General features: G+C 37.4%; 3 protein-coding genes and 2 pseudogenes across 20 annotated transcripts in view; 3 read left to right on the top strand and 2 right to left on the bottom strand.

The window, feature by feature from the left end:
• Nucleotides 1-9,059, top strand: part of ZSWIM2 (zinc finger SWIM-type containing 2) — a 45,202-nt gene extending 36,143 nt beyond the window's left edge. For 12 of the 16 annotated variants that reach the window (XM_084999147.1, XM_084999141.1, XM_084999143.1 and 9 more), the window contains 4 exons: nt 2,747-2,831; nt 4,142-4,254; nt 6,198-6,351; nt 7,273-9,059. In XM_084999147.1, coding sequence (XP_084855273.1) covers nt 2,747-2,831; nt 4,142-4,254; nt 6,198-6,351; nt 7,273-8,079 — 1,159 coding nt within the window. In that variant the 3' untranslated portion in view covers nt 8,080-9,059. Of the gene's footprint in view, nt 2,577-2,746; nt 2,832-4,141; nt 4,255-6,197; nt 6,352-7,272 lie in introns of those variants that run through there. The other 4 variants (XM_021075297.2, XR_014829343.1, XR_014829344.1 and 1 more) reach the window with 4 other exon arrangements.
• A 42,647-nt stretch (nt 9,060-51,706) lies between these two features.
• Nucleotides 51,707-125,657, bottom strand: FAM171B (family with sequence similarity 171 member B). Of its 2 annotated transcripts, none has more exons than XM_084999139.1 (8): nt 125,268-125,657; nt 76,280-76,755; nt 73,312-74,298; nt 70,088-70,246; nt 63,971-64,141; nt 59,827-59,943; nt 56,523-56,646; nt 51,707-56,279 (listed from the first exon to the last, which is right to left on the bottom strand). In XM_084999139.1, exons 5-8 carry the CDS (start codon nt 63,978-63,980, stop codon nt 54,935-54,937), a joined length of 1,596 nt encoding a protein of 531 aa, XP_084855265.1. In that variant the 5' UTR covers nt 63,981-64,141; nt 70,088-70,246; nt 73,312-74,298; nt 76,280-76,755; nt 125,268-125,657; the 3' UTR covers nt 51,707-54,934. The 2 variants fall into 2 exon arrangements, with proteins under 2 accessions (XP_084855265.1, XP_003133578.1); XM_003133530.5 differs by having other exon boundaries at nt 73,312-73,404; nt 76,522-76,755.
• Nucleotides 125,489-133,053, top strand: LOC110256917 (tRNA selenocysteine 1-associated protein 1-like; annotated as a pseudogene).
• Nucleotides 133,054-138,135: 5,082 nt separating this feature from the next.
• Nucleotides 138,136-245,602, bottom strand: ITGAV (integrin subunit alpha V). 2 transcript variants are annotated; one of them, NM_001083932.2, is given in 30 exon segments: nt 138,136-141,897; nt 142,149-142,271; nt 142,851-142,958; nt 143,060-143,173; nt 147,153-147,263; nt 148,829-148,987; nt 149,596-149,701; nt 150,234-150,314; nt 150,946-151,025; nt 154,734-154,826; nt 155,364-155,511; nt 156,627-156,694; nt 166,171-166,308; nt 170,113-170,267; nt 172,075-172,133; nt 174,176-174,283; nt 175,627-175,672; nt 178,755-178,946; nt 183,869-184,071; nt 184,480-184,532; nt 187,015-187,071; nt 187,161-187,204; nt 188,420-188,464; nt 190,021-190,146; nt 193,222-193,267; nt 195,756-195,817; nt 201,329-201,443; nt 204,172-204,263; nt 233,801-233,928; nt 245,143-245,602. In NM_001083932.2, coding segments are annotated over 30 exon segments (3,141 nt in total). In that variant the 5' UTR covers nt 245,328-245,602; the 3' UTR covers nt 138,136-141,801.
• A 29,006-nt stretch (nt 245,603-274,608) lies between these two features.
• On the top strand, nt 274,609-275,051 carry LOC146396036 (large ribosomal subunit protein eL31 pseudogene; annotated as a pseudogene).
• The last annotated feature ends 13,307 nt before the right edge of the window (nt 275,052-288,358 follow it).

The following is a 288,358-nucleotide window of genomic DNA, read 5'->3' as shown; positions in this document are numbered from 1 at the left end:
TGTGTTTGCCTTAAAGATAGCTGCTGCTTGAGGATTTTCAGTCTGGTGGTCCATGTCAACTTTGTACCTCAGGAATTTCAATTGTTTTATTTTCTTCACTCACACACGGACGTTGGCTTTGCATTCCAGTCTAGATTGAGAGTCTGAAGTAACATCCTTTCCTCGAAGCTTGGGACATGGGCTTTGCAGTTTGGCCTAAATGAGTTTCAAGCTCAGAGCCCTGCTAGATATTTCTCTCACCTCCTGTCACCTTCTTTGAACCACACCAATGAGATCTTTGTCAACAACTCCTAGAATTAAGCAAGAAGGATACTGACTAGATCAAATAAATATTTACTGGAGTTCCCCCAAGTCCAAATTTGAATGAGTTTATGTTTTATTTTCTTTCATATCTTATGCCTCAACAAAAACTTATCAGAGAAAACAATTTTCATTACTTTTTGAGTAATCCCCAAGCTTTTCCATAATTCCAACCATAAAACATCAATTAATTGCTATGCTTAGGAAATTATGCTTCCTTAAGTAAAATCTTAAGTTAACTCAGTGTTAAGAGGAAAATACTTTGTTTTGATCTTTGTTAAATTTTTTTCTAAAATGTTATCAGTTTACTTTTCAGTCTTCCTAGGATTATGTTATAATGAATCCAATTAATATATATTTTTAAAAATCCCTCATAAAACCTTAAAACAATTTTTATCACCCCCCCAACAGTGAGTGATACCTTTATTCTTTTAGTCCACTTTCTCAATGTGTCACATAGAAGTAAATCAACCAGTGCATCATTAATAAAAGTCTTAATTGGAAAACAGCTAGCTCGAGAAAGCACCAAAGGAGCATTCTCACTTGAGAAAGATGGCAGAATATTTATAAGGTTTAGCAGGAGGTATTTAGCTATTTTTCAAGAACGCTGGTTAAAGAGAATTCCAGAGAAAAGAAAGACTTGCTACTTGGTATTAGTAGCCACTGTTTCAGCAATCTGAATTTTTCAAGAGGAGTGGGTAAGAACAACAGAGACTAAAGTAACATGTGAAAAAGGAGATAGGGAAGAAAGCTGAATAGGACAAAGACAGGTGAAAGCCACAGTGTAAAATTTTGTCTTCGTAGTGTTGTATTCCTCAAATGTTTAATATGTGGGTGGCTTTGGTAAATTATCTCAATCTTGCTTTTAAGTATTTTGTTAATGATAGGTACTCCACTGTCACTCTGAGCCTTCAGACAGCTCTTTCTGTCCCCATGGATGATTCTTTCTGCTACCCCTCAATGCAGGCATTCTCCACTGTTCTGCTTCCTGCCTGCTGCTCCACCTTTTCTTTCAGAATAACTTCTCTATGGTTTGGCATAGATGCAGTCCTTCCTTTCCCTCAAATACTAACAATTCTGTCAATAGCTAGAAAAAAAACTGTTTCCAGTAGTTTTAGTAATGGATTGTGTAGGAGATAAGATAAACTAGAAAGTGTTTCAGTTCCTTCTTCATTAGAGGTTCACAATATAGCTACTTATCTTTTAAGAAGTTAATTCCAAAAATATGTATCATGTATATGATATATAGATATTATATATGATATACAGCTTAAAATAGAGATGCTTAACTTTTTCTAGGCAGCATAATTTGATGTATTGAATAAACTGCACTATTGCTCTGATTGATAAAAATTATTAAGGATCTGCCCTGTATATATAAATAATAATAATGAATAAATTAATGTTTGCTGCTTCTAAGATGTCTGAAGGGTATGTTTTCCCAGATTTCCCATGGAAATGATCTTCTAATTCTTTGACGACTTAAGAAAATAAGTTTATTTGCTTGGAATATTATTTTTTGGTGAATATTGCTCCAAGGAAATTAAAATTCTCTGCTTGTGGCAAAAATTTTTAAGTGATATATGTTTAAATTGAGCTTCATGGAAAATGAAGTCTTTTAATATATCAGTAGTTTATATTGAAAACTTTATACATATATCTTTTTCCACTTTTTCAAGAAGTATTCAGCTAAGTGTAACTCTAGCATTCATGAAATAATTGGAAAACAATGGGTAATTAAATGAAAGAATACAATAGACTGTAGATGCTAAAGGAATCTAGAGAAAGAAAGGTACTCCAGGAAGACATCATGGTAGGGGGATGTGTAGTAGGCAAATAATGCCTCCCAAGTATCCACATCCTTATGCCCAGAACCTGTATGTTAGGTTACATGTTGTATGGCAATTAAGTCTGCCAATGAAATTAAGGTTGCTAATCATCTGACCTTGAAATAAGATTATCCTGGATTGCCTGGGTTAGTGTAATCACAGTGGTTCTTGAAAATAGAAAAGGGCAGCAAAGAAGAGAGTCAAAGGGATGCGTGACCATGGAAGAAAAGGAAGATGGAGGAAAAGACCACAAGGTAAGCTAAGGATGGTGGGCAGCATTTAAAAGAAAGGGTAAAGAAAGCAGATCTTCTCTGTAATCTCCAAAAAGAAATGCAATTCTGTGGATCCCTTGATTTTAAATGCAATTCTGTTGATCCCATTCTGACCCATGTCAGACTTCTGACCCACAAAATTGTAAGACAATAAAGTATTATTTAAGCTGGTAAATTTGTTGTAATTTGTTACAATAGCAATAGGAAATTAGCATGGGGGTGAGAATTAAGATGGGCCTTATCATATCTGCATAGTTCCCAGGAAATCTTGGCCAGAATTTTTTCATCAAAAAAGTCAAAATAATTCATTTTTTTATTGTATGTTTTGGTGTTTTGCATTTTTAGGTGTACCGAATGTATAGAATATCACTTATGCCAGGAATGTTTTGATAGCAGCTGCCATCTTTCTCACTCATTTATATTTCGTGAGGTACAGTATTCACCTTGAATTTCATTTGTGTTTGTATTTTTTCTATCGTAAATCTAAGTAAAATCCAAGAATAATAAGAATAGATAGGGAGTTCCTGCTGTGGCACAATGGCCTAAGGATTCAGCATTGCCACAGCTGTGGCATAGATCCACAGCTGCAGCTCATATTTGATCCCTGGCGGGGCAACTTCCATATGCCGCAGGTGCAGCCAAAAAACAACAACAAAAGAATAGATAACACTCTAGAATAGAGCCGACCATTTTGAATACAGACAAAAGACCATAACTTTGAAGAACCTTTTCTTAAGGATTTACAAGCAATCAGTTCTCACATTGGTAGTTTATAAAATCCAACACAATAACAAACATGATGATATCATACATAAATATTAAGGACAGAAATTACAGCCTGCAATCTTGAAAATTCATTCTAAAAAAAGACCTCAACGTTAAAAAAGTAAATTATAATGTTACTGACAACCATTTATGGTTTTAAAATTTCTTAATCATGGAATTTTATTGACATCATTTGAACTTCATGAGAAATAATACTAATTTCTACTTATTACTCAATGTAAAACAGCCACAAGTACCATGATTAATTATGTTAATATTTTTACCTTAAAAGGTAATGTTAGGAGTTCCTGCTGTGGCACAACACAATCACATTATCTCTGGAGCACTGGGACACAGGTTTGATACCTAGTGCAACACAGTGGGTTAAAGGATCCAATATTGCCACAACTGTGGCAAAGGTTGCAACCATGGCCTAGGAACTCCATGTGCTGAGGCAGCCAAAAAAGAACAAAGAAAAGTAATGTTATCATAGCTGTGTAACAGTATACTGGAGTCACTAATAATTTGCAAAGTTGTACACATTTCCTTAATGTGTTAAAAAGCTAATATATTTGGAGTTCCCGTCGTGGCGCAGTGGTTAACAAATCCAACTAGGAACCATGAGGCTGCAGGTTCTATCCCTGGACTTGCTCAGTGGGTTAAGGATCCGGTGTTGCTGTGAGCTGTGGTGTAGGTCACAGACGCGGCTCGGATCCCGCATTGCTGTGGCTCTGGCGTTGGCCGGAGGCTACAGCTCCGATTAGACCCCCAGCCTGGGAACCTCCATATGCCGCGGGAAGTGGCCCTAGAAAAAGGCAAAAAGACAAAAATAAATTTTAAAAAATAATAAAAAAAGCTATATTTTTAAATGATGAGTCTTTATCATTGTTATTGATATGTAGCCAACTGATTTTAATACACAAAGTAAACATTTCCATCATTTGCAAAGTAACATCCACTCTTTAACTATTACAGAAGAGAAATCAAAGATGGAGATCACTAGAAAAAAGATCAGATGAAACTGTAAAATATGTAGATATTAAAACGGAGATAGAAGGAAAGATGCCACATTTTCAAGAAAAGCAAGGGTGAGATCCTCAGTGAAACTGATATTTCTTGTATGACTTAGGATATTTACATAATTTTTCACTTGGATAAATTTTATTCATTTCTTTATTCACTGTGAATTAAGTATTTATTATATATTGGGTGACATTATAGTATTCAAGTGAGAGCAAGGCTCTGGAGTCAGAATGCCTAAATCCAGTCCTTGTACAACCACAAGCTGGCTCTGCAATTCTTAGGCCAGTTACTTTACTTCTCCCTGCCACATTTTTCTTTATCTTTAAAATGGGGATAATTATGAAACCAGTCTCAGAGGTATTTTGTGCTTGTGAAATGAATTAATACACACAGTAAATATTCAAATAATGTTGCCTACTATTACTAACTCTACCAGAGATTGTACTGGGTATTAAGGCTATAGTAGTTTCCTGAGTAATTAAGTGATCATCTAAATAAATGGAAAATTAAAACTGATGTAAGTTATACAAAGAAAAAGAAAATAGGGATCTTTGAGATTTTACTTTGAAGTGATTGGTCTCTAGGGGAAGGAAGTCTTTTTTCTCATTCTCCCTCTACTCCACCTCCATGGAAGAAGAGTGCTGGGGGCTTGGTTGTGTTTCAGAACCCTGACTTGGGCTCTCAACTAGTGGACAGATGTTCAAACCTTTTGTCATACTTCTTATCAATTAAAGAAAATTAAATATATTTTGTATAATGAACATATTACGTATGCTATAAAACATGCAAAAGGATGGTATAAACTAGAAATATTTCTAAAAGATAATTTCAATAAATTAACCAAACAAAAATTGTACTTCTTCGTGTATATATATACTTTCATTGAACCCAGTGAATATCTAGCCCATGTCCTGTGTGTGCTCCACACACTTAGGAGACCACAGTCCATGGGAGCATAAAATTCCATGTGGGTACAAAATAAGCCTAAACAAAGGCTCTCCGTCTCCATTTCCTGTGACCCTGGATGGATATCACACTTCAGCCTATTAGAATGGTAAATTGTACAACTAATAGTTTGGGAGATATTGTGAGGGAGGCAAGAAAAAATTAAGAATAGAAGGACATTCTAAGGAGAGAAAATGGAATAAATAAGAGAGTTTCAAAATAAAGTGATTAATAACCTGAAATAATAAAAACACAGGTTTTTTTAGTTGACAATTAAATAACCTTGGTAAAAGCAGTTTCTGTAACATGATGGAGGTATAGCTGCAGAATAATGAGAAGTATAAACTTTTTTAAATAATATATTTGAACTTTATTCTGAATGACTTTTGAATAAGAAGAAAACATCTAACCTTTTAACCAAGCTTTTTAAAAAAATATTTATATGTTTTATTAGTTGTTAGTGGCATCAAATTTTCATTGCATATCAGTTACATTGGTTGGTACTTTTCGTACAAAAATGGAGTTGGTATCTTTATAGAATATTATGGCCTAATAATGCTGTAGTCCTAATCATATACCCCAAGGGAAAATGAGTTTCCTAATGATCTACTAATTTATTATAGTGGCTTAGAATATTTAATGTGGCTTACCATACACCTTACTTCACCAGATAGCAGAGTGAATTGGGTTGTATTTTTATAAACACAAGCCTAAGTGTTGGCTCAGACTGAAATAGCTTGAGTATATGGTTCTCACCAAAATTCTGTTCTGGTTTCAATGATGTTAAAAGGTGCAAATCAAAAATTTTCAGGTTAGTATTTTTATTTGAAATGACTAAATTTGTTCTTTATGAAAGTGCTGCAGTTGGATCCATCTTGTTCAAGATAAATATAATAGATTTTTTTAGCTTTATAATGTATGAGATTTATTGTCTTCAGCTTTAAGAAGTATTGGGTTCATTTGCATTATTTATATGGAGGTTATTACCTGTGCTCTTGGTTACTTCCTGGTATATAATCATACATAACCAATCATGTCTCATTGCTTGCTTATTCTCATTTAGCCAAGTCTATACACCAAAACACGTGGTCAAGTCACTGCCTCTCTTACTGATCACAAAGAATAGTAAGCTACTGGCTCCAGGCTACCAGTGTCGACTTTGTTTGAAGGCATTTCACCTTGGTCAACATACAAGATTGCTACCATGTGCTCACAAGGTAGAAGTCACATCATTTTAGTTTGACTTTCCCTAAAGAGCCAATTTTCAGAGATGAAATGGCAATTTAAGTCTCACCTTTTACTTTTTGGTTGAATTACAAGCAGAGATGTTCAGATTGAACAGTGTGTGTTTGCAAAGCTAGAGCAGAGACTATTGAGAAGGCAGCTCTGTTCCCTCAGGATAGATTCCTACTGATTAGGATTCATTTCTGTATATACTATTGAGGAAAGATAAAATGGCACTCTAGGTTAAATTATTTTATCTACTTTAGTTACCTGTAAAAAGAAAAATCTTATACAATACTAACTTTCTAATATTATTTTTATGATTCTTTAGATGAAACAGAAATGCTTAATTTGACATAATTTATTATTATGTCAAATTAACTTGCTGGAATCAAAGTCTAATATTGCTAGATCACTATATATTTGGTAACCAGGGTTTTTCTGAGATGAAGTCATTTCAGTCAATAAACATTTATAGCTTTAGAGTCACCCTTATTTTAAATGTCTGACAATTTGTTTTCTTCCCTAGAATCACTTTATCACTTACTATCATCATATTAATTTTCAATGCTAGTTGGCTATGACTTTTTTTTATTTAATAATTTTCATTCATTAGAAAGCAGTAGTGAAATTAATGGCTTGGACAAGTAGTAAGTTTTTAGTGAAATTGCAAAGATGGTATCCAAAGAAGGCTTTTCATTTTAATGTAGAAAGTTGAGATCTGTCCATGACCAATTGCATTTTTAAGAGAACTTCTTCAAAGTATTTCCACAAAACTTGATAAGTTATATTACTTTCCAATTTTGTGAAAGTTTTAAAATTAACACAATACTAAACCTAGAGAAAAGTTACTTGGATAATATACATTGTAAACAAGATAATATATCTCTGATTAACTTGTAAATTTTTTTAAGTTTCATAGGAAATGTATTGACAGTTGGTTATTCCACCAATGCAATTCATGCCCTATTGATGGACAAGTTATATATAATCCTTTAATCTGGAAAGATACAGCAGTGAATGGACATGCACATCAGTCTGTTTCAAACACAGACATCCCTCATCTGTCAAAACAGGAAGAACTTTTTATTCCTGGTACTGGATTAGTCTTAAAACAAAATAGTCTTGGAATTTTACCTAGTATACCTCAATGTAATTCTGAAAAACTGAATACAACTCAAAGTCCAACAGATACTTATCAGAATATAACAATAGATGACCTATATTCTATCAAATTAGATGATTCAAATTCAAGAAAATCAACCTATGACTATAAAGTTAGCCAACATTTCCCCAGATATCTCCATGATTTACCCACTGGATCCTATGGGAAAATGTCATCTCAAACATTTTTTCCTTCTGTTCATCACAAGAGGCTTACATGTCTGACTGGAATGGAAAACCCATGTATCAGTAAAACACACCACACTGGTCAAAGCCAGAAGATGAGCAAAGACTGTAAATGTATTGTCCACAATTCAAAGAAGATTCTTGGTACTGAAATAAAGAAAGACAACGCGAGATCCAGTACCTTACTTCCAGATGATTTAAATCTAACTGTCAATGGGGGTAAAACTAATCTTAGTTTGTCTAAGAGGTATAATCATTGTATAGGGAAAATTAGACCAAAATGTAGTCATTTATCCAGAAGGCCTATATCTTACCCTTTAAAAACAAAAAGTACTGAGCTATCTCTAATATTGGAAGGAGTTCAGTTATGAAAATGTATTTTATTAACATCAGAAAAAATTTTAATATGGAATATAAAAATGTTTTTATAGAACATAAAACACTGTATACTCTTGACAAATATATATGTGTGTGTATGTATATATATATATAAAATTCTCTGTTATTATTTTGCCTACTTGTCTATGAGTAATGACCTACACCTGAAGGAAATGGCTTCATTCCTTATAAGATTTAAAGCATTAGGTATCTTGATGAATATGTTTAGGATATGATCAGTTATGAATATTGATTTTTATATATGACTCTAAATAGATAAAATAGTCATTTGTAATTAAGGGAATAGATTTTCCTTGTATTGAGTCATTGTTTTCAAACATTCTACTTGATAACATATAACACGCAAGAAATCTTTCCAGTGCTTATGTATTTTTACATTTTCTTGTGCTTATAATCACCACAAACCTATAGGAAAATTAAGATGAGATGGTGATTTTCTTTTTTGCTTTATTTCCTTAAAGGGGTTTTTTTATATATGAAATGAAATACAATATCCTTACAATGCTGTAAGCTGTGCCACATATATAATGGTTTTACTGGTTACTTTTATCAAGAAACATATAAATACTACCAATTTCCTTTTTTTATTTGAAGTATAGTTAATTTATAATATTGTGTTAATTTCAGGTGTATGGCATAGTGGCTTTGGTATTTTTGAGATTATATTTCATTATAGGTTGTTATGAGATAATGAATATAATTCCTGTGCTATTCCATTATAGGTTGTTACAAGATAATGGGTATAATTCCCAAGTATATTCTTGATGCTTGTCTCTTTTACATATAGTAGTTTGTATCCATTCATCTCATGCCCCTAATCTGTCCCTCCCAGTTTCCCTCTCCCCTTTGGTCACCATCGTTTTTCTGTATCTGTGAATCCATTTCTGTATTATTTTGTTTGTTCATTTGTTTTGTTGTTTAGATTACATATATGAGTGAAATCATATGGTAATTGTCTTTCTCTGTCTGATTTATTTCATAAGTATAATATTATCTAGGTCTGTCCAACTTGCTGCAAATGCCATTATTTCATTTGTATGGCTGAGTAATATTCCAGTGTGTGTGTGTGTGCGCGCACGTGCGGCTACATCTTAATCCAGTCATCTGTTGCAGGACACTTGGTTTGCTTCCATGTCTTGGCTATTGTAAATAGGGCTGCTGTAAAAATTGGGAAGTGGAATTCCCAACATGGCTCAGTGGTTAACGAATCCAACTAGGAACCATGAGGTTTCAGGTTTGATCCCTGGCCTTGCTCAGTGTGTTAAGGATCCAGTGTTGTGGTGAGCTGTGGTGTAGGTCACAGACACGGCTCAGATCTGGTCTTGCTATGGCTGTGTCATAGGCTGGCGGCTACAACTCCGATTAGACCCCTAGCCTGGGAACCTCCATGTGCCACAGGAACCCTAGAAAGGGCAAAAAGACCAAAAAAAAAAATTGGGAAGCATTTATATTTTTTTAATTAGTGTTTTCATTTTTTTTCGGATATATACCCAGGAGTAGAATTGCTGGATTATATGGTAGTTCTATTTTTAGTTTTTTAAGGAATCTTCATACAGTTTTCCATAGTGTCTAAATCAATTTATATTTCTATCAATAGTGTACATAGATTCTCTTTTCTCCACATCCTCTCCAATATTTGTAGACTTTTCGATGACAGCCACTCTGACAGATGTGAGGTTATGCCTTTTTGTGGTTTTGATTTGTATTTCTCTAATAATTAGTGATGTTAAGCAACTTTGCATGTCCTTTTTGGCTGTCTGTATGTCTTCTTTGTAGAAGTGTCTGTTCAAGTCTTCTGCCCATTTTCTGATTGGATTGTTTGTTTTTCGATATTGAGTTGTATGAGTTGTTTCTATATTGTGGTATTAACCCCTTGTTGGTCACATAATTTGCAAATATTTTCTCCCAGCCCATAGGTTGTCTTTTCATTTAGTCAGTGCTCTCCTTTGTTGTACAAAAGCTTTTAAATTTAATTAGGTCCCATTTGTTTATTTTTGTTTTTATTTCTTTTGCCTTAGCAGCTGATCCAAGAAAATATTGCTATGATTTATGTCAAAGAGTATTCCGCCTATGTTCTCTTCTAGGAATTTTATGGTTTCAGGTCTTACATTTAGGACTTTAAACTATTTTGAGTATATTTTTGTATATAGTGTGAGGGAATATTCCAATCTCATTGTTTGACATGTGGCTGTCCAGTTTTCCCAGTACCAGTCTTTTCTCCATTGAGTATTCTTGCCTCCTTTGTCATGGATTGACCATAGGTATGTGGGTTTTTTTCTGGGCTTGCTATTCTGTTCCACTGATCTATGTGTCTAGTTTTACCATGCAGTTTCAATGGTTCCAGCTTTGTAGTGTATTCTGAAGTCAGGAAGCACGATACCTTCAGCTTTGTTCTTTTTTCTCAGGATTGCTTTGGAAATTTGAGGTCTATTGTGGTTCTGTATAAACTTTAGAATTATTTGTTCTAGTTCTGTGAAAAATATCCTCAATATTTTAATAGGGATTTCATTAAATCTGTAGATTGCTTTGGTTCATATGACCATTTTAATAATATTAATTCTTCTAATCCAAGAGCACAGGATAGTTTTCCATTTCTTTGAATCATCTTCAGTTACAGTTATCAGTGTTTTATAGTTTTGGTTAAGTTTATTTCCAGGTAATTTTTATGTAGTTTTAAACAGAATTTTTTAAAAATATTTCATTATTAGTTTATAGAAATGCAACAGATTTCTGTTTTCTATACAGATATTAGTGTATAGAAATGGAACAGTGTTCTGCATATTAATCTTGTATCCTGTAGCTTGTATCCTGTATTGCTGAATTCATTGATTAGTTCTAATAGGTTTTTGGTGGAGACCTTAGGGTTTTCTATATATAGAATTGTATCATCTACAAATAGAAGCAGTTTTACACTTCTCTAACAATTTGGATACCTTATTTCTTTTTCTTGTCTGTTTGCAGTGACTAGGACTTCCAGTACTTTGTTAAATAGAAGCAGCGAGTATGGGCAATCTCCTCTTGTTTCTGAATTTTGTGGGAAGGCTTTCAGCTTTTCATCATTAAGTACCATGCTAGTTGTAGGTTTGTCGTAAATGGCCTTTATTATGTTGAGTTATGTTCCCCCATACCCACTTTGATGAGAGTTTTTATCATGAATGGATGGTGAATTTTGTCAAATGCTTTTTATGCATCTAAGATGATCATGTGATCCTTATCTTTCCTTTCGTTAATGTGGTATGTCACTTTGCTCTGAGAATGTTGAATCACCCTGTGACATTGGAATAAATCCAGTTTGATCATGCTGTATGATCCTTTTTAGGTATTGCTGCATTCAGTTTACTAATACTTTGTTGAAGATTTTTGAATCCATTTTCCCAGAGATACCGGCCTATGATTTCCTTTTTTTGCAGTGTCTTTGTCTGGTTGTGGTATCAGAATAATGGCGGCCTCTAGAATGAACCTGGAAGTGTTCAATCCTCTTCAATTTTTTGAAATAGTTTGAGAAGGATAGGTATGAGTTGTTCTTTATATGTTCAGCCAAATTCACCTATGAAGTTGTCGAGTCTTGGACTCTTGTTTGCTGGGAGTTTTTCTTATTATAAATTCAATTTCACTTCTAGTGATTGGTCTGTTCGAATTATCTATTTCTTCTAGACTCAGCCTTAGCAAGCTGTCTTTTTCTAGAAATTTATCCATTTCTTCTAGATTTTCCAATTTATTGACATATAATTCACAGTATGCTATTATTTTTTTATATCTTTGTAGTATTAGGATTTATGCTCTTCATTTCTTTTTTTTTTTTTTTTCTGTATTTGTGTTCTCTCTTTTCTTCTTGGTGAAGCTGGCTAAAGGTTTTTTTTTTTTTTTTCCTTTTAGGGCCACACCTGCAACATATGGAGATTCCCAGGCTAGGGGCTGAATCAGAGCTACAGCTGTCAGTCCACACACCTCAGCCACAGCAATGTGGATCCGAGCCACGTCTGCAAACTATACCACAGCTCACAACAACACTGGATCCTTAACCCACTGAGCAAGGCCAAGGACTGAACCCGCATCCTCTTGAATACTAGTCGGGTTTTAACCTACTGAGTCACAACAGGAACTCCAAGTTTTATCAATTTTGTTTATCTTTTCAAAAGACCAGCTTTTGGTTTCATTGATCTTTTCTATTACTTTTTCATCTCTATTTTTATTTCCTCTCTGAGCTTTATTATTTCCTTCTTTATGCTGACTTTGGAATTTGTTCTTCTTTTTCCAGTTATTTTAGGCAGTAGATTAGGGTCTTTTATTTGAGATTTTTTTTTTTTTCTTGTTTCTTGAGGTACGCCCATATTGTTATAAACTTCCCTCTTAGATATGCTTTTGCTGCATCCCATTGATTTTAGAAAGTTATGTTTTCACTTTTATTTGTCTCAAGGTATTTTCTGATTCCCTCTTTGATTTCATTGTCTTGATCCATTTTTTTTTTAGAACCATGTCATTCAGTCTCCTTGTATTTGTTCTTCTGCTGTTTTTCTTTCTGAAGTTGACATCTAGTTCATACTGTCATAGTCAGAAGAAAATGCTTGATATAATTTCTCTCCTCTTAAGTTTGTTGAGGCTTGTTTTATGATCTAGCATGTGACCTATCTTGAAGAACATTTCATATGCATTTGAATGTAATGTCTTGTAGATATCTATTAAATACAAATAGTCTATTGAGTAATTTAAGACCACTGTTGCCTTATTGATTTTCTGTCTGGATGATCTATCATTGATGTTAATGGAGTATTAAAGTCTCCTACTATTATTGTATTATTGCCAGTGTCTCCCTTTATGTCTCTAAATACTTGCTTCATAAATGTAGGTGTTTCTGTATTGGGTGTCTGTATGTTAAAGAATGTAATACCTTCTTATTGAATTGATCCTCTTATCATTATATAAAGCCCTTCTTTGTCTTTCATTAAAACTTTTGTTTTAAAATCTATTTTGTCTGATAAGAGTATTGCTACCACCACTTTCTTGTCATTTTCATTTGCATGAAATATCTTTTTCCATCGCCTAACTTTGTATGTCTTTCACCCTGAAGTGAGCCCCCTATAAGAATCATATTGAAGGGTCTTGTTTTCTATCAGCCCCCTATGTTTTTTGATCAGAGCATTTAGTCCATTGACATTTAAAGTAATTATTGATATGTATGTACTTGTTGCCTTCATTTTCAGTTGTTTTCATAGTTTTTCTCTGTTCATTTATTCTTATTTTTTTCTCCCATTTTGGTTTGATGATTCTTTTGTAGTATGTTTGCATTCCTTTCTTTGTGGTTTTGTGTATATCCATTGTAGGTTTTTGATTGGTGGTTACCATATGGTTCAGATATGTTGACCCATAATTATGTTTACTTGCTTTAAACAGACAATCATTTAGGTTCAAACACATTCTAAAAGATCTACATTTTTTACTCCTCTCTCCCACATTTTGTTTTTCTGATATTATATTTTATATTTTCATGCTTATCCCTTTACTTTTTTTGTAGTTATAGTTGCTTTTACAATTTTTTAAGTCTACATACTAGATTACTTAAGTGATCTTAAATCCTTTACTAAGTATATATTTTCTTTATTATTAGGATTTTCCTTTTCTTATAGATTCTTACTTCTTTTCCATAGAGAAGACCCTTCAACTTTTTTCTAGGGTAGGTTTAGTATTGCTGAATTCTTTTAGTTTTTGCTTGTCTGAGAAATTCTTTATCACTCCTTCTATTCTAAATGGTAATCTTGCTGTGTAGAGTATCCTAGATTGTAGGGTTTTCCCTTTCAGGACTTTTTTTTTTCTTTTTACAGCCACACCTGCAGCATATGGGAGTTCCCAGACCAGGGATTGGATCCAAGCTGCAGCTGCAGGCCTGTGCCACAGCCACAGCAATATCAGATCTGAGCTGCATTTGTGATTTATGCCATAGCTTACAGCGATGCCAGAAACTTAATTTATTGAGCAAGGCCAGGGGTCAAACCTTCATCCTCAGACTATGTTGGGATCTTAACCCACTCAGCCACAGTGGAAATTTCCCCTTCAGGACTTTGACTATATCATGTACTCTTTTCTAGCCTGCAAAATTTCTGCAAAAGAATCAGCCGGTTGCCTTGTGCGGGTTCCCTTGTATATGACTCTTTGTTTTTCTCTTGCCACCTTTAGAACTCTCTCTTTAACTTTTGCCATTTTAACTAGGATCTGTCTTGGTGTGGGTCTATTTGAGTTAATTTTGTATGGGATCCTCTGTGCTTCCTTTATCTAGATATGTTTCCTTCTTTCTATCTGGGAAGTTTTTAGCCACAATTTATCTTCAATCCCCTTCTCTCTCTCTTCTCCTTCTATAACCCCTGTAATGCATGCGTTGGCATGTTTTATATCATCCTTTAAATCTTATATGTAGTTTGTGCTTTTTTTCATCTGTCTTTCTGTCTGCTGTTCTGATTAATTTCTATTATTCTATATTCTAGATCACTCATGCATTCTCTTGTGTCATATAGTCTGATTCTAAATTGCTTTATATCTCAGAAATTGAATTATCTATTTTTGATTAAGTGTTCTTTATAGTATTGTGTTCCTTTTTAAAACTGTCTGTGTTTGTATTTCCCTGGTGGTTCAGCAGGTTAAGATCTGGCATTGTCACTACTATGGCTCAGGTCACTGCTATGATTATCCTTATCCCACAGACCCAGAACTCAGTGTGGAGCTTGTGCTAATTATTTAGTATGTTTTTCTCAATTGTACAAATAACTAAAGAAATAGGCACCCATCACAAGCCAGATGTTTTTCAAGACTCAATTTATTAGCCAGCCTCCATGTGCCCTCACTCTCATACAGGGACAAAAATAGTGCTTCAGTTTCTGTGTATCACTGTCAGTTAAAACTTGTTCAACAATTCTTGAAATGTTTGCCTATTCCCCTTTATGCAGCACACAGTACTAGAGTGACAAAATCATCCCAGCTTCCTTAGGACTTTTCCCAATTAAAAAAAAGTTCCAGAGTTCCCTTGTGGCAATGGATTAAAGATCCAGCATTGTCACTGAAGCAACTTGGGTCACAGCTGTGGTATGGGTTTGATCCGTGGCCCAGGAAATTCCACATGCCACAGGCACAGCCAAAAAAAAAAGAAAAAAAAGAAATCCCATGTCCCAAGAAGGTCCTGAGTTTTGGGAAAACTGAGATGATTGGCCATTCTAAATAAACAAGTTTTTGGGAATAGTGGGGAAATCATTATGAGTATATTTTCTGCACTATTGCAATCTCCTTCCTATTAGGGACTTACCCCACCCTCTTTAGTCAATGGCTCTGGGTCTGAAAACAACCTTGAGTCCAGAAAACTGACACTGGATTATGACTTTTAACTAAGGCAATTACCCTCCTTCCTGGTCATCTGTTCTTGATCTTTTATGATAGTGAAGGCTGAATAGAATACCTTTGTTGGATTCTCATCTATTTTGCCCCTAGTGACACCGTTTGGTTAGCCATCTCCAAGTGTTATGTCAAGCCTCTTAGCTGCTACTTTGCCACTATCAGTTATTACAATAATTTTATCCACCTGGATTTTGGTAGTCAAGTACTACCATTTGGCCTTTATTTAGGTTTAATCATCCCCATTGCTATAAGTGATCATGGTAGTAAGAGCCTAACCCACCATCAGCCTTGGGTTTTAGGTGAGAACCACTACTTAATGATTCTAGTGCTCCATACCAACACATTGTTTATGGCTTTGGTAAATGGTGTATTGCCTTCACATGTTACATAACCATCTGCTAGGGCTCCTAGACTTATAAAGTATATTCATTCCAGCATGCTGGCTTCCTTGGGTTTTTTAATTCCTTGGTCTACTGTCTACTATGGGATTCTAGTATTTCAACTTCAGTTAGTTTCAGCATTGCTTTTCCTATGCCTCAAAGAGTCATCTCAGTAGTGATGCATCATCACCTGTAATCCTCACCAAGCTGTTAAATCCAATATCCGTAACCACTAAGTAAATAAGCTCTCCTTCCCAATCTTATTTTCTAGTCCCCTTAATTAAGCACTTTAGAATTCAGACCTACAGTTTCTCCTCCAGTAACTGCCAATACACAGTGGCTAAGTCTTGTTTCTTCTTTAGGATATCAGGCATTATTAACACCACATATCCCTCACTGAGTTATGCTGTGACTTAACCCAAGTTATATTTGCCTAATGGCCATAACAGAAAGTAAAATCAAATCCTGCCCAACAGGGAGCACATGATATTTTATGGGGTGAGAACTCTGCATTGCCTTCAAGCAAGGGGGAGGGGGAGGGTGGACAGGCCAGCCTTTAAGACAAAGGGATGGCTCACTTCTGTTCTTTCAGAGAGTTCAGAAAATTCTGGGAGTTCAAAATATTCAGGGTTATCCACCCAGATGTTCTCTTCCAAATATTAGGATCCCATTTTATCCTGACCTGGCCCTGATCTTAACTTGCCTTGATTGAGCATCTGATCTTATCAGGAGCTCTACCACTCCATTAACCTCTGGTCCTCAGCTTCTTCTGCCTCCTTCTGCAGGAGACTGTTTTCTATAAGTGATTGAGAAGCTCTCTTGACATTCACATGGTAATCAACTGCCCACACTTTTCCAAGATCTTTTTCCAGGGTAACAATGGGCTTAACAATACCCATTCATCCCTAATTGTCTCTAAAGTTTGTTACCCAGTTCTTCTCAAAGGTCTGATAGCTTATACCAGCTAATGCATACTCCCCTCCCCCAGTGGTATATGTCATAATTCACGAATTGAGTTTTAATAATTTGACACCCACCCTATGTCCAGAAGTATCTGTGTTCTACTTATCAAAGACAGGGTCCTCATTACCTCACTGGACTGAAAGTGCTCCTACTCTCAAATTCCATCTTATCTCCTTTTTCAGACTCCTCCTAACACCAACTGGCATAGATTATTTCTTCCAAAAACAGGTGCTTAAATAGAATTTGGTACAAGCTATTTATTAAGGATTAACTCCTATGGAAAAGAGGTGCCTGATCTTGTCTTTATTTAAAATATTGGTGTTTTGTTCATCATCTCTCCTCATCCCAGTCCCTTTCTCTGGGGAAAGAAAGCCAAATACATCAGAGAAGTTGATCCATAAAGCCTCAGTCATACTCTTGCCACAATCAATCATAGGATATGGTTCTTGCAGGAAGGATTTGTTGTTGGCCTAGGTAGCGCTCTACAGCTGAAGCTGACTTAACAGCTGCAGGCTATCCTCTTCTTTTTTGGCCACGCCCACAGAAGTTCTGGGGCCATGGACCAAACCCAAGCCACAGAAGTAAAAACACAGGCTATCTTCTGATTGAACTCAGCAGCTCAGGCAACAAGTCCTTCCTTGAAGGTAGATCTGGGCAGTGCATCTCCTATTTACCGTAAGTGTGAGTGGAGAAATTACCGAATTAAATAAACATTTAGGAGGTTATTTGCAGGGGAAAGGGGGAAAAGAAGCCTCAAATAATTCTCTTTGTGGTGGGTATTACTCATGCTCACCAATATCTGGCTCCTTTCTGGGCATTTGCGAAACTATACTTCCCAGCCCTTTTGTAGCCAGGTAGGGCTCTATGATTGGCTCAGACAAATGAAATGTGAGAAAAAGTGAAGGATGCCATTGCCAACCAGAGACAATGAAAAGCTTCTTCCAGTCTCTTCCCTAGCCTATTTGGGAAGTTACATGTTCCAGGTGGGGCAGCAACAAAAGAATGGATCTTCCAGCAGTCTGCATTCTTGAGGTAAGCACTTAAATGTAAGTTTGGAGCTTAGAAGAGGCTTGGGGCAAAATCTTTAATTTAGGAGTTATACGCATGTTGATGGAAATTGTGTAAATAGATCCTATCAGCTAAGGAGTGAATACAGAGTAAATAAAGGGCAGATAACAGAGCTCTGGAGAGCCCCAACACTTAAAACTCAGGAGATTATAGCAAAGGAGGCTGAGAAATTTTCTAAATTTGGATCTAATATAACTATTTCTATCTTCATGGCACTTTATGAAATTACTTAATCCCTTCTCCCTTAAAATATAAGATACTTAGGAGCAAAGATCTTATCTTGTTCACTATTATATGATCAACAGCTTGACATACATGGATATTCTATTATACTGTGGAACTATTGAATTATAAAGTAAAATGGCCAGATAGAGGAAGGGAAAGAAAAACTATGTAGTAGTCAAAACCAAAGAGAGAGTGTAGTCAACTGGCAGGAACTGGTCAAGTAAGAACAGGAATGAAGAATGCGGTTTTGCTTTAGCAATAAGGAGGGTGTCTGTGATCTTAGCTAGGAGACTTTTAGTGGATAGTGGAAGTAAAGTCCAGGTTGGATCAGGATGAAAAAAGAATGGCAGGTGAAGACATGGAAACAGGATGATATATACATAACTCTCATTTTGAATGAGAGGAGAGGTAAAATTAGCTGGAAGGGAGTGTTTGTTTCAGGCATTTTTTAAAGCTGAGACTCAAACATCCTTGAGTGTCATTGAAGATACAGCTGGTGATAATTGATAATGACAAAGGCTCTAGAGCACAGGTGGTAGGAGAGCATATGGTAGGATGCAGGGACATTTCCACTATAATAGATGGACGAAAGGAGGCAGGGAAGGTATAGATGTAGGCAGGTTTGGATGTTTGCTGGCTGGAGTTGGTAAAGTTGCAGTCTAGGTCAGCAGCGTGTGAGTAAAGAATAAGTTTGCGGTCGTTGAAAAAGATTAAAGAAATTTTATTTTCCTCAAAGAAATAGAAGGTGAACTGACTAGTGAGCCATGACAGAAATTCAAGCAATTTTAAGGTCCTTTTAAGCTTATTGACTGTGTATTTTTATAAGGTGACTGATCTGATTTATTCGGATGACTGTTTGCTGCACAGAGCAATCTGTGTAAACACAGAGAAGTTGAAGAGTTAGATTGATTCATAGTTGTAGTTTTGATAGGCAGTTGAAATTAAAGGAAAATGGAAAAGTATGTTTGGGACCTCAAAAAGAAGAGATTCAGGAGAGAGACTCAAAATTGAAACTCAGAAGGGAACAAAGAAGAGGAGCTTCCACTGTGGTTCAGTGGGTTAACAATCCGACTGCTGTGGTTCAGGTCACTGCAGAGGCACAGATTTGATGGCTCAGTGCAATGGGTTAAAGAATCTGGTGTTGCCAGAGCTGCAGTTCAGATTCAGTCCCTGGCCTGAGAACTTCCATATGCCCCATGTATGGCCATTAAAACACACACACACACACACACACACACACACACAGAATGTGGGTGGCCCATAAAGTAAATGAGTAAATTAATTAGAAGACAAAGATTGGTCAAAGAAGAGTACTTACGCAGAAGGGCTGCAGAAATAGGAAGTTTAGATCAGAGAAAGTAATGCCTGAAGAGATTTCAGAGGCAGGGCAGGTTTGAGTGAGGTCCTAGCTATGGCCATGGGTTGGGGGAGGTGGCAGTGAGAGGGCTGCAAGAGTGAAAAAAGGAAGGAAGCTGAGAAGCAATGGTGATAACTGATCAGCCTCCTGGATATTATGTCCTTCTTGATAACAAGAGTTAAGGAGGAAAGTTTGTAAACCCATCGCCAAAAATCCTCAATGAGGAAGTGTCTACAAGGTCCACCAATGAAGGGATATAAAGAAAGAGACATAAAAAATGGTAAACCCCTCAAGGGAACTGGTATTTTTATAAGAATATCTGGAACTGTGATCTGAAATAAGAGGAAAGAAGGTGAGATTTAACTTGAGAAGTGACCAGTGGGAATTTGAGACAGAAAGAACAGGTCATTTCAAAGACTAAGAATTTCAGTCCCTGCTTGGTTGTGGCCAGGTGGAGAGACCCACAGTTGGATGTGAACTTCAGCACTGTATGCTCCTGACCCTCAGTTTGTCGATGGCAAATCTGAGGCCCAGCTGTGTTGCCAAGTGTTGTGGCAGAAAATCATGTGGTGAGGAAACAAGAGCCTAAGTCAACAGGAGGCTGGTGGTCAGCTGGGCAGTGGGAAAAGTAAATGGCAGGGCCAAGAAGGGATCACAGATGGAGACTTGGGTGAAAGGAGATTAGAGGCCAGTGGCTGGCTCCAACCCTTTTCTGTGGTTTCCTAACTCCCTTAGCTCTTCGCCAGAGTCACAGTTTTTTTTAAGAGCTAAAAGAATTTTTGGAGATCCTATTTTCTTTATGAGGAAAATGAAGTTTAAAGGACTTTAATGTTTAAACCAAGGCAAGGATCCAAAACTACACAAAAATCCACTTGCTCCCAGTTTGACATTTTCTCTCTTAGTACCATCCCTTCCTTCTCCCTCTTTCAGGCTTTAATTGAAGAAGTATTATATTATCCCATTTTAAAATATGGCTAGAGAATGTTTTCTGGAGTTTGTAAAGGCAGAATTGTGTCCTTAACAGTGGGATATAGTTTACTTTTATGAAGTCAGTGTTATACTGAATAAATACCTTCATGAGTATCATCACGATTCATAACTATATAATATGTATGCTTGTACACATAGTAATACGTATTTTATTCAAGTAAGTCATTATAATGAAATATTCAGTGGTACATGTTTGCAGGAATCTTTCCAAGAAAAATTAAAGGATTAAAATCTGATAGAACTGCTTTTTTTGAAGTGATGACTATTGTGAAACAAGTACTACTTATAATTTATTTTTTTGTTGTTTTTTAGGGCCACACCTGCAGCATATGGAAGTTCCCAGGCTAGGAGTCAAATCAGAGCTCCAGCTGCCAGCCCAAACCTGCATCTTCACAGATACATAGTAGTAGGGTTCTTTACCCACTAAACCACAATGGGAATCCCCAAGTACTACTTTTGATATGTTCTTTTAAGAGGATGACCAGTTTCTTTTAAGTTAAAATGTCATTGTTACTGGGTGAGTGGCTGATCTCTGGAGTAGAGGAAGCATTTTTCAAGCTCGAATAGAAAACTTTGATTCATATAAAAGACAATTTGGCATGTTGCAGAGGTTTAAATCACTGGAAAGGCTCTAGTGTTTAAAAGCTGGATTTCAGTTTCTAAGTAAATTGTACTGTTTTGTAGCCATCTGTTTCATAATTAAAATGCATTTCCAAGACATGTGCTTGTTCAAACATAAAAATCCTGACAAAAAGGACTAAAAGATGTAATTCTAAAGATCAAATTGTTCTTTAGATGCGTAATAGAGTAATTATATACTAGTATATTACTGTAGTACAAAGGAGAAAAGAAGAAAGTGTAAATATTTTAAATAGTTGCATTTTATTTGAAAAATGCCAGCCATCAAATAGAGGTGTGTTTCCATGATATTTCAATAATATCTGAATAAGATGATCCAAATACACTGACAAAAATTCCTCTCCTCCAAAAATACCACCATTTGACATAAATTTAGGAGAAACATGTTCAAGCTAGGAACAATTAAATAGGTTCCTTTTACACTTTATAAAACCATTAAAACATAATAAAGTTAATTTTCCAAAGATTTACATTCCTGTGTCACTGATTAACTGAAACAAAAATAGTTTACTTCTTAGGTTTCCTTGTGGTTATGGATAATTAATCATTTAAAGCAATGAGATCCTGCTGTATAGCACAGGGAACTATATCTAGTCACTTGTGATGGAGAATAATGGAGGATAATGTGAGAAAAAGAATGTATATGCATGACTGAGTCACTTTGCTATACAGCAGAAAATTGACAGAACACTGTAAACCAACTATAATGAAAAAAATAAAAATCATTATTACAAAAATATTTTAAAAATTAATCATTTAAAACTGCTAACTTTCTAAATATTCATTAGAGAAGAAAAATAAGAATCTAATAGAGTTTTTAAATGCAAATTTCCATAAAGTCAGTTATTTTGATTAGATACTGATTATTTCAATTAATTTGTGGTACTAATTACATAATTACTTGAAAATAAAATAATAAAGCCATTATATCTGTGACATGAATTTCAAAAATAAAATATGGCAACAGCATGATTTGTATACTATTGCTTATAAGAAAACTTTCAAAAATATAATTTAAAAAATCTCAGTTCCTCATTTTACTATACACTATAGAGTGCTAAGGGAAAGTACAGAAAGAATATGATCATGATAATTCTCAAATGTAATATTTTTAACTTTCAATTGATTCTTATAACAATATGGAGTTTTAAAATATATTGCTTTTTTGGAGTTCCCGTCGTGGCGCAGTGGTTAACGAATCCGACTAGGAACCATGAGGTTGCAGGTTCGATCCCTGCCCTTGCTCAGTGGGTTAAGGATCCAGCGTTGCCGTGAGCTGTGGTGTAGGTCGCAGACGTGGCCCGGATCCCGCGTTGCTGTGGCTCTGGCGTAGGCTGGTGGCTACAGCTCTGATTAGACCCCTAGCCTGGGAATCTCCATATGCCGCAGGAGCAGCCCAACAAATGGCAAAAGACAAAAAAATATATACATATTGCTTTTTTGAAGTATAGCTGAAACAATGTCGTATTAGTTTTAGGTGTGTAACAGTGATTCAATATTTTTATAGATTATATGCTTTTTTAAAGCTACTATAAAATATTGGCTATATTCCCTGTGCTGTACACAATATTTCCATGTAGCTTATTTATTTTATACATAATAAGCTGTGCCTCTTAATTCCCTGCCCTTATCATGCCTCTCCCCCACTATCCTCTCCCTACTGATAACCAGTAGTTTATTTTCTATATCTGAATCTGTTTCTGTCTTGTTATGGTCATTCATTTTGTTTTTTAGATTCTACATGTAAGTTATACAGTATCTGTCTTTGTCTTATTTCTTTTTTTAATTTATTTTTAATTGTTATTTCCCCAATACAATTTTTTTCCTACTATACAGCTTGGTGACGATGGAGCATGTCTTTCTCTTATTTCGTTAAGCATAATATCCTCCAGGTCCAACCATGTTGTTGCAAATGGCAAATTTCATTTTTTTAGTGACTGAATAGTATTCCATTGTGTATATGTGGGCATATGTGTGTGCATGTGTGTGTATAATATATATTTTATACATATATCTTTATCCATTCATCTGTTGATGGACACTGAGGTTGTTTCCATAACTAAGCTTTTATTAAAAAATGCTTCTGTGAACACTCGGATACATGTATCTTTTCAAGTTAGTGTTTTCATTGTATGCAGATATATACCCAGAAGTGAAAATTTCTGGATCATATTATTGTTCTATTTTTAGTTTTTTAAGGAGCCACAATACCCTTTTCCATGCACCAATGTGGGGATGCATATTTTGTTATTTGTAGACTTTGGATGATAGCGGTTCTGACAAGTAAATTAATATCTCGTTGTGGTTTGATTTGCATTTCTCTGATGATTAGCAGTATTGAGCATATTTGACATCCATCTGTATGTCTTCTTTGGAAAAACGTCTATTCAGTTCTTCTGCCCATTTTTTGATTGCTTTTTTTTATTTTGAGTTGAGTGAGCTATTTATATATCTTGGATATTAACCTTTATCATCATATCATTTGCAAATATTTTCTCCCATTCAGTAGATTGTCTTTTCATTTCACTGATGGTTTCCTTTGCTGTGCAAAGGCTTTTAAGTTTAATTACATCCCATTTATTTTTGCTTTTGTTTCCTTCACCTTAGGAAACATCCAAAAAAACTAAAAACTATGTCAAAGAGTTTCTACCTATGTTTTCTTCTAGGAGTTTTATGGGTTTTGATCTTAAATTTAGGGTTTTAATCCATTCTGAGTTTATTTTGTGTATTATTGAATAAATATTCATTCTTTTACATGTAGCTGTCCAGTTCTCCAGATACCACTTGCTGAAGAGACTATCTTTACTCCATTGTATATTTTTGCCTCCTTTGTCATAGATTAATTGGCCATCACTGCCTGGGTTTATTTCTGAGCTATCTATTCTGTTCCATTGAATCTATGTGTCTATTTTTGTGCCAGTACTATGCCATTTTGATTACTGTAACTTTATGCTATAGTCCTACTAATTTATTCCCCCCACACACACACATTTTCCCTTTTAGTAATCATAAATTTGATTTCAAAATCTTTGAGTCTGTTTCTGCTTTTAAGTTCTTTTTTATCTTTTTTATATTATTTGTATTAGATTCCACATATTAGTGATCTCATGTGATATTTGTCTTTCTCTGACTTATTTCACTTAGTATGTTAATTTCTATGTCCATCCATGTTGCTGCAAATGGCATTACTTCATTCTTTTTATGGCTGAGTACTATCCTATTGAATATACGTACCACATACTGTTTATCCAATCCTCTGATGGACAGTTAGTTTGCTTCCATGTCTTGGCTATTGTAAACAGTGATGCAGTGAATATTGGGGTGCATATATCTTTTTGAATTATGATTTTCTCCAGATATATGCCCAGGAATGAGATTGCTGGGTCATATGGTAGTTCTATATTTAGGTTTTTTTCTTAAAGGGTTTTATTTATTTTCTAATATAAGGATTTTTTTTTTCCATTATACTGGTTTACAGTGCTCTGTCAATTTTCTACTGTACAGCACGGTGATATTTAGTTTTTTAAAGAAACCTCTATACTGTCCTCCATAATGGTTGAACAAGTTTATATTCCTACCAACAGTGTAAAAGGGCTCCCTTTTCTCCATACCTTCTCTAGCAATTATTACTTTTGGACTTTTTGGTGATGGCCATTCTGATGCCTTTACTGTATATTTGCATTTTCTAGAGGGATTTTTCCCCTTCTGTAGATTCTCCTTTTTGTAGCCTTTTCTTTTCCTCCTAGAGAAGATCCCCCTTAACATTTCTTTTAGGAACTATTTACTATTGGTCATCTCTTAGTTTTTGCTTGTCTGAGTTCCTTATCTCTCCTTCAATTCTGATAATAATCTTGCTGATTGATATCCTAGATTGTAATATTTTCCCTTTTACACCTTAAACATACCATGCCATTTCCTTCTGGCTTTCAAAGTTTCTGCAGAAAAATCAGCAGAAAAACTGGGGGTTCCCTTGTATGTGACTCATTGTTTTTCTCTTATTGCCTTTAGAATTCTCTTTTGCCAATTTAATTATGATATGTATTAGTGTGGGTCCATTTGCGTTCATCTTATTTGGGTCTCTCTGTGATTCCTGTTCCTGGATATCTGTCTCCTTCAGTTTCAGAAAGTTTTCAATCATATCTTTACTCAATATATTTTCAACCCTTTTCTCTCTCTCTCCTTTCCTTCTAGAACCCCTGTAATACGAATGTTGGTATGTATGCTTGATGTTGCTTCAGATATCCATTAAACTTTTCTATTTTTAATTTGTTTTTCTTTCTGCTATTCTGATTGGGTGATTTCCACTATTTTATCTTCCAGATTACATGTTTGGTGTTTTGTTTTTGATTTCTTGTTTTGTTTTTGTTTGTTTTGTTTTGTTTGTATCGCCTATTTTGCTGTTTATTCCTTCTGGTATGTTTTTCATTTCAGTTATTATATTCTTCAGCTCTGACTGGTTCTTTTTCATACTTTCTAATTCCTTGTTAAAATTCTTGTGTTTATTCTTTTCCCCGGTTCAGTTAGCATTCTTATTACCAATTCATTAAAATCTTTTATCTGGTAAATTATCTTTGTTTCTCCTTAGGTTTTTTTCCCTTATTTTTTCATTTGAAACAAATTCCTTTTGTCTTCTCATTTTGCTCCGCTTTCTCTCTCTTCATGAAACTAGGTGAAATATTTACCTATTCCAGTTTCAAAAAGATGCTCTTGTGTGGCTACATCTCTATGCTGTCTGCTTGTGCCCCAGTGTCTTTGCCAGGAGAGCTGGATCTGAAGTGATCACAAGTCATGTCCTTCCCCAGGGTGTGCTGGCAGCTATCAATTTGGTGGGAAGTGGGGCTGCAATGGAGGAGAGCCAGGAATTCTCCTGTGTTTAGTAGCTGACTCAGGCAGAGTGCTGGAGCAGATGCCCTGAGGATCCAGTATGAGCTGGCTCTTTTCTAAGTAAGTGTATGCTCTCCTCCATCCCAGTATTGGCACCTTCACTCTAGAATAAAGCAACATCTGGAGTAAGAAAGGCTGTATTGGGCACCCAGTTCATGCTATGGTATGTGCTGGGGCAGTCCTAGAAACTGCTTCTGATCTGTTGCTTCCTAACAGAGCAGCAATGGCTACTGCCACCCCCTTCAGATGTAATGCTAGTCCTAGACAGTTCTTACTCTCACAACTGTACACTCTTATCAGCAATAGCAACCTTCATTGTAGTGGAGAGCTACACAATGGGGCAGAATGGGCCAGAGTGGGCACTTGGCATGGGCCAGAGCATAAGCTGGAGCCATCATGGGAAATCGACCAGAGTCCCAGGCAATCTCAATCTGCTCCTTCTACCTTGTTTCAAGAGCAAGCAAATGTGTGTGTGCTCTTTATGAAAGAAATCCATGTTGAGCAAGCCCCCATGACAGTCCCACTTGTCTTCAAACTAGCCAAAGGAACCCATTTCCCAGTTTACTCAGATGCCCCATATGTGGTACCAACCGCCCATTCCCCAGGGAGTATATCTGAGCCTGTGTAATCCCCCACTTCTGTGTCCCCTCTTAGAGGTACCTACATGATCACGTCTCTTCCCTTCTTACCTGACTGTGGATCTTTCTTTTTCCAAGTAGTATGAGTCTTTTTCCAAGTTTCTAGTTTGTTTTAGTAAAAATTGCTTCACATGTAGATATGTATTTTGATGGTTCATGAGGGAAAATGAGCTCAGCATCCTCCTACTCAGCCATTTACTCTCCTCCCCTAAAATGTATTGTAACCAGTGGAAATTCCCTCAAATTACCTCTAGACAATTAGTATTTTATCTGATATTTAAAGCATCTTAAAATTAAATCTATTTTTTATGGCTGCATATGAAGCATATGGAAGTTCCTGGAGCTAGGGGTCAAATCAGAACTGCAGCTGTCGGCCTATGCCACAGGCACAGCAATGCCAGATCCGAGCCACATCTGTGACCTACACTGCAGCTTGCAGCAACACCAACTTTTGGCAACACTGAATCCTTGACCCAGTGAGCAAGGCCAGGGATCAAACCTGCATCCTCATGGATTCTAGTTGGATTCTTAATCCACTGAGTCACAACAGAACTCCAAAATTATCTTAAATGCATATCTACATGTATTCTCTAGCTTTCCAAATGCCCTCTTTTTTTAAAGGATGATATAAAAATGACAATACCTAATTCTTAGAAGCCAGGGTCATATATTTTAATGAGAGAACATTACATAATTTAATGGGAAAGAATGATGTCTAGAGAAAAAAATGACGAAAGGAATATGAAAGAATATATCTTTAATGTTCTATATCAGAATTTAGCTATATAATTTCAAATAGTTCTCCACACAATTCACTAAAGATTAACTTTTTCTTCTGTTTTATTGAGGTATAATTAACAACAAAAAAAATTGTAATGTATTTAAAGTATACATCATGTTGATTTTGTAGACATATAAATTATGGAAGGATTCTGCCTCTCTAGTGTTTATAAACATTTAATTTCTACTCTCAGCAAATTTCAATTATATAATACAGTGTTTTCAGGTATAGTCACCATAACATGTCATTTTTGAAGAACTTCCATATTGTTCTCCATAGGGACCACACCAGTTTAATCCCAAAACAGTGCACAAGGGTTCCCTTTCCTCCACATCCTCACCAGCACTTGCTGTCTTCTTGGATATAGCCATTCTAATGCATTTGAGGTGATCTCTCATTGTGGTATTGATTTGCAGTTTCCCTGAGCACATTTTAATGTACCTATTGGCTATCTACATGTATTCTTCAGAAAAATATCTATTCAGATCCTCTACCCATTTATTAGTCATGTTTTTTTTTCCTCTTGAGTTGTATGAGTTCTTTATTTTAAATATTAACTCCTTATTGGAAATACAAATTACAACTATTTTCTCCCATTTGATAGTATGGCTTTTAATTTTGTTGATGATTCCTTTGGTGTGCAGAAACATTAATTTTGATGTAATCCCACTTGTTTATTTTTGCTTTTGTTACCTTGTCTTTGGTGTTAAATGCAAAAAAAAAAATAATAATTGCCAAAATCAATGTTAAGGAGGTTACTGTGTATGGTTTCTTCTAGACATTTTATGGATTCAGTTCTTACATTCAGGTCTTTAATCCATTTTGAATTTATTTTTGTATATGGCATAACATGGTGTAAGATGGTGGTCCAAGTTCATTCTTTTTCCCAACACTACTGATTGAAGAGACTGTTATTTCCCCATTATATATCCTTGGTCCCTTTGTCATAAATTAATTCACAATATATGCATGGGTTTATTTCTGGCTCTCTGTTATGTTCCATTTATCTATGTGTCTGTCTTTATGCCAGTAACAAACTGTTTTAATTACTATAGCTTTGTAATATACTTTGCAACACCTCCAGGTTTGTTGTTCTTTCTCAATATTTCTTTGGCTGTTAGGGTCTTTTGTGGTTTCACACAAGTTTTACAGTTGTTTTATTTCTGTGAAAAGTGCCATTGAATTTTTACAGGTATTTCATTGTTATCTGTAGAATGTTTTGGGTATTACAGATATTTTAACAATATTCTTCCAATCCATTTGCCATATTGTTAATTTCTCTCATCAATGTCTTATAGTTTTCAATATACAGGACTTCAACCTCCTCAGTTAAATTTATTCATAGTAGATATTGATCCATTTTGATGCAGTTGTAAATGGGATTTTCTTAATTTCCTCATTATTAGTATAGAAATGCAATTTTTTGTATATTGATTTTGTTCCCTAAAATTTAATTTGTTGGTTCTAATGGATTTTTTGGTTAAGTCCTTAGAGTATTCTACTCATAATATCATTTTACCTGTAATTATGACAGTTTTACTGCTTGCTTTCTGATTTGGATGCCTTTTATTTCTTGCTTAATTGCTCTGGCTAGAACTTAAAATTCTATATTGAATAACAGTGTTGAGAGTGAGTATCCTTGTCTTGTTCCTCATCTTAGAGCAAAAGCTTTCAGCTTTGTGCCAAAGAGTATAATGGTAGTTATTCACTTGTCATATACGGCCTTTATGTTGAGGTATGTTGCCTACATATCCACTTTGTCGAGAGTTTCTAATCATAAAAAATGTGGAATTTGATCAAATGCTTTTTCTGTATTTATTGAGATCATCATATGATTTTTATCCTTCATTTTGTTAATATGATGTATCACATTGATTGATAGAACTTTGTGGATGTTGAACCAACCTTGCATCCCTAGAAAAAACCCACTTGATCATGGTATATGATCCTTCTAAAGTGTCATTGAATTTACTTTCTTAATATTTTGTTGAGGAATTTTTAAATCTTTTTTCCAGTTTTATTAAGATGTAATTAACAGACATCACTGCATAAGTTTAATGTGTACACCATAATGATATGACTTATGTATATGGTGAAATGATTACCACAGTAAGTTTTTATAACATCCATCATCTCAGATACAAAAAAGAAAAAGGAAAAAATATTTTGTAATGAGGACTCAAGATCTACTCTCTTAATATTTTTCATGTATACCATACAAGAGGGTTACCTTTAGTCATCATGTTGCACATTACACCCCTAATATTTTTTTATCATAGAACTGTAAATTTTGTATCTTTTGACTCCTTTCATCCAGTTTCCCCCCTCCCCACCTCTGGTAACCAAAAATCTGATCTCTTTATGAGTTTGCTTTTCATTTTGTTTTGTTTGTTTGTTTGTTTTTAGATTCCACACATAAGTGAGATCACACAGAATTTGACCTTCTCTGACTTATTTCACTTGGCATAATGTCCTTCATTTCCATCCATGTTGTCACAAATGGCAGGATTTTCTTCTTTATTTTTTGCCAGATTAATATCATATCATGTGTTATATCTCTTTATCCATTCATTCATCAAAACACTTATGATGAATGTCCCATTCTTGAAAATTGAAAATATTGTTCTTATGAACATGGAGGTGCAGATATCTCATCAACATCATGTGTTTGGGGTTCCCATCATGGCTCAGTGGTTTATGAATCTGACTAGGAATCATGAGGTTGTAGGTTTGATCCCTGGCTTCACTCAGTGGGTTAAGGATCCAGCATTGCCATGAGCTGTGTTGTAGGTCATAGACACAGCTCAGATCCCGCATTGCTGTGGCTCTGGCGAAGGCTAGTGGCTACAGCTCCAATTAGACCCCTAGCCTAGGAACCTCCATGTGCTGTGGATGCAGCCCTAGAAAAGACATACATGCACACAAAAATAATGATTTTATTTCCTTCAAATATATTCCCAGAAGTAGAATTGCTAGATTATATAGTCCTATTTTTAACTTTTTTGAGACAATTCCACATTGTTTTCCATAGTGGCTGTGCCACTTTAGAATCCTTCCAACAGGCACAAGTGTCCCCTTTCTTCCTGATCCCCACCAGCAGTATTATCTCTTGCCTTTTTGGTGTTAGCCATTCTAAAAACATGGCAGGAGGTGATATTTCACTGTGGTTTTGATTTATATTTACCGAATTTTCAGTGATGTTGAGTATCTTTTTATATACCTCTTCATCACTGGTGTACCTTCTTTGGAAAAATATCTATTTATGTCCTTTGCCCATTTTACTGGATTATTTGGGCTTTTTGCTATTGAGTCATATTCTTTTTATATTTTGGATATTAACACTTATCAGATACATGCATACCTCAGAGACATTGCTGGTTTTGTTTTCGACAACTGTAATAAGGCAAATCTCACAATAAAGAAATCCACAATTTTTTTTGGTTTCTTATGCATATATAAGTTGTGTTTGCACTATATTGTAGTCTATTAAGTGTATAATAATAATATGTTTTTTAAATATACATATCAATTTAAAAATACTTCATTGTTTAAAAAATGTTAATCATCATTTTAGACTGCAGGGTTGCCACAAACCTTCAATTTGTAAAAAGCAAACAAAATAAAAACACTATCTGCTAAGAATAATAAAGTGAAGTCCAATAAAATAACTTATGTCCATATATGGGTTGCAAATATCTTCTCCCATTCCATAGAACGTATTTTCATTTTGTTGATAATTTCTTTTGCAGTGCAGAGGCTTTTTAGTATGATATACTCCCAGTTCTTTATTTTCTATTTTGTTACTTAATGTTTTATATGTCATATCTAAACTATCATTGCCAAGACCCATGTCAAGGAGCTCTTTTTCCAATGTTTTCTTCTAGGAGCTTTATAGCTTTCCATCTACCTTTTAAGATTTAAATCCATTTTGAGTTACTTTTGGTGAATGGTATACAACAAGGGTCTATTCTATATTTTGCATGTGAATATACAACTTTCCCAGCACCGTCTATTGAAGAGACTATTTTTTCTCCATTGAGCATTCTTGATTCCCCTGTCAAATATTAGTTGACATGCATGGTTTACTTCTGTGCTCTTAATTCTGTTTAAGAATTTGTCGATATGTCTGGTTTTGTTCCAATACCATACTGTTTTGATAACTGTAGTTTTATAATAAAGTTTGAAATAAAGAAGCATGATGCATCCACCTTTGTTCTTTCTTAATATTGCTTTGGCTATTCAGGGACCTTTGTGGTTCCATGAAACATTAAGATTGTTTGTTCTATTTCTGTGAAAAAAATATCATTGGAATGTTGATAGGATGGTATTGAATATATAGGTGGATTGGGAGATGTATGAACATTTTAACAATATTAATTCTTCCAATCCATGAACATGGGATAAATTTCCATTTAGTTGTTTCTTCTTTAATTTTTTTTTATCATCTTGTAGTTCTCAGTGTAGACATTATTCATATTTGTAGTTAAATTTACTCCTAAGTATTTTATTGTTTTTGAAGCTACTTCAAAACATTTGAGTATTTTATTTATTTCTTTTTCAAATAATTTGTTGTTATTGGATAGGAATATTAATAATTTTCATTTGTTAGTTTTATATACTACAACTTTACTGAAATCATTGACTGGATATAGTAGGTTTTTTGGTGACTCAGAATTCTTTTCTATAAAAATCATGTCATCTACACATAGAGAAAATTTTACTTTTTTCTTTCAAATTCTGATCCTTTTTATTTCTTTTTCTGATTAATCTGTCAAGAGTTTCCACTACTGTGTTGCATAGGTGAGACTGGGCACCCATGTCTTGTTCCTGATCTTTGATGAAAAGCTTTCCAACTTTCACCATTAAATATGTTAGCTGTTGGCTTGTCATATATGGCTTTTGTTATGTTGTTGTACATTTCTTCTATACATGAGCACTTAAAGAGTTTTTATCATGAACCAGTGGTGGATTTTGTCATAAGCTTTTCCTGCATCTCTTGAGATAATCATATTTTTTCATTCATTATATTAATGTGATATTACCTTGATTTTGTGAATATTGAATTATCCTTACATCTCAGGAATAACTCTCACTTGATCACGTTGAATGATCTTTTAAATATACTGCTGAATTCAGTTTGCCAGTGGACAGTTTTCACATCACCAAGGATATTGGCCTGGTAGTGTCCTTGTCTGGCTTTTGTATCAGGGTATTCTTGCTTTGTAAAAATCAGTTTTGGAGTGTTCCTTCCCCATGGTGTTTTTGGAAGAGTTTGAGAAAGATTGGCATTATTTATTCTTTGACAAAATTCACCAGAGAAGCTATCTGGTTCTAAGGTTTTCTTAGTGGGAGATTTTTTATTACTGACTTTATCTCCTTACTAGTAATTGATCTGTTCAAATTTTCTATTGCTTCCTGATTCGGTCTTGGTAGGTTGTATTTTTCTAAGAATTTTTCCATTTCTTCTTTATTGTATAATTTGTTGACGTATTCATGGTAGCCTCTTATAGAATTTCTGTGGTATCAGTTGTAATGTCTCCTCTTTTATTTATAATTTTGTTGATTTGGGGCCTTTTTTCCATCTTTAGTCTGGCAAAGCTTTATCATTTTTATCTCTTAAGAACCCCCTCTTAGTTTTGTTGATATTTTCTAACTTTTCCTCTCCTATATTTGATTTAGTTCTACTCTAGTTATTATTTTCCTCCCTCTACTATCTTTGAGCTCAATTTGTTCCTATTCTAGTTCCTTAAGAATGGAGTTTTGGAGTTCCTTTTGTGGCTCAGCAGTTAACGAACCCAACTAGGATCCATGAGGAAGCAAGTGGTGTGGGTCGCAGATGCAGCTTGGATGCTGCATTGCTGTGGCTGTGGTTTAGGCTGATTAAACCCCTGGCCTGGGGACTTTGATATTCCCCAGGTACAGCCCTAAAAAGCCAAAAAAAATAAAATAAAAAAAAAAAAGAATGGATTTAGATTGTTCATTTGATACCTTTTTTTTCCTTAATGTAGGCATTTGTGGTTATTATCTTCCCTCTTAGAACTCCTTTTTCCATGTCCCATAAATGCTGATATATTGTGTTTCCATTTTCATTTGTTTCAAAAAACTTTTTATTTCCCCTTTTATTTCTTTTATTAATTTGTTTTTTAGGAAATTGTTTAATTTCCATTTGTTCACAAATTTTTCAGTTCTCTTCTTGTTGATTTCTAGTTTCATGCCACTGTGATAAGAGAAGATATTTAGTATGATTTAATCTTGGAGTTCCCATTGTGGCACAGCAGAAACGAATCCAACTAGGAACTATGAGGTTGCGGTTTCAATCCCTGGCCTCACTCAGTGGGTTAAGGATCTGGCATTGCCATGATCTGTGCTGTAGGGCACAGACAAGGCTCAGATCTGGCACTGCTGTGGCTCTGATGCAGGCCGGTAGCAACAGCTCTGATTAGACCCTTAGCCTGGGAACATCCATATGCTATGGGCACAGCCCTAAAAATACAAAAAAATAAATTAATAAATAAAAGATTTTAATCTTGAATTAGCTATAACTTGTTTTGTGGTCTAACATATGGTGTAGCCTAAAAAATTTTCCATGTGCACTTGAGAAGAATGTATATTCTGCTGTTTGATAAAATGTTCTGTATGTGTGTGATAGGTCTATTTGATATACAGTGAAATTCAAATATGCTGTTTCCTTATTGATGCTCTTTCTGGATAAACTATCCATTGTTTAGAATAGGGTAATAAAGTACCCAGCTATTATCATATTACTGTTTGTTTCTCCTTTCAGCTGTTAATTTTGCTTTTGATGTTTAGGTAATCTGTTGTTGATCACACAGATATTTACAGTTGTATCTTCTTGATGTACTGACCACTTTATCATTATATAATGACCTTTTTTGTCTCTTTGTATCTACTTTTGGTTTGAATCCTTTCCTTTGTGATGTAAATATAGCTACCTTTGCCCTTTTGATACCATTTATGTGAAATCTTTTTTATCCCTTCACTCTCAGTCTGTGTCTTTATAGCTAATGTGAGTCTTTTTTATTTTGTATTTATTTAATTTTTGTCTTTTTTGGGCCACACCTGTGGCATATGGAGGTTCCCAGGCTAGAGGTCCAATCGGAGCTGGCCTATGCCACAGCCACAGCATTGTGGGAACCGAGCCATGCCTGTGACCTACAGCACAGCTCATGGCAATGCTAGATCCTTAACTCACTGAGCGAGGGAGGCCAGGGATCAAACCTGCACCCTCATGGATGCTAGTCATGTTTGTTAACTGCTGAGCCATGACAGGAACTCCTGTGATTCTTTTTTGGAAAGCATATCATTGGAACTTATTTTTATTCAAATTCAAACATTCTTTGTTGAATTAATGGAGAATGTAATTCATTTAAGTCTAAAGTGGTTTTTGCTAAGTTAGGATTTACTTCTGTCATTTTGTTAATTGTTTTCTAGCTGCCTAGTGGATCTTTTTTTTTCTTTTCTTTTTTTTTTTTGGTCTTCTTAGGGCCACACCCACAGCATATGGAGGTTCCCAGGCTAGGGATTAAATCAGAGCCGTATCTGCTGGCCTGTGCCAGAGCCACAGCAATGTGGGATCCGAGCTGTGTCTGCAACCTACACCAGAGCTCATGACAATGCCAGATCCTTAACCCACTGAGCAAGGCCAGGGATAGAACCTGCATCCTCATGGATGCTAGTTGGGTTCATTAACCACTGAGCCACAAAGGAAACTCCCCTATTTTTTTTCTGGTTTCATATCTTGCTGTCATTTTTTGTGTTTTGATATTTTTTGGTGTATGTTTTGACTTATCATGTACTTTTCTATAATTACTACAAGTTTTTCCCTTATGGTTCTTATAAGGGTTACAAACATCTTAAAATTAAAAAAATCTTAAAATAACTTTATTTTAAACAGATAACTTAAACTCAATATAATTTTTGAACTTTATGTTTTAGCTTTTCTTTCCCTTCACATTTTAAGTTATTGATATTAGAGTCTACATGTTTTTATGTTGTATAACTAATACAGATTATCCTAATTGTAATTATTTTTACTACCTTTTTTTTAACTTTCAAACCAGAATTGCAATTAAATTATATACCACAATTACCATATTGCAGAATCTAAACATGATTATAAATTTACAGTTAGAAGTAAGTTTTACCCTACTGTCTCATATTTTTATGGTGTTAATTATCATACTTTTGACTCAATTCAAAGTATTCCCTTTAGCATTTTTTGGTAGGGCATGTCTACTGATGATAATTTTCCTCAGTTTTGTTTGTTCAGGAAAGTCCTTATATCTTCTTTATTTCTGAAGGACAGCTTTGCCAAGTTTAGAATTCTTTATCAACAGTTTTTCTTTCAATATGTTGAATATATTATCCCTCTCTTTCCCTGTGTGAAGTGTTTGTGTGAAGAAATCAGTTTATATTATTGTGGGTTCCCTTGGATGTAATTTCTCTTATTTCTACTGCTGCTTTTGAAATTCTTTCTTTGTGTTCAGCTTTGACAAGTTAATTAATTATGTCTTGAAGTTCAACCTATATAGGGTCCTTTGGGCTCATTTTCTCTCCCCAGGTTTGTGAAGTTTTCAGCCATTATTGCTTCCAATATACTTGCTATCCTTTTCTCATCTTCTGAGATGACCATAATAAGTATATGTTTCTTTTTATGTCCCATAAGTTAATTAGGCTTTCTTCACTCTTTTTTCGTGTTTTCTTTTTGATCTGTTGACTGTAAAATTTCATATAGCCTATCTTCTAGTTTGACAATTTTTTTGCATGATAAAATTTCCTCTATTGCAGTATTTCAGTCATTGCATTTTTAATAATTATATTTCTTTGAACTCATTTTGTTCATGCATTGTTTTCTTAGTTTTGTTGTCTGTGTATTCTTATAGTCACTAAACTTCCTTAAGAGGATAATTCAGAATTCTTTGACAGTTCATAGATCTCCATTTCTTTAGGATCAGTTAGTGGAGTCGTTTCCTTTGGTGGTGTCATGTTTACCAGATTTTCTGAGTCTTGATTCCTTACTCTGATATCTGCGTATTTGAATAAGCATCCTCCTCTTCCATACTTTGCAGGTTTGCCATGGCAAAGACATTTCTTCACTGGTAAGCTCAGTTTGGGTTGCTGGATATGTCTGATGGTAATAGTGTCCTTGGGCGTGTAGGGCTTGCTATAAGGGTCTATTTAGGGGAAAGTCCACTGCCAAACCTCTCAAGTTGTGGGAAGGGATGCTGCTGGTAGAAAACAGTTGGATAGGCCTGCTGGCTTGTTCCTTGCCTAAATGAGGCTATAGGATAAGCACTGTTGTTGCCTGGGTTCCCTGGTCAGGCTTACAAGATTGTACTAGAATAGGTCCCAGGGCCTGCATGGCTCACTGTTTCATAACCCAAATTGAGCAAGGCTCTGAAATAAATTCCCTGGTTAGATGGAACCACTGGTTTTGCTCTGAAAAGGTGAAAACCACAAACTGTGCTCTCTATTCAATGCCATTGTAATTAGGGTTGTTTGATAGTCTATGCAGATTCCTGTATGCTTTGATTAGGCTCTATTGTCAAGCAGGATGAAAGCTGTATTAAACAATGGGTGGGACTACCAATTAGTTTTCCTGCCTAGGCACAGCAGGAGAACCAAATGCAAGGCTAGTAAGGCTCTTTGTTTTTGGTCTTGACTCATGCCAACCCTTGACGCAAGTTCTCTGGCTGAACAGGGCCACTGGCTTTAATCTTCAGATTATCAACTCTGTCTGCTGACCCTCTGCTGAGTGTTGCTGGGATGCACAACTTTCCAGGCATTCTTCCTTGGATTTCTGGTCAGATGTGATTGGGAATTTCACTCAGTATTGTGTAGGTCTATGAGTCAGCTTCCCTGTCTGAGCGGAGCTGGAGAACTGTCCATGCCTGCTATTGGCTTTGTGGACAAACATCTTTGCCTGTCATACTCTCTACTCAAACTCTGCTGAGTTACACTGCTTCCAGGTATTCTTAGAAGCCTTTCTGGTCAGACAAGGCTGGGAGCTTAACACAGTAGCCATCAAGGGTATGACTCAGCTCCCCTTCCCATACAGGGGCAGACCAGGCTCCAAAGTGAGCAGATAACTTTCCTTGAGGACCTGAATCAGGCAGAGCTATACCTCCATGGAGTTCACTGCTTAGAGAGTGCCATAAACATAACTTTGTAGATGAGCAAAGCCACTGCTTGGGACTAGTACTTGGTGCCACAGGTAGGAAGTCAGTCTGCCAAAATTGGGTGCTGGCTGTTGCAAGTGCCTTCCTGATTTTCTGTCACAATCGTGTTCCCAGTGGTCAGGCCCCACAGATACCTCTGCAATTCTTAAGGGGCAAGAACAGAGTGGAAACTCCCAAGAAGCAACCTACCAAACTGGAGGAGATGGATGTCTACCCTGTGGTGTGTTTTTTTTTGTTGTTTTTTGGGTTTTTTTTTTTTTATACTGGAGTAATGAGCTCAGATGAGACCTCTTAAGAAATTGCTGTACCAGCCGGGGGAAGAACCAATGCAGTCAGCATGTAACTACTCCTCTCATCCTTCTAATGTTATCTATGTAGTTCAAGGTAGAGGGTGCTTCAGCCTTATCCTTATGTTCTAGGATTCTCTTAGTGATGTCTTGTCCATGAATAGTTGTTAGTTTTTGTTCTTGTGAGGGAGAATTAAGTGAGAAACAATCCATATCACCATATTGGTGATGTCACTCTCCTATTAAGGATTTCTGCATCTATGTTCATCAGGGATATTGACTAGTAAATTTTTTTATTCTTATAGTGTCCTTGTCTGGTTTTTATATCAGGATCTTGCTAATATTGTTAAATTAATTAAAAGTTTTCTCTTCTTGGGAAGATATTGAGAAGAATTGGCGTTATGCCTTTAAATATTTGACAGAATTCACAAATGCACTTGTCACATCTTGAGCTTTTCTTTATTGGGAGGTTTTTGATTTGTGATTCAATCTCCATGTTCATTATTGGTCTGTTCAGATTTCCTATTTCTTGATAATTCAACTATGGTAGGTTGTATGTTTCTAAGAATTTATCCATTTTTTCTAGGTTGCCCAGTTTATTGTATGTAGCTATTCTAGTATCTCTTTGATCCATTGCATTTCTGTGTTATCAACTGTAATGTCTCCTCTTTTCTTTTTTTTTTTTTTTTTGTCTTTTTGCCTTTTCTTGGGCTGCTCCCGTGGCATATGGAGGTTCCCAGGCTAGGGGTCGAATCGGAGCCGTAGCCACCAGCCTACGCCAGAGCCACAGCAACGCGGGATCCGAGCCGCGTCTGCAACCTTCACCACAGCTCACAGCAACGCCGGGTCCTTAACCCGCTGAGCAAGGCCAGGGATCGAACCTACAACCTCATGGTTCCTAGTCAGATTCATTAACCACTGCGCCACAACGGGAACTCCATGTCTCCTCTTTTCTTACTAATTTTATCTATTTCAATCCTCCCTCTCTTTCCAGGTAAGAGTAGCAAAAATTTTCTCTATTTATCTTTGTAAAAAAAAAAAGTGCTCTGTTTCGTTGATTTTTTTCTATTACCTTTTTAGTCTCTATTTCATTATTTCCCCTCTAGTCTTTGTTGTTTCCATCTTTTTACTAAGATTGGGCTTAGTTTGGCCTTCTTTTTCTCATTCTTTGAGGTTTAAAGTAGGTTGTTACTTGATATTTTCTTGTTTCTTAACTTAGGCATTTATTGCTATGAACTTCCTCCATAGGACTGCTTTTGCTGCACCCCATAATTTTTGGAATATTTATTTCCTTTTTCATTCCTCTCAAGATTTTTTAAATTTCCCTTTTGATTCCTCTCTGACCAATTGGTTATTCATTTGAATGTTATTTAATCTACACATATTTGTACAATTTCTGGTGTTTTTCCTTGTAATTGAGTTCTAGTTTTATACCATTGTGGTTGGGAAAGATGCTTGATATGACTTCGATATTCTTAAACATTAGAATTTGTTTTGTGACCCAACATATGACCTATCCTAGAAAATATTCCATATATATTTGAGAAGAAAGGAAAGCTAGAGGTTATAACTCTTAATCACCTTCATCTATTTAAGCCACGCCCCTCACCCTCATGCCTTCTGACAACCACTCATTTGTTATATTTATCTGAAATTATTTTCATTTTGTCTTGTTTTTTTCAGATTCCACATATAAGTGAGATCATGCAGCATTTGCTTTCTCTGTCTGCCTTATCTCTCTTAGAATAATACCCTTTAAGTCTATCATTGTTGTCACAAATGGCAAGAATTTTTTCCAGCTCCATTGTATATATGGAGATATATATCAACATTTTCTTTATTCATTCATCTATCAGTGGACACTTGTGTTGCTTCCACATCTTGGCTATTGTAAATAATGCTGCAGTTAACATTGGAGTGCATATTTTTTAATTATTATTTTTGTTTTCACCAGATAAGTACACAGAAATTGAAGTGTGGAATCATATGGCAGTTCTATTTTTAATTTTTTGAGAAACCTCTATATGGTTCTATATACTGCTGTACCAATTTACAATCACGTTTATAGTGCATGAGGGTTTTCTTTTCTCCACAGTCTCACCAATATTTGTCATTTATCGTCTCTTTGATGCTAGCCATTCTGACAGGTGTAAGGTGGAATCTCATTGTGGTTTTTACATTTTGCCGATGATTAGTGATGTAAAGCATCTCTTCATATTTCTGCCACATGTATGTCATCTTTGGAAAAATGTTTGTTCTGGTCTTTTGCCAGCTTTTAATCTTTTTTTTTTTGAGTTCTTTATATATTGTGGCTATTAACCCCTTAGGATATATTGTTTGCAAATATCTTCTCCCATTCAGTAGGCTGCCTATTCATTTTGTTGATAGTTTCCTTCACTGTACAAATGGTTTTTACTTTCATGTAGTCTGATTTGATTATTTTTGCTTTCATTCCCTTGCCTGAAACATATCAAAAAAAAAAAAATATTGCTAGGACCTAAGTCGAAGAGTACTGCCTATGTTTTGTTTTAGGAGTTCTATAGTTTCAGATCTTCCATTGAACTAGTTCATCCATTTTGAGTTAATTTTTGTATATGGCATGAGAAAGTAATCCAGTTTTATTGTTTAAAATGTAGCTTTCCAATTTTCCCAACAGCATATATTTAAGAGGCTATCTTTACCCTATTGTATATTCTTGCTTCCTTTGTAGTGGATTAATTGACCATATTAATCATTTAAGTGTGGGTTTATCCTGGGCCATTTTGTTCCATTGATCTAATTCTGCTTTTGTGCAAGTACCATACTATTTTGAGTACTGTATTGTACTGTACTATAGCTTTGTAATATAGTTTGAAATCAGGAAGCATGATACCTCCAGCTTTGTTCTTTCTCAAAACTGTTTTCATTCTTCAGGGTCTTTTCTGTTTCTATACAAAATTTATAATTACTTCTTGTTCTGTGAAAAATGCCATTGGTGTTTTTATGGAGATTTCATTCAATGTGTAGCTTGTCAATTTAAGGGTAGTAATTCTTTTTTTTCTCTTTTTTTTTTAATTTATTTTCCCACTGTACAGCAAGGGAGTCAGGTTATCCTTACATGTATACATTACAATTACATTTTTCCCCCAGCCTTTCTTCTGTTGCAACATGAGTATCTAGACAAAGTTCCCAATGCTACTCAGCAGGATCTCCTTGTAAATCTATTCCAAGTTGTGTCTGATAAGCCCAAGCTCCCAATCCCTCCCACTCCCTCCCCCTCCCATCTGGCAGCCACAAGTCTCTTCCCCAAGTCCATAATTTTCTTTTCTAAGGAGATGTTCATTTGTGCTGGATATTAGATTCCAGTTATAAGTGATATCATATGGTATTTGTCTTTGTCTTTCTGGCTCATTTCACTCAGTATGAGACTCTCTAGCTCCATCCATATTGCTGCAAATGGCATTATGGCATTCTTTTTTATGGCTGAGTAGTATTCCATTGTGTATATATACCACCTCTTCTGAACCCAATCATCTGTCGATGGACATTTGGGTTGTTTCCATGTCCTGCCTATTGTGAATAGTGCTGCAATGAACATGCAGGTGCACGTGTCTCTTTTAAGTAGAGTTTTGTCCGGATAGATGCCCAAGAGTGGGCTTGTGGGGTCATATGAAAGTTCTATGTATAGATTTCTAAGGTATCTCCAAACTGTTCTCCATAGTGGCTGTACCAGTTTACATTCCCACCAGCAGTGCAGGAGGGTTCCCTTTTCTCCACAGCCCCTCCAGCACTTGTTATTTGTGGACTTATGAATGATGGCCATTCTGACTGGTGGGAGGTGATATCTCATGGTTGTTTTGATTTGCATTTCTCTTATAATCAGCAATGTTGAGCATTTTTTCATTTTACTGGCCGGCTGTATATCTTCCTTGGAAAAATCTCTATTCAGGCCTTTTGCCCATTTTTCCATTGATTGATTGGCTTTTTTGCTGTTGGGTTGTATAAGTTGTTTATATATTCTAGAGATTAAGCCCTTGTCCATTGCATCATTTGAAACTCTTTTCTCCCATTCTGAAAGTTGTCATTTTGTTTTCTTTTTGGTTTCCTTTGCTGTGCAAAAGCTTTTCAGTTTGATGAGGTCCCATGGGTTTATTTTTGCTCTAATTTCTATTGCTTTGGGAGACTGACCTGAGAATATATTCATGATGTTGATGTCAGAGAGTGTTTTGCCTATGTTTTCTTCTAGGAGTTTGATGGTGTCCTGTCGTATATTTAAGTCTTTCAGCCATTTGGAGTTTATTTTTGTGCATGGTGTGAGGGTGTGTTCTAGTTTCATGGCTTTGCATGCAGCTGTCCAGGTTTCCCAGCAATGCTTGCTGAATAGACTTTCTTTTTCCCATTTTATGTTCTTGCCTCCCTTGTCCAAGATTAATTGACCGTAGGTGTCAAGGTTTATTTCTGGGTTCTCTATTTTGTTCCATTGGTCTGTATGTCTGTTTTGATACCAGTACCATGCTGTTTTGATGACGTGGTTTCGTAATATTGCTTGAAGTCTGAGAGAGTTACGCCTCCTGCTTGGTTTTTGTTTCTCAGGAATGCTTTGGCAATTCTGGGTCTTTTGTTGTTCCATATAAATGTTTGGATTGTTTGTTGTAGTTCTGTGAAAAATGTCATGGGTAATTTGATAGGGATTGCATTGAATCTGTAGATTGCTTTGGGTAGTATGGCCATTTTTACAATATTGATTTTCCCAATCCAGGAACATGGAATATCTTTCCATTTCTTTATATCTTCTTTGATTTCTTTGATTAAAGTTTTATAGTTCTCAGCATATAAGTCCTTTACTCCTTGGTCAGGTGTATTCCGAGGTATTTGATTTTGTGAGGTGCAATTTTAAAAGGTGTGGTATTTTTGTATTCCTTTTCTAATATTTCATTGCTGGTATACAGAAATGTGACTGACTTCTGAATGTTAATCCTCTATCCTGCTACTTTGCTGAATTTAGTAATCAGTTCAAGTAGTTTTGGGGTGGAGTCCTTAGGGTTTTCTATGTATAGTATCATGTCATCTGCATACAGTGACAGTTTTATCTCTTCTCTTCCTATGTGGATGCCTTTTATTTCTTTTGTTTGTCTAATTGCTGTGGCTAGGACTTCCAAAACGATGTTGAAGAGCAGTGGAGAGAGTGGGCATCCCTGTCTTGTTCCCGATTTGAGTGAGAAGGCTTTCAGTTTTTCCCCATTGAGTATTTTATTTGCTGTGGGTTTATCGTAAATGGCTTTGATTATATTCAGGAATGTTCCCTCTATACCCACTTTGGCGAGGGTCTTGATCATGAATGGATGTTGGACTTGGTCAAATGCTTTTTCTACCTCAATTGAGATGATCATATGATTTTTGACTTTTTTTTTGTTAATGTGGTGTATGATGCTGATTGATTTGCATATGTTGAACCATCCTTGTGAAGCTGGGATGAACCCTACCTGGTCATGGTGTATGATTTTTCTGATATGTTGTTGGATTCAGTTGGCTAAGATTTTGTTGAGAATTTTTGCATATATTCATCAAAGATATTGGGCGATAGTTTTCCTTTTTGGTGGTATCTCTGTCTGGTTTTGGAATGAGGGTGATGGTGGCATCATAGAATGTCTTTGGGAATCTTCCTTCTTCTTCAACCTTTTGAAAGAGTTTAAGGAGGATGGGCACCAATTCCTCTTTATATGTTTGATAAAATTCACCTGTGAAGCCATCTGGTCCTGGACTTTTATTTGTAGGGAGTGATTTTATGACCTCTTCAATTTCATTTCTAGTGATCGGTCTGTTCAGCTGGTCTTTGGCTATTATCTGTTTGAGGTTTTTTTTGTTTTTTGTTTTTTTTTTTCATTTTTCGCAAATGCAATGTTTGGTTTTGGCTTGTGGTTGCCCTTTTTTTTTGAGTATGCTAACCCCTTCCTATAATTGTGTGTTTTAGCCTGATGGTCCTGTAGGTTCAAACACTTCGTTACTATGTTCAAATTAAGAAGAAAAACAAACAAAAAAAAGGATCTATTCATTTCCTAACATCCCTTATCCACATTTTAGGATTTTGATGACTCTTTTTTTTCCTTTTAATTTTATTTTGTTTGAAACATGTTCATGATTAAATCTGTATGCTGGCTTATTTGAGTGACTGCTCTCTGATTGCCGTTTCCTCAATCCTAGTTCTTCCTTGTGTTCTTTTTTTTTTTTCCTTTTTCCTCCCTTTCTTTCCTTCCTTTCTTTTTGGTTTAGAGAAGCCCTTTCAGTATTTCTTTTAGCCTGGGTTTTGTATTGCTATATTCTTTTAGCTTTTTTTTTTTTTTGGAGAAAATTTTTATTTCCCCTTCTATTTTAAATGATATTCTTGCTGGATAGAGTATTCTAGGTTGCATATTTTTTCCTTTTAGCACTTTAAATATCTCTTGCCATTCCCTCCCGGCCTGTAGTGTTTCTGTAGAGAAATCAGCTGATATTCTTATGGGGGTTCCCTTGTAGGTAACATTCTGCTTTTCTCTTGCTGCCTTTAGGATCCGCTCTTTATCACTAACTTTTGCCATTTTTATTATGATGTGTCTTGCTGTGGGTCTATTTGGGTTCAATTTGTTTGGGTCCCTCTGTGCTTCCTGTATCCTGAACTCAATATCCTTTAGATTTGGGAAATTTCCAGCGATAATTTCTTCAAATATATTTTCCATCCCCTTATCTTTTTCTACTCCTTCTGGAATTCCTATTATGCATAGATTGGCCCGCTTTATATTATCCCATAGGTCTCTTATATTGCTTTCATGTGTTTTCATTTGGTTTTCTCTCTGCTGTTCTAATTGGGTGATTTCCATTATTCTATCTTCCATATCACTGATTCGTTCTTCTGCATTATTCATTCTGGTTTTTACTGTCCTTAGTTCAGTTTGTATCTCTGCAAATGAATGTTCTAGTTTTTCTTGGCTCCTCCTTATATTTTCTAGTTCCTTTCTGAGGGTGTCTGAATTACTGTTCATATCTTCTCTTAATTCCTTCAGTATCTTCACTGTTTCTCTTTTGAAGTCCAGGTCTGTCAGACTGCAGAGATCTGTTTCATTGTTGACTGCTTTAGGTGAGTTCTCCTGTTGGTTTAACTGGGGGTGGTTTCTCAGCTTCTTCATCTTTCTTGTTGTTGTCTTTATCCTGGTGGAGTTGTACTCTCCGTGGCTGGGCAGTGTTTGCCTTGTCACTGACATGGAATGTTTCCTGAGCACTGGCATTGTTAGTCAGTCTTTTTTGAGGCAGTGTGGCTTTTCTGGAGTGTTGGCGGAGTTAACAGGGTCTCTCTTAAGCAAAGGAGGACTTCCTGAGGGCAGACAGGACTGGGAGATCCACACCACGATGGGAGCAGATTTCACTTGGTCATGCAGAGCTTGCTCTGGTGTTTTTGGGCTGTGGGGTTCTTGCAGGGGGTTGGCGGTGTTGGGCAGCTGTTCCTCAGGAGTGCAGCGCCCCCCCCCCCAGGGTTGGAGCAGCTAGCTGGGTCCCTGAGAACCTAAGAGGCTCTTCCCCAGGGCCGCCTGATTCGGAAGGACTGTCTGAGAATGTAGGCAGGTCTTTACACGGCCAGGCCAAGCTTGTTCTAGCTTTTCTGGGCTTCAGGGGCTCTTGCAGGGGGCTGGCAGTGCTGGGCAGCTTTTCTGCAGGAGTGCAGCACCCCCCGAGGGATGGAGCGGCTAGCTGGGCCACTACGAACCCAAGAGGCTCTTCCCCAGGGCAGCCTGACTCAGAAGGACTGTCCAAGAATTAGGCAGATCTTTTCACTGCCCATCCAAGCTTGTTCTAGCTTTTTCTGGGCTGCAGGGGCTCCTCCAGTGGGCTGGGGGTGCTGAGCAGCTATTCTGTGGGAGTGCATCACTCCCCCGCCCCAGAGCTGGAGCAGCTAGCTGGGCTGCTACGAACCCAAGAGGCTCTTCCCCAGAGCAGCCCAACTCAGAAGGACTGTCCGAGAATTAGGCAGATCTTTTCACTGCCCGGCCAAGATTGTTCTAGCTTTTCTGGGCTGCAGGTCTTTTCCCAGGGGCTGGTGGTGTTTAGTGCTGCTCCACAGGGGTGTAGCCCCTCCAAAGGGCAAGCAGGCCAGGGCAGGGACAGCCCCTGTGGTGGTAGGCTTCTGGCGATTGTTGAGGCCAGCCCTCCCGGATGGCAGGCAGCCCCAGGGTCAGCATGTACATAATGGGGGAGGCAGTGGAATGTGCTGGGAAGCACAACTTTCTGATAGCTAGTGGGCCGGTAAACTCATTTTGGTGTGGGGAGAATTCTATGGGGGCCCACCCCTTTAAAAGAAATTCTTGGGAGTTCCCGTTGTGGCTCAGTGGTTAATGAACCTGACTAGTATCCATGAGGATGTGGGTTTGATCCCTGGCCTCTCTCAGTGGGTTAAGGATCTGGAGTTGCCATGAACTGTGGTGTAGGTCACAGACGTGGCTCAGATCTGGCATTGCTGTGGCGATGGTATAGGCCAGCAGATAAAGTTCCAATTCAACCTCTAGCCTGGGAACCTACATATGCCGTGGTTCTTTCACCACTGCAGCCCTAAAAAGACAAAAAATAATCATAATAACTCTTATTCACTCTTCACCTGGTAGCATCAGAATGCCATCTCCCTCAGTACTTTTTCTCTACTTGCACTAGGGTTACTGGGTCCCACTGCTCAAGGCTTACAAATTAATACTCACAGATGTTGATAGAAAGGAAAAGTGCCTTTAATCAGAATGCCAGCCACCTGGGGAGATGGTGACCCCAACATGTCCCCAAAACCACCTTCAAAGATTCTGCTCCAGCAGGTTAAGGATCTGGCATTGTTATTGCAGTGGCATGGGTTGCTGCTATGGCACAGGTTCAATTGATCCCTGGCCTGGGAACTTCCATATACCATGGGAACAATCAAAAAAGAAAAGAAAGAAAGATTCTGCTTGGCCATGAAATTTTTAAAGGGAAGGAGGGAAGTAGTCTCAATCATTGAGATAGGGGTCAGAGTTATGACAATCCCTCCCACCTGCATGCAGTCTCATCAGATTCCTCTGTTCTTCTCTAGACATTCCCTTATTCACACAGTTTGGTCACACAGTTTGCTTGGGAGATTACTGAAGGGGAATGTTGGGAAGAGAACTGGTCATCTGTTGCTTACTCTTCATTTCTACTTCTTTGCTATAGAAAGAACTGACAAGCTAGGGGGTGGGGTAACTTTCAGTTCTGACTTGGTAGGCAGACCTGTGATTCCCTGAGGTTTCAGGGGCAAGAGCCCTCACTGTTCTCCCTTTTTTGGGGCCTAAGTCTGCTCCCCTAGAGTGCCAGGGGCAAGGTGTTGTATGATTAAAAGTTTTGAAAGGTGTGCCTGGGCCAGAGATGTGTAGAATATGGGGGTGCCTGTTTTAAAAGTTAGTTACAGTAAAGCTTTTCTAAAGTGACAAGAAAAGGGGCTTACCTACTGAGGGGGGTTTCCTGCAAAGAGCTATTTACAAATCCTCACTTGTTAGAACATCATTCCATTTCTATAGGATCGGGGCAAAAATCTATCTTCTGTAACTTCTTCATGTGGACATAGGGCATGTATTCTTAGAGTGGAAGATGCAATATGGTGTTTGCTGATAGTTTTAGTTGCCTGCTTACATATCCAGGCAAAACAAGCCATTATTCTGATGCCCATCAAGATATAGATTATTACAATCAATAGTGTTAATCTCATTCTTTTAAAGCCAGTTCTTGGAATTGTGCTAGCTATATAGTATTCCTCAAGCTGGAGCAGCTTTATGTCATGCCTACAGTCTGGTCATCATGCAATTAACTTTTTTCCCCACTGGTGGCAGTTATAGTAAAACTGTAAACAACTCAGGAAGGTACATGAGACACTGAATCTGTGACTCTATTGTTCTAATCATTAACTGCTCGGTTCCAGGTTGGCAGGGCAGCAATCCAACCATAGAAAGCTATGTCTGTGTCCTCTTACTGCAGATACCCCCAAGCTTCACCATCAAAACTTCTGGGAAGAGTACCAGTAAAGTGTTCTTTCACCACCACAGGAGGTGAGGTGAGGGGATAGTTCCCTTTAACACTCCCTCTTCAGAAAGAGCACTTCTCTGCTTCCCAGTCCTCCTCTCACATTCATGCAATGGGGGTGAAATTAACAGCAATCCCGCAAAAAGCCTGCTCTCGACAAACCTTTTGAAGAGATAGTTGACCTGAAAAATGAGGGTTCTTTGGACTTAAAAAACGTATTTTTTTTCTTCTTCTATGGACTTGAGTCTTTAGGCTAACAGGAAAGCTCTTACTCAGTGTTTTGGCCATTCTTTTATAAGTTTTAGAATACATTCAAAATATCAATGAGGAGATCAAGTTAAGGTTTTCTAGAAACAAATTTTTCTGAAGGAAATTGTATCATTAAATACTTTAAAATTGTATAACATATTTTAGATTAATAGAAATGTAGGAAAAACTACTAGGGTGAGGCTGTTTAGAAATAACCCAGGTTTGGAGTTCCCGTCATGGCGCAGTGGTTAACGAATCCGACGAGGAACCATGAGGTTGCAGGTTCGATCCCTGCCCTTGCTCAGTGGGTTAAGGATCCGGCGTTGCCATGAGCTGTGGTGTAGGTTGCAGACGCGGCTCGGATCCCGCATTGCTGTGGCTCTGGCATAGGCCGGAGGCTACAGCTCCGATTTGACCCCTAGCCTGGGAACCTCCATATGCCGCAGAAGCAGCCCAAGAAACAGCAAAAAGACAAAAAAAAAAAAAGAAATAACCCAGGTTCCTTTGATTCATGAATCACTAAATAATGAAAAAAAAAAACAAATTTAGTAATGAGGGAAATTAACATAAAAACTAATTATTCACCTTATTTTTATTTTTAAATAAATTGTTTTTTAAAAAGAATCTACTTACAAAAATTAAATTTATACCTAATTTGAGATGTAAAATGAAAGTCATATTTATGAAATTTATGAGAAATTGAAGTCTTTTTTTTTTCTTTGAACTTAAGTGCATACACATCAGTGTGTTTGTAAAATCCAGTATATACATATATATTTTTCTTTATGGCCACACCCATGGCACATGGAAGTTCCCAAAGTAGGAGTCCTACTGGAGCTGCAGCTGCCAGCCTTATGCCCCAGCCACATGGGATCCAAGCCATGTCCATGATCTACACCACAGTTCATGGCAACAATCCTTAACCCAGTGAGTGAAGCCAGGGATCAAACCCATGTCCTCTTGGATTCTAGTGAGGTTCGTTGTCGCTGAACTACTGCAGAAACTCCCATACCTGATATCCTTAAATAGAGCTGACTTTTTTTCTACTGGTCACACAAATAATTTAATGACATCAATGGAAATCTTTCTCACCCTACATACTTTCTTGACCATATCACCTGTAGCTTCAAACAACCACCTGGAATTCCCCAAATCTCTACTGTCTGCGTCAGATCTAACATCTGATGTGACCCTAGTAGCTAACCCAAGATTGATTCAAAAGTGCACAGGAAATTTCCTAGGTACCCCACCAATCCTTTTAACTCAGAATATCCAAAAGAGAAAAATTAATCTGTAAAATTACATGTTCATAATTAAACATTTTGATATTTAATGGATACAAATCTTTCAGAAGTAAACTAAATTAGAAATCAGGGTTTCAAAGTATTTCAGAAAGCTGGATATTAGAGGGAAATTTAAACTGAATAAATTTACTTAAAAATTTTCTACATAAAACAAAAAAAAATGTATTTTCCAGACTGAAATAAGGGATAAAGTAAAAATTATTTTGGCTATCTACTGTGTGTTGCTTAATAGCTACAATTATGCTTTTCAATACACTATTTAGGAAAGGTTCTAAACTAAGACGTTTGAGTGTAATAAGCCCAGAGACTCCTGGGAATGTAATTAACTGGTTTGTTTTGAATCAGACTGTCTGCAGTTAGTCTAGTGTTTTAACAAGGTCTACAAGGATTAGAACCAGTCAACATATGAATTATGAAACTTCTAGTTAACCTGAAGAACATAAGAAAAAAAAAAAAAAAAGACTAAATCATATGGGAAATTGGAGTATCCCTAGAGGACTGTGGGATATTACTTACAACCATAACAAGTGTTGGTCTGAAAATCAGGAAAAATAGGGTTCAACCAAGAAAGGTTTTGCCACCAAAGATTTTTAAAAATACCATATACTTATCAACATGTGAACTTTCCCAACAGAAATAGGAAGATATTATTAAAGCAAATAAAGTGGAGAAGAGCATTACTACCATGTTTTGACAAACACCACAGGTAATTTTAAAATGTGACCTTTAAGCTTAGATATCTTAGAAAGAAAATAGTTATCAAGAAAAAGTTACTTTTTTCCCTAAGATTTTCTCTATATATACTTAATGAAAATGTTTTTCCAACATTTGTAATTGAGTTTATTAATTTTTGGTATTTAACTTTCTAAATTGTGATCAATTTCTAGACAAATTTTCTCTAGTCAGACTCTGAAAATGTTTTTATAAAGAAAATGTAAATCAATGGATAGAAGTCCACAATCTCACAGTAAATGGTGGCTCAAAATAAAGGAAAAAAATAAGAAAACACGTCAAGGGAAAACGTAGTTATTTTGATGGAGGAAACAAACTCGAATCTAAGACAATAGGGCAGAATTCACAAAAGAAATTAACCCCACAGTTGATTTAGAGAGAGCTTACTATTAGAATTAAGCTGTCTCACTGTATATCAGGACAAAGAAATCCACCTATAAAAAAGGCCAAAAGATGATTTTTATGAAGTCTAGATAAAGCAACATTGCCGTACAGTTTAGCATTTTTCCAGCATGTTGTTCAGGGGAAGGATCCCCGATTAGCTGTCACAATTATCAAGTACTGATAAATGAATACTTCTGATAAACTTGTAAAAATACCTCCTAATTCCATCCAACTACCCTTTCCTGTAGTTCCTATATATCAGTCTTCCCATATTAATTTCCCTTGAGAAAATGTGATGACCAGCTCATGAACATCAATCTATTTGGCAGCTAAATTTCTGATTGTGATTTATTGATATCTGTTTTCTATTACAACCAGCTCCATGTGAGTTTGGGTCAGGCATGACTTCCAGGGGCTGCATCTGTTTTCTGTTAAGACTTCAGGCTCTCCTCGATAGAGACCAGGCCCTGACAAAGGTGACTGTAGCCTGGTTTGCATTTGGCAGACATCCAAACAGAAGTAGTTCCTTCAATGCCAGTACTGAGGGTCGTAATCACCACTGTATTTGTGAGTGCATTCAAAGCCCAATTCCCATTAGAAATGACCAAATATATTTCTAGTACTATATGAATTTATATGTTGTACAAAATGTCTAAAAACATGGAAACCAGAATACTTATTCTAAAAGATATTCTAAAGCCCCAAAATACAAACTGCATGAATTTAGGCATTTTCAATTAACTGAGCAGAAGGAGATCCACCTCTCAGTAAATAGCCTTTAAGGTTTAATGTCCGAAGAATTTTTTAATAGGGGTGGGGGGTATTGTATCATTTTCTCAGAATGTAAAACTGCAAATCCCCAAATATCCGATTCTCTTTTTTAAAAGTCTCCTCATTGAATGGAAGGATAACTTGTCTATCATCAGCTTTAATAGCAAAAATGTGAACTTTGGAGAACATGAAATACAAAGAGAAATCAAGTTCATTATATAAACAAAGTGTATTCAAATGTTTATTTTACTACAGGGAGTGTAGTAAAGAAAAAAATCAAGTTATTTACTAGATTAGGTAACAATTTAGTGAGGAATGTTTCATAGTTTACCCAAAATTAAACAATACATCTAATAAATTTTTATATTTATTTTATTATCCTTAATGAACTATGTTTAACATTTTACAAATCTTCAGATTGTTAACAGTTTTCAGCAGTATATATAGCAGTAATGGCAATAAATACACTGAAATGTGAGATTCCTCTGATGAAAGAATACAAAAGATAGAAACACTTGGGAACAAGAGGGCAAAATGTGAACTCTAGGTCTGAGATGGGAATTAACATAGTCAAATCTTTACAACACTTGTACATGGAGAAATGAGGAAAACATTCCTTAAAAATGAATACAAAACTTTTGAGCTTCACCTTCCTGCGAAGTTTTGAGGGACATTATTTGATCCACAATCCCTAAAACTATACTATGTACTGATACCAGAGGATTCAGACACAGAAAGTGATCTTAAAATGATTGCCAAAGCAAAGAAGTTCTTTTATTCCTCAACATTTGTGATCTTCATGGTAAACTGTGTATTATAAAAGGGTGTAATCCCTATACAACTGCGTGTCATAAAAATGGATTTTATAAATTCAAGATCATATGTATTCAAAAATACATATAAGCTGTGCTTTAGTAAACGAATCCATCAATTAGGGATAATTTTGCTTTTAAGATATATCCAAAGTATATACAAAGGATCCACAAATGTTAACAATTTGTGACCAAAATTCTCAAGGTTTTTATTTGCAAAAAACTGTTGGTTTTCAATTTAAAAATTTTAAGAAAGTTGTGAATATTCTAGGTTTATTATCACTTGGGTTAAGAAAAAGTAGATGGCTTCAGCTTTTTAACAGGTGATCTGTGAACTACTCGCAAATGAGAAGTTACACGTTTGATCATTAGAAAAGATAAATTGCCTATACTTCCCAATTGAGAACAGAATGTGCAGTTTATAAAAAAATAAGATTTTATTCTGAAACTAAAAAAAAAAGTATTTCTAGAAAAGCCCTTGGGGATACATCTTCTCATTTCCTTTACACAGAATGAGTAAGTGGCATACCTGAATAGGTAAACCCTTTATCAACATGTGTATGCCATTACCAAGACAAGACATTAAACATTTTTCAGAGTGGGAAAAAATATACACTTAAAATATTGAAGTGCAACATATTACTATATAGTTTCTAACTTCATTTCAACATAATGTATCATCACTATAAACTGGATTCAAAAAAGAAACGCACTAAAAGAAGTTACTGGCATGCAAAATTCATTGTTCCAACGTGAAACACTAGGTCTATATTTTTTAATAAAAACTGCACATCTGTTTAATTTGGCTAACAGAAAGAAAATGTACACTTATGATGTTATCATATCCTTCTAATAAAGCAAGTCTATATCAAAGGCACTTCAGCAGAGCACTAACTGCTTAACCGTTTCCAAGTCATTTTCATTTATGCCACTTTCAATGCATCTTTCTGTGTAAGAGTAATAAGAAGCTCCAATTTGGACCTTATCACTTCCCCTCCCCAAAAAGTAAATCTAAGTATTACCCAAAACATTTCTCTCTCTTATGGATTGGGGTAAAAGATAGCAAACTTTTGCCTAGGTCATTAAATTCTTTGGGTTAATACAGAAAGGCAGGAGTGTTATCTGATTGGTTAGATAACTTCAGGAATGGTTACAGGAAAAAACTGGCTGAAGTCTACTATCTTAGGGAAAAAAGCTGTTGTCTTTTATTTTATATCAACCTATAATTTGACTGAAGCTAATGTGGCTAATTTTAGTGCTTTCAAGACTTGTTTATGTACCTTGGGTGTCTATGTTGCTCCCATGTTAATTAGTAGGGTATGAGAAATAAAGCAATTTAGTTTCATTTTTTCCCTCAAGGCAAAGGAGAAGCAGCTTCAGACATTTGCCTTTATGGAAATTTTAAGGAAAATTGGATGACTTGATTTTAATTAACAAAGAGCTTCATTTTCAAGACATGTGAATGGTAATTCAGAGTTGAAGACACTTATAATTAAAAACAGCTGTTGAATGTATTCACACTCAATTCCTTGCTATGATTAAAAGAATATATTACTTCCTAACTTGGAAAAATGTTGTATTTATATAACTTATAGCATTTAAGTGATTTAAATTTTTACTTTTCTCATGAAATTGCAACTGTTTCCCAAACATCTTTTATGAGTATCAACAGAAAAAAAAATAGTTATATATCCATATAATATCCTGAAGGTATTTCTGAGTCTCAGGGAAATCGCATTTTTTTCTGCTTCACATTTCAGAAAAAAATTTGGAATGTTTATTCCCTTTACCTCCACATATTTTAATTTTTTGGTGTTCACAAGAAACTTTCAATTCATTGATTTTCAAGTTTAATAGCATTTGACTGAATTTTTTTAAAAAGAAGAACTATCTTAAAACTGATTTTAGCCTACATGTATTAAAGTCTAAAACTAAAGATTTGGGGGAGAGATGTTTGGGAGTTTTTTTAGACTTGTAAGAAGTTTTCCCTGACAGCTAAGTTCAGTGAAATTTTGGTGGCGGGGGAAGGTGTAAGAAATTTTTAAAAATTCAGTATCAGAGCATTCAATTCTGGTTTCTAAATATAAGGATGTGTCTTTATTCTATGAGGTTATTATATCCCAAAACAACCAAGGAGCTGGCATTTCCCTCTCTCACAACCAAGTAGCTTTTTGCCCATCTTATATGAATATGGAATATATTTCTGGGTTGATACAATACACATGTTGTTTATTGGGGGAAAAATGTGCTTTGGCTTTGAACTCTAGAATAACATCAATCCAGAATATTTATCAAGTTATTTTAAAGTATAGGTAATGGAGAACATAGTAGTAACATTTCATAAGACTATTGATGCCTAAAGAATACAGTTTCATTTTTAAGTGTTTCACAGGCTTAGTCATCAAAGCAGAGGCAACATTTTTGGAAGCAACTTTAGGAGTACACTTTTCACTGTTCTTCAGAGTCGGGGCTAAACTTGCTGACTGAGCAACATTTTCAGATAACAAACATCTTGAGGTTAATTTTACATTTTGCATTCTTGGATACTTTAATTCATTCACCTAAAAATAAATGAAAAGAATAGGCCAGAAAAAGCATTCTTGGTATCTCTCTCTCACTACTGAATTACCATTTTACTATTTACTCTGCTTGAGACATGTCCAGGGACCATGAGATTGCTCAGTCTCAACTTCTCAAGTTCATACCGCAATTTACAACAAGAAGCAAGAATAAACAGCAGGAGACTGCAAAGACACAACCACTCTTGGTGTTAATTTATGGGAAGAAGTGGGCGTTCCTCTCGCTTCCTCCAGATATTAGTCTTGCTGTCTTTTTTGGCTAGCGGTGGTCTGCCCCTCTTTTTAGTGGGGGATATGTTGGCTTCAAAATCGTCAACGGTGTTTTTCCTTCCTGGGGACTCTTCCCCGGGGTGCTCCATGATGGCTCCGCTCCCTCCATCGAGGATGTGCCTTAAAGCTGGGTCCTCGGGGGAGCAGACAGTGGTTCCACTCTCACTACTGCTCAGGTCTAAATCTTCTAAGTAAAGGATCTTAGGCTGATGCATGCTTTTGATGAAAGTTTTCTCCCTCTCCAGCTTTCTGCTTGAGTGGTGCTCATTCATGTCCACCCCAGAATCCAGACTCGTGTCATTGCTCTGGGCTCTCTTGCCCTTTTTCAGGTCGATGAAAGAATGCCTCACTTGTGCGACTGGCTTTCCATCAAGAGACACAAACCAGGCTCTGGGATGAGGGGAGGGCTTTCCTTTGGACAGTTCTAGGAGGGTCTGTTCTGAAATTCCTTGAAGCTCTGATGAAAATGGAGTCATGACAACAGCTTCATTTAGTGTTCCAGGAACAGAAACGGATTCTAGTAAGCTGTTCGAATACCGGCTCCAATCTGAAGTTTGGGATGGCAAGCTCTGCTGCCCTTCGAGTGGGATGCTCTCCTCCCTGGCATCTGGTGGCTGTGCATGAGAATGCATTGGCATTTTGGGCAATGTCTGTGTAAAGTTTTCTCTATTTACTGGCTCCATCAATTGGCCATACACAAGCTGTCCCTTTCTTGGCAAAGTAGCTGACTTAGCGGAATGTAACTGCTCTGGAGTGGAGAAAAGGTCAGATGTTTGAAGGATGGCAATGGGCTGGCTGTAGATGTGCACCAGCTGTTCAGGAAGGTGGGAATGCCCATACACCTCCTCACTACCTGTGAGATACCTCTTTTCCTCCTGAGCATTACCTAGAGATGGAGATAGATTGTTGTTAATATGTTTAGGTTGTTTGGACCCTACATTGGGCTCCAAAGACTGTGTTGTGTTTCTTGAGTAATTATTTTGATTGACTGATAAGAATGAAACATCTTCATTGTAGATTTTTAAATTGTCCCGAGTTTTTACCATGGAAACTCTTTCTTCCACTTCTACCTTGGATGGTTCCTTTTTCTGAGGGCTGTACGAGGAGTTTTTGGCATTGAATAACTGTGACTTGTCCTCGGTTTTTAATGCAACTTTGACTGAACTGATGTGATTTATGTGAGTTGTTGAAGTTGTCTGATCTCTCTTGAGGACCTCAAGTTTAGTGATATTTCTTTCTCTTTTTTGTGTAGTACCACACTTATCCCTAGAGAAGAAGAGAAGGCAAAAATGTTTAAAACTTACCTGGAAAGTTTTGCTTAAAAAAAAAAAAACTCTATGTTTATTATATATAGATTAAAAAAATGGATATATCCCAACAGCATCATTACATATATTTTAAGGATCAAACCATTGATTTCTATAAGTAAACTCTGTAATACACAGAATAACTGACATGATACTATAATCTGATAGGACCTGTGCTCATACACATTAATATTGTTCTTACCTGCAATAACAAAGAAGTACAGCAAAAAATCCAATGACTATGACTACTGTTCCTCCTAATATGGCTGTAAGAAACACTGTGTGGTAGGCAGTTATGTCTTTTGAGTCTCCATTTATACCTGACCCTAAACAGGCCAATATAAAACAAACAAAACCAAGAGAAAATACATTATTTTCAATCAAATTTGTTGTTAAATGAAACTTCAAGGTTACAGAGGAACAGGCATTCCAGTATTGACTGTTCTTTCCTATGTGCTTAAGGGACGATAAAATTGTTTATGATATTGAGTAGGCAACCAAGTACAGCACAGCACAATATGAAATTTCTTCAAACAAGAGAGAGATAAGAATAACAATTCTATTTGCAGATTCTTATTTAGGATCCGGAGTGACAACAAAGTAATGGTGGGTTATAACTGGGTGAAATTCAACTTCTGCTCCTAAGAATATCTGAATAGGTACTTAAACAATAGAGTAATGCTAACAATTTTAACTCCACATAATTCCAATGGAACTCACTTTTGGAAATAAGAGCCTGACATTGTTGCATTTGTTCCAATATGTATGACAATACCAAAAAAAAAAAATGCTTAAAAGAGGTTAGAAAGACAGAAAATTATATTTGAAAATGCATATTTAAAACATTAATAGTACTTGTTTACTAAGTTCTAAACCCAGCCAGCTATTTACCTATAGCAATCTGTGAAAAACTGATTTTCAATTCTTGGGCTTTTATATTTTTTCAAGGAATTCTAGAAAGCTGTTTTAAGATTTTAAAAGCAGATTTAGTATAATATTAACCAAATTATAATTAAAGTAGCTTAAGCACACTGGACACTAACTAGTCCATTATAGGATCAATTTTGATTTTATGATAACACTCATATCCAACTCCCGCAATTTAGAAAAAAAAGAAAACTAATACTCAGATGGGTAAGTACCTATTTCAAGCTCACCCTGTTGATTACTATCAAGCCAGAACTACAATCAACTTATCTATATTTCTCATATAATGTTCCTTTGACTGTGATATGCTTGCAGGATGGACTTCAAAAGCATCATTGGAAGGTATCTAATTCAAACTAAATGGGAACTCCCCATTTCTGTTAGTTCGCTGATTCACACAAAATCATTCCCAATATAAGCTAAAACAAAACTTCCACCTTTTTGAGAAAATTATTTCAGCTTTTATAATTCATAGTCATCTTGTATAAATTGGTTGCTTCAGGTATAATTTTTTAGTGGAAAGTACACATCTCTAAAAACTAGTGTTCTTTAGATTATTTTATTAGAAATGAAATTAACTTGGATTTAGTTGAAGTATTAAATATTAATTGTTCTTTTTCATCAATATTTTATTGCAGTTGAAAATCTAGGATAATGTCAGACAGCTGGCAAGACCGCATGATATTGTCCACCATGAAAAAGTAATCATCCTCTGTTTCTGAATAAATAATTCGTAAGCACTAGTTAGTTCAAACAAAAACAGAACCATCTCTTGATCATAATGGTTAATAGTTCACATTTCTTCTATTGGAATACTCATTTGGCTTCACTGGAAAAAAATTTTTGGTACCTTGCATAGTTTAAAATTCAAAGGTTGTTAAACGTAAAATAAAAATATCAAATTATTAAAAATTTTTCAGAAAAAAAGCCTCCAAATTATCAATAGTCAAGCCCTAACAAAGTTAGATGATAGAATGTTACAGAGAAAGGTTACCAAATGCCATCCACATCCTGGAACAGAGTGTGCACTGGGACTGTTCCTGAACAGCATGGAACAACAAGGTTGCAGCTGCCTCACAGCTGGGAGCCAAGACACTAGGTAAACCAAAGGAATTATCTCTGACACATGATTAAAGATGAAGGAGTGACATATGCATTTAGCTTTCATACTCTCGCCAAATGATACTGAAGGTTTATTTTTTGTTTTTATAAATACATAAACCCAAAGATTACAGGAGAATGAGGAAAAAGAAGAAACAAGAGCAACAAGATACTGAAGGCTGGAAAGTTGACTCAACATAGCTGGCAGCAGAGAAAGCCGAGAAGCAACTCAACTGACACCAGCAAATACCCAGAAGGCCTAAAAAGTGGTAGCAGGCCCGTGGTGCAACCAGTGTACACTACGGCAGGTTAGACTATTTCTTTAAGAAGCATTAATGGATGAAATATGCAATGTTTGGGTATCTGGGGAGATTTACACAACTCAAGATGTAGTATTTCTAAGTACAAATTATGTAGATAATTTTATACCATATTAAATCTAGGAAAAATGAAATACTCATTTCTCCTAGAATATGAATAGGTCACTCATAGCACAGAAGTTTTTGCCAACCTTCTAGTCATGTCAGGCCAGTTTTCATTTGAGCGATCACTTGTCTTATCTTGGAAACAGTCTGGAGACACCATTATGCAATATCTCTTCCTCCTCCCCACCACACCCCCACCAAGGAGTACGTTCATGACCAAAATCTGGACCACCTAAATTCTTCTCTAGAAAGATTAGAAACAGTGTAAGGAAAAGACTGCAATGGGTTAGACCTAGCTATCCTGAAGCAACAGTCTTCCAAAGACAGTCAAGTAGGTCTTTTAACTGAACCCTCTAGGATTCCTACCTTTTAGAATTTGGTTCTTCGGGCTTCACTGGAATCCTGCGAACTCCCTATATCCTAATACATTTTTTAAATTATCCAAAATCTGGAGTTCCCATTGTAGCTCAGTGGTTAATGAACCTGAATAGTATCCATGAGGATGCAGGTTCAATCCCTGGCCTTGCTCAGTGGGTTAAGGTTCCAGCATTGCTGTGAACTGTGATGTAGGTTGCAGATGCAGCTCAGATCCAGCGTTGCTGCTGTGGCTGTGGTGTAGGCTGGCAGCTGTAGCTCTGATTTGACCCCTAGCCTGGGAGCCTCCATATGCCACTGGTGCAGCCCTAAAAAGACAAAAAAAAAAAAAAAATTATCCAAAATCTGTTCTTGTTGTTTGCAACCAAAAGCAATAGCAGATCTGGGTAGAATTTATTCATTTAAATAGTAAACTAAGAAAATTCTTTATCTGGATATTCATACTTCAGATTCATCAGATATTATAGCTATAAAGGACCTCAGAGTTCACAGAACTTAATCTTTCCTTATACACATGGAAAAAATAAAATAAAATAAAGCTGAGATCAAGTGACTAGAAGCTTTTTCCTACAGAAGGTAAGTGGCAATGTTTAGAATTAAATAGCATCTACTAATATCAATTCCAGCATGACTATTTGGATTTTTTTTAATTTACTTTTTGTTTCATTTTTACAATACCTCTAGTTCCTAGAAGTGGAGCTGCTATCCAGTAGCCCAAATGTGGTGCGTCATATGTCCAAATTAAATGATTGTTATATTCCTTAACCATTCCCCGACCATGATTTACCCAAGCACCTAAAAAAGAAGGCAAGGAAAAATTCTAATCAGTTAGTTTATATATCTTTACTGTTGACAGGAGCCTGCTGATAATCAGGTATATAGTATTTTGCAGAACTTTTTCAAACATTAGGAAAACTGTGGCAATATTATCATAATATAGCACATATTGTAATATATAAAATAGAATAAATTGATTTGTTATGTCTAAAGGAAATAAAATCATTACAAATAAACACTAATGATATAGATATATTTAGGGAAATCATGACTCTCCAAATGTCTAAACTGTACATATTGAGATGTCCTAAGGATATGTGTAATTGAATCCAAATTTATCAATAGGTGGTTATTTGTTATGTGTTCTGGGATTATGATTAAGAACTTATATGTTTTATGGACTTACTAATTTTTTTTATTAAACACTGTTTTGTTCTAGTACTGTTGGCATAAGCTCTTTTATAACTAAATTTTAAAAATTGCTATTCAGATCCAATTAAATGTCATCCATGGAAAACAGAATTCAGTAAAACAACTATCTTTTATGAAGTTCAGCATAACAAAACTAATTATAGGTTTGGTGTATATTCATATTTGGTTCACTGTAATGATGTGTATCTATAACACGTAAGGTATATAAACTTGACAGGAATGAGTCAACCTATTACTTTTTAAATGGTCACATTAAATTAAGCATTACATATGTAACAAATCAATTCAAAAATCCTGTCACTGGAAGGTACATTCAGGAGGAATGATCAGAAAGCAGAACTCAAAGCAGATATTCTCCTTCAGAGTGTTTCAAAATAACTCTCTCATCCAACTAATTAGGAGTTGGGGCCAGAATAAACTGACCTGTTCAAAGTCACACTTCTATACAATTGTATTATTAATAACCATTTCTCTCCATGGTACAATGTAAGGTCTATAATGTCTTGTTTACCACATCACCTAGAATGGTGTAATGCCTATACTGAAGAATCAATAAGATGTAACAAATTGTGAGGACATATTTATATAGTTACACTTTTTTAACCAATTTATGCATTTTATATTTTACTTATTTTCAGAGGGTGTATTATTTTTGTTATTCTTACCAGTTAAGTTATTCTTTTTATTACGCTATATAAAATATGTAATGGTATATAAGGCTTTCTTTATAAATTTTAGTTGCATAATATACACAATTTTAATATAATGCTAATTTTTAAAGAAAAATTGAAATGTAATAGATAATACTAAATGGTAAAGATGAAAGCCATATAAAATGGGATAAAGCATATAATAAATTTCCTATTTGTGCCAGCATATTTTCCATCCCACTTCTCCAGAAGGAGACACTTAATCTGTTTCTTAAGATCCATGATATAATAATCTGTCTGAATGTAATTGTTTTTAAATACATGTATTTTATTCTGTAAAAAAAAATATATTCTATGATAATCTATGTGGGAAAAGAATGTGAAAGGGAATGGGTGTATGTACATGTATAACTGAATCTCTTCGTTGTACAGCAGAAATTATCACAATCTTGTAAATCAACTACAATAAAATTTTTTAATGAAAAAAAAAAATCACACTTCTAGTGGAGTTTGCGTCATGGTTCAGTGGTTAACAAATCCGACTAAGAACCATGAGGTTGCAGGTTCGATCCCTGGCCTTGCTCAGTGGGTTAAGGATCTGGTGTTGCTGTGAGCTGTGGTGTAGGTTGCAGACGCGGCTCAGATCCCACGTTGCTATGGCTCTGGCGTAGGCCAGCAGCTACAGCTCCGATTAGACCCCTAGCCTGGGAATTTCCATATGCCAAAGGAGCGGCCCTAATAAAAGCAAAAAGACCAAAAAAAAAAAAAAAAAAATCACAATTCTGGTAAGTAGACCAAAATCCAGGTTAATCCAATGATTTACAATAGTATATTACTGTGGTATTATGATTTGTAGTAAGAAATGTATATATCTGTTTGGTCTTAATCTCCAGTCCTGACACAGAACTCCTAAAACCTTGGAATTTCCCATGTGATAAGATCCATAAAGGTGGAAAGAGCCTCTTTTGTTGTTTATAACCACCCTCCTTCAACCACATCTGAGTTTATGTTAATGAGGTGAATTTTGGTAAGTCCCTGTGGGTAGGAATAGGGGGCTGGTTGCCAGGGGAACCAGTCACATGATTAGAGGGTTAGACTAATTTTAACACCAGTTGAGTGTCCTAAAATTACTGCCCTCAACACACATCTCTAGAGAAGGGAGAGGGGCTGGGGTTTGAACTCAGCCACCAGTGTTCCATGGTTTAATCATGCATGCCTATATAATGACGCCTCCATAAAAATGCCTGAAATACAGGGTTCAGAGAGCAGAGGTGGTGAACACGTGGAGGTGCTTGGAGAGTGATGCATGCAAAAGAGAGAACCTCCATGGAAGCTTCACGCCCCTTCTCCTATACCTTGCCCTATGCATTCTCTTCCATCTGGCTATTACTAAGTTGTGTCCTTTTATAATAAACCAATCATCTAGTAAGTAAACTGTTTTCCTGTGAGCTGTTCTATCAAATTATCCAACTGGAGGATCGAGTCATGCCAACCTCCAATTTACATACTGTCAGGCAGAAGTATGGATGGACTTGAAGCTGGCCTCTCGAGTTGGAGGCATGAGAGATGTGGTCTTGTAAGACACAGCCCTTAACCCATGGGATCTGACACTAACTCCAGGTAGAAAGTATCTAAATTGAATGAAATTTTAGGACACTCAACTGGTGTAGAAATCCTGCTTGGTACAAGAAAAACACCCCACATTTGGTGATCAGAAGTAAAAGTTCTGAGTATAGAAGAGCATTGAGAAATAAGAGTTTGTCTTATATAGTTTCTAGACTTTCTTAAGCATAATATATCTATGCTTTTACCTGCTACGGTGAACACGTGTTTGCCTGTGCCTCACTACCTACACTTCCAGTTACAGCAACACCTTATTCCAAATCTCCTTTGAGGATCCCTAGTCTCAGTCCAAATGATTCGTTTAGGGCTCCAACCCCAGGCCCAACATCTGACTTAAGCCTAAGTAAATCTGTGCATTCTATTTGCAGGCCACAAAGACTGATTCCAAGATTGGCATTCAAATCCCATTCTACAAATGCAGTGAATCCAAGGGTTTGTGTAATAGCTACTAGGAAAAGAACTCTCTCCATTGGACTTCAACCTGGGTAATATATAATATTAGAGCATCTATGACTTTTTGCCACTTAGAAGGGAAATCCTATCCCAGAAATTTATGTTACTGACGAAAGAAAAAGATGAGATCAGAGAGAAGGAGAGAAATTCAAGTCCTAAGAAGCTGTCTAAGCTGTGTATCATGGCACTCAAAACAGTTCTACCCCTGGACTATACAGCTGTGGACTGATCTTTTTGTTTTGTTTTGTTTTTTTTGCTAAAGACTCAAAACTTTACTTACATGGGAACAAACAAACAAAAAAAAATAAGAAAAGCAAAAGAGAATAAAATCACATCAAGCTGCTAATGAGGAGGCTAAACTCAACAAAGATTTTTTTTTGGAAAATAATCACTGTGTGTATAAATACGTTTTCATGACGTTAGCATACATTTCTCAATTCCTTTAACCAAGTTTTTAGATATGTCATATTGCCTTAAAAGAAAACAACCCCATAAGACCAGAATTAAAAAAATAAATTTTATTTCTGCTCAAAATGTTAGGGGATATAAAAAAATAGGAATGTGAATAATGCTATTTTAAAATATTGACATTATTTCCCTCACAGTTGTATCTTAATCAAAATGGGGCCAATCTTGGTCATTGACAAAGTGCTTAAAATAATATTACTGACTTAATGCTCTACTAAAGATAAAACATTCAAATATAAAATATTTTAATGTTTTAAATAAGGCATATTCAATTTTGGCATTCTTTATAAAAACAGATTTTTGTCAGTTATACCTCAATAAAGCTGAAAGTTTTAATAAATATAGAAATTTCTAAGGTAAAACTTTAAAATATTCAAAAAAATAAAAATATTCAGAATATTTTCACTTAGCTCACATACCTGTGTTCATATCAAATGTCCAGGCAGGTATATGGTCCCCTGCACTTATATCATTTGTATGTAGAAGGGGGAGAGAAACTTGAATAGAGCCATCAACCTTTAATTCTCTTCCTCCAGAATATATTTTCACACATATTGCAGCAAGAGGAGTCAATTCAATGCTTTCGAAACCTAAAAAAAAGGGGGGGGGGATTAAAATCATATGTTAAATATGGGTTGTAGTTGTATTAATAATACAGGTTATAGTCCTATATTAATACAAACTAATATGGGCCTAATATATCTGGTTCTTCTATTTCACCCAGGGTAATCCATTTTAATATCAAACAGACACTAGATTCTAATTAAGGATTTTTTTTTTGCTTTTTAGGGCTGCACCCATGGCATATGTAAGTTCCTAGGGTAGGGGTTCAAATCGCAGCTACAGCTGCAGGCCTATGCCCAACCACAGCAATGCAGGATCCAAGCCTCATCTGTGACCTGCACCATAGTTCATGGCAATGCAGGATCCCCAACCAAATGAGCAAGGTCAGGGATGGAACTGGCATCCTCATGGATACTAGTTGGATTTATTTCTGCTGCACCACATTAGGAACTCCCTAATGAAGGATTTTTAAACTATAAATGTTTTTTAAAAAATCTACAGAACTAATAGGAAGAGGGATTCCAAACAAGATGGCAAAGCAGAAAGACTCAAGCTCACCTCTTCTCATGAAAACACCAAATTACAACTTACTGCTAAACAACCATCAACAAAATAGACTGGAAGCTACCAAAAAAGATATCCTACACCCAAAACAAAGAAGCAGCCACAATGAGATGGTAGGAGGGGTGCTTCTATGATACAAGTAATTCCATACCTGCTGGTAGGCAACCCACAAACTGAACAATAACCATACTGCAGAAGCTCTATCACAAGAGTGAGAGTTCTGAACCCCACATCAGAACTGGTTCCCCAGTCTGAGAGTCTGGCATTGGGAGGAGAAGCCCCCAGAGCATTTGGCACTGAAGGCCAATGTGGCTTGAGTGCAAGAGCTCCACAGGACTGGGGGAAACAGACTCCACTCTTAGAGGGCACACACAGGGTTTCATGTGCACTGGGTCCCAGGGCAAAGCCTAAGAATCTGAGTCAGATCTACCTGTGGGTCTTAAAGGGTCTCCTGGGAAATCAGGGATCAGCTGTGGCTCACTGTGTGGGCAAGACATTGGAGGTGGACATCACAGGGAATAATCATCACCATGTGTCTCCCCTGGAGGCTGCCATTTTGGAATAATCTGGCCCCACCCATCAGGGCTGAGAAGCCCCAGGCTGAACAACAAAAAGGGTGGGAATATAGCCCCACCCATCAGCAAATAGGCTGCCTAAAGTCCTCTCAGGCATTAGCCACCTCTAATCACACCCAGAAACAAAGCCCCACCTGCCAGTGGGCAGGCACCAGTCCTTCCCATCAGGAAGCCTGATATCAGTCCCTGTTTCAACTTCACCCACAAGGGAGAAGACACAGGAAGCAAGAGAGGCTACAACCCTGTAGCCTGGAAAAAGGGGACCACCCAGAAAGCTACATAAAATGAAAGCTAGAGAAAATGAAACAGCAGAGATACATGAGCCAGGCCAGGGAACAAGACAAAACCCCAGAAGGACAGTTAAGTAAAGTGGAGATAAGCAATCTCCATGAAAAAGACTTCAGAGTAATGATAATAAGGATGATCCAAGATATCAGGGGTGGTGGTGGTGGGGAACTGGAGGCAAAAATCAATAAATTACACCAAAAAATTAAGAAATAGAAGATTTAAAGATTAAACAAGGAGAGATGAACAACACAATAACCAAAATGAAAAATTCACTAGAAGGAACCAACGGCACAACACAGAAGGCAGAAGATCCAATAAATGAGGTGGAAGATAGACTGGTGAAAATCACTGATACAGAACAGAATAAAGTAAAAAGAATGAAAAGAAACGAGGACAACTGAAGAGAATTCTGGAACATTAAGCGCACCAACATTTGCATTATAGGGGTGCCAAAGGAGAAGAGAGAGAGAAAGAGCTGGGAAAAACATCTGAAGAGATAATAGCCGAAAACTTCCCTAACATGGGAAAGGAATCACTCAAGTCTAGGAAGCACAATGAATACCATATAGAATACACCCAAGGAGGAACACCCTGAGACACACATTAATCAAACTGACCAAAATTAAAGACAAAGAAAAAATATTGATACATCTAAAGAAAAGCAACAAATAACATAAAGATAACCCAAATAAAGTTATCAGTTGATTTTTCCTGCAGAAACTCTGCAGGTCAGAAGGGAGTGGTATGATATAATCAGTGTGATGAAAGGAAAAAAGCTCCAACCAAGACTACTCTATCCAGCAAGGCTCTCATCCAGATTTGAAGGAGAAATCAAAAACCTTACAGACAAGCAGAAGCTAAGAGAATTTAGCACCACCAAACCAGCTTTACACAAAATACTAAAAGAACTTCTCTAAACAGAAAAGGCCACAACTAGAAACAATAAAATTACAAATGAGAAGGCTCATTGGTAAAGGTAAACACACAGTAAAAGTAGGAAATCATCTGCACACAAACATGATATCAAAACCAGCAATCATGAGAAGAGGAGAGTACAAATGCAGGATACTGAATAAGCATTTGCAACTAAGAGATCAGGAACTTAAAGTAATCTTATATACTTCTATATCAAAACCTCATGGGAACTGCAAACCAAAAATCCTATAGATATACACAAAAATAAGAAAAAACAAACCAAACAACACTATAGTCATCAAATCACAAGAGAAGAAAAAAGTCCAACAAAAACAAATCCAAAACAATTAACAAAATGGCAATAAGAACATACATATCAATCATCTTAAATGTAAACTCACTTAATACTCCAACCAAAAGACACAGACTGGCTGAATGGATGCAAAAGCAAGACTCATATGTGCTGTCTAGGAGACCCACTTCAGTTCTAGGGACACATACCGAAAAGTGAGAGGATGGAAAAAGATATTCCATGCAAGTGGAAATCAAAAGAAAGCTAGAGTAGCAATACTCATATCAGACAAGACAGACTTTAAAATAATGTTACAAGAGACAAAGGAGGACAATACCTAATGATCAAATAATCAATTCAAGATGAAGATGTAACAACTGTAAATAAATATGCACCCAACATGGGATCACCTCAGTAATATAAGGCCACTGTTAACAGCCCTAAAAGGAGAAACTGACAATAACACAGTAATAGTAGGGGATTTTAACACCCCACTTAACAGCAATGGACAGCTCATCCAGGCAGAAAATCAACAAAGCAACACAGGCCTTAAATGGTTCATTAGACCAGATGGACTTAGACATTTACTTATAGAGCATTCCATCCAAAAGCAGCAGAATACACATTTTTTTCAAGGGCACACAGAACCATAGAATCTGGGCCACAAATCAAGGCTCAATAAATTTAATAAAACAAATCATATCAAGCATCTTTTCTGACCACAACAGTAAGACTAGAAATCAACTATAAGAAAAAAAGTGCAAAAAAACCCACAAACTCATGTGGATCAACTATGCTTCAACAGAACTTTTAAAACTGAAAAAAAAAAAAACAAAAAAAAAAAAACAAAAAAAAACTGGGGGAATTCCCATTGTGGCTCAACGGTAATGAACCTTACCTCAACAGTAATGACTAGTATCCATGAGGATGTGGGTTTGATTCCTGGCCTTGCTCAGGGGGTTAATGATCCAGCATTGCAGTGAGCTGTGGTGTAGGTTACAGATGTGGCTCAGATCCCACCTTTCTGTGGCTATGGTGTAGGCTGGTCATCTGCTGCTCCGATTCAACCCCTAGCCTGGGCACCTCCATATGCAGGAGGTGAGGACAAAAAAACAAAAAACAAAAAAATAAAATAATTAAAATGAAAGAAATTAATTTAAAAAAAATAAAAACAAACCAATAGGAAGGCTGCCTCTTGGAGGAAGAGACATTTGAGCTGTGGCCAAATGATAAAGTGTCATCCATGCAGAGAACTCAGAGAAGAGCTTTCCAGGCAGAAGAAACAAGCACAAAACCCCTAAATCAGAAGTGCTATTGGCATGTGTAAAATAGAAAAGACTGGAAGGCAGAAAGGGCTAGAAATAGCATAGGGCCTTGGAGGCCATGGAAAGGAATTATTATTGTTACCACGGAAGCTGGTATATATCTTCAGTTATCAGGGCAACCACTGGTTAATTGAAAATTCTCTGTTAAATATAAGAGAATAAACTTTATGAAACATGAACTATGGTACCCTTAATGTAGAGAAATGCTGGAGAGCAGAGCACATTATGACTCCTTCCCACTGAATCTAATGACTCTTGTTCATAAAAACCCTCCAGTGCAACATGAACTTGATTTGTGATAGTGTATCTTGGTACCATTCTTGTAATGCTTTTATTTTGAGCATCCTATAACTTAGAGATGGAATACTTTGGCAGGTGTCTTAAACTGGCTCCTTCAAGACACAGATCCTGAAACAACAATTTGGGAGGAAGTACCCCTCACTGAGGGAATGGAAGAGTAATACCGAAGAAGGAAGGAAGCCAAAACAGGATGTGTTAATGAAAAGGTATGTACACTTTCATGTACTCTTTATCTGTCACTGGTTGAGAACCTGCCCACTGTGAGAGCCAAGTCTTCTTCATGGACCAGGGAATGCCCTCAGGCAGAGTCACAGATGTATGCAATAGGAAACACAGGCTTGTAATAGAAGAAAGCGTCATCTGCCTGGAGCAGCAACAGTATCAGCTACAGCAAGTTTAAAAAAACAACTAAACAACCTATATGCATATGATTCTAATTTCTGACTATGCCTCAAATGATCAGGACCAAAAATTTGATTCAAGTTAGACCACAGAAATTATATATTGTCCAAGGTGCTTTTAAAAGCAGGAATTTGTTAGCTGCAACAAGTGGTAGAAATGTTGGAACAAGTGTAGATATACAGAGCATAGATAACTGATTTATAGGGATTATTCATAAATTAATTATTAAACACAAGGTAAAATTCTGGCGTTCTCATTGTGGCACAGCAGAAATGAATCTGACTAGTAACCATGAGGTTGAGGTTGAGGGTTTGATCCCCGGCCTCGCTCGGTGGGTTAAGGATCTGGTGTTGCTGTGAGCTGTGATGTAGGTCACAGATGCAGCTCAGATTCTGTGTTGCTGTGGCGTAGGCCTACGGCTATAGCTCTGATTTGACCCCTGGGAACCTCCATATACAGCCCTAAAAAGCAAAAAAAAAAAAAAAAGAAAAAGTAAAATTCCATCACCTCCTTAACTTAGGTCAAGACAGCCTTATGTAAGTGTATCAGTGATGTTGAATGTGAAAAACACGTTTTTCAATATTATCATTTTACTTATAGATAAAATCAAATATATTTGAAAAGAGAACTTTCCAATTGTTTACTCCAAACTTTTTTATATCTAAAAATGGTTGACATTTCTGATTAACTTGGTAAGAATGAATAGGTCAAATTATAAAAATACATAAACTTTTTTTTTTTTTTGTCTTTTTAGGGCCATACCCGTGACATATGGAGGTTCCCAGGTTAGGGGTCTAATTGGAGCTGTAGCCACCGGCCTACACCACAGTCACAGCAATGCCAGATCTGAGCTGCACCTGTGATCTACACCACAGCTCACAGCAACGCTGGATACTTAAACCACTGAGCGAGGGCAGGGATCGAACCCACAACCTTGTGGTTCCTAGTCGGATTTATTTCTGTTGCACCACGACCGGAACCCCTAATAAGTAAACTTCTTAATCAAATTTCCATTTTTATTGCATAATTTTCCAAATTAAAAAAATTATCATTACTATTTTCTATACCTTGTTTTTACCTCCTATGGATAAAAATATTCTGTAAATTAAATCTTCCATTAATTTGAAATAATGTATGCAGAATTCTGGTATAATCTTTCTTTCACTGGATAAAAGATACTTGCCTATAAACATTTTATCATGCTTATTTCAAAAGTGACATCTCCTCCAAAACGTAAATGAATATTAAATAGCTAAATAATATTTGATAAGAGATCTATGTTTTTATAAATAGAAAAAAATTTTAAAATACCTGACTTATTAAGAGTAATTCCAGTTGTGTACAGAAAATTGTCCACTTTCAAAAACTGCTGTAGAACTGTAAGGTAGCCTGTAACGTTACTAATGTGATGGTTGTCAGGTAGTTTAATTAAGGCTTTTGAAAACTGAACACTTGGTTGAGATTTGGCATCTGGAAAAAGGAGACTTCATTAGCAAACAGACAAATAAATGCATATTAAGCATAACAATATGGGTAGGACATTTTTCTCCAAGGGAAGCAGTTATTTCTAAACCATTACTAACATCTCCTCGTACAATTATTATTTTATATTCAGGTGTGAATAAATAAGGAATCTCCCTTTCTCTGGATCACACAAGGTACCTTTAGTCTAGACACTGGATTTTGCTGCCCAGAATTTCTTCACCCTTTGAGCTTCACTCCAGGGAACCACACATTGATCCATGTGGTTCACTGGGGGTTTCATATCTGTAGCAGAAGTAAAGGCAATGGTGACACCAGAATGAGCTGAAACCAATCAGTCAAAAGCATCTCATTATTCTCTTGGCCATAGTGATTTGCTGAACGACGGATCTTGTGACAACCACAGTTAATGAGATGCAATGTGAATTTTGCTTGGACTTCAAGGAGAAAAGACTTGCTTTTCCCACCAGATTTTATATGAGCAAGTATATTTCTGGGAGCCATAAAAGCCATCTTGTGACCAAAAATGAGAGCTCCTTTGAAAACTAAGACCATGCTTAAGGAGTAAAAGAGTTGAGAAATGGAAAGAGTAAAACTAGTTTCCAATTACTTCAACTGAAGCCCTGATCAAGCCTCTTACACACTTATCACTTAAGTAATAAATAAGTACTCCTTTGGGCTTATGCTAATTTAGGACAGAGTTTTCAGCAACTTGCAACAGAAAGTTATCTGTGATGATAAGCCATATACTAGGTTCAATTCTCAATCAGACAATTAAACATGCATTAAAAATCTTTCAAATGCCAAGCACTCAATTTATAAAATTATCTCATATTAATAAGTTTGAATCAACCACCCTATAATTTATAGAGAGCCTAGGGACAATATTTTTTTCTGTAATCAACATATTTAACAATTTAAGGCTCAACAGTTAAATCATTAAAACTAAAAATTATCAGACACAAATTCTTAGGATGAATAAAAGTATGGAGGAAGCTAGAAACATAGTACCTAGAAAGTAAATAGTTAAGGGATATGAATGAAACAACACATCTGTAATATATTATTCTTGTTAAGTTACTTTAAGGGTACTATGTAATACTGTTTGATTCCTTACAGGTACTATCTACAACTTTTTTAAAAAAATGTGTAGCTTAATTATGATGAAAATCCATATTTTTTACAACTGAAAACATGTACACTAAAGGAAATGTTTAGCTGAACTTCTCTAAGGTTTTATATATTCCTGAAATTTCCAATTTCTCCTGATCCTTTTATGTTAGGCCTGTGTGTAAATATGTCATATTTCCAATATACAAAACTAATACTTTCCTGATAAAATCTTGGTAAAAAAACATAAACTTTTTTGGAAGTTAATAAGTGAGGACATGTACTTTTCTTTTTTTTTTTTTTTTTTTGTTTTTTAGGGCAGCACCTGCAGCATATGGAAGTTCCCCGGCTAGGGGTTAAATTGGAGCTACAGCTGCCAGCCTTCACCACAACCACAGCAACTCAGGATCTGAGCCGCGTCCATTACCGACACCACAACTTATGGCAACACCAGATCCTTAACCCATTGAGCAAGGCCAGTGATCAAACCCAAGTCCTCATGTGTACTAACTGGGTTGGTTACTGCTGAACCACAATAGGGCCTCCAGGATGCGTACTTTATTAAGGACAGACTTAACATCCTCAGAAACATCAATCCTTTCTCAATTGGCCTTCCCAAGAGGTCACCTCTTAGGGAAATGAGGCAGTAAAAGGATGTGAGCTGAGAATTCAAGAGGGCTCACAGTGTCCTCATGGAGACATGCAAAGGCATGGGTGGTGCCGTCCAGACAGATGAGAGTGCACCACTGCTTGGTGCAGTGACAAAGGGGTGGCACGTGAACATGCTAACTCTGATTCATTTCACAGAATACAGCAGAAAGGACAATTTGTGATGGGGTTTGAAGTGCCAGGGAGAAGTAGGAATGTGTCAAAATAAAACCAAAACAAATAAACACTGAAAAGGGAGTGTGGAGAACTTGACTTCACTAAGGCCTCAGCAGCATAAAAAGTGGCCTCTCCCTGCACACACATAGTTCCTATTTACATTTCACCCTTCAGACACAGCTCTACCTCACCTTCTCTGCTATCCACCAGCCAAGTCAGTTCAAGGCTAAGATTCTCCTGCCTTGCTCAATGAATGACTTCAGGATTAATCAATCCCTTGTTTAACTTTTTCCCCAAATGATGATATTAGGTTTTCTTTTTTAATAAAGTTAGGAATAAATAAATAGATCCTGAAGATGAAGAGAATTTCAAACACAATTCTTTTCACCCTGACTCTTATATTAGACTATACTTGGAAGTTTTCTGCCTTTACCAGTCATTCCTATTATGCTTTAGTTCTAAACAGCAATTTCCCAAAAGAAACAAAAAAAAGCGAGTTATTGTCACATACAGAGGTTTTATATATATATATATATATATATATATACACACACAACGCAGTAAAAGTCACAAAATTCAGGTGTTTTCCCTAAGGACTAGCTAAGGGAGGCGAGGCAAGGGTGAAACTATCATCTTCATGGTTGGTAAAGCAGGGCTGGAGGACATGGTTCAAATAAGGCCCCACATCAGGCTTCCTGTATTCCCTTTGGGTAATGCAAGTGGGGCAAATCATGTCTGCTAAGCAGACACTTCACACCCAGTCTTAGGCCTTTCCCACACAGGCAGCAAGATTAATGCCAGAGACAGGAATGAAGATGCCCTGCAAACTAGAAAGGCTCCAAAAGTCTGAGTCCTCTTCCCAACTTCACCAACCACTAGAGCCCAGTAGGAAGTATGATCTGGAAAGGAGTTTGCAAGTTCTTTCCAGTATTTCTGAAAGACAGAAAAATATACTACAGTTTGATAGTGAAATAATCAGATCAACTTATAGCCAATACTAATTATCTCTGATTGATTTCAATTATTCCCTATTGATCCACCAGTGAAGAAGTGCAATTATACAATACAGTCACTTTTAAGTATTTACTTACTATTTAAGTAAGAAGTGGTGCACTTACCAGCTAATTTTCCAGTAATTAAAACAGTGTCTTCAAATAGCCATATATTTGCTTGGCTTTGCGGGAACAGTGAAAGTGTAACTGATGAATATACTGTGAAATATAGCACAATTAGAATACTTTATTAAACATGGGGGAAAACTGGGACAAATACAGCTCTGTTCTAGCAGGTCCTAAAAATGCGGTTTAAAAAAAAAAAAAAAAAAAAACGTGTGATGGGAAAGCAATTCAAAAAAAGGAAGAATGCATGTAAAATATGATGGAGGAAAAAAAGGAACATAACAAAATGAGAAGACTGGACATTATTATTTTACTAATCTTTATGCCATACTGTAGTTTGTACCAAGGTGACTAATGATGTTCTCTAACCCCATATATATATGGTCAAGTAAAATACTTGAATAACCCTCTGCTATTTTTTCTACATAATTGTTACTTATTTCCTTTTTATACTTTTTAAAAACTTTTTTTCTTGGCTCCATGATTCAAGGTTCTCTAAGATGGAAATCCAGTCTTTAACTTGCCATGCAAGAGCGCAATGCTCTTCTTCACACAGTACGATTAACCAAACAGACTGAATTGGCAGAAGAGGCAATAGTTTAACACAAAAAGTAATCCACAGGCAACCTTTAGTGGTAGGCAGAATGGAGCTAAACCTGGCCACAAGGGAAGGCACCTGAAATGACTGGTGGGATGAATAAATGTAGGCCGCCTGAAGATTACTAATTCTTTCAAGATCAGAAACATCAATCAGGGACAAAGACCATCATTTTATAAGCAAGAACAAATCAAATAAGCTTACCAGTCCCGCAAGAGAAAAATAAATTTGGAGTTCCTGTCATGGTTCAAAGGTAATGAACCTGACTAGTATCCATGACCCCCGCTCAGTTGGTTAAGGATGTGGCATTGCCAGGAGCTGTGGTATAGGTCATAGACGCATCTCAGATCTGGCGTTGATGTGGCTGTGGTGCAGACCAGCAGCTACAGCTCCAATTCAACTCCTAGCCTGGGAACTTCCAGATTCTACGGGTGCAGCCCTAAAAAAAGACAAAAAAGAAAAAAAAAGAGAAAAAGAAAAAAGAAAAATAAGTTTTGAGGTGTTTGATCTCTCTTCTCTATGCAATGTGAGTACTGAAATATCAACAGACGGAGTTCCTGTCATGGCACAGCGGAAATGAATCTGACTAGGAACCATGAAGTTGCGGGTTCGATCCGTGGCCGCGCTCAGTGGGTTAAGCATCTGGCGTTGCCGTGAGCTGTGGTGTAACTTGCAGACATGGCTCAGATCCAGCATGGCTGCGGCTGTGGTATAGGCCAGCAGCTGTAGCTCCAATTAGACCCCTAGCCTAGGAACTTCCATATGCCGCAGGTGTGGCCCTAAAAAGACAATCAATCAATCAATCAATATTTAAAAAAAAAGAAATAGCAACAGAAATGACATAATATCCCTAAAATCACTAAAGGATAAAACACACATGGGAACACTTAATATTTTGAGATATTTCAAAGAGCTATAAAGGAAATCTGGAAAAGACAGGATAAAATATAAGATGTATACATTGATGTATGGACAGATGTAAGGTAATTCCTTTTCTCTTAAAAAGGAAAAAAGGACTATTAGTGAAGGTGGTTTTAATTCAGAATACATTAACACTAAGACTGAATGTTGGACTTCCTAGATTGGAGAGGAGGTGGTAGGGTAATAGCTTGGACCTTGAGATGATTGTAATTAGGGCACTGTTCCATTCTGGGATTTTCTTAGTCACAGGTAGGTTATGAGGGGCAATCCTGACAGTTTTCCCCATTGAACCTGAGGAGAAATCCTTCTGAATCTCACTCAAGCTGACATTCAGATTTCCTTTGACTCAAAAAGACAGTTTCAGATTATAAATGGGATATATATCCACTCTGGAAAAGTTGAGAAATACAGAGAGGAAAGAAGAAAATGATGGTCATCACGATCACCAAGACAGGAACAACCTCTATTAGTATTTCAGTGTAGCTCTTCCTGGCTTTTCAAAAAGAGGGAGTGTGATATTATATATAGAATATTTTCATTCTTTCTCATCCTAAATTTAAATAATTCAAATGTTTCCAATATGAAACTAAATAAAATATCTACTTCCTAACAAGAACCACCACAATAAAAAATGAAATTTTTATAAGACCAGTTACCTAATGTATCATCCTTCCAATCAATCAGACTTGTATTCTGGTACCTTGCAGGGCCATTTTCCTGAATGTCCCATTAGTCAAACTAAGTCCTACCAATTTTTCACAGCTTCATTGAGATATAACTGACATCTAACACCATGCAAGTTTAAGGTGTACAATGTGATGATTTTTACATGTACATACTGTGAAATGATTACCCAATAATTACAACTTCTTTCCACAGTAAGCTTCTTGTAATCTCACCGCTCCTTTCCATTTCCTCTCTTGCATCAGGCTGTTATCACTGTCCACCAGCACAACTACCGCTTCCTAGCCAGGCTCCCTGAATCCATTCTAGCCTTGCTGTTGGCCTATTCTTTATATACTGTAAATTTAGTAAATTCAGTTTCTCAACAGCTTACATTTTTATGTGCTCAAGAATTTATAAGAACTGCTTTAGTGTTCATCATATAAATCTAAACTCTTCATCTTATTTTTTGAGAACCTCCTTTCATCATCTGGCCCTTCACCTGGCCCACCCTGCTTCTAACTAATCCTTTGGCCATGCCATGCTTCTCACCACAAAGCAGACAAGCTTTGTACCAGATCAGAACTGTTGCTCGGAATTCTTAAAAGCCTGTGTAGAAGGAAAAAAGTTTTCTTCAAACTGGCACTTCTTTCTAACCACCTTATATTGGCTTCACATAGTCTTTTTTTGTTCTCTTAGGGCCACACCCGCAGCATATGGAAGTTCCCAGGCTGGATGTCAAATCAGAGCTGTAGCTGCCAGCCTACACCACAGCCACAGCAACACCAAATCTGAGCTGCATCTGCGGCCTACACCACAGCTCATGGCAATGCTGGATCCTGAGGCCAGGAGCCGAACCTTCATCCACAAGGACACCTGTCAGGTTCATTACTGCTGAGACATGACAGGAACTCCCTCACATAGATTGTCTTAATTTCATTTTACCAGAACAAGAGGTTCCCGGAGAAAAGGAAAAAAAAAAAAATCATTCATATTTAGTGGAGGCAAAATACTGCTTAAGTGCTTACTTGGCATTCTTCCGGTCTTCCAAGGCAGATGTGTCAACACATAGCCATCTTTGTAAGCAATAATGGTTAAGCTGAGTCCCAATTTATAGGGTACTCTTATCAACACTGCTCCATTGTTTCTAGTTACCGTGGAATTTGTTTTCGTGTAGTTTACAAACACTTCTACAACTGCTTGACTCAGGTACTGACGACTGATGATGTCATTCACCTGGACTTTCAGCATAAATACAGACACTGGAAGGGAAAAAAGAGAAAAACCACAGCATGTTAGATCCCAGAGAGCATATGTCACAATACTCTAAAATGTCAATTAAGACACCTGAACAGCCAAAAGTGTTAAAAAATTTAGGAGATACATATATATGGATGGATAGAAAGAGGTCTTAAACATTACAACCAATTCACTATTCTTCCTAAAACTGAACAAACCTAAATTTATTATTAATAAGGCAGAGTATTATCACTCCATTTTCCTTGCCAGTTAAAAAAGAAGAGAAGAAAGGAAAAGAGTGAATAGTAGAAAGACAAGCGTTTCTGGCTTTAGGAAAAATAATCTTACTTTAGGTAGCTAATTTCTAATATTATCATGTTATACAGATTTAATACCAATTCCAAATAAAGTCAAAGGTCTGAGAATAAAATGCCATCTCACCAAACCCATTAGTGCATGGCCAGCTCCTTGATTTTGTTCTGTTGTCTGGGAAGCAGGGGATGTGTTTAGATCGAAATTACAAAATATCAAAACAAAATCTCAAATGGACCTAGAGAATATTATGCTTAGTGAAATAAATCAGATAGGGAAAGATAAACTCTGTATGACATTACTTATATGTGTAATCTAAAAAATAGTGCAAATTAATGTATATGCAAAACAGACTTACAGACTATAGAAAAACTTAAGGTTACCAAAGGGGAGAGGAAGGGAAGAGGGACAATTGGGGGTATGGAATTACAGATACAAACCACCATGTACAGATAAGCAACAAAGATGTATTGTACAACACAGGGAATTATAGCCATTATCTTCTATTAACCTATGATGGAATAGAATCTGCAAAAAATACTGAATCACTACGCTGTATACCTGAAACCAATATTGTAAATCAACCATATTTTGGTTAAAAAAACTTTCTCTAAAATATGAAAAAATTAAATCAAATATATAAACAAAACATACTAAGATAATACAGTGATGAAAAATAAGAATTAAAGCTTGTTTCTATTTAATCTCCAGCCTTACAGATCTTGACAAGGTGTTCATGGATTTACCAATGATAATAATGTCTGGCCATGAAAGGACTTTCACCACCATGGAAATGCCTTTGCAAAGCCTGTATCACAACACCTTTGCTAAAGATGCCTTCTCTTCCACTCTAAATGGACTCTGCAGCCAGTCAAGGTCCATCTCTGCCTTCCCTAGACTGTGTGACTTTTACGTACCTCTCAGTCCATTTGCTCGTCTGTAAAATTAGGAGAAGAGTAACTATTTTGAGCTAATAAAATAAATAATGCAAATAATGCACTCAGCACAGTGTTTGGTTATCAAATCGAATGTTAATATCATTATTTATAACAAAAATTATTATTGCGCAACTGGAGATGAATTCACATTGATAAGAAACAGCTCATAAGAATTGATTATGCTGCTATGCATCAGTATGAACAAACCTTTTTTTGTCTCTAGATAATTTTTAGCAAGAATATCATGTCAGGTAAAAAATCCTAGTCAAATATTTACTGAGTTGCAATATTGCTACAAAATAGTTATCAAAACTTATCTATTCTTTGTTAGAATAAGCTAGATTTTAAATTGCTTTTGGACCATAACAAAGACATTTTAAATATAAAAAGAACCACTGTAATAACTGCCCAGTCCTGGGAAAGGTATCATCAAGTTAGAAAATAGTTCTGATCCTTTTTGTTTGGTCGGTTGGTTTTGGGTTTTTTTGTTTTAGGGCCACACCTGTGGCATATGGAAGTTCCCAGGCTAGAGTTCGAATCAGAGCTGCAGCTGCTAGTGGTCTACATCACAGCCACAGCAATGCAGGATCAGAACCACATCTGAAACTTACACCACAGCTCACAGCAATGCTGAATCCTTAACCCACTGAGCGAGGCCAGGAATCGAACCCTAATCCTCATGGATGCTAGTCAGGTTCATGACTGCTAAGCCACAATGGGAACTCCAGTTCTGATCCTTTTAAGAATCTAAAAATGAGGTTAAATGTATTCCAAATATAATTCTTTATATATTCAAACACATATTTTTTTGTATATTTCCTCATATATGGTAATAACTCAATCTAACTAAAATGTGTTGATGAGCCAGGCATTATGTTAATTTTTAAGTGCATCAATCCATTTACTCTTCAAAACACCCTCATTAGATAGACCCTATTGTTGTCTTGATTTTATATACTAGTAATGGTGGGTTAGCCAAGTTTATAAGTCAGCCATGGAGGATCCAGTGCACAAACTTGGGGCAGTCTTTCCTCAAAGATTGTGCTCTTAAACTACTGTACTATGATTGCCTTATTACACTTTTAAAAGCTACTCTAGTACCAAGTGTACTATGATTGCCTTATTACACTTTTAAAAGCTACTCTAGTACCAACTGATGGCATGGAGATGGCATGGAGATGAGGGGAAAAAGGCAGGATTAAATCCTGCAAAGTCATAACTTAAAATGAGATTCCATTAGGACGGTTGAAAAACTGTTAACTTCCAGGACAATTTTTTTATATTCAAATGTGAATATGGAGAGCAGATTACAAGGCAAAATAGAGATAACTGACGTTCATCCACACCTCTACTTTCTCAGCATCTTGAATAATAGAAAGCCTTTCGGGAGGTTAAATTATTTGTGAGTAGTCATTACTGTCATTACTTTCAACAGAAAAATTCAGGAGCATCTGGTACTAAAAGGTCAACTAAGCCTTGGACCTTAACTCCAAATTTTCCCAAAATTATTTAACTATTTCCCCATCATATTGTTAAGTTCATCCTATTACTATGGGGGGGGGGGTGTTTTGTCTTTTTAGGGCGGCACCCATGGCATATGGAAGTTCCTAGACTAGGAGTTGAGTCAGAACCACAGCTGCCAGCCTATGCCATAGCAAAACAGGATCCAAGCTGCATCTGTGACCTACACTCATAGCAACACTGGATCCTTAACTTACTGAGCCAGGCCAGGGATCAAACTGCATCCTCATGGATACTAGTTGGGTTCTCTACTGCTGAGCCGTCATGGGAACTCCCATTACTATGTTTTCACACTAAAATAAATCATGTTGCTAACGATTTAAAATCAAAATATGAAAAAGAGCTAGAATAAATTTATCTTTCTGGTGCCAAATGCTGTATGTAAATTACCACAAAAATCTCAACACACCTTTATAAAATATGTAACATCAAGTCCATTTTACTCATGAAGAAATGAGAATTAGTACACCCAAGCAGTTATACAAATTGCCTCAAGTCTCACAGTTATTAAGAAGCTGTGTCAGCCTCCAAGCGCTCCCCTCCCAAGAATGACTCCACGTCATGTTTACATCATGTTACACTGAGTCTTGGGGGTCACCACTACTAAAGTCAAGGAACGCATGACTGCAAATCATTGAGAACTTAAATTCCTATATAACATCAATTAAAAAGAAAAATATATACATACACATGCTGATCCCAAACCATGGCTTCAAACTCAAATGGGAAACATAACTAACTCTTGGGCAAAAAATTAAAAGGTTGGCAGTTAAGGATTCAGCATTGTCACTGCTATGGAAAGAGTTCAAACCCTGGCCCGGAAAATTCTGCATGCCATGGGCACAATAAAAAAATTAAAAAGATAATACTATTTATGGCATGATGGGCTTTTAAACCAAGGTCCACTTGGTAAAAAAAGACCATTTGTGTGTACAGGACAAGCAGCTGCCACTCAATTCAAAGTAATTCCCCAGCCACCTGCCCCTAATCCCCTGGACAAAATTTATTGAGCCACTGGCATGAAGCATCTAATTAATACAGTCTGTCAGGCCCTGGAAATGTGAATAAAGACACACAGCGGCTAACAATTGCTAGGGCTGAATTGTCTCAGAGTCTGTGAGTACCCACCCTCTGCTTTCCACTGTTTTCCTGGTTCCTCTTCTTCCAGAAGCTGGATTATGCAGCTAATCTGTGAGCGGTAGCAAAATCCCTCCCCTAAATCTTGTAGCCAGACTTAGATTCTGTGTCTTGCTTCCAAAAGCAAGTACCTTAAATGACATAGGATACAATGGTAAAAATAGGATGTTTTATTTAATAGCTTACCCCATCTTTCATGAGAGAAGGCAAAGGAGGGAAGATAATGTAGCAAAAATATGATAAACCATGTAAGAAGGAGACTGCACATAACCAAAAAGGTCAGGGAATTAAGAGTCCCTATTAAAATTTGATAATGGGTCTTATTTAAACTTTGGACCTACAATGGCTCCTTCAACAGCATTTTCAGAAATGGGATTTGATAGGGAATTTTTATTAATTAGTTTGCCCCAAAGATTAATTTCAGAAATTCTCAGAGCCTTTGGATTTACAGACAAATCCAATGTGGTAAGATCTTAAGCTAAATTCATTTAAAAGAAAAAACTCTGCATATTCCATCTGCTTCATCTTTGTAAAAATACAGTTGCCAAAATAAGACACCCTAAAACCTCCTGGCATTCTGAAGCTGGGTTTGATTCATAAAATGTTTTCTAATTCAGAAGAGATGATTTTACTTTTTCCACATGTAATGATAATGTTAATATAAATTTGATGAAAAAAATGAGTATCAAATTTAGAAAGAACTATTTGCAAAGTCAAATCTTAGTGATCAAAATCATAGCCTCCCTCTCAGGAAGGCTATACCTGTACCTCAGATTGCCTAACACAATGTAATGTAGGCCTGACCAGCACTGTCCTCTCTAGCTCAAATGGGAAAAATCTAGTATTTGTATAATACAAACACACACATTTCCACTGTGGCTCAGTGGGTTAAGAACCCAACATCGTCTCTGTGAGGATGCGGGTTCAATCCCTGACCTTGCTCAGTGGGTTAAGCAGCCAGTGTTGCCATGAGCTGTGGTGTAGGTCACAGATGCAGCTCAGATCCTGTGTTGCTGTGTCTGTGGTGTAGTCCTGCAGCTACAGCTGCAGCTCCAATCTGACCCCTAACCCGGGAACTTCCATATGCAGCAGGTACAGCCCTAAAAAGAAAACACAAACATACCCCACTCCTTCGGGCCAACTGCTAGAAACTTGACACATGTCCAGTTTCATCTAATTACAAACCTGCAAGACTTGCCCCATCTTAAAGGCAAGGAAATTAAAGCTAAAATTAAGCAGCTAATAGAGTACAGGCGGGATTGATTAACAGGTTCATTTTACTCCAGAGACCTCGTGCTTTGCTCCGCATTCTCTCTCACTGAAAAGCCCCAGGAATTCTGTTTTCCTCATATTCACTAGCTTACTTATTTCTTTCTAATCAACACGGGGTCGGAAGTGCTCATTTGCCAACCCTCTGAACCCCTCGTCCCCATGCCTCAGCCTGGTTTTTCTGGTCCCAGCACAAGTAGCAGCATAAACAGCATTTTAAAAAAGAACAAAGTTTGGCTGAAAGCCTGGTTACAGCAATTAAAGAGGCACAAACAACTCTTTTTCCTCCAAATAAAGTTATAAAGAATTACCTGCCATGACTTAAAACAGGATGCTTCTGACTTCTGAAATGTCAACAGTTTGACCAGGGACACAGCACTGGCAGCCAGAAGTAATATATAGCTATAATAATTCCCCTACAAGCTCTCTTCTCCAACAAAAATACTTTGGCATTTAGATTGGACAGATTGGGTGATTAAATACATGATTTTCAACCAGAGGTGTTTTTGTCTCCGTAATCTACCTCCTCTTCTCCATTGTATTTTTCAGCTTTCCATGCACATATTATTTTCTCTCACTTAATTATAATCATTATGTCTTTCCCACATAATCTTCTTTTCAGTGTGTCACCATTGGTTTAAAAATGGTTCAATATCAAAAGATTTCAACTACACTCTTAGGAAGCATATAATCTAAATGTTGAAAGAAACAAGTAAAAATACACATCCATGAGCAAGGTCCTGAGCTTGCTGGCAAAGATTTAACTATTTAGCACATGATTAGAAGCATTAAGTTGTGGGAATCACTAAAATTAAAAAAACTACTAAATAGGTATAAAGAAATGTTCTCAAAAAAGCATATTAGAATCACCAGTATTTTATAGTTGTTAGTATTATGCAGGTTACAAATGTAGCCATGAAGAAACTATTTTCAGATTTCTCCAGTATAAAAACTAGCCTACTTCTTTTCAATTGTGTTTCAAGCATCTATAATAATTTCATTTAACATACAACTTTTTTCCTCTCTAGAACTATAATGCTAAAAATATACTAGGTATATAAATTATAAACAGATAACAGATAAAATTTTTAAATTTTAAAATATTTTAACGATGAAAAAAATTTAAATTTTATTGAGGTTTATGCATTCTTCATAAAAACTGAAGAACCCAAGAATATATAGCAGAATGAAATAATTGGGAACAATTAGACATGTTTCCCTACATTAATTCATTCAACAAATGTTCACGGACTGCCTACTTCTGTCCAGATCTGCACTAGCTAGACATTAGGGCTGCAAACATTGGTAAGGCACATTCTTAACTTGAGGAAGATTCTGAGGAAATATGTGCAAAAACAGTACTGCAGAATTATCTGATATTATCATAAAGGAGGTTTTTAAAAGGGAATATTGAAAGAAATACAAGAGAAGAACTTTCTATAGTACCTAATATAATTTTCTATAAAATTATGTACAAATTTAGAATCAATATGTCTAACCATTCCTATAAGTATCAAAGAGAGATGCCTGCACTCCTACGTTCACTGCAGTATTTTTCACAGTAGTCAAGACACGGAAACAACCGAAATGTCCATCAGCAGATGAATGGATAAAGAGAAATGATGTAGACATACAATGGAACATTATTCAGCCTTAAAAAAAAGAAAGAAAAAAAGAAAATACTGCCATTTTCAACAACACAGATGGAACTGGAGGACATTATGTTAAGGGGAAAAGTCAGACACAGAAAGAAAATGAAGTATGATCTCTCTTATATGTGGAACCTGAAATAGTCAAACTCATAGAAGCAGAGGTTAGAATGATAATTGCCAGAGGCTGAGAGGAGGGAGAAGCGGGAGGTGATGGTCAAAGGGTGCAAAGTTTCATTTATGCAAGATTAGTAAGTTATAATGATCTAATGTAACAGCATAGTGCCTACTGCTAACAATACTGTACTGTATGTTTCACACTTCCTAAGAGGGTAGATTTTATGTTCAGTGTTCTTACCACAAAATAATGTTGATGATGATGATGATAATAGGGTGAGAGGAAATTTTGGAAGGTGATGGATGTGTCTGTGGCCTTGATGGTGGTAACAGTTTCACAGGTGTATATTTATCCCCAAATTAATTGTTATATACATTAAATATCTACAGCCTTTGTATGTCAATCACACCTCAATAATATGGTTTTTAAAAAATAAATATTTTTAAAAATGTGGATCTTGGAGTTACCATTGTGGCTCAGTGGGTTAAGAACGTGACATAGTAACCATGAGGATATGGGTTCATTCCCTGGCCTCACTCAGTGGGTTAAGGATCCAGTGTTGCCACAAGCTGTCGTGTAGGCCACAGATGCTACTGGGCTCCCATGTTGCTGTGTCTGTGGCATAGGCTAGCAGCTGCAGCTCTGATTTGACCCCTAGCCCGGGAATTTCCATATGCCATAGGTGCAGCCATAAAAAGAATTTCTTTAAAAATGTGGCTCTAGACAGGATTAAGATGGTGGAATAGAAGGACTGGAACTCAACTTCTCTCCTAAAAACAACAAAATTCACAACTAAAGACTGAGCAATCTCCACCCAAATGGACTGGAAACCTTAAAAAAGATACCCTACTCCAGAAGAAAAAGAGGAGGCCACATCAAGAGGTAAGAGGGGCGATTTCACGATATAAACAACCCCATACCTCCCGGGTGGGAAGCTCCACAGACTGAAAACTAACTAGTTCACAGAGACTCACCTACAGGAGTGAGAGTTCTGAGCCCCACATCAAACCCTCACATGCGGGGATCTGGCACTGGGAGAAAAAGCCCCTGGAGCATCTGGCATTGAAGGCCAGTGGGGCTTGTGCACAGGAGCTCCACAGGACTGGGGGAATAAGAGACCCCATTCTTAAAAGGTGCACAAGGACTTTCACGTGCACTGGGTCCCAGGGCAGAGCGAGGTCTCCATAGGGATCTGGGTCAAACCTGACTGTAGTTCTTGGAGGACATCCTGAGAAAACAGGGGTGAATGTGGCTTGTTGTGAGGGAAGGACATTGAAGGCAAAGCTCTCGGGAATATTCAGCAGCTGCCTTCCTCTGGAGGTGGCCATTTTGGGAAAATCTGGCCCCACCCGTCAGTCAGCCTGAGAAGCCCCAGGACAAACAACAACCCATGTGGGTCAAAGCCCCGCCCCTTAGTAAACAGGCTACCTAAAGACCCCTCAGGCACACAGCTGCCTCTAATCCCATCCAGAGACTAAGCCCCACCCACCAGAGGGATTAGAATCAGCTCCGCCTACCAGGGGGCAGGCATCAGCCCCTCCCATCAGGAAGCCTACAGCAAGCCCCTGTACCAACTTCAGCCACAAGGGGAGCAGATACCAGAAGTACGAGAGGCTACAACTCTATTATCTATAAAAAGGCCACCACACCAAAACCTATAAAAAGGAAAAGACAGAGAACTATAACTCAGATGAGGAGAAAAGGAAAAACCCCAGAAAAACAGCTGAAAAACAGCTAAGCGAGGAGGACATTCTTAGCCTCCAGGAAAAAGACTTTAGATTGTTGATGCTGAAGATGATGCAAGACATTGGAAATAAACTGGAGGCAAAGATAGATAACTTACAGGAAACACTTAGCAAAGAGATACAAGATATAAAACTTAAACAAGAAGAGATGCAAAATACAATAACTGAAATAAAAAACTCACTAGAAGCAGCCAACAGCAGAATACAGTAGGCAGAAGAACAAATAAACTAAACAAGGTGGAGGACAGATTAGTGGAAATTATGGATGTAGAATAAAAAAGAGAAAAAAGATTGAAAACAATTGAAGAGAGTCTCAGAGAACTCTGGGACAATGTTAAACACACCAACATCCATATTATAGGTGTGCCAGAAGGACAAGAGAGAGAGAAGGGGACAGAAAAAATATTCCAAGAGATAATAGCCGAAAATTTCCCTAACATGGGAAAGGAACCACTCACTCAAATCCAGGAAGCACAATGAGTACCATATAAAATAAACCCAAGGAGGAATACACCGAGATGCCTATTAATCAAACTAACCAAAATTAAAGACAAAGAGAAAATCTTGAAAGCAGCTAGGGAAAAGAAACAAGTAACATACAAGGGAACCCCAATAAGGTTACTGGCAGATTTTTCAGCAGAAACTCTGCAGGCCAGAAGGGAGTGGCAGGATATACTTAACATGATGAAAGGAAAAAACCTCCAACAAAGATTACTCTACCCAGCAACGCTCTCATTAGGATTTGAAGGATAAATCAAAACCTTCACAGATAAGCAAAAGTTGAGAGAATTCAGCAATACTAAACCAGCCTTACAACAAATACTAACGGATCTTCTCTAGGCAGAAAAGACAAGACAGCAAGAGGAAACAAAAATCCACAAATGACAAGGCTCACCAGTAAAGGTATATATAAAGATATGAAATCATCCACGCACAATTATACCACCAAAATCAGAAATCATGAGGTGGGTACAAATGCAGGACACTGGAGATGAACTTGCAATTAGGAGAAGAACAACAACTTAAAACAATCTCATATACATATAGACTCATATCAAAACTTCAGAATAACTGCAAACCAAAAATACAATTGATACACAAACAAGGAATCTCTGGAGAAGAAATATATCTCATAGTAAATAAGTGTATAATCCACCATAAATGGGGTCATTTGACATCATTCTTGGAATGCTGAAATCTTCTTAGACCTGATTCAGATTTCCTCTCCATCAAAGAATTTATGATAATTATAATTAAATAATGCAACTGTACAATTAAATAATACAATTCTACAGTTGTATTATTAATAACTATTTCTCTCCATGGTACAATGTAAGGTCTATAATGTCTTGTTTATCACATCACCTAGAATGGTGTAATGCCTATACTGAAGAATCAATAAGATGTAACAAATTGTGAGGACATATTTATATAGTTACGCTGTTTTTGTTTTTGTTTTTTGTTTTTTTTTTTTTTTGTCTTTTGTTGTTGTTGTTGTTGCTACTTCTTGGGCCGCTCCCTCGGCATATGGAGGTTCCCACGCTAGGGGTCGAATTGGAGCTGTAGCCACCGGCCTACGCCAGAGCCACAGCAACGCGGGATCCGAGCCGCGTCTGCAACCTACACCACAGCTCACGGCAACGCCGGATCGTTAACCCACTGAGCAAGGGCAGGGACCGAACCCGCAACCTCATGGTTCCTAGTCGGATTCGTTAACCACTGCGCCACGACAGGAACTCCTAGTTACGCTGTTTTTTAACCAATTTATACATTTTATATTTTACTTATTTTCAGAGGGAGTATTATTTTTGTTATTCTTACCAGTTAAGTTATTCTTTTTATTATGCTATATAAAATATTTAATGGTATATAAGGCTTTCTTTATAAATTTTAGTTGCATAATATAACAATTTTAATATAATGATAATTTTTAAAGAAAAACTGAAATGTAATAGGTAATAGATAATACTAAATAGTAAGGATGAAAGCCATACAAAGTGGGATAAAGTATAGAATAAATTTCCTATTTGTGTCAGCATATTTTCCATTCCACTTCTCCAGAGGGAGACACTTAATCTGTTTCTTAAGACCCATGATATAATAATCTGTGTGAATGTAATTGTGGTTTTTTTTTTTTTTTTTTTGGTCTTTTGTCTTTTTTTTTTGTTGTTGTTGTTGTTGTTGCTATTTCTTGGGCCACTCCCGCGGCATATGGAGGTTCCCAGGCCAGGGGTTGAATCGGAGCTGTAGCCACCAGCCTACACCAGAGCCACAGCAACTCAAGATCCGAGCCGCGTCTGCAACCTACACCACAGCTCACGGCAACGCCGGATCGTTAACCCACTGAGCAAGGGCAGGGACCGAACCCACAACCTCATGGTTCCTAGTCGGATTCGTTAACCACTGCGCCACGACGGGAACTCCTGTAATTGTGTTTAAATGTATGTATTTTATTCTGTAAAAAATAAAAATAAAATTTCAGAATTAAAACAAAAAAGAAAAAATCTGGAATCAAAATGTGCCTCTAATATCTACTTTGGAATCAGTTCACTTTATCATTTTTTGAAGAGGGAAAATGCCAACATTTTGAGTTCGAATCTTCAAAGGGCATGCCCATTCATCCCTCCTGTTTTTCATGCTCTAACTTTTTGGTCCATTCCAATGGACACTTTATGGTGAGAACTCAAAAGATGCTATGACTCAAATCAAACTTGACTGGAGGCATTCAGAGACCTCGTGTGTTCTCTACCCACCATTTTCATACAAAATATTCAGCAGAGAAATCTTAGTATAGAATTAGTTATACAGATATCTAAGGATATAAAAACATCTGGTCCCAAATTTAAATGTCAAGGTAGTTAAAACCTTTCATAGAGACTTAATTAGGATTTCACTAGAGAGAATATCAATAATTCCCGTCTTTAGCCCAGCATTCAAAATCTAACATCTGGCCACCACTTCCCACTCCAGCCTTATCACTAACCACTCTGATTTTTATCAGAGATTGGCAAACTACAGCCTGCAGGCCAACTCTGACCTAAGCATACTTTTGGAAATTAAGTTTTATTGAAACATTGCCATAGTATTCATATATGTATTGCCTATGGCTGCTTTTGCTACAGCAGCAGAGGTCACATGGTCTACAAAGACAAGTTATTTACTCTCTGGAACTTTGCAGAAAATGCTTGCAGACCTCTACTCTGTACTGTCATACAAATGGGTCACTGGTCACTATCCAAGATCAACCCACTTTCCTGCTACATTATTCATTTATTCTATCTGAAAAGCCCTTTTTAAATCTCTACCCATCAAAAATCCTAGTCCATCCTTCAAAGTTTAGGTCAAATGCCCCTCTTCAAATAAATTTGCCCTTATCCCAGCTAATGGGCTCTTCCCTTCTGTACTGAATAGTCTAATGGTACATGATATATTGTGATGTGTTTTACTTTCTGTGTATTTGTCCTCTCAGAAGAATAACCTCCTTGACAGCCAATACTGTTTCAAACTCAGCCTTGTGTTTTGCTAGAGTTTAGCTGGGAGTTTAACATACAGATTCTAGACGAATGCAACAAGGATAAGAAGGGAGAGAAGGTGAGAAGACGAGCAGGAAAAAGCTAAGAAATGAAGGAATAGAGGAAAAAAGATAATAAATGAAGGAATAGAGGAAAGTAGGATAGAGAAGATCAGAAATGGCCAAGCACAGGGGAAAGTGATAATTGTAGGATTCTTACAGACACCACCTAAAATTACAGCCAGCTTTCCAGCCCCAGTACTTGAGTGTGTATTTTTGTGCTTCATCCCACAGTTGCCAGTGAAAAATACATTATTATAAAATCACAAAAACAATTACTAGGATTCTTTTTAAAATTAATACCTTCCCCTCTTTCTGAGAATATTGAACTTGGAATTTTTGACTAGAGAATATATAAGTATCAAAATTTGCTAAATAAGTATAATACAATTGTATTACAGCAAAGATTAAATTTAATTTACTTTCACTATTACAAATCAATACCAACAAAGTAGTTTTACAATCCTTTCTCCCAGGGTATCGGAACAATATCTCTATTTAATTGGAAGGCTAAAAATTTAGAAAAAAAAAAAACAAGGACAATAAAGGAGCTTATGAAAGAAAGGACCATATTATTCCACATTCTGTAAAGCAGAACAGAAAGGACTTCAATGATTTAATCCCTCCAGCATTTCATATATGGACACACAGCTTCCTTCCTTTAAAAGAACACAGAGTGCTGAATTAAAGAAAAAGTTCAAGAAATTAGAAAAGCCTCCTTTCACCGCTTAAACACTAGTGGCCCCAAAATTCTTATTGGCTTTGGAGTTTTAAAAGAAAACCTGTGCCTGTTTGAAACGAAAACAAATTTATTGCCCTAATGTTCATTACAGAGAAAAATGTCAAAACTAAGAAGAAATTACAGAGACAGAATAAGGACATGATCTCCAAGGGTGAAAAACGTTATGGAGCAAGTAAAATGCACCTTTTTCCAACTAGGACTAGAGGCTTAAATGAGTGTGATTCACCAAAACTAATGAAATTGAATAACATAAAAAACAGTCCTTATAACTTAAGAACAAGTACATTGCAGACAATGCAATAGGAAACAAATGAGAAAATGAGCTATTAGTACTTGGACTCAGTTCCTTCTTGCCTACCCAAAGGGCCCTTTTCTTCAGTGGAAATAAAGGTCCAATAAATAAATCAAACTTCTAAAACATATTGTCCAAGCTCATTCCACAGATATTTCTCATTCTGACTTTCATCTTTTCTTCTCAATTGTTCATCCTGCCTCAGAATCAATTATTCATTTACTCACAAATTCACCCAACATGCATTAATTAAGTACAACATACATGAAGGCACTGAGTATGGAGTGACAGAAGAACCTACAGCCCAGGGGCATCACAGATGAAAAGACTGAGAGAAAAAAAAGTGAGGTTTTTGTTTTGTTTTTTTCCTGAGAAAACTCAGCAAAAAATTTTAGAGACTGAGGAAAGAACAGTGAGGTTAAAAAGAATACATGAAGACTCTGCCAAAAACAGAAATAACTGAGCTTAGGAAATGTGAGAAGCAGATATCCAGATATCCCTCTTTAGAGGAAAGACAGGAATTCACCAATCCTCCCAGCAATCATGTGCTGACCGACATCATGCCCTTTCCTGAGTCTCTGAGCTTAATCCCCTCTACTCCATACTCACTCCTTATGATCCACATTGGCCTCTTGCACTTCCTTGATTCAGGCAAGTTCTACCTCCAGGTGTTTGCACAGGATGTTCCTTCATTAGAATTTTCTTTCCCCAGATATCAAAGTGGCTTACTCTCTCACCTCCTTAAAGTCTTTGCCAAAATTACACTTCTCATAACTCCTATTATCCCAGTCTTTCTTACTCTGTTTCAGACCACTTTCAAGGTCAGTGATTCACCAGAAGGACTCGCCACTCATTGGCAGGTCATATTCACAAAGATTTATTACAGAAAGGGATAAAGAGTAAAAACAGCAGGAAAAATACACACATCAGCCAAGCCCAGAGAGGTTGGGCATGGGTTTCCAAGTCCTTCTCCTGCTCATTTTACCTAAGACACAATTCTTCTCTAGCTGACTACAGGGACACATGCAAAAATGTCTAGATTGGTCTTCCCTGCATAGAACCTTAGGGTCCAAGGCTACTGTGGGAGCACTGGACATGTAGACACATTCCTGTTATGTAACCAGCCATGGTAGCTGAAACACAGGACCCTTGCATAGATACCAGGTGTACTTCATAAACTTGCTAAATAATCCTGAGAGGTCTGGACAAGCTACAACAGTACACCCCATTGCTCTGGGCATAAAAGGAAATCATCATTCATTAATAACATAAAGAACATTCCAAGGCCTAGTCCCAGAAGCTGGCCAAGGAATAATCATGATTCCAGGCTATCCTGGAGACAGGCAAGGATTGAGGAATCAAACCTGCTGTGTTATCACTTCCCTCACACCCTAACCTATTTTTTCCATAGCATCTTCTTTACATGCGATGTAATTTACTCATTGTGTTAATTTTCTGTTTCCCCTACTAGAATGTTGGCTCTATGAGGTACTGAGATTTTTCGTTTTATTTACTGCTGTATCCTCAAGTATCAATTCTTATCTTTTTGTTTTTCTTTTAACAGCCACACCGCCACATATGGAAGTTTCCAGGGCAGGGGTCAAATCGGAGCTGCAGCTGCCTGCTTACACCACAGCCCCAGCAGTGCCAGACAGGAGTGGCATATGAGAACTACATCGCAGCTCGCGGCAACCCCAGATCCTTAACCCACTGAGCGCGGGCAGGGATGGAACCTGTATCCTCACAGAGACAGCGTCAGGTCTTTATCCAGCTGAGCCACGACAGGAACTCCTCAATCCTTATTTTTGAATGAACGATTGAATTAATGAATGAACCCCTTATTCTGAAATCATGAAGTGAGACTACTGGTTCAGAACCATTTAATAACTACAAGGGAGGATGCAAATGTGTGAAATGAGGTAGATAAGCCTTACAGTGGAGGGGGGACAAGAAGATACCACGTTAGCAACCATTTCTGTGTACAAATTCTTTGATGCTTGACCAGTTCTTCCTTCAATAACCTCTTCAACAGATATGTTCATTCTCCCGATGTGGAGAAAGAACTTCAAAAAATAAGATTAGGGCAACCATTGTGGCTTTTCCTTAGACTAGCAATTATACAAACATTAGGTTCTATCAATCATTACCCAATTCTAAATAATTAATTGGGAAAAGTCTCTGTAGCATATTACCACGGAACCAAAATTGAAGTTGGCAATAAAAATGGAAACAATATGGGTGAAAGCAAAAGACTGCTATAAGGAGAAAAAGCCCCATTTGGGAAAATAATTAAAGAATTTTTAAATATAAGGTTGTTATAAAAATCTATTTCACACTGGCTTAGGTTTCTTAATAAATTGCTATTTAAAAGGAGCAATCCATTTGGAAGGTGTGAGTAGTAAATGTTCTTCCCCTAGGTACTTCAAATATATTAATGATAGTATATGGGAAAGAAGACCTTTAGAGAACCATCTCCGAATGTTCCCTCTCATGAATGTAACAATGGAAATCAGGTTAGCTGTATTAGCCAGGGTACAATTCCCCCTTGGGGATGAATTAGGTACGAATTACTTGAACACAGAGAACTCTAGCATCCTTTGCAACTTAATGATTCAATATCCTTAAGTATTCCTAATTTAATATAATTGATGAATGAAGTCTGGAATGGACTATATCATTCAGGCCAAAAGGAGAATCAACCTATTGCTATTTATATAAGTAATACCCTGAAAAGGATTTAGCTTACTAAATTAAGAATGTCCTCCCCTAAACAGTCCCCCCCCCCCAACTATTCCTCACCAAGTTTCCAGAAAGGATGCAATAATTGTAAAAAGAGCAAGTAATTGTAAAGTGGGATTTTGAGCTGTGCAATTCTAAGCCAGGGGACCTGGAGTAAGAGAAAACTCTTGCTGGAGCCCATGTTAGCACATTTATCCAGAATGGCCTTTAACGTAAGGCCAACTGTCCGCACCAACTGGGATGGCCAGCAGCCTCAAGAGAACAACAGTCCAGCACTGCCCAAAGCTATCATCTCTAAGCCCCACGCAACAGGATAGCCTAATCCTCTACAGCAGGGAAGTTTTCTTCACCATTGTTTGTGAGATGCATTCAAATTTCAAAAACATCTCAGAATCAAAAAATATGGTACTATATATAAAGTACTTATTAGTAAAGTGCCTTAAATCCAGTTAAGTGCTTTTTGGTAAGTATCTATTTTTAGTGATTCCACATCTTAATGCTACAAACAAAGACTATTATTACTCTTCTCTTTTAGACCGTATCCATAGGCTTAGCAACTGGATATCTAAATGTAATAACACAATCAACAAAAGTCTAGTAGACAAATTCTCTGTCATTTCTAAAACAGAAAAACATCAAAAGCTCGAGATGTGGGGCCACAGTTCCTAAACTCTGCTTGAAGCCACCAAAGGTGACACAACAAACTCACAGGGGTGCCAGGAAATATTTTAAATTTTCAGGGAAGCACATTTATAGTTAACATCTATTAGATACCACACCAACTCAGAGAATCCACTGTTCAACATTCAACTCAAAACAATAAATGACATCTTTGTGAAGCTGAGTGTTCAGTGATTATTCCGATAAAAAGTAAGCACTGCATGAAAATGAATGCTGAACAGGAAATGAGGATGGCGATGTTCAGTCTCACTTTAAGGTCTAAGAAGTTGTGCAGTGTCTGACAGACAAACACATCCCATTAAGCAATTGGTAAATATGTTTTTTTTTTTTTTCCAAATGATTTCTAAGTTGTTAGAAGTTGTTTTCCGGCCACACAAAAAAGTTACTGAGCCACTAAAAGGACTATGAACCAAGAAAGTTTGGAAGTCTGTATTTGAGCAGTCATTTTATGCTCCACACTTCTATTAAGCACCCACTACTATATGCAAGATCTCTACTAGTCATTAGCTGCTTTCAAATACATATATGAAAGAGTCAAAAGAGTTACAGTACCAAGAAAAGTGCACACAAGATGTTTGTGAGTTAAGAGAACTACATGATTAAATCATTCTGTTAACAATGTTCAGCAGGAAATGAGTCACATGTGAGCTCTTAGTGCATATTTTTTTTGTTGTTGTTGTTCTTCTAAGGCCGCACCCACAGCATATGGAGGTTCCCAGGCTAGGGGTCAAATAGGAACTGTAGCCGCCGGCCTACGCCACAGCAACTCAAGGTCCAAGCCATGTCTGTGACCTACACCACAGCTCACAGCAATGTTGGATCCTTAACCCACTGAGCGAAGCCAGGGATTGAACCTGTGTCCTCACGGATACTAGTCAGATTCGTTTCCTCTGAGCCACAATGGGAACTCCAGTGTATGCCTTTCTAAAAGTGCCTGTTCACTTTGTCTTAAGGTGAACATTCCAGCGAACAACTGTTCTTTGAAAAAAAAAATACATATATATATATATATATATATATACACACTTAGAATTGTAAATACACGTCTCTCTTACTTTCTGAAGGTATGATTGCTTGAAACAAATACATGAAATATTAAATGAAAATCTTACAAAACTTCAAAATGATCACTTTGTATATGTGTAACTATCATTACCTTTTTCCAGTATGCCCAGCTCTCATGGCCTAGGACAGAGGTTCTCAGCTGTGTAGACATCAAAATTACCTGGCGGACTTTCACTACATTCCCAGGCCCCACCCCAGTCCAATTAGGTCAGAATCATGTCAGATGGGGTGCAGGGAGTTGAATTTTCAAAAGGTCCCCAGTGATTCTAATGTACAGTCACCACTAAGAACCACTGACCTAAAAAATAAGCATATCCCAAGGGGGCAGAGTCATGACCTAAATTTATCCTCCTCAAGTGTTCAGTTTCTTTTACTATAAAAGAATCAAATTTCTTATCTTTGAAACGGCATGCCCATTTATTCCATGGCTTGCCCATGGTCCCTCTGTTGTACACCCCAGAGGCAACAGACCCCAGAGAATCAGAGAAGTAGGACACTGAAATGTAAGATAACCTTAGTGGCTACATCTACTAATAATTATTGTTAGTTGTTGTCAGGGTTTGGGGAATTTTTTATTTTTAGTGGCCCCACCTGCAGCATATGGAAGATCCTGGGCCAGGTGTTGAATCCAAACTGCTGTATCCTTTTAACTCACTGTGCTAGGCTGGGGATCAAACCCATGCCTCCACAGTAGCCTGAGCCACTGTGATCAGATTCTTAATCCACTGCACACAAAAGGAACTCCTGTTTTGTTTTTTTTTAATCACTGGTATATGCTATTTCTAATCATTTATTTCTGTGTCCTCACATTCAAAATACCTGGTTTACTCAGAGTTTGGCTTCACACAATATTTTCTTCTAAATTTCTATGTAGATAATTTGGAAAATACAGAAAAATTAAAAATCTCTAATTTGATTTCTCAGAAAAAAAACTTGGATTCCATCCAGTATTTTTAAAAGCATACTGAAAAAAAATTTATAAAATTAAGAGCATATTGTGATGAAAAAGATTTATAAAATTAAAAGCTCAACATCACTAATTATTAAACAAATGCAAATCAAAACTACAATGAGGTGTCACCTTATACCAGTCAGAATGGCCATCGTCAGAAAGTCTACAATTAACAAATACTGGAGAGGGTGAGGAAAAGGAACCCTCCTACACTGTTGGCAGGAATGTAAATTGGTTCAACCACTATGGAAACAGTATGGACGTTCCTTAAAAAACTAATTATAGAACTACTAAATGATCCAGCAATCCCACTCCAGGCATATATCCAGAGAAAACCATAATTCGGAAAAGATACATACACCTAAATGTTCATTGCAGCACTATTTACAATAGCCAAGACATGGAAGCAACCTAAATGTCCATCAGCAGAAGAGTGGATAAAGAATATGTAGTGTGTGTGTGTGTGTGTGTGTGTATTACTCAGCCATAAAAAAGAATGGAATAATGCCAAATTTGCAGCAACATGGAAGGACCTAGAGATCAGAAGAGAGACAAATATCACAAGACCCCTAATATATGGAATCTAATAAAAATTATACAAAAAAAACTTTTTCACAAAAGACAAACCCAAAGACTTCACAAACAGGAATTCTCATCATGGCTCAGCGGAAACGAATGGGACTGGTATCCATGAGAATACAGGTTCAATCCCTGGCCCCGCTCAGTGGGTTAAGGATCCAGCATTGCTGGGGCTGTGGTGTAGGCCAGCCAGCAGCTGTACGTCCATTTCGACCCCTAGCCTGGTAACTTCCATATGCCATGGTATGGTACTAAAAGACAAAAAAAAAAAAAGAAAAAGATTTAGGAAACGAATTTATGGCTACCAAAGGGGAAACGTTGGGGGAAGCAATAAATTAGGAGGTGGGGAATGACACATGTATACTACTATATACAAAATAGATAACCAACAGGGACCTACTGTATAGCACAGGGAAAACTACTCAATACTCTAATAACCTATATGGAAAAAGAATATGAAAAGAAATGGATATATATACATGTATAGCTGATTCACTTTGATGTACACTTGAAACTAATACAACATTGTAAGTCAACTATATTCCAATAAAATTTCTTAGAAAGTGTCTTCTGTATATGTGTATAATTGTGTATATGTTTATATAAGCATGAAGTAAGGCATGAAAGAAACTCATCAAATTGTTAATACTGACCATATCAACCGGGATGTGATACTAGTTAACTTGCTACAACACATGATGTGACTTACTACAGTTAGCACGAATTATAGGTAGAAAGAAAAAAGAACATAAGTGAATAAAGAATGCTATATGCTGTGTTTTTCAGTTAAGATTGTATTGTGAACATATATCCATGCTATTAAATATTTTTTAAATTACCGTATTTCATTATCATTATTGAAGGACATTCAATGGGCTGTTATTCATTTAATTATTCTCCCATTAGTGTATGTTAAGTCACTTCTAATTTTTCACATTTGCAAACAATACTTTAGTTAAAATTCATGTACATATATCTCCATCTAAATATTCAGTTATTTCCTTGGAAGGAAAAATAATAGGCCAAAAGGTATAAATTGTTTAAAGGTTCTTGATATTATTAAAGTGCTTTTTAGAATGTGATACCAATTTATAGTATAAACAAAGGGTATTCATATTTTATTTCACTGTAGTTGATATATCAACATGACTGCTCTCATCTCCCCAGGGAGTTAATGTGAAACATATTCAGTGAAGTCTTGAAATTCATTCTATTTTCCTTTTACTTTACCTTTCATTCCTAACATTGTTTTTTTTTTTTTTTCTTCACAACATCTCAATAGGTTAAGAGGGCTTTCTTATGAACAAAATTAAATATAAACCATAGCCCAACAAGAGCCCAATATATACTATTTTGTTGTTTGCAGATGGCATTGGTGAATTTATAGACTTTATTCACAGTAGAATAGAGTGGAAAGGACGTAATAAACATCCATTTTCCCTTTTTCAGAAGCCTTTCTCCTTGTTCTTTCTACATGCAAAGTATGTTTTAATCAATGAAGAGAAAATGGAATTTATTTAGAATCTACCAGATAAGCTTCAGCATGGCTTTTAGAAAAGGTCTGAAACTTACAGTCAGCAATTCATTTAAGCTGATTGAAACTCACCCTGAGAGGAGACTAGATTGAAACAAGGTGAGTCCCAGCATTTTCTCCAATGCCTCTCAGACAACTTAGTAAAATGTAGCAATTTCTCTGTGTTTAGACATCTGAAAGGAATACTGACCAGTAAATAAAAATCTGGGTTTTAGAAGAACCCTGAGTGCCTAAAGCATAACCACAGCATGACTATCACTGCCAAGTGGGATTTAGCCTATGGTATTAGCCAAGAGGCAATATATTGCCACGGTCACATGATATATTGCATAACATATTGGAGAGGCAATATATTGGCCTGGAAATTTCTTTTTTTTTCAGTGAAATAGCGTGAGATTGAAAGGTCCTAAAGACAAGCAGTAGGCATTTTCTAAGAAAGAAAGGTCTACAGGTAGCATTCACAATATTTTAAAAATTCCGATGAAATTCACTTGAGTAAGCATGTATTGAATACTGCCTAGGCATTAGGTAAAATACTAGGTCCAGTGGAGCATATATCACAACTTCTATGTATTCAACACTTTCTTTGTGTCAGAAACTATGCTATGCCAAACTTTTCATGTGTTATTCTATTTAATGGTACCTAGTTCCAAGTCTGAAGTACTTCAAAATCTAGTGGGAAAGGTATATAAAAAGATATGAACAAAGTATTACAGGTATGCAGAAAAGGAAAATATGAATTCTAAGTGAGGGGATGTGAGATATTTTCAAGTAGGAATTAAATGACGCTACCTTTGAAGGAGTAGATAAATTTTACAATGCATGCTTGAGGCAAGGACACATCAAGAAGAAAGACTAGCATGAGAAAGGGCACCAAGGTTAGGCAAAAAGGAAACAAATGCTGTATTCAGAGAATGACGGTTGTAACAAGAAATAAAAAAGTCTGAGAACAATAGGAGATGATGAGATTTCACTCCACTGTCTAAGTAATGAAAGGTTTAGCAGCGTGTGACAAGACCTTTTAAGAGAGGTATAAAAAGACCTCTCTGGGAGCAATTTGTAAGACGGACTTGGATAGTGAGGAACTGGAGGTTTCTATTGAAATAGTTTAGGATTGAGTAAAGAAATTCAAAATTAGGACGGAGGGGGTATATAGAAGAATCGGAAGTGAAAACATCTAGGATCTGGCAACTGACAATGTTGAGACTGAGGGAAAATTAAAATTATGTGAGATTATCACTTACATGTGGAATCTTTAAAAAAAAATGATACAAATGAACTTATTTACAAAATAGAAAGACTCAAAGACTTCCACAACAAATTTATGGTTACCAAAGGGGAAAGATGGGGGCGGGGGGGATGGATTGGCTGTGGCATATGCACACTTTTATATACGGAATGGATAGTCAAAGGGGATTTGCTGTATAGCATAGAAAACTCTACTCAATATTCTGTGATAACCTATATGGGAAAAGAGTCTGAAAAAGAATAGCTATGAACATATATAGAACTGAATTACTCTGTTGTACAGCAGAAATTAACACAACATTGTAAATCAACTTCAATAAAATTTTGAAAAACGAAAACAAAAATTACCTGAGACTTGAGCTTTAATAACTAAGAGAGCAGAAATAATATGATTTTTATTTGATAATTATTTACGTAGTACCTAATAATTGTTGATGAAAGTGAGGCACTTTGGTCAGCCAAACTGTACAAGATCACAATACGCCCTATTCTGTGGACTGAAAAGTCTAGCGGGAAGATGCTGACAAATCAAAAGACCATTTCAACTGACAGCCTCTTGATGCTTCAGGACATCAAGTGCCATGGAAACCCGGAGCAGAAACACCAAGACAGACCTGGAGGGTCCAGAATGGTTCCTGATAGAGGTGAAAGGTAAAATGGTACCAGAAAGCTGCTCTACCTTAACAAACAGATGCTCTTGCAGACAGGAGAGAATGTTATGCAAAGTGAACCAAAATGCTGAGGTCTAAACCAGCAGAGAACAGGAAACAGGAAAGCCTGCCTAGAGCATAGAATGGAAGGGAGAAGAAAACTCAAGAGTCAGAGAGGCATCTGAACAAAAGCACCCATTATAGTAACTCTTCTGCTCTGGAAAGGAACATGAGCTTTCCAAGTCTGCCATCCTCTTTATATCATAGAATCTCTCCTCTTTATCCAGAGCAGCGATTCTTTAATCCCTTTGAGAATCTGGTGAATATATGATCTCTCTCCACCTCCACTCCACAAAAAAAGAAAATGCATGTGCCCACAAATACAAAAAAAAATTTTGCATGTTATTTCACTGGGCTCAAAGATTCCCCTAAACCAAGGTTTCTAAGTATTGCTGAGGATATCAGCATATTCCCTGCTTCACAGTTTAAAAAAAAAAGAAAAAGAAAAAGAAAAAGATTATTTTAACTATCACTGCTAATTTCAAAAATGTGCAGGTTTTTGTTTGTTTGGTTTTTTTTTGTCTTTCTGTCTTTTCTAGGGCCGCACCCACGGCATGTGGAGGTTCCCAGGCTAGGGGTCTAATCGGAGCTATAGCCACCAGCCTACGCCAGAGCCACAGCAACGCCGGATCCTAGCCACATGTGTGACCTACACCACAGCTCACGGCAAATGCTGGATACCCAACCCACTGAGCGAGGCCAGGGATCGAACCCGCAACTTCATGGTTCCTAGTCAGATTCGTTAACCACTGAGCCATGACAGGAACTCTTCAAAAATGTATTTTAATTCTATGGATAAACACAAGTCATTTTCCCAGAGTCTGTATACAGTCTATTTTAGGAGCCAAACAGCCAGGGTTCCAAGCCCAGGTCTGTTTTATATGACTGTGGCAAGTTACACAGCTAATCTGTGCTTGAATTTCATCTATGAAATGAGGACAACAGGATCTGAGTAATAGATACACCTCATAAAGTTACTGGGAGATTAAATGAAATAATAAACAGAATGCTTACAACAGCTTCTGGTCCTGAGTACTACTACTGTTTGGTATTATTATTCCATATTTGTAAATATTTCCTTAGTTTCTGAACATAAGCCTTCTCTGATAATTTTGAAGAAATGGACTCATTTTATTAAGACCTCCTTCAGAAAAATGAGCACATATTTTATATACATTTTAGTTTGTATAATTAAGCCTTTCTGAAATTTATTTCTTCACTTTAATAATTGTATAAACCTACTTTTTTTTTTTTTAGGGCCACACCCATGGCATATGGAGGTTCCCAGGCTAGGGGTCAAATCAGAGCCGAAGCTGCCAGCCTAGCCAGAGCCACAGCAACACAGGATCCGAGCCACATCTGTCATCTACACTACAGCTCATGGCAATGCCAGATCCTTAACCTACTGGGCAAGGACAGGGATCAAACCTGTGTCCTCATGGATGCTAGTCAGATTCATTAACCACTGAGCCAAAATGGGGACCTCCAAGGCTGTTTATTTCTATGAAACTAAATAATCTCAATAAAATACTTTTTGTGAAACACAAATCTTAATACACATATGCAATAGGATAATTATTTACTAAAATGTCTTAGAGCAAATCTTGATAAATGATCCCCATTGGTGAGTTACCAATTAGAAAAAAATTGTTTTTATTATTTCTGTTAGGCAATGATACTAACCACACATTTTAACCTTCATTTAACTGATCTGGAATAAACTACTTAGAAAAAGAAGTCTGATTCAAAAAATTTTAGGTATTCAACGAATAATTACTAAGCAAAAAAAAATATTAACACTGGGATGGAAAGTAACAATTTTGCCTACAGAGTTACAGTGCTCTCCATGTCTTGTATATATGAACTCATCTCAAGTCTCACTAACCTATTTTAACTACAACTCTTCTCAATTTAAAAATGAGGAGACAGGATTCCAAAAGGAAATCATTCAGTCTCATTGCTAGAAAATACTGAGGACAGTGTACTGCCCAATTAAAGATATTATTCTTTCCCAAGTAGAAAAACTGAAGCATCTATGATGGTCTATCATCCATTATGGAAGATTCTAGAACATCAGATGGACTTGTATACAATTCTTTTCCCTATCCCAAGCAATACCAAAATCGGCAGAGAGGCAAGTTTATTACAGAACCAGACATACTGCTTTTCTCCACCTTCAAGTTTTTCTGAAGAAGTTACATAATAATCCAATTTCTGAAGCAGTCAACTCTGAAAATAAATTATTCATACAAGAATAAAAGAAGATCCCACACTCTTAAACAGACTGTTCTGTAACCATGGCAATTCATAGCCACAAGAACAGCGTTTAAACATGCTTAATCAACATATGACAGTTCTTCAGCCTTTGAATCACAGAATTGGTTTGAAACTCCTTCAATCAATCAACCATTGACAATTTGCCTCAGTGAATGAACCAATTAGTGACCAGTACTCCGAAGCATCAGCCTATCAGGAATGGACTCACTCAAATGATAGTTTCTCAGTGGTGCTCAACAGCAAAAACCTGAGAAGCCAACTTCTACTGCCAATGCCATCCTACCAACACCACCAAAAGCCTGCCAATCTCAGAATCCAACATTTCCTAAAAAAAACTATATAAGGCTAGTTTCCTGCTCTGCTGAGAAAAACTGTGCCTGACCAACATAGTTCTCCCTATCAAGTATGCAGTAAGTTCAGCATTTTTTGTTTCAGCTATCAAATGGGGATCTCATCCTTTACAAAGCATGCTGTCCCAGGTCTTAGCAGACATTGAAAATAATAACTCCCACATTAAAAATTACTTTTGTTAACACCCTTCCAAGGCTAGTATCACATCCTTCATACCAATGCTAGGTATGACATGAATCGTTTTCCTTATGAATTGTCTTCATATTTTTGAGTACTTTGAAAGCAGTAGTACTTCATAAATAAAGAGCACAGAATACATATTTTAATAAATATGATGCAAAGAAATAACTGTACATATCGAATAAAAAGTACAGGTGCTTTTAAAATTTTCTCATTTCTTAAAGCTTATTCGGAACTGAAAACAAGACTAGATAAAATTTAACTGCCCATTAATGTGACTTATCTTTACAATGGAATATTATGTAGCAATTAAATTGAATTAATGAGGTGTTAATGTATCAGCATTTAAAGTTTCCCAAACATGATGTTGAGTGAAAAAAAATCAAAGTGCTGAAGGATATGTATAATATGTGTATACATCTATTACGATTGTTTTGTTTTTTGGTTTTTTGCCTTTTAGGGCCACACCCACAGCATATGGAAGTTCTCAGGCTAGGGGCTGAATTGGAGCTACAGCTGCTGGCCTACACCACAGCCACAGCAATGTAAGATCCAAACCACATCTGCAACCTACACCACAGCTCACCTGAAGCCAGGGATCAAACCCTCAACCTTATGGATTCTAGTCAGATTCATTTCCACTGTGCCACAACAGGAACTCCCTATTTGTTTTATAAACAGAAAGATTTCACCAATTTCAGGATTAATTCTGGATAATGAGGGAAAGGGATGAGAACGGAGCTAAATTCTACCTTTAACTTTTTTTTAAATAAAAAGAAGGAGAGATAAACAGCCAAAGCAATCTTGAGACAGAAAAATGGAACTAGAGCAATCAGGCTGACTTCAGACTATACTACAAAGCTACAGTAATCAAAGCAGTATGGAAGTGGCACAAAAACAGAAATATACATCAATGGAACAAGATAGAAAGCCTCGAAATAAAATAAACCCAAGAACCTAAAGTCAATTAATCTATGACAAAGGAGGCAAGAATATACAACAGAGAAAAGACAGTCTCTTCAGTAAGTGGTCCTGGGAAAACTAGCTACATGTAAATGAGTGAAATTAGAACATTCTCTAACACCATATACAAAAGTAAACTCAAAATGGACTAAATACCTAAATGTGAGACTGGACAGTATAAACTTGCTAGAGGAAAACATAGGAAGAACACTCTTTGACATAAATCTCAACAATATATTTTTGGATCCATCTCCTAGAATAATAGAAATAAAAATAAATAAATGGTACCTAATTAAACTTAAAAGCTTTTACACAGCAAAGGAGACCATAAAATGAAGACAACCCACAGAATGAGAAAAAATATTTGCAAATAAGCAATCAATGAGGGATTAGTATTCAAAATATAAACAGCTCATACAGCTCAATATCCAAAAAAAAAAAAAATCAAAAAATGTGCAGAAGACCTAAATAGACATTTCTCCAAAGAAGACATACAAATGGCTAACAGGCACATGAAAAAAAATGCTCAACATCACTATTCGAGAAAGGCAAATCAAAACTACAATGAGGTATCACCTCACACTGGTCAGAATGGAAATCATTAAAAAGTCTACAAATAATAAATGCTGGAGAGGGTATGGAGGAAAAGGTACTCTCCTATACTGTTAGTAGGAACGTAAATTGGTACAGCCACAATGGAGATTCCTTAAAAAACTAAAAATAAGTAGTTCCCACTGTAGCACAGCAGGTTAAGATCCAGTGGTGCTGGAGCTGTGGTTTAGGTTGTAGCTGTTGCTGGGATTTGATCCCTGGCCCAGGAACTTCCATATGCTGCAGGTGTGGCAAAAAAAAAACACCACCTAAACTAAAAATACAATTACCAGATGATTCTACAATCCCACTCCTAGCCATATATCCAGAGAAAACTCTAATTCAGAAAGATACATGCACCCCAGTGTTCACAACAACCCTTTACAATAGCCAAGACATGTAAGCAATCTAAACATTCACTGACTAATGAATAAAAAAGACACGATACACACACACACACACTAAGGAATATTACTCAGCCATAAAAAAGATTTAAAAGACTAAAATAATGTCATTTGCAGCAAATGGATGGGCCTAGAGATTATCATACTAAGTGAAGCAAGATGAATATCATATGATACCATTTATATGTGGAATCTAAAAAAACAAAATTCAAATTAACTTATTTACAAAACAAAAATACACCCACAGACAGAAAACAAACTTATCTTGTTACCAAAGGAGAAAGGGGGTGGCGGGATAAAATAGGGAAGATGAGATTAACATATATACACTACTATATATAAAACAAATAACCAATAAAGACCTACTATATAACACAGGGAACTATAATCTATAAGGGAAATGAATCTGAAAAAGAATAATATATACAACTGAATCACTGTGCTGTACACCTGAAACTAACATTGTAAATCAACTGTACTTCAATAAAAAAAGATAAAAAGATGGTCAGCTAGAGCAGAAGCAATAACCAAATAAGTATTATTAAATTTTATTAAATGAAAAAAAAAAAGGAAAAGAGAAATCTGAAGCAAGTAGAGCAAAAAGCTAATATTTGATTAGTATCAGTGATTAAACTATATAGACATATAAATTATATTTCTATGTATGGAATCTTTCATAATTAAGATGAAATTTCTAAAAATATCAAAAGTAGGAAAATTTATTCCTACAATGGATAGGTGAGTAAATAAAAAACTATATATAAATACAAAAACATTCTCTATTTCTTCCACCCACTCCCTGTAATGTAAACTAAAACTGTGTTGACAAAAAAGCAGATAATTAAGCCATAAGCATTGGGAAATCAGTCCCTGAATAATTAAAAGTTTGATTCTCCTCTCATGATCTCATAGCACTTTGAAACTCTAATGGGGCATATTATGGCATTTTGCCTTAAATTATATTTATATGTATTTATGCCCCCTTCACCTGGTAAATGCTAAGCATCTTGAGAGCAAAAATCTTGCTTTTCAAAGTTCCCTCAAAAAGTCAAAGAAGTTTTGCATAGCAAATGTTCACCTGCAGGTGCTTTATTGAATTTGAATGTTATACTAAATGCCCATTTCTCTATGTAACCGTTTGAATAATTTTCCATCATATATTTCAGTTTAATTTTTAATTGTTGAACTTAATAGACTAAGAAACTGCCACCTCTAAACTGTTGCTAATTCTTTCTCTTATGTTCAAGCCTGAGAGGACAGTGTGAGCTGCTTTAGATTTAAGAACTGAGCGGCAGAGGTCAAATCTTATATTTAGCCGGCCATCAATTTAGACACAGCTGCCTTACTAGCTTTTGCCACAACTGTCAATAAATTCCATCTAACCAATCAAGAAGCAAACATTTATCCATCCATCCAACCATTCAGAGAGCTATTACTATGACACCAACACAAATCCAGGGCGAATTCTGCCCTCCTGCCACTTGCCAGACTCTGGAAGCACAGAACAAAAAAGATCTGTCTGACATGGCTGAATCCTTTGTTTCTATGTATATTCAAAGTGGACTAAAAATAATTCCTAAATTTGCTCTGATTTATTTTTGTCCTACTTGCTTTGTAAAACTTCATCTCATTTATTACTTTAATTTGAACACAACCATATCATGACTAGCAATTGCCAGTATGACTCCTGGTGACTCCTATTTGGCCTTGGTATTCACGACTTTCTCCTGCTTCCTACTTTAGAAAGAAGAACAGCAGATAATATTTGAATACTTTTCTCTTGATGCATTTTATAATTCTGTTCCATTCTTTCATCCATCTTTTAACGAAAATTGCTTGAAACGTTTTACTTGTAAATATTATTAACATTAGAAAATTTTAGCTGGTTACATGCAACTGCCATATCAATTTGAGAATTCAATCAGCCTGAATTTCCACAGAACACAACCTAATCAATATGTTAATCAATCAGCTGCCTCCATTAGGATGTTAATACCCTTCTTTGCAATGGGGTAGTAACTGCAATACTAGAGAGGAACATTAATTTACTACTCCTCTGGGGGATGCATTTAAAAGTAAAGAGGATTTCATCTGCTTTGCAGAATTCTTTTTTAAAGAGAATGTTTCAAGACACAGCATTTTAATGGACAGATAATACTCCCCAACACAATGCCAAGACTAGCAAAAACAGAAGGGAGGTGAGCTGCAAAAACATTCCTGTTTGTTCTATAAAGAAGAAACACTATCTTTTCAATTCAAAGTTTTCCAAAAGGACCACAGCCAGTATTCATTGGCTTAGTTGTATGCTGAGAATATGTTAGCTCATGTTAAGATTTTCTGGACAAAAAAATAAATAAATAAAAACTACTGTTTGAATTCAGCCTTTCCTAAGAGGCAGTTTGTCTTCTCAGCAAAACAAAAGGAATCAAGATAACAGTGAAAACATGAAGCTCACAGATGAATACCTCACTGATTTTTGGCTTTCAGATATATTTTTCTTGCTTGCTTGCTTGAGGTAACATTCCAAAGACAATGTTGTTTCTAGGTTGTTTTAAAAGAAAAACAGTAATTTTATTCCACAGTATACTTCAATACTTCTTACTAAACATATATGCATTTTAGGGTTAATTTACAGGAAACTCAATAAAGCAATGAAAAGAAATCTAGCCTCAATTACCGGAAAGTGGTTAAAACTGGCACATTACCTTTCTGTCTACCTAGTCAATCCTTACTACCATAGAATATAAATCAAGACAAAATATTCATACTTTTGAAATATTTAATTTACTAAAAATCATCTCTAAGAATAGCAGTAATTAGTAGGTAGCTGTGAAGTTCACATGTCACATACGTCAACTCTAATACTTAATACTACAAGTCTCATTATCTCTATCTCACACCTAAGAAGAGGCACAGCAGATTTTGAACTCCATTTGCCCAAACTCCAGTCCATTACCTAGCTACCAAACCACAAAGCCCTAGAATGAATCCTCTTCTGATACAGACATCAACCACAGAATCCAGTGTGAGTGCACAGAGCCCAGTGTTGTGGCATAACCAACCGTACCTGCACCCTGCCTCCCTTTACAACCCCATCCCACTCTCTCCAGGGCAGCCACAGAGGCCTTCTTCTGGGGCTCAAATTCACCAAGGCCTTTCCTCTCCAGCATGAGAATCATGAACTAATATTCAGTTACTCACCCAGTTTTTTAAAGTGCCAAAAAAAATGTTTAAAGACTGCTCTCATTTATTATATGTTTTGTGACAAAGAACTTTTATTAGATAATTATTGAGGAACAATTAAATGTATTTGTTTGCAATGTGGATTTAGAAAATGGCTTCTGTAAAGTCTGGGGACCTAGGGCAGTATTTAGAGGAGAAAAGAAGATTCCTGTGTGGAATCCTGAGTACATCTAAATTAGTATCATGAAGTGAACAGGGAGTGGGAACGTAAGTGAGAAAAGGAGGGGAGGGGAAGTGAGAGGCATGAGCTTTTCATCATGGACCAAAAAGTGACAAAACTAAGTGCTAATAAGAGACCAAAAAATAAGGTAGAAATACAATGAAACAAAAATATAGAAAAGAGAAAGAATATGGCTCTGAAAAAGTACTCCAAGTTTAAGAACTATTCCTGATTGACTGACAGTTCTCAATCTTAAAGCATCATATAGTATTATTCAACTTATCATATTCAAATTCATTTTAATACCATCAGCATTTGCCCTGAACTCATAAATCTAGCATCAAATTTTGGGGCCACACCCATGGCATGCAGAAATTACCAGGCCAGGGATCAAACCTGCACCACAGCAGTGACCCCCAAGCCACAGCAGTGACAATGCCAAATCCCTTAACCCACTAGCCCACCTGGGAACTCCCAGAACAAGTAATTTTAATTAACATGAATTTTGGAGTACCTATCACATGTCTAGTATTGTGGCAGGTGTGAGGAGTAAATATATAAATGACAAAATATATTTGGTTCCTTGGATATTTCTCTTGATACCATCATAACATGCTATGAATCAACATGCCATGCTTTTATTGAACACTTACAGAATGTTAGGCATTCTGAAATGAAAAAAATGGATGAAAGAATATATCTATGCACTGAGAGAAAGATAAAAATAAAGACACCAGAAACAACTAGGGACTAATTCAAAACATATTATCAAGTACTGAATTCCCAAATACAGATTATTAAGCAATACAGTAGAGAAAAATAATTGTGGACTAAAAAAGCTTCATAAAGAAAGTAGAGCTAAGTTAGTTTTTGATGGAGCTAGGAATAAGATAGAGGTAGCAAGGTGCCAATCCAGAGGGGAAAAGAGTCAACAGATTTTAAATTTTGCTTGGGGCTAAGATTTAGTGTAGGAAATAACATATTAAGCTAGTTATGATTTTTTGGTTTAAAGTTACAGAAATCCAACCAGAATTTCCTGAGGCAAAAATGGGAATTTATCAAGCAATGGATGCAAGGAAGGGTTGTACAAGCAAACCACAGGGCTGGCTATTCTCCAGCTGGATCATGAGAAAGACTAAAGCCAAGAACTCCGTCTCTGAATATTGGCTTCCTCTTTTCCATTTACAGCCTGACTGGCTTTCTCCACATGGTAGGTAGCATGGCTGATGATTTCCACCATCAAATGTGTATGGATGAGGGTGGCATAAGCAGAAAAAAGGGGAAGTGAGGTACCAGACAGACAGTTCTATATACATCCACCATAAAAGTTACTGTAAAAAGTTGGCTAATGGCAACTGACCCTACATTGTGGGAAATGACCCTAGATTGGTGGGAAATGATCAAACAGAAAACTGAAAGCCTGGCAAAACCTCCCACTTGGAAGCATGATGAAGTTAAAATGCTACCTTCATACAAAATTCAGTCTTATCACAATCTGGTGGATGTGTAATGTGTTATTTGTACAAATATAACAAGCCAAAGTGAAACCTTAAGAATTTGAAATATAATCTATAAGATTCATTTATTCATTACTTAAAGCACTATACCTTTTTCATTCATTTTATATAGTTCATTTAAAAGTTTTTAACAATTGTTTTACCATTTCAAAAAAAATATTACTTGCCCACTGAACAAGCTTTTAGTGATAGAAAGTCAGACTGTATAAAATCAAGTTTCATTTGGTTCTGTGATTGTGTGTGTGTGTGTGCGCGCGCACACACGCAAAGGTAGACTGTAATAGAGATAAAGCAAACACGAGAACATTTTAACAACTGTTGCATCTTGGAGGATATATGGATGTCTTCTACACTAATTCAATTTTTCAGTATAGTGTTTAAAAGTATTCATTATAAAAATTTGAAGGGACACAGAAGCTTAAGACTTCAAATTTTTAAATGGCAATATAACAAAAACTTGAGAAACAAAAGCAGTGTTTCAGGAAGATATATAGCAAGTGTATGGTTTGAGTTAGAGGCAGGAAAAGCAGAGTGATCTAAGAGATCACTCTAGTACAAACAGATGGAAGGGGGAGGGGCTGGGCCAAGAAAGTGGCTGTAAAAAATAAAACAGAAGGAATGGGCACTAAAGACACTATGGTGAATGCTTAAAAGAGCCAAATGAGAGACAGTGAGTGTGACGGAGAGAGAAGACAGAATCAATGATGAGTCTTGATTTTCTAGGTCAAATGATTAGAGAAAGGACAGAAATAAAGTCTGAAGAGGAATACAGATCTATTGGTCGAAGACAATGTCTTTTATTAAACAGATTAATACATGGCCTCTTCTATTAAATACAATGGCATTGGGGTATGTGGTATAATCTCTCGTCTCTGAAAGCCCAAAAGACAATATACCACACAAGCACCCAGAGAAGAAGAGAAGCACACACACTGGGGCTAGAGCCCTACAGAGAACAGCTACAGTCGCCCTTATGCTCTCCCTGTTAAGTCACCTGTTTTAGTGTCTCAGTTCCCCAGATGATTTACAGAATTTCAGGGATTTTTTTTTTAAATGTAAAAACTGTATAATAGGGTGCTTTCAAGTGGTAAGAGCAAAACTTCGACTGTATCCACCAACATACACCAATGTACATAGCTTCAAGTAAATGCAGTAACTTTTCTCATGCTTCAGCAGTCCCAGCTAAATGGCCTCTTACTGTAAGTACATCCCTAGATTAACCTTAATGGAGAAAAAGTTCATGAATACATAAAATTCCTATCTTTCAGTTTTCATAATGTTTCTGATTGAGCGGAAAAAACTGGGCAATTGCTATGTGCAATTACATTTTCTTGACGTCTCAAATCAGATGGTACGATTACAATCATTAACAAAATGTATTTTAATATCACTCACTGCCTTGTGGGTAAGGTGTGGAAATGAAATTTGGGGCCACCGAAGGAGGAAGAAGAGGAGCCAAATTGTTTTCACCATAGGTGGGGGAAATGGCCAACAGTCTGGCCCAGATGGAAGAGGGAGGTTACAGGAGACACAAGACACAGTTGGTCTGCATTGTGTTCATGCCGAAGACGAGGACTATTACGTTAAAAAAACAGCACAATTTGGTCAAGGTGATGATACCCCACTGTTAACAGCCCGGGAAAGTATTTCTGCAATATATCAATGTAAAGCCAAGATGCATCCATTACTAGCTCACAGCAGACTCTAAATTGACAGAAATGAGGCTTATGTTTGAATTCTGAATTCAATTCCTTTAGTTAGAAAGGAGAGTGCACAGCAGGCCAGTGTCTTCAAGAAATGTTGGCACTGTGGAAGAACTACATTATTTTTTTTTTCCCTAACAGTATGGAATGATGAGCCATAAAAATACAAAATAAAGGAATTCCCCGGTGGCCTAGCAGGTTAAGGACTCAGTGCTGTCAATGTGGTGGCTCAGATCACTGCTATGGCACGGGTGGGATCCCTGGCCCAGGAACTTCCACATGCCATGCACACAGCCAAGAAAAAAATGAAATAAAAAGAAATTAAAGGAAATAAAAAGAATTTTAGAGAATACTAAAGTTAAAAAGGAATAGAATTACTATATTGTTATCATAAAAGAAGTGGAAAATATATCTAAACCAACAATAAGAAAATTATTTCCTTCTGCTTCTCTGTATCACTTTGAAACTCACTTTAAGTGTGCTTTCTTTCAGGAAACAAGCCAAATTATTTTCCCCCAACCTCATGTTCCCACAATATCCCATAAACTCCTCTAATATAGCACATATCACACTCTATTTGTGGTCTCTTTATACCTCTACCAATTTTTTTCTGCAATCAGCGAGTTTTGTTTAAAAAGGAAAATGAATGAAATCAGTCACTGTCAAAATCTTGTATGTCATCTCTAGCCTCACATATAACCCAACATATGTTGTGTTAAATTCAAATGAATACCAGTTTCTCTTCCAGTATATTTTTTTCAAAGCAAGCATTGCTCTTGATCCCAAGCCTATATACTTGGGCCACTTCCCTCTGCAAGTCCTACAGCCTTTTTCCAGTATAATATTCTTTTCATATATATACTCTCTAAAGCCTGCTCAAGCTAGGGGATGAAAGATATTCAAATGCACAAATATTTATCTATATGCAGTCATTCATTTATTCATTCAACAAATATTTATAGAGGAATACAGCCCCAACCAAAACAATTATTGCACTTGGCCTCATCTGGCTTCCAATCCAGAGGTGATGACAGGGCATTATGGAATAGGAGCCTAGCTACAGGCCAGCTACAGACTGTGAGAAATTAGGAGGTATTTATTGGAGCACATAACAGAGGAACCTAGCTCTGACTGAAAAGTCAAAAAAACCTGTTTCAAAGAAGTAGTACTTAAACTAAGATCTTAAGTTTGAACTAAATTAAGTCAGGAAAATGGTGTGTGTATGTGAGAGAGTGAGCGAGAGTGCGAGCGAGCACATCCAAGAGATCAGGGAAGTACTGCAAGCAGAGAAACAACCTACACCAAGGTCCTGAGGTATAAAACCTGTCACACTCAAGGCACAGAGGGCTGGAGCTGAGATTGGGGTGGAAAAGCATGCGGACCTTCATAGGTCACTGGTTCTCAATGTCATGGGAAACCTGCCCAGACTTGTATTTAAAATAACCACTCATTGTGAGTTCCTATTGTGGCTCAGTGGTTAACAAACCTGACTAGTATCCATGAGGACGCAGGTTCGTTCCCCGGCCTCACTCACTGGATTAAGGCTCCAGTGTTGCTGTGAGCTGTGGTGTAGGTCACAGAACACAGCTCGGATCCCGAGTTGCTGTGGTTGTGGAGTAGGCCAGCAACTACAGCTCTGATTTGACCCCTAGCCTGGGAACCCCCATATGCTGTGGGTGTGGCCCTAAAAAGACAAAAAATAAAATAAATAAAATAAAACAACTACTCTTTGTGGGGTGGATGGGATGATCCCCATAGTTGCTCTGGGGAAAATGGATTTTAGAGCACCAAGAATGGACATAAGGAGGCCAGTTAATATGCTAACCTGAACTATAGAGTTAAGAGTAACCTGGGCTAGAGCAGGGGTGGTGAATGAAAATGAGGAAAAGTTAACACGTGAGGAATATTTAGGAGACAGACTTAATGGGTTTGATGACTGACTAGGAGAGGAAGGTAGAGGAAGTGGCAGGACTGTACCCCCGACTCTCCATATTGGCCAGAGAGGCACTTTAATAACAATGGCGGGCTGGGAGGGCAGGGGAGAGGTGTCTTGTCTTTTTTTTATGGCCATACCCGCAGTATATGGAAGTTCCCAGGCGAGGGGTCAAATTGGAGCTGCAGCTGAGGCCTATATCAAAGCCATAGCAATGCCAGATTGGAGCTGCATCTGTAGTCTACAGCTTGCAGCCATGCCAGATCCTTAATCCACTGATCCAGGCCAGGGATCCAACCCCCATCTCAACACTATGTCAGCTTCTTAACCCACCAGACCACAATGGAAACTCCAACAGTGGGGTTTTTAATAATAATAAGGAAGGATGAACGGTGAAGGTGGTTGCAAAGTAAAAACTGAAAATTATTAAATTCTGGAAATAATGCACAGCATGATGACTATACTTTAAATAGAAAGAGATTTTTTTCTTTTTTTTAATCCTTCAAGATGTGGTAAGAAATGAAGAGTCCAGTCTTAGACCTGCTTAAACTGAAATACCTGTGATATATCCATATAAAGATGTCAGAATAATTGGTGGATATATTCAGGAGGACACTCTGGGGTGTTTTAGCATATAGATGGTATTCAAAGAAAGTGGAGTGGATGAGATCACCTTGTGAGAGAGGTGAGTAGACGGAATGCTAAACACAAAAAATTTTTTTCCTATTTTTATGTTTTAGAATATAAAGATATCTTAATTACCTACATATGACAGTATCAAGTATTTTATGGCTGTAGTAATACTTAAGTATAATTTTTAAATATAATGTAATGATTGCATAGCAAATTATTCAAGAGTTATCAATTTGAGACTGTATTACTGATAAGGAATATTGATAGGGAAGAAAGGGGAGTAAATTGGGTCACCATATTTTCATCTTCCTTTCTCAGACCTATCTCAAAGCTGCTGGATCCATGAAGGGCCCCACAAATAATCCCTGCATAGCATTCCAGACTGGATGCCAGTCCTTACACACAGGAGGCAGAACGGCCACAATAAGACCTGGATTTGTCAGGAGAGCTACATCCTTTTTATCTCTGTGTCTGTGCCCCCATGCTGTTCTCTAAAGCTGTATATTTCCAAATCTCAACACATGCTATTATTTATCTTTGGAACAACAGAATGTGTCAAAATACAATTTTTTTTTCATTTGGACTTTCAAATGAAAGAAAAATTTTACAATATAAAGCCATTTCTCAAAGCAAAGAAATTCTTTGCTCTGCTATTCACCCTTCATAGCACCTACCATTCCCAATGTAATCAGTTATTAGAGAAACCAGGAGAGGCGTGAATCCAAAAAAGTAAGGAAAACATAAGGTTCAATGGAGTTTAGAGATGATATTAATTCTGAAATCCTAGAACAGCACTGGTGATGAAAATAGCAAGCTCAATCACAGACTTAAGTCACAGTAGGCTGAAATTACTATTTTCACCCCAAAACTGTTTAAAAATCAAAGACTAATACTTGTTTCAGCGGTGCAAAAAGGCTTAGGTTTTCATAAATGCCTCCTTTGGGAACGAATAACAACCAGGGTAGGCTCTCATCTGTTAAAACTGATTGAAGTTTATAATCAAGCCTGAGGGATTAGATGACTCACAAAGTCATCAGAGCCCTTATTAAGATTATTAACTTAATCTTAGTGACCCTGTCTTTCAGTACAAGAGCCAAGATCCAAGATGCAGAGAGTTTCTGGCTTGACTGCCAAAAAATTCTCAACAGAAGTTTTTTTTTTTTTTTTTTTTTTTAGGTATAAGGTATCATACCAGGTTATTATATAATGAAACTTGGATATAAAATAATTCAAACTCATGTGGCTTATCAAAAGATAATTATTGCATTTTGGTAGCCATTCTACAAACAGAATGGAAAAGCCAAACGTTGAAAGAATCGACCAGGGTACATGCATCCCAGGCAATTAGTTGGCGGGATTGGTTATGCCGCTGTCACGCTTACTAGTTTTACCCATCACACGTGCATAATAACAGAAAAACATTGTATGTTAAGAAAACAGAGAAATGCTATTTGAGTCTGAACGTGACCTTTGTCCTTGTCTTATTGAGTGCACTTACAAAGGCCTAATTAACCATGGCAGGTTTTCTTAACCTTTTGGGGGTCAAGGATTCCTTTGAAAAATCTTACAGATGGTCTCAACACTAGAAAAGTGCAGACTATGTAACTTCAAGATGCTCACGAACCCCCTACACCCTTGCACTGGCTCCCTAGAACCTCTGCCATGTAAGGTATAAGAGACAGTGAGTCTCTTCCACTTATGGGGGAGGAGACTCACCACTCTAAGTACTTTCTTCCCTCATAAACTTACTTGACCTCCCCTCAAACTTGTCACAATGAGTTATGTTACCTCCCTCTTCTTTTCTTGTGAGCCTCCAAAGTCTTCACCTTCCACACCTTGACATCCTATATTTACCCAGTTATTTGCATTCACGAGACTTCTTTCCTATTTGAAATACTATGGCACAAAAGTGATTTAAAAATTCTCATCCTTTTGACTCTTCTGATTCACAAAATCAAATCTATTGGTAGAGAAAGACTTTAAGAAAGTTGTTATCTTGGTCATATCTGCTATGAAGAAAATCACCAAATTATCCTTAAGTAATCGTTTTGGGGTTTTTGGGGTTTTGTTTTGTTGTTTGGGTTTTGTTTGTTTGGTTTTTGCCACACCCAGGACATATGGAAATTCCTGGGAAGGGATCAAACCTCTGCCTCAGCAGCAACAAAACCAGATACTTTACTCACTGGGGGAGACTCCTTAAGCAACAGTTTTATCAGACTCTGTAACTGACAGGTGGTACGACAATTTCTTTTAAGATGAGGATATGTTCCAGCTTACATCGTACACTTCTCAAACACTGCCAGAACAGAACATTTAGAAGGTCATTTCCACCTCATCCCAGTTCCAAGAGCCTGTGATTCCAAGAAGTCTTATTACAATCTGCGAAGTGGAACTTTTTTTTAATTAATTCGTATTTTAATTGATATTGGACATTGCTTCATTATAAATAGCATTAGAAAATCAGATTAGTTGTTTCATTACTATAGAGATTTTTTTCTTGCATATGATTATGAATGAAAGTTAAACTCTAATTACTTTAAAGAAACATTGTAATTTGGGGAAGTATTAATTCATACTTTTCTGCTACAAGTCCACAATCTAAACAGCACAAAAATATTATAAAATATATTTTGGAAAGTACTTATTTTATGAAGAGAGGTTGTTTTTAAATGCAAATATTTGGCATATACCAATTAATTTAAATAAATGACCATATATATATATATAAATGACCAGATAGATTTATTTTTCTTAACTTCAGGTATACAAATTGAATTAATCATGATCTGTGCTTCATGACATACTTATCATTGATTCATGCATCGTTCATTTTACTTAGCAAAATTGTTAAATCCTACTATACCCTTTACTCTTGGTGACATTTTTTCCCTTTATACAAAAAAAGTGGCCTCCCTCTATTTCATTTTTATAATAAATGGATATTCTTTTGGTAATTCTGTCTCAGTCATCCGGACATGTATAAACAAACCCCACTTATGCAAATAGGAAAGCATGAGCAGCATGTTTAAAGTTTTGAAGAAATAATGCATTTAACTCTATAGAGCCATATTTTGACAGCTTAATTTTTATCATCTCCAAAAACACTGGTGGGGGGTGGGGGAGAACAAGCAAGCATGTAATGGACCTTTGCAGCTTCTATTTAAGCCCTGATTACAGTTAACCCATTATGAAAAATAAATCATCCATCTACTCATCCTGTTTCATCCCGCTTCTGTTTGTGTCACATTCCTATTACCAAATAAGCAGAGGAACAGGCAGGTGTAAATAAAACCATGGACACTGGTTTTATTTTATTTCAGAATGGACAATGGATATGGAATTCTACAAAATCCCTAGAGCACTTACCCCAGAGATAAGCTGAGGGCCTCACAGCATGAGCCCCAGGTTGGAACTGGACATGTCTACCAGCTTCCAAATGATCAACTGGTCACCTAAAGCCCAACTAGCCTTTAGATCCAGAAATATGAACTGCTGTTGGTTACCTATATAAGTGTTCTAAATTTCAGCAGTACTAACAATGAAAACTATATAGTTTATAAATACCGTTTCTCTACTGAACAAAAACAAAACTGAATAAGTAGTAACTGATATTACTGGCCAATGTTTAATTTCAAATTATACCCTAAAGTGTTATGATATAGAAGCCTACTTGAGGAAAATAGCACATTAAATGGCAATTGAGATTTCTCTCATCTGTAAATTTAAAAAAAAAAAAAAGTTTTTAAATGGCCACACCTGTGGCATATGGAAATTCCCAAGTCAGGGGTTGAATTGGAGTTGTAGCTTCAGGCCTACACCACAGCCATGGTAACACAGGATCCAAGCCACTCTATGACATAAGCCACAGCTCATAGCCACAATGGATCCTTAACCCCACTGAGGCCAGGGATCAAACCTGCATTATCATAGAGACTATGGCAGGTTCTTAACACACTGAGCCATACCAGGAACTCCTAAAATTAATTTTACATCTTAGCTTTTGTGCAAGACAGAGAAAACTAAGACATTATCGAGACATTTTACCATCTTGGTACACTAGGTCATGGAGGCAGATTTGACGTATTAGTAATGTGGAAAGCAATTACCATTTCCTTGACATCCTCTACGCTACAGGAAATGGCACTCAGAAATCACTCACTCATTTCAGGCCCAAGTGAATTCATCTTTCACTCAAAGACAAAATCAACAAATGGTTAAGAATACTGCCTAGTCCTCAAAACATTCTCTGACATAAACTCTACAGTTTATGTCAGTCTCCCAAGGCAAGAGAAATAAAAATAAAAATAAACAAATGAGATCCAATCAAACTTACAAGCTTTTGCAGAGCAAAGGAAACCATTAAGAAAAAAGACAAGAACAAAAAGGCTGTGGTGCAAGGGGCTGCATCTCTGCAGAGCTGGGACACAGGTTTGATCCCCAGCCCAGCACAGTGGGTTAAGGATTTGGTGTTGCTGCTCCTGCAGCATAGGTTGCAACTGCAGCTTGGATCTGATATCTGGCTGGGGAACTCCATGTGCCATGAGGTTGCCAAAAAGGAAAAAAAAAAAAAAACCTAAAAGACAACCTATGGAATGGGAGAAAATTGTTGCAAATGACACAATCAGCTAGGGCTTAATCTGGAGTTCCCATTGTGGCTCAGCAGAAACAAATCTGACTAGCATCCATGAGGACACAGGTTTGATCCCTGGCCTTCCTCAGTGGGTTAAGGATCCACATTGCCATGAGCTGTGCTATAGGTCACAGACTCAGCTTGGATCTGGCATTGCTGTGGCTATGGCATAGGCCGGCAGTTGCTGCTCCAATTCAACCCCTAGCCTGGGAACCTCCATAGGCTGTGGGTGCGGCCCTGAAAAAGACAAAAAGGGGGTAGGGGGGCTTAATCTCCAAAATATACAAACAACTCACACTACTCAACTACAAAAACAAACAACCCAAATGAAAAATGGGCAGAAGACCTAAACAGACATTTCTCCAAAGAAGACACACACATAACCAGTAGGCAGATGAAAAAAATGCTCAACATCACTAATTATTGAAGAAATAAAAATCAAAACTACAATGAGGTACCACCTCACACTGGTCAGAATGGCCACCCTTAACAAGTCCACAAATAACAAATGCTAGATAGGGTGTAGAGAAAAGGGAACCTTCCTACGCTGTTGGTGGGAATGTAAATTTGTACAACCACTATGGAAAACAGTATGGAGGTTCCTTAGAAAACTAAATATAGAACTACCGTATGATCCAGCAATCCCACACCTGGGCATGTATCCAGACAGAACTTTCATTCAAAAAGATATAAGCACCCCTATGTTCATGGCAGCACTATTCACAATAACCAAGACATGGAAACAACCCAAAAGTCCATCAGCAGGTAAATGGATTAAGAAGATGGGGTACATATATATAATAGAATACTACTCAGCCATAAAAAAGAAAAAAATAATGTCATTTGCAGCAACATGGATGCAACCAAAGATTCTCATACTAAGTGAAGTAAATCAGAAATAGAAAGACAAATACCACATATCACTTATATATGGAATCTAAAATATGGCAGAATTAACTTATCTACAAAACATAACTGACTCACAGACATAGAGAACAGATTTGTGGTTGCCAAGGGGGAGGAGGAAGGGAGTGGGATGGACTTGAATTTGAGGTTAGTAGATGGAAACTATTACATTTAGAATGGAGGGGCAATGAGGTCCTACTGCATAGCACAGGGAATTACATACAATCTCTTAGGATAGACCATGATGGAAGATAATATAAGAAAATGAATGATTGGGTCACTTTTCTATACAGGAGAAATTGGCACAGCACTGTAAATCAACTATAATTTTTTTAAAGTAAGAAAATATATATTTCAAAAAAAGAAAGTATATATATGTATGATTGGGTCACTGTGCTGTACAAAAGAAACTGGCACAACATTGTAAATCAACTTAACTTTAAAAAAGAAAAAAAAAAGAATACTGCCTAATCCTTATGACATAGTCATAAAAGAGAGAGAATCTAAGAGGCACAGAATCTGATATGTTTGGGACATATGGATTGTGCTTACACAAAGGGACAATTAAAGAGACATCTCCAAACAGAATCGTAAAAGCAAACAGAAGCTGTTTTCTTAAGCTTATGATGTATTTCAGCATAGCTTTCAGAGTTTTAGAATTGTCCAGGTAAATAATCCAAAGCAAACTTTTTACCAATAGCAGATGGAAAATATTGCATCTATTTCTTAACTAAGGCAATTCGGACTAAAAGAAATTAAGACACATTACACTAAGCCAAGTCAATGAAGACATTACTGCAGCTAACCTAGTCAGACAGAACGTTGAAAGAGAATCAAGTTCAATATTTATATACTTAAGAGGGAAGAGTTTTGTTTCATAAAAATATTTGGTAGTTTCTGTTCAGGCACATTAAGAACATTGAAAAACCACCACTAAAACAAACTGGAATCAAATTCAACACAATGGCATGTGTTTTTGAACCTGTAATCAACACCAAGAAATAGATCCCTTTGGTTATTAAAATCCTGGAAAGAAATCATAATTACCCCATCTGGGAATATGGCCTTTAAAGCATGAGTACTCTAGATAAAATAGTCAATGTCTAATCCCACATCTATTGATTTTCAAATTTCTTGAACAGAAAAGCAAATGCTTTCACAAATGGGAGATTTCAGAGTTTCCTTAAATCAAGAAATTTAAATCAAGTTACTTGAATTTAATAATAAGTATATAGTAATAGTATATACTGAATTTCATTATTTTTTAAATTAAGTTTTATCAGGTTAAGTAGGCCCCAGCTACAGAGAATATTAAAAAAAATTTTTTTCAACTTTAAAAGTGTGCCACTGAGCCCAGTAATTCCACTGGTAGGCATTTACTCAAGAGATACAAAGACAGATGAACACAGAGACTTGTACAAGAACGTAGCAGCCTAATTTACAATAGCTAAAATGGGAGATAACCCAAACATCCATCAACAGAAGTGATAAATCAAACTAGTTAATTCATACAATGGAATACTGCTCAGAAGTAAAAAGGAATAAACTACTGAACATGCAACAACATTGATGAAATCTACGGAAATTAGACTCAAAGAAGCTAGACACAAAACAGTACCTCCTACATAATTCTATTTGACGAAAACCTAGAAATTAATCACTGATGAAAACAATCAGAATAGTACGCAGTTGTCTCTGGGTCAGGGATAGGAACTGCCTGTGAAGGGGACACGAGGGAACTTTTTCTTTTTCGGCCACAGTGACAGCACATGGAAGTTCCCTGACTAGGGACTGAACCTGAGCTGAAGCTGCAGCAATGCTGGATCCTTAACCCATAGCCCCAGAGTGGAAACTCACAAAGCAACTTTCTAAGGTGATGTAAATATTCTGTATCTTGATGGGGTGATGGTTATACAAAGACACCCATCTGTCAAGCGAGTATAGCTCAGGTATATACAATTTATCTCCCCATGCCCCTCAAAATTCCCACATAGTGGAAATGGGTGGGGGTGCAAGTAAAATGATCACATCAGAATTTGATCATGGTTAAACTTGGGTGATGGATATGGTCTTTTTATAAAATACTATTTAGTTTATTTTCTTATATTCGACATTTTCCAAAATAAAATATTTATAAATATATATCAGTGAAATGTACAATCAAACTTGTTTATACCATGAAAATATGCCTCTCAAGAAGCTTTCGCTTTACACAGAAGACATTTATAAAATTCTATGGAGATTCCCCTGTGTCTGTGCGTCACATGGAGAATTTGAAATGGAGCTCATTATTTTCTCCAGCTCCCTCGCCCCCACCCCAGCATGCCTCCCATCTAATGTGCCATCAGAGTGAATATGATATGGTTGTCTCAGCTACCACCATCCCCCAAATTAATTCTTCCCTGGCCCCTCAGATATTTATTTCTAACAAATACTTCCACAGAGAGAGAAATCAGAGCTCCTGCATACAATGGAGAAAACAATTAATGTGACAGATCTCAACCTTAGTCTTTATTCCACTACCTCTGAAGATGGTGTTTTATATAAGATAATGAGAAAATGAAAATTTATTTTTTTAATCCCGATTTTTTAATCTCATATTCAACTTCTTTTAACCTCCCTTTCTTATTTCCCAGCAAGACAAAGACATACATTTTTAGAATAATAAAATCCAGAGAAGAGTAACCAGTCAGTGGTCAATTTTTTTGCTATGGACTTATGAGGTTCAGTCACCCATCAGTCACGAAACATGCCTTATGAGTTTTCTAAATTTTGCCTGAGAAAAGTCCTATTGTTTTTCACATAACATGTCTAAGAATCAAAAGTACCCACCATACAGAGACAAAGAATGAGCTTAGGCTCAGTCTGAACTATTTAAAGATATGTTAATACCCTCCTAGGTCATAAGACAATTATAAGTGCACCTGGGTAAAGAATCTTCTTGATAGAACCTGAAAAGTAGACTTAAGTATTGGTATCTATCAGTTCTCTGAAGCCAGCATAAGATAAATACTGAAATTAACTTTTTTAAAAAAAGACACAAAATTTATAAACTTTATAGCCTCCACTTAAAAATATTTCTACCTAACATTTCTTTTTATATGAACCCTGCTAAATTCCAATGAAGAATTTCACAAGATGTTAAATAACAAATAGTCATAAAGTAAAAGCGATCCTTGATGCTGGCATTTTGTTTATTCATTTATTCATTAACAAAACTTATGGGTGGAGTTCTTGCTGTGGCACAGTGAATTAAGAATCCAACTGCTGGAGTTCCCATCGTGGCACAGTGGTTAACAAATCTGACTAGGAACCATGAGGTTGAGGGTTTGATCCCTGGCCTTGCTCAGTGGGTTAATCCGGTGTTGCAGTGAGCTGTGGTGTAGGTCGCAGACTCGGCTTGGATCCTGCATTGCTCTGGCTCTGGCGTAGGCTGGCAGCTACAGCTCTGATTAGACCCCTAGCCTGGGAACCTCTATATGCCATGGGAGCAGCCCAAGAAATGGCAAAAAGACAAAAAAAAAAAAAAAAAAAAAAAAATCCAACTGCAGTAGCTCAGGTTGCTACAGAGGTGCAGTTCAATCCCAGCCCAGTGCAGTGGGTTAAAAGATCTGGTGTTGCCACAGCTGTGGCATTGGTCACAGCTGTGGTTCAGATTCAATCCCTGATCCAGGAACTTCCATATGCTGCCCGTGCAGCCATTACAATGTAAAAAACAGAAAGATAAACCTTATGGGTACCCATGAAAACCAAGTGCTATTTAGGTGCTAGAAAAATAGGTAATAATTCAAAGTAATAGTGAACAAAGAAAGCAGAGTTCATGCCCTCATAGAGCTTACTTTTTAGTAAAGAAGGGGAGACAGGCTTACAAGAAAGGCTGAGGATAAGTGCCATGGAGGAGACTCAGTATGGAAGGTCATGCAGATTGCTATTTAACACAGCTGGTCAGGAAAGGCATCTCTGTTATAGTGACATTTGAGCAAACCTGAAGAATAGGAAGTTCCAGAATTCCAGACAGAGAAAATGACAAGCACAAAGGCCCCACACCAAAGCCCACCTACAAACTGAAGAAACAAAGAGCCAATGTGACCCCAGTGCTGGGTTATGGTCCGAGTACTGGAGACTGGAGGGGGAGGGGCAAAGAGGATGTAGGCCTTTGTGGGCCATTTTCAGTCTGGGCATCTAGTGTGAGAGATAGGAAGCCATTGGAGGACTGTGAGCAGAAATGATCCTACTTAATGTTTTTTTAAAAGATTACTAGCTGTATGAGAACAGATAGTAGAGTAACAAAGGTTGAAGCAGGAAGACCAGTTCAATCTAGAGATCACAATGTGCTCAGAGGAATTTTTTAACTTCATTTGTTTATATGCCTGCATTTCTTTGTACAACCCCATATTCCTGTAACTAAAACAGCCATCAATTAAATTGCTCTCTTGCTACTGGCTTGGAGAGTTAAGAGTTTTTAAGGGAAAAGCAACAGTCATCTTATGTTACTTTTGAGGCTCTCGTTTGATCTACTGTCTAGCGGTTCCTTTATTTTGATTAATCTAATAAGTAAGACAAGAACTGCTAGTTTCCCAAACAAACCTTTTAAAAAATATTCGCTCACAAATGTCAGAAAACAAATATTTTCATTTGCATGCCAAGTACAAAAGATTTCATGTTATTTCAGTTATTCATAACACTCATCACAACCTATCTATATGGTCATACTCAAAACCCCTTTAACTAATGCTTCCAAAAGATAATAAATCGAAATAAAAATATCCTGCAAACCATAAAAAACCATCATTACTCTCAAACTTATGTTTCCTAATTTATGAAACCTCTCTCATAATGAAGACAGGCTCTAAATCACTCTCTCTCTCACTTAAGTTTAGCAAACAGCCTAACACCTGCCTCGCCCAAACCCTGTGGTTAGCACTTATGGTTATAAAAAGGCAGGTAGGAAAACCACCTCGCACCACACACCTTTCAAGACTTTCAGCCATGCTGGAGTGTTATTAATTAGTTTAAAAGGGTGTCAGAAACACATGCTTTCCTGCACACTTTGGTGATTTCATCTTATACTCAGAGCACTCTGATAAATTAAATCATCCTAGCAGTATCAGGAATCGCAGCTGGTGAGTACTGCTCTTTGATGATGAGCAAGCAGTACAAAATAAGATAGCGAATACCACTGTTTAAAATCTCATTTCAGCATCTTGTATAATGTTACTAGGCAGGATTTTTAAACAAAAACAAATGTTATGATTCACTTTGGTTTTGCAGAAACTTAAGTCCACTTGCCAAAAAAATTGATGGCTTTCTTTCCAAATTGCAGGCAGCTTCTACAGCAGGGATGGGAACGGGGTGGGGGGGGCGGGGGAAAGAAGCTATTAAAATGGATAATCCAGCCTTTTGCTTACCTGGCTGAGATTTAATTGGGGCGGGGGAGACACGAGGCAGGAACTGAGGAGCTGTAACAGCTACATATACTAAAAGGTATTTCCTCACCCTCACTGAATAATGTTGACAATCTGCCTCCTTCCGTTCTACGAACAAGTAAGGAGATTCCCCTCTCAGGGGGCAGGCTTTGCTGTACTAACATCCACTACAGACTATCTCATCCATTCCCTTCTCCTTTTCCCTTCCCTTCACTTATAAACTCCTATTTCATTTTCGTTTGTTTCGTCATACTATACTGAAGGCATTCTTGCAAACTGCCTTAAACCCTTACCAAGATAAGAAGAGACATAAGAATGAAGGTTTATTTCTCCAGGGCTAAATTTAAATATACAGGCGGGCAAGATGGTGAAACGGGGTGTGTGGGTGTCTATTGCAAGATTTTTCCGTTTCTAGGAGAGAAAAGAATAAAGAGCAGAAGGCTGTAGGGATTTGAGAATTGTGTGCGTGTGTGTGTGTGTAAAATCATTCCCAGGGCAGAGGGGAAAATTCAGGAGGGGGGACGAAGACAACGATCAATCGAGGCAGTCACTCACTCCTACCCCTCCCGACCCCTCCCCACTCCACTGCAGAGCTCTGCGCTTCCCAGAAAGCTCATCACCCAAAGGGCAGATTCCCGAAACCAAAGCAGAGCCCGAGTCCCGGGCAGGCGGGACTCTGGAGAGATGGGGAAGATGGGGGTGGGTAGAGACAGGCGAAGGGAAACCATCTGGCTAGGGAAGGGACGAGCAGACCAGCGATGCCAGATGAGATCGCTGGCCGAGATGGAAAGGCAGGGCCTGGCTGCCAGGACCTACCTGGAACAGTGGCGATGGAGGATGCCTCTGGCACCTCTGGCTTCTCCTCCTCAGCTTCCTCCCGCTGCCGTTGCTGCTGCTGTTGCTGCTGCTGCTGGATGAGGCTGAGGTCGGAGCGGCTGAGCTCCGCTCTGGCGGCCGCGGGGACCAGCCGCGCCTTCAGCAGCACCGCGGCCAGGCCGAGGAGCAAGGTGCAAGGGACGCGCCGGCTGAGCCTCGCCATGGCCGAGAGCCAGAGGGCCGCGGCGGCATATTGCGGAACTCCGGGCGGCAGCGGGCGCCAGGGCTGCGGGCTCTAGCAGCGCCCGCCCGCCCGCTCGCTCACTCGCTCGCTCCCCGTCGCGCGGTCTGCCTTGCACACCCTCACCAGGAGGAGGAGGCCCGGGAGGCGGAGGGGACGCTGGGGGAAGAGGAGGGGGTAGTTAGCATCCTCTTGCACGTGACGCGTGGGGCGGGGCAGCAGCCCCGCGCCCCTTCGCCGTCTTCGCTAGCAGCTGGGCTGCTCCGAGGCCGCGCGCTCTGCAGGGTGCTGGAGGGCTGTTGGCCTCAGAGGGTAAACGAAAAAGGAGGGCCGGGGGTGGGGGAGCGCAGACCTTCAGATGCTCCAGGCCCCTACGGAGACACGGGAAAAATTTGCAGAAAGTAAAATAAAATTCTCCCACCTGACCCCAAAGTTGAAGAGAAGGGGGTCATATTGATTACCCTCCTACAGCATTTAATGCAGCACCAACAGGTCAAAAAGCCGGGATCCCAAAGTATAGGCTTTGGGCCGTTAATTAGTCAGAAATTAAACTGCAGCATTCCAAATTTTGATTAAACTTCCTCTTTCTGCCCAAGTGGGTATTTCTTTTCTATATAATAAAATATTCTTAATCATATTTCCTCTAATTGAGTCTACACTTTTAATTTGTTCAAAAAATATTTTTAAATGTGAACCAGGTGCTCACCATGTGCTAGTATTTACTCAGATGCTTGGAATAAGCAAGCTCCAATCCTTGCATTCTAGGTGCTCACTATCTGTTAGGGCAGAAGAGCATATAAACAAATTATAATCGAAGGTGGTGGCTGCCACTGGAGAAACACTACAGTGCAGAGGTTGGGTTGAATTGGAAGAAATTAACTTTGTGGTATGTGGAAATAGCCTATGAAACACTAGGAAAGGTGGGGTTTAAAGAAGAATAGGAGTTCCACAAATAGGTGGGTACAACCAGGTTATCTAAAAAGTGGAGTGTTTGTGTGTGCAAAGCCCAGAGGTGTGCCGTAACACAGTGCGGCTTGGAAAACTGTGAGCAATAATTATGACAGTGACAGTATTTTAGATTGAAAAAGAAAATAGAGTAGTTCCCGTGGTGGCGCAGTGGTTAACGAATGCGACTAGGAACCATGAGGTTGCGGGTTCGGTCCCTGCCCTTGCTCAGTGGGTTAACGATCCGGCGTTGCCGTGAGCTGTGGTGTAGGCTGCAGACTCGGCTCGGATCCCGGTTGCTGTGGCTCTGGCGTAGGCCAGCAGCTACAGCTCCGATTGGACCCCTAGCCTGGGAACCTCCATATGCTGCAGGAGTGGCCCAAAGAAATGGCAAAAAGACAAAAAAAAAAAAAAAAAAAAAAAAAAAAAAAAAAAAAAGAAAGAAAAAGAAAGTGGAGATTGGGTCACTTAAAAAATAACAGCAGGAGTTCCCTTCATGGCTCAGTGGTTAACCAACCTGACTAGGATCCATGAAGATGCAGTTCAGTCCCTGGCCTCACTCAGTGGGTTAAGGATCCAATGTTGCCAGTGCACTGTGGTGCCAGTTGCAGACGCCCCTCGGATCCCTCCTTGCTGTGGCTGTGACATAGGCCAGCGGCTACAGCTCCAATTCAACCCCTAGCTTGGGAACTTCCATGTGCCATGGGTGCGGCCCTAAAAAACAAAAACAAAAACAAAAACACTCCTATAGTACTTACTGTGTTCCACACTGTTCAAGCCCTTTATATATGTTGCCTCTTATAATAACTTTGGTTGCTATATAAGGAAACTTAAATTTACACTGGAGGTGATTATGAATAGTGAAAGAGATTAGTCAGGGAAGGGATTTGCAACCAATCTGCATTTTAGAAGGATCACTTTGCTATCAATATGGAAGATGGATTGGAGTTCCCGTTGTGGCTCAGTGGGTTGAGAACCCAACTAGAATCCATGAGGATATAAGTTTTATCCCTGGTCACGCTCAGTGGCTTAAGGATCTGGTGTTGCCACAAGCTGTGGTGTAGGTTGAAGATGTGGCTTGGATCTGGCATTGCTGTGGCTGTGGCATAGGCCGGCAGTGCAGCTCCGATTTGACCCCTAGCCCTGGAACTTCCATATGCCACAGGTGCTGCCATAATTTTAAAAAGGTGTGTGTGTGTGGGGTAATAAAGAGCCAGTGAGGAGATGTCAAAGATTTGTGAGATTGAAAGGAGTAGGAGATTCAGTATGCAGGGCTAGAATCAGAAAAGATAGTTGATTGTTTGGGTGAGGAGAACAGAAGAAGAACGATGGGTGTTTAGTGTGACACTCAAATTGCCTTATTGAGATCTTGGGTGGCTGCTTATGACATTATCAAAATTAGTTGGTGCCACTGACTTAGTCCCTTTGCATTTGGAGTGCCTGTGGGACATGTCATAGTATAATGTAAATATGATCTGACTGTGTCATCACATCCTTTACCATCAGGGTTGATTCAGCTGATTCGGCAGATTGGACAGTCTCTTTCCACACTCACTAGTCTTCTGTGTGTTCCTCTCAATGTTTCCAACTTGCTGGAAAAGAAGAAATTTCTCAGGAGTGGAAAATTATTACTTGGTCAAGAATATGAAACTAACCATAAAGTAAAATGATGATAGGCATTTTATATACAACATCTCCTGAGAGCAGTTCTACAAATTAGTTCTTACTACCCTGTTTAGCAAATGGAAACACTGACAATCACAGAAGCAACTGTCTTGCCCAGGGTTGCACTGATAATACGTGACTTTACCTTTCTGCACGTTTGAAATATTTACCATGAGCTTACATTGCTTTTTTAGTGATTTTTTTAGACAAAAATTTTAAATGTGGGCTACATATTTTTTGGAAAATAGATGCCAAAGTTAGGCCTCTCACACCAAACACCACTTTTCCATTATGGCTTTGCCTCACCTATGTGAACAGCAACTATGGGGGGAGGCTGAATGCAGAGTCTTCACTAGTTTAGTTAGGCTCTTTTTGTTGCATTTTCTTCCAATCACCTCTGCTTTTGGAGAGAATAAAGGAGAAAAAGGAAAAATCTCCAAAAATGTGACAGGCAGATCAGAAGAAAAGGAATGCTACGAAGATTTCTGTCATCCTGCATGATGGTGACCAAGTCACCTGTAATATATTAGACAGAAGCTGACCTTCCAGAGGCAAAACCACTAATATCACAGCCCCCAGCAAAGGGTGTACATAAATCCTTCAATACTTCACATGGTCGAAAGAAATAATTTGTCAATCAAGATAATTTTTAGATGTTTTTAAATGCTCCATTACACCTATAACTTATGCTTGATTTCTGTACAATATACAAAAGCCTTATTATTTGATGTACTCAGGGCTAGCAAATAGTGAATCAAAAAAGAAGGTCAAGAGACAAAAAAAAAAATTTTAAATATATTTTAAACTGCTTATTTTACCTTAAGTATATATTCATTTACCAATTTTTTGATGTAGGGCCAAGAATTTTTTTAATATCTGGCCACATCCTAGAATTTGAAGTCATAAACCACACTTATAATGCACCTCTATTATTTGCATTTTTTGTTAAGTGGAAGGAGTTTTTAAAGACTCCTGACAGGCAATTTAGAATGCCAAATCCTTCTAGTTTGAATGTTTCCCCAATTACACAATTTTCTCAGCCACTTAGTATTAAACTTAGTTTCAATAGAAAAATATACGCCATTTAAATTTATATTTCAGCCATTCCTTATAACATAGAACTGCCAAAAACAAGTGTGTGAACAAACATAACTGACTTTCAGCACAGACACAAACCAACTGGTAAGGGGAAAACAAAGCAGATGTTCAGGAAGGAGTATCCTGCTAACTGCATGCAATATGGTGTCAGCCTGTGTGTTTTACAAAGGAATGGAAGATGCCAGTTGATCTAGGAAGTTATTTTCAAGTTCCAAATCCATAATACTGTTAAAGCTTAATGCAATGTAATCATTAATGTTAGAACTTTATTTTAATAAATATACCGAAAAAGCCATCAGAAAGCAGAGTGTGGTACCTCGCATATATAATAGTTCTTCTCCACTTAAGATCTACTTATAGCTCCCTATTGCTCTTAGAATAAAGTCCAAAATCCCTAACAGATTTACAAAGCTTTACAATATATGCTTTGACTTTGCAGGCTCATCTTTTAATATTTCCTACATAAACAAAGAGATGGGGTTGGGAATGGGGAGGGGAGAGGAGAGCAGGGGAGATGTAGGGATGGATGGGAGGGGAGGGAAGAGAAGGATTTCTTTTATTCCCTTGAACTAGACTTATCTGGTTGCACATATTCATTTCCTCTGCCTGGAACTCTATTCTCTCATCTCTTTAACTGACAAGCTCCTGCAGAGCCTGAGGTTAACTTAGACATTACATTCCCTAGGATACATTTCTTGACACTCTTAGCTTTGATTAGGAGCCCATGCTATGAACTTTCATGACACCTCGTATTTCCTCTTAGGACTCTATTACTTAAAATGGATATTTTCTTGCTTATATCCTCGCTAGTGTTGGTTCCACACAGGCCAGGGTCAACATGTTCACAGCTTTATCTCTATCTCCTGCCGCAATGACTAACAGTGCTTGTTTGCTTGGTTGATTAAACCAGTTTTAAGAGGCAGAACTATTTGTTGACAGAGAAGGGCCCAGAATCAGACTCCTCTATTATCCACCCCACACAGCCATGTGATTCACAGAAGCTTTTAGGCTTCAGTTTTCTCACTGGTGTAGTGGGAGAAATAATAGAGTCTACAGGAGGTACAAAATAAGATAATATATAAAATACATAGAGTGTCTTGCTTACTCCTATAGTATGAAACAACACATTAACAAAATGAAGGATAAGAGCACTTTAATAAATGTAAAGAAAGTATCTGACAAAACTCAACACCCTTTCATGATTAACAAAGAAAAAAAAAAAAAAAAAGAGTTCCCTTCATGGCTCAGTGGTTAACCAACCCGACAAGGAACCATGAGGACATGGGTTTGATCCCTGGCCTCGCTCAGTGGGTTAAGGATCCAGCATTGACATAAGCTGCAGCATAGGTCAAAGATGTGGCTCAGATCTGGCATGGCTGTGGCTGTGGTCATGGCTTAGGCCAGCTGCTGAAGCTCTGATTCAACCCAGGAACATCCATATACTACATTTTTAAAAAGAAAAAAGAAAAAAAGTTCTAAAAAAATTAGGTATTAATTAGGTACTAGCATAGACTTTGACATTATGCTTAGTGAAATAAGTCAGATATAGAAAGATAAATAGAGTATTTTTTTATATAATGATTTTTTTTCCATTATAGCTGGTTTACAGTGTTCTGTCAATTTTCTACTGTAAAGCATGGTGACCCAGTTACACATATATGTATACATTCTTTATTCTCACATTATTATGCTCCATCACAAGGGACCACTTAGTTCTCAGTGCTACACAGCAGGATCAAATAGAGTATTATCTCACTTATATGTGAAATCTAAAAAACAGAACAAGCATATATAAAAGCTTATGGATATAGAGAACAGATTGGTGGTTGTCAGAGTTGAGGGGAAGTGTTGAAAAAAATGGGTGAAAGGATTTTGGATTTCAAAGTACAAACTTCCAGCTGTAAAATAAATGTCATGGGATGTAAGGTATAGCATGTGGACTACAGTTAATACTACTGTATTGTATATTTGAAAGTTGCTAAGAGAGTAGACCTAAAAAGTTTTTAGCACAAGCAAAAAAAAAAAAAAATTTAGGTCTGTAAGATGATGGATGTTAACTAGACTTATTGTGATGATCATTTAGCAATGTACACAAATATTGAATCATCATGTTGCAGACCTTTAACTAAAAAAAGCTATATGTTAGAATTTTTTTTAAAAGACAAATGAAAAGCATTCAACAAAATCCAGCAAATACCCTTTTATGATAAAAATGCTCAGAAACTAGAATGGAGTTTCCACAAATTGGTAAAGGGCATCTACAAAAACCCAAAGATAACTTCATAATTAATAATGAAAGACTAAGTGCTTGTTCATTCAGGAATAAGACAAGCATATCTACTCTCACCACTTCTATTCAACATTAGAATTAGCAGTGCTAGAGGTTCCAGCAAGAGCAATTAGGCAATCAGGCAAGAAAAAGATATAAAAGTCATGCAGATTATAAAGAAACAAAATTATCTCTATTTGTAGGTGACATGATTTTGTATACAGAAGATCCTAAGAAAGCCACTCGAAAAATATTAGAACTAATAAGTTCAAAGTGATTGCAAGATACAAGACCAATATACCAAAAAAAAAAAAAAAATTGTATTTCCATACAATTGCAATGAACAATCCAAAACAAAGCAATTTTGAGAAAGCAATTTTCACCTATAGTAACGTCAAAAAGAATAAAATACATAGGAATCAAATTAACAAAGGAAGTGCAAAATTTATTCTTCAAAAACTATAGCACATTGTTCAAAGAAGTTAAAGATCTAAATTAATGGGAAAACGTTATGTTCATGAATCAGAAAACGTTGTTAATATGGCAACACTCCCTGAGTTGATCTACAAAATCAATGCAATTCTCAACAGAATCCCAGCTGACTACCTTGTAGAAATTGACAATGATTCTAAAAATCACATGAAATTGCATGGGACCCTGAATAGCCAAAACAGTCTTGAAAAATAAGAAAAAAGTGGGAGAACTCACATTTCCTGATTTCAAAACTGACAACAGTCCCATGATGGCCAGCCTGGGAATGGGGCCTGGAGCCCTATGTGGATTAAACCTTCATCTCCAGAGTGTTTACCATCATGGAGGAGACCGTAATGAGCATCAAAATGATCCAAAAAAGCCTCACTGAGATCCCAGCTGGCTACTGCTTTGTCAAATGAACAGATTTGGCCACAGCTAAGAAGTGTTTGCATAAAATTAATGGGAAACCTCTCCCACAAGCCACACCTGCAAAACACCTTAAATTGAACTATACCACTTATGAGAAATTATCAGATAATACTGTGTACTCTTTTGTTTGGTGGGTGGGCTGACCCACAATATGGAGGATGGCATGCTGTAAGAATTGTCAACACCTACCCCTCCTGTCCAGGAGGCAAGATGTTTTGGCCAGACAGGTATGTCTAAGGAAGGGCTATTGTTTTGTGAAATTCATGGATGAACTGGAAGAGAAGGGAACCCTGAGAGAGTGCCAGGGAGTAGTGGACCTGGGCTTTAAACTGGTGCTGCTGAACATGGCAATCCCTAAAGTGAGACATGCAAAGTCAGTGGAATATGGTCAGATGAGCAGTTGCAGCTACAACCAGTATTATCAGCAGTACCAGAAGCACTATGCCTAACAGGGCGAGGACCAGAACACAAGGCAGCCACAGTCACAGTTACCCCCCACTTCGGCTCTACCCAGAGCATCATGCAGACATAGGAATAAGTTTGAGAGGATGCACTAGATGAACCCATGCCAAGCTGGATATGACAGGGCAGGGCAAGGGCTGTATGATGCACTGATGGACTGGCAGCCCCTGGCAGTGTCTTCAGAGATCCTCACCATGAGGTAGCCAGGACAAAGGAGAAGACAGACTCCTTTAAATATGAGCATACATACATGATTGATATTTAAATACACACACACACACACACACACACACACACACATTTAAGGGATAAGAACATTTACTTTTTTGGAAATATGATTTATGAGATTTTAGTAATCAATGATTTATGACTATTTCTCCAACACTGCTGCCTTCCTTTGATAGTGAATCATTTAATTTGAGTTTGAAAATCAAATAACTAACTTTAAAGAGGGTTGAAGAAAGTTCAAATTTGCATTTCTTTGAACAAGAATCATTTACCCATGTAGGGTTCTCCGTATTAGAAGTAAGAAGAGTTTAGGATTATTAACCAAAGTGGGTCATAGGATTCAGTTACTAAACTCTGGGTTTAGAGGTCCTTCTCAGATGACAGGCATACAAATCATTAAGATTCTCTGGAATCAGCATGCATGGATTACCTGCTGTGTGTTAAACAGTGGGCAATTTTATCTATGGTATTTCAGGTATCCTTCACCCAATCCCCCTGACAACACATTTGCTCCAAGGGTAGTAGCTACGTAGAACAGTTCATTAGGCACTCCAGCTAAGATGGGCCAATGTGTGGCGGGAACTGATGGAGCCAGCTCAACCTAGATTACAAGACTCAAGACTTAGCGTTTACTCTAGGACCGGGTCTAGATTTACAAAGCCTCGATTTTTTTTTAGGAACAAGACTGTTGATGGGCCGTCAGGCCCTCCAACCCTGCTCTTGTGTTTCTTGACTTTATCTAAATTTATTAAATAGATATGACTCTAAAATAGAGAACCCAGGAAACTAGGACTTTATGATTTGGGAAATTTTCAACATATCCAGATTGCAAAAGATGGTAAAATTAAGAGATTTGCTGTCAAGAGTTTGCTCTAGAGAGAGCACAGAGACTGTACAAACTTTTGTTAATATCTCGGAAATTTTTCCTTTGAAGAGATTAAGTGTGTGATTCATAGATTCCCCTCAGAGAACTCATCAGAAGCCAAAAGTAGAGACGAGGTTATTTAGGAAAGCTCTGTGAAGTAGCCTTTGTTCTAATGGAATGAATATCCTTGACAAACACAGGAGATCCGCAAAGTTCTTGCGAGTTATATATCAGCAGAAACACTGTCGGCTTGGTCTAAAGGTCATACAAAATGAAAAATGATATTGAATCTACTAGTAGAAACAAGCTGATAACAATTCTCACGTGCTACATTTCATGAAAAAGGATGACTCAGAAGGTAAAGTCATGAACGACAGAGAATTAATCTCAGACTTTGAAACCAAATGTAGTTTGTTCAGATGGATTTTGGAATTGCTTGGGACCAGTGACTTCTTTTCCTTCTATATTTTCCCTTTTTTTGAACCAGAATGTCTACAATTGTAATCAAATGCTTGTCTTACTCTGGTTTGTTGCAAGCAGATACCTTCTTTCTTTAGTTTCCTTTTTTTTTTTTTTTTTTTTTTTTTTTTGTCTTTTTGCCATTTCTTGGGCCGCTCCCGTGGCATATGGAGGTTCCCAGGCTAGGGATCGAATTGGAGCTGTAGCTGCCAGCCTACGCCAGAGCCACAGCAACGCAGGATCTGAGCCGCGTCTGCGACCTACACCACAGCTCACGGCAACGCCGGATCGTTAACCCACCGAGCAAGGTCAGGGACAGAACCCGCAACCTCATGGTTCCTAGTCAGATTCGTTAACCACTGCGCCACGACTGGAACTCCTTTTCTTTAGTTTCATAGGGCCACATATAGAGAGGAATTGTATCCCAAAATGGATCATACCCAAACCTTGCCCATATTTTAGATGAAGAGATTTGTGACATTCAAGCTGCTGAGATTAAGAAGTCATTTTGGGAGTTCCCGTTGTGGCTCAATGGGTTAGGAATCTGACTAGTATCCATGGGGATGTGGATGCACAGAGGCAGCTGGGATCTGGCATCACTGTGGCTGTGGCATAGGCCAGCAGCTGCGGCTCTGATTCAACACCTAGCCTGGGAACTTCCATATGCCATGGGTGCTGCCATAAGAAGAAAAAAAAAGTCACGTTGGACTTTGTGTTGATGCTGTAATAGTTTGACTTTGGGAATGGGACGAATGTATTTTGCATGTGAGACAAATGTGAATCTTTGAGGGCCAGACATGGACTATGGTAGACATAATAATGCCCTCCAAAAGATGTTCATGATCTAATCCCTGGATTCTGTGAATATGCCACTCTTCATGGCGAAAAGACTCTGCAGTAATTTAAACCTAATTCCTTGTCTAAGGCATGAGGTAGTTGGGCTCATCCAGTGACCAAGCCTGTGTGGGTCTTGGGGTGGATGTGAAGTAGATAATGTTATAGACAAGACTTGGAGACTCAGAGGCGAGAAGAGGGAACTATTTCTGTATGTGTGAACCAGATTCTCAGCTGTCATTAAATCACTCCTATACTGCTGCTGTTTTATGGTCCCCTTGAGAGGATAAGGCTGTTTAGTGGGAATATGGTAAAATTAGTTTCTTCTATATCATCCCCACTGTTACTTAAGAATCACTGAATTCCTGTAGAAGACCCTTCAGATTCCATTTGTGCTAGTAATTTAGTACTACATGATGCTGAAGTGCTTGGCTCTAGTTTAGTAGTAAAGGCTCAAGTCAGAAAGTCAAAATTAGTATTACTAAAGGGTAGGAAATGTGTTTATTCTTTAACTCTTCCCTTTCATCTCCTCAGATACACTAAAAATTCAAAATCATTCACTTGTCTGCCAATTACATGATATTTCTGAATTTTAAAGGCATTTGTGTCACTTATCTCAAAAATAACTTTAACTTCACTGTTCAAAGATGAGAAATTTTACAAGCCACCACAACATTCTTGATTCCTATGGTAAACTTACCATGTACCCTATCCATGATCAAGAATAATTTCTATTACTCAAGTAGAAAGCATAATTCCCCAAATTAAATACTACTACATTTATACATCACCTAGTGCTTGTTGTGAACAACTCTGTAACAACCAATTAATATTGTGAATACAAGATTGACTAAAAAATAATCCCTAAAGTTTCCATTTCTGACAAATGGTGTCAAAGAACATGGAGATTTAATTACTTGGAAACAAATTAGGTTACTTTAATAACATGAAGATAAATTATGGTATAAAGTTCAAATTCAAAATCTAAGTGCTCCTTTTATTGAAACACCAATTGATATCTTTGTTATGCTTCAGGAAATGAGGCCAAGAAGGAACCTGAGTGTAAAAGGAAATGTAATTATATAACTCTCTAGGCAATTCGCAACAGTTTAGAAAATAAGTAAAAATACTACAATTGACCCTTGAATACAGGGGCTAGGGGTTATGATCCCCCATGCAGTTGAAAATCTGAGTATAATTGACAGTTAGCCTTCTGGATCTGTGTGTGGTTCCTCTACACTCAGAGTTCCACATTTGGGGATTCAACTAACCAAGGATAGGGAAAATCCCTTACATCAAAGCATGAAAAAAAATCAATGTATAGGTGGAGCCATGCAGGTCAAACCCTGTTACTCAAGAGTCAGCCGTAATTAGAAAAGCATTGGTGATGCTCCAATTGATATTCAGGCATTCCAACCTATTCACTAGCTGATGACAAATCTATTTTATAAACTGACTAGTAATTCAGGCAGTTTTACACATCAGAAAGCATACTGGACAAGGTGCTTGAATATATGAACTTTTGTCCTAATCTTGCCAGTAACTGATTTGAACCCTCTGGGCATGCTTAACAAAAGGGGGTGAGGTGAGCCCTTTCCAACACATGGTTTTTACCAGTTTGACCATGACCTGGACAGACGTGTTATTTGTGATTGTTCTGTTTGGGACTTGTGATTCCAGAATTGCAGGTTGCTAATTTTTTTTCTCTTTTTTGGCCGCACCATGGCACATGGAGTTCCCAGTCTGGATCAGATCCGAGCTACCAGGTGTGGCAACAATGGATCCTTAACCCACTATGCAGAGCCTGAGATCGAACCTGCATTCTAGCGCTCCCAACAGGCCGCTGATCCCACTGCACCACAGCGGGAAATCCACAGGTTGCTATTTTAGATGAAATTTGGGAACTTTTTGATTTGAAATATTTTCTCGCTCCTCAATTCCTTTAACACCTAGATGGTCCCATAGATAGCTGAGTCTTTTTGGCATTGTTTTCTTAGTCCTTTGTGTGTGTGTGTGTGCAAGCTTGGATGAATCTTGTCATCTCTAAGTACATGATCCTTTGTTTTATTCTATCCACTCTACTTGTAACCTTCCTCCAATGAATCTCTGATTTCAGATATTGAAATTTAGTCTGAAGATTTCCGTCTGGGTTTTTCTCCTGAAATGCCCATCTTTTCATTCATAATTTTCACTAGTTCTTATATACACTTTAACATTATTATTATAGTTAAAGTGATATCTGTTCAACTGTTTGTAGGTCTGTTTCTATTCACTACTTCTTAAAACTATAGATCACATTTTCCTTTCTTTCCATTTACATACCACACACACATACACAACAATATGAATGATATATTGCAGAGTCTTTGGGTTGCATTATCTGCCATTATGAGAGGATAATTAAATTTCAGATGGACCACCTTAAACTTGTAGAAACTTGGTTTCATGCTTTGCTAGGGTGGGGCACTTTGTTTTTGCCCTTTGTTCATTAATCTTGAGAGGTAGTTATTTATTCCCAAGGAACAGATCCTCTGGGGACAGGAAAAGCCTGGGGTGTTTCCAAGGCCTTGCCACTATGTAAGACTTGAAATACAGTCTCTTGTTTCTCCTGCACTAGATAGTAGCTGGAATAACTGCTCAGCTCTTTCAACCTTCCATCTGTAGGCTCTCACTAGAATAAAGTCAGAGTCAGGGTCAAGCCAGGGCTCTGACAGGAAAATATTCCCTCGTCCCACATGTGATTCCACCTGTTCCTGACGTTCTCCCCTTGATTTCTGCCATGATGGCAGTCCTCCTCCAGTCTCCCTCAACTCTGATCCTAACTCATGCCGGCTCGTGTGATTAAAAAACAAAACGAAACAACATAATAGAAGGAAAATATAAAGTGATTGCACAAAAGTGGCACCATATGCTCAAGTTTATTGAACAGACACCAGTTACACATTGGAAACTAGTAAGCAGAACACTGTACCAGTTTTCACTAACTCAAATCAAGTTAGCAAATGACAAATTTTAGAACACACTCATTTTATGTCTCACCCAATGTGGGTGATCACAAGAGAACTACATAAAGAAAGTTACTTTCTATGTTATTTAGATAGCAAATTAATTGATATACACAGCTTCGAAGTGTCTTTAAGATATTGCAAAGTGTTTCAAAACTAGTAGGGAACTGTTCATGTCCAGCCTGAAATAAAGTGTAGAATGGACCTTTGGAGGGTAAATAATTTCACTTGTACATCTATTGCAGAATCACTCCTTCCTGCTAACAAAAATACTAATAAATTTCCATTTAGATTAGGTTTACTAAATTAATAATGACTGAAATATCTAGGTTTGGTTACATTGTTATATTGCACTTGAGAAGAATAACAACAAAAATCAAAGACTCAGTACCTCTTCCAAGAACTTCACTATGTATCAGAAGCTACAATGAAATAGAAACATATATGCATGCTACATGTTCATAGGTTACCCTTCAAACTATCCTACCATACCAAAAAGTTTAAAGGGATACTCTCCAAAACACTGAGTATTAAGTCATTTCATTTACCATTTTGGATCCTGTATTGAATTTTCAAATTTTATATTGTTTTCTTATTAATCAAGCTATCACATATACAAGCTATCCAAGATCACAAGCACAGTGACACTGAGATAGGCAACAGTCATACAGAAGTATTCCAAGAATGACTTATTCTTTGCCAAGCTCAACAAGACATTTTGTAACACAGGAACATCTATGAACTTACAGGTTTTAGCCTTATTAAAAAAAAAAAAAAAAAAAAAACCGGCTGATCTATCATATACTATATTTTTGCCACATAAATCTCTCTCTTAGAGTCATGATTCACTATCAAAAATCTTTCACAATCTCTTAAAGAAGCCAATATAGTCTTTCTAATTAATACTTGAATTTTTTATATAAAGTATCACTGAGAATTTACTATAACAGGTAGAATTGTGGCACTAATATTTTGATTAATTGTTTCACATTTCAGTATTAAGAACTTAATCAGAATTACAATAATCATTAGTCACAAAAAAAGGTAAAAGGAAGAAAAGGAAAGAGCATTCCTCACATAGGTGTTTCTCAAAATATCAATTCTGAAATAAATGTCTATGTAAGAAATCAACAACAGTATCAATATTTCTTACCAATATCAAATGTTTTAAATATCCTCTATTCCAACCATATGTGTTTTCTTAAACTGAATCAGATTATGAGAATTTTACATTCTAAATGGATTTCAATTCTCAATAAATCACAAACACAGCAGTGACTATTTTTTGACATTTTAACCAAAACATTCGCATGCTATTTTAGGGTAAGAAGAATCCCAACATCCCCCCACATATTTTCCTCAAAGACTAGGTTTTGAAATTATACTCCTATCATATTTTTGTAGAGATATAAATAATCACTTTTTAAAAAGAAAATATTATTGCTTAAAACTACATTTCCTAAGAGCAATTTAAAACATCATGTTAATTTCCATGACAATGCCCTTCAATCTCCTTCCTCCAGTTAATGCTCTCCCAACTGAGATATTTTGGCTCTTCCTTCAATCTCTGGTAAAACATTATACCTTGCGATAAGAGGCCATAAAAGAATAGATTGTGCAAAAGCAAAGAGAAACAATTTTTTTTTTTTTTTGAAACTGTGACTTTCTAGCCAACAGAATGTCAGGAATGACTGCTATTAGGCAGGAAAACAGGTAAGGTTGAAAGAACAACTTAGTGACTATCTGGTGGCAGGTCCTAGGATAAAAGTATTTTTTTCTTAAAAAACCTTCAAATTTGTTGGTAATAAAAATACTTATTGCATATGACTAAGATCTTTTAAGAGACTAATAAAATCTATTTTACAGTGCCTATTAATTTTGAAAATCACTAAAGCTAAGTATAGGGTCTTGTCAACATTCCAACTTGTATAACTCACCTACATGTATGTACTCACCTACATATATAACTCACCACGAATATATTCTAGCTTAGCCACTTGTATAGGGAGTTATAACAAAAGACATGGCAAGATAAATTCCCGTTATGGTTCAAACAGAAAAATCTCCAGTTCTTTAAGGGAAATAAAAGGCTATTAAACTCTCAATTTCTAATGTACAATATGATGTAATTGCACAAAAATAGGTATAATTAATAGTTATCCCCAGGCCTTGAAGAACTGTGAATAATTCACATATTCCTCCAGAAGATTCATCACCCTACAGACCTATAAAACTTCAACTTGCCACCTGTGCAGCTTTTATTTAAAAATCCTAGAAAAGCAATTTATCTTAATACATCTAAGAAAGTTTTAAAGGTTTCCAGTAACTTGAATTGCTTGTAAAATAACCTCACAGAAGTCATTCTGAGAGCTGGGACTGGTTTTACATGTTATACTTTGCTTAAAATGAGGTAATATCCACATGAGTAGCATTATGCTACTGCTAGAAGTAACCCAGTGAGCTACTTTAAGAATTTTAATTCTTAAGCATTTTTCTCGTGGGGTTGGGAGGTTGAATGCAGGTTCCTGCAAGCTGTAAATATTCATCATTGATCTTGACACATTCTCAGCAATAGATTTGGAAATATAAGAAAAAAATACATATATAGGAGGAAAATAAATTAATCCCAACTAAAAAACTCTTGCTCTAAGAACAAACTATTAATAAGCAATTCTATAGAAGACCTACAAATATAGGCTTTTAATTTAAATGTTTTTTTTTTTTTTTTTGTATTGCATATAGCCAGACTAATGCAATGGAATAAACATACTTTGGAAATGATTTCCACCTCATATGGCTTTAAGCATCATGATGTCTAGCAGAAATTAAATATTACACAAAAAAGGCATTTTTGACTATAGAACTAATTTTTAGTATAAGCTGACTTAAAGGATTTGAAATAGAACTTATACAAAATAAAATGCAATAAAATGGATTGTGACTAAAAATATAAATAAAAATTTAATAGCATGTACCCAATATTCATAGTAAAACAAAAAAACTGTACCTTTGCTATTAAAGTGTTTTGATGGGATCATTTGTTGTTTTTATTTAAAGTTCTACCATGTAGGTAATATTAAAATCCAAGTTTATGCAGTTAAAAAGTTAGCTTGAAACTCAACTGTAGTGTAATGTGCATTAGTATTCAGTATCTGTACAAAAGATGTGGATAGTAAGGTCTAAATTTGGATTGCTTTAAAATAACAAAAACAAAAACAAATTCCAACATACAAAATCAGAAACAATAATTATAGGAAGTACTATTTTATATAAAGTGGTAACTCAGGCACTACCTGTCTTATGTACATTGAAGAGGATCACTTGAAATGTTATTATTTAAATACCTAAAAACACAAATCAGTGGATGTATGTTAAATGTATATCTGAAATTAATTATAATGAAAAGGTGGATAAATATTGCTCTCACTTTGTGGTTAATACCAATGGGCACCATCAGCAGTGAAGTCTTGATATTTTATTCTTCCTGAAGGAAATTAAAATCTATAATGAAGTTGGTACTTCTAATGGGTCTGGATGTAGCGTAACTTTAAGAATCACAGTTAAGTTTCTGAGTTTCCTTCACCATTTTCATGAGGCTGAAGCTGTTCCCTTTCCTGTTCTTCTTGAGGTGGTCGGACACGTTTAAAAAAGCCCATCTGTCAAGAAAAACTAACATTACTGTCATATCAATGGAAGAATATGGAAAGTATTCTAAGTGACCATATTATGACCAAGATAATTTAAATGGCACTTTGTACAATTTTTCTTCCTGCAAAGGATAAGGAATGCTCATCAAGCACCATCATTAAAGATTAACGGTCTTTTTCTTCTTCCCTTCTTTTCCTCCCTCCCTTCTCCTTTTCATCTGCTTTCCCTCCCTCCCCCTCTTCCTAAGTCCATCACTTACCCTGTACATTACAAATACCAAAACAGCCAGTAACAACAATCCCGCTAGAACTGCTAAAATGATCACCCACACAGGCACCGGCATGGGTGCTGGCTGAATGCCCCAGGTAACATTAGTGGTAACCTGTTGGGGGGGGGAATGTTTTTGGTTAGAAAATAGGTCACTGAACTATTCAACACATATCTGAATGTCTATTATATTTTATTTTAATGTTACATTATTTTCTTTTCTCATATATAATTTATACATTTGATATCAATAGCATACACATACACACATGAAATTTTCAACAGCTTAACCACTGACTGCCTCTGAAATGATTTTTAAATAATGCAACCCAGTAATCGTTTTTGGAAATATAAGATCCCACCTTAATTCTCAAATTAAAATGCCTTCACTTAACTGCAGTTAATTTCCAACTTTTTAACTTTGTGGGGAGAAATTCCCCATAATTTCCCCCATGAAATTATTATATGCTAAGAATCTTATATAGGATAAGATGCTAAAGTAAATGATCTACCTTTAATAATTTGGGGTTGGGGGAGTAAAATAGTAATATTAAACTAGATTATAATCTATTGAAATAATTCAATTACTTTAAATTATCAAGATAGTTAAATTGCCATTATTTAAAATAAAATTTAAATATCTAAGGTTCTGAACTCAGTGCATTTATTCCATTTCCCCCAATCCATGACTTACTAATGTAGAGTTGAAAATGTCCTCAATTGGAAGGTTCTTATAAGGAAACTCTATGACATTAAATGAAGCAGATGACTTTAGAGAATATGAATGATTCTGGTTTTCTTTCTGTATGGAAATAATAATTAAATGATTTCTTAGATATCAGGCCTTTTTCATTTCTTTGAAAAAATGGGTAAGTTTGCTGAATGCTGCATCTGCTCACTTACATTCATAAAGGTCTCGGTCCACAGTAGAGACTTTACATACAGGATTGCACTCTTTCCTCTGTCTAGTCGCCCCACCTGGCAGACAATCTTCAAGCATTCAGCAATTCCACAACCCTGCCAAAAAATAATTATTTTCTTAAAAGGTCATCCTATCATATTGTATAAAAATTAGACATTTGACTTGTTTTATATGAAGGCTGAAGTGATGATCCAGACACTTTTGCCTTATAGCAGTAATGTTTAAAATGAACAGGACAGGGAGTTCTGTTGTGGCTCAGCGGTAACAAACCCAACTAGTATCCATGAGGATGTAGGTCTGATCCCTGGCCTTGCTCAGTGGGTTAAGGATACGTTGTTGCCATGAACTGTGGTGTAGGTCGCAGATGCAGCTCGGATCTGGTATTGCTGTGGCTATGGCATAGGCCAGCGGTTACAGCTCCAATTTGACTCCTAGCCTGGGAACTTCCATATGCCTTGGGTATGGTCCTAAAAAGCACAAAACAAAAGACAGAGAGAGAGAGAGCAGGCTAATAGTTGAGTCTATGAATGCTTCTTGTCATGAGGGGTTGGTTTTCACATGATTTATTATAGAAGGCTAAGATCTATAATATTAAAGTGTTTAACAGCTTGAACTCAACATTCTTTAGGCAAACCCAGAGCATACTGATTTTAGTAAGACATGAAAATCAGATCCCAATATGCCTGTGGAAAAGAAAAAGAAACAGAGTGAATCTTTAATAGTTATTCCATGTCAGACCTTTAGAAATCAAGCAGCATGATTCAGTACCTTTACTGAATCATGTATCAGTAACTTTAAGGCAGACAGTCAAAAGTAACAGATATTCTCTACCTTCTATATGCTAGTCAAACTGCACTAGACATGTCATATGCATACACTTCACAACAGTGCTATCCAGTAAGCGACACTTCCAACTGATGACTAGGAATAGACGCAAACTTCCTTGACCTGATAAAGAACATCTATGAAAAGCCCACAGCTAACATCGTACTTACTGGTGAAAGAATGGATACTTTTCCCCTAAGATCAGAAACAAGACAACAATTCCCACTCATGACACTTCTATTCAACATTGTTCAGAAGGTTCTAGCCAGTACAATTAAGCAAGAAAATAAATAAATAAATAAATAAATAAATAAAAGGTATCCAGATTGGAAAGACAGAAGCAAAGCTAGCTGTATTCACAGATGATAGAAACTGATACATAGAAAAATTTAAAGAACCTACAAGAAAACTATTGAACAAGTATAGAAAAGGTACAGAATATAAGATCAGTATTACACATATGAATTGTTTCTATATACATTAGTAATGATAAATCCGAAAACAAAATTTTAAAAATAATTCTATTTTATTTATTGATTTATTTTTTCAGCTGCACACACAGAATATGAAAGTTCCTGGGCCAGAGATCCAGAGAGGTGACATGAGAAGCTGTAGTGACAACACCAGATCTGTAACCTATTGCACCACAAGGGAACTCCACAATTCTATTTTAAATAGCTCCAAAAAAATCATAAAATATTTAGAAGTTACTTAACAAAGGCAGCACAAAACTTGCACATGTTTTTGAAAACTACAAAATATTTTTGAAGGTAATTAAAGAAGACGTACACAAAAAGAAAGATAACACATGTTCAAGGAGTAAAAGACTTAATATTCAGATGGCAATACTCCCAAAGGGATAGACAGATCCAATAAATCTCCTGTCAAAATTCCAACTACTATTTTTGTAGAAATGGACAAGCTGATCCTAAAATTCATATGGAATTTCCAGGGACTCCAAGTAACCAAAACATTCTTGAAAAAGAAGAAAATATTGGAAGGCTCACACTCCCCAATTTCAAAACTTACTGCAGAGCTATAATAATCAAAACAATTTGGTACTGGCAATAGGATACATGTTTAGATCAATAGCATAGAACTGAGAGTCCAGAAATAAACCCAAACATATATAAGTCAATTCATTTTCAACAAGGGAGGCAAGACCTTTTAAGGGAAAGAGAGAGATTTTTCCAACTGATGATGCTGGGAGAACCGGAAAGCCACAGGCAAAAGAAGGAATCTCGGCCTCTACTTCACACTTTGCACAAAAATTAATTCCATATGGATCAGAGACATAAAAAATAAGAGCTAAAAGCACAAAACTTAGAAAACCAGAAAACTTAGCTGTAAATCTCCAGGACTTGCGTTAGGCAATGGTTTTTAAAATATGACAGTAAAAACATAAGCAATACAAGAAGATATAGGCTTGATAAAAGAAATCTGAACTTCTTCAAATTTAAAAACTTTATTGCATCAAAGAATACTATCAAGAAAGTGAAAAAAAAAAAACTTAGAGAATGAGAAAAATTATATATAGTAACAGTTCTGATAAGGGTAGTATCCAGAATATACAAAGAACTCTTTATGACTCAACAACAAAAGGCAAACAATTCAATTTAAATATGGGCAAAGGGTTTGAATTTAGATTTCTTGAAAGAATGTATACAAATGAAAAGATGCCTAGCATCATTAGTCATTAGGGAAATCCAAATGAAACTACAATGAGATACTACTTCATTCTGACAAGGATGACTACATATTTTTTAAAGGCAATAGCAAGTGATGACAAGGGTGTGGAGAAATTGGGATGCTTATACATTGCTGGCTGGGAATGTAACAATGGGGCAAACATTTTGGAAAATAGTTTGGCAGTACTTCAAAAGTAACTGATAAACATCAATGAATATAAACACAATACCAGGTTCTCTGCCAGTTGATTATTTGTATATCTGTTAAATTTTAAAAACCTAAGTGATAAGCTCATTTATAACATTATAGTCATTAGGAGGCTAACTCAGAATGGTTATCATCAAAAAAGACTATAAACAATAAATGCTGGAGAGGATGTGGAGAAAAGGGAGCCCTCATACACTGTGTGTTGGAATCATGTAAGCTTATATGCATCATGTAAGCTGATGCAATCATGATGGAGAACAGTATGGAGGTTCCTTAAAATACTTAATACAGCACTAACATATGATCCAGCAAGCCCACTCCTGGGCGTATATCCAGAGAAAACCATAATTTGAAAAGATACATGTACCCCAATGTTCACTGTAGCACTATCTACAATAACCAAGATATGGAAGCAATATAAATGTCTATTAACAGAGGACTGAATAAAGAAAATATAGTACGTATATACAATGGAATATTACTCAGCCCTGAAAAGAATGCAATAATGCCATTTGCAGTAACACAGTTAGACCTAGAAATTATCATATAAGTAAAGTAAGACAGAGAAAGACAAATATCATATGAGATCACCAACATGTGTAACCTAATAAAAAATGATACAAAAGAACTTGCAAAAGAGAAACAGACTAAAGATTTTCAAACCAAATTTAAGTTTACCAAAAAGGAAACATGGGGGAAATGGGGAGGGATAAAGTAGGGGGTTGGGATTTATATATACAAACTACTATATATAAAATAGACAGGTAACAAGGACCTACTGTATAGTACAGGGAAATCTATTTAATACTGTGTAATAACCTGTATGGGAAAAGAATGGCTATATATATGTGTATAACTGATACTTCACATGCTTTGCTGTACACCTGAAACTAACACAACTTTGTAAGTCAACTATATTCCAATAAAAACAACAACAACAACAAAAAGAGATGGGCTGACTCAACAAAGGTTAATCATAATGCTAATTATTCCTATAATACATTTTTGTTGAGATCTTCTGGGTTTTTCCTGCAGTACTGCATGTAAGCTTCAAAGATTAGTGCAAGACCAAGAATGAGGTCAGTTAAAGGGACACAACCAGAGAAATAAGTTGGAATATAAAATATTTTTATTAACAATCTACAAATATTTTTATTAGCAAGATAGATCATTCGAACACAATGTGACATCAATTCAATTAGGGACAAAGAAAGTAAGAGGAGTGAATGGTATAAAAATATATGGAGTTCTTTCCAGCACAGCTGTTGTTATTTTTGAAATGTTCTTTGGCATCAGTTCTATAATCACATATTTTTAAATATTTAAAGTGCTTGTTGTTGAAATGGCACTTACCAAAGTGTGAACATCTCCCTCAATGAGGGTGAGATCCCGCTTAGTGACAAGATGGTTCCGGTCACCCTGCCCACCAACTGTGTCATTCTTTTCAGTCTGTGAATTTGAGATCTAGGATTACATTAGTAAACTGGTGGTAAATAACAATGGGAAATATTTTGCACTGACATTCTGGCATCAAACTGTTACACGAGATTAAAATACAGTGACTAAAAATTTGGTATGACAGAAAATTCACCTCTTAATATATGGCCAAAACTAAGCACAAAAAATACAGATTAGAATCCTTAATATGAGGGAAACAGTTACCTCTGCCTAGCCATCATTTTCTCCCCTTGTACAGCTAGAGGAAAAATAGATAAAATACATAGAAACAGCCTGAAATTTCAGTGTAGATCTGTGATATATGTCGCTCATGAGTATACATTTTTATTTTGTTCTCTTAACTTTCCTTAGTCCAACCTGTGCAATAACCTCTTATTCAAATCTATTTGCTAGGACAGAGATGACTATATCCAAAAATATACAGAATTTCATAAAATGACATTTTCTAGGTCACGTAAGTCAAAAGAGGAAAGAGTAAAATGTTGGATCTTATCCTAAAGACAAAAATTTCAACATCCAAACATCCTTGACACAATATTACATGTGAATAAACCGTGATGTGATGAAACCAACTTAAATATGGTCACTTAAGATTATCTCTAGAGGCTCGCTAAACACTATGTAAATAAATGGTTCAGTAGGATTTCACAGAATTTGTCCTGACTCATAACAAAAACAAACAATTTAATCTATAGTGTACTGGTTATGAACTAAAATATTTTTGCAGAATGGGTTTACCATTGAGACAATTGTTTTAGGAGTTTCCTTGTGGTGCAGTGGGTTGAAGATCCAGTGTTGTCACTGAGGTGGCCTGGCACAGGTTCGGTCCCTGGCCTGGGAACTCCTGCATGCTGCAGCCAAAAAAAAAAAAAAACCAAAACAGCCAGTTGTTTTATTTCCTATTTCATGTGTTTCTTTTGTACATTAGAAAGAAAAGCGGAGTTCCCGTCGTGGCGCAGTGGTTAACGAATCCGACTAGGAACCATGAGGTTGCGGGTTCGGTCCCTGCCCTTGCTCAGTGGGTTAACGATCCGGCGTTGCCGTGAGCTGTGGTGTAGGTTGCAGACGCGGCTTGGATCCTGCGTTGCTGTGGCTCTGGCGTAGGCCAGTGGCTGCGGCTCCCATTCGACCCCTAGCCTGGGAACCTCCATATGCCACGGGAGCGGCCCAAAGAAATAGCAAAAAAAAAAAAAAAAAAAAAAAAAAAAAAAAAAAAAAAAAAAAGAAAGAAAAGCAACAAGGAGTTCCCGTCGTGGCGCAGTGGTTAACGAATCTGACTAGGAACCATGAGGTTGTGGGTTCAATCCCTGCCCTTGCTCAGTGGGTTAACGATCCGGCGTTGCCATGAGTTGTGGTGTAGGTTGCAGACGTGGCTCAGATCCTGTGTTGCTGTGGCTCTGGCGTAGGCTGGTGGCTACAGCTCCGATTCAACCCCTAGCTTGGGAACCTCCATATGCCGTGGGAGCAGCCCAAGAAATAGCTAAAAAAGACAAAAAAAGACCAAAAAAAAAAAAAAGAAAGAAAAGCGACGAAATATCATAATAAAGAGCTGCTTAATTTAAGCACATTACCTTAATTCTCAAAGGGTTGATCTCCATATCTGAAGTGCAGTTCATTGGCCCATCAATATCATATTGAAGGATGTACAACAAAGTGTTGTTGTTATATTTGTAAGGCCACTGAAGATTTAGCATTGCCTTGCTGAATGAACTTGGACCATTGTTTCTCAGCTAATAAGGAAAAGAAAATGTAAAAACTTTGGGCAAAAATCTATACCATAATCCTTCCCCTACTTCAACTCTAGGAATCATTAAGCAACAAGATTTGAATAACAGCGGTTTCCATAGTTACTCTAATATTACATTATTATTATGCAAAAGAGCTCAAACTCAACATCTGCCTCTGCATAGGGCAATATGTGTCAGGACAAAAATGTAAACAGAAGAAGAAAATGTGAAAAAGTTCATTGATAAGATGGCACAGACCATTTCCTATGTATAGATACAAAATTTTGGTGATTTGCTGCAGGCATTTTCAATTTTTTAGTTAGAACTGAAAAATGTCCACGTGAAAATACTCAATGACCTATTCATTTTACTCGAGTAGAACAACTTGGTTTTAAAAAGCAATTTGCATAATCAGCTTTCTTTTACAACTTGAAGCTACTTGTCGAATAAAAAAGAACTTAAGAATAGGGAAAAACTGAAGAAATCTGATACATACTTAAATCATGCAGAGTTTACATAAAAATTAAATAGACTTAATTTTTTAAAAGTAGCCTATCTTTTCTTTTTGTTAGCTCTCTACGAGGTATCAGATAAATCCAACAACTGCAAACCTCATAGATGTGCTGAACAACTGGCCCAACGTCTTCCTCAGTCTCAGGGTTCTCCTTGTGCTCCCAATTTGGAATTGGAAGAAAGATATGATCGGGACTTGAGACTCTAAACAATGACCAAAGAAAACCTACCATGAATATCAAAATGATATGGTCAGTTCATTTTCAAAAGTATATAGAATCCAAGTGAACAAAGTCAGAATTAAAAAAAAAAAAAAAAAAAAAAACCCATACATTTAAAAGACAAAAAACAAAACAAAACAAAACCCTATGCCCAATTATACATGTATGGGTACAGGCACACATATACAAACTACTTTTATTGAATCTAATGTAACAGCTGAATTGCTAAGTCAATTTGCATAAAAGTTCAATAAACTTCTTTTGGGCCTGCTTTTGCCATGTCTGGTTTATTTCCAGAGGATTATCAAATAAATATTTGTAGCTTTGGAACATACCTAGTACCTTCCTTCAACAGAAGCTACAGTTCTAGTAAAACCACCACTAAGCATGGAGTGTCTGCTATGCAAATATGCAAAAGAGGCCTGGAGACTGAGAACTTACTTCTAAGAAGTAACTCCTTTTTAAAGTAGTTTAAATCATGAGAATGAGATACTCAACTGGGTAATCATACTGACCCTCTTATCTCAACAGCAGCTAAAACAGCAAGGTCAACTTTGTAAGATACAACCGGGCTTACTTTGTCAAAAAGATTGGAGCTGAAAAAGAAAAAAAAAATTAGGACTGAACTGAGCATAACTGTCATCAAAATCATACAGAATCAAATGCAGTGAAACTAAGAGTGAGAAAATTAAAAGTGATAAAAAAATGACAAATTCCCATTGGGCTCAGTGGTTAACGAATCTGACTAGCATCCGTGAGGACACAGGTTTGATCCCAGGCCTCGCTCAGTGGGTTAAGGATCTGGCATTGTTGTGAGCTCCGGTGTAGGCCTTAGACATGGCTCGGATCTGGCATTGCTGTGGCTATGGTGTAGGCCAGCAGCTACAGCTCTGATTTGACCCCTAGCCTGGGAACCTCCATATGCCACAGGTGCAGCCCTAAAAAGATAAAAAAGAAAAAAGCAATGACAAACTGTACAAATCAAAATTTTTTCATTAGCATTTAATTCCAAGAAGATGATTTCCATTTAACTTTCAGTTTTGTTTTACAAACTTACAAGCAACAATAAAATTATTCCTACGATGTAAATATTGATTTTAAAATGCTAGGACTAAGTACTAAAATTTTAGCCTATCCCATTCTATAATACTTAAGTATATTGCATAATGTATTTATAACAAGTAATATTTCCTCAATAGTTACAAACAGAAAAAAGTTGTTTCATACCTTTGGATTTGTAAATCAAATTTAACAGAAGTATCCATCTCTGATTGCTGCTGCACACTGAAACGAAGACCAGCTAAGAGCTGAAGGAGGAGGAAAAGATGGCAGTGGTGGTTACAACAGTGTCTAATTAGTGAAATTTCAAAATCAATGTCCAAAGAAAAAAAAAACTGGTCTAAAAATAGAGTTTTTCTGACCTCACAATAAAACTGGAAGTACTCTAACAAAGACAATTAAGTCTGATCATCTATCAAATCTCTAATTATTTAAGATACTTGGGCTGATCCATAATGGAGACTATTTAACAGCAATGATTAATCATAATTATACCTCCCTATAATATCAACTATTCTTTACTACTATCTCTTTATAATATTAACTAATCATCTCATAATATTAACTAATATTAACTATCTAAAAAATGCAAAAGGAAATGTTTGTTGATCCAGTGAAAGTATAGGAGTTACAAACAATGGTTTGATGACAGGACACCAACACCTGAACTTGTGCTAATAAAGCAGGAAGGAAGAAATGAATGGTTTACAAGAGTGAGAAAACTTGGCAAAAACAGACAGAAGTAGGAGAGCCAGAAGCAGAATTTCCTCACGCCACTCACAACTCCACCAACACCAAACATCCTACTTTCTGTGGGTAGGAAATTATCATTATTTTATTTTTATTTTGTTGTCACTTAGCCACAACATGAACTCCTTGGAATTTTTTTTTTAATTGAAACATATTTGACATATAATACTGTATAAACTAAAGGCGTACAACATGCTGATTTGATATATTTATACATTGTTATATGACTGCCATTGTAGTAGTAATTGCACCTCTGTCATGTTACATAATTATTATTTCTATTTTTTGTTGTTGTTATTTCCCCAACACAATTTTTTTTTTCCACTCTACAGCATGGGGACCCAGTTACATATACATGTATACATACTTTTTCCTCCCATTATCATGCTCCATCCTAAGTATCTAGTTCTCAGTGCTACACAACAGGATCTCATTGTTAATCCATTCCAAAAGCAACACTTTGCATCCATTAACCCCAAGCTCCCAACCCATCCCACTCCCTCCCCATCCCCCGGGGAACCACAAGTCTATTCTCCAAGTCCATCATTTTCTTTTCTGTGGAAAAGTTCATTTGTGCCATATATTAGATTCCAGATATAAGTGATATCATATGGTATTTGTCTTTCTCTTTCTGACTTCCTTCACTCAGGATGAGAGTCTCTAGTTCCACCCATGTTGCTGCAAACAGCATTATTTTATTTTACTTTTTTCATGGCTGAGTGGTATTCTATTGGGAATATATACCACATCTTCCTAATCCAATCATCTGTCAATGGACATTTGGGTTGTTTGCATGTCTTGGCTGTTGTGAATAGAGCTTCAATGAACTGCAATGAACATACAGGTGCATGTGTCTTTTTTAAGGAAAGTTTTGTCCAGATATATGCCCAAGAGTGGGATTGCTGGGTTATATGGTAGTTCTATGTATAGATTTTCAAGGTGCCTCCATACTGTTCTCCCTAGTGGTTGTACCAGCTTACATTCCCACCAACAGTGCAGGAGGGTTCCCTTTTTCCACACCCCGTCCAGCATTTGTTATTTGTGGACTTACTAATGATGGCCATTCTGACTGGTGTGAGGTGGTATCTCATGGTAGTTTTGCTTTGCATTTCTCTAATAATCATGGATGTTGAGCATTTTTTCATGTGCTTTTTGGCCATCTGTACATCTTCCTTGGGAAAATATCTATTCAGGTCTTTTGCCCATTTTTCCATTGGGTTGAGTTATATAAGTTGTTTGTATATTTTAGAGATTAAGCCCTTGTCATTTACATCATTTGAAACTATTTTTTCCCATTCTGTAAGTTGTCTTTTTGTTTTCTTTTTGGTTTCCTTTGCTGTGCAAAAGCTTGTCAGTTTGATTAGGTCCCACTGGTTTATTTTTGCTTTGATTTCTGTTGCTTTGGGAGACTGACCTAAGAAAACATTTGTAAGGTTGATGTCAGAGAATATTTTGCCTATATTCTCTTCCACGAGTTTGATGGTGTCTTATCTTATATTTAGGTCTTTCAGCCATTTCAAGTTTATTTTTGTGCATGGTGTGAGGGTGTGTTCTAGCTTCATTTGTTTGCAAGTAGCTGTCCATGTTTCCCAGCAATTCTTGCTAAATAGACTGTCCTTTCCCCATTTTATGTTCTTGCTTCCTTTGTCAAAGATTAACTGACCATAGGTATATGGGTTTATTTTTGGGTTCTCTATTCTGTTCCATTGGTCTGTATGTCCTTTTTGGTACCCGTAGCACATTGTCTTGATGACTGTGGCTTCGTAATATTGCTTGAGGTCTGGGAGAGTTACGCCTGCTGCTTGGTGTTTGTTCTTCAGGATTGCTTTGGCAATTCTGGGTCTTTGGTGGTTCCATATAAATTTTTGGATTGTTTGTTCTAGTTGTGTGAAAAATGTCATGGGTAATTTCATAGGGATTGCATTGAATCTGTAGATTGCTTTGGGTAGTATGGCCATCTTTACAATATGAATTTTTCCAACCCAAGAGCATGGAATATCTTTCCATTTCTTTACATCTGCTTTAATTTCCTTGATTAATGTTTTATAGTTCTTGGCATACAGGTCCTTTGCCTCCTTGATCAGGTTTATTCCCAAGTATTTGATTTTTTGGGGGTGCAATTTTAAAAGGTATTGTGTTTTTATATTCCTTTTCTAAAGTTTCCTTTTTAGTATACAGAAATGTGACTGATTTCTGAATGTTAATCTTATATCCTGCTACTTTGCTGAATTTGTTGATCAGTTCAAGTAGTTTTTGGGTTGAATCTTTGGGGTTTTCTATGTATAGTATCATGTCATCTGCATATAGTGACAGTTTTATCTCTTCTCTTCCTATTTGGATGCCTTTTATTTCTTTTGTTTGTCTGATTGCTGTGTATTTCTATTTTGTAGTTAGATAATTAAGACCTAGTCTCTTAGCAAGTTTGATGATTATAATGCAGTCCTGTTGTCTATAATCACCATTCTACACAGTAGATCTCTAGGACTTCTTTACTCGTTACAAGTTTATACCCCTAAACATCTAATAAGAGTGATGTTGTTTATAAGGGTAGATATGGAATGTTTAGTCCCATATTATCACAGGTCTCTTCAAATTACCAATATCTATGTGCTATTAAATTCTGTTGAAATGGTAACATGATATATATTGCTGTTTTTCTTCCTTGATACCAGGAATTCTACAAGGTATATTTTGTGCCCTTTTTAGAGGATTTGGGAAGCGGCCAATTGTGTGCTTCTTCTCAAGTGCCTGGGCTTCCTTCTCCACCACCTGAAAGGAAGTTTGATCCAACCACTGTGCTTTTTAATCCTACTGGGATGACTATTTAGGTTGGAAGTTAATGAGGTCATTCTAACTCATCTAAAAATGACAGTCTTGGTATCTGTTAGAATAGCTTTGAGGATATAGTAGAGCATTAGTTTAAAATATCAGTTACAATCTCAGTCCTCAGTTTAAACTGTGTTTGCATCCATTTACCAAACTGAAGGCAAAGAGCAGCAGGTAATATCACAACTCAGTACTTCAGTATCTTAATCAAAATAAAACAGAACTCTGATAATCATTTCATTCTAAATGAAAACCAATTTAAAGATACTATTTTGAAACATTTATTTAAAAAATTACTATGAACGAACTTACAGAAAAAAGATGCCATTCTCTATAAAAGAGAAAGAAAAAAAAAGATCCACTTAATTAAAATGTCTTACTTGAGTTCCAGCCTTCATTGGGTTTCCAAGGTCACATACCACCTGGCGGGTTTGGTTTTCTGTCTTAAATGCACAGGAAAGTCTTGCTAAGGCCTTTGATTGACAAAGAAAAAGGATTGAAAGGAAAGTAAATTAATAACCAAAAAAAAAAAAAAAAAAAAAGCAGAAGGCATAATAAGACTTTAAAGTTCCTAGATAATATAATGCAGTTATATCTTTAGGGTTCTTCCTTAACAAAGCAAATACATCTATTTAAGCAATGAAGGGTACAGGAGAAACAAAAATTATATATAATTGCCAGGTATAAATGTAAAGTGTTTCTGAAAGATCCCTAGAGGACTTAGATACATAACCATATACTTCTGACAAATTATTTGATGGATAGGCTCAGATACTTTATTCACCTGACCTTGTTACAGGCTCTTAACTAGCAATTTTTAAAATGTCCTATCAATGCATTGTGCAAAGTATTAGGCTTGAAAGGAATTATGTAAGATAGACACTCTATTGTCTAGCAATTTAGCCTTAGGTAGAATGGCTAAGCTTGTACTACGCCAAATACAGGAGCAGCTCATTAATGTTAATGAGAACCATGAGTGCATTTCGATTTTGAAGAGGCTGCTTGCTTACTTCACTGTTGCGGACTACCCCGATGAAATCAGCCTGCGGTGGAATAGAAACGATGAGCTCAGCTTCATAGGCACCTTCTCCTTGATTTTGAGCCTTAACAATTAAGGTCAGAGGGTTGTCATCCCCAACATAGATCTTCTTTTGATCACTACAAGTAAATACAAATCTAGACAATGAAAAAAGACTGCATGGGGAGAACATGATTGTTCAAAGCACTGACATCTTCAACATTGTCTCAAGATATTTTAAGACCACTTCACAGCTCAACAGAAAACTGGAATTAGCACACTGGGTGCAAATCCAATGCTTCTCCCAGGAAAAGAAAACACTGATGCCACTAGCTTATCATTATCACTCAGATCTATTATGGAAGTAATTTTATAATAAGGATTTATTAATTCCCTGACTGTTTCTAAAAGCTGAGTTAATCATATGACACAGGAGTCACTATCATTTATACATCTTATAAAATGGCAATTAGAGTCCTTTAGTTAAGAGTATCCTGAAGAAGTTGTGTTACTTTGTGACATTACTCAATGGTGAATGGAAATAGGTCTGTTAACCTAGGCAACTAGTGAAAACATAGTGCCTAATTTTTTTTCTTTTTTTTTGTCTTTTTTTTCTAGGGCCCCACCCACAGTATATGGAGTTTCCTAGCCGAGGGGTCTAATTGGAGCTGTAGCCACCGGCCTACACCAGAGCCACAGCAACACCAGATCTGAGCTGTGTCTGTGACCTACACCACAGCTCACGGCAACACCAGATACTTAACCCACTGAGCAAGGCCAGGGATCGAACCTGAGACCTCATGGTTCCTAGTCAGATTCGTTAACCACTGAGCCATGATGGAAACTCCCCACCTATTATTATTATTTTTTTCTTCTGCTTTTTTAAGCCCTCACCCATGGCATATGGAAGTTCCCAGGCTAGGTCTCGAATTGGAGCTACAGCTGTTGGTCTACACCACAGCAATGCAGGACCCCAGCCTCATCTGCAATCTACACCACAGCTCATAGCAATGCCAGATCCCCAACCCACTGAGCGAGGCCAGGAATCAAACCTGCATCTTCATGGATACTAATTGGATTCATTTCCACTGTGTTAGGATGGGAACTCCAGTGCCTGTTTTTTAAAAGCTCAATGTGTATAACTTTATTGAAAATTAAGGTGTATTCTCCATCCTAACTAACTCTTGTACTTTAATAGAAAAATGTACTCTCCATTTAAATATCTTATTATACTATTATTTGGAGCAAAACTTACCTATCTACAGAAACTTCAAGTTTAGGTTTACAGACATTGTCTTCACCACAGTCAAGTAGTATATGAGCCTAAAAAAAAACCATTTTATTTTTTATAATAGTACCAATACAGGTCACACATGCCATGTATATCAATACATACATGAATGTGTATGAATATACATTTATGCACACATACATGCATTTATGTATATACTCAACTTGTTTACATATCCAAATGCAAAAAAGATCACGGCTGCTTATTTTTAAGTAGGTCAGTGAAGTCAGTCAAGAATAAAAAAGAAGTAAAAGATTGATAAAGTATAATACAATTAGTATAATACAATGGAACCTTTTAGCTCCATCTCAAATTTGGCAGCTATGATTTTGGAATGAAATGGAGAAGAGAAAGTAATACTCAAGAAATGATGATTCAGCTTGAGCCTGCTGTTGCTAGCAGAGTTGTGTGATCTTAGGCACAATAAACTCCTTTCCAGAATTTCTCAATACAGACTACGCCTTTGCTAATATCATGGAAATATGGCTGCAGAGTATAAACGAATAAGGAGTTGTGAATACATAGCAGCAATTCAGACAGAAGACCAAAGGGAACAAAAACTGGACAAAAGAGGCCCAGCATTTGCCTGGCCATTTGGAAAGAGAAAAAAGAAAAAGGAACCAGAAGCATCAAAGTTGGCTGCTCCAAGATAGGTACAATAAGCAAAGACTTGAACTGTCTCCCTCTAGGTATGACTATGAGACATGCCAGCCGAAGCATTATGGAAAAGCCAACTGAGAAACAGTGGGAGGAAGTAGAAGAGATTGGGCAGGATGTGAAAGAAGGAACATATAAATTAAGAGAAAAGGGAAAAAAAAAAAAAAGATGAAGCCATCCTTGGTTTGTATATTGTTAACATCCAAAGGGCTTCAAGCCCAAAGGCAGACAAAAGGAGAGAAAAAGATTTGAGGAAAAAATAGCAACAGGCTTTCTAAAAAAAAAAAAAAAAAAAAAAAAAAAAAAAAAAAAAAAAAAGACTATGTTTCAAAGTTGCAATGGCTGCACAGCTCCCCTGAATAAAATTACATGAGGAAGTTCTTTTTTTTTTCTTTTCTAGGGCTGCACCTGTGGCATATGGAAGTTCCCAGGGTCTAATCGGAGCTGTAGCCACCGGCCTACGCCACAGCCACAGCAACACAGGATCCGAGCCGTGTCTGCAACCTACACCACAGCTCACAGAAACACCAGATCCTTAACCCACTGAGCGATGCCAGGGATCGAACCTGCAACCTCACGGTTCCTAGTCGGATTCGTTAACCACTGAGCCACGACAGGAACTCCAACATGAGAACGATCTTAATTGTCAATTTAATTAGGATAAAACCCAAGGATACACATGACCTTAATTCAATGACCTAAATGTAAACAGTTGCTATGTGCTTCAAGGAAGTGGGGGGAAAACAAGGTCAGGAACATCAGAAGAACTTTGAGGTGACTCCATAAGTCATACCAAATACAACCACTACTAATTTAGTTTAGGAACAAAGAATGGATTTAATACGTGATATGGTGTGTATTAAGAGTCCCAGTTAGAATGGTAAATATCTGAAGTTTGGAATAAGAAGTATTATGAAATATTAATAAACTATGGAAAAGGGATATTTGACTAACTACCCCTCTACATTAAAGAAAAGGGACTAAGCTGGCATTGGTGCATCTCTAGCCTTAAATATGACGCTATCAGCAAAGAGTTTCAGAAGTGGAAAAAACAGAGCAATGTCTTCCATCCACAGATAACTAAATCGTTACAAGTATATACTTAATATCTTGTACAGACTAAGAAATGAATACATATTTGAATGAATAAATGGAAGGCGGGGAATAAATACCACTCTTACTGCAGAAAGGACTAAACCTCTAACTCCAAAGGATTAGTGTACAGAAAGGGAAACTCAAGAGCTGCCTCATCCAATACCATAGCAGAAGTGAGCCACATGCGGCATCTGAAAACTTGGAATGTACCTAGTATAACTGGGTAGTTGAGTTCTACATTTTGTTTTATTTTAATTAATTTAAATTTAAAAACAGAGAGTTGATTCTGTTACTGAAAAACGGAGTAAGTTTAGAACAACTTGGCTGTAGGAATCTACTTTTTCAATTGTAAATTCTATGAATTCTAAACACAGAAAAATTATTTCTGATGAAGCTGTGGCATCTGAATTGAGATGTGCTCTGTGTGTGCGTGATACACTCTGGATTTTGAAGACAGTAAAAAACAACATAAAATATTTCACTGATAATGTGACTATTTGGAAATAGGGTCTTTAAAGAGATAATTAAGTTAAAATGACATCATTAGTGTGGGCCCTAACCCTACAACTGGTGTTTCATAAGGCGATTAGGACACAGACACAGAGGGGAGACACAGGGAGAAGATGACCATCTACAGGCCAGCGGGAGAGGCCTCAGAAGAAACCAACCCCGCCAACACCTCCAGAATTGTGAGAAAATAAATTTCTATTATGTAAGCCCCCCAATTTGTGGTACTTTGTTGTGGCAGTCCTAGCAAACTAATACAGATATATCATTAAAATTAATGTCACCAGTCTTCTATGTTTTTTTAAAATTGTTGTTGACCAATAAATTTAAAATTTCAAATGTGGCTCACACTATATTTCTATTAGATAGCAGTGCTTTATAGAGACAGAACAGTAAAAAGATTTGTAATATGAGCAGTGAAGTGAAGGACCATTTTAGAGAGAAGTAAATAATAAGAATGATGGGGTAAGTAATTAACATAGAAATGAGAGTATATAATAGAGCTAAGAATAGAGAAGGAAAGATGCCTAACAGTAGGTAATGTCATTGTTGAAACAAATGTAGGACACAAAGGAAATAGCAAAAAGGTTCAAATAATGAAGAAGGGGATGGGTGTGGACAGGAGAGAAAGTCAAATATTGCTAAAGTTATTGTTTCCCTCAAAGGGGTTTTAAAAGTTAAGCAATTGGATTAGCCGGCTTTAAAACTGTATTAGTATTAAAGAGATTGGTGATATCAGTAACTTAAACAAGAGTAATGTTTGCACCAATAAATAACTTCCCTCAAAGTCTAGAATTATAGAGAAAATAATTATAACTCCTATATCAAAACACATAATATAAAAAGATAAGAAACAAATTAACTTTTTTTTTTTCTTTTTCGGCTGCACTGGCAGCATATGAAAATTCCTAGGCCAGGGATCAGATCCAAGATAGAGCTGTGATCCACACCACAGCTGCAGCAACACAGGATCCTGAACCTGCTTCAATGAACCAGGGATTGAACTGGCACCTCCACAGAGACAAGCCAAATCATTAACCCACTACACCACACTGCACACACACTGTGCCACTATTTTTTAAAAAAGCATAAAATTGAAATGACAGACTCAGAGAGGCTCAGATGTTCATTATTAAATTATTAATTAATGATACTGTGTATCCCCTAAAAATAAAAATACAAAAAAATATGAGCACAGAACTATGCTACAGTTCTACACTAATGGGTAATAGAAAATAGCACATTAACTATCCATGTGCAAAATGAAATACAAAAAAATTTTAAATATAAAAATTATAAAAGGCTTCAAAACATACTTTCATTTGCCTTATGCTGCTGCTATATATAGTCGTCTCAAAATAACAAAAAAAAGAGTTTATGAGATCTTAGCAAGTTAGATTAAGTATAATCTAAATGTAGGGTAGGAGTTCCCATCGTGCTGCAGTAGAAACAAAACTGACTAGTATCCATGAGGATGTGGGTTCTGTCTCTGGCCTTGCTCAGTGGGTTAAGGATCCAGCATTGCTGTGAGCTGTGGTGTAGGTCGCAGACATGGCTTAGATCTGGCGTTGCTGTGGCTCTTGTGTAGGCTGGTGGCAAGAGCTCCAATTAGACCCTTAGCCTGGGAACTTTATATGCCGCAGATGTGGCCCTAGAAAAGACAAAAGACAAAAATAAATAAATAAATAAATAAATGGTAAAGCATTTTATGAGAGCAGAAACAGTAATCTAAACGTATGAACATGAGAGGGCAGGGGATTAAGATGGGGGAATAGAAGGACTGGAGCTCAACTTCTCTCCTAAAAACAACAAAATTTACAACCAAATGTTGAGCAGTCTTCAACCAAATGGACTGGAAACTTTCAAAAAGATAATCTTTCTCCAGAAGATAAAGAGGAGGCCACATCAAGAGGTAGGAGGGGTGATTACATGATATAAGCAACCCCATACCTCCTGGATGGGAAGCCCCACAGACTGGAATGTAACTGTATCACAGAGACTCAACCGCAACCAGAAACAAAAATATCACAAGTGACAAGGCTCAGCAGTAAAGGTATATATACAGTAAAGATACAAAATCATCCATACACAATTATGCCACCAAAATCAGAAATCATGAGAAGAGGAGGGTACAAATGCAGGACACTGGAGATGCAGTTGGCAGTTAAGAGCCCAACAACTTAAAACAATCTTGTATATATAGAAACTCATATCAAAACTTCAGAATAACTGCACACCAAAAATCTACAATTGATACACAAACAAATAAGAAAAACCAACTCAAATATAATACTAAAGATGGTCTTCAAACCACAAGAGGAGAGAACAAGAGATGAAGGGAAGAAAAAAGAGCAACAAAAACAAATCCAAAGCAATTAATAAAATGGCAATAAGAACATACATATCAATAATTACCTTAAATGTGAATGGACTAAATGCCCCAAACAAAAGACATAGACTGGCTGAATGGATACAAAAATAAGATCCATATATATGCTGTCTTCAAGAGACCCACTTCACTTCTAGGGACACATGCAAATTGAAAGTGAGAGGATGGAAGAAAATATTCCATGCAAATGGGGATCAAAAGAAAGGTGGAGTAGCAATACTCATAACAGACAAAATAGAATTTAAAATGATGAATATTTTAAGGGACAAGGAAGGTCACTACCTAATGATCAAAAGATCAATCCAAGAAGAAGATATAACAATTTTAAATATCTATGCACCCAACATAGGTTCACCACAATATATAAGGCAACTGCTAACAACCTTAAAAGGACAAATCGACAATAACACAATAATAGTGGGGAACTTTAACACCCCACTTACAGCAATGGACAGATCAACCAGACAGAAAATCAATAAGGAAACACAGGCTCTGAATGACGCATTAGACCACATGGACTTAATAGATATTTATAGGACATTCCATCCAAAAGCAACAGGATACACATTCTTCTCAAGTACACATGGAACATTTTCTAAGATTGATCACATCCTGGGCCACAAATCCAACCTCAGTAACTTTAAGAAAATTGAAATCATATCAAGCATCTTTTCCAACCACGACACTGTATGACTGGAAATCAACAACAAGAAAAAACTGCAAAAAAACACAAACATGCGGAGACTAAACAACATGCTACTAAACAACCAATGGATCACTGAAGAAATCAAAAGGAAATTTTAAAAAAGCCTAGAAGCAAATTACAACAAAGATAGGACACTCCAAAACCTATGGGATGCAGCAAAAGCCATTCTAAGAGGAAAGTTTATAGCAATACAAGCCCACCTCAGGAAACAAGGAAAAGCTCAAATAAACAAGCTAACTTTATATCTAAAGCAGCTCGAGAGAGAAGAACAGACAAGACCTAAAGTTAGCAGAAGGAAAGAAATCATAAAGATCAGAGCAGAAATCAATGAAATAGAAATGAAGAAAACCATAAAAAAGATCAATAAAACCAAAAGCTGGATCTTTGAAAAGATCGACAAAATTGATAAACCCTTAGCCAGACATATCAAGAAAAAAGAGAGAAGACTCAAATCAATAAAATTAGAAATGAAAAAGGAGGCGTAACAACGGACATCACAGAAATTCAAAGGATCACGAGAGACTACTACATGCAACTATACGTCAATAAAACGGAAAACCTAGAAGAAATGGACAAATTCTTAGAAAAGTACAATCTTCCAAGACTAAACCAAGATGAAATAGAAAAGATGAACAGACCAATCACAAGTACTGAAATTGAAACTGTGATTAAAAAACTTCCAACAAAGTCCAGAACCAGATGGCTTTACAGGTGAATTCTATCAAACATTTAGAGAAGACCTAACACCTATCCTTCTGACACTATTCCAAAAGATAGCAGAGGAAAGGACACTCCCAAACTCATACTATGAGGCCACCATCACCCTGATACCAAAACCAGACAAAGATACCACAAAAAAAAAGAAAACTAGGGGCCAATTTCACTGATGGACATAGATGCATAAATCCTCAACAAAATACTAGCAACCCGCATCCAACAACACATTAAAAGGATTGTACATCACGATCAGGTGGGATTTATCCCAGGGATGCAAGGGTTCTTCAATATCTGCAAATCCATCAGTGTGATACATCACATTAACAAACTGAAGAATAAAAACCATATGATCCTCTCAATAGATGCAGAAAAAGCCTTTGCCAAAATCCAACACCCATTTCTGATTAAAAAAAAAAAAAAAAAAAAAACCCTTCAGGAGTTCCCATCGTGGCTCAGTGGTTAACAAATCCTACAAGGAACCATGAGGTTGTGGGTTTGATCCCTGGCCTTGCTCAGTGGGTTAACGATCCGGCATTGCCGTGAGCTGTGGTGTAGCTTGCAGATGAGGCTTGGATCCCACATTGCTGTGGCTCTGGTTTAGGCTGGCGGCTACAGCTCTGATTAAACCCCTAGCCTGGGAACCTCCATATGCCATGGGAGCAGCCATAGAAATGGCAAAAAGACAAAAAAAAAAAAAAAAAAACCTTCAGAAAGTGGGCATAGAGGGACCTACCTCCACATAATAAAGGCCATATATGACAAACCCACAGCGAACATCATTCTTAATGGTGAAAAGCTGAAAGAATTCCTGCTGAGATCAGGAACAAGACAAGGATGTCTGCTTTCACCACTACTCTTCAACATAGTTTTGGAAGTCCTAGCCACAGCTATCAGAGAAGTAAAAGAGATAAAAGGAGTCCAAATTGGAAAGGAAGAAGTAAAACTATCACTATTTGCAGATGACATGATACTCTATCTAGAGAAACCTAAAGATTCTATCAGAAAACTGTTAGAGCTCATCCATGAATTTGGCAAAGTCGCAGGATACAAAATTAATACACAGAAATCGACAGCGTTTCTATATACTAACAATGAAAGATCAGAAAGAGAAATTAGGGAAGCAAATCTGTTTACCATCGCATCCAAAAGAATAAAATACCTAGGAGTAAACCTACCTAAAGAGCCAAAAGACCTGTACTCTGAAAACTACAAGCCACTGATGAAAGAAATCAAAGATGACACAAATAGATGTAAAGATAAATCATGCTCATGGATTGGAAGAGTCAATATTCTTAAAATGACTATACTACACAGATTCAATGCAATCCCTACCAAAGTACCAAGGACATTTTTCACAGAACTAGATTCAATGCAATCCCTACCAAAGTACCAAGGACATTTTTCACAGAACTAGAACAAAATATTTTAAAGTTTGTTTGGAAGCACAAAAGACCCAGAATAGCCAAAGACATCCTGAAAAAGAAAAATGGAGCTGGAGGAATCAGGCGCCTGGACTTCAGACTATACTACAAAGCAACAGTCATCAAAACCATATGGTATTGGCACAAAGACAGACATATAGATCAGTGGAACAGGATAGAAAGCCCAGAATTCAACCCACACACCTACAGCCAACTATCTATGACAAAGGAGGCAAGAGTATATATACAATGGAGAAAAGACAGCCCCTTCAATAAGTGGTGCTGGGAAAACTGGATAGCCACAGGTAAAAGAATGAAATTAGAACACTCCCTGACACCATACACAAAAATAAACTCCAAATGGAATAAAGATCTCAATATAAGACCAGATACTATAAAACTCTTAGAGGAAAACATAGGCCAAACACTCTCTGACATAAACAACAGCAGGATCTTCTCAGATTTACCTCTTAGAATAATGACAGGAAAAACAAAAATAAAAAAATGGGACCTAATTAAACTTAAAAGTTTCTGGGGAGGAAACCCTAAACAAAACAAAAAGACAACCCACAGAACGGGAGAAAATTTTTGCAAATGAATCGACTGACAAGGGATGAATCTCCAAAATTTATGAACACCTCCTACTGCTCAATACCAAAAACACAAACAACCCCATCAATAAATGAGCCGAAGATCTAAACAGACAATTCTCCATAGAAGACATATGGATGTCCAAAAAACACATGAAAAGACGTTCAACATTACTCATTATCAGAGAAATGCAAACCAAAACCACTATGAGGTACCACCTTACACCAGCCAGTATGGCCATCATCCAAAAGTCTACAAACAATAAGTGCTGGAGAGGGTGTGGAGAAAAAGGAACCCTAGCACACTATTGGTGGGATTGTAAATTGGTGCAACCACTGTGGAAAACAGTATGGAGATGTCTCAGAAAACTAAAAATTGAACTACCATTTGATCCAGCAATCCCACTCCTGGGCGTCTATTCAGAGAAAACCATGACTCGCAAAGACACAGGTACTCCTATGTTCATTGCAGCACTATTTTCAATAGCCAAGACCTGGAAACAACCTAAATGTCCATTGACAGAGGAGTGTATCAAGAAGATGTGGTCCATATACACAATGGAATATTACTCAGCCATTAAAAGTAATGAAATACCAGATTTTTAGCAACATGGATGGACCTAGAAATTATCATGCTGAGTGAGGTCAGTCAGACAATGAGACACCAACATCAAATGCTTTCACTGACATGTGGGATCTGAAAAAAGGACACAAGGAACTTCTTTGCAGAACAATACTGACTCACAGACTTTGAAAAACTTTATGGTTTCCAAAGGAGACAGTTTGGGGAGTGGGAGGATGCGCCAGGATTGTGGGATGGAAATCTTATAAAACTGGATTGTGATGATCATTGTTCAACTATAAATGTAATAAATTCATTGAGTAATTAAAAAATAGAAAAAAGTAAATAAACATATGAACATGTAATAAAAGAGGAAAAAACAGAAACTATAATAACAATATTTGAATGTATGGGTTTTACACAGGATTTTCTTAAAATATTTTAATATAGTCTATGAAATTTTATGCTGCTTTCTTTGGTTTTATGAAAATGTATTATATATGTGTATATGTGTACATGTACTATTTTTTACAATTAAAATATAAAAGATGATAAATTTGTTTAGCAAAATACTAAAATATTATGTAAATAAATTGGCATTGTGTTGCTTTCCTTGACTCACTTTACTGTTTTATGCATATGAAATCTACCTTGTCTTCCTCTGCATATCACTAAGTTCTCAGTGGCTTTAAATGTCTCAGATTTGAAAATCCAGATTCCTTCCCCTCTGACCTTAGCTAAAAACTCAACATTATAAAAGCAATTCTTTATGCCATTAAAAAATACGAACGATTAAGACTTTTTAAAAAGTTAAAAGTATAATATTAATGATAAAATCAATGATACATTAATAAAGTACAATACCTGTCGACTAATGTTGGCAGGAGTGAATTGGTTAAGAATGGGTTGCAAGCCTGTTACATCAGCAGCTGTTGTATAATCCAGTCGATACTCCATAAAAATAGTAATGGGAGTGAGTTTGTCTCTAAATTCAGATTCATCCTAAAAATGGAAATATTTTGAATTAACAAAGACATCAACTTGTGACATCAAACTATCTGGAGAAATCCTTAAATGCACAATACAAAGCCAGCTGTATTCAAGTCTTGATCCAATTCTATCAAAACTCTTTGAAAAGCTAGACTTACATAAGAATAGAGTATCCAAAAAGATTATCATTATCCAGTGAGAACCCTTAATCGATTTTTGTTTTATAATGTAACATTTGACTCACCCCAAAATATTTGAGGCATGTCATTAAAATGAGCACTGAAACACACACCTGACATGAATAATAACTAGGACATTTCCCACACCGCTTAAGTTACCCACATGTTCTTTTCCCTTTTCATCCCTCTGTCTTGCTTCCAGAGGTACCTGAATTTTACCACTGCCTGAATTTTATGTTTACCATTCCCTTGGTTGCTTTCAGTAGTTTTATTCTAGTGCATATGTCCTTAAACAGTATGTTTTTCAGATTGCTTTTCCTGTTTGTTTGTTTTTTTAAATGAGATCATACATATTCTTCTGTCATTTTCTATCTGTTCAACACTCTCTTTAAGATTCATTCACACTGTTGCATGTATCCAAGGTTTTTACTGTTGAATAATATTTATCATATAATAAACCCACAATTTATCCATTCTTCTGTCAAAGTTATTCATAATATTCTATTATTTTAATTGATCATTTATCTGTACTTACGTCCTTTTCAATTCATAATTTTGTAGAGTTTTATTTTTCCTTTTTTTTTTCTATTAGGTTATTTAGATTGTTTTGAGTTTTTTGCTTGTTTTCTCTATGACAAAAAAAACATGCTGTATTGTTCTACATAGCGGCAAGCAGATTTGTCACCTCTGTAAGATAATATATTATTTTCCAAAGTCTTCCTAACAATTTACACTGCCACTAGCAATGTGTAGGAATTCTCATTAATTCACATCTTGACCAATCAATAGTACTGGCAGATTTTGTTTGAATAATGTAAAATAGTATTTCTTCATAAATGTTACTTGAAATGTTTGTCGTGTTTGCTTGTACCTTGAGTCATTATTAAATTAACAACCTTTCCGGCACTTAGGTAAGATGGCCATATTTTCACTCTGTTCATTAAAGTACACACACACACATTTTGGCCAAGCCTGTGGCATATGGAACTTCTTGGGCAAGGTTTTGAACCTGTGCCACAGAGCGACCCAAACCACTGCAGTAACAATGCTGGGTGCTTAACCTGCTGTGCCACAAGGGAACTCCTAAGTTGGTAGATTTTTAAATCTTTTGTTTTGTTTTTTTAAATTTTTTTTTTTTTTTTTGTCTTTTTGCCATTTCTTGGGCCGCTCCCACGGCATATGGAGGTTCCTAGGCTAGGGGTCCAATCGGAGCTGTAGCCACCAGCCTTCACCAGAGCCACAGCAACGCAGGATCTGAGCCGTGTCTGCGACCTACACCACAGCTCACGGCAATGCCAGATCATTAACCCACTGAGCAAGGGCAGGGATTGAACCCGCAACCTCATGGTTCCTAGTCAGATTCGTTAACCACTGCACAACGACGGGAACTCCTAAAATCTTTAGGCTTTAGTTTGTTTATATTTGCTTAGTGATTTTACATCTGTGTTTTTGTAAGACTGGCATGAATTCTCCTTGATTTTACTATCTTTGACCAGTCTGGGTATCAATTACACTAGCTTCATAGAATATGAAGGCGAAAATATATTTTGTTTTTCTACTCTTTTTTTTTTTTTTTTTTTTTTTTGCTATTTCTTGGGCCGCTCCCATGGCATATGGAGGTTCCCAAGCTAGGGGTTGAATCGGAGCTGTAGCCACTGGCCTACGCCAGAGCCACAGCAACGCGGGATCCAAGCCACGTCTGCAACCTACACCACAGCTCACTGGCAACGCCAGATCGTTAACCCACCGAGCAAGGTCAGGGACAGAACCTGCAACCTCATGGTTCCTATTCGGATTTGTTAACCACTGCACCACGACGGGAACTCCTGTTTTTCTATTCTTTAGAAGAGTTTAATATTGGAATTTCTTGCTCATGACGGTTTTGTAGATATTGCCTATAAAAGTATCTGTGCCTTGTGATCCCTTAAGATTTTTAATTCTCAGTTCAATTTTTTATATGGTTTAAATGAATTTTTCAGTTTTCTGTTTCTTCATATGACAGTTGTATTAGGGTTTTCTAAGAATGTCTCTATTTTACCTAAGTTTTCTACATTTTCACACAAGGTTATTACTAATATTCTATAATTACAATTGATCCTTTATCTGTATTTATGGCCCTTTTCAATTTCTAATTTTAACGAGGGTTTTTTTGTTTGTTTTTCCTTCATTTTTTTCGTAATCTTTCATTTAAATTAAATAGTATTTAAGGCTATACATCTACCTTTACATTCTCCTTCTGGGATATATGATACATTTTGATGTAGTATTTTCATTATGATTCACTTCTAAGTAAAGTTCTAATATGATCTCTTTTTTGATCCACAAGTTACTAAAAATTATAATTCCTAATTCCCAATTTATCCTTGTTACTAATTTCTAAAAACTGCACTGTAAACAAATAGCATATTTTCTATTATTCCAATTTTTTGAAATTGTCCAGACTTCCTTTATAATCTGTATGTGGTCAACTTTCACATTCTCTACCTTTTTTTTTCTTTTTACGGCCCTTCACCTATGGCATATGCAAGTTCCTAGGCCAAGGGTAGAACTGGATCTACAGCTAGGGCCTAGGCCACAGCCATGGCAACACCAGATCCAAGCCACACCTGCGACCTATGCTGCACTTTACCGCAACAATGGATTCTTAACCCACTGAGGCCAGGGATCAAACCCACATCCTCACAGACACAACATCTGGTTCTTAACCCACTGAGCCACAATGGAAACTCCCAACTTTCATATTCTCTAATTGTTGGATGCCACATTACATACAGGTCTGTTAAATTGAGCTTGTTAATTATGTTGAGTCTTCTAAACCTTTACTGATATTTTTGTCTTTTTAAAAAATTTCATCCTTTATTTCTTTAAACACTTCATACACAGTTATATTTTGTAACTGATAATTCCAGCATCTCAAGCTTTGAAAGACTAAGATGTTTGCTGTTTCTTCTAATGGTTTATTTTCCAGTGTGTTTCACACTTTTCTTTGAAATGAATTCTATTTGATTGAACTTAACCTAGGGGACCCATACTAGATTGTTCCAGTAAGGCCCTGAATTTATTCTTGCTGGAGTCAGAGTGGTTCTTTGTTCTGGGAAGACTTTAGCCTCGTGGAAGAGTCTGGCCCTAATGCAGGAGGCTCCAGTCAGACTCCAGGCTTGCAGAAGGCCCCAGGTGAGTCTGAATCCCTGTGCTGGTGTCTGCAAGTCTGTTCACTCTCTTCCCAGATCCCATTCCTTCCTAGACACCCTGGCTCACACACTTGCTTACAACTCAGGTCAGGTTTAGCCAATGGAGTGTTTTTTTTTTAATTGATTGTTTGGTGGCAGCAGGGGGTGGGGGATTTCTTTTACTGCCTTGAGAGTCCAGCAATATTCAAGAAATACATTTGTCATAATTTATTCAGTAGCATTGCTGTGGAAAGGCCATGTAGAATATTCAGTCTGACAAGAGTAGAAGTCCATTACTCAAGTCTGATTCTTTAAAAAGCCCAATTTCCTCCCCACATGTATTTTTCTGTGTTTTCCTTGTGATTTAATGCTAAAAAAATTTTACAGAGAATCATTCAGATGAAAAGAAAAAAAAAAAAAAACAATAAGTAAAAGAAAAGATGTTGGAACAGAAAAGTATCTCTTACCCGCAGATATGCTATCAGTTCCTCACACTGCATCTGTCCCCCCCTAGAGATGGTCATGTTCTTGGAGTGACCCGGGAACCTGTTATGGAGAAACAGCGCTCGTCGAATTGCTCCTTTCTGCTTGAGTTTATCCAAAAGAAGCTCCACCTGGAAGTCTATCAAACCAAAGGATTTATTTTACAACCAACAGAATCTTCACGGACACTTACCTCTCCTAAATATCTTGAGTTTTCAATTATCTATGTATCCAAATAGGAGTTTCATATATCCAGAGGATAGGTATCTATTCCTTAAGAAGTAACTGCCTTCAAATTCATCAAAAATGTCTATACAGGAGTTCCCGTCGTGGCGCAGTGGTTAACGAATCCGACTAGGAACCATGAGGTTGCAGGTTCGGTCCCTGCCCTTGCTCAGTGGGCTAACGATCCGGCGTTGCCTGTGAGCTGTGGTGTAGGTTGCAGACGCGGCTCGGATCCTGCGATGCTGTGGCTCTGGCGTAGGCTGGTGGCTACGGCTCCGACTGGACCCCTAGCCTGGGAATCTCCATATGCCGCGGGAGCGGCCCAAGAAATAGCAAAAAAAAAAAAAAAAAAAAAAGTCTATACATTGTTGTGAGACCACAATATATTAATTCTGAATAAATAATTACACAATTAACCCAACTATCCCCAAATTAGTGTCACACATTAATTCAGGCAGTAGACAATGGTGGTAATAAAACAACTATCAGAGGGGAAATTTATTCTTTTAATTTAAACTGAGGGGAGAAAGTCAGAAATGAAATACGTGGATTAAGACTCCCACCATCAATGCAGGTAGCAGGACTCTTGCTGATTGTGACTAAGAATGTTTATAAATACACACCCCCACCCCATATTGTAACATTCACCACTAGGATGATTAAACAGTTTGTATCACTTGCAACTCCTACTTCTAACTAAGCTACCATACCAACCTGTCAGATAAATATGTCCTCATGAAGCAAATGACTAAACATAGCTCACTGGGTCAAAAATCACCTTAAAATGGAAGTACAGCCAGTAGTCTGAAACACAGTTGTTAGATTACCCTTCCAAGAGTCAGTTCTTCTTTAAATAGTTTCTTCAAAGCAGGTCTTTAAAACCACAAATCTCCTTTCAGGTTTTTCTCTGTGTTGAACTTCATGTCAAATCTGGCTGAAAACCCAGGGTTATTTTGCTTCTACCCACCCTTTGAGAAGAAGTAAGCTCCTGCCTCAAGCCTTGACTAACTGCCATTTCCTCTTTGCTAAGTACTCCTTCAGACACCTCTTCGCTCCTGTATTTCCTTCAGGTCTTTACTGAAACATTACCTTCCAGTGAGACCCTTGCTACCCTATGTGAACTCTCATACATGAACATGATACCCCCAACAAATTCTTCCTCTATCCCTGCTTTATTGCTACTCCTTAGCACTTAACATACTGACAAATTTCAGCAACAGTAACTTAACACTCCTACCTTCCTCTCAGGAGTGTAGAAACCATTTTTTTTTTGGAAAGGAAGTCAAGTTAGAGTTTGCTTTGGGGGTTAGATATAGTGGTCAAGCTTTTTCTCCTTCTATTTCTAAATCACTTTTAGAGATTTTTGGGGTTTCCCCAAGACATAAACTTCTCATAGGTCATTACTTATAAAAAATGATACACATTTCCCCTGCAGTTCATGTGCCTCACACTGGTAAGTGCTTAACTTTCTGAAGGCCATACTAACTATTCCGTGGGCTATTTTGTTCACAATGTCAATAAATAAATTTGTTATTTCTGAATTGGTTTAAGAGTTGCCAAACAAAATAATTATGTTGCAGTTTCAAATGTCATTAAGTATTAACATTCCAAAAAAAAAACCCAGGAACTATTTGAGTAGTTATTCAAATATCCTAAAACATTTTTAAGTACAATGTATGCAGCATCATTAAAATAATATAGTTTTTACAGAGAACACTTACTAAGTTTCGTGGGAAGTGTTCCTTTGCCATCCGCCTTTAAGCAGAACCTGACATGAAAACTGCAGAAAAATAAAAAATAAATACAAATCTGCTCTAAACATTTTTTTAAATATCATCCAAATGTCACATTTCTAATACTTAGTTTACATTGTGAAGCCTTATATCTTTCTCTCCGTCATATTATTCTTTTCTTTTTTTTTTTGGTCTGTGCCCATGGCATAAGATCCTAGGCCAGGGATCAAACCCATACCCCAGCAGTGACCCAAGTCACTGCAGTGACAATGCTGGATCCTTAACCGACTGTGGCACAAGGGAACTTATGTCCTATTATTCTTAAAACATGAAACTATAGAGAATAATCTAATTCATCCTTCAATAATTTAGGTACATTTCCTTACATGATATCTTAATGAGAAAAAAGAAAAAAAAAGAATTTTCTAACTTCCTCTCAAGTTTATAGAATCTGTTGATGAATCTAAATAAGGGAAACAACAGTCCATATTTAAAATAAATGTCTCATTTATTAAAAAGCCCCACAAAGCTTCCCATTAATTAGCAAGCTCCAGCAGAACAGTATTTTTCACAATTTATTAACAAATCATGGTGTCAGTTTAAAGGGTTGTGTCCAGCGTCTTAAAAAAATACATAGAACTTACTTAAGTATAGAGGGTAAGATTTCATGAAACTTCTGTTTTAATTATATACATGTGTTAACAGGATTATGGTACAAAATGTATTCCATCCTATGTGTCATAATCAAAACATACAAAAGCTACTGCTCTAGTTAGTGTATTCAAAGCCTCCACATTGTTACTATAATCATAAGTATATTATCAGCAACTTTACCAGGACACAAAGGGTGAGTACAGGGAAGAAAGGCAGTAAAACTTAGAACCAAAATCTTGAGAACAAATTCATTGGCAATTAATGAAAATGAAGACCAAATATTACTGAATTTTTAATATAATCCAATGAAAGAAGCAAAAAATTGTGTTATGGATGCTTATTTATTTAATATATATTTTATTATAAATACAATTTTGAAAGGTGGTTTTTAAAAATTTTTTAATGATTTTTTTCCATTATGCTGTTTACAGTGTTCTGTCAATTTCTACTGTATAGCAATGTGATCCAGTCACACACACACACACAGACACACACATTCTTTTTCTCACATTATCCTCCATCATGTCCCATCATAAGTGACTAGATATAGTTCCCTGTGCTATAGAGCAGAAAGGCGGTATTTAATAACTATAATAAATAATCCAAAAACAAAATCAGGAAAAATATCTTTTCATTAGCCCTTTTGTAGTAAAATATTCCCAGCTTCCAATCATTTTACCTTCATCTCTAAGTCCTCTGATTTTTCTGTGTGAGCAGGGAACTGAACAATGTTTCCCTAAGTGAGATAATCAGGGGGAGTTTCATAGTATATGGGTCAAGATTTTTCATTATTAAATTTGTATTGATTTTGACATGTATGAGAAAGATACTAGTTTCTCCATTTTATGTGTCTTAAAGTAAATCATGAGTCAATTTAAAGAAAAAATCTTAAGGGGTTATAAATGCAGGCAGAATGAAAATTGTAGCAAAAATCATACAATATAGCAAAAAGTTAACATACAAATAATGGAGATGAGAGAATTCAGACAAACTTATTTTTTTAAATTACATTATTCTTTAGAAACGAGTAAAGGAATAAGCAGAAGACCAATATATTAATATTTTTTCATACAAGCTGGTCATAGATATTAAATCTGAAAAAGATCATAGTTTTAAAAAAATTGAAATGTTCACAGATTTAGAATTAAATGAGTTCTGAAATCTTACTAGCTTTTTCTTTTTGAATCTATATTCACCAAGCATGCATCATATTTTAAAAATTAGTTTTACACTAGTTTTTAGCATTTCTGGAGCCTTCTACATATCTTCTTTGCAACATTATTTCTATAATCCAATCTACGATACGAAAAAAGAGTACACCCATAGAAACTGCTTTAGCAATATTTCAGCCCCCGTCTTCATTTTCAAATGTCTTAATAATGACTGAACCAATAATCACAATAATAACTATTACATACAAAACAAACATCCTTACCAGGAAACTTTGAGATCTGTCCCAGGCAGTGGGCAGGTTTTATTGTCTTGATTTAAAATACTAGGGTACACTTCAAGGCCAGCATTTACAGTGATAACTGGTCTGGCCCTGGTTAAAAAAGAAAGAAAGAAAGAGACTACTTAAAATGTTATATTGATCTAAGCATTTTTGGTTCACATTAACTGCATATACAGTGTGATGCACACTGAAGTAGTGTTTATAACAGCAAAAAGAATAGAAACAACCCAAACACAGAACAACCAAACATCCAGGTTTGCCCAGGACTGTCCTGATCTTAGCAGTGAAAGTCTCACATCCTGGTAAATTCCTCAGTTCCAGACAAAGGACAATGGCCACAACCTCATGTGAATGCAGCCCATTCAAGCAGGATAGTTAAACCAGTCGTGGGTCATCTACTTAATGGAGTACAATACAGTGGGGGAAATGAGTGCTGTAAATCCAGCATGTAAAGTGTCAATGTGGTGTGTGACTTCTAGGATATAGACAAGGCAGAATATCAGTATAAGAGAAAAAACACCATGTACAAAGGATGCGATACACACACACAATTTTTTAGTACACAGACTAGTTCTCAAAGCATATACTAGTAAACTAGTAACTGATGTGAGGAGAAGTATTCTTTTTATTGTATGCCCTTTTTATATTTGTTTGAATTTTAACAGCAATTTTTAAAACTGAAAAAATAAATTAAGTAATTTTCCAAAGTTCAGGTGCCAGGTTTCCACTCTGTGCAAAAATATGGCAGGCTCAGATCAGTGTGTCTGCCTCAATCATGATAAGTCCTGGAATCTGTGGACACAAGCTGCCCCAAGAGGCACAATCAAGTTGCCCTACCATAACCTCCACTACACAGTGGCAGTATTAGCTTTCTTGTCATGTATCAGCACAACCCACAGAAGTGTAAACATCTTAATCTATTTGGGATGCTAGATGATATTGTAAGGTATGAGGAATTGATGTAATGTAGAGAATTACTGGGAACATGATTAAGCTGGGAAATACAGACATGTGGGTTTATACATATTGCTGTAATAAAAATATTCATTCTAGAAGTCATTACATATTGACTTGTAGTCACAGAATGCTATGGCACAAACACCAAGTTAATTTCTCGTCTCTTAGCAGAAAATGTAAACTCCTATCATATAATCTAAAACACAAGAGAATATGTTTGAACATAATTTAAAGAATAGAAAAAATTTGAAATGCTTTTCTAAATTAAAAATCTACAGGATTTTCTACTTTGGGATCGTCTTGGATCACCACCACTTGCCTGCAGCAAATACTGAATAGAAAGAAATTTTAATCATTACTTCATGAAAGTTAAATTCAAACTGAAATTTTTTACTGAAATTCAAACACTGGTACTTAACTGTAAACTTTCATAGAATTCACAATATTCCTACATTATAGGATATGGAAATGTTTACCTGTATAACACAGCTCTATCTACACCAAAAGCTCCCACAATTAAGTCTTAAAAGAGAGAAGAAAAAAAATTAATAATATTTTTTAATTCTCATATCATTTTATAAAACATTCAATGCATATAATAAAGATTTAGACATAGTCTCAAAACTATTCTTCATTAAATGGTTTTAAGAGAAAGTCGAAAAGGTTAAAATGTGTGTGAAAACTCCAAATACACTACCCTCAATGGTAAACACTCATCATAAAACTAATTTTTTCCATCCATCCAGGTAGATAAGAATCTTTCTAATGGATACCTAGTAAAAAACCAGCAACACTAAGGAAGTGTAAACCACCCAAACACACATATCCCCAAAGGAAAAAGCTTTATAGATACCAGTGGATTTTGCAATTTCATTGTAAAATTTCTCTTTTTTTCACTGTATTTATTTTGCTTCAGAAACAAAATTTAAAAAGCACAATATGTATACAATTGACCCTTGAACAACACAGGTTGCAACTGCATGAGTCTACTTATAAGTGGATTTTTTTCACTGAATATAGCATCACACAACCTGAGGTTAGCGAATCCACAGATGCGGAACTATGGATACAAAAGCGCTGACTGTAAGGTTAGTTATACATGGATTTTTGACTGTGCAGAGGGTCAACACCCTTAATCTTCACACTGTCCAAGGATCAACTGTACTTAGGATCTCTAGAATGACAGCAGACAGCATCCAAATGAAGAATAGAATGCCTTAGTTTTTACATGCAGGCATAGCACTGGTTCACAATTAGGAAAAAATGAAAACAGAATTCTATCTCGTTGTATACCCAAGCTAAATTTGACAAAGCCCTTTCTAAACAGACAAGTATTGAGAAACCACAAAGATAGGAAGACATAGAAAATAAGAAGTTCTTTATGCCCAAAAAGAAAATGTGATAAAACTGAGAAATACATATGAGTTAAAAAGTGCCTCAATATCTAAGGCACTGCCAAAAATTTAAAAAAATTTTTAAAAAAGAAGGAAAAAAAAAAAAGAAAAATATTCCAATAGAAATGGAAAAAAAGGTGTTTGAATTCCTGTTGTGGCTCAGTGGGTTACAAACCAGAAACCAGACAAGTATCGATGAGGATACATGTTGAATCCCTGGCCTCATTCAGTGTGTTAAGGATCTGGCACTGCCATGAGCTGTGGTGTAGGTCGCAGACGCAGCTCAGATCTGTGTGGCTGTGGCACAGGCTAGCAGCTGCAGCTGCAGCTATGATTCAACCCCTAGCCCAGAAACTTCAATCTACCACAGGTGAGGCCCTAAAAATTGAAAGAAAAAAAAAAAGATATAAAATAGAAATTCACTAAAGTAAATATACATATGCAAATAAACAAAAATGCTTATTACTTTCACTAATAATCCAAAACTGTAAATTAAAACAAAATAACATTTTCTACCTATCGTAGAGTTTAAAGTTATTTTAAAGGAAATAAAAGATGATGGAGGTTCCCTGGTAGCTCAGTGGGTTAAGGATCCAGTGTTGTCACTGCTGTGGCTCTGGTTACAGCTAGGGCATGGGTTTAACCCCTGGCCCAGGAATTTCCACATGCTATGAGTATGGCCAAAAAATGAATAAATAAATAAAGAGAGAGAAATAAAAGATGACACCTAGTGTGAGCACAATATGGGAAAACGATCACTCATTTGCCGCTGGTAAGTGCTTTAAAAACTTGCAAAATCTTTCTGAGGGAGTGAGATTATAATCTGACAATGTGTATCAAGAGCCTTTTTTTAAAAAGTACATCTCTTTGACATTGCAATGCTAGAGTTTTGTCCTAAGGAAATAACCAGAGGTATGCACCAGAATTATATACAAGGATATATTGGAGTTCCTGTTGTGGCTCAGTGGAAATGAACCCAGTTAGTATACATGAGGACATGGGTTCAATACCTGGCTTCACTCAGTGGGTCAAGGATCCGGCGCTGCCATGAGCTATGGTGTAGGTCGCAGACTTGGCTCAGATTTGGCATTGCTGTGGCTGTGGGTGGCAGCTGTAGCTCCAATTCGACCCCTAGCCTGGGAACTTCCACATGCCATGGCTGTGGCCCTAAAAAGCAAAAAAAAAAAAAAAATATATATATATATATATATATATGCAAGGATATAAATGCCCCAAAATAAATAAGATATGACAAAGATATCTGATAGAATGGAAAACACAAATTCATGCTTCAGAAGAATAATTAGTAACCTGAGGAACTATTTGATACTTTAAGTGAATAAAATATGCTATTAACAGTACGTAAAGCATAATTCTATTTTGTTAAAGAATGTATGTCAATGTGCTGGAAAAAAGAAAGCATAATGAAAGATATGCTTTGCTTATTTTCTAAAAGTTCTATAATAAATATATTGTAACAAAAAACATTTCCTAAAATAACACTAACATGGTAAGAATCAACTTTGTGTCCTATTTCTAAAAGCATTTCAAGATACTTGTACACTGAGCTCATTAACTATTTCAAAGACAAAAGTAATTAAATTTTCTATATTAAAGAATATACCCATTATGACCCTAGATCCATTAAAATATTCCAAAGTGCCTAGTCATAAAAAGGCCTCACTTCCTGCACTAGCACAAACCAGTAGGCAATGTATAGCAAATTACCTTCCTCATCCAGAAAATGGTATATAACAGGTGGAGCCAAGCCAGCTTATAATCCTTACCAGCCTTATTGGAAGAATTGCGTATGTTTTTTAAAAATCACAATGATTAGTCAACTGCATGAAAAAGTTAAATCTTTAAAAAACAAGAAAAGATGGCTGACATTATAAATCCTAGACTGAGCTTTGTTTACAGCTTCTACATTTTACTCTGACATTTCATTACAGACCTCAAGACAATAAAAGAAGAAACTGAGTACGTGTTTTCTATTGGATGTTCCCAGAACACACAGCTGTCTATGCTTTGTAGCACCTTTAGGGATGAGAACAGTGTCCTGAACATCAGCATGGGCTTGAACAGTACTAACAGTACTTGAAATATTGAACTGAAATGATGTGTAACATAAAAAAAGAAAGCAGTAACTAATGCTACTTGCTATTAGGACTAAAAAATCTAAGAAGCTCTATGTATGTCTAGGAAAGCACCTGGATATCCATTCTTGTCTATGTCCGTGGCTCCTTTCATTGAATAGCCGAAGCTTGGTGGCATGCTCCGAGCAGCCCACTTCCCTTCAAGGATCTGAGATGGTACCGCATTCAAGCCTGTGGGTCTTCCGTTGAAAATATAAACAATTCCTTTTTTATCTTCACCCCCATATGGAGCAGCAATTGCAATATCTGAGGGGGGAGAGGGAGGAGGAGGAGAGGAAGGAGAGAAAAGAGGAGAGGAGAGAGGGAGGGAGGAGGAGGGCAAGGATGGAGGGAAGGAAGTCTTAGCACTCATCATTACTTCTGTGGAGAAGATTTTAACATCTACAGAACCCATGTATCATGATAAACATCGATTCAAAGGTCAGTAGGGTACTCTCAATTCAAATGCAACAACCAAATTCAATGCAATTCAAATGCAACAACCAAATTCAAGCAAAACTGTATGGAAATGACATTAATTTAGAGACGGATGATCTGGGTCTGACTTTGGACGCATCCTAAACTTTCTGGGCCTCAAATGTCTCATCCTTAAAATAGAGGGGAGGGAACATGTCAAAATATTCATCTAAGGTTCCTTCTAGCTCTCACAATTCTAGTTAATTTAGTTGGGTATAGGTTCGGGGTTTTTTGGAGAAGTCAATCTGGCTTGGAAACTTGAAAGCTATGATTTCATCTCTATCTTGCTCAACTTATATTGAAATGAAATAAACAAATAAAAAGTTGAGAATTCTTTAAAAAAAGGTCACTATGACCTTTCCTAACTCTAGAATATATTACAGAAACTATTTCTACTTCCTTCTATCTTTGCTGGTACCACCCTAGATAAGCCCTTCTCATCCTTTGCCTGGACCCCTAAAGCAGCCTGAGTGGCCTCCCGCTTCTTCTCTTGTCCCTACATTCCTCCTCAAAACTGCCAAATGTTAGTATCTTGTCACCTTCCTTCATAAAATCCTTCGATTATTTCCCAAAGCATTTATAGGTTATCTGATTTGTCCATTCATCACCCCAATTCTATCCTCACTCACTCTTGCTACTTGGCCTTTTTTTTTCCTTTCTTCAACTCGCTAAGCTAGTTCCCATCTCTGGTTTTATACTTGCTATTCCCTCCATCTTAACAGCTCTTGCTCCAGAGCTTTTTTAAGCTTTGCTCCTTCTGTTTGTCTAAATCACAGCTCAAATGTTATCTTGTCAGAGAAGTCTCCCTGGCCATGCTATGAAGCAATGCCCTTTTTCTTTCTATCTAGGCATGCCCTATCACATTATCTTGCCTTTACATGTTTGAACTCACAGCCTTAATCACTCTCTGAATTTCCCCTTTATGTGATGACTCTATAGCTCCTCCACAAAACATAAATTTCATGATAGCAAGGACATGTCCATCTTGCCTATGACAGCCCTTATGTACCCTCATTCCAAATTGCTTCAATTTCTTTAACACACCCAAACTGTTTCAGTCCCCTCAATGCAGCATCTCCAGAGACATCAAAGACACTTTGGTCACTCGTCTTTTCTTTAAGACCATTATGTCCAGGAATATTTCAAACACAGTGATGACTACATTCTAGTTTTTACTTGTTCACATTAAACTTGCCCCTATTGCTGCTCAAGTCCTTAAGGGCATGGATGGATTCTAATAATTTATCCTCTCATTTTTAGAATAGTGCTTGGCCTGAAGTAAGAACCAATTAAGCATTTGTTATTTGAAAAAAAAAAAGTATTTAAATTATGTAAAAGTCCTTTTCCTTTTTTAGGCTTCAAAAGATAAATATAACTTCTTAATTGATATGTTCATTAAGAAAGTTTTTTTAAATATAATTTTCCAATAGAAGATGGCTCTACTGTTGAGGGATGATTTTTAAAAATTACTTTTTCTAAACCTTTCATTATTCATACAGTCTAACCATCTTTTCTCTCTGGCTTGTATCTCTCTAGTCTAGAGAGTCCTACTTTTTCATGCAATTAACCTCTTCCTTTGATCACTTTAGTTTCTCTTTTCTGTGTGTGTGTGTGTGTTCTTCTCTTTGCCTTTCTGGAGGAGTACTACCAAAAACCGCACATAAATATGAAACATAATTTTATTGTTTTAAGTATCCCTCTTGATGATACCTAGGGTTTTCCTGGTGGGTGCCGGTAGAAAAGGAGGAATATAGGAACAATGGCATAACAAAAGGTCAATGTCATCAGGTCTGAACAAGGAAAAGATCCAGATTATAACTAATACTTCATTATATATACATATATATATACTATATATACTATAAATATATATAAACAATATACATAGTTAGATAAATACAGCTCAGATAATTTTCTCCTTAAGACATTATTATTCGCAATCTACCAAATGGGATAATAAGAACCCAGGAGAAAATCTGGGAGAACAAACTCGTCCTCTAAGTTTTCTCTAAAAGTAAAATCTTTTTGTAAAATTGGAGTAAAACTTCAATATTTTTTAGCTGTCATTGCTTATAATTGTTTTGTTCACAGATTATACTTTTTTATTTTGTCTTTTTAGGGCCACACCCACAGCATATGAAAGTCCCCAGGCTAGGGGTCAAATCAGAGCTGCAGCTGGCCTACACTATAGCTCACAGCCACGCCAGATCCTTAATCCACTGCATGAGGCCAGGGATCGAACCTGCGTCCTCACGGACGACAGTCAAGAGTCGCTTCGCTTCTACTGAGCCATGACGGGAACTCCATTTTAATAAAAATTGAGAAAGCAGAATGAGATGTTTTCTGCATGATGATATTAAAGAAACATTCTTTAATGTTCCCGTCATGGCTAAGCGCTAACCAACTCAACTAGTATCCATGAGGGTGTGGGTTCAATCCCTGGCCCTCTGCTCAGAGAGTTAAGGATAAGGCATTGCCATGAGCTACAGTATAAGTTGAAGACACAGCTCAGATCTGGCATTGCTGTGGTTGTGGTGTAGGCCGGCAGCTGTAGCTCTGATTTGACTCCTAGTATGGAAACTTCCATATGCCACTTGTGCAGCCCTAAAAAAAAAAGAGAGAGAGAGAGAAAAGAAACGTTCTTTAAAGTGGCTGGAAAAACCTCAAAACAAGGTGACAGCCATGTCCAGGCTCTCCCAAAACACAGGAGACAGGCCCAATTACAGCAAAAGAACTCAAGAGAGGACCTCAAATCTGGACCTGGTTTTCCAGGAAGTTTTTGCTATCGATAAGTAATGATTTTGTCTGTTCTATAGTATTCTTTTCAAGTTTTATGCTGAACTTTATACCAGAATTCCATTTGATTTATGTTAAATTTTCTTGGTGGTAAATATCTTTAAGGCTATTTTAGGAAGCAAAATGTCCCCTTGAGTAGTTTTTCTTTTTTGCTTTTTTTGCTTTTTAGGGCCAAACCTGCAGCATATGGAAGTTCCCAGACCAGGGGTAGAATCGGAGCTACAGCTGACAGCCTATGCCACAGCCACAGCAACGTGGGGTCTAACCCATGTTTGCAACCTCCACCACAGCTCATGGCAACAATGGATCCTTGACACATTGAGCAAAGCTGGGGATCGAACCCGCCCCCTCATGGATCTTAGTTGGGTTCGTTAACCACTGAGCCACAAAAGGAAATCCCTTTTTTTTTTAGCAGTTTTCATTAACAATGAAACCTTCTAGGGTTGGAGATGACACTTTAAGCATATGACATAAAGCTACCCACAAGGCAGGAGTGGAGTCTTGAGGCCAAACAAACATTCTCCTTTTCTACTACTACTTGAGAGATTTGAAAATTGTCTGTATTTTTGAGGTTTTCATCTTAATTTATTATTTTATATTTTCAGGGGGATATCCCTATATATTGTTTTTTGTTTGTTTGTTTCTGTTCACAGCCACACCTGAAACATATGGAAGTTCCTGGGCTAGGGTTCAAAATGGAGCTCCAGCTGCCAGCCTACAACACAGCCACAGCAGTGCCAGATCCAAGCCACATCTGTAACCTATGCCACAGCTGTGGCAATACCAGATCCTTAACCCACTGAATGAGGCCAGTGATCAAACCCGCATCCTCATGGATACTAATCAGGTTCTTAACGCGCTGGGGCACAGCGGGAACGCCTATGTATTGTTGATTATATAAACCAACCAACAGTTTAACTCTCCATTCAGTGATGGCTAGAAAGGTTTTTAGCAGTATTATTTAAAAAAAAAAAAAAAACTTTGTAATTTGTAATCTATATTTCATTATATAGTAGAAGACAACTGTGATTTTTAAAGATATCTACAGATATTAATTAACTTATTAGGAAGTTCCCTGATGGCTCAGTGGATTAAGGATCTGGCATTGTTGAAGTTCCCATCATGGCACAGTGGTTAACAAATCCGACTAGGAACCATGAGGTTGCAGGTTCGGTCCCTGCCCTTGCTCAGTGGGTTAAGGATCCGGCGTTGCCGTGAGCTGTGGTGTAGGTTGCAGACTCGGCTCGGATCCCACATTGCTGTGGCTCTGGCATAGGCCGGGGGCTACAGCTCTGATTCAACCCCTAGCCTGGGAACCTCCATATGCTGCAGGAGCAGCCTAAAGAAATAGCAAAAAGACAAAAAAAAAAAAAAAAAAAAAAAATCATTAAATGGGACTATTATAAAACTATGAGCTTATACCTTTTTACTTGTCCCCATGAAAGGAGATATAACCTCCTTCAGAATATTCTGGACAGCCACAAAAAGCTATGGCTTTAAAAATATTAATGGCTAATCATACCTTGGAGGGATGCATCAGGGTCAGCATTGCCTCGACAATGTGCCTGGGAGCATTTTTTACATTTGTATCCAAATGGACAGCAGAGGGCACTGCTGCTAAGCAGGATAGAGTCAGAGAACACCACCAGCTCATACTGGGTTCCCTGGAATGCAAGCTCCTTTCAAAAATTAGCTACTCAGACACTCCAATTTGAGGGTATTTGAACAATAACTCATGAGAATCAGTTTTTGAAAGTTTTGCTCTAGTTTTTAAGGGAAATGAGCATCCTGTGTATCATTCAAATCCTTCTTTCCAAGAAAGACTTTTGTTTGTGTGAATCTCTATAGTTGGGGTCCAGATTTTCCAGGTGGACAGTGAAAATCAGGGACCCACCGTTGCTAAACTTTGACCTTACCATTAAAGCCATCCTGGTCCAGATCTCCCAAAGGGGCTATGGCACTGCCAAACCTCGCGAAGACCTCAAACCCATTCAGCTTGGTCGTTTGGAAGTTTCCCGAAGCTTTCTGCAGAGACACTGAGACTTGTCCCACTTCCTGGAGTTTGCCGTCAGAACCACGATCCATGAATAGAGGCGCTCCAATAAACACATCAGCGTAACTAAAAGAACAGAAGCTTTTTCACCGAAAGCAAGATCAAATGCCATGTGACCATTAATAATCATTTTCTTTCATATTCTTTCTAAAACTCAAGTTTTCCTTTCTACACTTCTCATGGCCATATCTGAAATGATCATTTCTAACTCAAACCTTCCTTCAGCTCTTTTAAGAAACTATGAGTAATTCATAAAATTACTTTTTTCTTTAATATTCTAAAAGCTATTCCAATAAATTATGAACAACATAAAAGCTTTTCTAGTATTTGTGATAAGGTTGCTTCAAATTGGTTCTTTAAATAGAAAGATTAGCAGGAAGGGGACAGAGAAACGAAAGAAAAATGTTTAGTTTTAGTGAAGTGTTCATAAACATGAGAAGAAAACTGTCTCTGGAAACATTTTTTAAAACTTACTCATCCCCATTAATGTCAGTGGCAGCGACAGAAAATCCAAAATATGCAGCCATCTGGATAATAAGATGAAAATGAAATGTTTACATTTCATCCAACTAGTTTAGACAATTAATATTTGTTGCATATTTATCAGATAGAAAGGATGAATTTTTCTCTGCATACAGTTGCTTCAATCTCAATTTCTTCTTTTGTTTATTCTACCAACACAGTGACAATCACGCAATGAGGCTTACACATGTTCCTAGATTTATTGGCAAAACATAGCCCAGGTATATCACTTCAGTGTCTTCAACACTTGCCACTTAAGTCCAAGTACAATAAAGGCTCCTTCAGAGGCCCCACCTGTTATCTCTCTTCCTCAACACCACCCAAAGCATTCCAGACAGACACACTACCAGAAAGACAGACAGTCATAGATGTTTCAATTGAACCCAAGAAGTTATAAATGATGACTATGCATAAAGACAATAAATAATAATTATTAATAGGTCATAAATGGCTCTCCCTATGTGAAACCACTACAAATCTAAAGAAAATACTGTTTGGAATTGAAACAGAATGCAATACATTCTCGTTTCACATCTCACTTAATTATGTGTCAGTGGTTTTGCTTTTGAATTATACACAGTACAAATGTGCGTAGGTTTATCATGGGTTTGTTTTGGAGAATGAAAAAGAATGTCCTTTCCCCCACCATAGGGGGCAGCTGGCCATCACAGACAAAGCAGCCTGGCTAGTAATAAATGTGAAAAAAGAACGTTCTAAAGAGATTCCAACATGTAAAACAAAACTAGGAGAGGTGACATTAAAGATGAATGAAGGTGAAGGATGAGTTAACAAACCAAAGAAAGTAAAGCTAGCAAGCTTCCTAAATTTGATTAGCTGAGCTATCAGGAGGGAAAGAGTCAGGAGAATCCTACATTAATCTACTTTTGGTTGATACAGAGTAAGTGAGGGAAAAATGAGAGGTGCAATCTGTGTTCAATCACAAGGTCAGAACATGTGTAATAAAGTGCACTGTATCTGGGGTACCATGTTGAAGTACTGACTGGAATTTAACAGAATACTATTCTTGGGTCTTAGTCTCTCAGGATGTTCAGCCTGAAACTGTAAAGAGAGGATGGCATTTACCGAGACAAGTTTTGTCCTGGGCACTATCATGAAAATGTTATCCTTTGATCCTCACCACCACCCCAGGAGGAATGAGCAGTATCCCTATTATTATACATGAGCTACCAGATTTACAGTGGTAAACACCTTGTCAAATGCAATCAGACTGAGTATGGAGAGCCCACATCTGTCCTAATGCAAAGCCCGTGCCTCCCCAACAAGAGCTGAGGGGGAACAGAGAAAGCATCATGGACTGTGAATGACGTAATCCAGAGGCACACATGGGCATCTGACAGGAGAAGATGCTTAAGGTGAAGAAGTCACAACAGCACAAAGGGAGAACTACTCCTGCTACAACCCTAACAGCCTGTCAACTCCAGGCCATTCATCACAGTGCCTCAACCCTGATCACCACACAAATGGGAAGAGGTTACTGGGAACCAGAAGGCTAGTTCCCCATCCTACCAATCTGCTCGCAAAGCCCAACAGTCTTGAATGCCAGATCTGCAAACTAGGAGATGTTCTTTCTCTGCCAACCGATTAATTTTTTCTTTATCATTACAAGCATACCTTGGAGATATTGTGGGTTGAGTTCTAGACCATCGCAACAAATCAAATAGTCTGATACAATGAGTCACACAAATTTTTGGTTTTATATACATATAAAAGTTAAATTTACACTATACTATAGTCTATGAAGTATGCAATAGCATTATATCTAAAAAAAGGTACAGATTTTAATTTTAAAATACCTTATTGCTAAAAAATACCATCATCTGACAACTCAGGGTTGCCACAAACCTTCGATTTGTAAAAAAATGTAGAATCTGTGAGGCACAATAAAATGAAATAAAACAAAATAAGGTATGCCTGAACTCACTTATCATTTCATTGAGACACACAATACAGGATTTTATAAAATGCCTATGATTGTACAGAATGTCTAGTACTTAAAAGTACTAGATGTTTTTAACTGAAGAATGTTCTATTTCGGTAGTCAATAGAAGTGTACTTGTACTATCTATAGTACCCACATACATCTGTACCATGTTTTGTTTTGCATTTAATAAAATTAAAAGGCATAGATCATTCTTTAAAAGAAGTGAATATCATCAGCAATGAAAAAGGGATTTTATTTTGGCTTTGTATGTATGTAATTTGATTTTGCATTTTCTTCAAAAAAAAAAAAAAACCTCAAACTATTATGGCAATTATAAAGGTCTTTGTTTATACAAATCACTTTGGTTAAAACAAGGTGAAATATTCAAAGCCATTTTAATAATCTTTCATGTCAAATACTAAAACAGTAGTTATTATTTATTAAATATTAAACCATTAGAATATTGCCAAGCAAAGTTTTAAAAGACATCAGGAAGTGCTGGTGTTAAAATGTTAAGTGAAAAAAAGAACACTTTAAAAACATACCTGTTCACCAGTAAAATTGTGTAAGGAGGACATGTTTTTCCCATCATAAATATAAACCTGCACAGAAAAAACAAAAGCATATGAAACAGAGTAAAATATAAAATAACCCAGAGACTATTTTAGAAAATACTTTTTAACTTTCCTACCATTCCCAAAGTCCTCGCTGCTCTTGGAACTCCCGAAACAAAGTCTGAAAAGAAAAAAACTAAATTACTGATTTTTAAGACCAGTATTGGCAACTGCAGGAGTAAGTGGTTATATTAGAAGGCTTTAAATTTCAGTAAAACATAAGTAAGAGATAAAAAAAAAAAAAACAACTTGGTTTTTTCTTTTATAATAAATGATTCCAGCATTTTTTTAACCACAAAATCAAATCTTTACAAAATATGGAAAAATTCTTAAAGACCATTCAAATAAATGCAGCTGTGCCCTCAAGGCATTTGTAATCTTGTTAAAGAGAACAGACGAGAGAAGGGCTTAAGGATGAAGAAAAGCTGTATGTACAATAATGAAAGGTAATATAGTAATGAAAGGTAATACAGAGTAAATTGAAACTGAGTGGAAATGAGAGTGGCACAGAAATGTGATCCAAATCAAGTAAAGTCAAGGATCCCCAGATTGAGTTCTCAAGAAAGATGGAGAAAGAGAGAGAAGATGGAGTAACAGCCTTAGAGACAGAGCCCAGAAGGTTACAAATCATATGCCTGAAGAAAGAAGAAACTACTAAACTATGCCTCTCCAAGAGACCTGAATCTGCTGAAAGCAAGGAGTTCCAAATATCATATGAGATCACTTAAATGTGGAATCTAATAAAAATGATACAAAAGAACTTATTCACAAAACAGAAACAGACTCAAAAAACTGAAACCAAACTTAGGGTTACCAAAGGAGAAACTGTGGGGGGTGAGGGGGACAAATTAGGGGGATGGAATTAACATACATATACTGCTGCATATAAAAGAGTTAACTGACAAGGACCTACAGTATAGCACAGGGAAATCTACTCAATATTCTATAATAACCTATAAGGGAAAAATGAATATACATATCCATATATCTATATCCATTCATTTTTGAATAATGTGTTCCATTTCAGGCATACTCTGTTGCTGTACACCTTAAACTAATACAACATTGTAAGTCAACTATACTCCAATAAAATTAGAAGAAAAAACAAAGAAAGAAAGAAAAGAAGGAAGGAGCTGAAGAAATAACCAGAAGTGCTGGCAGCTACAAATAAGCAGATGAGAAGCCACTGAGGCCCAAATCCCACAGCCCCCATCAGCTGCTAGAGGAAGTTTTCCACAGACCAAGCTCAATCTTATACTCCTTAACTGCTGAAATTTTTCAATTCTTAGTCTAAAATTTTTAAAAAGGATTAAATACAGTTCCAAGTGCATCATACCATCTATGCCATCACCGTTGAAATCTCCAACAGCCACTGAGTAGCCTAAAAGGGAGCCAAAGGAAAACACCATCAGGGCAGGACTGGTTATCTTTTTTTTTTTTCCTTTTAGGGCCACACATGTGGCATATGGAAGTTCCCAGGCTAGGGGTCGAATCGGAGCTGCAGCTGCTGGCGGACACCACAGCCACAGCAACATGCCAGATCCAAGCTGCGTCTGCGACCTAAGCAGCAGCTTGCAGCAATGGAGGATCCTTAAGCCACTGCGTGGGGCCAGGGATTGAACCCACATCCTCATGGATATCAGTCAGGTTGGATACCACTGAGCCACAACAGGAACTCCAGGACTGGTTATTTTCAGCATTCTTGCCACCTAAGCTTTCCTCGATAATATCCAAATAATTCCTTTATGTAATATTTTGTCCTCTGGGGTAATGAGTCATATGCATATGATAAATGAATCTTAGAGAAAATAATAATAGACTTAAATACTCAAATAGTATAATCTCTGTTAAAAATATAAGACTGTTGGGAGTTCCCGTCATGGCTCAGTGGCAGCAAATCCAACTAGTATGCATGAAGATGAAGGTTTGATCCCTGGCCTCACTCAGTGGGTTAAGGATCTGGCGTTGCCATGAGCTGAGGTGTAGGTTCCAGCTGTGGCTCGGATCCCATGTTTTTGTGGCTGTGTTGTAGGCCGGCAGCTGCAGCTCTGATTTGACCCCTAGCCTGGCAACTTCCATATGCCATGGGTGTAGCCCTAAGAGACAAAAAAAGAAATATAAAACTGTTTTATCAACTTTACAAAGGAGTTGGTTAAAAAGAGGGTAAATTGACTCATCATAGAGGAGAAACAAATAACAGACCTTCTCAATCAACAAAATATTACTTTTGTCATGTATACTTGGTTTAATGAATAAGAAAAATTAAAAAGAGAGAAGTTCCCTTGAGGCACAGTAGGTTAAGGATCTGGCGTTGCCACAGCTGAGATGCAGGCTGCAGCTGCACTATGGGTTCTATCCCTGGCCCAGGAATTTCCACATACCACAGGTGAGGCCAAAAAAAAAAAAAATAGGTCTCAAAAAAAAATTTAAAAAGAACAAAAGTTAATAAATCTTAAACCAAAATTGTACTTTAACATAGTGGATAAAAGTTCAGGAGTTAGACTCCTGGGTTTGAACTTCACAAATGCAAGTTATAAGTGAGGAACTTTAGGCAAATTATTTTGCCTCTCTGTGCCTCAGTTTCTTTATCTATAAAATAGGAGTAATAACAGTATTCTTTCATAGACTTGGTGTGAGAATTAAATGAGTTAATATAGATAAAACACAATACAGAAAAATGCCCAGAATGCAGTAAGCACATCTTAAAGGTTATCTATTATTATTATCATGGTATAAATAATCATGCACTTAAATTTCAATTACTGAAGTACGACATAACCTAAGAACTTAATAAACTGAAACTGTATGTTCCTTGTATGTTAAGAAAATGTTAATCTACTTCACATAAAAGATTTTCCTACCTAAAACAGCACATGCAAATAAAGGATAAATCCACCACAACACCAGAAAATAAATCCATATTTTGGTTTTACCTACCCAAATAACTGTCATCAAAAATAGCTTGTGCAGTCCGAGTTGCTAACTGGTTATTATACTTGATGCTGTAAACTTTGGGATCATATTTAGATACAATTTCTGCTACTTGATCTGAAATGAGCTGACCTGAAAGAAATATGTAAATTAAATTATAATTTGAAATGAACTGACCTGAAAAATACATATAAAATAAGAGACAATTTTCTAATGGGTATTTTATGATGCAGACAACAGACGGCACCCACATGAAAGAAAATAGACTGGGTATGTCTTCTAATTATTGGCCTTAAATAACTCTTTTTCATAGTACTAAATCAGAAATTTGATTATTTTTAAGTCATAATTATTTTTATTCGAGCTAGTACTTAAAATTAGTCTCTACTTATAACAAAAATTTATATGTAGAATTTTGTTTTAATTTACTAAGAAATCAATGGTAAATGGAACCATAAAATCAAGGATTGTTTCCCAACCAAATTTTATTTTATTTTATTTATTGTTTTTTAGGGCCACACATGCAGCATATGGAGGTTCCTAGCTAAAGGTCGAATCGGAGCTACAGCTGCTGGCCTATCTCACAGCCACAGCAACGCCAGATCTGAGCCATGTCTGCGCCCTAAACCACAGCTCATGACAATGCCAGATCCTTAACCCACTGAGCAAGGCCAGGGATTGAACCCACATCCTCATATATACTAGTCGGATTTGTTTCCACTGTGCCACAGTGGGAACTCCTCCAACCAAGTTTTATTTATTTTTTTTTATATTTTATTGTATTGTATTTTGTCTTTTTGCCTTTTCTAGGGCCCCTTCCCACGGCATATGGAGGTTCCCAGGCTAGGGGTCTAATAGGAGCTGTTGACACCAGCCTACGCCACAGCCACAGCAACTGGGGATCTGAGCCGCGTCTGCAACCTACACCACAGCTCACGGCAACGCCGGATCTTTAACCCACCGAGCAGGGCCAGGGATCGATCCTCCAATCAAATTTTAAATTAAAACTTGAAAAATCTACTGAAACAATTACTTTAATCTTCATAATAACTGGTTAAACTGATTTTTTTTAACAAATTATTTGGACAGCTTTATAAAGCAACCTGGGTGAGTTCACTTTTCTTCACAACCTTAAGTTATTAGGTACAACAAGAAATCCAGACAACTACATAAAAATAAGACTGCCTTCCTGCCCAAGAAAGGTTGGCTGATTTATCAAATGCCATCTCCATAACACAGGGAAAATAATTTCTTTATTTCTGCTATTTCAGAAAGAAAATCATATAGTTAAAGATTTCAATCTTGCTCCAATTTTTCCAGCCATATAAGCGGAGTCTGTAGGGCAGAAATATGTTGTGTATGGGTCACTACTCTACCCTCTGTGCCTAAAGAGAATCTAACACATATGAGGGATTCATTAAATACTCCTTGAATCAAAGAACACAAGAAAATTTCTCATCCTTCGGAATAAAACATCATTATCATTTTTTCTATTCTTACAGAGACAATTCTGAGATCTGAGGAAAAATTCATCCTAACATCTTCCCTATTCAGGGAGAAATGTGCTGATTTTAATCTTATTAAAATAAAATACTTTATGCCCAGTCACTGAGTTTTTAAGTTACATATCATATATCATTTATGATAAATCTCCAATGAACATAATATTAATAGTATCTATATCTGTCTTAATTTATAATAAATAGGAATGCAGTCAGACATTGTGCAATACTCAAGGTATTAAAAGAACAAATCATTTGAACAAGTTCACAGCTGTGTCTCTTAAAAAGGCAGAGTAGGCAAGGAGCCCTGATTGAAAATCACAAAATTTATCTTTGGTTCCTACACATGCCCATCAGACACTTCCCTCCCTTCCACTTGAATGATATACCTAGCAAAAAAGAAAAATAAATCCATGTTTTACAGCTAACTAGAAGGTATTAATATCTATTTCTTATATGCAATTAGAACTATTTTAACTTTCATCATAAAACTATAAAACTCAAGTACAATTTTCCCAAGTCATTTCCAGTAGATGTATATTCCACAAAATTCAAAAATTTCAGTTTCAGTTAGTACATCTCCTATACTGATCCATCTTTGCCTGATTTTTCTCTTTTTCATTTTCTCCTTTGCCGTCCTTTTAATTTTTCCCTTATTCCCATTTCTGATTCCTTCTTATTTTCCTTCCATCTTGTTTTCCTTCAGCAAATCTCATTCTTTAGTTTCTCTTTCTATAAAGCAAAAGCATAGGTTTTTCCTACAAAGAAGTAAAGAAAGTATAGTGGAGAATACAGAAGTAAAATTCAGGATTAGAAAGTACTTGCAAATTAATATAGTCATAGATTTTCCAGTTTTTCCAAATATTAATATTGCTTAAATATCAGAATGCCAATAAACAAGAGTTCTGATCTGGTAAATGGCACTTTTTAGCAGAAAATAAACATGAATATATTGACTAAATAAATGTGTATCTAATGATAAATGAAACATAAAGGAAGCAAATAAGCAGATATAGTTACCTGTTCTCAAGCTGTCAGCAAATAATGATGTTATATTGCTAAAATGGTAATTTTACTAGGCCTCTGAGAATGACTAAAGAATGCAGTGATTTAACTTTACATCAGTCATCAATGCCAGTTTAACATATTCTTTTGAAACTTAATAAGACCTCTATTTAAAAAATTCCCTAAACACAAAGAAATCATTCTTGTTGTTAGTGATTAATGAGAAAACAACCATTTAAACATTTTAATGAGCAAACTCAAATTAATTTGTAAAACATGAACTTTTGGAATGCCACAATTTACCTATTACAGATCAATTCCACACATTCCCTAATGTTTAATTAAGTCATTTCCTCTAAAGTACAAAGATAGAGAAGTACATATCATAAAAAATTAAAATATTTAAATTACTTTATAAATTTTCTTTATAATTTACTTTTGAAAAATTCAGTTTATTTTATACTAGGAATATATATATATAACACAAATTATATATTATGGTATATATTTTGCATATATCTTATTCTATATGATGTCACAGTCTTTTTTTAAAAAACATATACAGATACTGACTATACATTAAAATTATATTTTTACATTTCTTTCTTTAAAATAATTTGAAAAGTTTCATAGGCACATTATAAGCCAGGTGAGTGTGAAACATGGTCACTATTGGGTAGTTTTTAAAAGATTAACCTACCTTGCCAATAAAAGCTACCAGGACCACCAAGAAGTACTCTGTCAGCCTAGATTAAATCAAACAACAAAAAGATACATATTTTAAAACAGGAAGCTTTAAAATATGAAAGCAATATAATAAACATAAAAGCTACACATGTGTGTATATATGTGTGTGTGTATATATATATATATAAGCAAACAAAATCATAAATTTCAAACTCATCTAATTCAGTTTCAATAACTTTCACTGTATCTTTGCTAAAACACAATAAAATATTAAAAAGGAAAGTTATAATATATTCATTTAATATAGGAAAATATACAAACATATATACATATAGATTCTGTAGCTCTTGGCTGCTTCACATCCTTAGTATGAAGTACTATCAGCAAAGTATTATGGGTTACAGTAAGAAAAAGTCACTCCATCATTGTGTATATTACATTTGTGACTACATAGGCCAATTTCCTTTCTAGTAATCATTAAAAATATTTCAGCTAAAGGAAAAATTGTAGTGTCATATAGATCTAAACTGGAGTAAGGTTAGAGGGTAAATTTTTCATGGTATATTATAAATACAAATTACACTTGACTAGCATTTCTTATATCTATAAATTACAAGTATCTAATTCAAAGTAGTTAGTGTTTGAGTGTTTATATATGTATGTTTGAGTGTTTATATAAATAAAAAATATACATATTTTTGTCTTTTCAAGGTTGCACCCATGACATATGGAAGTTCCCAGGCTAGGGGTAGAATCAGAGTACAGCTGCCAGCCTACACCACAGCCAGAGCAACATGGGATCCGAGCTACGTCTGTGACCTACACTGCAGTTCACAGCAATGCTGGATCCTTAACCCACTGAGCAGGTTCGAACCCACATCCTCATGGATACTAGTCAGGTTCATTTCTGCTGAGCCACATTGGGAACTGCTTGAGCATAATATTTTAAAAATTTCTTCTTGCTGGAGGCAAGAGAAAAATTTTCTCCCTCCAAATAGACATACAGCCTTCCAAGCTTTCAACAAGCTCCTGCCCTGGCTATGTAAAAGATATTTCTAAGTTGTCTGCTTTAAAATGACACCATTTTCAGAAATGAGTTGAAGAACACAGTTAATTTAGCAGTGACTATTCATAATACGGGAATACTTCTGGGAATATAGTTACACTGGCATAAGTACAGAAATCGAAGACATTTTTTGTTTTAATATAATACCTATTTGAAAATACATCATCCAAGTTTAAACCTAATATGTATTAACATACTTTATCTCTCTTTGTTATGCTTCTTTAAAATTTAAATTATGAGTAATTATGAATAAATTTTAAATTATGAATTTCAAATTGAGTGAATTAAAATTAATTACTTAATAAGGAGAGAACTATAATTATCTCTCTTTGTTATGCTTCTTTAAAATTTAAATTATGAGTAATTATGAGTAAATTTTAAATTATGAATTTCAAATTGAGTGAATTAAAATTAATTACTTAATAAGGAGAGAACTATAATTATTATTACCTAATCTAGAAAAAAATTTGAAGATATAATACAATTTTTTTAAAGATAAGAAAATGCTTTATTAGTTTTTCTGAATCACATGATTATAGTTTCTGTTGTTTTAATAAATTTAAGGCAACTCTGCTTGCATTTTCTAAGAAAGCCATATTAAGCTTTCTAAGGAAGCTCTACTTTTAATCAAGCAATATATATTTGAGACTTCTCTAGGAGTAATTAATATCTTCACTTTGATATTCAAAATGTTCATATGTCCCAGCCAAAAAAACCACACACATAAAAAAAGAATCAAATAAAGAAAAACACTTAAGAAAAAATTTCCTTTGAAAATATAAATAGAATTCTTATTTTAGAAAAACCGATTAAAAACTATTAACTCTGGACAGCATATTAGCTTAGTTAAAAATATGCAGAGCCCTGTATATGAAATTTCTTACAATAATTAAATTGCTTCATCTTACTTATTGCATACAGGCACATTATAGACAGCAAACATGCATGTTTTCCAACTTTCATGTAACCAAACCCTAATTTTGTAATAAAATTCCCACTGACAGTTTTTATAAAAACTCAATTTCAGTCAAAAAAAAGAAAGTTTTAACATTCTACAAATTTAGCTCACTGAAAATTTTAATATTAAGTCATAACGACTATCTATCTTCTACTAAGGATTCTCTGTCCTCCATTCCCATTTTGATGTTTATTTCAAGTAAGCAATGTCTCCTAGGGAGAGAATAATATATAAGGCAAAGGATATCAAATTTATGGGTCGTTTTTATTAGTTGTTTTCATACAACAGGTTATAATCACAGAGAAGCTTAAGTAGGAACCAGTTAACTTTTTTTTTGGCCACGCCTACGGCACATGGAAGTTCCCAGGCCAGGGACCGAACCCACGCCACAGCAGCAACCCGAGCCACTGCAGTGACAATACTGGATCCCTAAAACATTGCACCACAGAAGAACTTAACTTTTAACCATGGTTTACGTAATAAGGTAGATCTGAATCTCATTCAGTCTTAAATGAGAACTTACTTTAGTAAAATCAATGCTGAATCCTCCTTGACAAAATCCCTGTCCATCAGCATCAATATTTTCTAAAATAAAAAGATTGGAAATATACACAAACCCAAAAACAAATAAATAACACAAAACAAACAAAACATGAGAAAAATCTGATATCACTGTAACTGTAAGATAACACACTAATTTCTGAGAGGGTTGATTCACTCAAGCACTTAATGAGTTATTACCACATTCTGAAAAAGTTAGTATGCATGTCTATCAGCACTCGTTAATCAGCTAGGGCAACAGAGAGAGATGAAAGTATGTGGACCAGTCACCAGGGAACAGAAAGATCACCTCAGATGGTGGATTTCAAACTTATTTTTAACCACAACCCACAATAAGATTATAGTTTATATCACAGATCATACAACCCAATATACACACATTATATTTCATACCACTTTTTAAAAATGACTGGTTATGACCCACTACTTTGATTTCATAAAGCAGTGATGTGTTCTGATCTTCAAATTAAAAATCTGAAAATTCTATTTCTTATTATTATTCCCCTGTAATAATATTCCCCTAGCCTTGCTAGGGCTTCACCAAGTTATTATGAACACTAATAAAGAAATATCTACATCCCTGATACATACATTTCCTATACATATATTTAGAGACAACAATAACAACATGTCTGTAAAAATGTAGTTCAGAATTTGGGGAGACGATCAGACCCACATTTAAGGTTCTGCAAAGATGAAATCTACCCTCACAACACATTTAGAACTGGGATTTAATAAAAGTCAACTTTTTAAAATATAACACTTTTGTGTATTTTCCAAATGATAATAGACTCAATTGTTTTACTCTTTTACAGTTACCCCTTTTTTGGAATTCTCACAAAAGGGGACAATACTCGGCTAATTATTATTAGCCAATTCAGTTAATTCTAAACAAGACTAATACTGTACCTAGAACAGAGGTTAAGAGGGAACCTGAAGGCTCTTTCATATTTTATTTTGAGGATAATAAAGAATAATGAAAAATAGCTACCCTTTAGTCATCAAGGAATTCTTGCAGTCAACATTACAATATATAAATTGTGCTACAGTATTCTTATATTTGCCATCCAAATTCAGGAACCAAAAATACTTACTTTCAGTCATAAGGACAACTTGCAAGAATTTTTGTCAAATACTCCCATTAAAAATTTTGAATGCATTTTTAAAACCTGGGAACTGCCCCAAAATTACACCCTTAATATCTAAATTTGGAATTTTTTTCAGAAAATAACCTCAGGAGTGTAATGCTAACCCAATGTAAATTTTTCTAACCAAGAGGGAATGGGAAAATGTGGGGCTGGGGTTTCCAGTGTCTAGTGAATCATACTAAGGCATTCTGTTCTGACCTCAAGTCAGTTGTTTATTTCCTTTATTCAAGATGCATCTGGGGAACTATTTCAAGCTATTCATAAAGACATCCTTTTTTGATTATCTACTGTATAATTATCTACTTTATTTGGTTTCCCAGAACATCCAGCTAGAAAGTATCACTGTCCTTTAAAAATTTTTCATTTTAACAGGTATATATTAAACAGTGCGCCAATGTAAAGAATTTTAAATTGACTATAATCTAGTTCAGTGAAGGCTTCTGTTTTTATTTCTATGGACAATTAATACTTCTCCATGTGTTAGGCCTGACAATATTAGAAATAATAATGTTATTGATCATGACCGTAACAGCAGCTAACGTTTTTTGGTTTTGTTTTTGTTGTGTTTTTTAGGGCCGAGCCTGCAGCATATGTAAGTTCCCAGGCTAGTGGTCAAATTGGAGCTACAGCTGCCAGGATATGCCACAGCCACAGCAACACGGGATCCGAGACACGTCTGTGACCTACAGCACAGCTCACAGCAGTGCCAGATCCCCAAGGCCAGGGATCAAACCTGAATCCTCATGGATGTTAGTTGGATTCATTTCCACTGTGCCACAATGGGAAACTCCCAGCTAATGTTTATTAAGCCCAGTAGTATATGAAAGCATTTAAAATCTTTAAAAATCTTTAAAGCAATCTCATAAGAGATACTATTATTATTCACAATTTACAATAGAAAGAAACTAAGGCTCATAGAAATTGAGGAACTTGACCATAGCCAACCAGCTAGTATATAAAAGAGTGTAGATCTGACCACTAGGCTGGACTATTTCAAACCAGCAATGTATTTATAATTTCCTGAGCAACTATCAAGAGGAAGAAAAAGCAAACTAAAAATCATAAGAAATACATTTGCACAAATAACATTATCATCAGAAAGCAGACAGAAGGAACAAAAGACTCAGTCTGAACATGGAGTATTTAAGCCATATGATTTGTGGTTCAGACACTTTTACAACAGAAAGATATTCAACCTATTGGGTAAGGTAAGGCCAAGAATGGTCACAGATACATATATGAAAAGCCAAAAGCAATCAGTAACAAGGTAAGTTTTTTAGACACTGAAGTTTCATAGATCCATGGAGGTCATGTTAAAAACAAAAGCAAACAAACAAAAAAATGAAAAACAAGAACAAAAACAAAAAACAAATAAAAAACCCCCACAAACTACCACCACTGAAACAAGCAAAGCTATCAAGAAGTTAGCAATGTAGCCCTACAAAAGGGACATACATCCTCCTGTAAAATCAGTTACTAGCTTACATAATTTATTAAAGTATTAGGAAGATGCAAGATACAAAAATTGCACCTCTCAAGTTTTTTTGTATAAATCAGTGTTTTACCAGTGATGAATCACCTACAATTACAGGCAGGTTCTCGGCAGAGTGTGAGAATACAACCCAAGTTCTCAGATTCCCACTCTTGAGTGTTTTCTTTCTCTGAGCAGGTTGCCCCTTGTAATTTGGACCTACAGATAGCTTAATGTTTCAGAGGTTGAGCCAAAAAGAACATACAATGATCAAGGGATACTGAAAGCCAGACTTATTAGGAAGAAAGGCATTCACTTTGATTTTTTTTTTTTAAATATTGTTCTTTGTGCTTTTTCTAATATTTGAGGTATTATTATTCAGAACAGGGATTAGCAATGTCTTTTGCTAAGGGCCAAGTAAGAAATGCTTTTGGATCAGGAGCCATACAGTCTCCAGGGCAAGGACTCCTCTCTCCCTTTAGAGATAACACATAAACAAATGGATATCCCAATAAAACTTTATTTACAAAAACAGACTCACAAGCCATAGTTTGCTGAGCTGATTAGGATGTTAAATACTTTAGAAAATAAGGCTAAAATGTCTGTGTCCAAAACAAATAAGTGAAAGCATTATGTAGCAGCTACTTCATGCAAACACTGGCTTAATCCTTTAATGCATGTTAGGAAAAGAACTAGTTGTTACTGAAAAGGCAAAATGATGAAAACTACCAGCCAAATATGGCATAGCCTCAAGGGATTATCATCAGAGTGCTTGTTTCTGAAGGATTCTGCGGCCTCTTACACAGCAGAAATTATGAAAGCAGAGTGTATTCTGGGCAGAAAAGCTGTGCTTAATACAGAGGGAACTGAAATGGAAAACATTTTCTATCATTAGTTGATACAGGGAAAAAATTCCTTTGGATTAAGACAGATCTGGGAGTAAATTCTCATTAGATCACTGACCACCATAAGAAATAGGGGGGGAAAAATGACTTCAATTGTCTGGATCTCCATTCCCACATGTATCAGATGGGAATAAGGGTGATTTTACGAGTGTGTCCATCACATAAACAATAATTTACAAGCCTGGCACACAAAGGTTAGCTCATCATTGAGAGCTATCTTCTCACAATAGGAACATTTTTGCAGTACAGAGGTTAAAAACACAAACTTGGTCCTCACGTCTTTCATACACCACCAAAAAGAACAGTACTACGACCATTACCAACATAAAGGTGGTGATTCAGATGGCATCACACACTGAGGATAAAGCTGCCCATCACCCCCATCCTTGGAAGGCTGTGCTTTCTGACCTATCCTAATAAACAAAGTGGTTTTTGGTACATATCATTCTTTTCATGTTTACCTCCCACTTAACAACAAGTAGGGCCAAGGCAGTGGGAGAAGATATAAGTGTTTAATGCAATCATTTGTAATTTCTCAGAGGCTCAATTGCTTAGAATTTTGAGGATTAAGTAGATACATTGACCTGGTGTCACCAAGCTGCCTAACAGAAAAAAAGAATCTAGCAGTAACAGACTTACTGTTGAACTTTGGCACTCTCTCTACTACACTACCTGGTACTCAGTGGAATAGAAAAAAGTCATGGTCTAAAAAGTGCTCTAGATAATAAACACTAAATCGGGTTTTGGTTTGTTTTGTTGGGTTTTGGTTTGTTTTTGCTTTTTAGGGCTACACCTGCGGCATATGGATGTTCCCAGGCTAGGGGTCGAATCAGAGCTGTAGCTGCTGGCCTCCACCACAGCCACAGGGCATCCTTTACCCACTTAGCAAGGCCAGGGATTGAACCCACATCCTCATGAATACCTGTTGGGTTCGTAACCCACTGAGTCACAATGGGAAATTTCCATATTACATTTTAAAAAGCTATTTTTAGGTTCTGGTATAAAGAGCATCTGGAGTGGTGGCCAGTTGATGGTTGAAAAGAAAAAGGACTGCAATCTCCAAGAAGAAAAAAAAATGTATAGAGTTTGGAAAACAATCAAAATTATAAGTGCTCAACATCATCTGTCGTCACAATATCTATTTCATTTGAAATTTTAAATAATCTGAGAGACCAGGGTAAGATCTTTTGGGTCATCAAGAAGAGTGAGCTTAGTTAACAGACTGACAAAGGAACTCTGATTAAAGGCAGGGAATTTCAGACTGGGACTCCTGAACACAGTGTCTCACCTTCTATGTAAGCCCTGTCTCTTAAGACATAATTTTTTACATTTAATGTCATTATTAATATAAAGCTGTAGCTCTCAAACTTTGGTGTCCATCAGAATTACCTTGTAAAGTTTGTTAAAAATGAAGGTACCCAGGCCTGACCTAGACGAGCTGAATCAGAATCGCTAGCTGGGGGCCTGCATCTCCGTTAGAGCAGCTCAAGGGAGCACATTTTGACTAACAGTAACTAAACATAAAGGGTTCTGAAATCAAATATTAATTATTAATAACCAAGGAAGATGAACACTAGTTCTTAGGAAGACGTAATCCATAATTTCTTTCTCTTTCTTTCTTTTTTTTTTTTGCTTTTTAGGGCCACACCTGAGGCACATGGAAGTTCCCAGGCTAGGAGTCAAATCAGAGCTACAGCTGCTGGCCTACATCACAGCCATAGCAATGCAGGATCCGAGTCTGGTCTGTGATCTACACTGCAGCTCATGGCAATGGCAGATCCTTAACCCACTGAGAGAGAACAGGGGTTCAAGCCGCAACCTCGTGGATCCTAGTCAGGTTCATCAACCATTGAGACACAAAGGGAACTCTCATAATTTCTTTACATTAATAAGACTGCAGTCATCAAACATCATAGCATGTCTACAAATTTTAAAACACACACATACACTTTTTAACGATCTAGGCTTCCCAACCTTCTTCACAAAAACCAGTACAACTCCCTATACATACTTGATCTGCATGGAGCATACTCAACAGTCTTTGTTCCGTCCTGAAGAAAGCAAGTTCCAACAGGCTCTCTCTCCTGTTTCATTTCAGTCCTCCAGTGATATAGCGGAGCACAAGCCTGAAATCAAAGGGGGTTTCATAAAAAATTCTCTGAAAAAATTAGTGTTTCAGACAATCTACATTGCCTCTAATTATAACATTCCTTTATATGCTTTAATAAAAATTAATCAAACCTATCCTCTATCTTAAATTCCTTAACACGGCAGTGGATAAAGATTTTAAAAGTACTCTTCTCACATTCTTCTGAAGGCTGTATTTGTAGTTTAGGTATTTTCTTTTTCCAAAATAGTTATTAGCAAAATTATTATTTTGTGCAGCACCTTTCTTGATGTTATATGCTAAGCAGAAGTCATAGACTCAGTCAACATTTTAACTAAAACACTTTCATGCAAGTAGTATAAAGTTATAAAGCAAACAATTTATCAAGAAGAAAGTAAAAGACTTTGCAGTGCTTATTTTATTACTTTCCAAATAAACTATGACCATTCTGCTTTCGGAGTTATAGATTTCAATACCATGTATAAGTGGCAGAATGCATGTTTTAATAGCATAGTAATGTACCAAAATGTAACAATTCAATTTGCTGGAAAAAAAGTTCCATGAATTTTCAACAATATCCTTTGAGGCAAAATATTTTAACACAAACCCCTGGAAAACACTTGGTTATTTTATATTTACCCTAAAAATTGAAAGTAAAAAAATTACTGTTACTTCTTTATATGTACTTGATGTTCCAAAGTGGAATATTTGTCACTTCTGCTTATTTTTGCTTCTTTGTACCTCTTTCTGACCAGATTATTTGTCACTTCTAGTTATTTTTTTGCCTCCAAGTGCCTCTTTTCGCCACTCTCAACCCTCCTTTCACCTCCAATTGCTAAAATTTGACACAGCATTTAAAGATATGCTGAAATTTCACTTTCTAAACAAATTCTTCCCTATGCCCCACAATCAAATTTTTTAAAAAATACTATGTAGGTAATAAAAACAGGTAAAGGCTCTCTGAAAAAATAAAAGTAGAGGAGTTCTTGTGGCTCTGTGGTAACGAATCCAACTAGTATCCATGAGTACTCAGTTTCAATCCCTAGCCCTGATCAGTGGGTTAAGGATCCGGTGTTGCCATGACCTGTGGTGTAGGCTCAGATGCCGAGTTACTGTGGCTGTGGTGTTGGCTGGCAACTGCAGCTCCAATTTGATCCCTAGCCTGGGAACTTCAATATGCCATGGGTATGGCCCTAAAAAAATAAAAGTAGAGCTGAAATCAGAAAGGCAAGGAGCCAGCTCCAGTGATAAGCAACATGATGAACATAACACAGGCAGCGGGATGAACACTAAGAAACTAACTGAAATGATGTGGCATGGAACGAATAAACAGACTAGCGTAGTTACACATGTAAAGTGGAGTGAGATGAGGCACAGCACCAGTGACTGGAAGATGAAGATGCTTGTAAAAGCCAGGATGAGCATGAAATTTTTATTCTGAAAGTGATGAAAAGCTGCTTGGCTATTTAAATCAGGAAGGTGAAATGTTCTGGTTCACTCTGGCTCTTCAATAAAGGATGGGTTGTACTTGGGGCAAAAGAGCAAGCAGACAGGTTAAAACAGCCACTGCACTGGCCCAAATGAGTAATGCTGGTGTCTTGGTACAGGGTAGGATAGTGGAGATGATGATTTCTTGATGCATGTGGGATATATTCTAAAAACTGAAGGCAGAACTTACAAGGCTTGCTGGTGGCTGGGGTAGAAAATCATGCCTCTAGCTAAGCTGGGAAAATTTCATATGGAAATAGTTATTCTTATAGTTTTTCTTTTATGATGGAGGGTAACAGTTCTGTTTTGTTCCCCATTCATTTCTAGTAATATAGAAGATATCCAAATGGCAATGCCAAATTAGTAGTTTGGAAATATGACTTTAAAGATCCAAGGAGGAGTTCCCTACTGGCTCAGAGGGTTAAGGATCTGGCTTTGTCACTGCTGTGGCTCTGGTTACTGCTGTGGTGCAAGTTTGAACCCTGGCCCAGGAACTTCCACGTGCTAATGACACAGCCAAAAAAGAAAAATGAAGACCCAGAACAAAGCTCAGAGATACTCCACTATTTAGAAACTGAGCAGAAGTGGAGCTATTAATGGAGATTTCAAAGGAGCAACCAGTGAGAAGGGGGAAAACCAGAAAAGTATAGCATCCCAGGAGCCAAGGAAAGAAGAGTATTTCAAAAAGAATGGGTCAACTGACCTTGTTGCATGGTACTTAGAGGGCAAGAAAAATATTCTTGAACTGACACAAGGGTAACCTTGGCCATGTCTACCTGAGCCTGACTGCAAGGGTTGGGAAGAGGATGAGAAGTGAAGAACTGGAGATAGTTACTACAGAAAACACTTTCAACACATCTTTGAAAAGAGGAGCAAAGGAAGGAGACTGTTGCAGAGAAGAAGATGGCAAAAGCAAGGGTGTTTTATTTGTAAGGAAAAGGAAAGGGTGTTTGATTAATCAAAGGCACATAATTATTCCTCAACCTGGCTGGAGAGAAACAAACTGATGGGAACTCTTAAGTGGGGCAGAAAAAGTGGGCAATGTAGGAATGAAGGTGAAAGCAGCAAAAGCCAAGTCTTTGAAGGATAGAGAGATGAATGCCTTAAAAGTGGTAGCCTTTGATCAGAGCTATGTTAATTCATCATACTCTCTGCTCTGGAGTAGTGAATTTTACTACCAGCTTTCAAACATAAAACTTCCTGTGTTGACACATAAATTGACTAAACTTAACCTGTGACTAAATATCCAAAACACTTACCAAAATTTTATCCTGTTTTGACCTCACAGATGCTCCAAACCACTGGTGGGACTTAAACTCCAATGGATCATCCTTGGCATAGTCTCTGTTGCCTTAAAAAAATTAAAAAAATAAAAATGTGAGGAGTGAAAAACAAAACATAAAAACACATACTTTCTTAGTATAATAGAATTTATTTCAACAGCCAGGTTTACAAATAGTGTGCCTTTGATTAAGCAAATATTGCACAGGCTATTTATCTCATATACTTTATACATATTAGGAATTTTCAACTAATCATAAAAACAAAATACAGGGTGACTTAGAAGTGTCTCAGATTTGATATTAACTATATCAATTATCATAATGCAAATGTGAAAAAGTAAGAGTAAGTGGTTTTCCAGTTGCCAAATTATAAGATAATTAACTATTAAACAAATATTTATGATTACCTTCTCAATTTCCAAAATTTCTTTCTGTGGCATAAAGATATTTATGCAAATAGAAGGCAATGAAACACCTTTACAGAACACCAACAGTAAAAGACTAAGCAGAAGACTAAGACCTTGCCAATGACATTATAACACAAAAGTCAGAATCCAGGAGATATGATTTGGCTGGCAGGAAAAAGAATTAGATTTGGCATACTACATGTAAACATTTATTTTTCAGCCTATATTATTGAGAAAATTATTTTCAGTGTACCAGTTATTCATATAAAGCCCTGTATATTAAAAAAAAAAAAGATGAAAATATTTTCCATGAGAAAGTTCTTGATCTGGTCAATGAAAAAATTACCAAAATATATGCATAAAGTCTTTTGAGATGGAGAGACTTTTTTTTTTTTTGGGCACACATGCAGCATGTGTAAATTCCCCAGCCAGGGATCGAACCAACACCACAGCTGCAACCCAAGCCACTGCAATGATGCCAGATCCTTAACTCACTGTACCACAAAAGAATTCCATTTTCTTTGGGGGGGAGGGGAGAGACAATTTTTAAAGTCTGATCTGTTCCTCTTAAAAATCTGTCTATAATAGTCATTCCTTATAAACAACTATATTGGACAAATACATCAGGCAAGTGTTTTAAGAATTTTAAGAATGTCAGCATTCCCATTGTGGCTCAGTGGGTTAAGAACCAGACAGTCTCTGTGAGGATGCAGGTTCAATCTCTGGCCTCACTCAGTGGGTTAAGGAGCTGTGGTGTAGATCACAGAAGCAGCTTTGACCTGATGTTGCAGTGGCTGTGGCATAGGCCTGCAGCAGCAGCTCTGATTCAACCCCTAATCTGGAGCTTCCATATACTGCAGGTACAGCCATAAACAGGAAAAAAAAAAAAAAAAGAATGCCAGCCAACATGTAAATATCATCAAAACATTTGGTTAAAATCTGCTCCCTAAACCTTACCCATCTAACTAACATAGAGTTTATGGGTTATTCAATTCCATTCTAAAGACTTAAGACCAACTGGGGAGTCATAAATAATTAATGAGCATTTCAATGATGCCAGATGTTTATAGGCAAGGTGAAGGGTATGACACTGTTCACGGTACTATTCCTTGAAGTTTTTCATTGATTTGAAAAAAAGTTTAATATGTCAATCTCCAAAAGCCTCTATCTGTAGTCTAAACACCACTGTTCTTTCTCAGGGGTCACAAAGGTACCTTTTTAATAGTAAAGGGAAAAAAAAAACAGGCTATGAATTCTCCATATTTTAAATAGTAATGGGGAAAGGAGGAATGAACTAGCTAGTCCATGCTTTTTACCATGTAAACCAAAGTTTCCCAGCAGTGGTTGACTTGCCTTTGAAGACTATGTTCACGTGCTGTTCCCACTGGAAACAATACACAACAGTGACCTACAGACTACCAAACAGTCCACATGCTCCCTTCCATTCCCATTATCTGAGCATTAAGTTAAAGTCACACAGCACATTCTTGTCAATAAGCTAAGAGCAGAAGTGGCATGTATCCCTTCCAATTCAAGTCAGTTAAGCTTGCATTTCATCACGGAAATGCAAATCAAAACCACAAGAAGATAGCATCTCATACCAATTTAAAAGGCTATTATCAGAAGATATGGAGAAAAGGGAGCATTCATATACTATTGGCTGGCAATGAAAATTGGTACAGCAATTATGGAAAACAGCATGTGGGCTATCCAAGAAATTAAACATAGAGTCATTGTGTTATCTAGCAATCCCACTTCTGGGTATATATTTAAAGGAAATGATGCCACTATCTTGAAGAGATATCTGTACTCCTACGTTCACTGCAGCATTATTCACAACAGTCAAGACATGCAAGCAGCCTTAGTGTCTATGGTCTAATGAATAAAAAAGAAAATGTGGTGTAAATAAAATGGGATATTATTCAGCCTTAAAAAAAAGTACGAAATCCTGCCATGTGCAACAACATGGATGGATCTAGAAGACATTAGGCAATGTGAAATAAGCCAGACACAGAAAGACAAACATTCAATCATATCACTTATAAGTGAAAATCTCAAACAACAATGCATTAAAAAAAAAAAAAAAAAAAAAAAAACAGGCTATGAATTCTCCGTATTTTCTCTCTTCCATCCATGAGGTTAGAAGACTAAATGGTGTGGAATCCCTTGCCGGAAGCAGCCTCAGTTCAAATTTCTAAAACACCAAGAACAGCCAAATAACCCACACAAGATGATGGCATAAATAAGAAATTATCCGCTTTTTTAAGTGAGTGAGATTTGGGGATTCGTTTGTTTTACAAAACATGTTGTTACTGCATTATAGCCTAGCACACTTTGAATAACATATATTCTAAAAACAAAATGCTATTTCCAAAAGACCCTGACCTACAACTACAAAGAGGCTAATCCCTTGGAAGAATTGGATTCAATTAATTTTTTTTCAAGGATTTTAGCCATAACATGTACAGTTACAAGTTATTTAATAGGATTCTTTTAAAAGTTCCAGTGCAAGCTAACTGTGCTCTCTCACTGTGTTGCTGGCTTTCTATTCTATTCCTTTCTACAAAGGAAATAAAGACATTTTTTCTCCCTTACATTAGTGAAACAGGAGAAACACAGTATGACAGTGAAACAGCTGGTGCTTAGAGGGATTCACTTCTATTCATTGTCCCTTGAGACCATAAGCATCATGATAAACTCAGGTAAGCTTCCTGAGGGAACTGGCTTTATGAGCTGATGTATCTGAACAAAAAGTACAGCATTTTCACAACTGCTGCCTCCTACTTCTGCTTTCATTTAAACAGTTTTTTCAGCAAGACCTTAAAAATACTCAAGAAGAAGCATAACTGTTCTATGTCAGAGGAAATCTTCCATGAACAGAAGTGCCACATTAGAGACTAATTCAAATTAAGGCTCCACATAATTCTCATACTCTCTAAAACTTCAAAAAAAAAAAAAAAATGCAGACCCAACATCAGTATATTCTTGCTGATATACGTATTCCTGCCCACAAGACACCTGGTATAGCTTCTTCAAAATGTCAGTGTCATGAAAGACAACAAAGTAAGATTCAAGATTAAAAGAGAACAATGAGACATAGCAACCCACTGCAAGATGTGATCCTTGATTAAATCTTGTATCTGAAGAAATTTTTTCAAGTTACAAAGGACTTTTTTAGATAACAGTATGTGATAAGGACATATACCTAGTGTGTGATGATAGTATCATGGTTCTCTCAAGCAAGGTTCTAGTTATGAGGAGACATCTGCTGAAGTATTTAGGGGTAAAGTTTCACAACGTTCACAACAATACTTGAATCTAGGTGAAAGGTACTTTGCTCATTGTATTACAGTTTCTAATTGTCTGTAAGTTTAAAATTTTTCAAAATAAAAATGCAGCAATCAACAAGTACCCATTGTATACACCATACAGCCAACAACAGGTAATCTCTACTTCTCTTTATTTGAACTTTTTATTAAATTTACTCTAAAAACAATTACTAAAAATATTACAAAATAAAAACATAAAATAAACCTACATGTAAGGTCGAGTCTAAATTCCACAATCCCAACACAAGGAAACATTTTTGTGCCTATCCTAAAGACGTTTTCAGTAATACACACATATCTTTTTTTATGTAAAATAGATACTTTAAGCCAATATTAAAAAAAAACATTCGGAGCTCCCATCGTGGCACAGCGGAAACGAATCCAACTAGGAACCATGAGGCTGAGTGTTTGATCCCTGGCCTCGTTCAGTGGGCTAAAGATCCAGCGTTGCCGTGAGCTGTGGTGTAGGTCGCAGATGCCGCTCGGATCTGGTGTCTCTGTGGCTGTGGTATAGGCCGGCAGCTGTAGCTCCAATTAAACCCCTAGCCTGGGAACCTCCATACACCACAGCTGCGGCCCTAAAAAGCGAAAAAGAAAAAGAAAAAGAAAAAATTCAAGTTATTATTATATATAAATGTATATACCTTTTCCCCTCTAAAAATATCTCAAAAAAGTAGGCCTACAGCACCATTTCCATTGTTGCGTAGTACATTATACAGCTGTACAGCAGTTACTTAATCCCCTGTATCTCCTTCAGTTTCAAGTTTAGAAATATTTCTATTTTAAGAGACTTACGGATTTGCTCGAAGTCACATCTACTTCTTCTTCCATATATATAAAAAGCTCAGCATAAGCTATCTAAGAATGAGCTCATTGCTAAATCAAGATGATGAACCTTCTAGAAAACGGTGTGTAATACAGAATATTATTCTAATGGATAAACTTTTATCGAGGTTCCCAAATACACTTATTTTTATTTGTAAGAATTCCTTACCCTGAATCCCCAGTGCCTGATACAAGACCTGCTCATTCCCATCTGTAAGCCTTTGTACCCAAGAGCCTCTGGAAACCTTATTCCTTCCATGTTTGATTCAAACCCTAACTGAAAATTCCGTTGTAGTTGTCCATGACCATAACACATGATGAAATGGTCATCTTCCCCTGAAGAAAATACCTGACACAAGAGACAGTCCAGGAAATGAGTAATTACGGTGACACAATGGTAGAGAAGTGTCTAAGGAGGAAGGAGTACCTGGAAAAGCAGGGCAAAGTACAAGGGAGGGAATACTTTCTGGGTCAAGAGAAAATTCTGTGCAAGAGAAACAAAAGAGCGGATGTTCTTTAGAGACTTGTGAGCTGGCCGGGATGGCGGGGGCGGGGGCAAGAGCTTTCATGCCACCTGAAGAGTAAGCTTCATCAGGTTTTTGAATCGCCCTCTATACTAAGCAATTTTTCTTTAATTATATTCTTGAAAGACGGAAGATAAGTGTCCTCTTTGTAAAATGTCATTCAATTCTCTTCCAACTACTACAAAAAGCTGCCTCCATAGATTTTTTTTTTTTCCTAAACAAATAGAGTTTTCTAAATTTGTATGTGGTAGCACAGGACATTGCTATACATTGTCAAGTAGTATTTGATTCTCATCGCCCCCACGTTCTATTTCCTATTTTTTTAAAAACATCAAAAACATCTCCTACCATTATGATTACAGGTTTTTGGCCTTTGTGGACATCAAGTTTAGCTTAAGCTAAGAACTCTCAAAATAAGTAGAAATTTACATTATATTTTGGCTTTATTTTTATCAAGTATTATGGAACACAGATGTCCATTGTTTTGTCCAATATGGCAAGCAATTTACCCACAGTATTTAAGAAGAATGAAGGAGCACCAGTCAAAGGTGAAAAAGCAGCAGGCAACAGGGCTCTTTTTCATTAAAAAGTACATTTGAGGGAGATCCCTGGTGGCTGAGCAGGTTAAGGATCCAACATTGTCACTGCTGTGACCTGTGACAAAGGTTCAATCCCTGACCTGGGAACTTCTGCATGCCATGGGGGCAGCCAAAAAAAAAAGTGCATTTGAAAAATCTGGAGCTTAACTAAAACTTAAATATGCCCCAAGACAACAGCCATGTCTTAAAGCACCATGAGATTAAATGTGTTTTTAATTACACTACCAAACAAAAGAAGCCAAATATATGCTGCTATAATGCACTGGTATACACTGGCATTCAAAACTCAGTCAACAGTTTTCCAAAAACTATGTCACCCATTGCTTTGAATGCTTTCAGCTTCGACAGGGTCACAACCTCAAATTACCATCTTTTCAAGAAGTTTGCTCAATGGGAAGTTCTTCTTTACCAATCAGAACTTTTGTTTCCAGAGACCAAGTCTTAAAATAGCCATTTCAACCTTAGGCAGAAGTTTCACTGAGAGGAAGTGTGAATAGAAGTGGGTGGGGAGAAAGAAAAAAGGAAAGCCTGCTCTCCAAACACATTGACAAGAAGTTCATTCATGACCTGGCTGAAACTGGCAGCTAATCCAGGGCGCATGAGGGAAGTAAATATTTTGAGTCACAGCCTTAAGTCACTATTTCTAGTGATGCCAGAACTACAAGGCTGCTTGGACTGACCATGCCACCAAGCTTGAAAGGGAAATCGAATATAGACAACTGCAGAAATTCCAGTGCTACAAGAAATGCTTCAGTCAAGAAAGAACAATAGTTTCTGTCCATAATTCTGTGAAACACCTTGGAATATTAGCTCTGGTCTCCTGACTAAATTAAAGGGGAAAGAGTATCTCACACAAGGGCAAAAATGAGAAGAAACTGCCCTGTATTGTGTAAATTAACAGAAGCCTCTATATTATCACTTTCAAAAATTCATAGAGGAACATGTTGCTAGAGAAACTTGAAGTTAATTAGCAAGTACACCAAAGACTTGAAAGTGTAATGTCTATTTTTGTCAGCTTTAAAATTTGCCAGTTGTGCTTTATCAAACTCCCAGGGTTGAAGACTTCAGGACAGAAGCATACTGAACAACAAAAACTGTCATAGTTTTAGGTTCTGCCCCCTGATCAGTAGCCAGCTCTTCTCATTTTTTTCTCATTTCCTCTGAGTGTGTGAAAAGACACTGTAGAACATTCAACATACTGGAGAATTACAGAGGATGCTTATTTTCAAGACGAAATTACTTTACCACCTAAAGGCAGATTTTTTTTTTTTTTTTTGGTTCTCCTTTCCATGCCTAAAGAACATCCTTTGGAGCAACAAGATTATGTCACCTTTTCTGAAGAGGCCAAAGGTAAGAAGAATGTCAAAACATTAGAAAAGCAAGACAGTAAACTTCTGTTTGGAAATTACCTGTGTACTTAGTCATTCAGTTCCTATTTGTTACTTTATGAATAATGAAATACTGTAGGTTCTCAGCTTATTTTTGCCCCCAAAGTGACCATTAAAACAATGTACAGTATGGTGTATAATTAATAATACTGTATTGCATATCTGAAAGTTGCTAAGAGAAGAGATCTCAAAAGTTCTCATCACAAGAAAAAAAAAAATATTTTGTGGAGCAACACTTGGTGGTGGGCATCTCTGCAGCACCAGGATGCAGGCTCGATCCCCAGCCCAGTTGAAGGATCTGGTGTTGCTATAGCTGTGAAGTAGGTCACAACTCCAGCTGGGATCTTATCCCTGGCCTGGAACTCCATATGACAAGGAGTAGTAAAAAAAGGAAAAAAAATAAAAAATATTTTGTAATTATATATGATGACAGATGTTAATTAGGCTTATTGTGGTCATCATTTTGCAATATATACAAACACTGAATCATTACGTTGTATACTTGAAATTAATATGCCAATTATACCTCAATTAAAAAAAAACAATGCCACACTACATTCATCCTTTAATAAAACAGACAATTTGCAGGCTTCTTTTTGTGTCTGTCTTTTAGGGCCACAACTGTGGCATATGGAAGTTCCCAGCTAGGGGTCGAATTGGAGCTGTAGCTACAAGCTTACACCGCAACCACAGCAGTGCTAGATCTGAGCCACATCTGCAGCCTACACCACAGCTCACAGCAACACCAGATCCTTAACCCACTGATCAAAGATAAGGACTGAACCCATATCCTCATGGATAATAGTTGGGTTTGTTACCACTGAGCCACGATGGGAATTCCTACAGGCTTCTTCAAGCAGCTTTTTATCTCAAACATCACTTTTACTCAGTCGCATTTCCTAGAACAAATTTTCCTGAAAGAAAATATCTCCTAATATGGCTTACTTATTTATGTGAAAATTAACAGGTGAGAGGAAGAAATCTCTTTGACCACTTATTTAAATAAATCAATCATGGGTACCTCCTATGTCTAAATGCATAGAATATAGCTGTTAAATGAAACAGATAAGGTCCCTGCTTTCAAGGGAGAGAAATAATAAATAATCATGTAAGACATCTTCAGAGAGTTATAAATACTACAAAAAAAATGAGAGAAAATGAGGAAGTAGACAGCTGCTGGTGTCATGTATTTGTAACTTAATGCTACTGTGAAATAATGTGTTTCACTGATTCAGAGCTGCAAATATTCAGACAGCAACATCTTCAAAATATGAATGTGTCTTATAGTCAATGGTGACAGAATTATAATTAACAGTATTTTAGTAGTACGTAAATAGCACATTTTAACATCAATGACGGTGCAAATGGGGAGTGGCTGACAATGAACATAGAGTTTCTTTTTAGAGGGTAAAAGAAATGCTCTGGAATTACATTATAATGGTATCTGCAAAACTATAAATATGTACCCTGAAAATACGTGAATTTTATGATAAATTATATCTCAATAAAACTTTTTAAAAATGACAAACTCGTTGGGTAGAAAGGTAGCTGCCACATAAAATAGGTGAATTTTATGATAAATTATATCTCAATAAGACTTTCTAAAAATGAAAAACTCGTTGGGTAGAAAGGTAGAAGTGTACATATATAATACTTTTCCAAAAGCAACAAAAAATAAACAGCATCAGTAGGTAAACAGACTAAGAATATCAACAGACAATACAAAACAAAAACAACACAGAGCCAATAAACATATAAGAAATTATTTAATCTCACTAGAAATCAGAAATGCATTTTAAAACAAGGTAAATTTCACCTGCCAGACTAAGAAAGATTATATCAAATGTGCTTCAAAGATAGGTCACATCAGAGTTTCCCGTTGTGGCTCAGCAGTAATGAACCGACTAGAACCCACAAGGATGCAGGTTCAATCCTGCATCCCCTGCACTGGGCCTTGCTCAGTGGGTTAGAGGATCTGGCATTGCTGTGAACGGCAGTGTAGGTTGCAGATGTGGCTCAAATCCTGCATTGCTGAGGCTATGGCGTAGGCGGACAGCTACAGCTTAGATTCAACCTCTAGCCTGGGAACTTCCATATGCTGCCGTTGCAGCCCTAAAGAAAAAAAAAAAGAAAAAGATTATAAGATAGACTCTATCAACGTTTTCCTGCTTTGCAAATATATACCCAATGTGTGTTAAAAAACACATCCCTGGGAGTTCCCGTCATGGCGCAGTGGTTAACGGAACCATGAGGTTGCGGGTTCGGTCCCTGCCCTTGCTCAGTGGGTTAACGATCCGGCGTTGCCGTGAGCTGTGGTGTAGGTTGCAGACGCGGCTCGGATCCCGCGTTGCTGTGGCTCTGGTGTAGGCCGGTGGCTACAGCTCCGATTGGACCCCTAGCCTGGGAACCTCCATATGCCACGGGAGTGGCCCAAGAAATAGCAACAACAATAACAACAACAAAAAAAAGACAAAAAAAAAAAAAACAAAACACATCCCTTTGACTTCTAAATTTCATTTTTAGACATTAATCTTAAATAATTTAAAATATGAAAACAAAGACTTAAACATGCTCAAAGCATTGTTATAATTTTTTTAAAAAGCAGCAAAAAACCTATCTCCAACACAACAGGAGATAAATTGAATAAATTATAATTTTACATATTTATACACACATAGACACACACATAGACACAGTATTACAAAGGCTACAAGGTACATACATAAACATGTTATACACATATATCCAATTATATCCTATGGCCACTGATTTCTTGGGTGGTGGAATTTGGGAGATTTTTACTTTCTTTTTCCTCCTCAGAGTTTTCTCATTTTTTCAATCAATGAATGTGAGTTATTCATACGTTTTAAAAAAGGTGAAAAGAAATGTGGATGTGTATCCAATAATCTTCACATCCAGCTTAGGCGCTTCCACAACACCTCTTAATTAACTGTATGTTTACATTTTCATCTCCCACACACAAAGGAGTTGTAGTTCATGAAATTCAAGAACATTTAAATTGAGCAAGCTTTTTCTTTAGCAATTTTTTTTTTTTTTTTTTTTTTTGGTCTTTTTGCCTTTTCTAGGGCCGCTCCCGCAACACATGGAGTTCCCAGGCTAGGGGTCTAATCGGAGCTGTAGCCACAGGCCTACACCAGAGCCACAGCAACTCGGGATCCAAGCCGCGTCTGCAACCTACACCACAGCTTGTGGCAATGCCGGATCCTTAACCCACTGAGCAAGGCCAGGGATCGAACTGGCAACCTCATGGTTCCTAGTTGGATTCATTAACCACTGAGCCACGACGGGAACTCCATTCAGCAAAATTTTTATAAGAATTATTCTTCTATACTCAATACACCTTATGTTTTCTCATACTCAAACTACTATAGTAGAATACTGGGAAAAATAATTCATTAAAAAAAAAATCACAATTCCAGATACTACTAAAGATCAAAATGGAGGTTAATAACCTCTTTGACTTAATGAGAAAATAGCTTCTTAATTTAAGAAACTCTAAAAGACAGTATGTAGTGGTTAGATAGTAGTATTAATCAAAGGATGATTTGCTTTATAAACTTTAAAGTGTCTTTAAAGGTTTCTAGAAGCATATTTGTATTGACTTAAAGTGACAAAAGATAAAGGTCTCTAAATCTAGTGTTTGGGGGCCACGGACTACTGAAAAACTAATCATTTGTGAACATAAAAATAAGTTCTGAAATCACAATCTATGAACACAAGAGAGTGATAATAATTTACACAAAGCTATCTGGAAACATCTTTTATATGAAATTGATATAACTGTTTTTCAAAAGCAAATAAGAAGAGTCAGAAAGGTAGAGCCGGAAGAAAACATAATGAAGTTCATTTTGCTGGGGATTGGTGTTTATTTATTTATTGAGTTTTTACTACCATGGGGAACAGAGAATCAAAATCTCCCTTTTTTTCTATGAGCAATTCTGATGCTTCTAATGGAGCCAAAGCAAAGAATACAGGCCCTTTGAAAGCACCCAAAGCTCTATCAATGCTGGTTTGTTTCCTCCTAGTGATGAGAAGGAAATGATCCTGACAGCATCTAACATTTTAAAACAAAAACTCTTTACTAAAAATTTAAAAAAGAAAAAAGCCAAGTCAATGTTAAGTCCTACAGTAACGAGTATGAGTCAGGTCAAAGTGGGCCGGAAGACGATGGCCTTCAAAGGAGCATGTGAACTCAGTTCTGGTAAAGCATTTAAAGCATTAACATACCAACTAACTGCAATTAGTCAACTAGGAATAAAGGATATGGATTAAAGGATTTCTAGGTTGCCTGCCAGCTCTCCGCTGTATAATTCTGTATCAGGGGATGACAGATTATATCAAGAGAAACAGTTTAATTTAAAAATGTATATATATATATATGGAGTTCCCTGGTGGCCTAGTGGTTAAGGATTCAGCATTGTCACTGCTGTGGCTCAGGTTTGATTCCTGGCCTGGGAACTTCCTCATGCCATGGGTGCAGCCAAAACAAACAAACAATCCCCAAAAAAATCAGATATGTATATATAATATCTACATATATAAACCCTTAATATAAATTTATTTTATATTAACAAGGGAAGAGAGGCTATTTTTCTCTGTGTTTTCAACTGTAAACAGGACTGCTGCAACCAGGACAGACACCTAGACATAACTGAAATATAGAAAAATCACCAAGCAGACAGTTTTTCAGTTGGCCTGATAGTTTTGATTGCAGTGAGTTGAAAACTGTATGGCACAGAGGCCAGAGAGCTGCTACGTTTTCTATTTTCTATTAAATACAGAACATAGTAAAATCCAGAAAATACTCCACAGCATTTTTCTTGACCAGAAAATTGGCATGGCCGGGATTTGCCCACAGCCTACAGCCAAGCCCTTCTGGGAACAAGCAGTACATGTTCCAGCAAGTCGTTTGGGTGGACAGGGCAGTAATGGGACTTCTGGCCCCCCCTGGGACAGATATTGGTGGGGAGAGGTAACATCCATTCACTGAATTTGGAACATAAACCTTGGAGCTTCTCCTTTTATTAAGGGATGCATTTAACATCCATGCAGGCAAGCCCATATTTCTAAACAAACAGACTTGGATGATGCCAGGTGCTACATGTTCTTCTCTGTCTGGGTACACCGACAGTCTCTCTTTTGGGCAAAAACTTACCATTGAGTAAACTGGGCAATGGTCAGTCTGTTTGTAACATCTGCTTCCTAACAGGAAAGCATGTTGCAAAAAAAAAGGATTTTCCTAAATGTCACCACAGCAGAGGTTACAACATAAACCAACATCTAATCCACTTAAGAATATCCACAATTATCTTCATTTTTTTTTTCCTTTTCCATAATCATCACTTCCCCACAGCTGTAGCATGGGCATGATACAAATCATCTTCTCTTCATTTGTACACTGCTGCATCATTTATGAAGTCCCTTCATAACATCCTCTCATTTGATCCACAAGACAATCTTGAAAGGTAGGTATTATGTTTATTTGATAAATAAGAAAAATTGAGGCTGGCAAACTGAAACTACTTGCACAAAGTCACATCTAATGAGTGTCAGAGTCTGAATCTGAGCTTACACTTTCTAATTTGCATTCCCCATAACCAAAGAAAAAGAATAAGAGAACAAGGCAGATTTATATAAGCGATAGTTGTGGCCTAAAGTAGCTTACAGTATAACCAATATCAAGGTATTTTTTTTATCAAAGTATAGTTGATTTACAAAATTGTATTAATTTCTGCCATACAACAAAGTGATTCAGTTATATATACATTCTTTGTCAGATTCTTTTCCATTACAATTTATCACAGGATATTGAATATAGTTCCCTGTGCTATACTGTAGGACCTTTTTGTTTAATCCCTTCCGTCTGTAATAGTTTGCATCTACTAACCCCAAAGTACCAGTACATACCTCCCCCACCCCCTTTCCCCTCGGCAATCACAGAGTGTTTTAAAGGGCACTGTAGTAATGGAATACTGCCTCCCACTTTGTCACCTAAAGATGTCTAAAAGTCCTAATCCTGGGAAATTTACATGGCAAAAGGGACCTTGCAGGTGTAATTAAATTAAAGGCCTTGTGGAGTTCCCCTTGTAGCTCAGTGGTAATGAACCTGACTAGTAACCATGAGCATGTGGGTTCAGATCCCTGGACTCACTCAGTGGGTTAAGGATCCAGCATTGCCGTGAGCTGTGGTGTAGGTTGCAGATGTGTCTCAGATCCCCCTTTGCTGTGGCTATGCTGTAGGCCGGCAGCTGCAGCTCTGATCCAACCCATAACCTGGAAACTTCCATACACTGCAGGTACAGCCATAAAAATAAATAAATAATAAACTAAAGGCCTTGAATGGAAGATTACTCTATATTATCTTGGTGGGCCTGATGTAATCACAATCTCGGGATGGGGGGCAGAAGAGTCAATTTCAGAGTGATGTAGCCTGAGAAAGACTTGATCTGCCACTGCTGGCTTTTAAGATAGAGGAAGGTGTTGCAAGCCAAGGAAGGTAGATGATCTCTAGAGGCTGGAGATTCTTCCCTAGAGCCTCCAAAACAAATGCAGCACTGCAGACATCTTGGTTTTGGCCCATTGAGATCCATTTGGACATCTGACCTCCATAACTGAATATAACAAGTTGGCGTTATTTTTAAGCCTCCAAGTTTATAGTAACTTATTATGACAGCAATAAGAAACTAATTCAGGCAACGAAGACAAAATTGAGGTAACAGACTACCCCTAATCTGCTACATAAATATTCTTGATATTGTTTTGCATGCCAACATAATTCAGTTTTAGAATTTTACTTCCTCAAATACAGAGATCAGTAATCCTTAAACCAAAGCAGCTTTGCTTAAGTTCTACTTTTCCATGTCCAGATTCAGATAAATTGTGTTTTCTACATAACAATTACCTTTTTTTTTTTAAAGAGATAGGAGAATAAGATGTGCAAACTACCATGAAATGAAATAAGCTACAAGGATTATACAGGGAATACTCCCAATATTTTATAACTATAAATGGAGTATAATCTATAAAAGTTGTGGATCACTATATTATATATCTGAAACATAGATAATATTGTAAATCAACTACATACCTCAATAAAAAAAATCATCTCAGAGTAAAAAAAACATCATAGTGACCAAAACTACCTTTTTTTAAAAAATTTAATTTTATTACAGTATAGTTGACTTAATAATGTTGTATTAGTTTCAGGTATACCAAAATGACCTTTTAATTTGCAACAATTCAACAATGTTCCAAAGTGCATATTATTCTGTCAATTTACGGAAAAATCAGTTTTTAGCCATTATGCAAACCTTAGTCAAAACCTACAAATCTTGTGGAGTCATGGACACTAGTCAGGTTCGTTAACATAAGAAAACAGGGAGTTCCAGTCATGGCTCAGTGGTAATGAACCCGACTAGTATCCATGAGGATTTGGGTTAGATCCTTGGCCTTGCTCAGTGGGTTAAGGTTCCGGCATTGCCGTGAGCTGTGGTGTAGCTTGCAGACTTGGCTCAGATCTGGTGCTGCTGTGGCCATGGTGTAGGCTGGCAGCTGCAGCTCTGATTCGACCCCTAGCCTGGGAACTTCCACAATGCCTTGGGTACAGCCCTAAAAAGACAGAAAAAAAAAAAGAGAGAGAGAGAGAGAGAAAAGAAAAAAGAAAACAAAGAAGACAAAATTCAAAACCTTGAAAGAACTAACAGATTGCATGTTTGGGAACCTAAGTACCACAAATCCAAGAAATAAGAAATTTTAGACTGAAGTTTCCCTTTGTTCCTGCAGTCTCAGTAATGCATAAATACCACTCAAAATTCAAGGCAGTAAGTAAGCTTGGATTGAATTTTCTACTAAATTAAACTTTTCATCACAGAACCCTACACTTTCCCTTGTTTAAAAGGCATGTCTACAATATTTTGGAGACATCCATATGATAATAATCATTATTTTATGTAACTTGTATAAGTGTACTAAAAGTAATAGCTAGGAAAATTAATACAATGGGTACTGAAAGTGTTACTTTCTCTGTACTGCACACATCAAATCTACCCAGCATGGTGAGGAACCCAGATCTACCCACTGAGCTCTTGATCTTTTTTTTTTTCTGTCGTTTGTCTTTTTTGGGGTGCACCTGCAGCATATGGAGGTTCCCAGGCTAGGGGTCAAATTGGAGCTGCAGCTACTGGCCACAGCCACAGCAATGCCAGATCTGAGCCGCATCTGTGACCTACACCACAGCTCCTGGCAACACTGGATCCTTAACCCACTGAGCGAGGCCAGGGATCAAACCCACCACCTCATGGTTCCTAGTCGGATTCGTTTCTGCTGCACCATGACGGGAACTCCTTGATCTTTTTATTTTTCTATGTGTGTTAGGTTTGGTAGCAATTTTATTTGGTTGGGCTTCTGGTTTAGGGTACCTTTTCCTTTTTTTTTTTTTTTTTTTATCTTTTTTAGGGCCTCATCCACAGCATATGGAGGTTCCCAAGCTAGGGGTTGAATTGGAGCTATAGCTACTAGCCTATACCATGGCCACAGCCATGGCCGCATCAGACCCCAGCCTCACCTTTGAACTACACCACTGCTCACAGCAATGCCAGATCCTTAACCCACTGAACAGAGCCAGGGATGGAACCTGAGTCCTCATGGATACCAGTCGGGTTCCTTACTGCTGAGACACATGATCATTTCTCATCATGCCCTCAATGCTCTCATACAACACATATAAATTGTATACTCATATACAGATACACATATGCAGGTCACATGGAATTACCTGACTTTCACAAACATCTTTTACTAATCTATGCATATACTGTTCCCTCTTCCTGGAACCCTCATCCTCATCTGGTGAATTCCATCTCATCTTTTATTAACTACCTTGAATATCACCAATCAATCTGGGAAGTCTGTCTTAAAGGCCCCAAGACAATGAGATACCTTGCAGGTATGCCCCCTTTATTTTGGTATAAATTTTTGTGTCTACTGTTCAGAGTTAAAGTGAAATAAATTTATATTGGTCTTCTAAACATATTTTTGAAAATTTCTTCCTCTCACTACCCAAAATCATGCCCTGGGATAGGAAGGAAAGCATACTAAAAGTATTCAACTTCCTCTTTAAGCGCTAAGAAACTAATTGTTATGCTACCTTAATATCAAAATCTAGGCTTTCTTTCTTAGCTACTACTACAACTCAATGTACATGACAAGCTGCAATAAAAGAGTAAAATGCCAGAGTTCCCGTCGTGGTGCAGTGGTTGACGAATCTGACTAGGAACCATGAGGTTGTGGGTTCGATCCCTGGCCTTGCTCAGTGGGTTGAGGATCCGGCGTTGTCGTGAGCTGTGGTGTAGGTTGCAGATGTGGCTCGGATCCCGCATTGCTGTGGCTCTGGTGTAGGCCGGCAGCTAAAGCTCCGATTAGACCCCTAGCCTGGGAACCTCCATATGCTGCAGGAAGCGGCCCTAGAAAAAGCAAAAAGACAAAAAAAAAAAAAAAAAAAAAAGTAAAATGCCCTAATTATATACCGTCTAATATCCATATATATTTTTGATAAACAGAAGGTAAAATTGGTTCATGAATTATTGATCAGTAACAGATACACACTAGATTTGTAAAGGATGTTTTCTATTACCATTTTCCAGCCCAAAAGAGAAAAAGGCACTCTTTTACTACTATTCTTTTTCTTCTTTGAAAGGACCCTGAGTTTTAATTCTCTAAACAAGCTCATAATCTATCATGTTTTAGCTGTGCAAAATAAGACAGACCTTCCTCGACAATCATAGGCATGAGGTTTAGATTCAGCCAATCAGATACTATAATGACAGCTTTGAATCTCTAACAAATAATGCAGAGAGCCAGGAATGGTAAGAAATTATTCCCATGGTGTAGCCCCAGAGTCAGCAAGTGCAATTTCAAAAGCAGTAAAATCTAGCACTCCTGGTTCCTCTGTTGGCTTCTCTTGCCCATTTTTCAGGAAACTAGTGAGATACCAATATCCTGTCAATTCCTATCCAGCAAAATTCAGCCAAAATCAATTTTTATTGCTTTGCATGAACCCAACACCTACATGAAATAAACACACATATACATCCTACCACGACAGGCACTTCTCCATATACTAGCACACACTACCAAGCAGAAACAAATGTGTTTCTTTTTTGATGAGTTCACAGTCTTGTCAGAAAAACAAACATAAGATGCTCAGAAAAAGAAAAGAAGTATATATTTCAGCTAAATGAAGAAAAAGAGCTGTACTCAGTGAACTAACTGCCTGTATAGCAGAACCTGACTTAAAAGGAAGAGGAAAGGAATGGGAGAGGATGTTCACAATATACGATATAATACCAAGCATTTACGGTACCTCCAAAAAGCCTCTTAACTGTAAGAGTTTATTGTTTTGTTTTGGGTTTTTGTTTTTTGATTTTTTTAGGGTCATATCCGTGACATAAAGTTCCCAGGCTAGGGGGCGAATTGGAGGTGCAGCTGCCGGCCTACACCACAGCCACAGCAATACAAGATCCAAGCTACAATAGCAGCTTGCAGCAACATCAGATCCTTAACCCAATGAGCAAAGCCAGGGGTCAAACCCGCATCCTCACGGATATTAGTTGGGTTCTTAACCTGCTGAGCCATAACAGGAACTCTCTTACTGTAAAAGTTTTCATTGTGATTCTGGAGCTAGTGAGGTTTGTTCTTTCCACAAGAAGGGATAAAGTCACTTTTATCCACTTTAATTTCTGTTTTATTCTTAAGAGAAATAGCCCAAGAAACAAATGAGAATACAGAACTTCACAGTTAGAATTTCAAATGTTGATGCAACAACTATCAGGAGGGCTTCTCAAGGGCCAACTAAACTTTCAGACTTATAAAACTACCAAAGGCCACATGTAGCACCAGTCTATTTAGAGGATATAGGACAGAACCGGACATACCTCCCTGATGAGTCCTTACATGAACTTCCCCATGCAGCAGTACACACAGCTGTCCAGACTCTTCTCTTTAACTCCCCAGGTGACAGCTCAGATACGAAGAAACAAGAATCTGGTAGGTATAGGAACTACCCTCACTTCAAAGCTTCATGCCTCATAGGAATGCTTCTCTTGTAATAACGCAACAGCACAGCTTTCAGGAGTAACTGCAAAGGACATGCCAGCTGTGAGAGTCCCTGTACTCAGGGAACCCAAAAGCTACATCTTCTTCATCAGGTACTTATTCTATTTATAGTTTCTCCCAGTCTAAATGCAACTTACCAACTAGGGGCCATTCTTAGCATAAGCAATGATATCAGGTCACTTAGCCATTCAGTACCCAGTAAAACAGAACAAGAAACTTAACAGAGGGGAGTTCTTTTGGGGTGCAGTGGGTTAAGGTTCCACAGGAGCATGTGGCATTGAGGACCAGCAGGGCTTGTGAGCAGGAGCTCCACGGGACTGGGGGAAACAGAGACTCCACTCTTGAAAGGTGCACATGGGCTTTTGTGTGCACTGGGTCCCAGGGAAAAGCAGACTCCACAGGAATCTGGGTCAGACCTGCCTGCAGTTCTTGGAGGATCTCCTGGGAAACCACGGGGTGACTGTGGCTTGTTGTAGGGGAAGACCATCGGAGGAAAAGGTCTTGGAAATAATCATCAGTGTGAACTACCCTGGAGGTGGCAAGTTTGGAAATATCTGGCCCCACCCATTAGGAAATAGGCTGCCTAAAGATCTCCAGGCACACAGCTGCCTCTAATCACACCCAGAGACAAAGCTCCACCCAAGAGAGGGATAAGAATCAGCTCTACCAGTGGGCAGGCACCAGTCCCTCATCAGGAACCCTGCTGCAAGCCCCTGTATCAACTTTAGCCATAAGGCGGGGGCGGGGTGGGAGGAGACATCAGAAGCAAAAGAGGCGGAGTTCCCATCATGGCTCAGTGGTTAACATTAGGAACCATGAGGTTGCAGGTTCGATTCCTGGCCTTGCTCAGTGGGTTAAGGATCCGGCATTTGCCATGAGCTGTGGTGTTGGTCACAGATGCGGCTCGGATCCCGCATTGCTATGCCTCTGGCATAGGCTGGCAGCTACAGCTCCGATTCGATCCCTAGCCTGGGAACCTCCATATGCCAAGGCAGCGGCCCAAGAAAAGGCAAAAAGATAAAAAAAAAAAAAAAAAAAAAAAGCAAAAGAGGCTACAACCCTACAACCCTATTGCCTGCACAATAAAAAATGAGAGAATTATGTCTCAGATAAAGAAATAAAGCAAAACCCTAGAAGAACAGCTAAGTGATCCAGAGATTACCAACCTCCATAAAAAAGACTTTAGACTAATGACAGTAAAGATCATTCAAGATCTTGGAAATAAACTGGAGGCAAAGTTGATAATTACAAGAAACACTGAACAAGGAAATAGAAGATTTAAAGATTAAGTAAGCAGAGATGCAAAATACAATAACTGAAATAAAAAAATTCACTAGAAGGAACCAACAGCAGAACATAGAAGGCAGAAGACAGACTGGTAGAAATCACCAACCAGAAAAGAAAAAAAAAGTTTTAAAAGAACTGAAGAGACCTCTGGGACAACTTTAAACGCACCAACATCTGTATTATAGAGGTGACAGAAGGAGAAGAGAGAAAGGGCCAATGAAATTATTTGAAGAGATAATAGCTGAAAAATTCCCTAACATGAAAAAGGAATCACTCACTCAAATCCAGGAAGCACAAATAATACCACATAAAATAAACCAAAACAGAAACACTCTGAGACACATATTAATCAATCTGACCAAAATCAAAGAGAAAATATTGAAAGCAATTAGGGAGAGGAAACAAATAACATGAAAGGGAACCCCAATAACGTTATCAGCTGATTTTTCAGCAGAAACTCTGCAGGCCAGAAGGCAGTGGCACAATACACTTAAAGTGATGAAAGGAAGAAAAACCTCCATCCAAGATTACTTTACACAGCAAGGCTCTCATTCAGATTTGAAGGAGAAATCAAAAGTTTTACAGACAAGGAAAAGCTAAGAGAATTCAGCACCACTAAACCAGCTTTACAACAAATACTAAAGGAACTTCTCTAGGTGGAAAAGAAAAGGCCACAACTGAAAACAAAAATATTGCAAATACAGGAGTTCCCGTTGTGGAGCAGTGGAAAGGAATTTGACTGGTATCCATGAGGATACAAGATTAATACCTGTCCTCATTCAGTGGGTTAAGTATCCAGCACTGTCATAAGCTATGGTTTAGGTCACAGATGCTGCTCGGATCCTGCATTGCTGTGGTTGTGGCATAGGCCAGCACCTGTAGCTCCAATTAGACCCCTAGCCTGGGAACTTCCATACACCACAGGTGCAGCCATTAAAAAAAAAAAAAAAAAAAAAAAAAAAAAAAAAAAAAGATGCATCATACAAGATGGATTTAATAGATATTTATAGAATATTCCATTCAAAAGCAGCAGAATACACATTCTTCTTAGGTGCATAAGGAACATTCTTTAGGACAGATCACATTCTGGGCCACGAGTCAAGCCTCTGCAAATTATAAAAATTTGAAATCATATCAAGCATCTTTACCTAACACAATGCCATAAGACTAGACATCAACAAGAAAAAACTGCAAAAAACACAAACAGATGGAAACTAAACAACATGCTACTAAACAACCAATGGATCACTGAAAAAACCCAAGAGGAAATTTAAAAATACCTAGAAGCAAATGACAACAAAGACACTATAATCCAAAACCTATGGGATATAGCAAAAGCAGTTCTAAGAGGGAAGTTTATAGCAATACAAGCCTACTTTAGGAAACAAACAAAAAATCTCAAATAAACAACCTAACTTTGCCCCTAAAGCAACTAGAAAAAGAACAGACAGAACCCAAAGTTAGCAGAAGCGAAGAAATCATAAAGATCAGAGCAGAAATCAATGAAATAGAAATGAAGAAAATCATAGAGGGAAAAAAAAAATCAATGAAACTAAAAGCTGGTTCCTTTGAAAGGAGGCAACAAAATTGACAGACCCTTAGAGTCATCAAGAAAAAAGAGGACTCAAATCAATAAAATTAGAAGTGAAAAAGGAGACGTTACAAGGGACATCACAGAAATAGAAAGGATCATAAAAGACTACTACATGCAATTATATGCCAATAAAATGGAAAACCTAGAAGAAATAGACAAATTCTTAGAAAAGAACAATTCTCTAAGACTAAACCAAGAAAAAACAGAAAAGATGAATGGACCAATCACAAGTACTGAAGTTGAAACTGTGATTTAAAAAATTGCCAACAAACAGGGAGTTCCCGTCATGGCTCAGTGGTTAACAAATCCAACTAGGAACCACGAGGTTGCGGGTTCGATCCTTGGCCTTGCTCAGTGGGTTAAGGATCCGGCATTGCCGTGAGCTGTGGTGTAGGTCACAGACATGGCTTGGATCCTGCATTGCTGTGGCTCTGGCATAGGCTGGCGGCTGCAGCTCCTATTAAACTCCTAGCCTGGGAACCTCCATGTGCCGCAGGAGTGGCCCTAGAAAAAGGCAAAGACAAAAAATAATAAAAATAAAAAAAATAAAAATAAATTAAAAATTGCCAACAAACAAAAGTCCAGAATCAGACGGCTTCATAGGAGAATTCTATCAAATATTCAGAAAAGAGTTAACACCTATCCTTCTGAAACTATTCCAAAAAATTGCAGAGGAAGGAATACTCCCAAACTCATTCTATGAGGCCGCCATCACCCTGATATCAAAACAAGACAAAGATAGCACCAGAAAAGGAAATTTACAGGCCAATATCACTGATGAACATAGATGCAAAAATCCTCAACAAAATACTAGCAAATCAAATCCAACAATACATTAAAATGATTGTACACCATGATCAAGTGGGATTCATCCCAGGGATGCAAGGGTTCTTCAATATCTGCAAATCAATCAGTGTGATACACCATATTAACAAACTGAAGAATAAAAACCATATGATTCTCTCAATAGATGCAGAAAAAGCTTTTGACAAAATCCAACACCCATTTCTGATAAAAACTCCCAGAAAGTGGGCATAGAAGGAACCTACCTCAACATAATAAAGGCCATATATGACAAACCCACAGCGAACATCATTCTCAATGGTGAAAAGCTGAAAGAATTCCTGCTGAGGTCAGGAACAAGACAAGGATGCCCACTCTCACCACTTCTATTCAACACAGTTTTGGAAGTCCTAGCCATAGCAATCAGAGAAGAAGAAACAAAAGGAATCCAAATTGGAAAGGAAGAAGTAAAACTATCACTGTTTGCAGATGGCATGGCACTATATCTAGAAAATCCTGAAGACACTACCAGAAAACTGTTAAGCACATCAATGAATTTGGCAAAGTCGCGGGATACAAAATTAATACACAGAAATCAACTACATTTCTATATACTAACAACGAAAGATCAGAAAGAGAAATTAGAGGAACAATCCCATTTACTATCACATTGAAAAGAATAAAACACCTAGGAATAAACTTAACTAAAGAGACAAAGACCTATACTCTGAAAACTATAAGACCCTGATGAAAGAAATCAAAGATGACACAGGAGTTCCCGTTGTGGCACAGGGAAACAAATCCGATTAGGAATCATGAGGTTGTGGGTTCAACCCCTGGCTTCACTCAGTGGGTTGAGGATTCAGCATTGCCATGAGCTGGGATGTAGGTCACAGACACTGCTCGGATCTGGCATTGCTGTGGCTCTGGTGTAGGCTGGTAGCTGTAGCTCTGATTGGATCCCTTGCCTGGGAATGTCCATGTGCCACAGGTGTGGCCCTAAAAAGACAAAAACACCAAAAAAAAAAAAGATGACACAAATAAATAGAAAGATATACCATGCTCTTGACTGGAAGAATCAATATTGTCAAAATGACTATACTACCCAAAGCAATCTACAGATTCACTGCAATCCCTATCAAATTACCAATGGCATTTTTCTCGGAACTAGAACAAAATATTTTAAAGTTTGTTTGGAAGCACAAAAGACCCAGAATAGCCAAAGCAATCTAAGAAACAAAAATGGAGCTGGTAATATGCCCTGACTTCAGACTATACTACAAAGCTACAGTTATAAAAACAGTGTGGTACTGGCACAAAAAAAGAAATACTACCTCCATGGAAAAGGATAGAAAGCCCAGAATTAAACCTATACACCTATGGTCAACTATTGTATGACAAAGGAGGCAAGAATATACATGGAGAAAAGTGGTGCTGGGAAAACTGGAAAAGAATGAAATTAGAACACTCCCTAGTACTATATACAAAAATAAACTCAAAATGGATTAAAGACCTAAATATAAGACTGGATAATATAAAACTTTTAGAGTAGAACATAGGCTGAATACTCTCTGACATAAACAACAGCACTATCTTCTCAGATCCACCTCCTAGAATAATGACAATAAAAGTAAAAACAAAAATAAATAAATGGAACCTAATTAAACTTACAAGTTTTTGCACAGCAAAGGATACCCTAAACAAAACGAAAGGAAAACCCACAGAATGGGAGAAAATATTTGCAAATGAAGCGCCTGACAACAGATTAATCTCCAAAATATATAAACACCTTCTGAAGTGCAACACAAAAAAAACAAACAACCTAATCAAAAAGTGGGCAAAGGGGGAATTCCTGTTGTGATGCAATGGAAACAAATCCACCCAGTATCCATGAGGATGCAGATTCAATCCCCACTGAGGCCTTTCTCAGTGGGTTGGGGATCCAGCATTGCCATGATCTGTGGTTATAGACGCAGCTTAGATCCTGCGTTGCTGTGTCTGTGGCTTAGGCTGGCAGCTGTAGCTCCAATTCGACCCCTAACCTGGGAACTTCCATATGCCACAGGTGCAGCCCTAAAAAGACAAAAAAAAAAAAAAAAAAAAAAAAAAAAAAAAATTAGGCAGAAGATCTAAACATGTAATTCTCCAAAGAAGGTATACAGATGGAAAAAAAAAAAAAAACCATAAAAATTAGTTCAACATCACTAATTATTAGAGAAATGCAAATCAAAACTACTATGAGGTACCACTTTACACCAGCCAGAACCATCATCAAAAAGTCTGCGGAGCCTCCTTGCCTGCCCACTTGTGTCTCTCACAATCATCCTATCTTCATAAATCCATTTCTTGACTTAAAAAAAAAAGTCTGCAAATAATAAATGCTGGAGAGGGTGTGGGAAAATGGTGTACATTCCACACTGTTGATGGGAATGTACACCAGTGCAGCCATGGAAAACATGGAGATTCTTCAAAAAACTAAAAACAGAATTACCATTTGATCCAGCAATCCTACCCCAGGGCAACTATCTGGAGATAACCATGACTCAAAAAGATACAAGTATCCCAAAGTTCACGTAACACTATATACAATAGCCAAGACATGCAAGCAACTTAAATGTCCATCCACAGGGGAGTGGATAAATAAGATGTGGTACATATACACAATGGAATATTACTCATCCTTAAAAAGGAATGAAATAATGACATTTGCTGCAATATGCATGGACCTAGAAATTGTCATGCTAAGTGAAGTTAGACACAAATACCACATGCTATCACTTACATGTGGAATCTAAAAAGAGGGTACAATGAACTTATTTGTAGAACAGAAACAGACTCACAGCCTTTGAAAAACTCATGGTTACCAAAGGAGACAGGTTGGGGGGAAGGATATACTGGAGGTTTGGGGATGGAAATGTTCTAAAATTAGGCTGTGATGATGGCTGTACAACTGTAAATATAATAAAATTCACTGAATTTTTTTAAAAATCTAAAAAAATTAATCTTTGCTGAATTAAAAAATAAAATAAAATAATAAAAGAAAAGGGGCGGGGGAGAACAGGAGATAAGTGAAAGATAGTAGTGTTTCCAAGGAGGGAGAAGTAACAACAATATAAAACAGCTTATATACTAAGTGAGCCATTGCAATGTGCCAATCCCTGCCCGAAGCACTTTACATGTCTTAACACATATATTAATCAACTTATTAGGTTTAATGCATTCCAATGGAGGAGGGTTGATGAGGACTCTCCATCAGGGAGAGGGTGGTAACCTGACAGTAACCTGTGCAAGTTAAACAGCTATAAATGACAGGGCTGGGGTTTGAGCCCCAGGCAATCTGCCTCCAGGATCTACTCAGCTAATTACCTCCCCCATCTGAGATGAGGGACAGAAAGAGAAAAGCCACTATCCCTCTTGAGATAAGGGAAAAGTATAAGCTGTCAGTGGTGCAGAGATTATTTATGTGTTTGGGCTAGGATGGGACAGAGGTGTGAGGAAAGGTCAGGAGGAGGCTGTAAGTTATAAGCATTTCTTCCATAAAGTCAAGATATAATCTAATGGTGCTGTTTCTAGACATACATTTTCATGACTAGATTACTGAAACCTATATTGTCCTCTTCTCTTAAATTTGATAGATTACTGAAACCTATATTGTCCTCTTCTCTTAAATTTGAACACTATTTGGATAAAATTTCCAATGTAAAAAATGCTGTCAATTTGTAAACTCTTTTCATAAAAGAAGTGTCAGAGGTATACAGAATGATTAGAGAAATATCATAAGGACAAAAAGAGAACAGAACAAAAAAATCCATATTTGTACATGTATAACTAAAGGACATTAGATATTTCCTCACTATAGAAAAAGCTCTTATGATTCATTCATTCGTCTATTCAATTTATTGGGCACCAATTTGTGCCAGGCACTGGGCATTGTTCTCAGCCTTGGGGTTTCAGCAGTGAACAAAAACAGATAAAAACTATCCCTATGGAACATATATATCCTAATTGAAAGAAAGAGACTAACTAAAAATAAATAATGGCACTCCCACTGTGGTGAAGCAGAAACAGATAAAAACTATCACTATGGAACATACATCCTTATTGAAAGAAAAAGAGTAACTAAAAATAAATAAAGGAGTTCCCATTGAGCACAGTGGAAATGAACCCAACTAGTATCCATGGGGATGCAGGTTCAATCCCCTGACCTCGCTCAGTGGGTCAGGGATCTGGCATTGCCATGAGCTGTGGTGTAGGCAGCAGAGGCAGCTCTGATCAATCCCAGGTTGCTGTGGCTGTGGCATAGGCCAGCAGACTCAGCTCCGATTTGACCCGTAGCCTGGGAACTTCCATATGCCTCAGGTGTGGCCCTAAAACGCAAAAAAATAAAAATAAATAACTTGCATAGCAACGTGAGTACCTCAGGGAAAAATTAAGCAGAGAAGAGGACAGAAGCACAAAGCAGGAAAAGGGGAATTGCAATTTTAAATAAGATGGCCAGAGCATTACTGAGAAATGACATTTGAGCAATTCCTGAAGGAGGTGGTGGAGGGGTACCCAAAGTACATTTGGGGAAACAATGTTCTAGGCAGAGGAAACAGCCCAGGGAAAGGTGAGGTGCAAATGTGTCTACTGTTTACAAGCCACTGCAAAGAGACCCAGTGAGGCTGGTAGGGCATCAAGGAGGAGACGACACTAGAAGATGAAGGTAAAGACAGAAATAGTGGCTGGAATACCCAGAGTCCTCTCAGCCACTGTGAGACAGATGGGAAGATATTAGTGGAATTTGAGCAGGAGTGTTATGATCTAAATATTTTAAAAGAATCATCTGGCTGCTGTAGAGAATGAAGTGTCAGGGGGTACCCAGGGCAGAAGTGGGGAAGATAGCAAGACTCTCTTCCATCTGCCCCTCCCGTTTCCTCCCCACCCTTCTCCAGCCTGCTCTTTGCCCAGGATGCTGACCAGTGTGACCTCAGAACAGCTGGGCTCTGGCTCCCAGCTGGATTCAGCCAGATGCAGGAGCATGCACAGAGATCACAGGGAGGAAGGGAAGGGAGGCCTAGGTTTTACTCCCCTGCTCCTCTCTTCCAGTCACCTTGGGCTGGCTGCTGCCCTCTGACAAAAGCCACAGCCCTTCTCCCAAGGCTCCCTCCACCTGCCTGGATTCTGGTAACTGCTCCCTCCCCTCTCTCCCTTCCAGCTAATGGCCACATTTCAACTAATGCCTACACACTATGATCCCTGAGGCCCTGCACAATCTATTGTGAATAATCCTTTTACCAAAAGTTCCTCAAACTATTAAGCCAATTTAAGTGTGCCATCTCTTTACTAATTCAGGAGTCTAGCGCAACAGTCCTAGACATACATTGATAGCCTGAACTAGGATGTTAGCAGCAGCAGAACAAGTACAAGAATCGGTTAGACTTTAACTTGCTGAGACGTCGTGGCAATCATGGCTCCAGATTTTGGCCTAAGCAACTGAAAGGACTGAGTACCATCAACTGAGATTCATTTTTTAATTCACAAATCATACAAAATATGTGCAAATATATTAAAAATGCCTCAAAGGAAAAAGAATATTGTGCCTTACAAACAAATATAAAGATGCATAGTCTTTACTGTTAAAGGTATATAAATTAACATAATAATACGAAATAATATAATACAATATTATATGTATAAATTATACACATATATAATAATGATATATAATATAAAACTGACAAAAATTAAAAATATGGTGATAAATGGTTTTGGCATGGATATCAGAAAACACAATTGGAGGAATGTAAACCTCTGTGAAGAATAATTTATAATTTCTATCAAAACATGTGGAATGTCCAGGGCCAGGGATCAAAACCAGGCCACAACAGTGACACAAGACACAGCTGTGACAACGCCAGATCCTTAACCTGCCTTTCCAACAGGAAATAAAATAAAATAAAATCTGCTAGGATTTTATTCTACATACTCATACATTTGCACAAATATCTGTGCATAAAATTTTCACTATAGCAGTATTTATAATTACAAAAACTGGAAACAACCTAAATGTCTATCAACAGGAAACATGAGTTAAATAATTTGGCCTATATATACTATAAAATGGAATATTATGTGATTTGTAAGGAACAAGGTAAATCCATAAAATCTACATGAGATTTATAGTGGTGGGGAGGGCAGTGAGTCAGGTGCCTAGGAGCAGTATTTAGTATATTCCTATTTGTGAATTGTGGTTTTTTTTTTAAGGACTTATAGATATTTATGAATAAGAAAATTCCAGACAGATCAAAGAAATTGTTTAAGGCGATTGCCTCTAGGCAGGCTGTGAACAAGTCTTATTTTTTTCATTGTATACCCTTTTGGACTGTTTGAAATTGTTTCAATAAATAACACTAAAGCCAAATTTTTAAAAAGATCAGTAACAAATCATGTTTCACCATACAAAAACCAGTGGTGTTGAATACAGAAATATATCTCAACAGTTCAACCAATCCAAACTGAATTAGTTTTACTTTATTAATATCCACATTTTGTTAGAGGATATAAATGCCCTGACCCATAATATTCTGAATCACAGGTATTTCTGTATTTGTGACAAAACTGAGCCTATTTACAAACTCTTGGGGTTTTCCAAACGCCAGCCATATGTGGAAAAAAAACAAGGTTGAATGTAGATGGTTTCAAATGGAAAAAAGCAAACACATGACATGATTCCTATGAAGAACTAGCTTAATGACACTCATTTTGGCACCGATCATAACATCAAATGGAACAGTCCACATCACGATTTCTGTTTCACTGATATTATAATTCCCAGAATGAATATATTTTAGAATTTGCAGGAAATAACAATATGAGGGGGGAGTATTAATTTTCTTCAGGCTTATCTTAGAATCTGCTGTCAAAGCCAGCAAATCAGAACTGTTGAAAAATTTTGTAAAACTATTGTACTAGAAGAATGTCACACTATTTCTTTGAGGATTCGCTAAGCTTTCACAAATGTAGATAACTATACCGATATAAGTGAGTACCAGGGCATGTATATTTTATTTCAATGAGGTAAATATAAAACTTAAGTTATTTCTTATTTCTTCCTTTTGCTACTTTTCTCCTTACCACTACCACAATCCTGACAGACACTGGAATTTATCCCTATAGATAAAATTTTAATGTTATCAGCACCATAACATGTTATTTTCCTAATAAATTTTGGATAAGAATTTTAAGACAACCAAATCTACTTGAACACAAAAGATTCCTCAACTGGTCTTGGTAGCACAACCCAAGATTTAGATTATTTAATGATTAAGGAGTTGACCTTCTACAGTTGTCTGTGTGTCAATTTTGCCGACAGAGAAAGGACCAAAAGCCTTGCTCTTTCTTCTCAGAGGAGGTGCAGAAACATGTTAATAGATTTTCCCCAGACTTTTGAAGACTGACACTGTTAAAGATGAAGACATTCAAAGCAGTGGAAATACAATGTATTTTTAAGGCTTTTATATGCCCAAAATTATTAAAAAAAAATCATATAATAAGTCATTTGTCTTTATATAACTTCCTCTGGAAATCTGAAGTGCTTATACACATTATTTTACTGAACTGTTGCATTTAAGTTAAAGAAAGTGCTTTCAAAAATTAAATAATATTTTTAAATATCTCAAATGGGGGAGGTAAAAGTAGGGGGAAATCATCAAATAACAGAAATGAAAAAGAGCAGCTACTGCATCAACATTTACCTGTTGCATCAAATTCAATTGGCTGGCACCCCCGGTGAGAAGACCAGTCACACTTGAGGACTTGCCCTCCCTCCACAATCCCAGGCTGGGTAGTGTTTGCTTTGGGTGCTCCCACCAGAAGAAACATCCTGTTAAAACACAAAAGGGAAAACAAGATTTTAAGCGGCACATAGCATAAATAATATCTTATGATTTATTTATGAAGATCAATCATTCTCCTGATTTTATTCACACACACACAAAAACCCACTTGCTGAAAGCATCATCAACTTTTGGTACTCATTTGGTACTCTTTTACATACACTATTCAACATAGTTTATTCATCTTAGTAACACACTAATAAAGCAACTTCAGGGTTACATGTCATTTGAAAAATTTATACCGGCGAGGAATATTCTTGCAGTGCAGCAGGTTAAGGAGCCAGCGTTGTCTCTGCAGCAGCTTGGGTTGCTGCTGTGGAATGGATTCAATCCCTGCCCAGGAACTTCCACATGTCATGGGTGTGGCCATAAAAAAATAAAGAAAAATAAAGAATGGAGAGAAGAGATCTCTTTTAGATAAAGTAGCATCTAGGTAAATTGAGATGGATAGGATTAGAAGGAGGTTGCCAAGGAATGTTTGTGTGTTGGGAGTACAGGAAGAAGGGAGTGGCACGGAGAGGTGGATGGGGCACCTCAGGCAGAGGTAGAAAGACCCAAGGCAGGAAAGAGGTGTGGCTGAAGGAGAACAAGCTGGGATGGCACAAGGTAAAACTGGAGAGCTTGGCAAGAACCAAAACATGCAGGGCCATTTAGCCAAGGTAAAACTTTTGGATTTTATCATAGGGTCCATGTGAAACTTTTGAATATTTATTTTTTTGGTTTTGGTTTTGTTTTAATTTTTAGGGCCACACCTGTGGCATAAGGAAGTTCCCAGGCTAGGGTTGAATCAGAGCCGTGGCTGCCAGCCACAGACACAGCCACAGCCGCACCCACACTGGATCCATGCTGCATCTGCAACCTATGCTGCAGCTAATGGCAATGCCAGATCCTTAACCCACTGAGTGAGGCCAGGGACTGAACCTGAACCCTCATGGATACTTGTTGGATTCTTAACACATTGAGCCACAATGGGAACTCCAAGAATGTGTTCTGAAGCAAGAGAATGACAAAATCTAATAAAGAAAATGAAATGTGGTGCCTTAGGTGGAAAAGGGGGCAAAATGGAAGAAGAAAAGCAAAAGCCTTTCAGCAGCTGAAGGGGAAGGTAAATAACCTAGATTGGGAGGGCAGATGGAGGAAGAAATGGATGGGGAACCTTGGGAAATATGTAGAATAGAACGGAACAGGAATAGCTGGTGGCTTGAATATGGTAGAAAGGGAAGATTAGATTAAAGAATGTCCCCCAGGTTTCTTTCAGAAGTGCACGTCTGGGAGAAACATTTACTGTGCTAGAAAAGCCTAGAGACCAGGGAAGCAGAAGGCAGACCAAGTATTTACAGGAAGATCGAGAGTTCAGTTTTCAACATGTTAGCCTAAAATACCTGTGAGACTACCTAATTGGTAGTCTGTTGCTCTAAGCAGAGTTCTGCCTTTGAGATAACCTGTTGAGAATGTCAACTTGGATGGGTTCACGCAGGATAAGGCCTTCAGAGAGCAGAGGACCAAAGAGAGGAAGCAATGACACTGAGGAGTCAGAGAAAGCAGAGTACAAGAGACTGAGAAGAAATCAACTCAAATTTAGAAGAAAACAGGCTACAGAGAGACAATAAAGGCCCTTGATAAATGCTATCACCATTATTATTTCATTTCCCCATTAAATACTAAACCACTTACTTTCTTCTAGCTAAGAAAATACTCAATAATTGCTTTCATTTTTTGTGAAGTCATGAACAAACCTACATCTTAAATACGGAATGCTTTCATTTTAACTTTTATTTATCAATTTCAATTTCATTTCTTCTGGATGCTATCTGCCAAGTCATATATAGACCAGTAGAGAGCTGGGTGCATGAACTGCTGGAGTGCTGCTTTCAGACACTTATCTTAAAATTCCATATTCAAAATAATGACAAAACTCCCAACCAAACCACACCCTGTTTAATAAAGCTTTATGCAGTCATATTTGGCATCAGTAAAACACCAATACTGGCCCTTTCTCCTCATAGCCAACTTAGTTTTCATTCAGTAGGAAAAAATAAATAAAGCTGAATGAGAGCCCTCAGCCCCCAAGAATAAGAAAGCAGCTAAGTGTCATCACAACCTCCTTTTCCACAGCAGAGCTGATTAACACCTAAATATACACACACTCACATACACACACACACACACATACATGAAATTTATCTTTTCAACAGGTCAGATATTGGGCCACAGAATCACAAAACTGCCCCTCCTCATGTGAATTAAATGATTTTTGAGTGCATGACAGGGAAAAAAGAACATTTCAGAGAAGTATACTTTTCAGGTCTACACCTGAAAAGGCAGAGGGTCATTCCAGCAACAGCCCTAATGAGCTAATACAAGCATAGGTTTGCATGTGATTTTAGTACTGTCAATAATGACCCAATTCTGGGAGATGAGACAGAAGAGCTGGATCTCAGAATTTGCCTACAAACCTTCAAGTAAACTCATTTCTGAACTGTCATCACATAGCATATTACAGAATCTTTTCTAATTTTTTGTCAAAGCACTTCTTCCTGCCTTATGCTAAACTGCTTCACTGAATGTAGGGGACCTTTATCCATCTTTGCACTGCCACATAATAAGCACTTTAAAAAAAAAAAAAGCTGGCGTTCCCTTTGTGGCTCAGTTGTTAAAAATCTGACTAGTGTCCATGAGAACTCGGGTTCGATCCCTGGCCTTGCTTGGCAGGTCAAGGATCGAGTGTTGCCGTGAGTTGTAGATGCAGCTCGGATCCCAAATTGCTGTGGTTTAGGCCAGGAGCTACAGCTCCAATTCGACCCCTACCTGGAAAACTCCATATGCCGGGTGTGGCCCTAAAAAGACAAAAGAAAGAAAAAAAAAGCTTTTTTTTTTTTTCTTTTTAAAAATTTTATGGCCTTGTCTGCAGCATATGAAAGGTCCCAGGCCAGTGATCAAATCTGAGCTGCAGCTTTGACCAAACACCACAGCTGTGCAATACCAGGTCCTTACCCACTGCCCTAGGCTGAGAGTCAAATCCATGCCAATGCAGAGACAGTTCAGGTCTTTAACCCACTAGGCCATAGTGGTAGAAGTTTTTAAAATTGACTCAAATTGACAATTGAGTAGCAAGTAAGTCAAATAGTTATAAGTCCCAATCTTAGCAGCCATATATAAAAAGCCATCTCCACTATCACCAACCCCTGTAGAATGCAGACACCCTTTATTAAATGCCCAATTATTGGGAGTTCCCATTGTGGTGCAGTGGTTAACGAATCCAACTAAGGAACCATGAGGTTGCAGGTTCGATCCCTTCCCTTGCTCACTGGGTTAAGGATCTGGTGTTGCTGTGAGCTGTGGTGTAGGTTGCAGACTCGGCTTGGATCCTGCATTGCTGTGGCTCTGGTGTAGGCCGGTGGCTACAGCTCCAATTCAACCCCTAGCCTGGGAACCTCCATATGCCGCGGGAGCGGCCCAAGAAATGGCAAAAAAAAAGACAACAAAAGACAAAAAAATAAAAAAATAAAAATAAATAAATGCCCAATTATTTAAATTATCCTTAAAATATTCTTTTTCTGTAATATATCTCTTCTTAATTCTAGATTTCACATACTTTCTTTACTTGGCACTAGAAGACAGAGAAGGCTGGAACGTTATTAGGGGATGCAGGACTTCAGCAAAGACAGAAAACAAGGGCACAGTAAGAGAGCTCTCAATGAAAACTGCACTCACTGGATTGTCAGCACAGCGATCAAGGTCCTTGGGTAAGATTAGGAACAGGCCGGTGCTTTCATCAGACCATTTGCACATTACAGGCATGAAATGACGGTAATTACAGGTACTAATATGGATGTTCATCAAGTTGTCCTAAGCATACCTTCATGTACAGTCTTGCACACTGGTGAAATGCCACAGAAATGATAGAATAATATAAAAGGAATGTGTGAGCATTCTTAATTTCTAAGTGCTAGGTTAATGGGGGGGGGGGGTGAGGCTGAGGAATAAAGTTTTTTGTGCCAGGTGTCAGCATGGTATTTAAGTTACTTTTAAGAGTGTACAGAAAGTTTTTGAAAGGAAAAAATGGAGAGAGAGACAGCAAGACTGCCTTAGAAAAATGTTAAGTCCTAAGAGGGAGGCATATGGAGAAAAATTAAGTATTTGTAGAGAATAAAGACTACAGGATGGTAAGAGATGCTATGTGAGAAATTAAGGACTATAAAAGCAACACATACTACAAAAAACAGAAGCCTGTTAATGTGTTGGGAGGGTGAATTTTATGTCATGTGTCCTTCTGCCACAATAACAAAAAACAGCCTGTTAATGAAATGCCTTATAAAAAATTAAATCATTATCACTTGAAGTTCACCTAGGAACATCTAATGAATGTCAACAGCAGCTTAATTAAAGTAAGAAAAGTGACAGACTAGAAAAAATTTTCAATATAAGCAGCACTGTTTAATGGGTAGTTTGGAACTAAATGTTACAGTCACCATAAGTCAATTAAGACTGAGCCTGAGCTTCCTTGTCTATTGAATGAAATAACAATGCTCAGGATAATTACTTAAAAAGGAGTTCCCGCTGTGGCTTGGCAGAACGAATCCAACCAGTATGCACGAGGATGAGGGTTCAATCCCTGGGTTAGCTCAGTGGGTTAAGGATCTGGCATTGCCTTGAGCTGTGGTGTAGGTCACCAGCTGCAGCTCCAACTGGACCTCTAGCCTGGGAACCTCCATATGCCTTGGGTGAGGCCCTAAAAAGACAAAACCAAAAAAAAAAAAAGAAATGTTCTGAATAGGGATAGTAAACATAAAAGCAAACTTAGAAAATGTGAAAGCATAAAAATATAAGATGGTAACATAAATACAAAAACAACAATTAATAAGATACTCCCTAATAAAACAGGAAATATAAAAGTTAAAATCTGTTTTTAAAAGAGATTTTCTTGGAGTTCCTGTCATGGCACAGTGGTTAACGAATCCAACTAAGGAACCATGAGGTTGCAGGTTCGATCCCTGCCCTTGCTCACTGGGTTAAGGATCTGGTGTTGCTGTGAGCTGTGGTGTAGGTTGCAGACATGGCCCGGATCCCACATTGCTGTGGCTCTGGCGTAGGCCAGTGGCTGCAACTCCAATTTGACCCCTAGCCTGGGAACCTCCATATGCCGTGGGGAGTGGCCCTAGAAAAGGCAAAAAGACAAAAAAAAAGAAAAAAAAAAAAAGAGCTTTTCTTAACACACTTATCACACAATGTGCTCATCATCGGCAGAAATGACTATGTGTGTATCCTTCCTCTATATGTTTTCATAATTTTTTACATATGTAATTATAACACTGCTTCTTATTTGTTCATAAGTTATATAAATATACTTCACTGCATGTATCCTTTGGCAACTAACATGTTTCTGTTTAACTAAATATTAAGCTTTTGTGATTTTACATACTAAATTTTTTAATTGCTCTAGATTTTTCCAATGAATTAAACAAATTACTTTCTGGGAAAAAAAAAAAAAAGTTTTTCTTTTCTCTTGTTCTCTCATAACCCTAATGCAAGCTCTTAAGAGAGAGAGGGAAAAAAAAAAAAGAGTAGGAAATAGTTGGCTTGCAACATTTCCTGACAGTGGTGGAGAGTTGAAGAAGATACACTGGGTTACTTGAGGCTGAGAGATTTCTTGCTTATCAAGAAAATCTAAAGCTGAGCAACTTAGTTTCCTAAACCTGCAACTTCCTCCTGATAGAATCCATCTCCCTCCAAAACGAACGAACAATATCAGGATTCCCATCCTCACCATTCTTTATAAATGACGTGAATCATTTTCATTAAATGAAATATTTAAGTAAGATTTACAAACTGGAGCAGGCTATTAATACCATGCCAAGAAATTCTAAAAGAGTAGAAAGGGTGGGAGTGGGTTAGAGCAATAGAAAGAGGGAGGGCGAGGGTGTAGTGGGAAAGAAGGGAGTGAGAGAGAAGGGAGGAGAGGTAGAGAAGGGTGGGCAAGGGAAGGAGAGGAAAGAGAGAGCTAGGGAGGGAGAGGGAAAGGAAGGGGAAGAGAGAAAGAGAGAAGAGGATCCTAGAAGCCAGCAACCAGCAGGGAGGATACCCTTCAGATGCACTTCCTATCCACAGTGTACTTTAAGGGCAGTTGCTTCAGGGAATGTGACCTTGACTACCAAGGAGAGGCAACCAGCCAAACAATGACAAGTACATTTTTTAAACCCTCCAAATGAACTAAGTTATTTGGCTGCTTTCAGCAGTGACTTTTCCAAGATAAAGTATGTTTAATATATTTTGGCTGACTCTGGCTGACCAATGAGGCTTCACCAAAAGGAACTTCTGAAAAATGATCATACATGTCCATCAAAAGAAATGTGCATAAAATAGCAGCGAATGTTATTTCAGAGCCATAATCCCAGTCTCATTTACTTTTCATTTTTAAAAAATGCTACAGAGTCAACATTTATATGATGTAAAACAGATACATTAACTAAAAATTCTATACACTTTCCCTTTTCTTTTATAATATCCTATAAACCTGGGGCCTTAATCAGGAATAATCAACATAGGATTTGCTTTCTAAATAATCTATGCATGTATCTTATATATGATAAGAAAAAAGAACCAATAGCCAGAGCCACACTAAGTTCATAAAAATGAGCTGGTGTCTTTTTGGAAAGGGTTACAAAGGTGAAGGGAGAAATGGGATACAAACTTTTAAAAGTAGATGTAGGTTGGTACACAACAGAATATCAAGATCAAAAAGATGCTTCTGAAAGATAAAACTGTTAGAAATATGTAGGAGATTTTTGCAGGCCTGAGAGCTAAATGATGGGCAGAGGGATAATGCCCTTAGTGCCACGGACCATGCTTGTGATGACTGGTCCAAGGAGAAGTGGAAAGCAGAGATGGATGCAAGAAGCATTAAAAGGAAGAAATCCTAGAAGTCCCATGGCTCAGTGGGTTAGTGGGTTAAGGATGTGGCGTTGTCACTGCTGTGGCTCAGTCACTGCTATGGCACAGGTTCGACCTCTGGCCCAGGAACTTCCACATTCCACGGGCATGGTAAAAAAAAAAAAAAAAAAGTAATTAGTTCTAGGACCTTCTGCCTGGTGACTAATCACTGACTAATATTAGGGGTGTGCAGCAGAAGAGACAAAGAAAAATAGAAAATGAGAGGGAGGAATATGAAATTATTTCTAGGGCGACAGAGAAAATGATGGCACCATTAATAGAAACAGAGGTGCAGTTGACACCATCTGGTGAAAAAGAGTTCATTTTTAGTCAAATTGAGGTAAGACAGGCTCGTCAAGGAGAAATGATCCACAAGCTGTTGAACATAGAGTTAGAGCTCTACTTTTAGATCTAAGATGCAGCCAGGCCACCAGCCAGCAGTTTGGTTTTAAAAGCTCTCCAGGTGTTGCAAACAGAAAGTTACGATTGAGAACCACTGACTATTCTTTTTTTTTTTTTTTATTTTCCCACTGTACAGCAAGGGGATCAAGTTATCCTTACATGTATACACTACATTTACATTTTTTCCCCACCCCCACTGACTATTCTTTAGGACCATCTGAGAACAGGACACACTCACCCACAACTTGTCTCTGGGGTCATAAGAACAGAAATAACCGTAAATAAGGCTCCATTAGTGTTTAACTGGGGAAAAAAAGCCTGGTAAGCCAGTGTTGCTCATTACGGCATTATTTAAAAATAAATATATTCGTAAAGTGAGAACTGTATGACTGACATTTTAAGAATAAGAAAATTGTTCACTTTCTTTTTAAAATTTTTAAATTTGAATGTAAAAATTAAATGGAATTTGAATTTCATATCCTCTGCTTTTTGTTTCCATCTTTTCCCTGACCCCACCCACCCCACTCAGACAACTAAAAGCTTCAAACTCTTCTGACCTGTTTTCTCATCTCTAAAAATAAGTTTATCTGCTTTCCTGCTTTCCCTGTTGAGCTATCACAAGTAAAAGTGTTTTGTAAATAATAAGATAGGTCAACTAGTATAAGGTATCATTATTATAACTAAACCTAGGGTGTAATTTTTGATTTATCCAATTATTCTCCACAAGAAAAACATGACTTTACTTCCTGGCCTATATATAATATTTAAATTTTATGTAAATTTGACAATATAGTCACCATAAGTCAATGCAAAAAATATAGTGTTAATGTATTATTTTTCATAATTTTTCTTTTTTATTTGAGTATACAGTTAATTTACAATGTTGTGTTAGTTTCTGGCATACAGCAAAATACTTCAGTTACACAAATATATTCTTTTTCATATTCATTATTCACATATTTCATTATAATTACAAGATATTGAATATAGATTCATGTACTACACAGTAAATCACTGTTGTTTATCTATTTTATATGCAATAGTTTACATCTGCTAATCCCAATTTCCTAATTTATCCTTCCCATCTTCCTCCCTTCCTTCTTTGGTAACCATAAGTTTGTTTTCTGCATTTCTGAAATTTTTCTTTTTTTTTTCATAATATTCAAATGACAATTTCTTTCCTTTTTTTCTTTTTAGGGCCACACCTGCGGCATATGGAAGTTCCCAGGCTAGGGGTTGAATCAGAGCGGCAGCTGCCAGCCTATGCCACAGCCATGGCCATGTCAGATCCAAGCCCCATCTGCCACCTATACCGAATCTTGCCACAACACAGAATCCTTAACCCACTGAACAAGGCCAGGGATCAGAACCACATCCTCCTGGATTCTAGTCGGGTTCTTCAGCCACTGAGCTACAAGGGGAGCACCTCAAATCACAATTTTTGTGACTTTTCATTTCAAACCTAAGACTCATTTTTGGAGGAATTTTACTGAGGAGTCAATGTTTTTGCTTAGTAGTTTATTTCTCCTTCTTTTGAAAAAAAAATTGTTTCATTAGTTTTCACAATATGATATAATTCAATAACAATTTTCTGTAACAAGAAAAATGAGACATAAAAGAGTTCTACAGCTTGCTAGACATATTTAGACATCTATAGAAATAGGAAGCAGCAGGAGGAGACCTTATTACCTTTGCTTCCTCATTAATCCAAGAACTCTTCCTTCAGAAGAAAGGAATCTTTAATTAGCACTTTTTTACTACGAAAATTTTCTTTCACTCTAGGAAGTTTATTATCATACCAGATAACAACAACAATAAATACAGCTGGTAATATTATAATATAATGGCATCCCCAGGTACCTTTTTACAAAGTTAAGCATAACTTTGCATTAATCTTTGTTAAATCTTAAAGGCTCAGAAGCAGACACCTTTGTTTTTATATATATTTTGGGTTTTTTAAATCTCAAAGTTTATCATTTTTTGTTAGGCTATATCTAGAGTTCACTAGTCTATCAGTAACAAAGTCACTTAAGAAAGTTTCAAGATGTTATATGAAACAAAAGCAAGTTCAACCATTTAAGGCCCAAATAGGAGGTCATGTAAACCTATGAGGTCATGGTATATTCAATGACCATAATAACTAGTCACTGATTAGCCATCCAGCCTCACAACCAAAAATAGGAAATATCTTATGCCAACAGGTCAATATTACTGCATTTTTTATGGTAAAAAACACGTAAAGTGAACAACTGAACTCAGAGAGTTAGTTGCCAAAGAATTAAGAGCAACATTTGCAAAACATTCCATCAACTTGAAAATATTTAATTGCTACCTCTTGCTACTGCACTAACTCTTGACAAAAGAATACATATTTTCAAAATTATTAGAAGTTCTGTAGAAATTAGATCTAAAGAGCCTCCTCAGAAGCAACTAAAATCTTCTGCTCCATGAAGGCAAGGACCAAAAACCATCTGGAAACAACAACAAAAAAATGTAAATAACAGAAAAGGCCAACAAGTGATTAGATCAAGTGAGAAGGCAGCAAATGCTTGCTGAAGTTAATGATTATTCTTATCATTTTGGAAAATGTGTGCTCAGGTCTCATAGAAAGCACTGAGGCTGGAAAAACCATACATAAAACATAAAACAAGGTCTAGTTTCCACTAACCGCTTCGAACCTATTTATTGCTGCAAAAATTGTCAACAAAATGAATGATACTCAGCAACATTCAGAAAGAATAAATCCTGCTGAATGTTCTAACAGTCATGTAAAAATATTTAGATCATCCTCAAATTAAGCAGGTATGAATAGGAAAAATGATTCTAAAAAGTACTGACCATTAAAATTATCCTCCCTCTCCCCATCTAAAAAATACTTTAAAATATAGAGGAAACTTTAAAACAAAAATAGGTTGTTACAATTTCTAAGAACTTAGAAAGAATCCTAAGAACAATATTCCCTCTTGGAAAAAAGATTTAAACATTAAAAGACATTCAGTGAACAGTGAAAACAGTATTTTCTAAGGCTAAAAAGGGGGTAGGGTGGTGAGAATGACGTCAGCGTTCGGTAAGGTCAGAGACAACTTTTAATCCAATAATGACAGTAACTCTGTTCCAAATACTGTGCAACGCGAAACGTTGGCAATTTGAAACATAACTGGATTCTTAAATTCTACAGTATTCAAATGACCTGTAGTGAGCGAAAACTCAGCAAACACCCTTGTTCTTTCTGAACAATGACCTAAATAATGAATCACTATAAAAAGAACAGATGACACATTCAGTTCATCTGTTCACCCTCAAATGTGCAAAGGTTTGACAGTCTCAGAGGTAAGATACAACGAATTTACCACGACAGAGCGGTCATTTTAGTCATCAGAATGTCTGGGAAAGGAGCAGATAAGAAGAGACAGAACAAGATTGAGAGGCGTAAAGAATGGGGGAGGGTTTGTTCAAGGAGAGTGAAAAACACGGGTGTTTAAGTTTGTGAAGCCAAAAAAGGCTACGGGGGAAGCCTAACTGGTACCGGGAAAAAAGATGTTTGGAAATGAAATTGACAAAGTCCCGGACGCCAGCAGAGGCTGCGCGGCGTGCCGCCGGACCAGCCTTTTGTTGATCTCCCACTTTCCCCTAATTTTAAGCATAGGTCTGTTTCAAAGCGCTCCCTCGGAGGAGAGAAGGGGGAACCGGGTGGTAGGTGGTACTGGGATTCATCTCCCCCAAAACCGCCCAGTAGGAGGAGGGAGTTAGAGGAAACGGATAGATAAACGCCAGGGTCTCTCGCAGAGATCTCTCCCGGTGGGTAATCGCAGGGTGGATGCGAGTGATGGGGGAGGGGGCCGACTCCCCTTCCAAGTGCCGCCACTTACGAAGACGCGCTGGGAACGAAGAAATCAACCGCGAACCCGAAGTAACTTCCTTCGGGGCCGGAGTACTCCGCAGGACTGTCCACGTCTAGGTTGAAGGCGCCGCACAGAGGCAACAAGAATCCGGGGAGAAGGAGCAAGAGGCGGCGGGGGCGAAGGCGCAGCCGTCGCCGCGGCAGAGAAGCCATCGCCGAAGTGCGCGCGGGGCGCAGAGCCCGAAGCCGCGGCCACCACTCGCGGAGCGCACGGTGCCCGCGGCCCGCCGCCTGCGCGCGCCGAAACTTGCCGGCTGCTTGCTTCCCAGAGAGTCCGGGACAGCGCCGGAGGAGGCAGGAGGGCTGAGCTTTGGAGCGGCCGCCGGGAAAGTGGGGCGCAGGGCGCGCGGGGCGGGGACAGCAGCGCAGGCGGCCCCTTGGCCTCCCTCCCGCTCCGCCGCTCAGCGTCGCGCCTCCGGCTCGGGACTGCTGGGATGGGCGCACCACCCGCGGCCCCAGTGCAGCGGCGGCCAGTGGGAGGAGGCAGAGCAGGAGGAGGAGCCGCCTGGGAGGCTGAGCCCTAGCGCTGGAGGAAGTGGAGGAGGAGAGTCGGCCTCCGACTGGGGCGAGCGGAGCGCACTTCCGTGCGCGCTGTCTCCTCCTGTCCCGAGAACAGGGCTCCTGTGCGGAGGCCCTAGACCCTTAGAGTCCCAGTCAGTGGCAGCGCTCCTGGACGAGAGCCTCAGACCCAACACCGGGAGGATGGCTGGAGGGGAGAGTGGCGGGAACTATGATCCAGCCTCCCAACCCTCCCACGTCCACCAGAGCGCCTAGGGCACCCGGGTCCCGCAGGAAACTCCCGTGCGACTTTTGTTTAAAAAATGAGGAAGGCTTTATCCGTTTCTCCAGTTTCTGCTACTTAAAAGCCTGGCAGGCTCTCATAAACGAAACTCTATAATGAATGGTCGTTTTCCTACCCCACAGAAACACAGAACTTAATTATAAACTTCCAGAGTGCTAAGCACAGCCTCTTCCAGGTGAGATGTGTTAAAGCTGAACTTCACCGGGTCAACAAAAGGATGGGCAAGGCGAAGAATAGGCAGTAAGCGTTTTAAGCTATGTTAAATTAGTCAAAACCTTAATCCGAGTTTATTAGCTAAAGTCACATGATTTCGGATAACTCATAGAAATATAATTTTGGGGTTGGAAGAAGGAATATGAGGCCCTTTGGGGCTTGTTCGCTGTTGATGTGTTCCACTAGGCCCAGGCCCCTGACCTCAAGACTGAGGCAGGAACCTTCACCTCTTTCTTTACATTCACACGTCTTAGCACCTTGCCTGGCAGATAGTAAGCAATCAATAAAATGCTGACTGGGAGTCTCCCTGAGGTGCTGCAGCAGGTTGAGGATCCTGCCTTGTCTCTGCAGCACCACAGGTTTGATCTCCAGCCCCACACAGTGGATTAAAGATCCTGTCTGGCCACAGGGCCAAAAAAAGGGGGGGGGGGAGTTGACTGACTAAATGAATGCAGATGAAATGATGAGTAAACTTTGCCTAGAGAAGTGACTTCACCATATTGTGTGTCATGTGCTAAAAGAATTTGGTGAATAAGAAGAGTATAAATGCATTGTAGGGATCTTAAAAACTTACTAGTACTAGAACAGTGATTTCCAATAGTTTTCCCAATGTAACTATTAAAACTCAATTATAATGCACATTAACCTAATAGCTCTTAATCCTGTGAAGGGATATGTGTATAAATGGAAATATCTAATTTGAATAAATAATACTTAATTGCATTATGTGTTTTTATTTTCTTGTCTTTTTGCCTTTTCTAGGGGCGCTCCCAGGTCATATGGAGGTTCCCAGGCTAGGGGTCTAATCGGACCTTTAGCTGCCGACCTACAGCTCATGGCAACGCCGGATCCTTAACCCACTGAGCGAGGCCAGGGATTGAACCCTCAACCTCATGGTTCCTAGTCGGATTTGTTAACCACTGAGCCACGACGGGAACTTCCTATATTTTGATTTTTAAATGTGACTAAAAGATATGCAGCAAAACCTTAGGCATGTGTTTACAAACTATGGTCCAGCACTTGCCTAAAGGAAATTACCATGTGGGACAGGCAATTCTACACAAAAACTTGCATATAAATACAAATGAACTTTTCTCCTCACCACGTTCTCTGGTACACCGAGAAGGCCATGGGTATATACATACATAAAACCAAAGGGTCATTCATGCCTTAAAACCTGAGAACTGGTGTTCCGGTCGTGGCTCAGCAGAAATGAATCAGACAAGGAAACATGAAGTTGCAGGTTTGATCCCTGGCCTTGCTCAGTGGGTTAAGGATCTGGCATTGCTGTGAGCTGTGGTGCAGCTCACAGAAACAGTTCAGATCCCGCGTTGCTGTGGCTGTGGGATAGGCTGCCAGCTGTAGCTCCAATTCGACCCCTAGCCTGGGAACCTCCATATTCCAAGGTTGCAGCCCTAAAAAGCAAAAAATAAAAAATAACCTGAGAACCAAGCACCTTGAAATCCATCCAGTTAGGGAGGACAGAAAAGTAATTTAAACTTTCGCTGGATCCAGTAAGCCCTCTCACTCCTCAATTTCTAATCCAGGACAGAGGTCTGACAGAACAGAGGAGTGGAAGGAAGAAATGGGAAAATAAGAAAAGAATGAAGTCAAAGCAATGGCAACACCCATCTACCCACTGAAACTTGCATGAATGAGGATCACATTTCTATGAGAAGACAGTGAACTGGGCTGACCAAATACCGTAACCCAGGGTTATAAATGCCAGCATCTTTGAACAGAGTAGTCAGGCTTGAGCAGTCACCTATCCAGCACCTTACACACTGAGGAAGTTTATTACAGCATAATTCAGCCAGCGCTTATTCAGAATCCACAATGTGCTGGGTACTGTGTGCATAGAAGTGGGAAAGGGCATATTTTATGCTCTAGAAGAAAAGATATACCCCTCCCCCATTCCTATGGCACTCTTTATCTTATAGCAATTTTCCAATTTAAGAGGACTACATATCTTCATTAAGTATAATCACTTTTTTACAGAGAAAATAAAGTAGTTAAGTAGTAAAAGGATTTTGACTTTGAATTTTACCTTTTACTGCTTTGTCCTGTGGTTAAAATCTTGATATCACTGACGTCTGTAAATTCAAATGCCTGAGTTCAATTCCTAGCTTCACCAAGCATTAATTATTAGTTGTGTGACCCTGGGCAAATCACTCCAGTTATTATGTGCCTCAGTTTTCTTATCTATTAAATGGGGATGATGATAGCATTTACCCTGTAGGATTGAACAGTACTTTATGCCATGAATACTTGCACTACTATTCATTTAGAACAGCAGTAACAGTACGTTTGTATGACCATTATTACACTTTCTTAGTTTTTGTGGTACTCATCCAACAGTTCCTTCAATAACTGTATCAAACCAGGGCTCCACCTGGCTTTGTCTGTGGACACAAAGGAGCACAGTCCAGTTAACCCAAAATAATTAAAGAGGAATTTCAAATTTTTATCTTTCAACCAACATCAAGGGGGATTTGATTCACAACCCATGGAAATCCTTTTGAGATCCCCTTTTTCCACTTTCCATTTCTCCAGAGACTTTAATCCTCTAAGCTCAACATTACAGTGTTTGTTGCTATTGCTTTTTTGTCTCTCTCTTGCCTCTCCTCTCCCAGCTGTTTATTAGAGAGATTGAATTGGCCTTGGCTTCTCTGGCTTCACCCCCGCATCACCCCCCAGTGCTGCCTTTCTTTTTTATATTTATTTTTATTGTGATAATGTTGGCTTAAAACATTACAAAAGTTTCATAGGTACAAAAGTGTATTTCTATTTCTACATGCCGTACAGAGTGCTGCCTTTTCCTATCTGATCTCTATCACAAATGATCCACAGCCAGGACTGGTGCTCCCTGGATATTTAGAAGAAAAGGAAGGTGGAAAACTTGTTTCCTTTCTGGGCTGTTTCCTAATCTGCTGCTTTATTTTGGAGTTGTCCAGGTGTCTGTGTTTGATTCATTCCATTTCTCATTCCTCACATCCTCAGCATGAGCTTATTCATTATCATGTTCTTACCACCTCCCCCCCACACACAGGAGTTTTAGCCATATCAAATTAATTACATTGATTACTTATAATTTCCCAAGAATTCCATCTTTCTTCACAGGTCTCCATCTTCCTAGAAAACATTAGCCCTCCTCCTCAACTACTTCCCCTGGCCTTCATTCTTCTGCCACGTACAAACCTACACTATGTCCTCCACATGAATATTTCCTACTCTTCTGTCAAGATGTGCACCAGGCATCATCATGTCCTCCTGAAGGTCTTCTATCAGGAACCATGCCTTCTGTTTATATCCTCTGAACTCAACATAGAATTACTCAACATAGAATTAATCCCATTGTGCAGAGAGACTTAATGAACATTTTTATTAGGTATATCCATTACATACTGGACACTGTGCTAAGTAGTTGTGTATATATAAGTCATCCGTTAGTCATAAAACCCTATCAGGCAGGTTCTGTTAGTATTCCCAATTTAAAGATGAAGAAACTTGGAGTTCCCTTGTGGCTGTTGACCCTGCAGCAGCTTGAGTCTCTACTATGGCACAGGTTCGATCTCTAGCTTGGAATTTCTGCTTGCCACAGGCAGGCCACAAAAATTAAAAAGTAAAAAATAAAAGATGAAGAAATTGATTCTCTACTAGATCTTTTTCCAAGATCACAAAGGTAGTGTGGCTGAGGCAGATTTTGAACACACGATGGTCTTTTCCAAGCTCACAGCCATTAGCACTAGGTTGCCTTTATAAAAATACACAATATAGGAGTTCCCATCGTGGCGCAGTGGTTAACGAATCCAACTAGGAACCATGAGGTTGCGGGTTCGATCCCTGGCCTCGCTCAGTGGGTTAAGGATCCGGCGTTGCCATGAGCTGTGGTGTAGGTCGCAGACGCGGCTCAGATCCCACGTTGCTGTGGCTGTGGCTGTGGCGTAGGCTGGTGTCAACAGCTCCTATTAGACCCCTAGCCTGGGAACCTCCATATGCCGTGGGAGCGGCCCAACAAATGGCAAAAGACAAAAATAAATAAATAAATAAAAAATAATAATAAAAACACACAATATAACAATACAAGAATAAACAAAGATAAAAGGGTAATATATTCAAAGTGATCTAAAATTTACTTAACAAATTATCTTTATCCATAATCCGTCTGAATTTTTCATAGCATAATGTTTATTTATAAATATATATATATATGACAAATATATATTTGGCTGCAACATACAGCAGCTTGATGTGGGATCTCATTTCCCAGACCAGGTATTGAACCAGGTCACAGAGGTGGAAACACTGAATCCTAACCACTAGACCACCAAGGAACTCCCTACCAATAAAATAGTTTAATCAAATTTTCCTGGTTGTATTCATCACTGACTTGGCAAGGTTCTTCTAAGAATAAATTATGAATCAGCTACTGAACTACTGTAGTAAAGACTGAAAATGGTCTAAGTTTACTAAAGTTTCATTAGGAAGAAAGTGGTTGTAAGTGAATATTTGTGAAGTTAATGTGAAGGGGCAAAGACAGTTTTGCATGTATATTCCATCTTCCAATCTTTCACATCTCATGACCTCGATATCCTTGTGGGCAAGGAAGGGCACTGGGTACTGCTCTCCAAGATCCTCCCCATCCCTGAGAACCTGGGACCTCGGTGACTTTTCCAGGGTAACTAAGGTGGTTGTTGAGAGCCCCCATGGAACAAAATCACCTGATCTTGTTCAATTATCTCTCCCCCTCTGAGGAGAAATTCACTCACACTCATTAATATCTAGGAGGGGAAATGTTTCTCATCCTTATCTTTAAGTGATATATTTATATTTTCATAACTGTAGGAAATCAATCATTTGTAGCATTTATTTATTTATTTATTTAGTCTTTAGGGCTGCACCCATGGCATATGGAGGTTCCCAGGCTAGGGGTCTAGTCAGAACTACAGTTGCAGGCCTACGCCACAGCCACAGCAACACCAGATCCAAGCCATATTTGCAACCTACACCACAACTCATGGCAACGCCGGATCCTCAACCCACTGAGTGAGGCCAGGGATCGAACCTACATCCTTAGGGATGCTAGTCAGATCCATTTCTGCTGAGCCACGACGGGAACTCCATATCTATCTATCCATTTATCTATCTATCTATTTATTTATTTATGGCTGCACCCACTGGCATGTGGAAGTTCCCAGGCCAGGGGTCCAGGGATCAAATACACACTACAGCTCAACCCAAGCCATTGTGGTGACAATGCTGGATCCTTATCCTGAGGCACAACAAGGGAACTTCCATTTGTGATGTTTAGAACAGATACTTCTTCCATGTACTAGGAAAAGTTAGTTAAAATATAAGAAGTTTCAGATAAATGTTGGGAGAAATGTGGAAATATTTTTGTTCCCTTGTTTAAGGAATAAAGCATATATAATGAATCTTTTCAAAAGAAACAAAAATGCAACTTTCCTTGAAACTCTTTTCTTTTTTTAATGAATTTAACCTAGGAGGATCGTTGCTTAATAGAAATATTTACTATCCAGGAAGCTTCTTTGGATTTTTTTCCCCTCAGGACTGAATATATTGGTAAGCCAAATACAAATATGTACTGTCTTTTATCTCTAGCTGAACTAACAGATAATATTTCATCAGCCGAATATTTCTTTTCTCTCCAACATACACTTAGTTTACTCATCACACAATCTGGTTTTTAAATTTCCATCTCTGTCTTTAATACCATGGAACTTAAAGGCCAAATTGAAAAGATCATATTGATTACTTTTGTATAAAAATCCTAAATACCATTCCCATTATGGCACAGTGGGTTAAGGATCCAACTGCAGCGGCTCACACAGATGCAGAAGCAAGGATTTGATCCTTGGCTTGGTGCAGTGGTTTAAAGGATCTGGCATTGCCACAACTGCAGCATAGGTCACAGCTGCAGCTCATGTTCAGTCGCTGGCCTGCGACCTTCCAATTCCTAGACCAGGGATAGAACCCAGGCATCAGGGGTGAAAGTGCAGAGTCCTACCCACTAGACCACCAGGGAACTCCCTCAAACTTATATTTTAAATATCCAGCCATATTTCTTCCAGGAGATGTATATTTATTGAGCATCTTTTTTGGTTCTATTGCCTTAAGAGTCCTTTTTCAAATTATCTTTCAAGGTTTGCATAACCTATGACAGAAGATCTCTTAGAAAATTGAGATCAAAGCATCCAAATGGAAATCACCTGTGAACAGAAATGTTAACAAGCTCCTGCTGTGTGTCTGAGGGAGCAGAGCCTCTGGGGCAGGAGACTGGTAAGGTCAGCATCAGCACCTATGCATGTCTCCTTGTCTCCTTCAATCTTGTTTTTGTTTTTGTTTTTTAGGGCCCCACCCACAGCATATGGAAGTTAACAGGCTAGGGGTGGAAATCAGAGCTACAGTTGCTGACCTACGCCACAGCCACAGCAACGTGGGATCCAAGCCACCAAGCCACGTCTGCAACCTACACCACAGCTCACGGCAACGCCAGATCCTTAACCCACTGAGGCCGGGGATGAAACCCGAATCCTCATGGATCCTAGTTGGGTTCATGAGCCACGAAGGGAACTCCATCCTTAAGTCTTATAATTATGCCACACTCACTACTTCCTCTGTGCCTCTGTTACGGAGGTTCTTTTTTCCTCAACCTGGAATATCATTCTTTCACGTTCTCTCCCTTTGCAACTCCACCCAAACCTCAGCATTTACCCAAGACTCATCTTCTCCAGGGAGTTTTACATGGCTTCCCATTGTTTCCCTTTTCTTTAAAATGGTTTGTATGTCGAACTTTACTCCACTCACAACTTAGCTTTTAATTATTCTTGTGTTAATTACCTGGTGTTTTGGACAGTATTTGAATATAATTCTATTTTATATTCCTTTTTTTCCTTATTGGGGCCGCACCTGCAACATATGGAAGTTCCCTAGCTAGAGGCAGAATCTGAGCTGCAGCTGCCAGCCTACACCACAGCCACAGCAACACCAGATCTGAGCCACATCTGTGACCTAAGCCACAGCTTGAGGCAATGCCAGATCCTTAACTCACTGAGCCAGGCCAGGGATTGAACCCTCATTCTCCTTGATACTAGTTGGGTTCTTAATCCACTGAAACACAATGGGATCTCCTCATATTAATTCTTAATGTTTTCAGACACCTTAGATTTTTTTTTCCGGATGAAATTATCACTTCCTTTAAAAAGCTCTGTTTAGTACATATACACAATGGAATATTACTCAGCCATTAAAAGGAAAGAAATAATGGCATTTCAGCAATATGGATGGACCTAGAAATTATCATCTAAGTGAGGTCAGTCAGATGGTAAGACGCCAACATCAAATGCTATCACTTACATATAAAATTAAAAAAAAAAGGACACAGGAGTTCCCATAGTGGCACAGTGGTTAACAAATCTGATGAGGAACCATGAAGTTTAGGGTTCGATCTCTGGCCTTGCTCAGTGGGTTAAGGATCCGGTGCTGCCGTGAGCTGTGGTGTAGGTCGCAGACATGGCTCAGATCCCACATTGCTATGGCTCTGGTGAAGGATGGGGGCTACAGCTCTGATTACACCCCTAGCCTGGAAACCTCCATGTGCCGTGGGCACAGCCCTAAAAAGATGGAAAATAAAAAAAGACACAATGAACTTCTTTGCAGAACAGATACTGACACACAGACTTTGAAAATCTTATGGTTTCCAAATGAGACAGGTTGGATGCTGGGGGGATGCACTGGTGGTTTGGGATGGAAATGCTATAAAATTTGGTTGTGATGATCATTGTACAGCTATAAATGTAATAAAATTCATTGAGTAATTTAAAAAATAAAATAAGATTTTAAAAAAGCTCTGTTTTCTTTTTTTTCTTTTTCAGGCCCACCTGTGGCATATGGAGGTTCCCAGGCTAAGGGTCTAATCAGAGCTACAGCTGCTAGCCTACACCACAGCCACAGCAATGCCAGATCTGAGCCATGTCTTCGACCTATACAACAGCTCACAGAAACGCCAGATCCTTAACCCACTGAGTGAGGCCAGGGATTGAATCCACAACCGAGAGGTTCCTAATTGGATTCACCATGATGGGAACTCCAAAAGCTATGTTTTCTTAATTTATATATTCTTCTGTAATTTTCACTGTAGTGCTGAATTCATATTTCAAACAAATCACAAAGAATTTGGTGATGAATTTTGTCTGTAAATTCTATGGAAGAGGCAGACACGTTAATCTTCCCCTCTGGCTTTACTGAAGAATTGACAAATAAAATTGCAATGAACATGTTAATCTTATCCATCATTAGATGCACAGTGCCCAGCATAGTTCTTACTGAATAGCAAGAAACCAAGGAGTATCTGTCAAAGGATAAATGAGTGAACGTATAATGTATGAATAAAAAGGAATTATGATCTTAAATTGAACACATGAAGGTAATAACTCAATAAATGTTCTTGCATAAATGAATGAGAGAATGATGTGCTTTTCAAGTAGTAGAAAAGCCCAAGAATATCTAATAGATTCATTTTATAATTGGCAAAGAAATAGGACTAAACTACTAACTTCATCTAGAATAATGTTTCTAAGCTTTTTGTAGCTGTTTTGCATTCCTTGTAGCAATTTGCGATTAGGGTTTATGGAGGAGACAGAAGTTAATCATGAATAGCAGGAAACATCCTGTGCACTCCGGGACTTCTCTGCATCTCATTGTGAAAAAAAATCACTTTACTTTCGCAACAGGTATTCTTTGCTCTAATGACATGCCTGGTGGTTTTCAGAATTTTCCTTCAAATGATCAACATGTTATAAAAATATAAAAGTAAAATCATGCTTATTATTTCATTTAAGCTAATTAAATATTACAGAATCCTCTTACATTATAACTACTGAAGGGGATTTCACTTGTTTTAAAAGCTTGAATTGCTGATGAGAACTCAGATATGTGCTAAGAAACATATCACAATTCTCTGTATAGCACATATAACATAAGAAAAGAAAAAAATCCACGTTTGTGAGTTCCCGTTGTGGCTCATGAGGACGCAGGTTTGATCCCTGGCCTCGCTCAGCGAGTTAAGGATCTAGCGTTGCTGTGGCTGTGGCGTAGGCCAGTGGCTACAGCTCTGATTTGACTCCTATCCTGGAAACCTCCATATGCTGTAGGTGTAGCTCTAAAAAGACCAAAGGAAAAAAAGAAAAAGAGAAAAAAAAAAAAAGAAAGAAAAAAAATCCATCTTTGGAAGAAGGTAATTCTAAGTTACTCTTCTACCACTGGAAAGTCAAATTAGAGGCTTAGACAAACACTTTACCACAGCAAAGTGTCTGTGGTATGTTCAGAATTAACAAACACATTTATAAAAATTATACATAAAAAATAGAAATTTTTTTTGGCGTTCCTTCATGGTTCAGCAGGTTAAGAATCTGGTGTTGTCACTCCTGTGCTCTGGTTCCAGCTATGGCATGGATATGATCCCTGGCTCAAGAACTTCCGTACCCATGGGTATTGCCCCTCCCAAAAAAAAAAAAAGAAAGAAAGAAAGAAAGAAAAAAGAATTTTCAAAAAAATCACTATTTTTTTTTTGTTTTTCACCTGCTCCTGGGCCAGGAATCAAATCTGTGTGAACTATGCCACAGCTGCAGCAATGCTGGATCCTTAACCCCCTGCACCAGGTGGAGGATTGAACTGGCACCTCCACAGAGACAAGCCAGATAATTAACCCACTGCACCACAGTGGGAACTCAAAAAAAAAAATCACTTTTTTTTTTAAAATGTCATGAGTCATAAAAGGAATCTTGTGGTATAATTTTAAATATTTCTGGCGCTTGATAGATGATTGCTAATACTTTCCTCCTACTAATTATTTAGTATAAATGTAGCCTCACTGTTACTGGAAATTATAAACCAAAACCTCTAATTCTTTTTTCCTTCACATTTATGATAAATGTAAACACTCATAATCAGAAGATCTTTAACAAATAAAGTCTATAAAGTTATGCATATATTTATTTTTTCCTTGGAAAAAATGACAAGAAAATGTGTCATTTATGACAGAACACAGCATTTATATAATACATATGTATGTGTAGGTCCTGAAATTCTTTTCCTTAGACACATGATTTAATCCTACTATTGTTTAGTTAATATGTCATCTAAATGACTATTAGAGTCTTCTCTTATTTAAAAAAATCTCCATGTCCCAAAAAGAAATAGCTAGACATGTGTCTACAAAACACAAATTTTTGCAAGAGAAACTTTAATATCAAAATATAAGAAGTGAACTTACAGTAGTATTATATATTAGTGAATATTACTAAAGCTATATAACTTAGTAACACTGTATTAGTACACATCTTTTCACGCTCTAGAATATAAAAATCTTTGAAAACCTGATTTTTTTTTTTTCTTTTCAGTCACACCTACAGCATATGGAAGTTCCCAGGTTAGGGGTCCAGTTAGAACTGCAGCTGCTGGCCTACAGCACAGCCACTGCCGTGTGGGATCCAAGTGGCATCTGTGACCTACACCACAGCTTGCAGCAATGCTGGATCCTTAACCCACTGAGTGGGGCCAGAGCTGGAACCTGCATCCTCATGGATATAAGTCTGGTTCTTAACCCACTGAACCACAACAAGAACTCTGAAAATCTGATTTTTAACACAAATAAAACATAAATTTATTCACATGGTTATTGCATTTTTTCCACTTAGAGAAACACTTCACCTAACTAGTCTTATTAAATATTTCTAATCATTCATTTATTCCTCAAATATTTATTAATTGCCCCCTATATGCCCAACGGTGCAACTGGAGCTTGAACTACCAAAACAAATCAAAAACATGAACCCTGCCAGGAACCTACAGTTTATTTAGGCAAATACTTAAGTAAATAAGATTAGTTAACATTTATTAAGGGACATACTCTGTGCAAAGTGCTCTATTAAAATGCTTTATATGGGTTACACCTCTTCATGACAATACAATTACTGCATATGGGTAATTTTTACTCCATTTTGCAGATGAAAACACTAAGTATGGTGATGTTAAAGTATGCTCCCTTCAATAGGTGGAGCCTAATTTGTCCCCCCTTGAGTGTGGGCTGGATCTTGTGAATTGCTTTCCATGAATAGAATAAAAAATAATTGACTTTACAACTTTGTTGACTAGGCCATAAAAGGTGTCCTTTTGGAGTTCCCTTGTGGCTCAGTGGGTTAGGGATTTAGTGTTGTCACTTCTGTGGCTCTGGTTACAGCTGTGTCACAGGTTCGATCCCTGGCCTAGGCAATTCTGCATACCACAGCTGTGGTTGGGAAAAAAAAAAGTCATCGTTTTGCTTTCCCAGATGGGAAGCCAAGAGCCTGGGCTAGGAACTTACAAGTTGCCCTGTGGAGAAGCCTACGGTGTGAGAACCTGAGGCCTCCTCCCAAAGCCATGTGAGTGAGCTATCTTCAAAGTGGCTCCTTCCTCCCAGTCAGCCCTTCTGTTGCCAGCAGCCCTGCCAATATCTAACCTTAAGAGAAACCCTGAGCCAGAAACTATCCATCTAATCTGTTGTTGGTTTATTTATTTATTTATTTATTTATTTAGGTCTTTTTGCCATTTCTTCGGCTGCTCCCGCGGCATATGGAGGTTCCCAGGCTAGGGGTCGAATTGGAGCTGTAGCCACCGGCCTACGCCAGAGCCACAGCAACGTGGGATCCGAGCCGAGTCTGCAACCTACACCACAGCTCATGGCAACGCCGGATCGTTAACCCACTGAGCAAGGGCAGGGACCGAACCCTTGACCTCATGGTTCCTAGTCGGATTCGTTAACCATTGCGCCCCGATGGGAACTCCTAATCTGTGGTTTAATTACTAACCCATAGAAACTGTGAAGTAGTAAATGTGTTGCTATGAACCAATACATTTTGGGGATGACTTGCATTTAGCAACAGATAACTAATACAGTGAGTTTAGAGAAGTCATGTAATTTGCTAAGGTCACAGAACTAGGAAGTGTCAGAGATGTTTCATTGTCAATTATAGCTAAAGTAACTATATTATTTATTGTCCAAATGTGACTTTCGAGAGTAATACTTTAGAGAGCAATGGGGATAGTGATAATAACTATATTGATACGACAGCTACATACCAGAACTATCTAGGGCAAACTGAGACATAAGATCACTGTAATTATAGTCTATGCTTTTTACCAAAGCACAGCTCTGTCTCCTATATAAATAAATAGATACTATGCAACCAATCCAATAACAGAAGCATAGCACAGAGAAGGGATAATCCAGCTGCTCTGACAAAGACTACTAGCTACTTACTTGATATTCATTGTCCCTTTTGGTAATACTCCTATATTGAGTGGTGGCAATAATGTGTCTAGATAGAAAAGAACAAAACCAAAAAACCCTGCATTTCCTAGCTCCTTTAGAGATGACCAGAAGATAACAGTAGAAGTTGTCAGCTGCATACCTCTTAGACGAGGGCTACCTTAACTCTCAGGAGCCCTTTCTCCTTTGCAGTTTATTTACAACTGATGCTTGGGATGCAGATGTGATGACTGGAGCTGCAGCAGCCTTTCTTGTAAACATGAGGAGGTATACTTGGTTAAAAAAAATTATAATTTAAGAATTACAGAGCAGAAAATCTGGGTTTCTGGTAACCATAGACCCATAATTCCTGTTTTGGAGAGTAAACCTATCTATTATGTAAGAGAAAATATATTCCTCTTTTTTTAATTAGCTATTACAAGTGTTCTCAGTTATACTTCACTAACCTAATCCTAACTAATTTACCCACCTTAACTCCTCAAACAATAGATTTAAATTTTGAGTACCAAACATTTGTATTCTTACCCTATTTTTATAGAAATTGTTCTAGAAACATTGACGACTTTTCCCACTTTTTAAAGTAGCTAAAACAGAAGCATTGACAGTTTTCTTGATGACATAAGATTATTATTATTTATAGAAAGCACAATCAGTTCACATTGTACTTAATAGAGTTTTATATGAAAGCTGTGAAAGCTCATTAAATTGTTGGTATTAATAAAACAAGTATGAATTAAATTCTTATAAGCAATACTCTCTTAGATGAGCTGTTGCCCTCACCTATTTTTGTTCCTTTTAAGTGAGTCATTTGAGGGTTTTTCTGAATTCTCCATTCTTACTTCCTCTAAAAACTTGAAGACTAATTAAAGATTTCCACCTTTCAGTCATTGTGGAAATGCGCCAGGGGATTTTCATGAAATGTTAAATATTTGTATTTAATAGGAAATGATTACATACAGAAAGGAGTGAAATACAAAGCTCTTAATCACATAATTGCATTAAGTTTAGCTCATAGAAACATAAAATAATAAAATAAAAGGTTTGGTATATGTTCAGTATTTTTGTGAAGTATAAAGGCATTTCTATAGTTTCTTTTTCTTTTGAATTTTGAAAAAATAAAATACTATTATAGAGATAGTTACATTTAGGCATAAATGAGATTCTTTAAGAAAATGAGTTAACTTTCTTATTCTATTTCAGGTTAGTTATACTATTTCAGTTCAGAATATCCTTATCACTAACAAAATTTTTGAACAGGTATTATAATAAAATTCTTCCTATAGAGAATAAATATTTTCATATATGTAAAATATCTAGAATAAATATATGGAAGAAAACTCAACCTAACAATTACATCTGACCCCAAATGCAACTGTGAATAACATTCATTGAAAAGAATCTAAGCTAAGGCTGGATGATCATTCAATAGGGATATAACAGAACTTTCTGCAATGATGGAAATATTCTACATCCATACTATTTCAAATACTTACATTAGCCTCATGTGACTATTGAGCACTGGAAATGCACCTCGTAATGAAAGTTAAATTTCAAATTTTGTTTAAGTTTAATAGCCACATGTGGCTAGTGGTTCCCACATTGGACAATACAGTTATAAAGGGTATTCACAGATGTGAAAGAATTGAATTTGATGGATTCTAAACTCTCTTCCAACTTTATAGCACCATAGCTGCAAAAATGAGTGGTTAAACTTTATTTCTTCTCCATTCTGCACTAGTAGCTTCAAAGAACACTTGGCCATGGTCATAAAATTAATAAAAGGTATTATGGGGACTAGAAGTCCAAACACTTGAAGAGCATTTATCCTCCCATTAAATTAGAGCCATAAACAATCTGGGTTAAATAATACTTGGCACAGATGTCTGAGAATCTCATAACCACTTACAATATTTTCTCTAATAGGAAAATTTCATGAGCACTGGAAAATGGCATGACAGACATTTGGCAGCGGGGGTGGGGGATCACATAAAAGTTAAATCTATATGGATTTAAAAAGTGATTGAAAATAGCTTGAGATATATAGAGATATACTATTTCCCTTGGGTACATTAATTAATTAAGAATTAAGTTATAAGTTCCTCCTGTGGCGCAGTGGGTTAAGAATCCGACAGCAGCCGCTCCAGTCACTGCAGAGGTGTGGGTTTGATTCCCCGGCCTGGCATAGTGGGTTAAAAGGATCCAGCACTGCCAGAGCTTGCAGCATAGGTTGCAGCTGCAGCTCAGATTCAATCCCTGGACTAGGAACTGGACTAGGAACTTCCAATACGCTGCAGGTGTGGTTATTAAAAAAAAAAAAAAAAAAAAAAAAAAAAAAACAGCCATACTGTGAGGATCCAATGTTACACAAAAGAAATGGAAATTTTTTAAAAAAAGAGTTGAGTTAAAGAAGCAAGTAAATAACAATAATTATTTTCACCAAATTATGTGATGGCACTTGTACCTCTCAATGATGCACAAAGATACATTCATCTATGCTTTCACTGAGTTAAAACATTTACTGACATGCAAAATACCATGGCATTGTGGCAGATACTACAGGGTTTCCAAAAATGAAGTGTTTATCAGGACTCATGCAATTAATTGCAAGTGACAATAATCCAATTCCCAAGAGCCAAAACAAAATAAAATGGATTGGTTCATATAACTGGGAAGCTCAGAGTGGGTTCCAGCTTCAAACACTACACAGTTCCCAACGAATGTGGCCTTTTCCCTGAAGCCCACCCTCCTCTTTTCCCCTTCTCCCTTTTCCAGCTCTGCTTCCTTCTTTGTTTCAACCATATCCTCTCCTACTGCTTCAAGCTCCCCAATTGGCAAGGGAAGATCTTTATCTGCAATCTCAGGCTATGTGTGTCATTGTTTAGCAATCCCACCCTAGCTAAAAAAGCTGCCACCTTCTCAAATCAGTGTATCAACTCCAAGCAATGATTCTTATTGGCTTTGTTTATAATTGCTCACCCCTGAACCAATCACTGTGTTCAAAGGAGTGAGATATTAGTATTGGCCATACCTGGGTCAGGTAATCACTCCTGTAGCAAGGATGTAGTATTAGACAGGATGTTCTTAATGATTCAGGATGGAGAGAAAGTGGTTCTGCAAAGAAAGGGAAGCAACAAGGCATATGAATATAACAAATGCCCACTGTGGATTGATAAGTAACAGGTCTTATCCTCAAAAAGTTTGTCTCATATAAATTTTAGTATTTATATAGAGGAGAAATATCCCACATGTGCTCTCAATTTTTAATTCCAATATCAATCAATTATCTCAATAATAAATTTTAAATACTCCTCCAGTCCTTCTCACTGTTATATAAATCTGTTTTTTTTTTAAGTTCTAAACCACATGTGAAAATTATTTAATCAATGAACTAACATCTTTGCGATGACCTAATGGCAATGTTGGCTTAAAGCTTTTTCTGTGCACAATAAATAATAAACCTGTCTTTAGATATTGCAAAAAGTATGTCAATGTAACAAGCCATTTCCTCTGGTAATCTTAGTTTTATGACTATGATGGTTTGCAAATTGTTTTTTGGTCTCACCACACTTTGGTTGCTACTATATTTAGAGACAATTTATTTTAGCCCTGACAGAAAAAGTTATTATTTTTATTGGAATTTTATTGGCTAGAAAGCATAATTTGTGCTATTTTTCTACTCATGCTGTCTTGGCATATAGAAAGAAATAAAAAACCTGAGGTTTGTGTCACATATTTTTACTAAATGTGTTTCATGTGATAGAGTGAAATGCAAGGTTTTGCTCTGTTAAGTCACTGAGATTTGTGAGTGAATTTAATACTGAAATATATACAAGTTGTAAGTTATTATAATGTATAAACAAAAAATCCTCACTGTAATTACATGAATAATGTATATATTCCGTTATATATATATATAATTTATGTTCAAGGCAAACACACACATATATTTGTGTGATTTCCTAAGACCGATAGTTAATTTCACCATTTTCCCAAGAGAAATGGGAAAAAATATATGATTTGGTGACTGTCAGAGAGACTTCACCATAAAAGCCAGGAAGGACTTTCTATGCCAATTATCTGTATGCATCTAAGAGATTGCTTACTCTATTTCAGCAACTTAAGTTTCACAAATAGCTCCTGAAAAGGAAGACTTCTGAGTAAAAGTTACAATATCAGACATGGGAGTTTTCACGACAAATTATTTCACTTTCATTGTGGCAAAAAAAAAAAAAAAATGCAGGTCGAACTCACCAAAGGACTAGGAAGATGGCAGCTGTTGAAGGTCTTATGGGTTCTCATCACCTCCTGAGAGCAAAAGAACCACAAGAAGACTGAGGTTGACTTTATCTGTCACCAAGAAGCATCGATCTCTGAAACTAAAAAAAATCACTGCTCTGATCATCTTTCTCTTCAAATAAATAACATGGCCTTCATGCTTTAACTCCTTGGTTTTCAAATGTTTCCCAGCAGTGGGACCTTTTCTTCCAATGCCACGTGTATAAGACAGATAAAAGCAGGACCCAGCTGCTCCAAGTGTCACCATCCAGCAAAACCCAAAGAAAGCTCTGGCTTTAGAGACTCAAACCAGCTAAATTTCCCTGCAACTACCACTGGGTTTGAGGAGAGTGTTCAAATAAGTAAAAGACTCACCTGTTTCTCCAGCAGATTCACCTTCATCCTTCTAGAGCAGCTTCAGAATATTCACCTGCCATTGGTCTACCTCTTCACTCAAATCTCCCTGAGCATCTGCCTTCCCTATTCTTCTGTTTCCACCTTTTACAATGCTCACAGAAATTTGCACACTCTTTTCCTCCTTCTGCCTCAGCTTTGCCGCTTTTTTATTTTTTATTTTTATTTAAAAAAATTTTTTTCCCTCAGGTGCAAGGTGGGTCTGCCTGTTGGGAGAAGGTTGCAGCTTCTTGGAGAAAGGCAGGGCAGCCCTGCTCCTCTCCATCTCCTGGTGGCTCTTCTATTGGCAGTGACACAGAAAGAAGACAGTAAAAGCAACACTATGACTATGGCCACAGTGCACCCCAGGAACCTGGCCACAATTCCTGGAACCAAGAGATCAAGGCAGAGAATGAGAGAGTAGGAGAGAGTGGGGGAGAGAGAGCAAGAAAGTCGCTTTTTAAAATACCTAACCTCGGAGTTCCTGTCATGGCTCAGTGGTTATCGAATCCCACTAGGAACCAAGAGGTTTTGGGTTCTATCCCTGGCCTTGCGCAGTGGGTTAAGGATTTGGTGTTGCTGTGAGCTGTGATGCAGGTCACAGACGGGGCTTGGATCCTGCGTTGGTGTGGCTGCGGTGCAGGCCAGTGGCTGCAGCTCCAAATAGACCCCTAGCCTGGGAACATCCATATGCCTTGGGAACAGCCCTAGAAAAAGGCAAAAAGACAAATAAATAAAAAATAAAATAAAATACCTAACCTCTTGGAGTTCCCATGGCGGCTCAGCGGTTAATGAACCCAACTAGCATCCATGAGGATGGGGGTTCTATCCCTGGCCTTGCTCAATAGGTTAAGGATCCAGCATTGCTGTGAGCCACAGTATAGGTTGCAGACGCGGCTCTGATCTGGCATTGCTGTGGCTGTGGTGTAGGCTGGTGGCTACAGCTCTGATTGGACCCCTAGCCTGAGAACCTCCAAATACTGTGAGTGCAGCCCTAGAATGACAAAAAAAAAAAAAAAAAAACCTAACCTCTTATTTTACAATTTTAGCCCATGGAGTTCCTTGGTGGAGCAGTGGGTTAAGGATACAGCCTTGTCATTGCTATGGGGAGGGCTCCATCCCTGGCCCAGGAACTTCCACATGCTGCAAGTGCAACCAAAAAAAAAAAAAAAAAAAAAAATCAATAATAATCCCATATCAATTTCATTCAAAATCTCCCAAAAATTTTTGTTCCCCAGGAGGTCTGTGCTATTACTGTTCCCCATTCAACACCTTCCTCAGTCAATTCATATTAGGCCAATTGGGAAGCATAAAAATTACCTTTTTGATTTTTATTTTATGTTATATATATTATGTATATATAGGCTTAACATATATATGTGTATATGCTCTATGCTTTTACACAAGCATTAAAAAAAAAGTCTGTTTGTATCTGGACACTCATGTGGTGCTGCAAATGTGCACTGCACAAATACAGGAGCACCATATTCAAGGGTGATGCACAATTATGCAGCCAGCTGCCTCAGGCCTGCTGTGCTAGAGGGAATCTTACTAGGATGTGTTGGATGTTTTCCTAAAGGATGGTCTGGGAACCACCTCCATCTAGGTTCTTTGTGTGAAAGTGTGATCAGGATCCCAAGCCAGGTCTATTAAAACAGAATTTTCATTGCAGCACTATTCCCAAAAGCCAAGACATGGAAACAATCTAAATGTCCATAGCCAAGATGAATGGATTAAGATGTGGTATATATACACAATGGAATACTACTTAGCCATAAAAAGGAACAAAATAATGTCATTTGCAGCAACACAGATGGAACTAGAGACTCTCATACTAAGTGAAGTAAGTCAGAAAGAGAAAAACAAATACCATATGATATCACTTATATCTGGAATCTAACATATAGATTATAGACTTATAGAATAGACTTATAGAACAGACTTGTGGTTGCCAAGGGGGGGAGGGGGGAGAGTGGGATGGACAGGTAATCTAAGGTTAATAGATGCAAAGTATTGCAATTGGAGTGAATAAGCAATGAGATCCTGCTGTATAGCACTGGAAACTATATCCAGTCACTTGTGATGGAACATGATAGAGGATAATGTCAGAAAAGGAATATATACATTTGTACATATATGACTGCGGGTCACTTTGCTCTACAGCAGAAATTGACAGAACACTGTAAACCAACTATAAGGGAAAAAATTAAAATCATAAAATTAAAAAAAAAAAAGAATTTCTGCAGAGGGAACCTGGGATGTTCCTTTTCTTTTTTTTTTTTTTGTCTTTTTAGGGCCACACCTGCAACACCGGGAGGTTCTCAGGCTAGGGGTCAAATTGGAGCTGCAGCTGCCAGCCACAGCCATAGCAACGCCAGATCTGAGTGGTATCTGAAACCTATGATGCAGCTCATGGCAATGCCAGATCCTTAACCCACTGAGGAGGGCCAGGGATCGAATCAGCATCCTCATGGATATAAGCTGGGTTTGTTACTGCTGAGCCACAACGGGAACTCCCTTGGATGTGCCTTTTTTAAACAATTTCCTATGGGAATTTTAATTACCTTTTGCTAAGTAACCATCCTCCTTACCCCCAAACATAGTGACTTAAAGCAATGGCTTATTATTTCTTATGATTCTGTGTGGGTTGACCAGCAGTTTCTCCTGAGCTCATTCATGCAGTGTCATTCTAGACTGGAAGGTTCAAAATGACCTCAGCTCATATATTTGTGAGTTAGTGTGCCTCAGTTTTTTGGTTTTTTTTTTTTTGCGGGGGGGGGGGGCTCCTCATCCTTCACTTGGCTCCTGAAACCTGGAGTGGATTCGTTACATGGCATTCTCAAAGCAGTGTTCCAAGAGGGCAAAGGTGGAAGCTGCAAGCTCTCCCGAGGTCTAGGTTTTACTGGTACCTCATTTCTGCCACATTCTATTGGTCAAAGCAAGTTACAAGACCAGACCAGATTCACAGTATGGGAAATAGATTCCATTTCTTGATAGAGTAAGTTGCAAAATATTTACAGCTCTATCCTCCAACACACTGTAGTTTATTGCTGAGCATATATTAGGAACTTAATACTTTTAGCCTTCATCGTCATAGCTCAGGAGACTGAAACTTCTGAATATGGTATTTACGAGCTTTGCTTTTAAATGGTAATTTCTGCCTGCATTTGCTAGAAAAAAAACTGGTTTGCTTTCAGGTTCTGAAACTAGGATTACCGCAAAAAGAGTTGGTATCTATACTACCATTTTCAACCTACTCAAAATCAACTATATAGTTATTTTTTAAAAACTCAGTAATATAACAAGATGAATATTTTTTACAACTATTTTATTCAGAATTTTCTGATCAAAAAATTTCCAAATTAAAAAAAAAAAAGGTCAGGAAGTTCCCGTCGTGGCTCAGTGGTAACGAACTCAATTAGTATCCATGAATTAAAAAAAAAAGGTCAGAATGGGTTGATTCAAATTTAGTTTCCTCTTCTACCAAGCTAATCCTTTAGTGTTGATAACAAGCAGTCTTAATTTAAAAAGGTAAAATCAGAGTTCCTGCTGTGGCTCAGTGGAAATGAACTTGACTAGTATCCATGAGGACACAGATTGGATCCTCAATTCCCTCAGTGGGCTAAAGAATACAGCGTTGCCATGTGCTGTGGTGTAGGTCACAGACTCAGCTCAGATCTGGCGTTGCTATGGTTGTGGTGTATGCTGGCAGCTGTAGCTCTGATTTGACCCCAGCCTGGGAACCTCTATATGCTTCACCCTAAAAAAACAGTTAAACTGTAGGACAAAATAAAGAAGGATCAAAGACAACCTGAAAAATTAGATACACAGGATACAATTAAACACTCAGGAGGAAGGGACGGAGATAACACATTTGCCTATGGTTGCAATGTCTGTTGTGAGTCAGTGACAGAGAGATGGTCATCCAATCCATACCATCTCTGCTCTAGAATGTGCTACTTTGTCTGCAAATTCCATGCAGTATTAAGAAATTGGATCTAAAATGTATTCCTGGAACCTGGCCTCTGAGGGGCTTAAATAGCAGTAATTCTTAAGAAAAATACTAGCCTCTGAGTGGCATGGTGGAACAAACCACGAAAATGTCTTTTAACAACTAATGGAAAATATGCTATTATAAGCCCTTGAATTTGCCTGCTGCCTCAAGTTAAAGTGTTTTATATATTGGCCTGTATTTAAATTTGCTTTGGAAATTTTTTTCTTTTGGTTTAGACTGAAGGAAAAGTTTGCCAAGGTTTATGTCTTCCTGAATCAGCAAGTAAATTTCCCATTACTCTCCCGGTTGAGTGAGTCATCAGCCTGCTTTAGGGAAGTCACAGTCCAGGCTGTCTGGGCGGGATGAGAAACAACATTATAGTCAATCAGTCTAGACAGCCACTTGGCCATTTATGGTATCATTTCCCCTTTATTGCTGAGAGCCTAGAGAGCAAAGAGGCACTCCTGGGAATATAGTAGGGTTACCAGATTTAGCAAATAAAAATACAGGATGCCCAGTTAAATTTGGATTTCAGATAAACAATGAATGCTTTTTTTAGTATATGTATACTCCATGCAATATTTGTAACCTACTTTCACTTGAAAAAAAGCCACATTTAACTACATATCCTATACATATTTTATCTGGCAACCCTACATACATGGATCTCATTTTATATCATCCGCATTTTATTATCTACAGAATGTCAGAGAAATCAAAGTCTGTTTCCCGAGTTTTTGAGGCATTTAGCTATTTTTCTTTCATCTTTTATTAACCATTTAATTTCTATCTAACATCAGAAAAAGAAAAAAATTATCAAAGACAAGAATGACTTCGAGCCGTGATTCTCAGACTTTAATGTACATATAAGCCATGTGGGGATCGTGGCAAAGTTCAGATTCTAATTCAGCAGCCTGAGGTGGGTTCTGACATTCTGCATTTCTAACAATCTCCCAGATGATAGCAATGCTGCTGGTCCTTGGACCACGCTTTTTGGTGGCCAGGTTTTCAATATTTCTTAAACTTTGCTGTGTATTAGAATCACCTGAGGAGTTTTGAAAACTCTTGATGCCCAAACTGCATCCCACCCAAGCTAAATCTGAATTGTGGGGGGTAGAAGCCAGGTTTCGGTATTTTTTTAAAGCTCCTCAGTTGCTTCCAGTGTGCGGCCAGTGTTGAGAACCACTGATCTTTCTAAGTCCACTTTGGCACTGGTTAATATTTATTATTGCCTACCTGGGAGGCTAAGCTTTAAAAAAAAAAAAAAAAAAAAAAAGTGGACATAGTGCTTTATTACACATTAACTGTGTAATAAAGCCAGCCTATGCCAGAGTCATAGCAATGCAGGATCTGAACTGCATCTGTGACCTGCACCACTGGCATCCTTAACCATATCCTGCACTACAGCAACGCTGGATCCTTAACCCACTGAGCGATGCCAGAGATGGAACCCAAAACCTCATGGTTCTAATCGGATTCATTTCCACTGCGCCAAGACAGGAACTCCATTAACTGTAATCTTGAGAGACATGTGAATCTTGACATGTGAAAGATTATTACCACAGTCTTTTCAATGTGTCCACTTTCAATTATGCTTTCTAGGTAATTGAGGAAAGCAAGATTTTATTATTTTAACTGTTGGATCACTAAATGTTTTCCAAATTTGGAAATTTTATATCTGTAACACATATTTTTCCATGAGTCCAAAATAATTTATTCTCTCTTAATGTTTCTAATGGAAACCAAACAGCCACTACTTCAGAGTCAGTCTGACTTGGAAAAACTGGAATTTATAGTCTGTTACTCTTTGAGAGGCTTGGCTAGAGTCAAGGAATGTGGCTTAAGGAAGAAAATCAAATCTTTAAGTTCTTGTTGTTTTTCAGACAAAAACATGTCAACTGCAATAAAAGCATGCCTTCAAAGCTACTGATAAGAATCCAGCATGTATATAACACATATTTACACAAAACAGAGAGGTGCTAACATAAAGTTAACTGTGGGAAACAGCTATAAAAGCCTTGCTTCTTAACCAAACACCTTCCTCTTTTTTTTTCTAATTGTGTCACTTTAGTGTCATCCATTTTCATGCCATCTTCCTTAAATCACCATCTTTTTTGCAGTATTGTTTAGCTGGAAGAATAATTTTGGGGTTTCTTGTATCTTATACTGGAGTGTTTCCCACAGGATTTTTTTTCCTTTTAAAATTTATCCTGTTTTGTTTTGTGTTTTGGGTCACTTGATTCATCACACATCTTTTTCTATTGTTCATGCCTAACCTACACCCTCCATCACTTTTCAATTCCCTACCTTGTTTCCAAACATTCTAGCATCTGTGACCAAACCTCTCTTGACTTGCATTCCTCACCCAACTCCAGCAGTAGTCACCACATCCGGGAAAACAACCTTAAGAAGCCCACACATGCCCCTGACCCTGGGTGGCTCCATTAGCATATTGAAAGGCTGCCAAGATGAAAAGTTGGCTCAGAAGAGGTAAAACAAGACCATTAGGGAGTGGGTGGCAAATTGCTGTGCAAATATTTAACCGTGGGTTCTTGCTGAGCCCTTTCAGAGAATTTTTCCCCAGGGTAAGCACAAGGTAGAAAGTGGCTCTTGAGCAGTAGCAGGTCTCCCACGAAGAGGAGGAAGTTAAGCTGATCTGTCCCGCACACAAAGTAGCTAACTAAAAATAGTTTTGTTCTAAATTATGGTAGTTTACTTTTCCTATTATGAAAGGCCTCTATACACTTTCTTACAGAGCCCACAGTACAGCAGTGCAGTGTACAACATGATAACAAAATAAGCCAATATTTATTAAGTACTCATCACGTTTTAATGTGCATTAGACCTTTAAATCATTGTCTCCACCTGAACAAGTACTATCACTACTCCAATCTTAAAAATTAAGACACTGAAGCTTAGATAACAATGACTGGGTCACGGTCACACAGACAATTGGTAGTAAAGCCAGGATATGATTCAAGTTAGATGCGAAATCCTACGTATAGCTTAGCTACCATGTATTTGAATATACTCAGGGCCTCCATTATGTGATACTGCCTCTTATAGTTAACAGGATCCTAAAGCACTGTGATTTTAAGTATTAATGATAGGAAATGTGTTCACCGTAGTAGTTTTCTCCAACATGAACCAGTGGTTAAAGAAGTTATTTGAAGTGTTAGCTAAGTGAATCACAGTACAAATTTTATTTCCATTGCAATTTTCTTTCAGTCTTTCTGATTATAACAAAGGTTAAGCCTCATATTGGTGCTAATCTGTATTAATCCTCCCTTCTAACAAAGAAGGGCAGGCCTTGGACTAGGGATATTTAGTAGACAACAGTATCTACTGAGAATTTAGTAATATTGCTTTATATTCATTTCTAATGTTGCCTTCTACTTATGGCAAATGATTCTGTTTTCTTTTGCTTTCCATTTATGGTAGCGATATATATTGTCTTAAAATAAAATTTAAATACTTTTAAAAATCTACATAGTAGAGTTGATATGCAGATAAGTCAACAATCATGCCCTTATTTCTGTGATGGCTAAAGTTTAGAATACTTTAAACAACAACAAGAAAACAAAACAAAACAAAATAATCTAAAAGACTCTGCAGTCTTATTTCCATTAGCTGTATTAAAATATCTGAATTAAGGAAGAAATAAAAAGTCTAGCCCTAAGGAAAACAATGTTAACTGCTTTTGAATTCCCCAAGGCTCTAGATTCTAGAATTCTAGACAATGGAAAAATTAATTATTCCACATTCCCTCGTATGAGGCTGCATGATATTGTGAAAGAGCTTTTGATTCACTTTCAAAGGCTTCAGGTTGGATCCAAGCTCTGCCACGAACTAAGCTTATGCAGGTTCTAACACCTTCCTTGAATTCAGTTTCTCCATCAAGAAATAAAAGATCAGGAATTTCCATTGTGGCTCAGTGCTAACAAACCAGACTAGTAACTATGAGGATGCAGGTTATACCCCCTGGCCTCGTTCAGTGGATTAAGGTTCCGGCATTGCAGTGAGCGGTAGTGTAGGCTGGCAGCTGGAGCCCAGATTTGACCCCCAGCCTGGGAACTTCCATATGCCGAACATATGGCCCTAAAACACCCCCCCACCCCCCAAAAAAAAGGAAAGAAAGAAAAAGAAATAAAGGGTCAAACTAAACTATTTCTTCCAGGTTTTTAGCCTAAGCTTCCTATACTCAATATATCTTCAATGCACATCTATTTGCCTTTCTTCCAAAGTGTTTATCTAGCGGAAGCTCTGTGTAGGTCTGTTCAGCTCATATTTTTGAGAGAATATAAGCCATGTCAATGCTTTATTTTGTAAAGCTTCTGAACTTAAAGGCTTGTTTGGAGGTAGGGAGAGGGTTCTATTACAGGTCAGCTTCTTGTTGTATCTTGGTATTATTCTGGGAGAAAATGAAGCTTCCACTTCCTTTACACCATTCAGAGAAACTAGCCTGAATTCCAAGAATGTCCATGGCGTTTACCAGACATTGTCCTTTTCCCCTGTATGTGTCTATTTTTGCATTGTGCACAAAGTACAATTAATTACCACTGGTCCCTGGAACAGAATGTAACTATGGCCTGAAAGGGTGACCAAACTGCCTTCCCTTATTGGATGACTAACTGCAGACACTCTTCCAGAGCTGCTTATCTGTATGATCAGCTTAGCACTATTGCTGAGCACACACCGGAGTAAATAGATGGCCCTGTTTAAGTTAATGCCCTTAAATCTCCCAGATTCTAGCTGCCTGACAAAAACTAAAGTCAAATCACAAACTGAAACACAAAAAACAGAAAACAGAAGACCAGTCCTTGTTAGTTGTATAAGATCACTTAAATCCTTAGTTGCATAATTCAGATTTTAATAAACACCTTTTCAAAGCTTCTAGCATATTTGGAGGAGAGGAGGCACAATCAGCCCTGTAATCAGGCGTTAGTTAGAAAGACAGATATAGCACTGATTCATTTCATTAAAGTTTACCACCTGGCATCAACCACGTTATTCTCACATTCTATTCTTTGTGTTTGCTAACATTTTAAGCACTTTATGTGTGAGATGACTTTTATGAGACAAAATGAAAAGTGGGGAAGGAACAGCATGAGTATAGCTGCATGGGATCCTGGGAATGCAGAGATAAATACCTGCAAAATAATGCTAATTTATGAGAAGGGAAAAATAACGAATCTTTCATTAACAGTAAGGTCTTTGCACTGGAGACCACATTATTGGAAAATAATGAAGTATCTGTTAAATGTCCAATACAACAAACCTCTAAGAAGAGTTTCATATTAAAAAACCTAGCTCAGGGGAGTTGCCATTGTGGCGCAGCAGAAATGAATCCCACTAGGAACCACGGGGTTGAGAGTTTGATCCCTGGCCTCCCTCAATGGGTTAAGGATCCGGTGCTGCCATGAGCTGTGATGTAGGTCGCAGACATAGCTCGGATCTGACATTGCTGCGGCTGTGGCATAGGCCAGCAGCTGTAGCTCCAATTGGACCCCTAGCCTGGGAAGCTCCATATGCCGAGGGTGCCTCCCTAAAAAGAAAAAAAAAAAATAAATAAATCTATATCCTGGGAATTCCCTGGTGGTCTAGTGGTTAGGATTTGGCACTTTGACCACAGCAGCCTGGGTTCAATCTTTGGCCTGGGAACTTAGGTCCCACAGTAAGCTGCTATAAACTGCGGCCAAAAAACCAAAACCAAAACAAAACAAAAAACCCGGTTCCATGAACTGAATATGGCCCCGAGAAACAGTGTTTCCATAATCTGATTATTGACGGTCCTCCAGAGCAATAAACCTAGGTGGACTCTCAGCTGCCATTATTGTCAGTTTGGGATAATCCTCTATAAACTGCCTGTTTGTCAGTAGAATAATTAGGGAGGAAATGAAGAGAGCTGTAGCAGAATCTGAATAATGGAAGACTTCATTGGCTGAATGCTGTTGCTAATCTTGTCAGGATTCACCTGGGATTGATCTCTGACATGACTGTTGACATCCCGTGAGAGCAACATTTGATCATGGTGACCGCAATCCACCAATCCACCACGTTAACGGTGGTGACTCCCTCCCTACCAGATGCAATGGCAGCTTTGACTGTCATGGTTGGCTCCTAGCAAACTCGATACCCAGAGTTAGGATATACCAATATACCTCTCCCCTGTAAAGTTAGCAATCTGAGAGTAAGGAAAGCTAATCCTAAGGGAAGGACAGGAATTAGGAAAAAGCTATGGAGATCGGTGAAAAATTAGGACACATTTTCAGTTTCCACAAGAAAGGGTCAAATAGCAGAAGGTAAAGAAAAGAAATTTTTTTGGCTGTACTTGTGGCATATGGAAGTTCCCAAGCCAGGGATCCAATCCGAGCTGCAGCTGCAAATACAGTTGCCGAAATGCTGGACCCCTCACCCACTGTGCCACAGTGGGAACTCCCAGAAGCTAAATTTGGATATTGCAAATTCGGCCTAGTGAAGGCCAGTTATGCAAAAAATAAGAAGAAGCTTTCAAAGTACGGAGCACAAATGATGGTCAAATAAGACACATAACCAAAACAGTCTAGAAATTTCATCAGGAAACAAGGCAAAGCAGAATGTGAAAAGAGGCCAGCCCCTGGAAAGTAGTTTTGATCAACCAGGACAAGTGGAATACGGATCTCCAGCCAAAAGGAAAACAGTGAAACTCTCCCCAAAAGATCATACCTGGAATTAAAGGGCTACGAGTCTGGAAAATTCAAGTACCTGAAACAATCAAGCAAATTCACCCAAGTAAGAAAAACATACCATAGGAGTCCTCAGGGACCTGAACAGCCCATGTTGGACACAGAGGTTGGGACTTGCACCCAGGCTATAGGAAATACAGCAGAGATACAGCTTCTAAAGGAAAATTAAAATCCAGGAAGATAGTGCAACTGAGGTGTCATCAGAAGAAATCTGGCAAATAGATGAAATTTAGTCATCAAGCAAAAGTCTGGAATCAGGAATGCCAGAGCAGAGGGTCTGAAGTCTCACAAAGGTGGCGGATCACAGAAAGAGGCCCTGAGTGGCTGTTGGAGTAGAATGGAGTTGCTTTTATTAGGTTACCCAAGTTCTTGTCCCTTAGCGGATGGAGGGGGTGTCCCTAAATGCACTGAGTTTATTCAGACACAATTTAACTTTCTTCATGAAATAGCCTATAGACTGAACAAGACCATGAAAACTGTGAGTCTTGGTAGGAAATGATATGTGTAATAATCCTACCTGAGTGCAAAATACTTTTCTGAGTATGGATTAGAATGGCAAGTAAATGAAAGAAAAAGTTGTGAACACTGATAATTAGGCACTGTGTGGTTAAATCATACCGCACCTGTGCAATGAACTATAACACTGGCATTAGCAATGATAATTACAAAGAATGTTCAGTAACTTAAAAATGCTTTGGGGCGACATGCTTTCCCTCCCCCACCATACCTCACTCTATTCTTTTCCAACCTGGGCCCAGAAAACAGCTCAGACAAAGAAGGGTGATGAGAAGACAGGGGACTCTGCCATCAAGGAAGCAGAGACCAGAGAAAACACCATCAACATTCACAAGCACACCCACAAAGTGAGCTTCAAGAACCATGGCCCTCGGGCACTCAAAGAGACCTGGAAATTTGCCATGAAGGAGATGGGACCCCAGATGTGCACTTTGACATCAGACTCAACAAAACTATCTGGGTCAAAGGAATAGGAATGTCCCATGCTGTTTCCACGTGGGGTTGTCCAGAAAGCGTAATGAGAATGAAGATTCACACAACAAACAAGTTCTATGTGTTGGTTACCTAAGTACCTATCACCACTGTCAAAAATCTACAGCAAACATGGATGAGGACTAACAGCTGCCTGTAAAATAAAGTTACAAAACTGCAGATTAAAGAAAAGCTTTTGCTGTCAAGTGGATATAGGAGTCTTTACAGAATCACAGATTTTATCAACTTTATTAATTGTATTCAGCTGCTACTACTAAAGAACTGAAATATTAGTGCTCAAGCAGGAGAATAGTTTGTCACAGAAAGTCAGTCAGTCCAGAGCTGGAAAGGCAGTTCCACAGGCATCATGCACCCCATCTCTTTCTATTTATCATCTTCAAAGTTGGCTAAGATAGTTGCCAATGCTTTGGCTCTCATGTCCCTGTTCCAGGCAGGAAGCAGAAGCAAAGAGCAAAAAAGGTGGATGCTAATGACTTGTCCCCTTTTGCAGGAGCTTTCTTAGAGGTGTCACTGTTTTCATTGGAATTGAGGCAGAAAGTAACAGATGCACAAAACAGTGGGTTAAACATGATGAAAGTTTTTTCCTTAGGGAGCAGACAGCCTAAGGTCAATATTGCATCCTCAAGAATTCAGTCTCCTTTGTTCTAGTTGCATATCTCTTAACAACTTCCATTCCAATATCACCTCATGGATGAAAATAGCTGCTTCCGCTCCTGGCACCCTGTGGTATTATGATTCATAATAAGAATGTACATTTGGTCTTAATCCTGGTTTCTGGCACAGAGCTTCTAAACCTTTGGAATTCCTAAATTATCAGAGAGATAAAGGTATCTTTTGTTATTCATAATAAGTACCTTTAACCACACCAGAGTTTACCTTAATGAGGTGACTTTGGAAAGCCCCTAATGATGTGGGTTGGTTTCCGGGTGCTGGGAGAATGGCCTTCCCAGAGAAGGCATGGAAGCTCTGCACCTTTTCCCACATACCTGCCCTGGGCATCTCTTCCATCTGGCTGTTTCGGAATTGTATTCTTTTATGATAAATTGGTCATCTAGCAATACATTGTTTTCCTGAGTTACTATAAACTTAAACTTTGTGTTAAGTTACTCTAGCAAATTAATTGAACCACAGGAAGGGGTTGTGGGAACCTCTGATTTATACCCATCTGTCAGAACACAGGTGACAACTTGGGCTCGTGACTGGCATCAGTGAGGGTATGGGAGCGTCAGTCTTGTGGGACTAAACCCTTAACCTGTGGGATGTGACGCTATCTCCATGTAGTGTCAGAATTGAGTTAAACTTCAGGACATGTAGCAGGTGTCACAGAACTGCTTGGCATGTGGAAACCCACACATCTGGTGTTAGATGTGGAGTGTTCTGAGTATTCAGAGTAGAGAGATACAGAAAGAATAAGAAGTGTTTTTCCTTTACACACCTTATACTATAATCTAGCCAGCAGAAAAAAGAAAGAGATATGGAAGAAAGAGGCAAAAGCCCACACTTGCTGTCTCTTCAGAAAGTTTTCTGGAAGCTTCCTTCTGCTTATATCTCAAGGATATAAGCTTCAAAGGAGGCTGAGAAATATAGTATTTTCAGCTAGCACACTAATAAATCAAATAAAATCAAAATTCTAATACTAAGAAAGAAGGGACCAGCGGGTGTTGGTGAGGCATTGGCAGTTTCTGCCATAACTATACAGTGATTTTAAAACACAACTACATGATTTTAAAACAGAACAAGCCCTGGAGAATAAGACAAAGACATAGAGACGTATATTTTGATTGGGACCAAGGTTGGAGACTCAGAGCTCAGGAAAGGTTGTGGAAAGGCAGACATAATGAGGGTTGTGGGGAGAGAGTGTGGGCATTCAGTGTAGAGGACACAAAAGTGTTGAGAAGTTAAGAAAATAAGGAAGGGGAGTGTCTCAACTGAAACAAATGTGGGAACTAAGGACCTGAGCAAATGTCCTCCAAATATCTTTTTTTTTGTCTCAACTGAAACAAATGTGGGAACTAAGGACCTGAGCAAATGTCCTCCAAATATCTTTTTTTTTCCTTTTTCTTTTGCTTAGCCTCCTTCAGTGGCTACTTTTCCCATCCTAGGCTCTCACAGATGTGATCATCTGTCTCTCTTTTGAAATATGTATCTCAGTTGAAGCTAACACCTATTTGTGCAATATATATAGATTGATGGTATAAGCTCCCTCAAGGCAGGCACACCAAACCTTTTTGCCAGTGGTTGTATCCCATGCCCAGTGTGGTGCCTGGTCTGTAGTAAACAAGCAATAAACATCTGCGGAGTTAATGTAACAAATATGTAGAGGACACACTGATAGGAAAAGAATGCTGATAGAGCACATAACAAGATAAGGTTTCCTGAGAAGTGCCTTTCAACGTCAAAAGATATGTGAATTTGTGAGGCAACACATCTTTCCAGAATAGTCTTTGCTATGAACAATTGCAAATTGGAAGATGTCAGTTTTCTTGTAACTATACATTATATTCTGTTCTTTTCCACCCAAGATAGCTCTTACATACGTATTCTTTTACTTTATCTCTACTTAATTGAATCATCCTGTCTCTACCTGATCCTGGGTTCCTTTTCCGTTACCCCCTCTCAGTCCTGTGACGTACATAAATTATCAGTATCTGAATGGAGTCCAAAAAAACATTGCCAGGATTTACAGGAGGATGTAATAGTCCTTCCCATTGTATGCTTACTGGTTGTGTGAACTTGGGAAATTTATTTAACTGAACTATGCCTCTGTTTCCTGATCTTTATTATTATTTTTAAAATATTTTTACTTTATTGAGTATTGTTTTATTTTTTATTTTAGTCTCCATATGAGGGATTTTTTTTTTTTTTTTTTTTTTTAACCTGCGGCACATGGAGGCTCCCAGGCTAGGGGTTCAACCGCTGTAGCCACCGGCCTATGCCACAGCCACAACAACTTGGGATCCAAGCAGCATCCGCAACCCACACCACAGCCCACGGCAACACCGGATCCCCAACCCACTGAGCGAGGCCAGGGATTGAACCTGCCACCTCATGGTTCCAAGTTGGATTCGTTAACCACTCCGCTACTCCTATTTCCTGATCTTTAAAATGAAAATAATAAACTGACAGGTCAGGGTTGTTGAAAGTGTTATATGAAGTAAAGCTTTTGGCAGTAATGGTCTCCTAATGTGCATTCAACATATGTTAACAATTAGTACTTGTCCACAGAACAAAATGCTAGGAGAGAATGCTCATAGTTTCCATGGGGGGGCAAAACCCTTCCTCAGCAATGGGTGTACAAGAGAATTACTGAGAGGAAGAGCTCCAGTAGTGGAGGTAGTGAGAGAGGAGAGGAGGAGGCAAGGTGAGGGTTTTCCAATGTCCCACAGTCAGTATGTGACAGTACCATGAGGTGGGAAGGTGGGAAAGGGTGACAGAGTAACATCCATAATGCTTTTGGGAACTTCCAAGGTTAAGTGGGTGGTAAAGAAAATCTGACTTGAAATTTTCCTCTCAGAGGGAGCAACAACCTTGGCTGCAGCCACGTGAGTCATGGGTTTTGGAGAAAAAAACAGCACTGACTCAATGGATTGGAGACAAAGGGAGTTTCCTTAAGGACTAACTCTTGAATCAGCCACTGTTTGCCTAAGATTAAAATAAACCACCAGCTGTGTTATGTAAAACCAAACACAAAAACCTCACAAACACAAAGTAACTAAGAAAGGAATTTACTGGCTCATAAAACTAAAAAAACCCAGGGGTAGGAAGTTTTTAGATTCTGTCTCTTTAATCTTCATATAAGGATCCATGAGTGACACGCTTATGCTTCATTCTAAGGCTCCTCATGGTGACAAAAGAGCTGCAGCAGCCCCAGTCTCACAATACTGGTTAGAATCCAACAGGAAAGAAGTAGTCTGACCCCTTGATGGCTTCAACAAAAGTCCTGGAGTCTCATTAGCATGATTGATCTGTCTGAGTCATGTAATACCCTCTAGAGCTGAAGATGGAAATAGCTACTCAGGAACCCCATGGACTGAGGGGGAAGGAGTGGTTAATCCCCAAACATAAACTGTGGTCTGTTACCAGAAGTAGGGTAAATAGACGTCTGTAGCCAGAAAAAGAAGTTTACTATACTATCCATTATTTGCCACGTGTTGTAGGCACTGTTGAAATGCTACTGTATCATACATGGTGGAAAACCTGAAAAACTTACTCCTGTTTGGCATAAAGTGTAAAACTCCCTTAGAAGTTAAAGGGCACCAGAAATTGTTCCACACTCCAGGTGAGGGAGTCTTAGCAGTACTGGACTATCTTACTCATTGAAGAAAATTCAGGCTGTTTTTTAGTGTCGCTGATGTTCACCATCAACAAGTTTGTCTGCTGTTACCCTGATGGCTGCTAGAAAGCAGGGGACAAGCAGGATGACCCACATATTGTCAGTATTAATAAATTATTTATTCCCTGATTCATTCACATAAGGGCTCTGTTTCCAGTCAGCTCTGACACAGTCAGAAGCAGTTGAGCTTCCACTGGCTTCAAAACAGGAATTATAATTCTTTTTGGCAAGTGTGAAATCATTGTAACTCGTGTTCTTAAGAAACACATTTGAACAATATCCTGCTGACTGGAAAGATGTATACAATCCCTCAACTGAACAATTGCTCATTCAACACATTTTAAATAGGAACAAAATTTCAAGTAATTGATTTTGGTCATCTATCCATCTGTTTTTAGCAGGATAGGCCCATACTATTATTCTTTTGAGCACAGATAATTTTTTTCCAGAGCAGGATGGAGAATTTTTTTCCTTTTCACTTGGAACTAAGGTGTAAACTCATCAATTTAAAGGTTGAAAAGTCTCCATTTAAATCTGAGGCACTGAACCTGGGCTCTGACCTTGAGGCAGGGGTGTGTGTGTGTTTGAAAGACAGAGTGATATATGGAAATTGACCAATTGTCTGTGAAACAGAGTTCAGGCTGATACAGGAAAGTGCCAAAAAAGGAAAATTGAGGTCAAAACAAGATAAGAACCTAAATGAAATAAGCAAAGAAGCTATATTCTCTGAGGCTTGAATAGGCTAGCAGCAATAGGAAATAAAAGCAATAATGATGATAATAATGGTAATAATAATAAATACCTGTATGGCACTATGAGGTAAGGACTACCTAAGTGCTTTACACAGGAATGTATATTTTCCTCTAGTCTAGACTACAGATTTGATGAAGGTAGGAACTTTGTTATTTTATGGAGGGTCCCTCCTCACTCAATAAATATTGTTGGATACTAATGACACTGTATTTGCCAAAACAAAGCAAGTGGGATAAGGCATAGAGGGTGGGGAGCAGATACAGAGACGTTCCCTGAGCAGCTAAGTAAAATTGCAACTCTTCCTAAAGGGCCCTGGCTGTGGTCTGGGAGGGGCTGTTCAAAGGTTTTAAGGCATAGCAGGTTCTACTCCACTTATGTTCCAAAGATAATCTAAACCTTGCTTTTCTCTAAAGCAGCCATCAAAAGGCAACACAATGACTATGGCACCATAAAAATCAGTCCAGGTGTGTTGCTTTCTTCACTTTATCCTGCTTTCCCTCCCTATCCCACCCTACTCAGGCATCCCAGGGTATTTTGGGACTGCTCAGCTGGGTGCAGTCACCTCCCTGATTGCAGTAACTGGCAGTTTGTTATCTGGGGTTAGGCTCGTGTGCCCTGTCTTTTTGGAGTTTTCTCCTGGTAGCAGTATAGGAGGCAACTGTCCTCAGTAACTAGATGCTGTATACATACCTCTTTTCATAGCACATTCCTCTTGAGTAGTGCTAACTTGGCATGTCCTAAGAGACAATTAGTTTAGTCTGTCAGGCCTACATTTCATCAGCAAGGAATTTTTCATTCTCGGGCTAATGCCTTCACGCCACACACCCTCTAATCTTTTTTTTCCTGGCTAGGCAAGGTATCTTTGTAGTAAATGGAACTTCTCTTTTTAGGGCTGCACCCACGGCTTATGGAAGTTCCCAGGCTAGGGGTGGAAGCTGAGCTGTAGCTGCCCGCCTACACCACAGCCACAGCAGCAGAGGATCCGAGCCACATCTGCGACCTACACTGCAGGTCATGGCAATGCCAGATCCTTAACTCACTGAGTGGGGCCAGGGATAAAATCTGCATCCTCATGGATACTAGTCGTGTTCGTTACCACCGAGCCACAACAGGAACCCCCTAAACTGAACTTAAAGAAAAAATCCAGGAGTTCCCGTTATGGCTCAGTGGTTAACGAATCCGACTAGGAACCATGAGGTTTCAGGTTCGATCCCTGGCCTTGCTCAGTGGGTTAAGGATCCGGCGTTGCTGTGAGCTGTGGTGTAGGTTGCAGACGTGGCTCCCATCCCGCCTTGGCTGTGGCTCTGGCGTAGGCCAGCGGCTACAGCTCTGATTGGACCCCTAGCCTGGGAACCTCCATATGCCTCAGGAGCGGCCCTAGCAAAGGCAAAAAGACAAAACAAAACAAAACAAAAAGAAAAAAAAAATCCAGTGGAATGGGAGGGAGAAGAGTCATCTAGACAGAGATTTTACCACTTAAATATACATTTTACAATGGAAAAACAGGGCAACAGAAAACTGAATGACTGGCGGATGCCCTTTGCTACTTGCAGAAGAGCATCTAGATTCTGGAAGGCAATCTGGGGTTTCATTATTGATGCAATTATATAACGGTTTGATCACACAATAACATTCTTCATATGCAGAGCATCAAACCAATGACACCATACTGATGACAAAGAGAAATTTTGAGTTACTGAAATTGCTGGGGGGTGGGGAAGTGGAGCGTGAGCTGGGGAGGTTAAGGTAGCACAGCAACATGAAAAGAGTCATTAATATTTTTCAGGTCAGGGAGTCGCCTGGAGGAATGGAGCTCGGAAAGTTCCAGCAAGCAGTGAGGAAAGGCTGTGTGAGAATATAATCCACTGGGTTGGTCAGAGTGGTCTCCCTCCAAGCCCCAACTCTTCATTGGGGTGACCCTGTGTGAGTTACTAAACCTTTCTGACCTTGTTTTCTCATCTGTAAAATGGAAGTCACTTTAGTTCCTAACTTTTAGAATTGTTGGAGGACAAAATGGGATAGTATATGCAAAGTATCTCACATTTGACAACTAATAAAAGCTCAGAATATACTTTTATTAATATTTAGTGTTAACATTCCAGAGTTTCATGAATCATACCTCAGTGTCTGTCCTTGGGAGGATGACAGGGTTTAAGGTGGTGAGGAAGACTGTGGATGGAGTACTAAAGCCAGTGAAAAAGTTATCAGGTTTTAGAAGTTAGCGGATGATGAGGTAAGGACAGTTAGAAAGGCTAGCTGAAATTAACTAACTAAAAATAAACTACAAATATCTTCAACAACACTGACTACCTCCAAACAAGAAATCTCCAGGTAGAACTGCTCCAAAGTTTAGTGCTATTAGCTTAAGGACATTCTGAAAGACCCAGATTATTTCTCTGCTTGGCTTGTCCTCTGGGGCTATTTCTTGTCATGGCTCCAGTTTCAGGTTCCTTTAGGCACTGGGTTTGAGGGATCCTTAGTGGATCTTTCTACAGTAAGAGGGGGCCAGCACCTACTGATTTCATCATGTGGAAAAAGACAACAGAGACATACCATTTAATGTTTTGTTACACAAATGATGCTGCAATGGGTGCCCTTGTAGATGCCTCATCATGCTTATGTGCAGTATTTTTTAGGCTGAATAGGGAGATGTTGAATTGCTTCTTCAGAGGGCACATTTTAAGTGTCGTAGAATCTTATAAGTGCCATTACCATTTTACACTCTCATTAGCAGTATATTAAAAAAAAAAAAAGATTTCCCTACTTCCTAGGCAAGATTTGATAAAATTAAACTTTTAAATATTTGCTAATCTGGCAGATGAAAAACGTACCACATTGCTCTTTCAGTGTGCAATTTCCTGGTTACAAATGAAGTTAACCAGCTTCTCAAATGTTCATGGATTATTTGCACTTACTTTTCTATGAGTTTCCTGTTTATAACTTTTGCTTGGTTGTTCTTGTTTTCTTACTTGCAGAAATTCCTCATATAGTCTGAATACTATATAGCAATCCTTTGTTATTTACGTCTATCTTTTGTCTTTTAGCTTTGTTGAAGGTGTATATTGTAAAAAACAACTTTTAATTTGCAATAAGGTTTTTTGTATTCTTAAGGTTCTTAGGCTGTGCTACTGGCAGTAACTATGCAGTTATTAATCTCCAGGATCAACCCTGCCTAAAGTCAATTCTAGGAAACCCTCTACAGTGGCATTGATAGGATCAGAAGAGAAAGACTCAACTGCTCAAATATATTTCAACCCGAAAATCTGATGCCGTGTCTGAAATTCCCAACATGAGTCATTCCCAAGGGACTTTCTGGGATCTTGGATTTTAACTGTTTGATGGATGGTACTACCTTGGTGAGACAGGATATTAGCCTATTAACACATTGACAATAATTGTGTGTTCTCTGATTAAATGTTTTTGCCATTCCTTTTTATAAGAGGGAATGAGATATACAGGGAGCACAAAAAATGTTTGATACAAAGTGCATGGCTCATGAGCTTAAAGAATTTTATGGAGGGCTTTAGGTAGCAAGGAGGTAGCTTTAAGACAATTTTCCTCCTTGTCAGGAAGGAAGGAAGGAGAAAGAAGAAAAGGGATACTCTCAAAACAATCTTTGATTTTTTTTTTTTTTCTCCCCTTAGGCTGGAGTTCTTTTAGTCCTCTAACATTTGGGCTACTTGTGTGGTTGACATAAAATGTAATAATTTTTCACTGAAAGTACATGCTACTTTGATTATTCCCTTAATTAAAACAACCTTAAATAAGCAGTTCTACAGCTATAATTCAATAGATCCTTTCAAACATTCCTCACAAAAGAGCCCTGTGATAAAGTCATTCGAGATAGAAAATAAGGGAATTAAAAAGAAAGTGGCAAAAAAGACTTTTTTTTTTTCTGCCATGTGTTAAGTTGGGAGAATTTATTCTATCCTTGTAAGTGGATTTTAGTCTCTGAGGGAAAAAAAATACTTAAAGAAAGCAGATGTTGATGAGTCACAGTTAAGCTCTTATAGTTTGAAACACATGTTTTATTGGTATATGAAACTGTGGTCTGGAAGGTAGCTGGCTAAAGTCCTTGACTAAAACCCTACCCAGTGAATTTTCCTGTGTTGTCGACACCAAAGAAGTTGGACTTGAAAATCTCTACGAATAGTCCTAATTCTTGTATTCTACACTTTTAAATGAGCTTTATGCCCTTTTTGCCTTTGTCCCAGTTTTGTATCCACAGGATGATACAGCCCTGAGCCCATTTTCTCCTTTGGCTACTTCTTTAAATTACTGTCCAATCATGAAGAGTGAAGGAATTAGGAAGGAGGAGAAAACTTCCAAAGTGTGAGAATGGGAGCAACATTCATTCATTGTTTAATAAATATTTACAGATTGCTAACCAAAAGTAGACAGACTAACCAAGCGATCACAAGCATGATTACAGCTGAAGATAATGTTCCTTTAAAACAGAGGATTGAAAACCTACCCAATGAGTCTAAAAAAACCTTCTCCCATGAAGAATCAACACCTGAGCTGAGATCTGTAGCAAGAAGAGGGTTACAAAGTGAAAGAGTAGGGCGGTTGACTGTGGTAAGAGCATTCCTGGCAGAACTAGCATTGCTAGGTCTTGCAACAGGGGGAGTAGAGTGTGTTCAGGAAAGTTGGAGGCAAGGGGACGCATCCTCAAGGTAGCTGAGAGAAGACAGATAGGATTAGATAATGATCTGGATGGCTGTAGGTAGATCTCCCTCAGATTCCTTGCTACTCTCTTTCTCCTCTCTCCTCCTGAAGAGAACGAACACTTCAGCTGGTATTGTTTTAAGTCTTTACGCATATTAACCCAACTCTACCTCAACAATAACCTAATGTGTATATAGTGGAATACTTAAACTCATGATCCTACCTGAAAATCTTTGCTTTGCCTTTTTCTACCCCTTATATACTGAGCTATCTTAAGATAGCTGATGGTTTTGGTACGGAAAGCCCAGGGTTATTTGAGGAAAGAAAAGAAAAGAAAAGAAAAGGAAAGGAAAAGGAAAGGATGGATGTATTCAAATATGATTTGGTCATGTTTAGTCCCAAATGCATGGGACTTTGGAATAAAACTGCAATCCATTCATGTGTTAGTTATTTGAGATGTTAGTTATTTGAGATGTTAGTTATTTGAGATGTATATTTTATCAAGTCCTATTCTGAAGATTTTACATATTAGCTTACTTAACCTTCACAACTAACCCTATTATGACGCCCATTTTACAAATGAGAACACCAAGAGAAAACTCTCAAGATGTTCAGCTAATAGCAGTGAAGGGAGGTGGGTGCTGATCCAGCACAGTCTGTCTTAGAGGCCACACACTTAAGCTCTGGACAGCACTTGCTCATTTGTGACTGCCTTATTCCTTGCTACCTCCTAAAATGGTTCTCTTTTTCTTTCTCTAGTAGACTCCCTTCTGATACATTAGGAAAAAAATGTTCTCATGACAAACATGATACAGTCACTGGATTAACAGGAAAATAGAGAAATTCTGGTGGAACTCTATAAGGACAATAACTACTGAAACTGCCTTTTCTTCAACAAATGAGAATATGGAAGTAATTTTGTGGCCAATGAACATGAAATACTTAAGATATATAGCAAGCTGCCTTGTAACTCTAGATTCTTGAAACTGGTAGTATAAAAACAGCTGGTTTTGAGCAGGGATTATAGTCAATCCTACACCACTAATGTAATTACAGTAGAAAAAAGAAAGACCATTTTCAACAAAATTGCTGAATTTCTCTGATTTGCATTAAGTATGTGTCATTTTCTTGGCATAGGTTTCTCCTTTCATCATTGAACTGTATGAGAGATCATGTGTTTCAAGTCTGCCCCACTTTCATTTAGGTTCAAATCAAATTCCACTGTGTTCTTTTGGATAAAGGGGTTTCCCTAAAGTTAACTGGAGTTTCCTGCACTTTTGCTGCAATCTAAAGCAGCAGGATTTCAGTTCCTTACTCATCATTCATCATTTTAATTATTCTGTTATGCATTATATACCCTCAACTTTCTTCCTCCATCTCAATTTCTTTAGAAGATAATAAAGCACTTCTATTGTGTTTTCTATGTGCCCTCCCTTCCCCTCCTCTTCCTTCAGTGCTTAGAACTAACTATCCACCTATTCACCCAACAATACTTTATGAGTATATAACATAGTACATGGGCCCAGATACAGGTAGGTTGGAAGATGGGGTGGTGTAAGCATGTACAGATCTCTTCTAAATTCTAGTGTCTGTAAATGGGAAACAGGCTATATTCATTTTATAGATGAGGAACCTGGAGAACAGAGAGAGTGAGCAGTTTGTTCAAGACTACACAGCTGCCAAGCGGCCAAACCCTGATTTAAATCTGAGCAGTCTGATTCCAGACTATATATGCTTTGCCTTCATGAAAAACTCAATTCTGTACTTCCCCCTGCTTGTACTTGGGAAGATGAACATAGCTCAAGAAAAATAACCATGCTAATTAGTCTCCTTTCAAGTTCACACCCTGGCATAGCCCTGAAAGGCTTCTCTACTTTCCAAGTCAGTTCCTTTGTTGATTACTTCACATCTCTCCAATTTTTGTTGCCATTTCAATCTTTACTCTACTGACTTGTTTCCAATTTCGTTGAAAAAGTGGAAGCAGTGAGAATGCATCTACATCTACAGACCTACCTGCATGGGGCCCCATGTCCTCTGCCTGACTTTTCATCAGGGATGAATGTCTAAGTGTGCCTCTAAAACCAGTAGCTCTTTTTTTTTTTTTTTCTTCCCAATAGCTCCTCATCGTGCACTGGATTCCAGCCCTTCACCTTCTCCAGGATCTCTCCTTCTCCCCCCACCCCTTTTTTTTTTTTCCTTTTGGCTACATCCAAGGCATGAGGAAGGGATTGAACCTGTACCACAGCAGCATCCCAAGCTGCTGCAGTAATAATGCCAGATCCTTAACCTGCTCTGCCACAAGAGAACTTCAGGATCTCTCTTTTTCTAAATATATCCTTTGTTCTGTATCATCAATTTTCCTACCCCCTCAAGTCATTTCCCATCGGTATACAGATAATTATGTAATATTCCTATCTTAGAAACAGACTTCTGGTTTCTGATTGGGCATATAAGGAGGTTGGTAATTGTCATCCTATTCTAACAGCAAGTAAAAAGCTGAACAAATTGAAAAATCAAAAACCTTTCTTAGATCCAGCAGAGAAGTGAGGTCATGGGCAAACCACCGCTTCCAAAATTGAAGAGAAAGGTAAATATATATATATATATATATATTTTTTTTTTAATGTTTTTATTTTTTCCATTATAGTTGATTTAAGACAGGTAAATATAGAGAATCAAATCTTACTGGAGCAGAAACCTTCATCAGAACTAGTGCTGGGCTAAGAAAACCTGAACTATAATTGACAAATTGCTGAAGGTTTAGTGTGGACAAGCCTGTGAGTTAAAAAATCCAGGGGGACTCAGTCACCAAAGTGTCCCTACGATTTTGTGCATTTAATCTCTAGGAGCTTGACTTAGTACTTAGATGAATACTGTGAATATCAGAGAAAAATTCACTCATGTTTCTGGCAGGGGAAGGGGAAAAGAAATCATTTTGAAATATGTAAAAGCATTTTTTTCTTAAGTCCTGCCGCAAGAGAAAATTTTACAGAGCCTAAACTATTGAGATTTCATGAGAAGGGGAATACCCAACTCCAGCTCACACTAGCTTTCCACATGGGAGAAAGGAAATGCTCAATACCAGTTTCTTTTAGCTTTCTATATGGGGAAAGGGAAGAAACTAAGTCCAGGCACTTCTAGCCATTCCATCCCACCTGGAGGGCAAGCACTGAGACACACCTGTGAAGTTCACAGTTCAGAGGCACAGATTCTTTAAAGACAGAGACCTAATCATAGGACTATAGAACACTTCCCATTCTTCTACATCTCATCACCACATTACAAAAGGCCTATTTACCACAGTGCCTTTTAACGAATATAGTATAGCTGGCTATCAAGGAAAAAAATTAAAAGGCTATACCAAAAAGCAAAACATGCAGTTTGAAGAGACAGCAAGCACTAGAACTAGACTCAGATATTGCAGGGATGTTGGAACAATCAGACAAGGAATTTAAAACAACTATGATTAATATGCTAACTGTGCTAACAGATAAAGTAGACAGCGTGCAAAAACAGATGGGCAATGTAAGTAGAGAGGTGGAAATTATAACAAAGAATAAAAAGGAAACACTAGAGATCAAAAAATCTGTAATGGAAAAAAAAAGAATGCCTTTGATGGACTTATTAGTAAATTGGACACGGCTCAGAAAAAAAAATCTCTGAGCTTGAGGATTTATCTTAATAGGAACCTT

This window comes from Sus scrofa, chromosome 15, assembly GCF_054392235.1.
Source record: "Sus scrofa isolate SSC_HxYL_T2T_F1_AM1 chromosome 15, Sscrofa_HxYL_maternal_Yorkshire_Landrace_v2.0, whole genome shotgun sequence".
Classification (NCBI taxonomy): domain Eukaryota; kingdom Metazoa; phylum Chordata; class Mammalia; order Artiodactyla; family Suidae; genus Sus; species Sus scrofa.
This window is presented reverse-complemented; position numbering and strand designations above follow the sequence as displayed.

Bases quoted from the DNA above. Each gene is read 5' to 3' on its own strand.
- FAM171B (XM_003133530.5), bottom strand. From the start codon at position 125,490: ATGGCGAGGCTCAGCCGGCGCGTCCCTTGCACCTTGCTCCTCGGCCTG. The intron at 59,944-63,970 runs GTATGTGAGCTA...CTTCTTTTTTAG, and splicing joins GACATTTGATATGAACACAG to GTGCTTGGGTAAATCATGGT. The intron at 56,280-56,522 runs GTAAGAACAATA...CTTCTTCTCTAG, and splicing joins GTACTTCTTTGTTATTGCAG to GGATAAGTGTGGTACTACAC.